This window comes from Amia ocellicauda, chromosome 23, assembly GCF_036373705.1.
Source record: "Amia ocellicauda isolate fAmiCal2 chromosome 23, fAmiCal2.hap1, whole genome shotgun sequence".
Lineage (NCBI taxonomy): Eukaryota > Metazoa > Chordata > Actinopteri > Amiiformes > Amiidae > Amia > Amia ocellicauda.
In genome coordinates this window covers 16346437-16632142 of record NC_089872.1, presented here as the reverse complement: position 1 = coordinate 16632142, position 285706 = coordinate 16346437, and the positions used below count along the sequence as shown (strand labels likewise).

Sequence of the window (285706 nt, the reverse complement as noted above, 5' to 3'; positions counted from 1 at the left end):
TGGGGGGGATCTCTCGGTTGTCACTCACTCTATTCAAACTTTTACAGCTGAATTCATCTGGAGCATTAGCTCCTATTTCCTGCTTTTGCAACTCCGGTCTGTGGCGGCTGTTTCTGGAATTTGTTACAGAAAATAGCCTGTTTATGGGGAGAGAGAGAGAGAGTGAGTGAGTGGCTGACCAAGGAATAAAGAGACAATGCTAAAGTCAATTTAAAAGATGCCAAGTCTCTAATATCCCAAAGTTACCAATTAAAATCTGTTCACATGGACCTCTGTAGTCATTTGCCCTTCTCCTGTGGGATAACTTTAAAATGCACATTTATTTACCTTGAGGGATTTGTATATTCTTCCTGTTGAATTTAAATCAATCTCCAAGGGTAACACAGTGATTCTTTTTACATTGTCTTAGAATATAAACCGCTTATTTCATCTTTATAACTCTATAGTTCTTCTTCAGAAAATAGTTGCAATGATCTCATCTCTAGTAGTAAATTTCTGGGCAACTTGTTGGCAGCACATGTTATTTTCTCTGCTTTCCACCTTTTATTTTGGAGGATGTGCCCCAGTTCAGGGCTGTGGACTCTACATCCTGTCGGGTGTGTTGCCAAGAAAGGTTTACATGACTGAAAGCATATCAATATGTAACCGCAAGATTTAAACTTATCAAATGTAACTTTTTTGTAATTAAACATGTAGGTAGATAATCAAGTAATGCTCATGCCAACATTGATTATAACGGTCAGTTTCTGTGAGTTTCTGTGCCTCGTACGTTTTCGACTGACGTCGAACTTGCTGACAAAGATCTGAAGCATGCATTTCCTTCAGGAAAGCATACTTCCTCTTCACCTGATAATACTCACGTTTACTTTAATAGCCGGCTTCTGAACGTCTTTAACCTGATATACACTCTAAAGCAAATACACATTTATTACAGTGCAGCTGCTTTCTATTATCACTGATAGATTAAGAGCTTCCTCTTCAGTCACTTGTTCTGATTGTTGTGATTCATGATAACGGCCTGAAGCACGTCAAGCATATTTCACGGTGGAATGCGGGTAAACATAGAAGGGAGCGTTTAGAATATCTGTGTTCTGGAGCGATTTGTGCCAGGTTCTTTTATGTAGTATTTGTTAGTAGTAGTTCATATTTTTTATAGTTGATCGTAAAGAATTACAGCCACTGTGCATTTGCGCTATTTTAATTGGCAGTAAAGATGTATTATCATCGGAGCCCACCCAGCCCCCCATATATCATTATTCTATCATCAATCAACCATGTCGCCTTACTTCTCTCTACTTGTTGTTACTGGGCTACTGCAGTGTAGTAAAATGTAACCATCATTGTATTATTGGAGACAAGTCAGTTTAATTTGCATAAGAAGGGGTAATAAGTCACGTGAAGGTCATGCGACCTTCACAAAGGAATAAATGTACTGTAAATATGCCTCCCCTCGACTGCTGTCAAGTAAAGGAATATAGTTGTCTTTGAAAGGAAAATATGTTACTCATTTCTGTGCCACACTAGAAAGCTGTACGGTGGTTGATGACTTAATAACACACTTTTGTTTTTGTTGTGTCAATAACTGAATACATTTTGAGTATCCAAATACATGCTGATATTTGAGTGAAACTCTTAATAGACCTAAGAGAGAGATCAGAGTGAGACCTGTCTGCTGATGAACAATATAATCGCAAAGGTTTTCTGCATAATCATCTGTTTTAGGTGCTTGGAGGGGTTTATTTAAAAAAAAAAAAAAAAATCTGCCAGGAAAGGATATGGCCCCCACTAAAGAAATACATTAATAAAAACGTACTGATTCAATTTTTTAAATAGATATCAGACTTGAATATTAATTGTTGAATGTGAAGTTACAAAAATAGTCACAGATGTCATAGGGAAATTCCCATCCAGAAATGTATATAGTGGTAAATGTAGCAAAGTTTCCACTTGGCTTCTATACAAGAGCACTGTTTTGTTTTTTTACCCAGCTTCTAGACTATGCTTGACCTGTATGATACTGGTTGCCAACTCAAATCACTTATAGTCCATTTAGCAACCAGTTACTTTTTACTCCCGCATGGAGGAAAGCCCTTTCGCATGTTACTCTTAGACTCTTAAATTGCAAGATCTGTGCCAAGCTATGTTTAGAAGGAAATGGAAAGCTTTGGGAAGAAAAGAAAGCAGGCCCTAAAAAGCACTAAATCAAAGTTTCAGAAATATGAAGCCCTGCGATGGTAGTTTGCGAGAAAAAGGTGCATTTAGACAGTTCTTAATGCATCGTGAAAAGTTGCGAAATGTCTATGTCTATGTCCTGTAGACTTAAAACAGTTTGTAACTTGTGCAAGAGTTCAAGGTTGACTTCCTTTTTCCTAACCACATTAGCAATGTGTAAAAAATTTACGATGTAAACTAATCTAATGCTATTCTTCTGAATATATTCGGGTAGCTTCCATTTCCGAAGCATCTAAATTGTGCATGTGGTGCTACATGGTATGGGGTCTGCATATCAGTTAAAGGTTGAGTACAGCAGGATTACTAATGTAATACGGCTGGTTTATCTTTAATTTTAATGACAGGCTTATAATGGTAAGTAATTTTTCATTCCAGCTGTGAATACCTCAGAACTAGATGAAATCCTGAAAAGTTAATGTAGATGGCTGGTATATATTAACCTTTTGAGCAAACGTATGAAAGCCTATGTCTGGCTTACAATGCGGTGGCAAAGGTCATACATTATCCAGTCTGACAAGAGACCTCAGTCCCACTTGTATAAGTTTCATTTATTTTTTTTAATCCCTGGCGAAGGAACTGCGGTAATTGAAACTGATAAGGTAGAAAAAGACTCATGACATATTTGTGCTCTGAATTTGCAATAAGGAATACACCCAGTATCGTGGAAATACATTTGTCATATTTATAAGTACATTATTTGAATGTAGCATTATGAATGGTGTTACGGGATTGCATTTAATATATTGTGAAGCTAACGTTTGTTTTTCTTAATTTCACTTTCCATAACCTTTTGCAATTTAAATACAGTAGCGTGATGCTTGGTAGCAGCACAAAGGTGACCCAGCATTTTGTTACATCAAGCACACACTGACAAATCTGCAAATCTTTGAGAGTATTGTATCAAAGCGTAGACATCGGAATAAACAGGTGTTTTCAGAGGATATAAATCTGCCAACAGGATGTTATGCAACAAACCCCAGGGATTTTTCACGTTTTCAGATCTGTGAGGATCTTCCTATATTTTCTGCCTCTGATTTGTAACTTCCCCGAGCATACACCTTTCATGTTTTTCCTTCTGGTGGTAGTTTTATTTATATATTCAGACTTGTATTTATTTTTTTTGTCTTTTGTTTGTAGACTGAATATGTGTCAGACTTGTAGCATTGTTATTCTGTCTGCTTTGGAAGGGAAATTAGGTAAATGTGTATTTTTTTCTTCTTCTTAGTAGTCTAAATATAATAAATTGTATAGGAATAAATTGTAGTTTTATGTTGTATCTTTGTAAACCTGTTCAAAGCAGAAGGCATAATTATATATAAAATTACAATGCATTGAATTTGGTAATATGCCTCAAAGAATATTCAACTTGTAACCCATATTGTTAGACATCCTCAGTGCCATACAAAATTAGTCATTTTAGAGATTTTTGTATCAATTGTCTTGGACGTATACATTTCGCTAGCTAAAGTTACATTTCAAAATAAATCAAATCTATATTACATTGCCTCGTCCTTGCACACATTCAATCTGGAATCTGGACAAGAATTACAACTGAAGGAAGTGCGGTGATGTAATACCTTATTTGTAACGGAACCTGGTTTGTTTGGTGTTGATGACCAAAGAGGAAAACCATGTAATCGCAAAGCAAGATGCACAGCATTCAGGTGCCGGCTGAATCAACCCGTGTCGCACGAGCTGCCATAGTTGTTTGTATGAGAGTCTTTTCAAGTTTAATGGGGAACTGGGATGAGGAAGGAAATGACATGATGATGTATTTTTGATGGAATGAACAACATCCAAAGCTACTTTTTAATGTCCCATCGTGGTTAATTATTAAACTGTTTATCAGAGCAGGTGTTCCAAGAGATGTGTCATCCTGTTTGACATTTTCTGAACCTTGCCATCAACCTCTGGTGTAAATCCTGGTGTCTGTGATAGATGCTGGCCCCAGGCAGACACATGCCCTTTCTCTGTATGATCTAGTCCCTGATAGCACGGTGCTGTTACACACTCGCTCACGTGCCGATGTTTTCATCACTTCTGTCGACACAAGGTTCGGGATGAATCATCTTAAGGAAAGAGAGCACAGACGCAACTTTCTGTCCATTGTTTCTGGCATGTTTAAAAACTTCAAACTTGGATGTAAACAAAGTATAGGCTGTCTCTCTCCCAGAGCTTTAAACTTAAATGGTACTATCCTTTGAAAAATGTATACTTTTGGAACATGTTTCAATAGCAACAATACAAAAAACTGTTTTTTTTCCAGGGCAAATCATGTTCTACTGTTGGTGTTTAAATGCACGGAACTACGTTCAGAGATTACATTCATAAGTTGCTTTGAATTCTGGGGCTCTATAAAATGTGTGTGCTTGCTGCTTCCTAACGATACCCAAAGACAATGTGCTTCTCATAGAACACTTCCAGATAACATGTTCTGGTTTGCTGATGTCATGACCTCACACTGCTGCCACAGTAACATGTGCGTTGATTTCTCAGTACAGCTGTTTTAAATTGAGCTCCCAACATGAGGAATGGTGCTCACTGTGCGTTATATTTTCCTTACTGGTTAAATGTTATGATGCACTTTCAGTATTCTTGGTTACAATTATTACTCATATCAGCAGAATACTTGGGAGAAAGACAGACACTATACAGTTCCACAGATTGATTGCGAGCAATGTACAGTGTAATTTTATATGAAAATTTATAGTTTTGTTGCAGGATGTAAAATGTGTATTTTCTGCTTGAAATAATACAGGCACCAGAAAATTAAATGAGACAACTCGCATTTTTTTTTGGCCAAATTTAAGAAAAATTTTGTTTTTAAAGAATGTGATGCCAAATACATGAGAAGACAGTCTTAACTTCAGTACAGTGTGTGTGCATGGCCTAATCATTGCATATCCCTGCCATACACTGGCATTTGGAAATGTTAGCATGGAATTGCTTTTGATGCTTAAAATTGCAATACTTTATAATGCACAAGGACCAAAATCCATTACCGTTACTTACACCAGACACTAGCATCACTAGCAAATACCAGTGCAGCGATATGAATTAACTGAAAAAAAAACACTGCAATGCGTGCCCTTTGAAAAGTAATTCATGTAGAGTCAGACCTATGATATTATCAATAATGTTAAATAAGTTAAATCAATACATGTTTATTTGCTTCCTTAAAGATTATATCCCAGAAATACAATGGTTTATTAGTAAACATTATTGCAGTAGTTTGTTCTTTTTTTGGCAGTATTTTCACTGGCAGGGTTTTCTAGGTCTATTTTTAACATTAGATTGTTCACTCTTTTGTTCTGTGCTTTTAAGCCTTTTATAATTATTCTTTAATTAGTGCTTTGCCAGCAGAGAAAGACATAGATTTTTAAAGCAGGTTCGCTGGCACTCGTTCAAAACGCAGTGGATTGTCCCTTTCAGCCGTGCTGCTGACCCACAATGGACACGGATTTGTTTTCCAAGATTTTATGGAGACTCGCACTAAACACAGCGGTCTAACATGGAGCACAATGCCAGAACGAAGAGCCAGCTGAAACCCAGCGAACGTTCAAAGCATTCATGCAGAGCGAGAAACTCAGGGAACTACAGTCTTAGGCACTTTAACAAGGAGAAGAAGTTATTGTTCTTAATCTTTGATGTATTACTAAGAGCAACTGCAACCCATGAGCCGTGTCGGCCCGTGTCATAGGACTTCTGTCATTTTCAAATTCCCAGGATAATTACGTTCCCATCACTCACTCTGCCTTGAAGGCCCAGAGAGGTCTTCTATAAATGGGAAACTGGCACAGTGACGCTGTTGGGCTTCTTGGCGTGATTAAACTGGGACAACAAATATGTTCTTTCACATGAATCAGATTCTTAGGATGATGTTGAAAATAAGACCATCTTTGTTATAAAAATGACATTTTTCATAATACATCCCTCCTTTAGAATATTTAAGATTGTGTCCAGGCATCTTGGTATTTCTTTTATTCTGATATTCAGACACACTTATGGAAGATGTGTATCATGATCAGGAGAAGGTTAGTAATGCAGCTGTGTATTTGTGTATATATGCATTTATTTTTCTTGCAAGGATCTGCTATTAAAAAAATGAGTTGTCAGGAACAAGACCGCATAGGGGAAGAGCATTTGATTTCTAGTTTACTTAAACTCTAACTGTTAAACTTTGTCTTGCCTTTCATATTGAGATGGGTCTGCCTGGTTTTATATAGCTATATATTGTGACTTTGAGAGATTCTTGTTTGTGGAAAGAGAAAATGTGACACAAATGTATTTCATGTTTTTAATTAAAACCATTTTAATATTCTCTAATTGAACATGTTAGTTTTTGTTAAGCGTTCTTATAACCCACATATTTCAGTATCAATCTGAACTGTTGCCATTTTTTTTTTCTTCATTAATTCCTAGAGGAATATCTGAAGATATGTAATGTGTATATATATATATATTTTTTTTTTTCCTTTTATATTGATCCGAATAACTCGAGGGGGGGGGGAAATATCTTTGCCACAAAACATAAAATCAGGAATCCCAATGCTTCTCTTGTGTGTGGCTTCCTTTATGCTCTTTGTTCAGCTGTGTAAATTAGAACAAAGAAATAAGAGTTTAGAACCTCTTATGTAAGGCGCAGTGGCTGTTGTAGGGTTTATTATTCTACATAGTCTGAGCAATTGTGTAGAATATAACCAGACGGCAACACTGAGGTGTGTTTTATTTGCTTGCTCGTGTGCTCCACAGATCTGCAGACTGCAACAACACCTGTCAGCAGGAGAGCATCAGCAAGACCTGTTTGCAAGTCAGCCAGCGATGTTCGTCTCCCCGCTGAGTCAGCCTCCGTGCCACAGTTTGGCCGAACTGATCCTGCTGTGCGGAGGGAAGGTGTGCAAGACGGTCCGACAGGCGGGGATCTGCATCGGCCACTATCGGGCAAAGAAAGCCCCTGGAACTCAGAGTCTATCGGAGCAGTGGATTCTGGGTATGATGCTCCCTGGTGTACTGTAGCTCTGTAGCTAGACGCTGCACAGCAGGCCAGAAACATGTCCAATAGGGGCGCTGTTGAAACAGATATCTTAAGTTATAACTTGGTTCATGTGGTTTGAAGTTTAGTGATTGCTTTTGTGGAAGAGATGGACTAGTCTGAGTCCTGGCACTATGGTAATTATTTCCATTACCTTGGTGTACATTGCTTCTTCTGTGCCAGAACAGAAACATTAGGTTTTTGTTTAAGCTGTCACTTCAGTAATTTTGTGTATGCGGCCCTAACCGAATAAATACCGAATCCATAACCAAATAACTGTGTTATTCCTGTTTTGCCAGATATTTTTTAGAAAACATCAGTTGCAATTATTGCAGATTACCAACTAACAGGATTCCAGTATTTCTTTAATCTAGCTATTTAGAACATCTTGTATAAAGTGTTTTCTCATAAAGTTTCTTTCCCCGCTTCTAGATTGCATAACACATCTTAAACAACTGCCGTATGAGAGCTACCTCCTACAGTAGAAGACCAGGCGCAATGTAAAGTATGTAAATATAGCTTTATTGTGTGGAAAAAGAAATTCACATTTTATATGGATTCTGTACAGTGTGGTGTTTTAATTTGATTTTAAGTCGTTATTTAAAATGTCATACATTTTATTTTTCTTGTCATTATAGAATGTAAATGTTTTAGTTTTAATAAAGACTTTAACAAAAAAAGTTTCCTGTATTTATTGCAAAACAGATGTTTTATCCGAGATACAATTGTACATTTCTGTAAACCTTACCCATAGTTCATTAAGTTTTGTTATTATAGTATTTATTACCTGCTAGTTGCTGGATTTTGCATCCTGTATATAAGCTCTGTATTACTGACGGGGTACTATGGCAACGTATAAATAGTGCATGCACGCTATCATTGTTACTCTTTCATTGTGAAAATCCTTAATAATCAGACGTCAAAGCATATTTTTGTTTTTGTAATTTAATTTCCTTCAATTGCCTTGTGGTATGTTCGAATTTAGCACAAATGCTAATGAGGAAAGGTTTTTGTTTTTTGTTTTTGTTTTTCCTTTTGTTTGACATTCCCCAGGAACTGTATTGAGCATTCACAGTCCCAGAAGAATCCGCGATTAAGTTATGGCCCATCACCAATAAGGATAAATGTGTTGCGAAGAAGTCTTGTTCCAAATCCTGAGCTGTAAAGCCACACATTTAGACAGACCTGGCAAAGAAATACAACCCCTTCGTCCACATAAATGGATAAAAAGGAGACAGTTGCTTAGCCACTACGTAATCCATAAAAGCTCCTGTGCTGTTTTCAAATTCACTTCATAAAGTATATTGCATTATTTAAACATTATGAACTAGGTGTATTCATTTTAAGTAAAACAAATATTTAGATGATAACTGCTGAAACCTCCAGAAATAAATTAAAATGTTGCTGACACTGCATTTTAAATGTTTAACAACACTTAACTAATCTGGATTTTAAAACATCATCATATCGTGTGTTTAGACTCCTAATAAGCCAATTGTGAGAGTTCCAAAGCAGATATGTAAACTTGATGTAAAGAAAGTCACCAGGGAATATGAGAATGTTTAAAAAACATGTGAATTTATTTAAAAGTCATAATCTGATTTCATTTTGTTTTAAATTAAGTCAGTTTATTGACTTATTACATGGCAGGTCCCAGTTTAAGTGTTTTGTAATTCATCTTGAAATGATTTGTTTGAAACTGAATACCGAAGACTGAATTACATAAATGAGCTTTGACAGATTTTTTTTTTTTTTTTATGAGGTGATGTACATCAGGAATGATTAAGAAACAAACTTGAAGATTATGATATCCAAAAACAAACAAATGGATGTCAAAACAGAGAATTGTTATTATTCATGAGAAACCACATGTTCATTATGTCGACTTGGTTTCAGTGACGATTGGTGACAAAAGTGTTTAACGTGCCGACAAAATGATTCTGACCCAAGAAAACTTAAGAAATGAGAAACTATTGCAAACGAACTATACAGTTACAGAACCTAGATGTTTAGTGAGCAAAGATCCTTCCAAACTAACTTTTCTTTGACTAAATAATAAATTAAACATGTTTAAAGTCACTTCATAGATATAGAAGGAAAGTCAGTTAATACAGTATACGCATATATATATATATATATATATATATATATATATATATATATATATATATCATAATCATAATGTGTCATTCAAATTCACAATCACTCAATCAAGAAATACAAACCCAAAACGCAAAGGATACTCTTAAGTTGAAATTGGAATATTATGGGAAAAGTCATATTGTAAGGAATAAAGGCTGAAACGTTACCTATGAGAGAATTGGCATTGACAACTTACATTTTGAATGCAATTGGCATTAGAGTAAGTTGCATTAATCTTTGTTCAGCTGTGAAAACAAACTACAATCATATTCAACATCATACATCATAACGTCATTTTCAATACATTACATTCTGTGTTCCTGCTTTGCTTCAGGAGAATTTTGACCACTGTCAAAAACATTATGCTTCGGCTAATCCTCCTTGGTTTTGTTCTGTTCAAACTAATTATAATGATGGCAAAATAAGTGGTTAAATGGTTCCAGTTTGATGAGGCAGGCCATTTAACCAGAACAGTGTTTTTTGTTGATGTTGTTTTTAATTTCCCATTGTTGTGGCTTTTGACATCTGTAAGAGTTCACTATGTTAATTACTTCACAACAACCGGAATACAGCCCAACACAGTGTCTTGCTGAAAGTGTATTTTTATGCAGCAATCTCAAACTAGGAAAAAAATATTTTGTACTACAAGTATTTTACTCAAAACAATCAATTATATTTCAGGCTTTCAATTAGAGTGAGGGCTAAATCCTGGAATAATGGCATTCTGTTTCAAATGGATTCTTTTCACTAAGTCTCAGGTTGGATTATATGTTACATAAGGTACTTAATGGTAGACAGGGTACTGTGATTTTAAGAGATTATTTTCTTATAAATGCAATTAATTAATGTAGAAATAAATTAATACATGGGGGGAATTCATTGATTTCCTGATTGATAATTCTGAAATAAAAAAGTATGGTGAAATGAATACATTTCCTGAGATATATTTATTCATTTATTTAAACATTTATTTTGGCATGGAATATCCTTCATACTAGTTAGTTTAACATATATATACATACATGACATATATAGACATGCATTTATGGATATTTGTATTTTAACTAATTTAATTTCATGTTTTATTTCTTAAACTGTTCACTGGCCAGGGTTGGTTGTACCAAGCTAGTCAATATATTACAATTTATCTGAATAGTACAATACTTATTGCAGCACAAAAGCAACGTTACAATAGGGGGCTAAAGTAGGGAACAGACAAAACATATCCTAGAGTTCAAGGCGTGCCGTATTAGGAGACGGCCAAAGTGTGATTCGTCTGAGCAGCTTTTTCATTTCTACTTCCTAAGAGGTACATTACAGTGGCCACACTGTAGCACCGTGTCTGTATAGTACAGCAGGCGGTACATCACTGACCGCAGCAGTGATGATGAACTGCACTGTAATGTAGAAAGGTCACGTATTCAAGTAAAAATAAAATAAAATAAATCAGATTACATATTGGCATCACCTTTAATTTATATTGTGCCAGTAGGCTGCTTTAGTTTTGCAATACTGTGGATGTTTTGCCAAGAACAAGATTACAAACTGAGGCAATATGGACCTTTGGAGTTACATGTGGATGTTTTGTGAAATGTTTATTTTATTTTATTGTATTGGCTTCAATTTTATTGTTCTTTTGATCTGTCTGTTGGCGTTTGACAATTACATCACATCTTTCGACCATATGCATGATGGAGAGGGACCCGGGTCTGAAGTTTCATACACAGCTTTCAAAAGAATTCTGTAATACATCCAACATATCAGATCAGTAAACAAAGTATATATTAAGCACACCTTCATATACAATCTTGTAAACCTTTTAGATATTGCTGCTGCAGGAACAGAAAAGCATTTTCTGTAGTTTCGTTGCTTGTATTTTCATATGGATTCTGCAGCTGTGGTTTTAATATACCTGCACATGTTTCCTGTATTAATAATAATTATCCCTACACTGTACATTTATTGAAGGGCAGGCGGATTGAATTTGAGGCTCGACATGTGAAAATGCTGTTATTGAAGAGCTATCTCTTGTAAATTTGCATACCGTCACACTATGTTTGCCGCAGACACCATGACAGTGCCTGCACCTGTACGACCCACTGATCAGAGGCAACGGAAATGGCTGGGCCTGTTGGACATGCGGCCGACGGCAAACTGTACAAGGGCTATACCTATATAGTTACCTTGTCGTCTTGTTAAGCTGGATACTTATTACTTATTCATACTTTGAAAGGTAAAAAAGCTGGTTTGATCGATTGTTGTACTGATTGCCTCTAAGATGTCCAAATAACCTTGAAGCTGACATTCAGTGGCTGTAGTGTGGGGCATAAGCAGCTTATCCTTGTCCTGCTCACCACTTTGCATTGCATTGCTTAAATATATATGACTTCACCTGAAAACAGAGGTCACATATTAGGAAGCTAAACTGCATCTGAAGGTGCATTTTTATATATTGTTTTAATGTTTTATGCAGGAAAAACCCCAGATTATGATGTATGATTATAACGCTTTTACAACCAGACGCACCATGACCCCGCTCGGGACTGTCACCCTCCCTTAGCAACCGGCACCTTATAAAGTCCCGATTCGGCCAATCAGCGCCCTCGATATTAGGACGTGCCTGTACGTAGATCTTCCAACATGGCGTCCATGAGGAGGCGTGTGTGACTTTGTAGCAGGGAGTTCACAGGGGGGTACAAAAATAAAGCAATAGTCAAATCTATATCATTAGATGTTATTTGATTTGTTGTTAGGCATTCGTAGGCAAATGGTGGTTTTGTTTAGGTAAAACAGACGGTTGATAATGCACCATTATTCAGCGAGAGCGAGCGAGACAGTGTTAAAGTAATGTGGTTTTCCTGTTCTAACTTACCGACTTTCGCTGTTATTATTTCAACCCGAGATTTATATTGTCTGTGTTTCAGAAACGCCGTGTTATTTTGTAGGGAAACCGTAGTGCAATCTGGGCATGCATTTGTGGGAATAGCAGCCTGGTAGGCATTGCACTGACCCGGTGTCTAGCTAAGTAATATGCTTACCTCGGTTTAAATCGACTGTCAACTTTTCCCAGTTGTTTAGATAGGCTTACACTAGGGCTAGGAGAGGAGAGGAGGACACTTGCGTAGGTGCAGCAGAGTCGGGTCTTTTCCCATTTCCCTCGGAGCAGACACCCCGGTGTTTCTTGTGAAAATGCTGCTGTCCTTGGTTGTCCACACGTACTCTCTGCGGTACTGGTTCCCCGCCACCGTGATGCTGGGCACCGCTCCGGCGTACCTCCTCACCTGGAGCTTCTGGCGGCTCCTGTCCGCGGTGCTGCCCACCCGGCTCTACCACGGCATCGACGACCGCATCTACTCCATCTACCAGAGCATGGTCCTGTTCTTCTTCGAGAACTACACTGGGGTCGAGGTGAGCTGAATTTGCGAGAAAGTTGATGCATATCCTGATAAACCTGATAACTTACTGGTGCATTAAGTTTGTGCAGTATATAAAAAGGGTATGGTTTCAATGTTTCCTTGTCTTACACTCAGCACATTCTGCTTTAAGGCCTGACAGTGATGGTCATGTGAATACAAATGTCATTTTATCTGTAATGTTTTGAAGCTTGCTTTGTTTAAGGAATAACCTATAAAACACATAGATAAGTATCTGTGCTCTTTAAATCAGTTATTGTGATTGTTAAAATCTATAATATAATACCTATTGCATTTTTAAATTAATGAAAGTGTATTGCTCTGATAATTATAATAATAAACACTTTGGGACTTTGGCACCCTATAATAGTTGCCTATCCTTTGCTCTGTTCTTGGACAGTGGCTCTACATTTAGTGGCATGCTGTGGCCTGAGAAGGGTTTGATCTGCATTAATACCAAACTTGAACAAAACTTTCTAACCCTTGTATTGTGCTTTCCACCATGACAAGTAAATCAACCAGTATGATCACTTTAAACAAAAATCTGCTTAATGATACTTGTCCAAGTAGTGTAAGGAGTGGCCTAGGTGTGTCTGTTTTCTTAGCTGTTGTACAACATGTTCTGCATTCCCAACTGCCTTTAAGAATTCAATCTGTTTCAGAGTATGGACACTGTGCAGTATGATTTAATGTGGATTGTGTGGTTCAATTTTGAATGCGTAAATAACAGCAAACTGAAACTAAAGAAAAAGCGAAACTTCTGAACTGGCTTCCTTTTTGTGTGGTTTCCTGTAGACTGCAATCTTTACTTTTGCAAAGGCTTCAAATGAGGAACGCAGTGGCACAGAGTCGTATCATTCCTACTTTGATCAAAATGCATTTCAGTGTACTGTTTGTTTTGGAGACCTGCCCCTCTCCGATATCAGTTGCAACATTATTCACAGTAACTGCCATTTGCAAACATGTCATTTCTAAAGGAGTCTTCTGTTTACAAACTGGTGGCAGCTAAGCTACAGTATCTAATTTAGCATAGTGCTGTGGTGATGCATCAGAGACTGTGGATAAAGCCGTTTAGCCGTTTCATTAATGGGTTTCATGTACGTTTTTTTCAAGGGCTTAAACTCTTGGTTGTTCAGACGTTGTATTTTCAAAGTGAGTTTTGTTTGTTTTGGAAACCCCTGCCATCCACCAGAATATGAATAGAGTGGTTAGAAAATGGGATGTGGGGGGAGCTGCTACAAAACCGACTGCTACAGACTGTGTGTAGAGCTTAACGTTGGCACTCTAGGATGCTGATTCAAAAAAGGTATTGGTGGGGACAGGAGGATAGTCCTTGCCATTTAGTGCAACATCAATCTCTGTCCCATTTCCACATTGGTGAGACTGGATGTAGTCAGCATGAGATGTCAGCTTCAGGGGAGGAATGTTCAGGTTTACACTTTAGAACAAAAGTGCTTATAACTGCGATCGGCTTGACGTGCTGTGTTGTCATGAAATGATGACTCGGGTGGTATCCTCTTTGTGGGGGGGTTTGAATGACACTGAGGAGATTAACAGCAAGAATGTGTCAATTCCTCTGCACTCTGGGAAGAAATGATAGAAATTCACCCCGTGAGAGAGCAAAGGGATTGTACTCCATGTTTTCAGGTTTCATTTACTGATTCACATCATAAGCAATTCCTTGAAATGGAATATTATTTTTCACTGGACTGCATCATTATAACTGCCTAAGAACTAATAAACAAACTATAAAATCAGCCTTTACATTCTCCCCCAATTAATCGTTTTTTCACTCATCCTTGTGACCTGAACCTGGATAACCAGATCAAGGTGATGCAAGATGTACAGTGAGGGGAAAAAAGTATTTGATCCCCTGCTGATTTTGTACGTTTGCCCACTGACAAAGAAATGATCAGTCTATAATTTTAATGGTAGGTGTATTTTAACAGTGAGAGACAGAATAACAACAAAAAAATCCAGAAAAAACGCATTTCAAAAAAGTTATACATTGATTTGCATGTTAATGAGGGAAATAAGTATTTGATCCCCTATCAATCAGCAAGATTTCTGGCTCCCAGGTGTCTTTTATACAGGTAACGAGCTGAGATTAGGAGCACTCTCTTAAAGGGACTCTCCTAATCTCAGCTCGTTACCTGTATAAAAGACACCTGTCCACAGAAGCAATCAATCAATCAGATTCCAAACTCTCCACCATGGCCAAGACCAAAGAGCTGTCCAAGGCTGTCAGGGACAAGATTGTAGACCTACACAAGGCTGGAATGGGCTACAAGACCATCGCCAAGCAGCTTGGTGAGAAGGTGACAACAGTTGGTGCGATTATTCGCAAATGGAAGAAACACAAAATCACTGTCAGTCTCCCTCGGTCTGGGGCTCCATGGAAGATCTCACCTCGTGGAGTTTCAATGATCATGAGAACGGTGAGGAATCAGCACAGAACTACACGGGAGGATCTTGTTAATGATCTCAAGGCAGCTGGGACCATAGTCACCAAGAAAACAATTGGTAACACACTACGCCGTGAAGGACTGAAATCCTGCAGCGCCCGCAAGGTCCCCCTGCTCAAGAAAGCACATGTACAGGCCCGTCTGAAGTTTGCCAATGAACATCTGAATGATTCAGAGGAGAACTGGGTGAAAGTGTTGTGGTCAGATGAGACCAAAATCGAGCTCTTTGGCATCAACTCAACTCGCCGTGTTTGGAGGCGGAGGAATGACCCCAAGAACACCATCCCCACCGTCAAACATGGAGGTGGAAACATTATGCTTTGGGGGTGTTTTTCTGCTAAGGGGACAGGACAACTGCACCGCATCAAAGGGACGATGGACGGGGCCATGTACCATCAAATCTTGGGTGAGAACCTCCTTCTCTCAGCCAGGGCATTGAAAATGGGTCGTGGATGGGTATTCCAGCATGATAATGACCCAAAACACACAGCCAAGGCAACAAAGGAGTGGCTCAAGAAGAAGCACATTAAGGTCCTGGAGTGGCCTAGCCAGTCTCCAGACCTTAATCCCATAGAAAATCTGTGGAGGGAGCTGAAGGCTCGAGTTGCCAAACGTCAGCCTCGTAAACCTTAATGACTTGGAGAGGATCTGCAAAGAGGAGTGGGACAAAATCCCTCCTGAGATGTGTGCAAACCTGGTGGCCAACTACAAGAAACGTCTGACCTCTGTGATTGCCAACAAGGGTTTTGCCACCAAGTACTAAGTCGAAGGGGTCAAATACTTATTTCCCTCATTAACATGCAAATCAATTTATAACTTTTTTGAAATGCGTTTTTCTGGATTTTGTTGTTGTTATTCTGTCTCTCACTGTTAAAATACACCTACCATTAAAATTATAGACTGATCATTTCTTTGTCAGTGGGCAAACGTACAAAATCAGCAGGGGATCAAATACTTTTTTCCCTCACTGTAAATGTCTGTTTTTCTTGGAAAAGATGAGGTGCACTGATGCATCAAGTTGAATACATTACTTATTACTGTTTTTTGATTGGTTTTTAAATTTTGTTCATAAATGGACTTGACATGGTTTCATTAAGTACATGGTTGACTTAAGTGTTAACTTCAACTTCAAATTAATGAGAGAGTAATAAAGGTCTAAGTAAAGGTAGAGAAGATTCAGTAAAAACAATGGCAACAGCTGGTTTGGAATAAAGTACCCCAAATTTTTTTAAACAAGATTACATATTTAATGATAATGATAGTTCCCAAACTACAGTATTTCAGAATACATTTGGAGAAGAAAGTATGCACACTGGGTATGTTTTTAAATGAAACAGAATACAGATCTAGGTGTTCAGGATTCTGAATTTCAAAGGGTGGGCGAGTCCAGGGTCAGATGAGCATGATCTAACACTGTAAGACTTGATCTATGATTTTTGTCTTTTAGCCACCCTATTCAGTCTTTGAATACAAAACCTATGTTGAGTGATTTTCGGCAGATTGCTGCAGCTGTCGGTACACTTTCCCCAGTTGGTATCTGTTAAATGTTCGATTTTTCTATAAAGAAACAGTGAAACATTTGTTTAAATTCTATGCAAACAAGGTACATTTTAATTTATATTCCTGATAAAATGAAGTCATCCAAGTGTGGAAACTTTTATTGGTTTGTTTTAATAGCCTAAACGTTGAAATGGTAGTATAGAAAGATATTTCACCAATAATCAGGAACACTTATTCAGTATTGTTAGCCTGGATGAAACCTCTCCAATGCTTGGAGTAATGAGCGTGAAAGTCTTCAGGTAGAAAAAGCCTATTGTCCTCTAAATAATAGGAATGGATCTTTTCTTTCACCATCCACAGGTCACGAGCACAGCTCTAGGTAGGGGCTGGGAGATTTCCATTGGTCTTCAGTTAAACAAATCAATTGCTTCAAAACATTTTTATGTGAAGCAGACTTCCCCCTGCACCCCCCCCCCCCCCCCCGGATATTTCCAAGACACTGATCAATCAGGATTATTTTGACAGTTTCATACTTTCATTATGTTGAACATGTGTTCAGCTGCATGCTTTGTGGAGTACGTTTTTCAACACCGTTTGAACTTGGAGTGTGAGATGTGGCCGACCTCTTCTCCTGGGTGTCCAAATTGAACCTTTCACCAGTAAAATAACAGAAACTTGATATCGCTACTTTCCTAGGGCTGTACTGATTAATATTTTAAGCATATGTACCTATGTGATAAGAAATAAAAAATAAAAAGCCATCTCAACTGAGATCAAACTAACTTAAGTGCAACTTAACTTAAGTTCAATGTACTTTAAAAAATACAAAATTGCAAGTGGACCATCTTGTGATAGTTTGTCGATTTGACTTTAAGCTTTTTACACTGTGCATGGGTTTATTTATTTTTTCTTCTCTGTGAAAACCAATAACCAATAAACCAATAAAAGTTGTAGAGCACTGGATAATTTACAACTGTTAGAGAGCGGAGGCAAATCCCAAAGCAGAATCTTCTCTAATTCTCTGTATAAATTCAACATAATGGACTGTTTTGGTAGGCTATAATTTCTAACTGACCATCATATATGTTTTGGAGACAAAAAAAATATTTTGACAAAGCAAACATTGTTATGTGTATGCTTTGTGATCACTGTAAGTTGCCCTTGGTTAAGGGAGTTTTAAGAAAATAACTTACTATGTGTGGAATGGTAAAAATGAGCCTGTGACTTACATTCAGATGTGTCACAGGATTTCTAGTATTTCATAAAATGATGATTCTTCCATCACCCTATCAAATAGTATTGCATGTATTAAAGATGTATTTAATTTAAATTGTAAAATGTATAATATACATGCATATTTAATTAATTCTGTATTTGTTGCAGGTAGTTATTTATGGCAATATACCAAAGAGTAAAGAGAATGTGGTCTACCTTTCCAACCATCAATGTACAGGTGGGCATTTTACACTCTTCTGCTTAATTAATTGTTCATATTTGTTTTTCAGGCTGATAGAAGTGTATTTTTTAATAGTGCTTTTTTACCATCCTATCTGTTACACTTGTTGTGTTGTCATGAGTTAATTATTTTTTTCTGGGGGCAGTGTATGTTTTTATTTTTGTGTTTTGTGTATGTATGTATGTGTGTGTATGTATGTATATGTGTGTGTGTGTGTGTGTATATATATATATATATATATATATATATATATATGGTTTTGATTCCATGTTTTCAAATTCTCATAATTTATTTGGCAAATGTAAAGCTGTTTAGAAGTAGTGTTGCAGTTTAAACACTTGACCACACCTGGTCGTATAAGGTTCTGACATGCCTGGTTTATTGTTTTGTCTTTACTACAGTTGACTGGATCATCGCTGATATGCTTGCAATCAGGCAGAGTGCCCTGGGCCACGTTCGATATGTCTTAAAAGATGGACTGAAGTGGCTTCCTTTGTATGGATGGTATTTTTCTCAGGTATGTCACACTACAGGCCTGGGAGTGCTGCAAGTCCTTTTCACTGGCTGTAAAACTGTTGAAAGTGGATCAATGTAACAGTTAATTACATTAATTTGTAAAATGTGGCACTTCATAAGGGAAGTGCCCTTTCCTGTTGTAGAATATATGTATAGGATGTGTTTATTGAATAATCTGTCTCTAAGGTGAATAGCTAATTTACTTTTACTTCCTAAAAGTAACCACATATATTTACTGAGTGTGGCTGGTTAAATTCAACCCCATTTTAATATTTGCACACCTGTGGAAATCCATGTTAATAACAACTCTTAGTTACACTAGAAAGGTACATAGCAGTGTTTGTACATGTAAATCAACAACAAAGTGTTGGTTTGATTAGTTAAGTTACACAAATCTGAGCTTTATGAAAAGTTTATTCAGCCCATGTTCCCCAAGGATATTCTGAGCTTTAGTTGATGATGGTCAGGTTCAAACAGCAGTTATGGAGGATATGCTTGGGGCACACAATCTGTATAACCTCATATTTGTTCTGCAGCATGGAGGTGTATATGTCAAGCGAAGTGCCAAGTTTGATGAGAGAGCAATGAGAAATAAGCTCCTATCTCAAACTAAAATAGGAACCCCTGTAAGTATTCATATTTTTCTTTAAAGTTTATAATAGCCATTCCTTAACAGAAGGTTAGTTTTGACTTGGGAATATTAAGTATGGAGTCTTGTTTCCTCAGCAATGCATAATGTAGACAAAAGGGACATCTTTATATATATACAGGTACACTCGTTTATCTGCCAAATTCGCGATTCTGCCATAAATCGCCAAGAACGAATTCATTCTCATTATAAAACAATCGTTAAATCCACCAATTCACAAACTGCCATCCACCATAGAGGTTCGAACAATAGTGGACCTGTAATATTTATATCTATATGTCCCTTCCCAGCACATACCAGTGACATAACTCTATGTTTGCATGTTAGCTTTTTGTACTAGGATGTAGGCTTTGTTTAATGTATTTTGTACTGATTGTATTTACTGCACGTTATTATGTTTTGAAAGTGTTCCTTGTTAAACCTGGGTTAACAAGAACTGCTAGGAGATATTGAGCCGATTTAGTATGGAATACTTTGACTAGTTTGGATTGAATCAAACTCTTAATATAAATTCATTGATCATTTGTCTTGGGCCACGCTGCTGGGCTTGTAATTAAGGGGGTCTTAGGGAAGGAAATATGGTGTAAACGGTGGTGTTTTTATTATATACAGTGCTGGAGTGTGAAAACAAACCACCAAAACAAAAGCTGAGCTCCAGGTTGAGCCAGAATAAACTCCTTCCCAGTCCCGCTCTACAGTAGCTGGGCAGCTAGGCTACTGCCAATACAAAACACACAACAAATGGGCAAACCAAGCCAACACATAGTTCCCAAATTACGAATCCATGATCACAGTCCAAGTCCATAAGCAAAACCATCAATTATCCATAATCCCCCAGGGCTTCTGGGAGATGCAGTGTTTTTCATGGTGGCCATTTTATGCCCCACCAAGTACTGCACCACACTGATGTATCCCAGTTTCATTTTTAAGTAACTTTAATAGCTTTAAAGCAATTAAATAGTTATTTTTTTAATATATATATTTGGCGCATAAATGGCATTTGTTTAAATCCCTGAAAGCATTTTGTAGATAAATAACATTCTTTAAGTTGGCATTGTGAAAGCCAAAACTGGCATTGTAAAACTGCATTTAACATTATTTTAATGTGTATGTGATTTGTATTATTTTTTTGCAGATGTACCTTGTAATTTTCCCTGAAGGAACACGATACAACCCTGAGCTAAAAAAAGTGATAAGTGATAGCCAAGCTTTTGCACATAAAGAAGGTATGATCTTAAAATATTGTAATTGAATGGCACTAGGTTTGAGCCCCAGTTGCCAAAATCAGATTTTTTTCTTTTAACTCCTATTTTCCAAGGAACTTTTAAGCACTACAGAGGAACACAGCCGAAGTCATTACAACATAGCAAAGTAGTTTAGGCTGCTTTGAACTTAATTTAATATTTTTTAATATCAAGTATCATATCTCGTTGACTGATTTTGCAATATGTGTGAAGGAAAATCAAGATTATAACTATTTGGAAACTTAGTTTAAGTCCTAGAGAATAGGATAATTTAAGATGTTGCCTTTTTTATTAAAAAATCTTGGTTACAAATCCATTGTATAGAGAATACGTTTAATTATCCTTGTTTTGAATATGTAGGTATACAACAAGTAGTTTTTACTTGTAAATTTGAAATAATTATATATTGTATAGGCCTACAGCATGTAATTGTATACAAGCTGTTGGATCCTTATCTAATTACAAAACAAATATAAAAATGAAATACAGTTTTCACAGACCTTGGTACTGCTAAAGGTAACATTTTTTAAGTAATAGTTTGCTTTGCTTGGCAGTCACAGCAAAATCTCATGACCCTAATGTTTGTTGATAGTGTTAGAATTAAACCTCTGACAAAATTAAAAGCAGTTTAAGCATTTTATTTTTCAGTGTCGTCAATGGTCTACCGGCAGTTTGCCAGGTCTCTAAGAGCTATGAAAGAGCTTTAACCAGTGAATAGGCTTAATAAAATATGTAGGAAGCATTGGCTTAAAAAAAAAGTACTGACTATTTATAAAAATAAGATTGATAAAGTATTATTAAGAAAAACAGACGATGCATTAAACACCATATAAACTTTTTCACTGGAATGTATTCTTAACAGACCTCCTTGCGAGTACTGAAGACATAAATTGAATTACAAGCTAATAAAGATGTTAACGGAGATGTTTATCCCCCTAAATTATTTGTCATGAGCATTGAAAACTACACTGCATACCTGAGTGTTTAGCTTATATACTAGCAGTATATAATTTCACTCTGATATGTGACATATTAAACATTATCACTATTCACACTTGCACATATCTCATTTTGACAGTGGTGCTCATATGATGTTGATGAATATACCCTGCACCTCCAGTGAAACAGTTTTATAAATCCATGTTAACTGCTTTCAAGATATTTTCTGTGGGTCAAATTTCGTTGTGTAAAAATAGGCAAAGTAAGCAAACGGTGCAACGTCAGTTACATGAAGTACGGGATACCGCTGCCAGTTAGTTGTCCCTGAATTTACTTGGCCCCAAAAATTTGTGTGTTTTGGCCTGAATTCAGACCGATAGTTTTAAACTGAAAATTGCTGCTGTATTAAAAAATGACCTATCAATTTTAAAGTGTTTTTAACTAATTATGTCTATAGTGTACGTGGTCTCTGATTACTTAAGAAGGCTACCAAGCAGAGGAAATATTTGGATGAAATGTAGAAGTCATTATTCATTTGCAACAGGTTGATGAAATGTTTGTTGTTCGTAGACGATAAGAAAATTGAATTGCAGCACTCAACACAACACACCAAAATAGAAAGCAATCCAGATTATAGGGTGGAGAAAGAAATCCTGAAGTAAATGGGCAATCAATGATGTATAATGTCAAGTTAAGGGCAGGATTGCTATTTATAACGCTATTGACAAATCTAATTTTATTTGATGTGTTTAAATGTATTTGTTGCAATATCTCACAGGTTCTTTCTACATCTTTTTAATTCCAGAATGGCTTTCTAAGCAAGTTTATGAGATGTATGACTGTAAAACCTGATAATGAGATTGTTTTTCTTGTTGCTTCTGTTTAAGGGCTTGCGGTTCTGAACCATATTCTGACCCCAAGGATGAAAGCAGCCCATGTAGCTGTAGACACAATGAAGGGCCACTTGGATGCGGTGTATGATGTCACTGTGGCTTATGAAGGAACTGTGGACGTCAAAGGACAAAGAAGAGCCGCACCCTCAATGCCAGGTATGTTTCACGTGCAAAAGCTTGCCTCCCCAGGAAATAGATGTGGATGGCTGCACATATATTTTTAAATCTAAAAAGTGATGGTTTTAGTTATTCTTCGGCTTTATAAAACGAAATATGAATATTTGAGTAATGTCACAAACTATTACTGTAAATAGATGTATGTTTAGCCTAAATGTTAAATAAAATCTAATTTATTCAGTTAATTTCAGTTAATGTGGAACTGCATCAGTGTCATTATCAAGATGTTTTATTTTCTCGTAGACTTGGAGGAAACCAGAGATTTAATATTTTTTTCTTATAATTGCTGTGCCTGAGATCTCCAAATCATTCTATATATACTGAACATTGTTAGATTACCAATAAACGTATTACACACAATCCAGGGATTTTGTAATGTAGTAATTGAGAAGTTTTCATGCAAAATGAACTAGGAATCATATACCAGTTGTATTTTAACTGGAGTACAAAACACTATTTTTTAGCACAATCTTTTTTTTGTTCTTTCTTAATTTTTATTAATTAAACGCATCAACTTGAGAATGGAAATTCTCAAATCTGGCTTCTTCCTGTAAACAGGATTTTGACGTGGTTTATAATCAATTCTCACACCGTCATACCAACAATATTCAAGCTACAATTACCGTAAAAACATCCTGTTAATGACAGGAATAAGCCATGGCATGCAAAGGAGCAAACCAACAGTATGAAACTCTTTTCATCTGGGTTTTCCACTCACAATGATCTTGTTTTATATTTACACTTTGAATACATTCACTTTTCTATTTCATTAAACTGACAGGTTATTTTATAATTTAATTGATTATGGTTATGGGTATAAATAACAGAAGCGCACTTATTGGGTTTTACATCTTAATCTCTCACACACAATTGTCTGGGCATAAATACACAACTATGTGGATAGTGTTTTTCTGTTCGGATTCTTTTAGGTTAACAAATATGGTGAAATGTAGATCTCGGGAATGGTTTCATTGTAATTTACAGAAGTGGCTAACCAGTAAAAGTACAAGATCATCTTTTTTGGTAGATTAAAGCGCTGAAATACAAAAAACATACCTTTCTAGCCTTAAGTGGTTTTATATATTTTCCTTCCCCAAAACCCTGCAGTCCCTTCTGTCTTTTGCAACTCTCTAATGATAACCAAGTCTAGACGTGCTAAGCCACACCTTTCTCTGCCCCCCCCTTATGTATGACATGAAGGAGTATACACAAGAAAATGCAGAAATCCTATTTTTGTTTGTTAGCAGCAGTAGTTTTGGTACATTTAATGTGCATTTGTAACCAATTCAGATTTTTATTTACGTGCCTCACAATCTTTAATAGGTTGTTCCCGATTAGAGATGCTATAACAGCAAGAGAACAGACTTTGTACCGAGTCATTTAAGTCATTACGACCTACTTTTTCACTCTGCTGACACCGGTCTGGAAGCAGTGGTTTTCATAAGAATGTGTTGCACATTAGGCAAGACTTCAAAGTAAACTGGATTTTCCAGTCTGGGCTATGTCTTTTTCTAAACTGTACAGTGACATTTTAGTTATTCTACAGTGTCTACCTAATTAACAATAATTCAATCAATCAATACATAAATAACTCACATTAATGATCATATCCCTTGATTTATGAAAAGTAATTTTCTTAATGTTGATGCAGCCGTTTAAGTTTGTACACCTGTAGTGTGTTCCATATTAATCACCCTTTTTTGTGGAGTTTAACTGTAGGCTAAAATCCCTTTCTCCCTGTAAAGGTGTCTTTTATGCCCTTTTTGATTTTGGTATGAAGGGTGGCTGCTGTGGCTTGCCTTTTCAGAGGGAAAAGGAAATAAAATAAATTGAGGTTCTGGTTTATTTTTAATCCCACCTTTCTTAACCAAAAAAAATACAATAAAGATCAGACAAAAACATCATTCAAACTGTATGACAGACATGATTGAGCGAAAAGTGAACCTCAGTATTTGTACTATATAATTAGAAATAAGCTAATAAAATAAACTACAGCAACACCCTTTTCGTCTCGTTTCTGCTTACATGCATAATTTGCTTTTCCTCTTGAAATTGTGTTTTGGTCCGTACAATACAGCAGTCTGGCTAGAAGCTCTGTATGGTTAGACTGGCCCATTTCCAAAGGTTTGGTGGCAAATGAATTCTGCTTAATGTCAACCACAGAATGTAATGTCCTGGGAAAAATGACAAAAGGTTGTGGGGCTTGTTTCATGTAATTTCTTTAAAAGGTTCTGTCAACCATGGGAATATGTTGCAATAATACGCCAGATCGTTTTAGCAGCTTGAGTTTTTTGGGCTAATTGCGACCCAGGTTTGAATTTGTTTTTCTTGCCTTTGTTTGTTTTGTTAAAAGCTGTTGTAACAATCTAATGTAGCAGTTGAATAGTGTACGATAATTGTGTTCAATGATTCAAATGATTTGGAGGAAAGAATCTGCCGTCATTTAGAATCAGTGTTCTTGCAAAGCTTTATGCCATTTGAAAATAAAGATTATGAATTTGGGTGATATGTTTTCTAAAACCTACTTACACTTGTTTTTATTGTACTTTTTTTTTCCACCTGGTTTAAAATGGGAGATCTTTCGTGATGGATATGAAATCTTTTTTTAACTGTTTGGCTTTAACCCTAAATGGCAAGTTCACTTCTGTTTCCTCAGGTTTGAAGAAACTGAATTCTCAAATTCTCAGTTTGTTTCAATGGAATCTTATTTGCCTTGTAGATGAATGCTATATACCTATAATTTATGGTTACCAAATGGACATAGTAAGGTTTTTTTAGGCTTTTCTCAGCCTAATTGCTTAACCTCTTAGGGAGGTTCAAGTGACGTGATAGTTAAAGTTTGTGACTGCCTTATTTCTCATGAGGACTTTGTGATAAAATCCAGCTGTTTCTGCTAGATAACATGTAACAGAACAAATTGCCCTTATCCACTAGTATGCATTAATGATTGTACTAACGTCGTGTATCTGAGAGATTGGATTAGTCATATTAAACGGCTAAATGAACTGGATAATTAAAAACATTTCCTAAGGGGACTTGCAAGAATAACATAAATCGAAGAGAAACCTGCCGTTGACAGGAGTGAATCAGAAATGACTGAAGTTGCAAATGCAGGGTCACCTTAATTATTTTAGGTGGCTTCTCACCTTTCTCCTTAATTTAAAAAATATATAAGCTAGAGTAGATTAATAAAATATTCGCTTTAAGGCATTGCCAATGTGGTGAGCCAAAAAGCACATTCAAATTACATTGTTTGTTTATTTATTTTTATATTCATGTCCTTGATCTTTTTAAGGTCATTTTAATTTTTTATTTCTGACGTGTGATTTGTTTTTCAAAAATATATATTTTTTTTATGAGAAACTGCACAAACATGTTCTAATTTCGTCACTGTGTCGAATTTGTATCCAGTCTAATTTTTTTTTGTTTAATTTTTCCCCGTCAACAGAATTTCTGTGTAAGGAATGTCCCAGAGTTCATGTTTATTTTGAACGCTTGGATGTGAAAGAAATCCCTCAAGAGACGGCGTTCTTCCGAAGGTGGTTGCATGAGCGATTTGAGATTAAGGACAAGTAAGTTTTCCTGCAGGATTGTACTTGATTCATGGAATAAACTGTTTAACATTTTAAATTGTATCTATTAACATTTACTTACAATCTTTATTCAAAGTTCAAAATAGTTTTTCATGTCCAATATAAATGTGCTAAATAAGAAACTTCCTTAGGTATTTAGAGCATTTCCTTCACCCGTCATATGGGTCTTATGATGTCATCTGTTTGACCGCAATTTAAAATTCAAATCATAAATTCACAATAGTACAAGAGAAAACAGTCTGTTATGTCAGACTTCTGCTCTGGCTGAGACTGTGACACCTTGGAAGTCAACTTGTCAGGTTTTGTTGAATCAGTCATTACTTTTGTTATGTTTTGTCACGTTTCTTTTTGTTTTTGTTATATTTTGTAATTTTTGCAACAATCATAACAGCCATAAATGATAGATGTTTATATAAACATTCTCTCTGTCAAAAGTGTTTTGACACAAACTAAGTAATGCAGATCTATTTCTAGCGATGGTCACCTCGACTTTATTTTCTTAGTTCAATGCGTTTCTTTGTTTTCGGGTAATAACTCCTAATACATTCATTTAGTGACAAGATTGTGCTGTAATCACAGTGTTACAATTACCCTGTTGAAATGATTCCTTCAGTTACTGATCTTTGTCTTATCTATCGCCTCAAGTTTAATAACCAGAACTGCATAAATACCATCTGGAAAAGGATCAGTAAGATCCAGTTTCTTGGAGTCACTCATCAGATTCTGTACATTTTAATGAGGTCATATCTGAGATCAACCACATCTTTGTAGAGGAGAAATTGGTGCTTATTTGTATACTGTGCATATATGCAGTTATGGACTAGAGTATAAAAATCAGTACAAAATGTGTGGTCATTTCTTACTCTGTCTGTTGTGAACGTTATCCGTATGAATATTGTTGGAATTTAGGCAGTTGTGTATAAACATGTCTTTCTATTGCCCGTGATTGGAGTGTAAGCATGGGATGTCATTTATTTTAATCAAAGAAGTGTATGCAACGTAATTGATATACTGACAGTGCACTGTGTGTTTTCTCTTTTTGGCAGATTGTTGGCCAATTTCTATGATTCGGATGACCCTGAAAAAAGGCACAAGTTTCCCGGAGAAGGTCAAAGATCGCCTCTGAGTATTAAGAAGACTTTGCCGTCTTTGCTTTTTTTGGGTGGCCTTACATTGCCAATGTTGTTGACAGAGTCTGGAAGAAAACTGTACATCAACACCTGGGTTTATGGGACTTTGGCGGGATGGCTGTGGGTTAATATTAGGCCATAATGAAAACCAGTCTGTATGCCATTTATAATAGGTTTTGAAATACCCAGCCCCTTTTCACTGTTCTGAAAAAGTGATTTTGCAAACTATATGGAAACTATGGTCTATCCCTTTTATAAATGCGGGGCTTTAAAGACCTTTTACAAATTGGTGGCTTATGTACCATTAACCTTAATAGATGTAGGGGAATTGCTTATTAGCTTCTTTCTTTCAGTTGCTACTTTCTTGATCTTTGATTGTGTAAGTCATATAAAATCCCAGCCAGTTCACAGTTACGTATGGTGTCCGATTACTACAGCAGAGCCAAATCTTCAGTTCGTATTATGAGTTCAAGAGAAACTGCTGTTCACAAAAATGGAAATTGCAATTAAAAAAGATGCAGAAGCAGTATTTGAAATCTTCAGTGTTTTGAACGATTTAAGATTTCAATTTTAACTTTGTTTTAACTTTGATATCCCTTTACTCATGAATACGATTCAACTGGCCTGCACTGATGATTACTTACACTCTCTTTAAAATAAATTAGATCGGTGTCATATTTTAAATAGGTAAGCAGTTTAGGCAAGTTAAAAATAAACAAATTTGTTATACTTGCATGTGAAATCAATTATCAAAGAAAAGCTTTAAATGCTTCCAGGCAAAGCTGATTGCAGACACATTTGTCATCATTGGGTTTCATTTATTATCCAAATCCAATCAATTAGTGTTGATCTCATTCATTTGATTTTGGTGTGTGAGGGTAATGACCTATGGCTTTAGTTTAAACGCAGTTGGTGGCAGGTCTGTCTAGTTCTTGAAATTTCAACTTTCTTTATTTTAATATACAAAAAAATATATAAATGTATGTGTATGCTTTACAAGCGGTATATTTTTACCAGAAAGTCATGTGTGTTGCCATACCTGATATTGAAAATAATCCATGGAATTTATTTAATATACATCAGTACCTTTTTTTTTTTTTTTTTTTGCTAAAAAATAATCTTGCAAATGCTAGAGATCAGTCCCAGTTATCTTATATTCATTTTAATTCAAAAACAATTAAGAAACTCTACAAAATGTTTCCTTTGTGTGTAGAGTTTCACAGATTCCTACATTATTGATTTTGCTTTTCCTCAACATTCAGTCGTTTAAGGCGCCTGTAGCACCTTTTCACGAGTTGAATTAAAAATGAGAAATGGGGTATATAGATGTAATTATAATGCCAAGTTAAGTATACGGATGAATCTGTGCAATTGTTCCTGTGTGAGAATGCATCAATATGCCATTTCCAGAGTTATGTTTCATGGGGTTTTTCATAGTCATAACATGAAAAGAAAAATGCTTTTTCACTAATGTCACTTTATTACTTTTTTTGTAATGTGCATGAATCAAGGATTTAAAGGGTTTTGTTTTTAACTCTCTTAACTAGCGCTCATTCATGTAAGTTACGACTTATACTGCTGATAGTTCAAGAGGTTCATTTGCATATCCTTTTATAAGGTTAAAACAAACAAATGTTCAATGTAGAGCAGTACCACAAGAGTTGTGTATGGAGATCTTCAGCAAAATCAATTTTAAATCCAGTGTTAAGTCATGGTCACAATGCAAACGTAAAGATATGATGAAAAAGAAAGATTGTACATTATCAGGAGATCTGATAGAAGCTATCTTCAAGTGCCATTTGTTCCAGGAAGTATGTGCCTTCTGCCTGAATGGGGTTTATCCTCATCAACATACCGAGGACAATCATAGTAGATCCTACTTTATACTAACCGCCAGAACTCTTAGACTTACTATGACGAATGTGCTGAACTCTAGTGGACTACAGTTTAATTGTTTATCACCGCACAATACATAATTAAGGTATACAGTGTTTTAAAAATGTTTACAGTACATGTTATGAGTAGATTTGATTTACTGCTACAGATCACCCTTGTGAGACTCGGGAGCCAAGTATGTTTTCAGTGTAATGTAGGCTACAGGCCAAGAGCTTGGGAGAGACATTCTATACTAAGGGACTGGGGGTGAAATCAATGGGGTTTTATTTCTATTTTGTAATGCACAAACTACTTATTTATATGAAGACCTGAAATAATGTTCTCATCTTTAAACATAACACACTGATAAAGATATTCTTCTAAGGCAGCCCAGTGTGACACAATTTGTAAGGGTCATATTTGAGCTGCTGCTTATTTTGGAGGAAATATTAAATTGTAAGAATAATTCAGATAGATTGAAAGAAAAAATAAACAAATCCTATACATAAGGATGTATCTCTTCTTCCCTAGTCCCTCTGCAGGTGTTTTTGTACTCCCAAACCTTTTGACTTGTAGTGTACCTCAAAGCCATGGGACCGCAGTCTTTAATCCACAGTGATATTATAAAGGGGTTAAACAGGGGTAGATTGTAAATTAAATTAGCTTTTTTTTTTGCTTTTGCTTTTGATTTAAGCCCTCTGTTATATACCTCAGCCAGCAGTTATATGCAGACTAAAATAATGCACATACCACCAGTAGAGACTTCAAATTCCATAGTGTTTTTGCTAATTTGTCTTTTTTTATGTTTTTTTGGGGGTGGTTGGTTGTTTTTTGTCAGGTAGAGGGGATTGCATTTGAATGCTTTTTTTTTTTTGCCACTTTTTTTATTTTTATTATTATTATTATTATTTTTCTCCTTGGAAATCACAATTTATGAAGCCACATTAGCGTGCATGAATTTTGCTTTTCAGTAAAGTGTTTGTGAAATAAATGATGAATACTGAAATGCATTAACTTTATTGAATGCCACATTAACAGCAAATGCCAACACTTAACGGTTTTCGCTTCTTTGAAAACTTTTGATGTCTAATATCTTGTCTTTTCATAACCTTCAACTAATATGAAAGTTTTATACATTAAACAAAACAAATATTAAAGCATTTGCCTAGTTGCATGCATCTCCCTTTCAAAATGTAACATTTGCAAGACCCTGAATTCTACCTCTGCATATGTTTTCGTTCAGGCTTCGTTCCAAAACGTTTACAAACAGTGGAATGGAAATTAAAAACTTCTGTTATACTTCAATATTTGTGTGCAATATTTTTCTCTACTATAGAGATACTTTTGCTGTTATACGTGTTAAATGAAACCAGTATAGTTTTTTGCAATTTCATTTGAACAAAGTATGCCTTCTTACATATGCGTATGTACACAGAACAACGCTTAACTTACAAAATATTTGTATTCCCGTCTCATTCTGAAGAATCCTTAATTGAACTTTGTGCTAATGGCCATTGCATCAGTAATTTGCTTTATTCAACAGGAGACTGATTTTAATTCTACTTTGTCTACTAGTCTTTTGGTGTTTATCATTTATTCGTGTAGTCTGTTGCCTCCTCTCATTCTGAAAGTGTCAGTTTCCTCTTTACATTTTCAGGTGTCTGTTAAACATTTTATTAAAAAAAATATATATATGAAGCCGTAATATATTTCATGCAGTTCTTTGGCCATTGTTGATTTATTAGCTGGACGTTCAGTGAGAGAGATTCATTTATCAGTGTTCCTTTGGTAATCAATATAAACTCCCTTTTGTTTTCTCTGAGTAAAATCAGACTTTAGTGTTGGTTTTTTTTGTAGTACCAGAAATACATACAGCTGTGTTCACATTTATTTTTGAATTATTCTCAAAATTGACATTGCATACGAGAAAATTCTAAAGTAAATTTAACATGTAGAAAATCTGACTGTGTTTTAGCCTATTATGTTTGTCGTCAAGCAATATTCCAACAAGATAATCCTCCAGTTGGTTATGTGTAAGAGGATTATTTCAGTAGTGTTAACACTACTGTGTAAAGCTCTCCAATGCTCAGTTTTAGTCACTGGATTTATTTTAGAATTATACTTCATTTACATCAACATTTTGTGGTATTACAATATTTGTGATACTTCGTTGCCTGTTTAAAATTCTGATCTTTTTAACTTTGTAATGTACAGGTTCCAATTATGTGCAAATAAGCCCATAGCTTTAGTGAAGCCAAAGTTCATACTTTATTTATTGTTGCCTTTAGGTCCAGCTGTAATTGTTTTGGAAATGCTAATGTAACATGTTGAGACTTGCATGATTGAATTTTAATATCCAAAATTAAACTTAATAAGTGTAACCCGATAGTGCAAAGTAACACTGAAGTCCTCAAGATAGTGATTCCACTGTCTGTAAACGGTTTTGGAACCACTGTTGTGTAGATGTTGTCCTACTTAGAATATTATAATGTAGAAGTTTTTTGCAGTCATCCCAAACATTTTGGTATTGTTTTCTAAAATGTTTGATTGTTTGGTTAATTTAATTTATAGGTTCCTGGTATGCCTAGTCAGTTATTATTTTGATGTTTATTTTTTATTTTTTAATGAAATGGTGCTATTAACATTTTGGATCAAAAGGCTTTCAGAAAACCCCATATCCTCCTGTAGTAATCTGTGTTGTGTGCTTACAATTTATCCTCCACCAGAAAGCCCGGCTAGAAGAGAGAGCCTTGACATTATGGACTCTTAAGGAGACAACTGGATGAAAATCATTTATATTTATAGAAATGAGTATTCGTATTCATTTATATTCGACCTTGTGCAACACACTGAAAGACATTACTATCGACTACATTTAGACTTATTACACAAAACTAGATAGAGCAGTTGTAAACAAAGCTGCACAGTATCATTTTACTTATGTTTTACTTATTTTACTTAAGAGTTTGTGTGGCAATTGGAGATTTGACTTGTCCAATCAGTGCTACCCTACCAGGCCATGCTTATCAAACACAACCACTGATTTTCACCACCCCTTCTACCTCTTGAAATACCTTGGCTCTAATGCTCTAGAACCGATCTGCAAGATACCAAATTAATGATTTCTCAAAACTTTACATTAACATTCCAAGCATTGTTTAACATTTAGAAAAGTAATGTGCAGTCAAGGAATATGTAACAGATTTGTAAATCTATTAGTATCTGACCATGTATGTATCAACAGCAATCTACATATATCACTCAAAGTGAAAATGATAATGGGCCAGACAGATTGTAAAAAGAGCAGCTCGAAGATGGACAAAGGAAGCTAATGGTCCCTAGAGATTAAAAAAGCCCACGTAAAAGATGGGAAGGTGAAATAAACTTTGCAGGTGTGATGTAGAAGTGGGAACATCTTGGGGAGGCCTTCATCTCCATATAGGCTGATTATAAATGCATTTCGTTTGATTTTCTTTACCTTCTTTTAATTTTATTCTTAAAGTTTGTTTCCCTTCGTTCCAATGAAGATGTGTGCTGCAGTAACTCAAATTAATTTCCTTAAAATCCAATGCAAGGATGAATACGAACAGAACTCCATCATCACGAAAATAGATTAGAGTCACAAATCGCTACAATGAACTTGAGAGGCAGCCGAAGAGGCCTTTCCGAACATCTCGCGAACCTTTCCAGCTCATTTCACCTGGTTTCTACGCTGGTCAGTTGGCTACTCTTGGACACTGAGAGCTGTGTGCTTTGAAAAGGTCTGCATCTTTCTGACCAGCTCCCAGGCATGTGTTCATTGCAGACGATTGTTGTCTGCATGAGGTAAAGTCTCCATATAATCCCTTCTTCCATTCAGAGAGTTGCTTCTTTCTTCAGTATCTTGTCAACGTTGTATCATCATATCAGGAAATATAAAATCAAGTAGCTAGTTGTGTTGTGAATCCTGGTTGAAGAACGTGTGTGCTCTGATCTTTGGGGAAATGGTGCTGCTTTCCATGCCTATCCTTGCAATACTTGTTCATGGAGTGATGGTGTAAATTAAAGTCATCCTAATGCTACCTGTGCACTGATCTTTTTATTTCTATTGCTCCATTCTTTCCTGCATGTTGTAGTTCTGTAAAGCTATGCAATGTTTATCAGTGATGACTGGGATTGATTGGACCCATCCAACTGTTTTTGAAACTTAAATAAAATCATTTTAACTGGACAGAAGTCCATCACAGATTTTTTTATTTCTTTATAAAGTATTAATAGTGTGGCTGTTGTGGACAGTTACACTATACTGCGTGTGCCCTCTTAGTCTCATATTGATAACGCAAGAATAAGAAGGTCGCAGGAAGGGACACTTTTGCCACACTCAAGATGGCGCTCATGTCGCGATATCCCTGACTGTTTTAACCAGTTTAATCAGAAATACGGTATTGATTAAACTTGCGGTCGTTTTTAGTTGCTTTCGTTTCCTTCTAACCTTGGAAACCATATATATATATATTGTGTGGGAAGAATGCGATACGGGCTACTTTCATTACATCACAAAGGTCAGAGGGCAAAGGTCAGAAGGCGGTGACATACACTCAGGTACTGTGCGCATTTCAATGGCTCTGAAGTTTTTTTTTATGTTGTTTAATAGATCCCTAAAAGTCGCATTGCATTTGTTATTATGAGAAATTATCATATTTAAAGACCTGTATCTCAAACTAGAGCTCGGCAAGTTTACCGTGCATGAAGATCATAATGTAATTCTGCGTTATTTAAAAGCTGTATTATCAGATTACACGCTGGGAACTGTGATTGAAAAGATGTGTTTATATCTGTCCTTTGCATCAGTACGACTTGCCAGTAATATGCATATATAAATATACATATTGTTGTAATGTTCATTGAACCTTTATTTCTGCGTGACCCGTGACTAGACATGCATGACTTACGAGGAAATACAAACCATAATAGACGATCATCTCAGCTATGAAAAGGGGGTAGTGTATTAGGCCGGCAAGAAGGGCTTAATTATACTTAGATAATGAACTACTTTTGTTTAAGAAAGAAGGAAAGGTGATAGATTCAGCATAATCTATGATATGTTCATATTGAATTAATTTCAGAATTGCAATGTCACAACGTACCACTGGGTGTCACTCTCCCCCCAAAAAGCAACTTTGAGTTCAAGTTTCAGATGATGACTGCATTTGAAGAGTTCAGTTTGCACACATGACTTCACTTGTAAAATGTGCATTTGCATTGTTAGAAAATTCCTCATGGAGGTTATAATTGCACCATTAGAGAATCAAGGCCAAGCACTGATGCAGATGTTTTTCCACCCTTTCTCCAGTACGGCAATGGCAGTGGACTGGATTGGGTTTGGCTATGCTGCGGCTATCGCTTTGGGAGGCTTCATGGGATACAAACGGAAAGGTAGGAATATACCTTTACTCCGATGACCTGGTCTCCACAACAGTGCCCATTATAGATTTGCATTTTAAACCTCGAGTGTGTCTTCTATCCATCTAGAGAACGGTTTACTTGTGTGATGTCTCCTTCTCTAGGCAGTGTGATGTCTTTGATTGCTGGTCTTCTCTTCGGCTCCCTGTCGGCCTATGGCGCCTATCGGATATCAAATGACACAAGAGACGTGAAGATGACGTTGAGTGAGTACTGAGACAGGTAGAACAAATTGTGTAGCTGAAGCTTGAATTTTAAAAATAACACTTTTTTTTTGCTATTGCTTGCAGTTGCGTCTTTCTCTCTGTTTATTGTGATGGGAATGCGATACAGGAAATCTGGAAAGTTAATGCCTGCTGGAATTATGACCGGCTTAAGGTAATGCCAAGTGTAAAATGCTTTCTTTTCATCTGTATCATAACAATAGACTACCTCTCACCATTGTCCTATACATCATACGTACTTTGAAAACAAGTCTGTTTATACAAAACTACCCAGTGTTCATTACACCTGCTACTGCTACATCCTTTTTTGTTTGGAAAACCTTACGTTTTCACTTTTATAATTCCTCAAAGCAGGGGTTTTCAAACCGGTCCTGGAGTACCCCCTGCCCTGCTGTTTTTTTGTCCCAACTGAGGTCTTAATTGCTTAATTGAATCCTTAATTGACCTAACAAAGCAATATACCATTCAATTAAGTGATTAAGACCTAGGCTGGAACAAAAACCAAGCAGGGCAGGGGGTACTCCAGGACCGGTTTGAAAACCCCTACCTCAAAGTAACATGCCTTATTAACCATTATTAATTAGGATATCATGTCACACTTTGGGGAGTAATGCTGTGTTTTAATTGCAGCCTGCTGATGTTGGTGCGAGTCCTGTTCTTGGCGCTGCTGTAGATCGGCAACACTGAGTCTGCGCACACTGAGCACAGCGGATTCATTATGAGGCTATCGGAGCCCAAGATCAAACTTGTTTACATCGACATACAAGCATTCAAATGAGATTATGTTTAATATGGATTGGTTTTGGGGGGGGGGGGGGGGGTGTCAGCTTACGTTGATATCTTGCGTGCAGTAACACAATACGGTAAGATGTATTACTGCACCCATGATATATCAAATTAAGTATGTAAAAAGAACAGGTGTTATCTGCAGTCATTTCATTGTGAATCAAATACTGATAACTACCTAAATGTATCCTACTGACGAATTACATTCCAAATCAAGTAAAAAAAAATTCTGGTGACTGTGAATTATTCAGAGAAAATCCACGTATTCAAAGCAAGGAGCAGAGATAACCCAGACTTCCAGTTTTTACCTCAGATTGCTGCGGTGTAGTAATAAAATACTGCAGACGAGTAGCGAACTGGCTGGCCGGCTGACAAAAACATGAATAAGTCAACTACCTGTATATTATCTCCCACTCAATTTAGATTATGATGAGACCGTTACCGGGCTGGAATATTACATTTCATATCTCGGATCATCCGGGTCTTTCCAGTGACGTACAGCACGAATAGAGCAGTCATTTCCAGCCCCATTCCTACAGCATATATATTTCATATTGTCATCATATTTTTCTATGTACACCTCAGCAATTAATAACTATTTTCTAACAGAATGGTGAGATTTTAATATTTCTTGTAGTATGCAGCATTATAGTTATTGTGTATTGCCATCTCATAATACTTTTGGATATGTCTATTTAGGTAGAAATCTGCATTTTAAAATTACATTCAACAGGTTAATCTTGGGCAGTTGAGTATCTGGGAGCCGGGTTTAGTGCCAGTCCCTCCCTGCTGCGCAGTACAGAAAGATACTAATCTGGCACTCAATATGACTGAGCCACAGTGATGTCAAGACCTCAAGACCAGTGGTTTCATTCAATAAACATATTGTTCAGTGGTTTTCACGGTTCCTGTGAGCCTTTGCAAGCTTGTGGGTTATCTAGGCAGACAACTACAATAACACACATCGTGTGAGCAAGCTAACACAAGAACGTCAGCATGGCACTAATTAACTCCCTTGGCAATCCACAGTGGCTGTGTACTAATAATGTGATGAAAAATGTTTTGAGCCAACTAAAAACATCCACAGGGGTCAAATGTGATTCAGTTCACTTCGCTTCATACCTGTAGCATAGTCTGTCAGTGCTGAAATGAGTTATATTAAGTAGATATTCAAATTCTAATAATCTCCAATAAAAAACATTTCAATGACAACTGTAGTTGTGCGCTAATACCAGTTGTGAGCGGTTAGCAGTGCCAGACTTCATCATCATTGTGTTCCAGCCACACTTCACATCACCTTTTAAATGAAATGGGTTACTAAAACAAAAAGCAAACTCCAATACATGTGGAAAGATTCCTGCAGTTATTCTTATATTTAATGCTTCATTACTTTGTCAATACAGAGCTGAAAGCCTCGTTAAGACTTATTTAAATGTATCTTCTATAAAAACAACATGGTTTGCCGCAGTAGGACAGTGCCTTCAGAACCTCAGGACTTCTTTCACGTTTTTTACGTATGCTTCATCTGGCGGTGACTTTCTCTGACTGCCAGGCTGCAGAAACTTGTGTATGGCTGGCACAGCTCTCATTCTTTTCTGAAAAGCCTGAAAGAGAAATAACACAGACTAGATGTTATTTTTACTTTAGAAAAGCTCCAGAAAAGCACTAAGAAATTAAAATTTCGTTATCAACAAATGCCCATGCTTTGAAAGAGGGCTTTACTGTATTCCCAAACCCATTACACATTTATACTTATAACAAATATCCTCATGCATAATGCACTCTGCAGTTTGGAAATAACTACAATTACCACAGCAGAATCATCTTATAAAATACATTCAGAAACATGAAACTGTGTTTGAACCAGAAGACATTACCTGCAGACGAGGGAAGTTGGACAGCACTGAAGGGAATTTCTCCTCCAACATCAAAATACATTCAAACAAGTGAACATCAGCACAGCTTAGCTGATTTCCAACCAGATAGTCAGAGGAAGCCAATGCCTGCAAGACAGCATGTGCAATAATATAAGCATTGTCAGTATGGACAGCAGCAAAGTTACACTATTGTGAATTTGACAAAAAAATATTCAGGTATGTTAATCATAAAAAATAAATAAAACACCTTTTCATAGACCGGAAGATAGCGATCTGTAGCCTTGCTCTCGATGGTCTTAAGAGTACTCTGTTGTTCTTCTGGGGATTGGAAAGGGGCCCTCATAAACATTTCCATCAGGTCTCTGAGTCCTTCAGCATACATATCAATCCTGCAATGAGGACAGAGGAAGTATTGTGCTTAAAATAAGATGGTGAACTCATGAAGGGTATTTCATGGACGAAGGAGAAAGTAATGTGTGAAGAAATAACCCTAAGATTAAAAGCTGAACATCGTACATGACTCTCTCTTTCAGATCCTTCCCATACAGGTTGTACTTTGCAGAGATGTAGTTCATGATGGCTTTGCTCTGCACAAGCTTCATCCCATCCATTTCCACCATCGGCACCTGCTGAAACATCAGAGCCCCATCTGGCAAAGGGAAAAGAAGAGCACCTGATAAACCACTCATCACTCCAAATCAGTTTAAAGTTACGTGGGTTTTTATATTATTTATTTTTTCTGCAATAAGTCAAATTAGATCACAGACTTCAGCTGTTTAAATCTGACTCTACCACTGTGATCTGCTCTCCTTTGTGAGCTGATCATTTTCACCTCTCCTTGATGTGCTTTATTGGGTCAATTTCTCTCCCACACAACACAACTCAAATCATCTCCGGTGTCGAAAATACAGTCAGTTAGACTGAAGATGCAGGAAACAACAACCATCCGATGACACAAACTACCGCAGCAGGCAACTATACTGTCTAACAGCCAGGGGACTGTGGCAGGATGGTCTGCTCAACTCAGTGGGGACCAGCAGTGTCCTTCAGTCATTGACAGCTCAAGGGAATGAGGAGAAATAATGAGCTGCAGCAGAGCAACCAAACCTCTTTGCCGTACCATGTAGCATCTTTTCATATTGCTCCCTGCTCTTGAAATGCACTTCCTGAAACTGTGGAAAGAGAACACGGTTATAAGAACAGAACGGTTATATATTGGGAAATATATACTCGGCAAAAAAAGAAACATCCTCTCACTTTCAACTGCTTTTATTTTCAGCAAACTTAACGTGTAAATATTTGTATGAACTTAAAAAGATTCAACAACTAAGACATAAACTGAACAAGTTTCACAGACACGTGACTACCAGAAATGAAATAATGTGTCCCTGAACAAAGGGGGGTCAAAATCAAAAGTAACAGTCAGTATCTGTGTGGCCACCAGTGCATTATGGACTGCGTCAGATTTGCCAGTTCTTGATGTGAGATATTACCCCACTCTTCCACCAAGGCAGTTGCAAGTTCCCGGACATTTCTGGGGGGAATGACCCTAGCCTCACCCCCCGATCCAACAGGTCCCAGACGTGCTCAGTGGGATTGAGATCCGGGCTCTTCGCTGGCCATGGCACAACACTGTCCTGCAGGAAATCACGTCCAGCGAAGGTGGGTTTGTGCTCATAGGTGACGCTGTTGCCGGTGATGTCTGGTGAGGACCTGCCTTACAAGAGGCCTACAAGCCCTCAGTCCAGCCTCTCTCAGCCTATTGCGGACAATCTGAGCGCTGATGGAGGGATTGTGCGTTCCTGGTGTAACTCGGGCAGTTGTTGTTGCCATCCTCTACCTGTCCGCAGGTGTGATATTCAGATGAACCGATCCTGGGCAGGTGTTGTTACACGTGGTCTGCCACTCCGAGGGCGATCAGCTGTCCTTCCTGTCTCTCTGTAGCGCTGTCTAAGGTGTCTCACAGGACGGACATTGCAATGTATTGCCCTGGCCAAATCTGCAGTCCTCATGCCTCCCTGCAGCATGCCTAAGGCATGTTCACGCAGATGAGCAGGGAAACTGGGCATCTTTCTTCTGGTGTTTTTCAGAGTCAGTAGAAAGGTCTCTTTAGTGTCCTAAGCTTTTATAACTGTGACCTTAATTGCCTACCGTCTGTAAGCTGTTAGTGTCTTAACAACCGTTCCACAGGTGCATGTTCATTCATTGAACAAGCATAGAAAACATTGTTTAAACCCTTTACAATAAAGGTCTGTAACGTTATTTGGATTTTCACAACATTATCTTTAAAATACAGTGTCCTGAAAAAGGGACGTTTCTTTTTTGCTGAGTGCATATATATATATATATATATATATATATATATATATATATATATATACACTCACCTAAAGGATTATTAGGAACACCATACTAATACTGTGTTTGACCCCCTTTCGCCTTCAGAACTGCCTTAATTCTACGTGGCATTGATTCAACAAGGTGCTGAAAGCATTCTTTAGAAATGTTGGCCCATATTGATAGGATAGCATCTTGCAGTTGATGGAGATTTGTGGGATGCACATCCAGGGCACGAAGCTCCCGTTCCACCACATCCCAAAGATGCTCTATTGGGTTGAGATCTGGTGGGGGCCAGTTTAGTACAGTGAACTCATTGTCATGTTCAAGAAACCAATTTGAAATGATTCGACCTTTGTGACATGGTGCATTATCCTGCTGGAAGTAGCCATCAGAGGATGGGTACATGGTGGTCATAAAGGGATGGACATGGTCAGAAACAATGCTCAGGTAGGCCGTGGCATTTAAACGATGCCCAATTGGCACTAAGGGGCCTAAAGTGTGCCAAGAAAACATCCCCCACACCATTACACCACCACCACCAGCCTGCACAGTGGTAACAAGGCATGATGGATCCATGTTCTCATTCCGTTTACGCCAAATTCTGACTCTACCATCTGAATGTCTCAACAGAAATCGAGACTCATCAGACCAGGCAACATTTTTCCAGTCTTCAACTGTCCAATTTTAGTGAGCTTGTGCAAATTGTAGCCTCTTTTTCCTATTTGTAGTGGAGATGAGTGGTACCCGGTGGGGTCTTCTGCTGTTGTAGCCCATCCGCCTCAAGGTTGTACGTGTTGTGGCTTCACAAATGCTTTGCTGCATACCTCGGATGTAACGAGTGGTTATTTCAGTCAAAGTTGCTCTTCTATCAGCTTGAATCAGTCAGCCCATTCTCCTCTGACCTCTAGCATCAACAAGGCATTTTCGCCCACAGGACTGCCGCATACTGGATGTTTTTCCCTTTTCACACCATTCTTTGTAAACCCTAGAAATGGTTGTGCGTGAAAATCCCAGTAACTGAGCAGATTGTGAAATACTCAGACCGGCCCGTCTGGCACCAACAACCATGCCACGCTCAAAATTGCTTAAATCGCCTTTCTTTCCCATTCAGACATTCAGTTTGGAGTTCAGGAGATTGTCTTGACCAGGACCACACCCCTAAATGCATTGAAGCAACTGCCATGTGATTGGTTGGTTAGATAATTGCATTAATGAGAAATTGAACAGGTGTTCCTAATAATCCTTTAGGTGAGTGTATATATATATATATACCAGAGCACAGCAGCGTTGTGGGGTCACAGTGCCAAAAAAAAAAGGCATCTTGGACTTTTTAAGTGCTGTATAAAAGCATAAAATGTTGCATTCACATGCAGGCATATACACTCACCTAAAGGATTATTAGGAACACCATACTAATACTGTGTTTGACCCCCTTTCGCCTTCAGAACTGCCTTAATTCTACGTGGCATTGATTCAACAAGGTGCTGAAAGCATTCTTTAGAAATGTTGGCCCATATTGATAGGATAGCATCTTGCAGTTGATGGAGATTTGTGGGATGCACATCCAGGGCACGAAGCTCCCGTTCCACCACATCCCAAAGATGCTCTATTGGGTTGAGATCTGGTGACTGTGGGGGCCAGTTTAGTACAGTGAACTCATTGTCATGTTCAAGAAACCAATTTGAAATGATTCGACCTTTGTGACATGGTGCATTATCCTGCTGGAAGTAGCCATCAGAGGATGGGTACATGGTGGTCATAAAGGGATGGACATGGTCAGAAACAATGCTCAGGTAGGCCGTGGCATTTAAACGATGCCCAATTGGCACTAAGGGGCCTAAAGTGTGCCAAGAAAACATCCCCCACACCATTACACCACCACCACCAGCCTGCACAGTGGTAACAAGGCATGATGGATCCATGTTCTCATTCTGTTTACGCCAAATTCTGACTCTACCGTCTGAATGTCTCAACAGAAATCGAGACTCATCAGACCAGGAAACATTTTTCCAGTCTTCAACTGTCCAATTTTGGTGAGCTTGTGCAAATTGTAGCCTCTTTTTCCTATTTGTAGTGGAGATGAGTGGTACCCGGTGGGGTCTTCTGCCGTTGTAGCCCATCCGCCTCAAGGTTGTACGTGTTGTGGCTTCACAAATGCTTTGCTGCATACCTCGGTTGTAACGAGTGGTTATTTCAGTCAAAGTTGCTCTTCTATCAGCTTGAATCAGTCGGCCCATTCTCCTCTGACCTCTAGCATCAACAAGGCATTTTCGCCCACAGGACTGCCGCTTACTGGATGTTTTTCCCTTTTCACACCATTCTTTGTAAACCCTAGAAATGGTTGTGCGTGAAAATCCCAGTAACTGAGCAGATTGTGAAATACTCAGACCGGCCCGTCTGGCACCAACAACCATGCCACGCTCAAAATTGCTTAAATCACCTTTCTTTCCCATTCAGACATTCAGTTTGGAGTTCAGGAGATTGTCTTGACCAGGACCACACCCCTAAATGCATTGAAGCAACTGCCATGTGATTGGTTGGTTAGATAATTGCATTAATGAGAAATTGAACAGGTGTTCCTAATAATCCTTTAGGTGAGTGTATGTATATGTAGGGTTTTCTTTGCACACAGTCATTTCAAATAACACACCCGTACTGGAAAAGCAAGATGCATTTATAATTGCACAAAAGCACAAAGCAGGTAATTGGTGTTATTGTGCAAGCACTGTAAATAAGCCTTAACATGAGATTGTGTTAGTGATGTATCAGTTTCTATCTCCCACCTCGACTCCAGCCACTGCTAACAGCCATCTGATCGATTCCATCTTGCCTCTCCCGTCGAAATAATACAAAGTGGGTTTTCCTGCCATGCTGGAGGATTCAGTCGTTTCTGTCAAGAGTTACAAAGTCACACAAACCAGTGACACCCCATTAGAAATACTGACAGTATGGCACTTAGTGACTATATTAAATAGATCGCACTGTTACTGTACATAGCACTGTGTTTCAATAATACAAAATACCGAGCATGCAAATGAATACAACCGTATCAAGATGAAGAAATAAGATAACTTACCACCAAGCTTCAGATCTGTATTCAGGCAGGAATGACTGCACCGTTTTTCTGGGTAAAAGGCAACACAGTTCACAGTGTAAATCAAACTTGATAGCTGTGTCTCTTCCCAGTGAAGGGCTGCCGAGGGCGGCTTGTTAGCAGGGTAAATCGCTACTGCGCAGCCGCGACAGGGAGTTACGCAATTACGCGTGTGTGAATGGGCGTCGTGTCAAAGCATTATGGACGGTATTTGTTTAAAGTGCTTGTAGATCTCCAAAACGCAAGAACCCAGACGGGTTGCATCTGTTTTTTATGTTTAAACATCTATTGCATTTAACATCCCTACCAGCTCACTGACTGTCCCAGTAAGACGATGCCAGACAGATGAGATAATTTATTGATTAATGTACATGCCAGCCAGAGCAGTCATTTCAAGCCCTATTCCTCAACATGTATTTAGCATAAAGCAAAGTTTCGTTTTTTTGTTTGTTTGGGTCAAAGTCCAGGGGCGGATTTTAGTCCCAGTCCGTGCCTGGGAAATTGTATATAAAGGTATTTGATATGTGAAGAAACATGTGTGAGTTAAGCAGCATTGATTAGCCCGAGAAACATGTTTCTATGCATGTCTTGATATTGTAAATGCAGTGTGGTAAAAGAGAATATTCATTATTTTTGTTATTTTGTATCCTTGTTTATTAGTCCACCCATTTCATTATGGCAGTTATTTAAAGCAGTTATTCAACTTCTACTTGCCCAAATATCTTGATAAGATTATTTAGTGTAAAGCAAAGTTTAGTTTGTTTGTTTGTTTGTTTGCTTGCTTATACTATTCTCATGAAATAAAATCTTTTTTTTTTGTTGCTTTTGCCAACGCAATCTACTTGTTGGAGTGTTTCTTCTACGCTGACCGTCCGTAAATCCTTACAATGATATATCAAATTAAGTATTTAAAAAGATGCACACAATATGTGCTATCTGCTGTCATTTTATTGTGGATCAGATACCAATAACTACCTAAATGTATTCTGCCCTGATTAATAATTTTCCAAATCAAGTAAAAAAAAAAACACTTATTTGATGACTGTGTGTGCATTATTATTAAGAAAACTAATTTCTCAAAAGTAAGGAGCAGGGAGTTCCCAATGAGAGAATCCTTAGAGGACACACTTCCCATTTCTATTCCCAGATTGCTGCAAGGTAGGAATGCTCTATACGTCTGAGCCACAGTGATGTCAAGACCTCAAGACCAGTGGTTTCATTCAATAAACACATTGTTCAGTGGTTTTCACGGTTCCTGTGAGCCTTTGCAAGCTTGTGGGTTATCTAGGCAGACAACTACAATAACACACATCGTGTGAGCAAGCTAACACAAGAACGTCAGCATGGCACTAATTAACTCCCTTGGCAATCCACTGTGGCTGTGTACTAATAATGTGATGAAAAATGTTTTGAGCCAACTAAAAACATCCACAGGGGTCAAATGTGATTCAGTTCACTTTGCTGCATACCTGTAGCATAGTCTGTCAGTGCTAAAATTAGCTATATGAAGTAAATATTTAGGCACATCTTAGGTTGTAGATTAATACTGGTTGTTTTGTGTAGTTATTAGTGCCAAATTTGATCTTATTTGTATTCCAGCCACACTTCACATCACCTTTAACTGAAATTACTCCCACCAAGAGTGACTAAACAAAAAGCAATCTCCAATACACGTGGAAAGATTCCAGCTGTTGTTCTCATATTTAATGCTTAGTCACTTTGTCAATACAGAGTTGAAAGCCTTGTTACACATCTTTAAACGTATCTTCAATAAAAACAACATGGTTTGCCACAGTAGCACTGTTCTCTCACATCCTCAGGATTTCTTTCACGTTTTTTACGTATGCTTCATCGGGCGGCGGCTTTCTCTGACTGCCAGGCTGCAGAAACTTGTGTATGGCTGGCACAGCTCTCATTCTTTTCTGAAAAGCCTGAAAGAGAAATATCACAGACTAGATGTTATTTTGAATTGATCCAGGAAGCACTAAGAAATGGAAAAGGATCCAGGAACACTGATCTGAAACTCCATTCACAGAATACTGGGGGAAAGTTCCAGCACTAGGTTTGCCATCCAGTTCTTTCTGCATTTGAAATCAATCTGTGGTGACAATTAATTAATCATCTTAAAACATTCAAAATACATTCAAAAACATGAAACTGTGTTTGAACCAGAAGACATTACCTGCAGACGAGGGAAGTTGGACAGCACTGAAGGGAATTTCTCCTCCAACATCAAAATACATTCAAACAAGTGAACATCAGCACAGCTTAGCTGATTTCCAACCAGATAGTCAGAGGAAGCCAATGCCTGCAAGACAGCATGAGCAAAAATATAAGCATTGTTGGTATGAACAGCAGCAAAATTACACTATTGTGAATTTGACAAAAAAAATATTCAGGTATGTTCAGCGTTAAACAAAAAGCACCTTTTCATAGACTGGAAGATAGCGATCTGTAGCCTTGCTCTCAATGATCTTAAGAGCACGCGGCTGTTCTGCTGGGGTTAGGAAAAGCAGGTTTATTATCATTTCCATCAGGTCTCGGAGTCCTTCAGCATACATATCAATCCTGCAATTAGGACAGAGGAAGTATTGTGCTTAAAATGAGACACATAAGACACAGTGAACTCATTAAGGGTATTTCATGAATGAAGGATAAAGTAATGTGTGAAGACATAATCCTGAGGAAGACATCGCTAACACGTATGTCACAGTGGTGCACACTGAAGGTGCTTCAAGTTCCTGGATTAAAAGCTAAACATCGTACCTGACTCTCTCTTTCAGGTCCTTCCCATACAGGTTGTACTTTGCAGAGATGTAGTTCATGATGGCTTTGCTCTGCACAAGCTTCATCCCATCCATTTCCAGCATTGGCATCTGCTGAAACATCAGAGCCCCATCTGGCAAAGGGAAAAGAAGAGCACCTGATAAACCACTCATCACTCCAAATCAGTTTAAAGTTACATGGATTTTAAAAAAAAAATTTTTTACAATATGTCAAATTATATTTCAGACTTCAGTTGTTTAAATCTGGATCTAACATTGTGATCTGCTCTCCTTTGTGAGCTGATCATGTTTATTTATTTACAGCTGAACACCTCTCCTTGATGTGTTTTAATGGGTCAACACAACTCATATCATCTCCGGTGTTGAAACTTCAGCCAGTTACAAACTGAAGACGCAGGAAACTGTAACCATCCGATTACACAAACTACCCTGGCAGGCAACTATACTGTCTAACAGCCAGGGGAGTGTGGCAGGATGGTCAGCTCAACTCAATGGGGACCAGCAGTGTCCTTCAGTCATTGACAGCTCAAGGGAATGAGGAGAAGATCCAGCAGCTCTCAAATAATGGACCTGCAGCAGAGCAACCAAACCTCTTTGACGTACCATGTAGCAACTTTTCATATTGCTCCCTGGTCGTGAAAATAACTTCCTGAAACTGTGGAAACAGAACACAGTTATGATAATGTTATGTATATAGGATCAGCAACGGTTTGGGGTCACAGTGTCAAGAAAAGGCATCCTCCACTTTTTAATGCTGGTGTGTCAAGCATGTAATGTTACGTTTTCATACAAGCATACTTGTATGATAGTACTGTAGGGGTTTTCTTTGCACACTGTCACAGTAATTTACAATAACACACAAGTACTGGAAAAACAGATGCCAATTATACTTCCACAATAGCCGAAAACATGCACTTCATCTTGTTATGTATGAACTGTAATGCCATGCAGTGATTGTTAGTGATGTATCAGTTTCTATCTCCCACCTCGACTCCAGCCACTGCTAACAGCCATCTGATCGATTCCATCTTGCCTCTCCCATTGAAATAATACAAAGTGGATTTTGCTGCCATGCTGGAGGATTCAGTCGTTTCTGTCAAGAGTTACAAAGTCACACAAAACAGTGAATAGATAACAAACACACTGTGGTACAATGATGCACCATTTAGAAATACTGACATTATGGTACTTTATTACTATATTAAACTAGATCGTACTTTTACTCTAAATAGAAGCACTATATTTTATTATAATACAAAACATATCCAGTTTGCAAATGAATACAAATGTATCTCAGAATAATAAATAAGATATCTTACCACCAAGCTTCAGATCTAAATTCAGGCAAGTGTGGAAAGGGTGGCCTGACTGCACAGCTTTTCTACAGTTTAGAATTTAAACCTTACTTGATAACAATAGCTTTTCCCAGGGAAAAACAAACTGGGGTGGGTTGTTATCAGAAATGTACACACCACAGTGGACTGGCTATTGTGTGTCCTTACTGCACAGTCATGACAGTGAGTAATACAATAGTCGCCGATTAAATTGGCGTAATCTCAAAGCATCATGGGAAATTGTTTTAAAGATTTCCAAAAAGAAGGTAACAAAGCATATGACAGAATCCTAAAATAAGTATGTCATTATTAATCTTAATCAATAGTAAAATTACACAAAACAGAGCAAACATTTTATTTATATTAACAATCCCTATATTGGCTGGTATGACGTTAACTGACATAATACTGTAACATTTTTTTTATAATTAATTCATTTAATATAAATAATAACCAGGTATTTACCTAATTTCTGGGTTATAAATCTGATAAGAACAAGAGTAGTTACCTTACTTTGTGTTTAATATGAGCGCCTTGATGCAAAGTCAATCGGTTAGTGCAGCTGTTCTAAGCAGTCAGTGTTTTAAAGAGCCCGGGTGGGAGCATGCACGAGTACTTGGACAGTGGGGTAATTGTATATAAAGGTATTTGATATGGGAATATACATTTGTGAATTCAGCAGCATTGATTAGCCCCAGAAAAAAAAAAATGTATTTCTTGATATTTGTAAATGCAGTGTGGTAAAACAGAATATTCATTATTTTTTTTATTTTGTATCCTTATTTATTAGTCCACCCATTTCATTATGGCAATGGTATAGCTGAATGGGAGGAGCTACAGACACACAATGTATAAAAGCTCAGAGCTCATTCTGAGCGAGAGTGGGGGATAGATACAGATCTGCAAGTGTACTTAGTAGTTATTCAAATTCTACTTGTACAAAGATCTTCACAATAGGATTATTTTGTGTAAAGTGTTTTGTTTGCATATATTGTTCTAGTGAAATTTTAAAATAACTAAATTTTGCCAACACAATCTACTTGTAGAAGTGTTACTTCTACACCGACCAGTGGTTTTCACGGTTCCTGTGAGCCTTTGCAAGCTTGTGGGTTATCTAGGCAGACAACTACAATAACACACATCTGTGTGAGCAAGCTAACACAAGAACGTCAGCATGGCACTAATGAACCCCCATGGCAATCCACAGTGGCTGTGTACTAATAATGTGATGAAAAATGTGTTTTGGCCCAACTAAAAACATTCATGTGATTCAATTCACTTCGCTGCGTACCTGTAGCGTAGTATATCAGTGCTTAAACAAGCTATATGAAGTAGATATTTATCTCAAATTCTAGTCACCTCCAATGCAATACAAACACTTGTTCAATGACAACTGTAGTTGTGCGCTAATACCAGTTGTGAGCAGTTAGCAGTGCCAGACTTCATCATCATTGTGTTCCAGCCACACTTCACATCACCTTTAAAATGAAATGGGTTACTAAAACAAAAAGCAAACTCCAATACATGTGGAAAGATTCTAGCAGTTGTTCATTTAATGCTTAGTCACTTTGTCAATACGGCACTGAAAGCCGTGTTAGACTTCTTTACATCCATCTTCTACAAAATCAACATGGTTTGCCACAGTAGCGCAGTCCTTTCAGAACCTCAGGATTTCTTTCACGTTTTGTAGATACACTTCATCTGGCGGTGACTTTCTCTGACTGCCAGGCTGCAGAAACTTGTGTATGGCTGGCACAGCTCTCATTCTTTTCTGAAAAGCCTGAAAGAGAAATATCACAGACTAGATGTTATTTTGAATTGATCCAGGAAGCACTAAGAAATGGAAAAGGATCCAGGAACACTGATCTGAAACTCCATTCACAGAATACTGGGGGAAAGTTCCAGCACTAGGTTTGCCATCCAGTTCTTTCTGCATTTGAAATCAATCTGTGGTGACAATCAGTGAGATTACATTATCAACAAATGCCCATGCTTTGAAAGAGGGCTTTACTGTATTCCCAAACCCATTACACATTTATACCTATAACAAATATCTTCATGCATAATGTACTCTGCAGTTTGGAAATAACTACAATTACCACAGCAGAATCATCTTATAAAATACAATTAAAAAACATGAAACTGTGTTTGAACCAGAAGACATTACCTGTAGACGAGGGAAGTTGGACAGCACTGAAGGGAATTTCTCCTCCAACATCAAAATACATTCAAACAAGTGAACATCAGCACAGCTTAGCTGATTTCCAACAAGATAGTCAGAGGAAGCCAATGCCTGCAAGACAGCATGAGCAATAATATAAGCATTGTCAGTATGGACAGCAGCAGTTACACTATTGTGAATTTGACAAAAAAATATTCAGGTATGTTAATCATTAAAAAAATAAATAAAGCACCTTTTCATAGACTGGAAGATAGCGATCTGTAGCCTTGCTCTCGATGGTCTTAAGAGTACTCTGCTTCTCTTCTGGGGTTAGGATAATGAGCCTCATTATCATTTCCATCAGGTCCCTGAGTCCTTCAGCATACATATCAATCCTGCAATTAGGACATAGAAAGTATTGTGCTTAAAATAAGACAAATAAGACACAATGAACTCATGCTGAACTCATGAAGGGTATTATGAACAAAAGTAACGTGTGAAGAAATAACCCTGAGGAAGACATCACTAACACATATGGCACAGTGGTGCACAAGGCAGCGTTTATTCCCTGATGAAAAGCTGAACATCGTACATGACTCTCTCTTTCAGGTCCTTCCCATACAGGTTGTACTTTGCAGAGATGTAGTTCATGATGGCTTTGCTCTGCACAAGCTTCATCCCATCCATTTCCACCATCGGCACCTGCTGAAACATCAGAGCCCCATCTGGCAAAGGGAAAAGAAGAGCACCTGATAAACCACTCATCACTCCAAATCAGTTTAAAGATATTCAGTCACTGAGAGATCAAGAGAATGAATAGAAGATCCAGCAGCTCTCAAATAATGGACCTGCAGCAGAGCAACCAAACCTCTTTGCCGTACCATGTAGCATCTTTTCATATTGCTCCCTGGTCTTGAAATGAACTTCTTCAAACTGTGGAAAGAGAACACAGTTATGATATTGGTTAAGTATATACTTCAGGGTCAGCAACATTTTGGGGGCAGAGGCTGTATTCGAACCTACATACTACCCATACCACACGTACTACCTTCCAACATTTCAGTAGTATGCAGTATGCATACTGAATGTAGTATATGATTTTGTAGTAATGTAAACGTGCCTGGATGGCTTGCTACATTCATCAAAATATGCAGTATACAACCAGAGCTCACTACAAGGAATACTGCATCCCATCATGCTTCACGTTTGGCCGATGTTCCATTCACTTTAGTCACATGACATATACACTGAATCATTCATCTTCATACTGCGTACTGTACTACTTACTAGTCAGTATGCAATTTCAAATACAGACAGTGTCAAAAACAGGCATCCTCCACTTCTTAAATGCAGGCGTGCAAAGCATAAAATGTTTCCTTTTTCATGCAGGAATTCTTGTCTGATAGTACTGTACGTGTTTTTTTCAAACACACTGTCACAATAATAAAACACACAAGTACTAGAAACAAACAAACACACAAGATGACATCATAATTGCACAAAAGCACAAAGCAGGTAATTGGTGTTATTGTGCAAGCACTGTAAATAAGCCTTAACATGAGATTGTGTTAGTGATGTATCAGTTTCTATCTCCCACCTCGACTCCAGCCACTGCTAACAGCCATCTGATCGATTCCATCTTGCCTCTCCCGTCGAAATAATACAAAGTGGGTTTTCCTGCCATGCTGGAGGATTCAGTCGTTTCTGTCAAGAGTTACAAAGTCACACAAAACAGTGACACCCCATTAGAAATACTGACAGTATGGCACTTAGTGACTATATTAAATAGATCGCACTGTTACTGTACATAGCACTGTGTTTCAATAATACAAAATACCGAGCATGCAAATGAATATAAACATATCTAAGATGAAGAAATAAGATAACTTACCACCAAGCTTCAGATCTAAATTCAAGCAAGTGGAGAAAAGGGAGGAATGACTGCTCAGTTTTTCTGGGTAAAAGGCAACATAGTTAAACTTTAAACTTGATAACAGTGGCTCTTCCCAATGAAAGCCTCACCGTGGGCGTGCTGTTATCAGAGATGTACACACCAGAGTGGACTGGCTCTCATGAATCCTTACTGCGCAGCCGAGGGAATGAGTTATTCAATAGCCAATGTTAATATTGGCTTAATGACAAAGCATCATCGGATCTTTTAAAATTATTGTAGATTTCCAAAAAGAAGACAATATCAAAGAAATGGCAGAACCACGATATAAGTGTGTTGGTATTAATTCTAATCATTAGTCAAATTAGACAAAACAGAGCGGACAAATCATTTATATTAACATCCAATTTTGCCGGTATGACCGTGACTAATTGTTTGTTTGTTTTTTTAATCATAAGATTTAATTACTACCCATGTTTAGAAATCAGAGCCCAAGGGCAAGCTTTGTAACAACTAGTTTTACATCTCCATATAAACATTCAAATGAGCTTATGAAGTGGTTTTGGAGGGGTAGCCTACCTACTGACACTGATATATTGAGTGCAGTAACGCAATATGGGAAGATATATTATTGCATCCATGATTGTGAAGCAGGAATTTGGAGTGAATTCACGGTCACATCTTTATTTTACGCTCACAATTCTATTCTGCGCGTTCGAGAACCCTTTCACATCCGCAGAACTCGTACTTAAAGAACAAGAGTAATTACTGTGTGTTTGAGTCTGGATGCACAGTCAAACGGTTAGTGTAACAGTTTGCGTGATATTTTAGCCCAGACAAAAGAATTGTATGTACTTCTTGCTATTAGTAAAAACATGTATATTGTATAAGAAATTTTAATTGTTCTTTTTATCCTTATTTATTAGTTCACCCATTTCATTATGGCAATGGTATAGCTGAATGGGAGGAGCGACAGACACAAAATGTATAAAAGCTCAGCAGAGTTAATTGTGAGCGAGAGCTGGGGACAGATACAGATCTGCTAGTGTGCTTAAAAGTGGTAATTGTAATTTTACTTGTACAAAGATCTTGATAATAGGATTATTTAGTGGAAAGTGATTTTTGTTTTGTTTATTTCATTATATTGATCTAATGAAATAATATAATATATATTTGCCAACGCGATCTATTTGTTGGAGTGTTACTTCTACACCAACCACCTGGAAATCCTTACAATGACATATCAAATTCAGTATATAAAAAGATGCACAAAACATGTGCTATCTGCTGTCATTGTATTGTGAATAACTTTCCAAATCAAGTAAAAAACACTTATTTGATGACTGTGTGAGAATTATTCAAAAGAAAACTAATTTCTTCAAAGTAAGGAGCAGGAAGTTCCCAATGAGAGAATCCTTAGAGGACACACTTCCCATTTCTATTCCCAGATTGCTGCAGGGTAGGAATGCTCTATACGACTGAGCCACAGTGATGTCAAGAACTCAAGACCAGTGGTTTTATTCAGTAAACACATTGTTCAGTGGTTTTCACGGTTGCTACAAGTCAATCAAAAGTCAAGACAGACAGTGGGAAGATAAGACAGGCAGTACAACAGCAGCAACTCAAACATGTAGACTAAGAAAGAAAATTCAGCAAGCAGCAAATGTTTATTGTGCAAGTTAAAAACACGGGATTAAAATGTGATTAAAGTCACCTGTAGCATAGTTGGTCAGTGCTGAAGATTCCAGCTGTTGTTCATTTAATGCTTAGTCACTTTGTCAATACAGAGCTGAAAGTCTTGTTAGACTTCTGGAAATTGATCTTCTATAAAAACAACATGGTTTGCCACAGTAGCGCAGTGCTTTCAGAACCTCAGGACTTCTTTCGCAGTTTTTAGCAACGCTTCATTGGGCGGCGGCTTTCTCTGACTGCCAGGCTGCAGAAACTTGTGTATGGCTGGCACAGCTCTCATTCTTTTCTGAAAAGCCTGAAAGAGAAATATCACAGACTAGATGTTATTTTCACTTCATCCAGAAAGTACTAAGAAATGGATAAGGATCCAGGAACACTGATCTGAAACTCCATTCACAGAATACTGGGGAAAAGTTCCAGCAGAAGGTGTGCTGTGGTATCTGGCACCAAGACGTTAGCAGCAGATCCTTTAAGTCCTGTAAGTCGTGAGGTGGGACCTCCATGGATCGGACTTGTTTGTCCAGCACATCCCACAGATGCTCAATTGGATTGAGATCTGGGGAATTTGGAGGCCAAGTCAACACCTTGAACTCGTGATTCATCAGATTAGAGATGCTCTGACCCAGTCGTCTAGCCATCACAATTTGGCCCTTGTCAAAGTCGCTCAGATCCTTACGCTTGCCCATTTTTCCTGCTTCTAACACATCAACTTTGAGGACAAAATGTTCACTTGCTGCCTAATATATCCCACCCACTGACAGGTGCCATGATAATGAGATTATCAGTGTTATTCACATCACCTGTCAGTGGTCATAATGTTATGGCTGATCGGTGTATACCTATAACAAATATCCTCATGCATAATGTACTCTGAAATTTGTAAATAACTACAATTACCACAGCAGAATCATCTTATAAAATACAATTAAAAAACATGAAACTGTGTATGGAACCAGAAGACATTACCTGCAGACGAGGGAAGTTGGACAGCACTGAAGGGAATTTCTCCTCCAACATCAAAATACATTCAAACAAGTGAACATCAGCACAGCTTAGCTGATTTCCAACCAGATAGTCAGAGGAAGCCAATGCCTGCAAGACAGCATAACAAATGGAAATTGGGCTTAAAAGCATTCAAGACAGAAAATAGGAGATGCTTCTTCACACAAAGAGGTGTCACAATCTGAACAAACTCCCCAGTGATATGGCTGAAGAGACAATTTGGGAACATTCAAAAACAGACTGGATAGGATCCTTGGATCAGTTAGTTATTAATGGACACCAAATGAGCACGATGGGGCGAATGGTCTCCTCTAGTTTGGGCACTTTCTTATTGTTCTTATAAACAAGACATAGGAATTGTGTCGGTATGAACAGCAGCAAAGTTACACTTTTGTGACTGACAAAAAAATATTCAGGTATGTTCATTATTAAAATAAAATAAAGCACCTTTTCATAGACTGGAAGATAGCGATCTGTAGCCTTGCTCTCGATGGTCTTAAGAGTACTCTGTTGTTCTTCTGGGGTTAGCATAATGATCCTTGCTATCATTTCCATCAGGTCCCTGAGTCCTTCAGCATACATATCAATCCTGCAATTAGGACATAGAAAGTATTGTGCTTAAAATAAGACAAATAAGACACAATGAACTCATGCTGAACTCATGAAGGGTATTATGAACAAAAGTAACGTGTGAAGAAATAACCCTGAGGAAGACATCACTAACACATATGGCACAGTGGTGCACAAGGCAGCGTTTATTCCCTGATGAAAAGCTGAACATCGTACATGACTCTCTCTTTCAGGTCCTTCCCATACAGGTTGTACTTTGCAGAGATGTAGTTCATGATGGCTTTGCTCTGCACAAGCTTCATCCCATCCATTTCCACCATCGGCACCTGCTGAAACATCAGAGCCCCATCTGGCAAAGGGAAAAGAAGAGCACCTGATAAACCACTCATCACTCCAAATCAGTTTAAAGATATTCAGTCACTGAGAGATCAAGAGAATGAATAGAAGATCCAGCAGCTCTCAAATAATGGACCTGCAGCAGAGCAACCAAACCTCTTTGCCGTACCATGTAGCATCTTTTCATATTGCTCCCTGGTCTTGAAATGCACTTCCTGAAACTGTGGAAAGAGAACACGGTTATGATATTGGTTAAGTATATACTTCAGGGTCAGCAACATTTTGGGGGCACAGAGGCTGTATTCGAACCTACATACTACCCATACCACACGTACTACCTTCCAACATTTCAGTAGTATGCAGTATGCATACTGAATGTAGTATATGATTTTGTAGTAATGTAAACGTGCCTGGATGGCTTGCTACATTCATCAAAATATGCAGTATACAACCAGAGCTCACTACAAGGAATACTGCATCCCATCATGCTTCACGTTTGGCCGATGTTCCATTCACTTTAGTCACATGACATATACACTGAATCATTCATCTTCATACTGCGTACTGTACTACTTACTAGTCAGTATGCAATTTCAAATACAGACAGTGTCAAAAACAGGCATCCTCCACTTCTTAAATGCAGGCGTGCAAAGCATAAAATGTTTCCTTTTTCATGCAGGCATTCTTGTCTGATAGTACTGTACGTGTTTTTTTCAAACACACTGTCACAATAATACAACACACAAGTACTAGAAACAAAAAAACACACAAGATGACATCATAATTGCACAAAAGCACAAAACAGGTAATTGGTGTTATTGTGCAAGCACTGTAAATAAGCCTTAACATGAGATTGTGTTAGTGATGTATCAGTTTCTATCTCCCACCTCGACTCCAGCCACTGCTAACAGCCATCTGATCGATTCCATCTTGCCTCTCCCGTCGAAATAATACAAAGTGGGTTTTCCTGCCATGCTGGAGGATTCAGTCGTTTCTGTCAAGAGTTACAAAGTCACACAAAACAGTGACACCCCATTAGAAATACTGACAGTATGGCACTTAGTGACTATATTAAATAGATCGCACTGTTACTGTACATAGCACTGTGTTTCAATAATACAAAATACCGAGCATGCAAATTAATACAAACGTATCAAGATGAATTAATAAGATAACTTACCACCAAGCTTCAGATCTGTATTCAGGCAAGGGGACAAAAGGCAGGAATGATTGCACAGTTTTTCTGGGTTAAAGGCAACACAGCCTGGAGTTTAAACTTGAAACTTAATTCCCAGTGCGGCGCCGTGCGTGGCGGCCTGCCTCTTTTCACGACTGTTGTCATATGAATTGGTTTTCCATTGTTTAAACGTGAACTACATAATATGTATCTTCTGCATATAAACAATATTACATAGAGTTTGATTGGTTTTTATATTAGCCTAGACCAGGGATGGCAAACCTTTTTTTGCTGCAGTGCCCAGTCTGGTTTGTGCCAAAGTGCCAATGATAAATGAGGCATATAAAATTATATACAGGGGCGAAACAGCATTTTTTAAACAATACATATATTGGTTTTAAGTAAGTTATTAAGCAAGCAACGACTTAAGGGACTTCTGCTGCAGAGTGTGAAGCTGAATGAAGGGAGGCACATATTCTTCCCCAAAAAAGATTATAAATATGCTTTCTTTTTTCAACTTTATGAAGTTTTTAAATTGTCGCAGTGTTAAATATGAATGTGTGCCCATGTGATACAGGAGATAACGGTTAACAAGCCCGTCCATTGCTGACGCACTGAATCACAACAGCAGACTCAGTTTGACCTCTTGCTCCGGCTCCACAGCGCCGCCCCGCGGCATCAACACTCATCACACTGACACCTCGTCCGTGAAATGCAGATTTCCGCAGCTCTGCTCAGATCTGCGCAGATCCACCAATGGGAGCAGAGGATTCTGCAGTTCTGCGCATAACTGCGAAAATCTGCGCACAAGAACCGGACCTAAAACATGAAAGTTCAGAAAATAACGTGAGCGCTACTCAATGACTTGGGGGCTGTGCCGTCACTGCCAAATATACAGACTAAAGTTTTCTAAAGTGCCAACTAAAATACAGATAGTGGCTCACTTGGCGTGCCAATCTGTACGGCCCTGCGTGCCTCAGGTTCGCCATCCCTGGCCTATACAACTGTGTAAAGTGAATAAAAAAAGAAACCCACAAGAATAAAACATTTGGAAAAGTTTGAATTTTATTGCTTATAAATGTTATTTACATTCCTGTAAAAATGATGAGAACCTTTCGAATGAAAATGAAAGTGCCTTGATTTGACTACCTGTTTACACAACTGGTGGGATATTATTTTTCATTCTTCTTCACCCGTTAACCCTTATTGAAACTACATCAGAAATTAAGTTCCTATAAGGGACGTGCACAAGTCTGTACATATTTTGGCAAGGTACCTTCAATGAGCATATGAAAACGAACGGAGACTTCGATGAGAACACAATTCATCTCGACATTTAAAGGAATTCAATGAGTCGAACACTGTTAATGTTTTGTTTTTCAGGTTATTTGGGAAGGGCAAGGGATAGGCCTAACATTTTCAAAACATTTTAATTGAATCAATTGTTTTCAGTACTAAGATAATTACTTTACATTTGTTAAAACCATTTAAAAAAAATAAACACAAAAAATATATGCAGAAGCTGCCAGTAACAAACGCATTTAAATAATTGCAACTGATTACCAGCTTTGTTTAACTTAAATTACAATTCATTCAAATGTGTAACAGTAACTCGTGAATCAGTTCAGTTACTGGTCAACAAAATGCAACACAGAATAACTTAAATTAAAATAAACAAATACCTGGAATAATATGTAGTGTACAGTACAAGGTGGAAATAACATGAATGAGAAAGGCAAAGATAAAATGAACAATAAATTAAGATTCATTTCAATGACATACTAGTTAGATTTTGGCATTTTTGTGTTAGTTAGCATGTACTGCCAACCTAGGATCAAATCAGCCCTGCATATTACAACCACTCGACCCCAAATGAATGGCACAACCTTATAACATGAGGAGAACACTTTACACAAGACATTCAATTAAATATGGAAGATGAACACACATCTTGTTTGTAGTGTAAACCAATACAGACAGACCAAAACAATAGTTCCTAATAAACAGAGATTTCATAGTTTCGCACCTTTTCTCTGTGATTATCCTCAGTATTGTTTTAGTTTTGAGTTTCCTAATATACATCTCTATCTGTCACCCTTGGGTTTAAATACCTCACTGGAACAGCAACGTACCAGAGGGTTAAGTGTACAATTATCAGTTTTTTTGTTTAATAGAAAATAAGAAAATGATATGAATTGGTAATTACTGGTTCAGATTGAATTATTTATTTATTAAAATCAAGACTGAGTAAGATATCTAAAAAACAGAAACATCCGTGACCCCAACACATACTTCGTCTAGATAAACAAGTAAAAAAAAAAAAAGACGGAGAACTATGTGAGGAAGGTAGGACAGACATCTACCTTCTATCAAACTGCGCTTCCATTCTCCCACCAAGAACATCTCTGAAAAACAACCACGGTACAGTGCAGCACTCTCTGTAGTGCCTTGTTATTCTTTTCTGCAACAAAACCTGTATAAAACTGTTATTCCAATTTGTGAAAAAAAAAAAAAAAAAAAAAAAATGGACGAGTAAATTACATATTTAGCCATATATAAAAACTGGGTATACATATAATACAATATATACAAACACAAATAAAAAAACACAACATTATTGCTATATATTATGCATTACATAACAAAATCAAAAAGATAAAAGTTATCAAAAACCCTCCCTGTATATATAAAAAAAGCAGCTCCCAGTGCTTCTGTATCCGGTTGCCGCAGCCTCTCTTATCGGTGCCCGTATTTGGCGGTCCAGTCTGTCCGTCCGTGGACGGGCTGCACGGGGGGCCGGGGCATCATCCCAGGAGTGGTCTTGGCAGGGGAGGCGTACGCTGAGGGGCTGAGTTGGCTGCGGCCGGACCTCCACGTTGCATAGTCTGGAATGAAACACACCACAGATTATATTAAAACAGCCCGATTAAATGGACCCATTTTAATTAGTTTGAATGAATGGGATGTAAATGTGAAAACAGTTAATATCTGGCCTATACTGTACAGGCAACCCCTGCACTGGTTCCCAGAGAGCCCTGCAACTTACTAGAGGACGGTGGGTCCACTAACGGGGCCAGCTGCACCCTCTGGCCGGCAGATCCCACTTCTTTCTTATAAAAGGAAGGGACATAGTCTCGTGGTAGTGTACTGGCCCCTGTAGGGAGGGACAAACAAACTGAAAATACAGAAGAGAGCAACGACATCCTAAAGATATGTTAACACTTTGGGCTCTCAGATGATTAACCACTGTCTACCTTGTGCACTTGCTGTACAAACAGAGTGAAGCTCAGCCACCTTCCTTTATCTGCACTGCATTGTGACCCTTGCACGTTGCCATGGATAACGGCTTCAGCCAAATCAATAATTTAAAAAAATTATAATAATAACCTTCCACTTCTGTAAACTATTAGCTACACTTACAGAGAGCAGCTACAACCCTTCCCTGACCCAATTACTTCCAGCCTTCTGCTTACTTGCACGCAGATTCAAATTGCAAAACATCAGCTAATAAATACGTAATCCACGAAAGAAACAGAACCGTGAATGTAGCTGGGAAAATGTGCACTAGATTATGTTTGAAATGTGCAGTTATTTGAAATGGCTTTAGTTTAGGCAGTCACATAAAAAAGTACTTTAATAAATACGTTAATGGATTTAAAAAAGGTAGTTTCTCTCACCCTGGGTTGTTCTGCTCCCTGGCACTGTTCCTCCAATAACCCCCGGGGGCATACTGGTACTGCCCCAGTGGTTGTTTGCAGTGTAGTCTTTATTTGAGCTTATTGCCACGTTATTTTTTGCACTTACCCCTACATAATATAATAAAGAATATGAATTAATGAAAGTTACACAAATAAAATCAAATTCAAGTTTGTTCTCGATAATAAGAAAAAAACTACAACATTTACAACCACAAATGATACAAATCAATAAATAAACTAAATACAAACCTGGTAAATACCTGGATTGTTTCAAGTAATGCTGCTTGGCTGATGAAGTTCTGCAGGGCACTGGTTCTTGGTGCGAGAGAGAGTTATTTACAGTGGGAAGGTCACCGATTCCTCTGCAGTTGGAGGGATTTAAATCCAAGATACTTCCAAATCTGAAAGACAACACAGGTTTTTATTTAACTGCTGCCAAAAAACAAAAACAGGAAAATCACAGAAGAGGGCTTTTACCTTCCCAAGGCATTGTCTCCTGCTCTCCTTTTGTCACTGGTGACCTTCATTTTGCTCAAAGAGGACGTTTCCAACTGCTCAAAGTCATCCCAGTCGTCCAAGGTCTTTGGCACACCTGCCACGTGCCCCCAGCGCCGTCTACCAACCTTGGGTTTGGCCGGGAAACTGGAAAAGTCAGTGTTCTCAGATCCTTCTGTTGGTCTCTGGAAAAAATTAAAAAGTAAAAACGCTGTAAATAAGCGGTAATACTCTAAAGGCCCTGCCAACAACTCTCACACCTTCCAGTAAAACGGAAGAGACTCACTTCACATGAATCGCACAGAATCATAAGTTAGCAGAACCACTGGAAAAACTAATTTGTATTTCTGACCAGACGAGAACTTTCTCCATGATCGAAGGGCTTCAGATACCTCAGTCCTCACTGGTTGCTGAGGCACCTTGTCACGGATGTCTGGGAAGAGGGACTGTTGTGCTCGGTAATGTTCCTCCAGCTTGGCTGTCCTGTCGAGTGGCTCCCGTTCGGGTTCCGTCCTGCGCTGGTAAACCGTCGGGTGCGCCGGCTGAATCTGCTGCAAGGGCCTGGAGGGAGAGCGGTGCTGGTGCTGGTGCTGAGGGGGAGGGTGGGGTGGCGGTGCGGGTTTCATTTGCTGGGGTGGCAGTGGGGGCTGGGGCTGGTGCTGGGGCTGGGGCTGTGGCTGCGGTAGCTGGGGCGGCGCTGGTGGCTTGGGCTGCGGCTTTCCAAGCTCTTGGATCTGCTGAGGAGTCCCCAAGGCCTGACCCACGTAGAAGTACGAGTAGCGGAGAGCCTGCAGGACAGAAAAAAACAAAAACAAAGCACACTTCAGTTGTGCATCGGGCGCGTTTTCAAAAGGCTGACGTTTGAGATGGAGCATGGATGCACGCACAGCAAAGGCGTTCAGCAGGGTGTTGCGATACCTGACTGGCTGGCGGGCGCTTCTTAGGGTCCCACTGCAACAGGTCTCTCATGAGGTGGATGGCTTCACTGCTGGCGTTGGGAATCAGGGTCTTCAGGTTGCTAGGGACGCACTGAGGCCAGCGGAAGTTCATGGCTGCTGCCAGCTGGTAGCCTTCGTTCCAGTCAATCTTAAAGATGAAGGACAGTTATTAAACAACGTAACCACCTTCTACCACCACAAAGGATAGTCTGGGGGGGGGGGGATAGAATTTATCTAAGGATTTAAAAAGAATGTATGTAGGTAGGATATATACACGACTTGTTGTCTAGACTCAATGCAACAGAGCAGCGAAATACCTTTTTTGGCGTTCCCAACACTTGGCAGATTTTGAATATGGTGTCGACTTCACTTGAACCAGGAAACAGCGGCCTCAGGGTGTACAGTTCGGCCATGATGCAGCCCACAGCCCATTGGTCAATAGGGGAGTTGTAGTTGGTGGACCTTAGGAGAACCTCAGGGGCCCGATACCTGAGGAGCAACATGCCAAGAACATAAAAACACAGATCTCACTCAATACATCCATTCCCCGTCCCATTTTAATACCATTGTTTAACTGGAGTATTGCTTACACTGCAATGTTCATAAAATCAATCAATATGGATGAATTGAAACATACTGTAATGTACCAATTGGAAGGTTTTGTTAACCAATGAGGAAGTAACTCACCATCTCGTGGAGACATAGTCCGTGTATGGGGGCCTTGACCGGATCTCGCGAGCAAGGCCAAAGTCGGCTATTTTCACAAGTTCTGGTCCCATGCACAGAAGGTTTTCGGGTTTCATGTCCCTGTGGAAAAATCCTGGGATGCAAACAACAAGAGAAATTTAGGAAATCAGGAAAGAGGACATATCAGTGGCAAAACCTTTTATAGTAGTCTTGTGTTACTGGTGATTCCTGGTGTAAACACATTCAGCCTCTGGTTTCTACATACATCAAATACTATTTTATTAAGTTTATTAAGTGGGTCACTTCTCAGGTATTTTTGTAGCTTCCTCATTTTAGTGTGTCATGCTGAGTCTTACTTGATTACAGGTGTACAGTGAACCATACCATGTTTATGAATGAAGGCCAGTCCTTGTAATATCTGGAACATAATATTTCTCACAGCGGATTCGGGAAACAATCTACTCCTACAAATAAAATTAAAAAAATAATTTATTAGGGTTATATATGCATTATTAAACGGAGTTTGGGATATGTATAGAGAGGTTTAGACCATTACAATTATTAGTTTAGTTTATTTAAGGCACTAATTGCACCAATAAATGCAAGAATACTTTGGTAAGAAACATTTCCTATATTTTGACTCAAACTAGATAATGTTATAGACTAGTAGTTTTTTTATAATGTGCATTTTTAAATAAAGTAAAAACTGTCAGTCAAACTATATTTCTTAAACCTAAAAATTAGGGCACCTAATGAAGCCAGTTCAAAAGTGATGGAAGATTGCTCTTCATTCATATAAAATAGCATACAGTAGTACAGGAAATCTAATATACATTTACCTGTCTTTCATTAGCTGGTAAAGATTTTCCTTCATATATTCAAACACAAAATATAGCTGATGATCATTTTCTCTAATGACTTCCTTCAATTTGACTACATTGGCATGCTTAAGTTTCTGCAGGGACTGGAAAAAAGGGATAAACAATAAAAACAGTTTTAAAAACATAAATATTGGTTTGATTTCAAAACCTTTAACAAAGCAGTCTCAATAAAAAAAATAAGTATTATAATCACTAGAAAAAACTATTCAATTAACATGATATACTCATTATGTATTGGTGTTGTGGAACAGAATTAATCAATATTGTCTATACTCAATTGTTTGAAAATTATAAGAGTATTAAATAGATTTTTTACAGTATATTGTCTACAAATATATATTGCACTGAACAATTACTATATTTCCAAGGAAACAAAGTCCAAGTGTGCCAGGCTAACTTTCAAAATACTTTTTTTTTTTTATTTAAAAAGAAAACAAGGCTTTATTGCAAACATTCCCATAAACTTTAAACCTCTCTTTTATCCGTGGGAAACCCAACTCATAGGGAACGGGAAAGAAGTGGAGCTGCACAATTTACAAGCAGGGAAAATTAAAAAGGAGAAAAGCAAAAATGTCTAGGTGGGACAGTATACAGTGAAGGAAAAAAGTATTTGATCCCCTGCTGATTTTGTACGTTTGCCCACTGACAAAGAAATGATCAGTCTATAATTTTAATGGTAGGTGTATTTTAACAGTGAGAGACAGAATAACAACAACAAAATCCAGAAAAACGCATTTCAAAAAAGTTATAAATTGATTTGCATGTTAATGAGGGAAATAAGTATTTGACCCCTTCGACTTAGTACTTGGTGGCAAAACCCTTGTTGGCAATCACAGAGGTCAGACGTTTCTTGTAGTTGGCCACCAGGTTTGCACGCATCTCAGGAGGGATTTTGTCCCACTCCTCTTTGCAGATCCTCTCCAAGTCATTAAGGTTTACGAGGCTGACGTTTGGCAACTCGAGCCTTCAGCTCCCTCCACAGATTTTCTATGGGATTAAGGTCTGGAGACTGGCTAGGCCACTCCAGGACCTTAATGTGCTTCTTCTTGAGCCACTCCTTTGTTGCCTTGGCCGTGTGTTTTGGGTCATTGTCATGCTGGAATACCCATCCACGACCCATTTTCAATGCCCTGGCTGAGGGAAAGAGGTTCTCACCCAAGATTTGATGGTACATGGCCCCGTCCATCGTCCCTTTGATGCGGTGCAGTTGTCCTGTCCCCTTAGCAGAAAAACACCCCCAAAGCATAATGTTTCCACCTCCATGTTTGACGATGGGGATGGTGTTCTTGGGGTCCTTCCTCCTCCTCCAAACACGGCGAGTTGAGTTGATGCCAAAGAGCTCGATTTTGGTCTCATCTGACCACAACACTTTCACCCAGTTCTCCTCTGAATCATTCAGATGTTCATTGGCAAACTTCAGACGGGCCTGTACATGTGCTTTCTTGAGCAGGGGGACCTTGCGGGCGCTGCAGGATTTCAGTCCTTCACGGCGTAGTGTGTTACCAATTGTTTTCTTGGTGACTATGGTCCCAGCTGCCTTGAGATCATTAACAAGATCCTCCCGTGTAGTTCTGTGCTGATTCCTCACCGTTCTCATGATCATTGAAACTCCACGAGGTGAGATCTTGCATGGAGCCCCAGACCGAGGGAGACTGACAGTGATTTTGTGTTTCTTCCATTTGCGAATAATCGCACCAGCTGTTGTCACCTTCTCACCAAGCTGCTTGGCGATGGTCTTGTAGCCCATTCCAGCCTTGTGTAGGTCTACGATCTTGTCCCTGACATGCTTGGACAGCTCTTTGGTCTTGGCCATGGTGGAGAGTTTGGAATCTGATTGATTGATTGCTTCTGTGGACAGGTGTCTTTTATACAGGTAACGAGCTGAGATTAGGAGCACTCCCTTTAAGAGAGTGCTCCTAATCTCAGCTCGTTACCTGTATAAAAGACACCTGGGAGCCAGAAATGTTGCTGATTGATAGGGGATCAAATACTTATTTCCCTCATTAACATGCAAATCAATTTATAACTTTTTTGAAATGCGTTTCTCTGGATTTTTTTGTTGTTATTCTGTCTCTCACCATTAAAATGATAGACTGATCATTTTTTTGTCAGTGGGCAAACAAACAAAATCAGCAGGGGATCAAATACTTTTTTCCCTCACTGTATAAGAAAAATGTGCTCGGAAAGAACACGACTGTCCCTTGAACCCCTGTCGGTACACACACACGCGGATTGATTGTTATAATTATACCACAGTGCAAGTCAGGATGCTGGGTATGTATGGGGGAGGGCGAGCGATCCGGGATCACATGTCGATGAATACGGCTCTTTGTCACATTCAGAATGCTTCATCAGATTTGCAATCTTTTGGGAGAGGAGTTATTTGAGAGGAATGTCAATAACCCCCAAAAATATATTAAAAATTCTGCAAGCAGGAGAAACAAATACATCTGGGAAATAATGGGCAAAACTGTGCCCGACACTTTATCTTGCAGCATTTACACAATATTCGCCATGCATCTGCAAAGTTGCTTTGGGTTGCTGCCACTCACGAACGGAAGATAACACAGGTGGCCTGCAAAAGTTACGGGGGAGAGGGGGAGGAACACAAAACATGCTGGGTGCGATACGCCCCACGAATCTAGAGCAGCCCCCCCGAGCAGGCACCCTGGAGTAAGACCTCTCCTCGTGGACGCAAGGGCTCGGCCAAATCCGCTGATTAGGTGCACCGGGAGGAAAAGTGTCCCGCGAGACTAACAGATGGGAGGGCACACATCATTATCTACCGTGGCCCCATGGCGGTTTCTGTGCTCTGGGGAAATTTAAACGGGGCTTTCAGAATTGAGGACAACACACACAAAAACAATACATGAATTACAGATGCTGAACTTTTTTAATTTTGTTCTTTTCAATGAACACTTTGAAAGCTGGTCTATTCTTTAACTCCAATATCTGAAATCCAAGGAAAAACACAATATTCCCATCACCGCAAACCAAAGTTTTGTTTTCCTGAATACCTATGTAGTATCCTTCTCCAGGCAGATTAAAATGCTGTTTTATCACTTAAAAATCTTTAACACACATGAAATAAGTGATTTTGCATATCGACTTTCTTTTCCAGTCATATTGGAGTGATACTGAATGTTATTTTTTACTAGCATACATTTCAAAAGAACCTTTGTATCGAGACAATAGGAAAGTAGGAAGTTAAAAAAAATAAAAAAAAAAATACCTTAAACTCTCGGAGGTTCTTGCATTCATCCCAGGAATAAAACTTCCTTTTCATTCTAGCAGACAGATTAAAGCTGGTTACTGCACAACACCTTCACACAATCACATACTGTAGTGGAAGAACATTAAAGCACCAAGATTGCCAGTAGTAGTACAATAAGAACATATCCATATTCATATACTCTGAAAGAAAAAAGGGTCTATTCCCTGCATACAGTAATCAGCAGAACTAAAAACAAGACAATAACTCCTTGCAAGGCTGTAAATGTGAAATGTGCTCAAAGAAGGACCAAAGCAGTTATATTTAGAAACATACTAATGGGAAAGACAGTGTACAAATTAAAACTTGCTTCACTACTGAATCTATTGTTTCCATGCTATTTATTATTCTTCGGTGTCTTAAATGTTTCTTTGCAAAGGCCTTAAAACACCAGCATCATGCGGTATGAGCACTGAAGAAGAAAATAAAAGGACTTTCTACAAAGACAGAGTCTTTTGATGTAGAAATTATTGCACAACAGGAGTCTTGTAATTTATTGCTAAAATGTGCATGAATTTCAGACTTTTCAGTCCTATTATACAAGATTTACAACAGGCAATGTTCATTTTGTTTTAGGAACCTAAACCGTATTGGTCTTACACAACTTTTTCCCCCCTTCTCTTTTCATAGAACCCATTATTTGTGTAATTTATGATGATGTATTTGTCAACAGAGCAGATGTCGCTTTCTAATCAGTCCGAGGGGTTGGCTTCATACCCTGCCTGCTGGAAAACCCATTTGCCCACATCTGTATGGTCAGCTGTCAGCTCTACACGCATGTGGCCTTTAAATGTAAGCCATGTACGCTTATCTTATACAGTTGCAATTAACCGTGTACTGATGCGAAATTCAATGTCAGCTGATTTTTATTTTTATTATAGAACTGAATGTGGTGGAACTACCTTAACGTATTAACGTAAAATTAAGGGAAACATATTGAAATAAATGATTTGGTCATCTAAAGTAATGTTTCCTTATTTTTCCATAGATGGAAAAAACACGTACTTTTTAATAGCAACCAGTTCTCCCGATTCCAGACTCCTTCCAAGGAGAACAGACCCATAGGTCCCGTCTCCGAGCTGCTTGAGGGTTGTGTATCTATTCATGGCACTCAGTCAGCAACGCCCAGCAGAAGAGGACAGACTGCTTCATGGAGGGTGATGTGGTTTCTTCTGTTGAGTGCAACCAGATTTTTCTGTGACAGCAGCAATGTACAACAGGCAAGGCTGCACACAGGACTGCAGAATTCATATTTTCACAGGCTTTCTTCAACCTGCAGGGTGATTAAAGAAATTGTGCATAAACAAGGATATTAAAAACTACATAAATCTGTAATAATTGGTTTTATTTTATACCAATACATAAGAGGGTACTGAAGTCTAATTTCTACTTACATTTTTCAACTTCTGTTGTTAATTTACTTGAACAGAATAACAAGCACTAATAATCCAGCAATTAATTGCAAATCTAGTACACCTTCATAAAGAAACAAGGTCAAGTACAAGCAATGCAGTGGAATATCATTGTTAATTCGGATTATATCCACAACCAATCCCTAGAAATATACTGTTATATCTCAGTTGTGTTATCTAAGATGAGTCAAACAGATGGCTTAGGAGCCTGCTTGAAGAGATGCCAAAATGTTCTCCAGCTCTGTTCTAGGCTACATTAGGGTCTTTATTTTTACTTTTAGTCAAAAACTGTACACATGCATATTACTAACCTCCAATGTTTTTTAATTCCAGACTCAAATTATGGTTCTTTGCTGCATTTTACCATTTCATACAAAACCACAGAGGTTTTTGGTTAAGGGTATATTTAGCCTACAAGTAGCAATCCTCTATGAAATACTGGTAACAATTTTCAGCTTTACGAATCAGTGATGATTTTACCCCCAACATAGGGATTAATGAGTCAGCATCAGATCAGCAGCAGTTATCTGGGACCCTAAAAACAGGAACTAATCCTTTCTTCTAAAACTGGGAACTGGTCTTGTAAATAGAGCAATTGACTATGGAGCTGAAGATGTTAACAATGCTGCTGAAGGCTACTGTATTAGATAATGAACAATACAGCCTTCTCAGCATCAAGCTAGGGTCAGAAATGAGTTTTTTACATTGAAATTAGAGAAAGGCTGCCTTATAGGCGACATTCCAGGACCGCGAGGCACAAGGGCTCTGAGGACATGAAGCAGAAAGCTTGTGTTTGCAAAGGCGGAAATTAATATTCATTTCAGGCCCTTCTGTGCTGTTGACCATGAAGTGTTTATTAGAAAGACTCAGGGAAAACCAGTAATTAAAAGAAAAACGACTACAAAGCCAATATGGTGAGAGCAAATCCGCAACATTCATCCAGCACAATATTGTGTAAGGCTGGGAAAGCATATAGGGCTAAGACTACACACTTTACCTTCAAACCTTTACAGTAAAAGCCCATTTAATACCTTGAAATTCACAATGTTCTAGATTTCTATTTCTCTTTGAACCCTCAATGCATAAAACACCTGTGACATGTATTTGGACCAAGGAACCTGTACACCTGTTCCTCAATGTATTATGTTATTCTGTGACTACTGAAGATCATCTGTCTGTATAAATCAGTTCAGAATTCACAATAAAAAGCATTTCTTGAACATTTGTTGATGACCATAAACCTGCCCCTTGGGGCCACGTTTGAACACAGAACTACTATGAAAACATCTATAGTGCTTTTTCTAAATCTTGAGTGAAAAGGATAGGGCTATAGTATTTATATACCTGCAAATGTACCATGCATATAGTTAATCGCCTCTTCCATCAAGCATCTAGTATAATCACAAGCAATCCGCCAGTGTAGTGTTACTGTTTGATCTGCCCATTTCGATCTGGGAATATACTGGAAATATCATAAAAACAATGCATTTCCTTATTGATTTTTTTTTTGCACCACTATTTCGTTAATCCCAAACTACACAATATTAATGATAAAACATTTGAAAATGTGATTAAATAGCCTACATGTAAATATAATGATCAAACCGCAGATAATACCTTCTTCTGCTATATGGTTTACATCATACACATTAATAATGATTCATTACTATACAGACTGCTGATATGCTGTTTTTCCTTTCACTAGAAACACCCATGCATTTTAATTTGAGCAGATTTCTCAGCCCGATGTGGTGTTGGTTTTTTTTTTACCCCCAAAGTGTATCTTGCAAATGCTCCCCAAAGTTTGCATACTTATCCAACGCTGTTGTCAGCATGTGAACGCAGAAGAGTGGTGTACAATATTGCACCAAGCCCATTCACATGCGCCTATCTAGGGCACAGAACTGCCCAGTTTACATGACTGTGTAGCAGCACATACCTGCAGGGCTCCAAACCAGTGCACTGACATCTGATTGCATACCGGCGACTACAACACACCCAGACGATCGTTTTTATTCCCAATCCATATAAACATGGCGTCTCCGGCCAGATTCAGCAGGGAGGGCTTTCCCTAGAGGGCGGAGTAACATCGGAATAGGCGTTGCGCGTCTGCCTCTTCGGTGTTGCGCAGACGTCCGCAGCTCTGCGCGGCTCCACCAATGGGAGAGGCGGGATTCTGCAGCTCTGCGCAGACCTGCGGAAATCTTGGCGACAACAACGTGATTTATGCGGGTTTTTTTTTTTTTCCTGTTTCTATTTGTCAGAGTCTCTCGGCCACACCCAGGACAGAAATACTATTAATATTGACTACTGCTGGTCCTGGAGGGCTGCAGGGTCTTCTGGTTTTGATTCCTTCTGCTTTAGTATGACTTTATTGCATTTATCACTTGTGCAGAAGTACAGGTCGTAAACTCTGAGGATTTGAATTTACATAGAAAACAAGGAGTAGTGTGCAAATCTCAATTGCTGTACCTTAGTAGAATTATCACATTATTGTACCCCTCCCTCAACAGAAAGTTGCACATATGTCCTGCTTGCTAAAACACACAAAAGGAGAAGGTTAATTGTTAAACGTCATGTATCATACCATCACTGTTTGTCCACTCCAGCTTGCCGTATTGTTATGTAGCAGTCCGCCCAGCCTGCCGTATTATTAGTATTATTATTATGCAGCAGATTGTCCGCGCTGGCTTGCCGTAGTATTATTGTGCAGCAGCTTGCCCTTCCGCGCTGCAGTACAGTCGCAGCTGCTGATCGAAATGGCTGCTGTTTGGAGAGCTCGCAATTTCTCCCGTTGTGTCGTCCGCTTTTCTGACCGAGAACTGAACTAAACCAACCTTGTGCACAGACGGATCACGGGAGACAACTCCCACGTAGCTCGCAATGGTAATTTAAAACGGGTGCTGTCGAGTCTGTGTGTTGCATTCTTGTCTAGTCACAAGCAAGCTGGTTGCTTTCCGTGACGTGTGTTTGGCGTGTCACCTACTCGGCTATTTATTATGCATTGTGAAAAACAAATAAAAAGTAACTCAATATTCGTAAAGAATTAAGTTGCAGTAGATGCACACCGTTTGCAAAGCTACTTATGCGTTTACACACGTTGTTCTTACAGGTCATAAGAAATGGTGCCGTTTCTGTGTTAACTTGTGTGACAAAGTTGCTTGTCTAAGGTGCCTTGTTTTGCAATGATCTACACGTGTTACCAAATAGGTTCTGCTCGACGTTGCATTGGTCCACTGAGTCTGTAAAGAAGTAAAGCAGTAGAGTAAATCTAACCGTAGGGAAAGTGTCGTAAATTGTGTTGTGGTCCGTTTAATTACTGACGACGTTAGCTGTAGACGCATCTTATTTTTGAACGGTTAAAATGGCTGACTTAAAAAAACAACAACAGCACCTTACTTTAACACCAGTTTTGCTGCGCAGTTCATTCAGTGATCATAAATTGGTGACAACTGAGTGTCCAAATGCCTGCTTTATAAACCATTGTAGCGATTGAGCAAGAAGTGGGATGTTTTTAATTCAGTGTACATGTGGAGTAAAAGTATCCGCAAGTACTGCTACAACTTTGTAGGTTACCTGTCTGCTTTGGTATTTAATTCCTTCACGTTTGGACAGTTATTTCGGTGAACTCCAAATTTAGTCCGCTCGGCTTGTCACCCGGCCCAGCTACCAGAAACTGCATTCTCCGGTTCTTGTCTTGATCGTGCTGCGCAGATGTCCGCAGTTCTGCGCGTCTCCACCAATGGGATCGGTGGGATTCTGCAGAGCTGCGCACATCTACACGAACGCAGCCGCTTGTTGGCTTTTCTGCCGCAGCTGCGAGTGACGTCAAGCAGACCAGCCCCAGCCCCGCCCCACGGACCGTGACGCGACATCTTGAAAAATCGGTTGATGGCGATTCAAATATAAAGCATCTGTTAATTTTTATTTGTCAACAGGCAGAGGGGGAAATTAACTCTGCTGATGTTTTAGAAGAGGAAGAAACTGAAGACTCAGGTGATTCTGACCTTCAAGTGAGCATCATTATTTCATTTTGGGTACTTGAAATGTTCAGATACACTTAAAAAACGTTGTGTTGTAGCATTTTTGCAAGATATGGCTGGACAACAGTTGAGAGTCATTCCTGCCATTTTGACCGACTGGTGCTCTTTCAGACAATCACAAAAAAGGTTCTGCCAGTCACACACATCTTAAGATCTTTTTGATGAAATCTGAATGCCTGCTATCAAAGGGTCTAGTTGTACAGTAGTATTAAGTTGGTCTTTAATGATTTTCATGCTAACAGGTGGAGCTCAGTGTCTTTCGGGCTCAATGGATGTCTGAGCTGAAGCCTGTCTCGGGCTCCGGCGGTACTAATAGAGGGCTGTCACGAGCTGCTGATTTGAAAAGGAAACAAGAAATAGTACGCGAGGAAAAAGTAAGGAAATATCAAACTCGCATTGCAAGACGATTGTTTCACTGTGATACCTTAGCTGCAGAAATGCCAGGCCCTGATTTGACTAATTGTGGCTCGTTTGGTGGGTATTGTACTTGGGGGGGGAGACAGTCTGCATTTCAAAGGGGAAATGTTTGGAAGCACAGGGACTATAGATGATACTGCTCTTACTACCATGTGCATTATATTGAGATGCATGTGAAAACACGATTACTAATGCTGGTGCTTATGAATTATGTTTTAGGCCAGAGAACTGTTCCTGAAAGCGGTGGAGGAAGAACAGAATGGAGCTGTTTATGAAGGTGAATCACGGCCTCTGGTTTCCACACGCATGCTGGATGTCTGACCCCCGTCAGAAAGAGTCCTGTCTTTGCCCGAGTCGTTTCTCAGTCTTCTGCTGTATTTATTGCTTGCATGTTTTGTGAAAAGTGTTAAACCCCTAAACATAGTTTGAATAAGGAGAATTCCCAGTCTTCTTTGCATTATTGTATTATTATAATAGATCATAGTAGGTAAAGTTGACATTAAGTGAAAGGAAAAGTATATTACTGAAATATATCTTAAATGTTTTCATTTCAGCTATCAAGTACTATCGCAGAGCAATGCAGCTTGTGCCTGATATTGAATTTAAAATCAACTATACGCGCTCTCCAGATCCTGATGGTGTGGATGTAAACTAGTATGTACCCTCATTATTTGATGGTTGCCAGAGGCATTTTTAAAAGCTGTTTTGAGGATTGATATTGGATTAATATAAAAAAAATGAAAATACTTCACTTTACTACTGTTACATGCAATATACAGGTTTAACAAGCATTTAGTCTTTTACAGACTTTAAAGTTAGTCCTGTTTTTTTTCTAGCATGGAGGAAAGTGAGAGAGATAGTGAGATAGCCGATCTGCTCACCTATTTCCAGCAGCAGCTCAGTTTGCAGGATTCATCTCTGAAAATCTGTCAGCCAGAAGCTGAAACGACTCAGATGCACATTTCAGGTGAATGAAAGCTCTTTATCGCACATCTGAGCAAATGTATATTAATAGAACAGTGAGGATTCAGTCACTGGTATAAAAATGGTATTAAAGAAATGCTTTGAAAGAAGAAACTTTTCAGGTATTTCTTAACTACAGCTTTACTGTACTCCCTAGCAGTTGTAATGGCATTTCTAGCAGTTATAATGAGTATATGAGAAATAGACCTGTTTGTATTGTGAAAGGTTGCTGGAAAACCTTCTCTATTTTACACAATTTGTGATCTTTTCCTCGCTCTGTTTCTGTCCACAGCTCTGCCTCTGGAGGTGCTGATGTACATTTTCCACTGGGTCGTATCCAGTGACCTGGACCTGAGGGCCCTGGAACAGCTTTCTCTGGTCTGTCGTGGGTTTTATATTTGTGCCAGGTATTTGTTTGTCTTCTTCAAACTATCCATGATGCACAGAATGATCTTTTTGAGTTCAAAGCTTTTATTTTCATTTTACTGCAAAACAATGAAATGGTTATTCAAGCAATATACCTGTCATTTAAATTACTGAAGCTTCATGTACTGGATAGTTAAATTCTCTTTTTTTCCTCTCTCTCTCTATATTTCAGTTGTTTTCACTCAAAGACCTTTTTTGTTTACTGTCTTTGCTTTTCAGGGATCCCGAAATCTGGCGCTCAGCCTGTTTGAGGGTTTGGGGTCGGAGTTGCACCAAACTGGTTCCTTTTAACTCCTGGAGAGAGATGTTTTTGGAGAGGCCCCGTGTTCGTTTTGATGGTACATTTTTTATTTTATTTTTATTTACGCCGTGACAAAATAAGTTCATTAGATGTGACAATCCTGTTTTCTAAATGAATCCCTATCCAAATTCAGAACAATATCCAAGCAAAAAAACACTTAACAGTTCCAAACGCACAACACAGCAGTGGTTCTCTGTTTCTGTCAGAAGTAGTGCTGTAAAACAAAATACTTTTTTATATGCAATACCCTGTACTTTGTCCATCCTTTCAGGTGTGTACATCAGCAAGACGACCTACATCCGCCAAGGAGAGGAATCCCTGGATGGATTCTACAGGGCCTGGCACCAAGTTGAGTACTACAGGTAGGCTGCAGCATGACCTTGCCTCCTTTATCTTAATATTGCACCCTTCTTCATACACAGTGAATGCAATGGCTGTCTTGTCAGGTACCTGCGCTTCTTCCCGGATGGTCAAATGATGATGCTCACCACCCCGGAGGACCCTCTCATCACCGTTCCTCGTTTACGTAGCAGGAACGTCAGGTAATTCGTGCTCTTGTTACTGTGCACCACGTTCAAAGTCCCGGGTGTCTTCCTGGCACTTAGCGTCCCCTGTCTGTCGTTTGCAGAATGGAATCTGTCCTCTTTGGTCATTACCGTCTGTCCCAGGACACAGACAATCAAACCAAAGTTTTTGCTGTTGTTTCCAAGAGAAAAGAAGAGGTAGGTGTTTTTTATTTCTTCTATACAGAAAGACAGATTGTACTTCTCCTGTGCATGTACTATGGAGAAAAATCACCTCTATGAATATTTACAAAACAGGCATTTTATAGGAGTTCTGAAATTATATTTGCTTTCCCTTGAGTGAAAGGTTTGATCATTAGAAAGAGATTTATTTTCTCAGGGGAAGTATTGGATTTTACTGATGATGAACCTTATAGCTTCAAAAGGAAATGATGGTACAATAGACCTGCTGTTTTCAAGCAGCCAGTCGAACCTTTTCATGAGCAAAATGTTGGAAGTCTTTCTATTCTTGTACCCATAATTGATATCAGAATTGAGTTCAGTTCAAATACTTTGGCTCCAGTACTGTTGACCAGAATACTTAAAGTGATACACATAACAACAAGGTCTTGTTTAAACAAATATAATTAGGTGAACTTATCAGAGCTGCTGCTGGTCAAAGTGAGAGCTCTTCGGTGTGTCTTTCAGAAGGTTCCTGAGTATCAGAAGAACAGGTACTATCGCCGCAGTCCCGTCCAGGACTCGGACCACAGCTTCCACGTGGGGCTGCAGCTGTCTTCTGGAGGCCGACAGCAGTTCAATAAGCTCATGTGGATCCATCACTCGTGCCACATCACATACAGGTGACCTGCGAAACTGCCGACACGAAACCCAGAGAGCTCCGAATCTGCTCAGAGTTGACTAGTGAAGAGTTTATCTCTTTAATAGGCATTGTTAGTGTCCTATTTACATTGGTCGCTCATAGGATGAACAGACTGAGTATTTAAAGCTGTGGTGTGCAAGGAATAAGCAAATGACGTGTATGTTTTTAACTTTAATTTCAGATCAACTGGAGAAACCGTAGTCACTGCATTCGATATTGACAAGACTTACACACCTCTCTTCTTCGCACGAGTCAAGAGCTACACGGCCTTCTCAGAGAAGCCTCTTTAAATCCCTTGAGATGCAGAGCAGCTTCACAGTGCATGAAATCACTGAAAGTTTACACAGAAAAAAAAGAAGTAGAAACTTCACTATTTGTTCAGTTCACTGTCCATTGTTTGATGCTGGATCGTTATTTTAAAGAATGTAATTGTGAATTGTTCAGCTCCCTGCTCGATATGAATCTTTCTGAAGTTTAAAAACTAGTTTTAAACTCCATCAGTTGCACGACTAAGGTGTTTTGGGATGCTTTAAAATAGGGGAAACTGTTTAACCATGCTTAATCTGATTAGCCTGTTTCTGCAAATATTCTGAATTCTTAATGAATCTGTTGACGAATTAAGGGATTTATCGTAAATGAGAGTCTGCAAATAAATACATCTTTGAATTTTGAAATAAATCCTGATGTACAGGATGAAGTAATAGCCCTTCATTTCTGTATTGAATAAACACATTTGGATTTTGTTTTTAGGGTAGTTCTGAATTTAAGTTGAAATATGTATCAGCTGATAGCAGTTAATCTAAATAGCCTTTAATAAAGTTCATGAAGACTAAAATAAATCCTTAGTATTTTACTGTTCTTGTTACTGTCTTCATAGAACTACTGAAGCTACAAATCTTATATATTATTAGTCTTCTGTGATTGCCAGACTTGGAAGATTCAATTAGAGACATTAATATAAAACTAGTTAGAGCTTCCATCTCATTTTGCATTGATCTTTTGAAATATTTGCATATCACCCCACCCTGGTTTCCAACACCTGAAATATTAAATGTGAATATTCCACATACTAGCATATGTTTTAATTTGTTTTTCTGCTGTTTGGACACCTACCTGTAAAGGAAATGTGTGGTTATTTAGTGTTTACTGTAATACAGAGCAATATTGTCACGTAGTATCCATTCAGTTTGTCTTGCCTGTCTGAGGTGGCACAGCTGTATAATCTCCTCTTTGCATTCTGCTCGCAGCGATAGTTAACTGCTCTATTTTGACAGGAAGGGGGCAACATTTTACACACAAAGCAGATGGCAAGCATACAAAAGAAAGCGTCGCTAGAGTTTAGTTCTCATACAGAAATAAAATAACTGTCAGGATGGATTCAGAGGTCAATATTCGGAATCTTGTGGTTTGAACATGTCGGCTTGTTTATGAATGTTTATTCGATTGAGAAACTGGTGACAAAGTTTAAACAAACGCAGACATTAAAGGCACCTTTTTTCTGCACTGCATTTTTCCATTTATATTTTTTTAAATCCAAGTGGATTGTGTGTCAAGATGTATTTTGTTTATTATGGTTTTTATTTTTATTTTATTCCACAACCACCTGTCTCCGAGTCCAGAGTCCTTTTCAGAATTGTTTCCCTGAAGGACCTCCAAAGCAAACTTGATGTTCTATAATCCAATTGTAAAAGCACTACTATGCTTTCTGGAGAAGAGATGCTCAATAAATTAGTAAAGACACTTTGATAGAAAATCTGGTCATTGAGAGTTGATTGCTCACACTACATTATTTATGTCTGGCTTTTCTGTGGACAACCTGGATGATGACCCCAGATTGTGAACCACTGACCTACAAAACTCCCTGCTTTTGAGGATGTATTTCAATGTGTTGTAAAGCATGATAGCCTGAACACAAGATGTCTTAGGAATTAACAGTAATGTGACTATCATTATTTTACAGTCTGAACAAATAACTTGGGGGTGAGAAGTTCACATCCTGTTGCCTCCTCATTGAACTTTCCTTTCTTCAAGTATGAGGTATTTCAAGACTCGTCAAGAGTGGTAAACCGAAAGAATTCAATTTAATTGCGTAAACTGGCTGCAGATCGAAAAGGGAGATTAAGCGGCAGAGCCATTCAAGCATGTAATGTTACCAGTTATCACAGAAACCTCTGGAGCCGTATCTGGTTGTTATGACTAGATCTCCACAGACAAAGAAACAAAGAAAGATGAGCAGGCAATCGCTAGGAGTAACAAATTGATCCTTGCTTATGATAAGGAAGAGCTGTAAGGTAAACATATTTCATCTTTCACTGCATTGATTTTGATAAGGGTTATGATTAATGCTCCAGCACAGAAAGCTGTTCAGTTCTGTTCCTGCCATGTAGCAAAAACGTATTGTCTACACAGATAACCTAAAAAGGTAAAGAGACAATCATGGTTTTTGGATGTTTCGGATCTTATTTTGCCAAAGTGCAGTACATTTCAGTTTACATGATATGGCCAAGTGCAAATCAAGTTGTGTCTAGTCCTTTTACCTGTCTATTGATCTCTCTATATACATACATAAAATCATCATTATCAGCCTTCATTTTCCCTTTTCCATGTGTTATTTTTTTATTTCTGGATCAATTCCAAAGCTGCTTTAGTCCATCTCTGTTCTGTTGTGTGTGCATGGATATATATATATATATATATATACACACTCACCTAAAGGATTATTAGGAACACCATACTAATACTGTGTTTGACCTCCTTTCGCCTTCAGAACTGCCTTAATTCTACGTGGCATTGATTCAACAAGGTGCTGAAAGCATTCTTTAGAAATGTTGGCCCATATTGATAGGATAGCATCTTGCAGTTGATGGAGATTTGTGGGATGCACATCCAGGGCACGAAGCTCCCGTTCCACCACATCCCAAAGATGCTCTATTGGGTTGAGATCTGGTGACTGTGGGGGCCAGTTTAGTACAGTGAACTCATTGTCATGTTCAAGAAACCAATTTGAAATGATTCGACCTTTGTGACATGGTGCATTATCCTGCTGGAAGTAGCCATCAGAGGATGGGTACATGGTGGTCATAAAGGGATGGACATGGTCAGAAACAATGCTCAGGTAGGCCGTGGCACTAAGGGGCCTAAAGTGTGCCAAGAAAACATCCCCCACACCATTACACCACCACCACCAGCCTGCACAGTGGTAACAAGGCATGATGGATCCATGTTCTCATTCTGTTTACGCCAAATTCTGACTCTACCATCTGAATGTCTCAACAGAAATCGAGACTCATCAGACCAGGCAACATTTTTCCAGTCTTCAACTGTCCAATTTTGGTGAGCTTGTGCAAATTGTAGCCTCTTTTTCCTATTTGTAGTGGAGATGAGTGGTACCCGGTGGGGTCTTCTGCCGTTGTAGCCCATCCACCTCAAGGTTGTACGTGTTGTGGCTTCACAAATGCTTTGCTGCATACCTCGGTTGTAACGAGTGGTTATTTCAGTCAAAGTTGCTCTTCTATCAGCTTGAATCAGTCGGCCCATTCTCCTCTGACCTCTAGCATCAACAAGGCATTTTGGCCCACAGGACTGCCGCATACTGGATGTTTTTCCCTTTTCACACCATTCTTTGTAAACCCTAGAAATGGTTGTGCGTGAAAATCCCAGTAACTGAGCAGATTGTGAAATACTCAGACCGGCCCGTCTGGCACCAACAACCATGCCACGCTCAAAATTGCTTAAATCACCTTTCTTTCCCATTCAGACATTCAGTTTGGAGTTCAGGAGATTGTCTTGACCAGGACCACACCCCTAAATGCATTGAAGCAACTGCCATGTGATTGGTTGGTTAGATAATTGCATTAATGAGAAATTGAACAGGTGTTCCTAATAATCCTTTAGGTGAGTGTGTATATATATATATATATATATATATATATATATATATATATATATATATATATATATATATATATACATATAAACACACACACACACACACACACACGGTATATAAATTATTGCCTGCCCTGATGTTCCTGGATGAATACAAGTTTCTTATATTCATGAAACAGTTGTTCACATCATATTTACCAGTGTGTGTACAAAGTTAACAGTGAATTGTCTGCCCCGAAACCAGTTATACTCGCTTAATGTAAAATGTACATTTTCCTAGAGATAGCCTGTGTTGATAAGCAGTGGTGCGATTCAGTCGTGTTTCTTTTTGTCTGCCTTCCTGTCGTGTTGATATGTTTCTTCCTGTAAATCTGACACAATTCTGTTGAGGAAGATTGAAAAATGCAATTACACATGAACAATTTTACCACTTTTTAACACGTAATACATGTGTCAGTTTGGTTTCAGATCTCTATTCAGAGCATGTCATTCAAAAACCAAGCAATCATAGTAAAATGCAATTATTCTATCTTTATTATGATCATTATTTATATACTAGGAAGGTTAAGAGGGAATATTGATTATGAGCAAGAACAATCAATGCCCATCTTACTTGTTACTTACACACACACTTAGTTTTTATATATTTTTTATTTCACCCTTGCTCTTATGGATTTTCCTTGTACTGTAATTTCAGTGTAGTTAACTGTTATAAAAAGCAGTGCAGAGAAGTTAAGTTAGAAAGCAGTGCATGTTTTAATGTAAAAGGTTCCCTAAAAAAATTGTAAAAACCTACTGCACATTTCACTCGTGTTTCCTGTTGGCTTAACTCACACAGTACGCTCTTTCATCCGGGCCATAACTAGGATTGGCATATCTTCCTTCAGAGAAAATCTGATCATTAGACTTCAGATGAGCAGCTGGCAGGGGATGGCTAAGATGATGCCTCTCGTAGCACGAATCTTCTTCGAGATATCTGGCAGTATTGAGTAAAGTACTCTCAGGCATCCAGGGCTGTTTCTTTTCATAGTCATCTTCAAAATACTGCTGATCAAATCCTGCTGTCAGCCCATAAAAGGATGTTCTGTTTTTTGGTACCATGGGTTGGAAATTCTGTAGAGAGGCGTCTAAGAAATGTAATGATCCGGCGGCTTCATAGGAACTATTTCCACAGTCCTGGGTGTACCCAAGGCAGGGTTTACCTGATACATTAAATGTGTGGATCATCTTATTCCAGCTGTCCTCGTATTCTTGTCTGGGTTTATACTGGAGACAGTGACCGTAGTACCGGCTGATGTCCATGTCTGGGGTTTTTCCACTAGGGAAACTACTTGGGCAAGAGACTCGAAGGCCCTCTGCTCCCTCGTTGTGGTAGCGCTCTCCCGAAAGGGCTGAGATGAAGGGCGTGGCCACATCCTGGTTCGGCAGCACAACTGGAAAAGGCTAAACGGCACAGAGACAATTGCAGGTTCATTTTTAGTATTTGTATATGTAATATAACTTCTGTTGTCATTCAAGTATTTATTATGTGCATTTTCATAATGCTTTACTATAGACATGAAGGGAAAAACATGCTTTTTCATTATGTATTTGATTACCCATCTATTGTCAAAAAACAACAGGAATAGATGGAAGTTAAAACAAAAATGAAAACTGAAAGGTCAGTACGGAAACTGATCAGTAAGATTTGAAAATCACTGCTTCATTGTAATTGTGAGGAAAATGGAAATGTAAATCCTACCTCTAAATTGTGTGTTTTAGTGGACTTCAAAGGGATACTTTTTCTCCGCCCTGCTTTTCGAGCCTCTGCTTCCAGTTTAGATTCTGGTTTTGGATGATCATGCTGTCCTTTGGACTATACCCAAGAGAAAGGGAATCATAAGAACTAATAGTAATAATGCAAAAAGAAAGGAATCACAGCTTTACAACATAGCAGACTGTGTAGTTAACAGTGTCATAATTGTGGGTTATAGTCATTTCATTTTAGTAGGCTACTGCTTTTTGTGACAGAATTATGTTATGAAAATACATTTTTAAGCCCTACAAAGCACTCTGAGTTGCCTGATGTTTCCAAGCTGAGAACACAAAATATGAATTATGTATAAAGTTGCCTTTTATTTAAATTAAAAGCATTCACAGAGGGTTGAATGCATGCAGTTGCATCAGTATCCAAAATGCAACGTTTTCCAAAGAACCACAAATAGCCCACAACGCTGTGTGTATTATGCAGTAAAAGCTTTTCTTTAAAACAAGTTTTCCTTTACTTAGCTGCATTTCATAAAAGCATTTTTCTACCATGTTATGAACTGAGCATGAATAAAGTCGCCTGCATGTTCTTGAGTTTCACTGCCCACCTGGAAAAATATATAAGGTCCTTCTTGCCTCCAGAAATTGGTGACGGGATATCCACTGTTGCCTTTACAACACAATAGGCTCAGTGGAGCATTGCAATTCGGGCATTCCTTCTCTGAAACACATTAATCATTTAAAATATGTTATCGTTATAAAACAGGGTCAGGGGTCTATTCAGAGAGTGGAATCAATCAGCAATGTCATTTGAAGGGGAATACTGAAAAGTTTAAGATACCCCACTCAAAATCCTGAAGCAGGTGCAGGGGTTTGAACTATGTGGTCTGTTGAAGGAATTATTTGTTTAAAAACACTTTACTGTGTACTGCTTTATACTCTGATGGGGGTGCCAACACAGTGTTACCCAAACAGCAACCAGTATTTAATTACACCTGCTGGCGTTAAACATCAGGGACCTCCACTCACTCTGTTGTTTCTGCCGGGCCTTGTCACAGATGGCCGGTCTCAGGTGCATCTTCCTGCCCCCTGCGGCTGTGCAGTCGTTGCTGCAGACCACCACTCCCAGGCAGGACTTCTTGAGTATGCGGGAGTTGTGGTTGTTGGTGTTCTTCATGGCCCATCCGCTCAAATGCCTCTGTGCGTTCTTATCGTTACAGCTGTAGATGAGTTTGATGTAGGAGTCCGTCCATTCCCGGAATACATCGGTCTGTTTTATATCCTTGAAGGAAGGAGGACGGTGTTTTTATTTTTACAATGTTGTGGTATCACTTTGGTAGAATCAGTTTTACTTTACTTGACTTTATTTCACTTTCCTTATTCTTATTTGTTTTTATATTTTGTCGGACAATCAATAAGCCACATGACTGCGCTTGATTTTTTCATTGTATGTTTTACACCAACTCAGTTTTCACCATTTCACCTTCAGCTAACCTCAATTTGTATAAAATGTACTTTTTGTAGATCCCAGGCACCACACGTTAAATAACAGTTCAGAAAATGTTTTCATTATATTACCATGCAAATTAGAAATCCCAGCTTTCAAAACAAATATAAGAATGAATCATAGGTTTAATATAGTCTAATGCATGAAAGGCTGGTGGGAATTATATATTCGCTAGCGGTATTTATATAAAAATGATTCAGGGTCACTTTTTTGATGTACAAGCAGTTTTTTATTTTAGTTTTAGTTTAACATTGTCATTGCCAGTCCTTCCATTGTGAGAGCAAAACCACGCTATCCAATATTATGTTTGAATAAAATAATGCACTTCACAAAGAAAATTAAAAAGCCATTAATGAAGATAAAGTGTGAAGAGCTCACCTGAGGAAGGTTTATGTCATTAATGTCCCAGGGTCTCCCAATGAGAAAGGAGTTGTCTTCGGTCATGGCTAACTCTGACATTTTCACACACAGGGCTACAGAATAACAATAAAGCAACGTTTCATAAAATAAATTAATTGCTTCAAGATTCCATCTACCGATACTGAAAATTGTACACAGTACTCTTCCAGCATAACCTGTTATAGTCCTTTGATAACAAACTTATGTGTCATTTTCAGAAAACTGTGGACAAATATCAGTACATTTACATGAGAAGGGCAACTAAAATTGATTTCTAGAAGAAGCGTACAGTATTTTATTAGATTTAACGTAGGCCTACATATATGTCAAGCCTTTATATATATATATATATATGTATATTCCCCAATGTGACAACTAATTTCCCCTACCAACCACATTTATTATTTAACTGATCTTGTTAACTGCAATAAACCATTCAACCAGCATGACTGGGGACAGGACAACAACCTCAAAATATACATTTATCAGCATAATCCAGCTAATTACTGTTGTTCATTGTTCCATGACTTAATGGACACTCCACAGTTTCTTTCCAATTAAGACCCAGGAAGGTCAGTCCTGGAAATAAAACTGTTCACAGACAACTCCTTTATATCTGTAAATAATTGAAATAGCACACATCTGGTGATTAACACCTGCCAAACACTTATATTTGTACAGATATCCATGTTGTAGTTGGCAATGTATGTCAAGTTAATGAATTCACTAGAACAACATAGTGAATATCACTGACAAATATAGTTGAGCAAACTTTAACCAGCAGTTTTTTACACTCCATACAGTAGAGAAACCTTATTCCACATAAAGGGTGCCAATATATAGTGTAACTATATTTGTGTACTGTACATATAGTTTAAAAAGGTTGTAATACAGAATTTAATACTTTTAGATGTGCTCTTAATATTAAAATGTGATGTTCAGTTGAGTACTAAAGTTATTCAACAGAAATTATATAGATTGTATAAATAATGTCAGTACATACCTCATTTATGTCCCTGTCTCTCTGATTAAAGTGTCTCCTTAATACTCGAGAGGAGGATGTCTGTCTAAATAAATGCTCACCTGGAGAGTTTTATTATCCTGTTCCAGTCAAAGTAGCTCTTCACCCTGCCCAATCAGAAAGCAGACAGATAACATTAGGTAACTTTGTCACTGCAGCAGAGTGATAGACCAGTTCTACAACTGTTTTACATTTTATTTAAGAAGCAATGTAAAATATGTTTTAAAAAAGAATGAACGGGCTTTCCGTTACTATACATTGGTGCATTGATAGAGAAGAATGACTTTTATTTTCAAATGAGCAACAACATTAACCATAAAGGCATAAAAGATTAAGCGAATCATAATTTAAAGGAGATAACAAGTGTTTTTTAAATGGTAATCTTTTATTTTTAAATGCAGAATATTCCACTGCAGAAGCAATTGTGTAACAGGATTTATTTGAAAATACTTGCTACGTGTTATTTCTATAACAGTGATTATTAAAACTAATTAACAGAACATGACACAAAATCAAATTGGGTGTTCAAAGCATTTAGATTGAAGCCTCCAGGAATTTAATGTGTTATTTACTTGTAATATAGCCTGGGGGATTTCTACAAGGAAATCAGCAAATGGGGGAAATTAATAATCTCTTAGTACAAGAAATGAGATCAATGTTTCTTGTTCAGACTTGAAGGACTGACTTGGCCTCAGTGGTAATGTATTTTGTCAGGGTGGAGTGGGAGGCAATAAACAGCAGTGATAGAAGTCATCAAGCCTATGATTTTCTGAGGTAAATGTTTCTTTGTAAAGTTTACTGCTCTATTAGGCTCAATTTGTATGTAAATTATGTATTTATTAGATATTGGATATCCTATTTCCTTGTGGTTCAGGACTGTAGGGAAATCTGGTCACACCCAAATGTTTAAGTGGTCCACTCTGCCAACATCATTTGCTTTATTTGAACAAATGCCCCCAAATAATTTGCAAAACTTGAAAAATGTGTATAATTTGGTTTGGCGGTGCTATTGTTTAACAAGACACCAGGATGGCTTCATGTATTCATTCTGTAAAAAATGTTCCCCCATTGTTAATTGAAAAATGGCACAGATTATGGGCATTGTACCATTTGAAGAAAGCACATACAAAAAAAATTAAGCTCTGAATTTGTATTTTTGAAAGTGGATACATGATATACATTTCATATAAACTATTTGAAAACAAATATGACCTAAATATATTTTGAAAAACAAAAATGCTAGTAATATTCACATATTGCATTTCACAGGTGTTGATGTATTCATTTCATTTCTGAACTCAGCAGGTTTATTTATGATTTCATAGTAAAAACAAAACACACTTAATGATCAAGTACACAGTAATTAAGCAGGAAGTTCAGGAGTTCAGTTATACCTTTGTTTCTTTTTATACTTTCAATGAAAACAAAGTGGTCAAAACTGTCAATCGTGCAAAATAAACAGTAAAGAACAATCTCTGTTTTCTTAGTTGGAGTTCAATGTATATGTTATCTTGACCGTGAGATTAAAACAAAAATTGCATTACATACATTTCCTGTTCATTTTGAGCTGTACTCTCTGGAATTTAGTAATGAGTCTTTCAATAAAAGGTACCAAGTGTAATAACCAAAGATATTGTGTTTGGGCAAAAGCAAATCCAAACACAGGCTTCGCCGATTGACAATGTAAAGAGTTTTTATGAGTAACGCAAACCATTAATCTCCAAGTCCGGAGACACACTGACATGTTTATCTGTTCAACAGTGTTAGTCATCATTCTAGAGGCAGTGCACTCTCCTCTCTTGTATGAATCAAAATTGTGTAATTCCTTAGCGTGGCATCTAGTAAAAATTGAGTGTGAAACACATTTTGACGTGTTTTTGCTTATATTTCAGTTGCAGCTTCTTAGAAATGAGCTGTAAGATACATTTTTTTATTATAACTATCTTTTATTTGCTTACATGTGAATACTTGTCTTTTTTGTGTGTATTTGAAATGATAACAGTTCACACTGCTCCGCTGACTCTCCATGTGGTGTGCAGGAAAGTTCGACATCCCCATCTACTGGTCAAACTCCTAATTTAAAAATACTTTACAGACTGACAGCTTTTTACCTGCTTTGAGGAGCGTCGGGCCTTATTTGTGTCAGTTTGATTTGAAATAGTTTATTTTAGTTGTTGCATAATGTGTCTCATGTACACTTCATCTGTCTTTGGAGGCCATGCCCAATTTGTATAGATATATAGAGCAAAGAAGTATGATGATAAGTCTAGATTGTGCCCAGAGCCTGGAGGGAGGGAGCTCTGAGACTGTGCTATGAATACGAGCTGTTCCCGGGAGGCTGGTGAGTAGGATGGTTACTGGTAACCAAGTACAGCAGAAGTGCAGTTTCTGGAGCTGTGTGTGATTGTGGCCGAGAGGCAGAGGAAACTGTGGTTCGTGTTTTAATGGCACAAAGTTCACATCTTCATTACAGTTTGTCAAACCATTGGCCAAAAGAACCTGAACAACATTGTGCAGGAGCATCTTAAAGGCTATCCCTGTTGTTGTTTAAAATGTATGACTGAGATGTACAAAATGATGACACCTGGCAATCCCAAATGTTCGCACAAGCCCCGGATCCACGCTTTCTGTGAAAACTGCAGCGGACTGAATATTTCAGTTCAGCCCTGAGTGATAATTGCTAAGTGTCCCATTAGAGGGGAGATCAATTAACATCTTTGGGTCCAGGAGACTGTATCTGCTGTGCCCTTCCTCTGGATTCCCTTCTAACCTTGTAAAATCCAGAACAGGAGTGTTTAGTGTGACATTAACGCCTTTTATTTATTCAAATACAATGACATTACAGTTATATAACAGCAGTATTTCCTTCTGTCACAGTACTGTTAGGGTGTTATAAAATCGTGATCGAGCTATGTCATGGGTTTTGTCTTCCTTGGAGAAGAACAATAATTTGTCCACAATTTACTATTCATTATTTGGATACATTGTTTTTAAGACTATGATAATATGTTGATCCACCACAAAAAAATAAAAATTACATTTATATATATATATATCTAACAGTGCTTGTCAAGATTTCAAATCCAGTGCTATGCTGCAAGGGCTGATATGTTACAGTTTGATGCATATGAACATTTTAACGATCTATCAGATATTTGTTGACACTAATCTGTTAATATAATGGCTTTCAAATCTCTACACAGGTTTACAACGTTTCTACTTCGTGTAATGTTGCTCTGGCCTCTGCAGTTCTGTATTAAGGCAAATGTGTACCACAAGCAAACAACATTGTTAAAATGAAGTGTTACAATAGCATGCAGTTTTTGACAACAAATTATTTTACCACAAAAAAACAACAAAAAAACATTTGGGACAGAAAGAATGAGCACCTACAGTTAATCAGCTATTAAGGCAAGAATCCTTATATAGTCACATAATAAAGGTAAGTGATCAGGTGTTTATATTTCCTTTCTTGGATTTCTTTACTGCAGTGATTCACACCTGTAGATGTCAGCCGTTCTTCTTCCCGTGCAGTGATGTAAATGGGCTAATGAACAGAGTGTGGAAATGGAAGAGGTCCAAATGTTTTAGCTTAGAAAAAAGTCCCCACTCAATTGGATACATCTTCAGAAATCATAAATAACAGGGTTTACCTCAAAGAGTTTAGAAACTCTTGAAACACTCTTTAGGGTATTTTTATTGATCCCCCTTGACTGTACCCCAAAATAATAATAATAATAATAATAATAATAATAATAATAATAATATAAAACAAACATTTTAAAATATTTTGAAAATAAATCCACAGCTGTTAAAATCAAGATTCAAAGCAAAATAAAACAATTTATATAATCCTACGCATTGACCATTACTTTAAATTATACACTAGAGACTTGCAATGGATCTGGGAGATGTTAAAGAACACAGAGAAACTTAATTTTACAAAAGCAGAGAAGAAAACTGGTTTATGAATTAAACCAGATTTTTTGTTCTTGGGTGCTACTTCTTGACTGATTGGGAATATATGGCTTATGCAGTATTGCTGTCCTTTAATGCTAGACAGGAACATCTTTTCTTTCAAGTGAGCAGTTTCGACCATGTCACTGTACATTCAATAGTACCAGCAGTATTTCATATTGCAATAAAGGGCAGGGCAAACATCCAGCTTCACACAGGAGGACACTTTGCAGTAACTAGTGATTTTGACAGCATCAACAGACTTATATATATAAACATGTTGCTTGCTTTACTTTAAAATATAAACTGTCATCTCATCTTACCTCATTCGTTCCAAGTTGTACTCAAATCTCTAAATGTACATTAAAGCATTTCTAGAGCCAAACAAAGTGCCTACAATTCTATTCACTAACCACTCTTCTATTGTAAGGCTAATGATTTCCACTAAATGCATTAGTAAGGACACTGTACAGCTATTACAGTAATGAGTCTAGGACCACTGATCTCCTGAGTGAAACAATGTAATGAGTAATACATAGCACTAATATTAGATTACATTTGTGTTTTTAACTATAGTTATTCTGAGCTAACTATTTTGAACCTTCGTTCGAGACGTGTAAACTGTCTTTCGTGTGCTTTGTGGCAAAACTGGATCCTAAGCCACTAAAGGTATCGCTTGAGGCTAGCTTCATTATTTCAGTTCCTATAAAAAAATATACTACCCTATTCATTTGCACATTATTTAAACATTGTGTAGTACAGGAAGTAAAACTCTTTAAGCTGCTTTCTGGTGGCTTAGCAATATTGATTTCCACAGCATGTTGGGGGGAAAATAAGGATTGATAAATTCAATTTTCCCATTAACACCTTACCAAACGTAGAACAGACCCGAACAAATTAGGATGTCTTACGTCGAGTTTCGATTGGACAGACCTGCTGAAATGTGAAGTCAATACTGGAAGTAACTACAACATGAATACACACAGCTATGAATGAGAGCATTGGTCTTAATAAGTAAGTGTTAAGGGTCCCAAAATATTTGTATCAATTAGCGGCCTTTGAGCTAAATGTATTTTAGGCAAGGGGCATATTTATGAATTACTTCTGTATAAAAGTATATAACGTTGATTCAATTTAAGTGGAAACCTTAGGCGAATTGTACGGTATGTGGGATATGTTTTTAATTAAAATTAGACTATTGACACACCGATATCTTGCATTTGACAGGTCAATTATATTTTAGAATGTGTCTGGCTCTTCTTGGTTAATTTGTATGTGAAATCAGGCAGGCAAAATGGAAAAATACACCGGTCTATTTGTTTTTATATATATATATATAAATAAAAAGGGAAATGTACATTAAGATATTGTTCCCCCTAACCATTATGGGCCTTGATTCAATATGAATAATAAACAGGTTTGATGTACAAACTGTCTATAGGCAATTCCTTAGGATTAAAATGGCTTTGGCTTTATGTCTAAATGGGTATATATTAGGATAAACTAGAATTTGAATTAAGATCATTTTAAAATTATTTTCCTAGCATGAGTTTTCTTCATGTGCTAGTTTTCAGATTGTGAGACTGGTAGGACATCAGTCTGCTCGCTGTTTCCTGTGCTTTAGGTTTTCCATCGCAGACACTCCGTTCGAATGGCCGTTCATCGACAGAGCAGAGCCGTTCTGATGGTCCTTCCTTCGGGAAACGCCTTTCTTTTTGTAGGTCTTCACAATAAGGGAAAAGAAACATTAATCAAACCACACACACAGACACACACATTATACATAATGGCACAGTTTAAATTAAAACAGCCCACCCACTAAACTAAATTCCAAACATGCTGGACCCATATTATGTATTGCAGATTGAATTTTCACCTTATTTATATCCAAAGCATGTTTATGTTTCCCTTTCCTTCAGTATATAGTTTTTTCCTAATGCAAAAGCAATGAATGTTATCCTCCGTATGAATCATGTATGTTTATCAATTGGTATAGTATGTTTTCTGCTACACAACAATGCCTTTACAGTTCAGCATGATTTCTTTTACCTGAATGTAGAAATTTGAGAAGAGAGCGATCAGAGTTATCATGTAACATATCTGGAAATATAGCCACCCCATTGGGAATTTACAGGGCCATATGACAGCACAGGTAGTCTGGAACATTGTTAATACAAACTGGACCTGAAAGAAAGAAACAAAAGAAGACGTGTTATAATTCCTAATTTTCTGACATGCAAACATTGTCTGCTACAGAAACAGATACGTTTCACTCAGCCGTTCTGACTTAACATTTTAAATAGGCGTGGGAGATGTTACAGAAACTTTGCAGCAACCACTAGTTCTTACCAACAGTTCACTTTTATAGTCTGCCTTTGAAATTCAATTTTAGTGAAATCGAGACTTCCTTTTTTCCCCACTAACGGCTGATTATTTGGAAAGAAAACAAAAAGTCTAACGGTTGAGCTTGCAGAAGAGAAATGCTATTGACGTGCTATCACCATACGTTTTCACAAAATGTGCTCAAGGAAAATTGTGCTTCTGCCACCTGTCCCAAACCACAGATCTTAGCATGCAAACATCTGCATTTCTTTTTATTATTATTCAGCTTTAATTGGGAATCATTTTCAATTAACTCGGCAGATCGATGCGTGTTTTAATTGCTGAGGAGGGCGAATCTGCATGCCGGTGTTTTGCTGCACAAGATGTGGACCGTCTTTCTGGTTGATTTACAATTTTAATTATGCATGCCATGTGGCTCTGGGACACCATCCATCCACAGTGCATCTGAGTGACCCACAATACAAGATGCAGAAACTCACCAGCTGTCCTTGAGTTATGTACTTTTTCCACCACAAATAAGGCCGCATTGCAGGAACGGCTGAGAGTCCGTAGTAGGAGTACATCAACACATGAATGAAGCTGTTGAAGGTGGCCCCAAAATACGCTGTGAAAGCACATGGGGAGCAAGAAAATCATGATCAAATTACATTTACTTTCTTGAATTAACAAACAAATCTGTTTTCTTTTACAGGAAGCAGCATCTACACTAACTTATAATCGTTTTAAAAAGTTGTAAGTTGTTATAGCATTGCTATAGCAGTGTGATTGTGTGTGTATGTGTGTGTGCATTTTGCATCACTATATCCTAAGTAGATAATTCATAAGATCAAATGTGTAAACAGTAAAGAAAGGAGACTTCACATTGAAAGGCACTTACAGTGTCCACAGGGCACCCAGTTCATGACAAACCACCAGATGTTCAGCATGCTGGCATGGTGGTAGACATGCAGGAATGTGATTTGGTGGTTATTCTTCCGTAAAATGAAGAAAAATGTGTCCATAAACTCAATAAGCTTGGAGAAGTAGTACCACCAAAGCACGTTCACAATCTGAAACGAAGAACAACAAAAAACAACACATGAAGACAAAACTTCAACAGATGTACTGGAATATTGCAGCTTGCTATTTCGGGTGCTTTTACACAATTAAACATGCTTAGATTAGTCAGAAGAAGTCTGAAATATACAGGCACCATGTCGTTATACGCTTCTACATTTCTTGTGCTGAAATGTACCAGGCCACGGCGTTGACATGTACTGTCTCATCTGCTTTACTAGCGGTGACTCATAAATTGTTGAGGTACATTTTGGAATGTAAGCGAATCCAATAACCTTGACAATACATCCCATTTAAAAACACCTGGAGAACAATTGTGTCTAGTAACTGTATCTACAAATCTAAAATATTCTGCTTAGGCAAGCTGTTAATACAATCATTATATAACAGCAGGTGCAAGTGTGTGTGCTCAGCAAGGGGAGCAGTCTTGTGACCTTTCCCGAGTATTACACACAAATCTACAGAAAGGAAAACAGTTTGCTCAAGGACCCCAAAGGACAAAAAAATTATATAATATGGTTTTGAACACTGCAATTATGATTATATAAAATCACAATGGTAACCCACTGCAAAATATAATTCTGGGTATTACACCTGTGTGATATATACTACATAATTGCTTTGCTAATGATATTCTGATAGAATTTTAAAGATTTGTGAATAGAAGAAACTATCTCATAATATAAGAGCATCCAATTTCTCAGGCTCTTACTTTCTATGACAGTGATCTAACTGTTCATACCCAGGAGAGTGTCTCCTAGGAAACTGTTTTTCTTTCTTTTTTAAGCGAGGGAGGGGCGGGGGGGATCAGGTCATGCGACCTACTTCTACAGATTCGGTAGGCAACTAAAACCCACGGCTATAATGAGCACATTTTTAAGAGAAACCTGGGTATTAAAAGCAGCTTTTGGCACTGAATGTCAGTGGATGCAATTGCTGACATTAATAAACATCTCAGTCATCACTTCAGTCTGTCGATAACAGTTCACAAAAATGGTAAGTGTTCGAGCTACACTCGAATCTGACCGAGGTTTATTTTCAGTTAATTTCTTCCTTACCCTGGTGTCGGCTTCCCCTGCGCTGTGCGTATCCTGGCAGAAGAAATTATAGCGTCCTTGCCATACTCCTGCAACAAGCTGCAGTGAAAAAAGGTCACCGCATTTTAGAGCTACTGCCACCAAAAATAGATCGTGCCAATATTTAACATTTACATTCACAGGAGACATTATCTCTTTTTATCACTGTACATGTATGTGCACTTGTAAAACATACATGTGTGCATAGAAACCTGATTGATTTTCAGATACACATTCCAAACAACAGAACAAGGAAAAAACAAAGACAAAACAAAAATGAATTTTCATGCAAAATATGCTCATGATTAGCCTTTTCCTGATTTCTGAACAGGCAGCTGATTAGCCAGCCTAATCTTTTTTATTCAAGTGCTGTGTTACTCTTATTGTTACTGTGTCAGGGTCAGGGTCAGTGAACACTCAATTATACGAAAATGATCAGGCCATTTCCACTGGAACTTGACCCAAGTTTGGCACAGGCCTGGGTCAGGCTGTCATCAGAGGGGAGGAAGTTATGTCACTATGGGGTGAGGCAATGCTCACTCTACAGTGGTTACATTCAGTCACAGCACCTTTGAATTGTTCTCATAAGAGGCCGCACCTACCCCTAAATAAAGAATATAGCCAACATCTAAGCTATGCCCAATCCACAAATCAGTCTGTATTAATCAATCTAATAGAAACACAACCCTAATTTACGGAAAACTCTAGCCCTATTCAGTCCCAACATGACACCTAAATCACACCTGTAAGAGATGTATAAAACTAGTGAGAAGTTAATTCTGTACATCTGAATTACTATTGAATAGGCATTTATATTATCAGTGTCCTTCAGATTATTCTCCAGTCCCTGGAGAGTCTTGCACAGGCCTGCAGGTTTGGCAACTCTAGGTGTTTTTGACATTTGTCCCCTTTCATAAATTATTAAACTTCTGAAATGTCAATTTAAAAGGAATTAACAAAACAACAGCAGAGAACACTTTGGACATTGTGATGCTGTCACAGGTTTCACATAAAATGGCCGCCAGAAAGGCCCTTGCATCTCCACGGCATTCTGGGGGACGTTTCATTGCTGGGGACCACCTGCCCACGACTGGCCAGTGGGCTGTATCAAGAAGGAAGTGGAATAATTCTTGGTTGATGGGGGAGGTCGTGTAGAAGAGTTACAACGCTGTCTGTTTTGTGTTTAATTCAAATCGTTAACTGCTTATTTAAGTCAGCTGTTGGACTTAATTAGTCACGATTTCCATGTGTTCAAGGTATCCGGTGATTTAATTTATAGAGGCTTGTAAAAAAGAGAAGGAGAGAAGGGGAGAAGGAAACAAAGCAATATTTGCTACTTGGGAAAGGGGAGCAGACCTCAAGGAGTTTGCTGCAACTGGGAATAGAAGAAACCTGGTAATCAACCTTTTGCTTATTGACTTGACTTGCGAATTTGGGACTGATACTATGTCTTGGCTTTGTTTGTCTGTTTGTTGTGCGTTTTGTGTTAGCAGCAGCTTAGCGTTTAGTCAGGCTCAACTGGGAGCTAGACTTTTGTTTTGGTGGTGTTTGTTTTCACACCCCAGCACTGTATATAGTAAAAACACTATAGTTTACACCACATTGCCATGCCTTCTGCGTCTGCTTCCTTAAGACCCTGCATAATTATAAGCCCAGCACCGTGTTCAACCCCCCATGGTGCCACAACATGTATAACATAATCAATAACAAATTAAATCCCATGAAATTGCAGTAAAACAATGCATAAGTATAAAGAGAACCTGCATACTGGTTACTAAATGTTTTGACATTATAACAAATGCATAATTGTCTGTTCACTATTCATGTTTTTCTTACTACTCCAATTTGAATTTCCTCTATTTTGAAGAGGGCCGTCTTCCCTTGTGTCTATTCCCAGTTGTGGGCAGATGTGTTTCTAAATACCACAGCGTTGGTGACTCATTTCTTCCTTTCCTTTAACACAGCCCTAGTGGATATGCAATGAGTCTGAGGTTGCAAATGACAGTAAAGCAACTAAACCACCACTTCTGGTTACAATTAGGCCACACTGCTGGTTCACTTGGGTAGAAATAGCTTAGCTACTTAATGTCAAAATGTGTATTGTAAATGTATGTACTGAAGCCTCGGTTCAAACCCTATCCAGTAAATATAACTTTCTCCACATGATGATTCAAAAAGCTTTTTGCAAGTGCATTATTGAGATATTACAATTTGAAATTTAAGCTTAAATTTCACTGGACAATTAATAATAATTACTGAGCATCCATACCATTGTTTAATGATGAATACCAGTTAATTCATACCCGTTAATTATCAAGCACTACAAATAACTGCAGGATCAGTTTTCTTTTTTTCCAGGAAATAAATTGTTTGTACGCTACTTGTATTATATTCAGTTTTCTATTTGACATAACTGTAAAGTTTAGTAATGTATGCAGTATCTCTTATTTAAATCTGTAAATCAATTTCTTATTTAATGGGAAGTGGGAAACTGGGAAACGAAATATCCCAAAACAGTGTTCAACTAATCATTATAAAACAGTCTTTGACGAGCCTCAAGTTAGGGCCAGTGTAAACCCAACTGAGAAATGAATGGCACATTCGCACTGGATCGTTTTCTGAAAGATGACCGTCAGCTTATTTTCTTTTCTCAAGCGTCTCCTTCTCTCGCTTGTATACCGAGTGCTATTTCCATAGCAACTTTTATCTTGTGGCTGCTCTTTGTTTATTGTTGTACAGCTGTGTCTTTTTCTGCACCCAACTGGTGTTGCTCAAAGGAGCCCTTGTTGAAATGTGGCTTTAAGATTAAGTTGTGAGTGGTTCCTTTTTATAACCGCATCTATGTGATTGATAAATCAACCACATTTTACTGCAGAAGAAATGTATTGACACGTCCAGCAGCTTAGTTTTTGCTTTGAAACTTGTATTAGCAAATCCTAATAAATGATACCCTTTGTAATTCATTTATTTAAGTGTCTTCAAATGTTACAAATGTTATTGGTTTAGCAATAACGGCATTACAAATTAATTCATATATAACTCCATTACATCATAGTGTGCTATGTTCCAACACCTACCTTGATAGAATTTGCAGGGCCTGTTTGTTGAATATTTTTAGTTACCAGCTAATAGATTTTCTGTATACTTTTTCTTTTTCTACTTGACTAATCCTTTTATTTTCTGATCTTGTTTACCTCCCCAATTCAAATAATATAATCACTATACTAGAAACTATTACAAAAAATACGAAGTATAATTTTTTTAAATAACCGAACTGAAAAGAGCTTTGCTACAAGTACTTTATTAAAGAACAGTGGAAAGAAAATGGAAGTGGTTCTCATTATATTAGTTGGAATATAACTGGCCGGAAAAGGAAGAAACAAAGCCAAACTTGAGCCTGCAGGTGGCATATTTTGCCGATTTCACGGCCTACAGGGATTTGTCTTCCGTTTCTTACTTCAGACTACGCCCCTTCTCTAACAATACACAAAGCACAAACTGACAAAGGGCCTCTGCATTGTAGATCGAGAAATGACAGGTTTTATACTACATACACACAGCAAAAGAACTTTAGTGAGTGTATAATGGGCTGAATCTGTCCGACAGTTTCAGCAGCTTTTCTAACAATAAAACCTACATGACCTTCAAAGCTTATGTAGGTTTTCCGTGAGAGACCTGCTCAACTGACGCATCACTGACTCCCAGTGAAAGGGCCGACTTCCCTTTGTAGTCGACATGAAATCCTACTGTGCTTGTGTTAGTATCAAAGGGAAATGTATTGTCACAAATTCTTAATATTTTCTCTGAACTAAAATTCTATTATAGTTCAGGGAAAATATACTAATATATAAAACTGTATTTAACTAAACGATAACTGTTGAGTTATAGTTTGTTTCCTGCTATTTTAACAAACAAACTCACGTTAAATATATTTATGAGCTTCCAAATAAATTAATGCAATAAATGTCACCCAACTTTGCCTATTCACAAACTTAATGGTGAACTGAGTCTGAAGGATTTAGCAATAACTTCATAAACTGCATATTCATATTTTTGGGTTGAAATCGTTGCAGCCTTTGCCAGCTCTTGAACACGGTACTATGATTATTGCAGGAATAAATATATTGTTTTAGTAAAGCTATCATAAACTGATTGGATAGAATAGCACTGAATTAATTATAAGGAATGGAGATTGAATGTGAAACCCCTGATCTTTCTGTGTCTAAGAATAACTGCAGTGCCAATTAAGTAAAAAGCTATCTCGATGACAGTGATTAAAAAATAAACTGTCTTCTGCTGATGTCAGTATTAACTGGGAATCCATCACGGGTTCAGGCTATAATTTTAACATTCATCTGCTGTATAAGAAGCCATTGCAATCTATTATCAGATCACTCAGCGCTTGATTTGTTACAACACCCATTGTGATCAATATTAGCATTTATATCTAGATAGGGAGGAAAATCACTGGACTTGTCTTTGTTGCCAAAATCAGGTAAGAAAATCTGAAATGGGGCAATGCTGCCCATGTCAGCTCTTCTCGTTGGCTTTTAATGTTTCTTCTCGTTAGTTTTAATGTTAGTCATTTCTGTCAGGACTCAAGACAGAAGACAAATGCATCTTTCATTACTTTAAAACCCCTTAGCTTTTTCATTTACTCAAAAATTGACTTTTTATGTAATTGTGACACAAACACTAAAAACCTTCCTCTCCTCAGCACTTTGATTGCACAACATCAGCAGCTACTCTGTACTTTAATTGAAAACGGCTTGACGCAACGAGGGCCAGCCAAGTGCTCAGTCTCAGGCAATTAAGAAGTCCAAGATTCTGTTTAATGAAACACAAAGGTTCACGGCTACTATATGGCTATGGCTATGATAAGTATATTCTAGAATTAACATTAGCATATGAAAGTTGTGAAACTCAAACTGCAATAAAACATTGAAGTAACATGATATAGTCTGTAAGAATTTCTAGTATGGATCAGTAACTAGCCTATATCGAACTATTACATCATTTTGGCTCATATTGGGCCTGTGTGTATCTGTCTGTGTCTTTAAGTCTGCAGCAGACAGAGATACTCAGTTCTCAAAACATCTGATTTCCCTGCCGCGACACTTTCAGAGATTGAGGTGTAAACATGGCTATATTAATAACATACTTTCCTGTTGTCTCTGAGAGTTATCCACAAGGTTATAGAAGTGGTGCAGTGGAATGGCACCAAAGGGTTGGACAGATCTACTCATTCGCTATATTGTTGATTATTCAGTAGACAATTTAATCTGTTAGCCTTAGGTATTAATCAGTATTTAATGCATATTCATTGATTCTTCCTAATTAGTCCCATATATAGACTTCTCTTTGTTCACTTTCGAGGTCTCAACCTATAAATAACCGCACCTATTTTTGCTCAGGGCTCAGAACCTCTGTATCCCCGTCACATGTTTCTCTATATTATTTGATTACCATAATACAATAAAAATCGTATTGATTCAACATGATCTTGTGCATTCCTTACACATCAGATTTCTTACAAGTCTACGACATGATCTCAATAAGGCTGTGTTTCTTATGACAAAAAAATGACAATGCAGGAATAGTCAAACTGCTGGCTTACAGAACAGAACAATGCCTTTTCATGTCTTTTTTTCAGCTCCAGGTAGAGCATAAACTGAAGTGTCTGGTTTTCCATGACAACCACTCCAGTGATTCCCACAAACACAGCCAGTATGAAAGGCGAGGCAAGATACACTGCTGTATTGCAGCTTACTGAATAAGCATCAACTACTAGGAAGGAAAAAAATAAAAAAATAAAATCTCCTCGGGATTCAAAGACAATGACCTTCAAGTGACAAAAAGGGCAGCAGCAGCAGCAGCAGCACATTTCCCTAGGAAGATAAATCCCCAATTCATCTTAAGGTGACTTTGCTTTCAGGTTTACTAGTTTCCTTGCTTGAAAAGAGGGGAAGAACATTGTTTGGTGTAGGCTATAGAGAGCTAGCCTGGTTAATCCCTACAGATTGCATGATGTTTACAAGTACAGCATGATGAAATTCAGTGGGAAAATAACAGCAGGTCTACACATTATTAGATACATAGTCAATGTCTTTTATATGGTAAATGATAATGATATTCAATTTCCATGTGTTAGAGGAAGGATTTCCCTATGCATGTGTGAAGAAGAAACTGAATCTTACGCAGTATCCGGTACACCACAATGCTTGCAGCCAATCTTTGAGGGCTGAAGCCTGCCTTCTTATTGTGCTTGTCACTACAATGACAAGGCATTTAATCCTGGCACTCTGCTTCCTCCATTGTGTGCTTTGGAAGTGTCATTAACTCTTTGTCGTATTTAGTTTCACAAAGTCCAGCAAGCAGGAGATTAAATACAGCGACAACCAAACATCAGTTTCTGTTAATGAGCTGAGAAACTCTCTAAACATTTGTGTACATGAGCCTTTATAACCATTCTCCTAACCCTGAACCTAAAAATCAGTTGGCCTGTATAGTCAGACCTATAGTAACCAGAGCTTTATATTTTCATACTGCTGGAGAGTTTTAAGTTTGTGGATTAGCCACTTGCACAAGACAGTGCAACCCTGTATTAATGCAACTCTTTCAACAGCACGACTGCAACCTTCAGCGCCAAACTAATGTTCTTCCCTTTCATGATCTCTTGCTGTTCTTTCGATGGTTTAAAAGAACAGTGTGGGCTGTTTACGGGATTTTATCCAATGTCAAAGTGTGAAAACACACACACACACACACACACACTTAATAGTCAGGGTTTCTGTCTTACCTCGTAGAACATGTAAAAAGACAGTAGCGTTAGCCCAAGATTATAGACCACAAGAACCCCCCTGCAAGAAAAGGGCTGCTTATTTTGCATGTATTTAGGTCCTATCCAGACAATGGTGAGGTACATCAATGTAAGCAGAACGGTAGGGATATAGTTATCAAGTAGTAACCACCCTCTAACCCTGGGATCTGAAAGACAGAAAAAGAAACACCATCAACGTTTGTGCAGCAGTAGGTGACATGTCAGAATACTGGCAGTTTTTTGGAAATGACATACAGCTCCAGGCCCATCAGACTGCTTATATACAGACTGGTTATCAAGATATCAAGCAAGGAAATAAGGGCTTGCACTTTGCGTAACTCCAAGAGGTGGGAAATGAAACCGAAACATGGAAGTTCTAAGGAACCTTGTGAACTCCAGGGCCAAAATACAAATGATGTGTGTTCAATAGTCTGCTCATGTGTGACAAGGTCCTTCTGGCACCATAAAGGGCAGCTCTGATGAATATGGTCTATGCAAAAATATTCTACTGAGTTTGGAAACGCGTTTTGTAATATTTCAGGCCATTCCAGAAAGTGTTTGTGATATTATTAGTGAATGGCTGTGCTCCTGCAACAGTGTAGCTAAGCAACAAATCAATCCGGAGCGCAACATGAGCTGATGGCACTAATAAACATATTCATGGAAATAAATCACAACACTGTTCAACATTTGCATAGGAAATGTTTTAAGCAAACCAAACAATATTTAACACTGTACATGGGCTTGCATATTTCAGCGCAGAGTAGAACAGTATTGTATTTATATGTACTGCATTGAGCATTTTCATTTCACTGCCTCATTGTTTTGTTCCATTATATACTGATTGCTATGAGGTAATATTTAAGAACAGGAGTATACCTTTTTATCTGTAAAATAGTTACATTTCTTTAAATATTGCACCTTTGTGTATGTCAGGACGTGGGTATGTATTGCAAAATCGACTGAGACGTGTGGAAACATTTCTAGGAATTTGATTTTGGCAATAATTATCATGATAAACTAACATGATAAAACAGCTATAACTTATTTGTCTTGGACACAATCAATTAGGTCAACAGCCCATATAAATAGAAATTATTAAGTCACCGTAAAGCGTATAAAAGCACTGCGACAGCTACAATTACATTTTCTAGCTCTTTCAGATTAACAGGTAAAGCTCTTTGGATTGGATACAATACAATAAAACCAACAAATAGATATTATTTGTGTACCTTATGCCTTCCTCCTTCTTTTTCAGTATTAACTCTTTTGCAATCATTCATTTAATGTTTTAAACAATATATCTGGCTTGTAAACATGGGTGTGGTATAGCTTATTGCTCCATAAGGCATACATAATTACAGCTTGCATGCATAATAAGACTTAAATTGTTGTCTGGTCTTTTTTGTGCAATTGCAGCATTTGTGGGAACAGAATATAAGTCCGTTAAACAACCACTCACAAATTAAATGCACTATTATCCTACTGACCCATGTGAAAATGTCTACGTCATGGTAGCTCAAACAGTTTTAACAATGGAGTCGACGCAGAAAACCACAAGAATTCTAAAATCCATAATCTCAGCTATTTGTAATATTCAGTCTCCATGTATACTTAAACACGGCAAAGTGACCTGTAAGCCAAATATGATGCCATTTCAATGATACACAATATGCATCTTCATAAATGGTTCAATTAATCAATATAGCTAGTACCTAGTACATTGTACTATAATATGAACAGATACAAGACCATATTGTGGAGAAAATATGTTTCGTTTAACCTTCACAATGAGAAGGAGAATATGTCTTTATTTACTAATAATACAAATACTCATTTGTGAAGGGTAGCACAATCTGCTCAGTAGGCATGTGGCAACAAATGTATGGAGTGCTAGTTCCTTCCAGATTCAGAACTCACCTCTTGGACCCATCCAGGAATCGATATACACATTTGTCACTTGGTTGATGGCCTCCATTTTAACCCTACAAAAATGTTCAGCAAAAAACATTTGTTAGAGAACTTGTTCATACACATTCGGTCACATTTTTGTCATTTATAACAGGTGACAAATTATGGTCTTATCACATTTAATTCCATTGGTATTTTCCTGAACAATTTACTATCAATGATCTAAGTTAATAATACAAGTTTCTTCATATTTCTTGAAGGCATATGTAATGCTGCATATTGTATGCAAACAAATTATGTAATGAAGAATGTGGTTCATGCCACACCTTAAGGTTAAGTTTAATTGCCAGCATAAAAACATACATAATATATCAGTGACTGCATTTCAGCAATGCATGAAAGACATCTTCAGTTTTTCATTCCATCAATAAGGCTTGGCCAATATGTTATGTGACGCACGTTCTGACCGGCTGCTATAGACAGGGGAGCTTTGCCAAGAGCATCATTTTGTGCCCAGCTGGTGTCTGATTCTTTGGTATCTGTGTGACCATGCACAATTGAAGAACACTTCAATATCACTCCTGGACTTTGTGAGACTGATGTACTATTTATGTAACTCATGTTTAAATAATGGGCAGCATTTGGTCTTGTTCAATGCATGGTCTTTAGCAGTGCCATGCTCACCATACGTTTCAGATACTGTTAGGATTCAAGAAACTTGCCAGCAGGATTGTCTGCTCTAGTAAGCCCAGAAAAGATAGCCTTTGTCTGCTAGGTTCGCGATGTTAGAGGGAAATGCTTTAAACAGCCTGTCAACTCTGACTCGTTTTCAGCTGAAGCTGTTGAACAAGTTTTATGTGTTTAAATTGCCTTTTCTTTGCATGTTTGCAAAGCCTATTTGTTTAAAATTAAAATGTAAATCCTGTCTTTTCTGTTTATTTTATAATGAAGAAAGTTTACATTTAAAATTTGCGTGTTTAATCTTAGGATTCTTTAAACGATTGGGGTTAAATAAGACTGCTGACCAACACGCCAAATGCAAATTCCAATCATGACACTTAGTGTAGGCCTTGTGCTTGCCAGAGGCCTCTTGTGTCTCCCCAATGTAATCCTCCCTCAGATATTCATTTGGGATTAGAAATGCTAACACTTTGTCCATGCTTTTAAGTTGGAGTACTGCACAGTAGCGTTTAGGGCTCTGGAGTCTGGAGCACAGGGTTGTGTGTTCAGTCCCAGGTGGGAGACACTGCCGTTGTACCCTTGAGCAAGGTATTGTACCTAGATTGCTCCAGTACAAAATAAAATGTAAAAATGGGTAATTATAATGTGACATGTTATTAAGTTGCCCTGGTTAAGAGTGTCTGCTAAGAAATAATCATGAAAAGAAAATGATAATAAACAATAAAATGAAACCACACCGATTTTCTCTCCTTTAGCACTTTGAACACTGAACCCATTTAAATCAACATTTAAATTCCAACTTTTACACGGAAACTTGTTTTAGTTAAGCCTTCATTTGGGTATAACCTTGGGGACATCCTTAACAACGTATTTACAGCAAACTAGGTGGATTGACAGTATTATCGGGTTTTCACCGCATACCCCTATTGTTGCTACTGTGAGCTACGTACCAAAAATGATATGATGGTTCGAGATGGTAAACTTTGGGTAAAGTTCATACCACAAAGAATTGAATTACAGGAATCATTGCTGACTGCAGTTTCAGTAAATCAACAGCATTTTCAGTACAATTGTCAATGATAATTTTATGTGAATTTTGACAAAACTGCATACTTTTTTTGGTAGTTGTGGACTCAAAGCATGTCACTGTGCTGTCAGACCAAATCAATGAAGGGAGAGCTGTTTCCTTTGGCAGATGGTCCCCCCTCTCTCTCTCGCTCTCTCTCTCTCGCTCCTTCACAACAGGCTCTGTCTAGCAGGATGCTGTGACATTTCTATTATTGGCACTAAATATATATTTTTAGCTGTTTTCTTTGAACTCTTAATTGCGTCTGGTAACTCGCTTGTGCAGTAGAAAAGCAGAGGAATGTACAGAGTCGATGTATATGTATTACCCATATCAAAAAAATCAAATATTTGCATCTGGATTTCATCTTTGACATGAACCCAATCACTTTCACACCATCTTGCTAGCTACACAATGTAATAGCAGTTACGTAAACATAGCCAAACAAACTATGATCTACTGTCTTATTTCTTATCTTTAAGTTTGGCAAAACTCAAGAACTAGCTGTCTGTGTCTTACACGAAACAAAACACAAATGCATCCCAGCGGCCTAACTCTTAGCAATAAGAAATGTAAGAACACTGCTCAGATACTGTACTGTGAAGTGACGCTGATAGTGTACAAACACACTGCTGTTATTGTACCTTGAATTTTGTAGGCAGAGGGATTTTTTTTAACAATAGAAATAATGGGCTATTATACTCCAGCTATTCCTCCCTTATCTTCTGGATAAAGTCAAGTTCTTTCATAGGCGTAGAAACAAAGGCCTGTTTCTTTAATGAACAAATGTAACCTGATAGTATCCCACTGCACTGGCTGTGTTTTTTTTGCGAATTACAGAAACACTGTTGCAGGGAGCGAATGTGGTTCAGTGTGACTAGATCAGCCTACTGCATTTTCTGGTTCTTTTGATACTTGGCCTTCACCTATAAATTCAAATAAGACTAAAATCCAAGTTGATATACTGGAGGGAGCAATAATATTGTCCAAATGCATCAGAGGAAAATACACTCTAATAATAATACATACAATAATACTTTAATAAATAATAATGTAACTGTAATTGAAGCTAATTTGTTGCTAAGGAATGTATATTGTTAGTGTTCAAATCTGTGACTACAGTAGATAAACTAGCTACTGCACAGCTATTAAACTAAACCCCTTGCTTGTACCATTGCAATTTGCAAGCTTCCCACACCACCAATAGTACCTTAAGCCTTTTTTTGCCGCAAAATAATATATATATATTATAATATATATTAGTTAATTTTAGTTTGAACTGAGTTTGACTGTGCACACACTTGCAGGCTATGAGTGTTGCAGTCTACTCCACACAGACAGGCTCTCTCCGGGTGGGTCCGGCCTCTCCCAGTCTTTTTCCTATTTAGGAAGATGCCAGGCATTCGTGTAAACATCTGAAACACAGGCTACATTAGCTGCATTTCAGCTTCATGGCTTCTGTGGATCCCTGCCAGCTGCTTTTAAATGGATTCCACGGGCTTCATTCAATCCCGCTGATAAGATAAACTGATCCAGCATTTTGCACTTTATGTTTTCATGAGTGATCCAAAGTGTTTATTGGACAATGTTAATGTTGTGTAAAACGACGGTATTAATATTAATCACGCAGGTTGAAAAGTAGTCCAAAAAAGCCTGGCTAGACACCGATACACAGTCCTGCACATTACACGACTTTCTCAATTAGGAGATCCACTATTATGATTTAATTGAGGGTGTCGGTTCAATTGGAACTGATCCAATAGACTTTCACCGCGCTGTATATTAACGGCTTGGATTATAATATTGCAGAAATATGAATATACATACAATGTTATCTGGAAACAACAAAATAAGTGGAAATTTACTGGCCCAAACAGACGCATGTAACAAGTAGCAACTGGAAAGCAGAAATGCTTGGAAGTAAAACGTTACATCTAGGCAGACAATATAATAATCTATACCAAAGTTTATTTCTTTATTGACAAATCACAACGAGTTTGTCAGACTTGCTTTGGTTTAATCCCTGCTAACACACGACGTTGTAGCAAGGTAATATATGTGAGTGGTTGTTAGTTTGACTTTGGACTTTATCACACTTCTGCTGCATTTCCTCATGAGTGTAGAGCAATGCCATTAAAGCCTAGCAGGCGTGTGCAAAGATGCCTACTGTTAAAGGGCAGCCGACATACACTGAATATTAGTAGCCTATTATTGAATTCATATCAACAATAAATAAATCAATGCAAATAACCTCCCAGTCCCACCTAAAAAGGCCACCTATGCAATAAACCCATAGAATCTGGTTCCTGTTGTTTTCCAACACTACACATGTCTTCCTTCCTCCCCCTCAGAAGTAAGAGTTATAATTGTCACCTGGAGGGCAGGGCGGGCACAGATGGCGCAACTCAATCTTCTGCTTTTTCATTTACAAACAAGACATTTGGAAATCCCCTCTCCATGAGCTGCCACTATTGCAGTACAGTTTCTTTATGGCGTCCCCACACACTTGCTAGTTTAACCAGGCTAGTGTTCATTATTAATAATGATAACAGTGCTCATCATCAGGACACACAGACTCAGTTTGGATTAGTGGCATGTTTCCAGTATCTGTTCAATATTAACACACAGATGCACACTGTTTAATACAGTTTCGTGTTCCTGTTCTGCATTAGTACCAGCACATATGTGTCCGTCCCTTCACCTTAGTGTGTCCAGATCGGCACTGTAATGTCTGTCCTATAAATACACTGAAAAACGGAACCGAAACCCTGGAGCGACCGCACGCATTTCGCCAAGGTGCACTTGCGCCCAAATGCGTTCACTTTTGCACGAACAAAAATACGAAGTTATGTCATATTCAGTCTCGATTATTATAATGATATGCCGAACAGACGGCGTCACAGTAATAACTTAATACACTATTAAAAGGCACAAAGACGGGATGCAGCGCAATGAAGCCGTCCTCCGACCGTTTGCAGCGGCTGACAGCTCCGGCCCTGCCCAGGTCCTTTTCACAGACATCAACTTTAAAACAAGTCGGAAAAACAGCAACCCGAGCACACCATGCACACAAAGTGCTCCCCCCCCTCAATAAAAAAAGTGGAAAAGCCGAATAAGTCATGCAAGCGCTCTCGAAAGATGTCCTCTGAGCAAGACGGAAAAAACCAATCATGCAACTCCGATGCACAGAAGAAAAGCACATCTAGTCTCCGCAAACGAGCATACGAGGAGATCTAAAAGTGTTCAAGTACAAAAGATAAAACAATTACCTGTTTTTGTCTGCCTGGGAGGATGCGTGCCCTTGGATGCCCAGCCCCTGAAGAGAAGAAATGAGCCGCTAGACCTCTTGCCTGTGGAAACAGTGCCAGGAACACATGAGCGCCCTGGCCCGGAGCCCTGAGCGTCACTGGGGCTAGTGACGGCACCTCAACCCACTAGACATGTGCCATGTGACCCGTCTCTCTCATGGGCTCCTGGCATCTTTAACAAAACTGCCCAGCGCAGTGGGACATGTGCCACCACAATTTGCACCCAGAGGATGGTGAACTTTATTTGCCTTTTCGTGGTCATCCTATCATTATGCCAAAGTGCCAAAGCCAAAAAGTGTGCCGGGTGATGGGCAGCTGCTGTATGGAGAGGATGGCCGCCGTGTGTGTGCTTGGTGTGGCCGGGCGCATGTGTGGAGCATGTCTGGTAGCATGTGCGGGCGCATCACACGCAGAAAGCGGAGGAAACGCCTGTTGCAACATTTGTAGCGGAAAACATGACCAGAGAATAGAAACCGTAGCAAAAAGTGCTCATGAAATATCCTACTCATAGAAACAACAACAGCCAGCTAGATAGTGGTCACGAATAAGCCTGCAATTACAGTGAATGCTCGGTGCATTAGTTGTAATGTAAGGAATTGGGTGTTTTTGTAGTTTCTGCCCTTTTCTCAATGAAACTTGACCTTTTTCTTTGGATTGTATGTGGAGTGCTGTCCTGAAAAGCCCCACTGCAGCTTCGTCTCTTACCTCTATTGCACTTTAGTGACGGGAAAGTGAACTTTAGCTCATGTCACAGCGGCTGAGCCCGGTGCCGACCCCAGCAGCAGCGGCGGCGGCAGATGCAGGAGGAGAGGCTGGCGCGGCTGGCGCTCCGGGCTGAGCGGCTCTCTGTATCACCCCATTCATCGGGCGTCAGAGGCGGCCAATCACAGGCTGGCTTTGGGCTGAGGGAAGAGACCAATCACAGGCTGGCTTGAGCAGACGGGCACCAATCACAGGCTGGCTTGAGCAGACGGGCACCAATCACAGGCTGGCTTGAGCAGACGGGCACCAATCACAGGCTGGCTTGAGCAGACGGGCACCAATCACAGGCTGGCTTGAGCAGACGGGCACCAATCACAGGCTGGCTTTGAGCAGTGCGAGAGACGGGCAGTCTAATCCCCCAGACAGCGCATGCGCACGTGGACAATCAGCGTTAGAGTTAATAATAATAATGATGATGATGATGATGATTATTCGTCTGCATGTGCACATAGGCAGAGTACTGTTATTATATATGTACCGACGATTGCAGGTTGATTGTTCTTTAAAGTTGATTTAATCCATACTTTTTGATTTATAACCCATTCACATAATGCTAAAATCACAGTGTAATATGGTATTCCCAGCTGTTGTGCTACATTGTCAGTACAGTGCAATAAAGCATATTACAGTACAGTGCCTCACACTGTATCACAGAACAATATATTAGGGCAAATATACAAAAATGTACTTGTATATGCAAATAATTATGTATAACAACCTGAACTTCCACAAATAACTAAGCAATAATATGGATGCATTGTGTCTGTACCTTACAACACTTTTTGTGTTGTCCTCTATGACACTTATCCCCTATGACACCTTTGTGTCCCCTGCCACGTTTTTAATCCCATTTGACATTTTGTTTCTGTGTGAGTCTTCTATGATATTTCATGCTCACGTGCAACACTTTTTAGTCCCATATGGCATTTTGTGCAGATGTATGCCATTGCTTGGTCATGTATGATGCTTTTTGATCCCATTTGTATTTTTTTCTGTCACTAGTGCGCACTTCTGCAAAGGGAAACTATAAATTTGCTATTTTCATTGACAGATCGATGGTGTGGTACATCTTATCATGAGCAGGCAGGGTCTTAATATAACATCCAACAATAGACAGTGTTACCAAAACGCATTTAATAACCCAGATTAGAGAATTAGTGTTCCAGGAATTGTATGTGAGTTCGGAGGTTTGATAGACCAGCAAAAGGGGAGGCAGTTCAACATATACCAGTTGGTTTGATAGATAGTGAAAGCTGGTGTTAAGGTCTGCTAGACTATATTTGGTGAAAAGTGAATCGTTCACAAGCCTAAGACACTGGTAGGAAGGTCAATAACTGACTTTGGAGGACTTTGTATCTTATTTTTTTCACTTGCTTCATGAAGCCACTCAGTGTTACTGTTTTACTTGTCACTACAGTATAACTTCAGGTTTAATATTAAGGGCAAGGTCTGCCTACTAGAATTTATTTTTTTGTTTCTGTACTTGCATTGCACTGAAGACAAATCAAGGAATTTACATAGAGGTTTCCTGGCATATCACTGGATTAATGGCATTGGCAACAGTGAAGTTTGTTCCAGGATGTTGTGGCCACTTCTGAAATTTGATCTTCTTCTTAGGCAGACGCATTTGATTAATGTTACATCATCCTATGCAAAATTATCTGGTATATGTATTGATGCCCTATCGACATAGAACTAGAGTAAAAAGGAAAGTCAGATGCAGAAATTGTTTTTCTGTCAGCCTATATCTTTGATAGTAGTGCAGACCCTCATCCTGGGAGTTCAGAGATACTTGTCAGTAAAAGGAGAAATCTCACAGAAATGTAGTAGCGAAGTATAGAACTGGATCCATTGGATGGGCTTTGGAAACCTTAAAATACATTTTGTACAATCCCTGATATTAAATGTCATGGAAAATGTTGCTTTGTGGAGATTAGAACTAATGCAATTTAATGGAAATATTTTAATCAAAATATCGGAAGATAGCAAGATCACTTCCACCACCTAGTGGATAATAAAGCATCACATTCACCAGATATGCATTTAACCAACTGAGATTTAAGTTTGTATGATCCAATGTTAAAAATAAAAAAATGATTTTCAATCATTAGCATTTTTAACTAACTTTTTTTGTTTTTAAGCTAGTCCACATAATATATGCCAATCAATAACAGAATGTACACTAATGACTAAAAACTGTTAAATGGACTGAAGAAAAAAAATCAACCGATTTAAACCATGTATGTTTAGGCTCTGTTAAATTCGTTTTTTGTTTAAAATCATCAGACTTGTAGTAGTTACTTTTTCTTTATCAACAGAGTTCAAACATTTCCCTAAATATAGTAATGAAAATCAAACCTTATAAGTATGGATATTAATGGTATAATAATTCATATTAAAAAGGTGTCTCGCGAACATCAGAAATAATTACTTTATTTTACAGTCCTGTGGAATGGTATTTTAATATAGTAGTTTCATTAACGGAGAATAAAATTCCAACAACAACAAATCAATAAAATCAAACTTGCATAACATTGAGGACCTCAAGTTTATTTCAAGAACTACTTCATATCCCTTACTAAAATGCCAAAATAAAATTATTCACCTTTACCTGTTTTTCACTTGCAATGTTATTCACATTTTATTTATACAAGACAACATCAGTATAATGGACAATCTGTGAAGGATCTAATTTTCCACAGACACTGGATTACAGTTCAGTCAATCCAAAACACGAATCCTGAAAGGTTCTTACAGCAGCAATGTAAAAAGGATTTTGAAGAAATGCAAATATAACCCAACATAGCATTGTTAAAGTTAGTAAAGCATGAGTACAATATTTACAGTACAGATGAGAATGTTTCTAATTTACAGATAGTGTTTTGTTACATTTACATTACCAGCCACAGACAAATCACTTTCCAAGGCCGTAAGAAAAAATATATACATACAGACATTCATTTATGCTATTAAAATATTTTGTTAATCATAAAAATCTGATATTATATACAAGTTCGATACAAAAGGTTATTTTTTAAAAGAAACGGTCAATCTGGTTGGGCCATTATGTCAAATCACACATTTGGTCTTCATATCATGCAAAATGGGTTTAAATCATAATTAAGGACAACAACATTCATTCTCTGATTAAAGCTGTAACGTCTGCAGTGCTTAACAATGCATGTTGATTTATTTTGCCCTGTTAATGGGATCTCCAAGGAGTTCTGGGCTCCGCGCTGTTCCCTTTGCAATCTTGTCACATCTCACCAAGAGGTCGTAGTTGATTTTATCGGTTATCACACTGTCCTTCTTGTACTCGGGGTGCTTTGCAACAAACTCCCTCATCCATCTTGCCATGGTCATTAGTTCCCCTAAGGTATAATGGGAAAAAAAATGCATTTAAGTATCTCTGTAGAAAGTAGAGGTGAAATTTATAAATATATCAATGTACAGCACTCAATCTTTAAAATGAAAGTGAGTTCATGTACCTGAAGCTCTTTTCTTGATCAGTTTAAGATAATTTAATATGGTGCAACGCGTTTCCACGTCCACTTCCATGTTTTCCAGATAACAGTTCAGGATTGGTATTAGTCCTTGAAACACACCTTCCTAAAAACACAAAACATGCACTTGTAATGAATCAATATTCTTTCCCCATCATGAAAATGAAACGAGATGGAAAGTGATTGGATGAACAAGTGAAGTAAACCTACCTTCCCATTTATAATCGTGTCAATGCTCATTAACACATATTCCTCTGTGTCGTTTTCCATGCCATTCTGGGTTGCAGCAGATCCATCCGCTACAGGATTACAGCCTAATTTACAGGCACAAGAATAAAATAAATACATTAAATGGTTCAACTTCAAAAAGTGGTAATCATTTTTGCCAGACATTTCTGTCGTGATTTTACTATTACAAACACTCAATTTTGCCAGCTGAGGGCAGAATTGAGTTTTTTTTTTTTTGTATTTTTTTAAAGGAACCAGACATTTATTTGCCTCATACAATTATTCTTTAAATGCCAATTTTAAGACTCCTTTGCACTGAAATGGTTACCTTTAAAAATGTCCTTCCGGAAATAAAACATGCCCTCATGCACCGCATTTCGTTTCTGAGCAACTTTCATGTTTTCATCCACCTAATGGAATAAAACAATATAATATTGAGATTCGACATTTCTAGTTAATCCTTGCAAATTGTAAAGAGGACATACCTTTTACCTCATATCACAGAACTCTTAAAAACTATCAAATCAAAATCATCAAGTCTCATCATCAGTTGTGAAGAATTCCCTAATGACAGTAATTGGTCAGAATGAACAATAATGTGCTTCTAATCAAGCCACATTACTCCACATGGTGCATAAATCAATACACTAACATTTCATAGAAGTCACACCACATATCTGCATGTCTCCCTCACACACAAACGACCCACATCTCGACTATTCATGGCTCAACTGCACTAATGAATTATTGACATTTCTCCTACCTTCGACAATGGGATGAGAAAGTCTAACTTGTACGAAAGAATCACTCTAGTGAGCAAAACGACAAACACAACGTATGCAGAGTTTTCAAAGTCCGTCAGCTGTACCTGGATGGGAGAAGCAAACGCAAAAGAAAAATAGAGCAGAATATTACAAATAAATAGTTTTACAAATTGCTTAGACAAATTAATCCTCAAAAAAGACAATGTATGCAGTTTAAGATGCTTTTATTCACAAATATCCCTAAGAAGCTATTGTTGAACATATACAAGACAATTTCCTCCTTAGCAAATTCCTCTTTATTGCTCCTGCTGCATTATATACCATTGTGCTTACCTCCATTGGACGAAATTCTACTCTCCAGCCAATATCTGAGTTGGGCGGAGGTGGTTTGAACCTCATAGTCTGCCAGTTGGTTGACTGAATGTTCTAGAAAAGTTTGAGAGAAGTGTAAACGAAAAAAACGCACACAAACAACGATGTCACGTGAAAACACATGCAGATTTATATTACCTTCCTTATCCACCTGTCAACAGAAACCGTGTCCATTTACAGGTATGAAAACATGCTTTCAAAGAGTTTCAAAGAGAACGAGAGATGATAAAGACATGCAGCCTAGATCTGCGGAACAGTCATACCTCAAAGTGATCAGATTCATTCTCGTCATCCATGTGGATCTTCTCTTCAAAAAGAGTCAAAGGGTCGCGGATAAAGAGATGGGCTATGTGCTGTGCCAGGAGTTTGTCAATCCCTGGAACATTATACAATTAAATAAACAAACCCATTATATTAAATACTTTAGACTTCGTAACTTTCTTGAGTAGCAAAAGAGTCAACACATTGGAATAAAGAAGCTTATGTGCCGTTACCTGCATCTAAAAGCTGTTTGTAGATGTCCTCGTCTTTTGTTAAGTCAATGTCATTGTATTTTTCACCACAGCACGAGAGGTAGCTGTCAATGGAATCGTATCTTGATTTATGGATCCGGTATTTACTATTTTTTAGGGGCTACAAAAAAAAAAACAAAGTTAGATGTGTTGCCTAATCCTGCAAAACCTTTATTTTTTGTGCACCATCTTAAACAAACTGTTTATAATTTCAAAAAACTATAACAAACAGATTTATAGTAAAACAGAGAAGAAACTGATGGTATTCAAATTGTACTTTCAGGTGGTAGATGTAAATCCTGGTTTAAGTGACAAGTTCAATCATTCCACAGTATGTAAAATGTTGTCCCGTACCACTAGTCCCCTTTCCTCGCGCGTTCGGTCATCTACTGAAGCCGAGATCACTCCCCAGCGGCAGTCAATATCCGACACGTACCCTCTGTAAAACGGAGATGCAGCACTCAGCGCCATCTGCGAAGAGGATTCAGGAACAATACGGTTACCTCAGTGTACAAAACGATGCAGCCACATAGTTGCCTTACTTCAATTTCCAATTGTGTTGACCATTTGCACAGTCTATGCATTGATTGTCTATAGAATGATTACAATGGCCATTACATTTCTGAAAATAATACAGTTGCTAGATGAAAATGGTAAGTTACACACACTGTTTCTGTATACATCAGGGACACTTTTAATCACGTTTTGTATAGTAAACATTACACACTTTACACTTCTGAAGAGGACTTAATATTTAATTTATATCGGTTGATTGGAAATCTATATGCAGAACAATTAGCCTAACAAGACTAATACACAAACCAATTTGTAGTGTAACCTGTTTTAAATCATCTAACTATAATTTTGCCCTTCATGGGATTGAACTGAAATGCACAAGAGCAGTTACATTAGTGAGACAATTCGTTTTTTCTTTTAATGCTATATATTTCCATGCAGCATCATCAAAACCGCTTTAGACTCTGGAAATTCACAGAAAGACACTTACCACAATAGGGCAAATTGTGGCCAGTTGGTCATATAAATATCTTGCTTCGCTTATGCTACAAGCTTGGAATGTCACCTGCCAGGACATTACAAAAATATTTCAGTCACTGAAATAGAACATCTTTTATAGAAAAGAACAGTTTCAGGGCAAAAGGGTTACAAATGCTAGTTTAAATAATTACAAAATAAACATGCAGTCCGGAGTTAGTTTTAGAAAGGCTTTTAAAATGATCACTACGTCACTTGAAATCTGTATGGGCTATTATTAATACTCCCTTTCCTGCCCATACATTAAAATCTGTGAATAGATTAAAAAGCCAATGCAGGACTCTTCAAAACATTTAGGATAAATAAACCCTGATCTTAGGTAAACCGGTTTAGAGATTAAAGATCTTCTCTTGGGTTTGTTGGCAACTATAAACATATCCTACAAATGAATTAATTTGATTCAGAGGTTAGTCGTTGGCGGAGCAATTTCATGATGTTCATTAAGAGAATCCGTCACCGATTCTGACGTCAGCAGTACCTGGAGACAGCAGTTGCCCATTCCGAAGCCCATGGCGTCCATGTATATGTGGTCAGGTATGGCCGCCCTCGCTGCCTCCCCATCGTCATTGGGAAATGTTTCGATGAAAGGAGATGGGGTGTGCGTGTCTTTGAAAACTGAGGGGGGGGGGAATCGTCACATTTTACAATTGGATCTTAAAAAGCACAGGGTAAAGGACTTGTAATTCCTGTATTACCCATTTAGTTATGCAACGTCTCACATTTATATTCCTTATAGACCATTTTCTACTCCCAATGCAATGGGACCAGAGGAGAAAAGGATAATCTGGATAACTGCCATTTAGATCTGATATTTGCTTCAATTTTCTTTATCTTTTGTAAACAGAAAATGACATGTAAAATAACAGTCCTGTTTAATCTATACAGGTCCTGCTTCTGTGCTCCCACAACATCATCTTGAGATCAACTAAATAATTTTGGTAAATAAACTGTATTTGGTAAACGATGGCAAATAGGCAACAGGTTTCCTCATGATAATACAATGCATCTGCTATATCAACATGTTTTACCAATGGTTTCCTCAGTGTCATATACTCACTGGGTACATTGATCACAACCTTCTCTCCTCTTCTGTGACGGATGTTTCGGGTCAAAGTGCTACAATGTAAATAAAAGCACAATTGAGTTTTCATATTATAGGCAAACATTCACTTTTCTGGGAAGTATCAAGGTCTGATGGATACAGAACAATACATCATATTACATTGTGTGTGTGTGAAGAATGTATTTGTAAATGCCCATGACATCATAATAACTGACAAACTAGTATTGATATTTACTTATATTTATTGATATGCAGGAAAATGTTCCCAGGTAAATTCGGCTTGTTTTATGGTTTGTTCCATCCCTAGTAGAACAGGGAGACCAAAATATGTACACCTTTGTTCACATATAAGATACTGACAGGGTATTACATATATATATACTTTTTCTACTTGCCTAAACCTTGGGTGTCCGTTAATAGCCTCATCAGGGAAAAACAGGGATTTGGATGCGCCTTTCTCAATGGGCATGGGTGCGTACTCTGGCAGGGTAAAACCTGGGCAACCCAACCTGCAGGAAAAGAAACCCAAAGGAAAACATAAGCAAACATTGAGCCTTTTGCCGATAAGGGAATTAAGCGACAGAAAGGACAGCTTCCTGACACGGTAACACCTCGGACAATCTGGCTCCACCTCCGCTTGTGGTTGCTCAAGGTATGTCAAATAAATAATTTATGGCAACGTATTGTTCTCGTCTGCAAAGTAATGAAAGACAACCTTGGCCCTGGAACTGCGGTTGCATAATTATAGTCATCCTTTTTTTTTTTTTTTTAAATGTACATTGTACTATGTGCATGTTTCAAAAAGCTGTAAGTATAGGTCCTTATATTAAATGTAGATATATACAGAGATTGTATGCAAGAAGTCTGGAAAACTCAATGTTTACAGTCTTGGTTACAATTTGTTTTGAGAATGAGACTGCCACCTAATTTTACTACCAAATCTAAACAAAGTATTGTTGTGTGGACATAACAGTGCTTCCATGCCGTAATGGTGTCTGGCCCTTTGTTCTGCATTGAAATTTTCAATAGTTAATCATCTGCAGCGGTCCATTGGATCTTATGAATGACACTGCGCCTCGCTGGGTTTTAGCTGAAAGGCACTTGCAGAATAAGGAGTCATGCTGAGAACATATGTACAGTAAGTGGTTCAGAGCACTGCAGCAATCCTCGTCCTCCGAGTCTACTGATCGCGAATCTGTGCCAAGATTACAGTAGACGTGCTTTCCCTCTGATGACTGCACAGTGAAAATCGAAAAGGAGCCATCGGAATCGCCGAGAGAATTAAACTGTGACGCAGGCATACGCGTCCGCGGGTTATTACCTCGGGAATGCTGTAATGGTGCAAAGGGTCTCGTGTTCCTTCAGGAACGACGAGGCCTCCTTCCTTCGCTTTCCCATGTTGTCCTCCACGGTGTTAAACTCAGACATCGTCCCTCCATAGGGTTGCCCAGGCGTGCCTTCAATCATGTAACTTCCGTACTCGGGCCTCCAAAGGGTTGGGTGGCTGTAGGGGAAAAGCTCATTCAAATGCCTGTGCATCAACACTATGAAGAAATACCCCTAATCGGCCGTGTGCTGTGCTGTAAGGTGGAGATGTACTGTGTAAATACAATGGGAGTTTTATCATCCCAACCTGTACTTTCTCCTGAGGTGATGCTGATTATCTGATATCTAAATAAATACTATAATTTGGATAATTGCACAGCCAGTTGGCAAATCTTGTGGCTGAAGGAGGAGAAAAGATGGGCTTCTCCCAACACTCCCCAAACTCCATCTAAAATGTCATTCGCATGGATGTTGTTCAGGTAAAAAACGATCTTTGAAGGTTAGAGATTTGAACTTTTTAAAATCCTAGTGATGTTATCAAAAGGATGATGTAGGGAATACACTGTGGCTTCTATATCATTTGGAATTGATTGGTTACTATAAAATCATTACAGTGAGTCTTTTATTTTTTGAATCCAGGGAATGCTATTTTTAATTTACAAAAATATGATTATTAGTTTATTGTGCCCTCAGGAATCCATTATAGGCACTATGAGATTTGGCTTTACATATTTAGCAGAATATTTAAAATCTATGTGGTCTAAAGTTATGCAAATCCAAATGTTATTCATCACTAGTGATCTCAGTGCCTGGCTCTTTGCTCAGGCACAACATAAGGTATTTGCATTTGCTTTCCATAAAAAGAAAAGACACACAAGACATTCAATCCATTTGGTTTCTGTACTCTCAAACATTACATTACAAACGGAGGGAAATGCAATTATTTTATACGACAGTCTGAAGACTTGTCGAGTGCTGCTTCACACACCTGTTATGAATGGTGTATAAGCCACGACTTACTTGGGGTTGGTCTTCTCACCCTTATCCTGCAACGTCTGCAGAACATCTGCTCCGGTCAGTACCAGCCGAACCTTCTCATTTTTCTCATCCATGGCGACCAACATGTATTCCACCTGAACAACAAGCAAGGGCAAAGAGGATGAGGCCTTGGAGAGTTCAAGAATGGACGAACAGAAGTAGTCATGTACAACTTGACAGCATTTGAACATTTGTCCAAGAAGAATGGGCAAATATTGCGCAATCCAGATACCAGACATACCAGAGATTTACCCCAAAAGACTCATAGCAAAAATTCCCGCTGAAGGTGGGGTGAATACTTATGTAACCAAAAACGTCTAGTTTTTTTGTTTTTTTTGTTTAGTAACTGTTGTTTCACAATAATAGCCCTTTTGCCTCTTCAAATGCGGAACAATCCCATTTAAATGCACACAAATTTCAGGTTGTGAAAGTTCAAAGGGGTGACTAGTTTCTATTGCCACTGTGTGTGTGAGATTATATACATGTGTGTGTATATATATGTGGATATATTTCAGGTGTTTGTCTGTCATGTATAAAGTTTTTGTGTACGTTATTTTTACAGGATACTGCCATAAATTACAATTATAACCAGATTTCTTCTCAACATGGTGTATGTTACACAGATCTAGTAATACAGTGTGAAAGCCCTATATCAAAGTCCTCTTGTACAGAAGATAATGCATCTGATATGTATTCTTGTAGTGATGATGACTTGGATTGGGGACATGATAGACCCAACAATGTCCTTATTTTACAAAGTCCTGAAACAGGAGGGACTGATGGTTATTTTCAGTCGGCACATCCCCCTCACTGCCGTTTTAACAGACAGACATCAGCAAATTGAATCAATTATATGGCATTATTTCAATGTTTGGCACACAGTAAAGGGTAGCATGTTTAATGATTCATCAGCTGTTTTAAATCTTTAACTTGGAATATGTTACTTCCATATGATCTGGACCTCCTATTTGCAGTGTGTCAGCAAATAAGACCATGGAAAAAAAACAAGCATTATTATTATTATTATTTATTGCTTAGCAGACACTCTTGTCCAGAACAACTTACAAAATATAAGAGTGATACAAAGTGCAATAATACAGTGCAGTTCAAAGCATAACACATCACAGATTCTGGCAGCTTGTACCTCTATACGCCAAGGAGAAGAGAGAGAAGGGAAAGAAAAGAAAAAAAAATTGCTGTTGCCTGTAGACGTGTTCATTCCATGAATCTAAGTATCTTTCAATTAAAAATCAGAGGTTTTGTACATGTATGTGTTTTTCTCTAGGTCAGGAAGCTACAAGTTTACTTAAGAGAATTTTCCGCCCGTAACCGTTGAAAGACATACAGCAGCACTCCCCTTCTGGCTGAAGGTCATGTGTGAAACATGATGGATTCATTCATTGGCTCCCAAATTATATAATTTCTCCTTTCATGGACTGCAGACATGATAAATAAATAAATAAATTATAGTTGCGTGTAATTCACACAAATAGTTTTTTATTCCTATTGGCATTTATTTTCACAAAGCTACATTTTTTCCTGGAAACTGGGATTTATTTTAATTTTTTTGAAAGAATCCACGAATGCACGTCAGTATTATCGTTTATATTCTTGGTATAAGACTGGCAGACATGCACTACAATTAAAATAGTGCCTGACTTATATACACAAACAGCCATTGGAGAGCTGAATTACGGTTTTCTTTCCGAAATAAAGAAAAGCTGGCTATACTGCACTGCGATTCTCCGAGAAACAATCTATTGGCAAGTTGTTGCTGTAGTTGTTTTTACTTGAGTCATTTGAAAACTTCTTGATTTATTATCCAGGGCTAGATGTGTTAGATATAGAGTTACCAGAATGTATTTAATAATCCTGCAAGATTACATAGTCTCAGTGTTCCAGGAACTGTGAGTGACTTTGAAGGACGGGAACCCAGATCTTTCGCCCACGCCAACACCTTTCCTCCACTTTTGACCGACGAAAGAGGAGGCAGTATGGCATATGGTCAGACAAGTCAATGACGAGTTTGATTCATATGACATCTGGGGGAAATGGTATGAATAATAAGAAAACTCTGAGCCATGACAATCATGCCAGTAATGGATTATGCCAAACTATTCCTATACAATAAATAACTTTAAAAGCTAGATTGATCTGTTTTTGTGACCTTATTAGGTTCTATTATTGTCATGCCCATTTTATTTTTACACAGTGCTGAGTTTGAAAGTGCCAAATTAAAAAATTATAATCATGCATTATTTTAAACTGTTACATGTCTATGCATTGCATTTAACTTAATTTGAATGTCTCAAAGCCAAATTATTTTAAACACAACCTCCCTTAATGTTAGCAAAATTCTTTGTCACATCCCAAACTAAAACGCTGTGCCCCTCTTTCCAAACTAAACGAAAACGGCAACATCACATCCTTTCCAATTCATCAAACTCTTTTTCTTGACTTTGATTCTGCTACCATCTAATCCACTGTCGGAATGTGGGATTAATCTAAAACAACAAAATGCCGGGTTGTTCGAAATCCAAGCGATGCGACAAAGTTAAGTCTTCCAGATAGGAGAGAGTTGCAAATAAAATAATAACAGCCATAACATTCAAAACAACAACAACAAACATGTACTTTCTTTTTGGAGAAATTATAATCGTCTCCAAGGCCCATGAATGCAGTACATGCTGTGGAAAACTGTATACTGGCCGGTATTGGAGCATTTTCTTTCAGAGATTATGTGGTAGCCTTCTATTGTTTTATTAGACCTTACATTTCTTTGCTGCTCATATTTAAACTGAGGATTAGTGGCTACCAAGTCACATTTGTTTTGAGCTATTTGTGAATATTTAAGATTATGAAGATTTAAGTTCTTCTACAGTCCAGACTTTATTCATTACTTCCAGCAAATGTTTTACAGGTATTGGCCCCTAGAGAAAATGTGGGAATATGCTCAGGGTGGTGAAAACATTTTGTGCATTAATGCTGAGAAAGAGCAACTGATATCCGCTTCATCAATAGTGTTCTGCCCCCTTAAAAGTTTGACCTTGGATTTTCTCTCATTTACTAAAAGGATGCAAGGGATGATACATTGCACACACACACCATCCACACAAGAGTACATTTACATTTGCAGTCAGCAGTAATGTGCTGCTGGGCCTCCAGGAAACTGCCTCCTCCTCCTGAACAGCAAGTCTTGACTGAGACAGATGCCAGCTCTAGCAATGTGAATCGTCACTTGGCTACATTGTACTTCCCCTCCTGCTTAGCATTAGGTATTGCCACACAAAGCGGTAAAAGATTGAACACGGTGCGATGGATCAGATCAAATACGTGAAAACACACTCACTGTGAAATACCCTTCAAACGATCAAATGGCATTATAACTGGCCACAGTATAACAGCGATGATGCAAGACAGGGGGTATTTACACCAGTTATGTTGCTCACTGGCCTGAGCCAAAGTGAAACTACGCAGCCCGGCTCCAGACAGTGCATTTGTATGTTACACGCATGGGAAGCCATTGCATGTCCCCCGGCTGGAGGCTGCGGTGACTGACAGACAGACAGACAGACAGACAGACAGACAGCACGCAAATGCAGCTCAACGTGGAGAGGATGCGTCCCGCACCTGCCCGGCATCGCAGCGGCAGCAGGGAAGCGGACCGAGGGGCTGTGCACGACCAGCACCACTTACTGCACTGTGACACCCCGGAAACCATCCTCACCCCCGTGTTTCGAGTCGCGCTCCGAGATCCATCTGTAGCCCAAATTGCAATTAAAATAAAGCCCGCAACACGTGTCGAGCGGCCGAGGACGCGGCGCGGCGGCTCTTACCTCGTCGCCCCATTTCAGCACGTCCCTCTGCCGGTCCTTGACCTTGTTGTAGATGTTCAGGAACTGGATGATGCCGTGTTGGCGGACATGATCGGCGTACTTTTTGGTCTCTTCCCAGTTCAATGGCGACCCTTGTGACAGCAAGCCCATAGCCCCCCAAGATGCGGCGTTAACAACACGACTGCCCGGTGCTGCTTCCAATCACTTCACGGCGCCCTACGTATGCAACGGTATAGCCCCGTCTCGGTGTCTCGCTTCTCTGCAGTCACTTAAAGCCAGATCACACACCTGATCGGTTCATGAATCACATATAACCTTATCGATAAGACCAAGACCGAGGCCTCCTACAGCACCAATGCTTCCAGATCTGCTCCCGACGAGGAGGCGCATACAATGACAAGGCTCTTTCTCCCGACGCCGAGGAAGAAGTAGACAGTGTGGCGGCTGTGCACTTTTATTGGATCACCAGTGATGGCTCTTTCCCAGCCGGCTCCTGCTCTGCAACCCCCAGGCTGTGCTGGTCCCCGGTGCCGCACTGCCGGACCGTTTTCTTTCAGGCACTTTGCGAGGGCTGGACACGCGTCACCGGGTCAGGCGGAGCTACGTCACGTCGTGACTCAGCACTTTTCGCCGCCGAGGCGGCAATGGAGGCGCGTCGCCCCCGGGGGTCGTACAGTAACGGTGACATCGCAGAATGAGAAGAGTTAGAAAAGCTCAGCACTTCAGTTTAATTCTATTGTTCTGGGATATGGATATAGTCTCTGCGATGCTTCAAAATGTGTTTGGAAAATAACTTGAGCAGCAGTGTGCAATAATAAAATACTGGATTACAGTTTCCCCTATAGCAAAGCAAAATCAGGGCACCTAGCTGGATCATGGAAATATGCCTACAACTAATAAAGCTTAAGTGAAATAGTAAATTCACCATTGTTATTGGACAGGAGTATAGTTTTTAAAAAGTTTGAAAATAGCAAAAGCAGCAGCATGTACATAGGGTTATATGTTTCACCTGAAATTAGCTCAGGTTATTCTATAATAGAAGCATATTCTGTGGTGTGAGTTGTTCATGTCCAGCTCGGGTCTATGCACCATGGGAAGTCAATGGAGGAAATCAGAAAAGTCACGAAAATCATGAAAACATTACATTTTATGCACATCACAAACAAATACAAAGAAATAACATGTGAATAAAGATTGAGATCACGCATAGCTAACCAAATCCAACATGGCCACAAATAAGCTTTATGATCAGCTGCTTTTCTTCTTTCAACAAGACGGGAGTTTCGGAGCTTAGTAGAATGGCTCCAACATGTTGACGGTTTCACTTCCAGTGGGAGGAAATGACTGTATACATTGTGCTTGACAATGCTTAAATAAGCAATCAAAGTCAAGGTGGCCTGGACAAGTGCTTACCAGCATTCCTTTAAAAACCCAGCAAACAAGTATGCACATAAATGAGCAGACTGTAGAAAAATGGCTAAAAGGCAGATGTAAAGAAGATGTTTCTCTGAAAAAGACACAATGTCAATGGGCAACCAGATTGTTTAATTCCTAAATCCAAAAGAACTTTAATGACCTATTCAGATAGCAGTGGTTACATTGTTAACATACTATAATGCACTAATTTTGTAACAGTGTTTCTTTAGTTGTAACTTTGACATCCTGGTTAGGATGAACAAAGTGAACACCATTTTAGTCTCAAGAAATTTCTGCTGCATTTCACTGTTTTTCTAGCTTATCATTATTAATCAAACATACTTACCTAAACAAACATGGATGTAAACCAGTTCATGCATTATGTAGTGTTTGCAATACTATATAGAGTAAAGGTCACTGCAACACACACAGAGTCAGAGTCATTCATTTGTTGTATGCTTAAACATGAGTGCAACATAGGGTGTATTATTTTGTATTGTTAATTATTGTTATTGATTTAATTTAGATATGTCAATTTTTCTTTCTACGAAAATATATATACAGTGCCTGTGAACCATTGAAGTTGCGGTCACGTTTTCTTGTCCCCAGCACAAGGTGTACCTGTGTAAGTATCATGCTGTTTCTTCATCAGCTTATTGATATGCCACACCTGGCAGGTGGGTGGATTATCTTGGCAAAGGAGAAATGTTCATCTAATAGGTATGTAAAAAGATCATGCACAAAATTTGAGAGAGATTTTTGTGCGTATGGGACATGAAGTTCCGCATTTCTCTCCCTGTGTGTCTATACACAAGGTCATTCTCTCGTGGTCCTACTGTGCTATGTTACTGTGCTAGATCAACCCTGATACCCAGAGGAACAATGTCTGATAAGAACCAGTTTCCTCCAGCAATTTGGGCTTGATACACCGTACAAACCCCCCTCATGTTAAACATTACATATGCCTTAATTTCCCCTGGTTTAGCCATATATGGGGTCTCCTAACGAGTTGTCGGGCAGAAACCGAATTCCCACTCATCACAGGACAGACATGTGGGCCCTGTGATCTGTCTCTCCTCTCTGGTCTGCAGAAAAGCGCCTTTACTTTGTAACGTTTCTAAGACTGTTCTTGAGCTTGCCTCTTGAACCTCTTCCATGCAGCTGCTTGTAATAAAAACCTTTTGATTGGAGGTGCATCTCTCTCTGGATTTCTGTGACTCTTCAGAACATTTCTGGGATCTTTCATTTCAGCTCATGAAACTTGGGACCGACACTTTACATGTTGGATTCATAGTTGTATTCAGTATTAATATAGAGTCAACTGGCAATATATTATAATTACTCTATTGTATATGTATGTCTGATACATTTACCTATAAAAAGTAACCCAAAGAAGATGCATACTGCTATTGAGAGAACCACACAGACTGACGGAGTTGTGAAAGATGGGTGAGTTGTGCATTTCTGTTGGTTGCTACTCTTTCTCTCCAGACATAATTGGTCTCATGGCCTTTATCATGCGCCATGCTGTCATTTGTCCTCATTATAGTAGTATTTGAGTATCTGTTTTGTGAAATGTTAAGTGCATACCTTGTTCGTACGATTTGTGCTCTGCTGTACTGATGGGTTGATTACGGGTTTGCCTCCTGTCCCACACATTTCAGTTGGCAATCTCCCATCTCCAAAGACATGTCCAGACAAGGTTTATTATTTTCACTATCATTTTTAATGAAGATTCAAAGCTCTGAACAGAACTAAATGGGATGAGATCAATTAGTTCAGTCAATTACACACACAATGCAGGAACCAACCACCGACACACGCCGTCTCAAAACCAGATGCCTCGGTTCTCAATCACCAGCCACACACCAATAGTATCTGCATCCGTGTCACTTCATTAATCTTCAATATAATAATGTTAAATAACATGAGCTGCCAGATGAAGTGTGAAGCGTCAGGGCAAGGCGTGGCTCATCCCAGCTGCAGCCCAGGCAGAATACATGTGTTTCCAGTGTTTTTAAAAAATATATTCAAACCACTCTCAGTTCTTTGCCAGTCCCCATTCAACCTTCACTACTTCAATACGTCTCTTTCTCATACTCGGTCAATAAGTCACGGTGTACTGTATAAGACTTGCAGCAATTTCTTCTGCAACTCTGAGCAGCTAGAACTGAATACCTGTACTTGATTTTATTTTAAATTAACGTACTTATTATTATTATTTTTTGTATATAATCTAACTGCATATTTGACAGTAAACCTACTCCTGGTAGGCTGTGTCCAGTGAACTCCCTTCATTTTTCTAATGCCTTAATACTTTCAGAAACAGTTTCCTTTCTTTGCGTTGTTATAACGGTTGGCATGCTATTAGGATACACATTTGTGTTTTAATTTATGTATTCTTACCGCAATTACCTACTTAAGCTTGTATTTTTTTAAAGGTGTTTATGTATTTGTTTTTAATTTTCATAAACTTAAATTAAACAAAAATATTTGAAGAGCTTTGAATCTGGCCACATAACTTTACTGCAATCTGATCCATTTCATGCATTTTGCAACTTCATTAACAGTTCCTGGTCTGATTCTGGAAATGTATGTGGATCCATTTGCTTCTTTCTATCACCAGCAAAAGATCGTAGTGGCTGTGGCCTTGTGAGGTCATGGGTAGTTTACATACAACAGTGTGATCTTTTTAAAAATTATGACCTTATTGGAATTGGCAGAGCCCATTTTATACCCTTTCTATTTGAAACTCTGTCATGACAAGTGAAAGTAATCGTACCCATGCAGCTGGTAAGAGTTAAACTAGGACTTGAAGCAAAGAGCAGATTAAAATCATGTTATTGGCCCCAAAGGGAAAAAAAAAATACCTTGCTTCATACATAATTGCATTTTGATGCCGATTCTTAGTAAAAATTGCTTTTTTTGATCAAGTATTTTTTTATCACACACATATTTTAATCACTACATTAGTTTACAATTACAAAGACTAGGACATACTGTACAAACCTTTCCAGGTGTTTAAATGTTCCCTTTTTAATCTGTTTTCTAATATTTTTGTTTTTGTTAAATTTTTGTTTAACATTTTTTCACAGCTTTACAAACACTAAATTTATGTATTTATTTTAAAAATATATTTTTTTGTAGCTTTCACATCTTAAGATAAGAAACTGACTTGATTGATAAGACATGTTTTAAAAAAAAAGAAATTAACAAACACAAGGGGCCATAATCTTTCCTCTAAATACTAAATTTTAAGGCACTTTTGTTGTGACAGGAAAAACAGACTGCATGTTTCAAAATCATAGAGAAGTATTTAAAGTGGCTAATTAATCAATCAATTAATTAATTAATACATTGGCATTCTGACATTTTTTTGTGATGCCGTTAAACTTTAATGATTGTGTCTTTTATTAGGTAAAAAACGGTAAATGAGATGCAGTGGTAAATGGTTTATGAACAAAGGGCTTATGACCTATGTGTTAAACACATTTTAAATGATTTTATTTAATGGTATTTCTCAAGTAAAATGGCATCTGAAATACATGTTTTTATATAGGAACAGGAATATAGGAAATGTGATGACAAGTTAATGTAATATTTTGAAATGATTAATAAATAAATTTTGTTATACATACAAATGTAATCGTTTTATCTTAAGTCCTATTCCTCTATAGCAGTGGTATCAAACTCAATTCCTGGAGGGCCCCGTGTATGCTGGTTTTCGTTCCAACCGAGTACTCAATTACTTAATTGGTCTAATTGTTTAGATACATTTAAACACCTGTCCAGGCCCCGGGATATTTAATAAGCAACTGTACCTTGAATCAAATGTGCTTTTAGACCATCAACCGTAAAATACCTCGCAATATATTTTTAAAATGTCAAATTGAAAAATTAATTGGACAAATTAAGTAACTGAGGACTCGGTTGGAATGAAAACCAGCATACACATGGCCCTTCAGGAATTGAGTTTGAGACCACTGCTCTATAGCTAGGGGATGTTCTTATCTTGCTCTCAGTTGGCTAATTGTAAACTCCTATACATTGCTACATATATGGCCGTTTATATACTGACTGGAGCTGACGATACCGAGCTTGCCCTGGACTCTCGAGTCTTGCGACTAGGTACAGTAACAACACAGCATGAGATGCCTACTGTGGCTTCAGGAAGCTCATCCTCCTCAGTCCATTCATTGAGATCAGGGTTATAAAGCTGGATGCACTTTTTATACTTCTTTTCAATCTCATTCCAGCCCCCAAGCAGGTAGATCTTATTATTCAGAGTGGCAGCTCCGGCCGTGCTGACCCCGATGTGCAATGGCGCTGAATAGCTCCACTGCCCGGTGTGTGGGTTGTAACATTCGACTGGCATCACGTCGACTCTCTCCCCACGACCTCCAAGCTGGCTGCCACCGAGGACATATGCCCGGTCGCCCAGGGTGACAGAGCAGTGCCAGCCCCTCGGGGTGCTCAGGCTGGTCTTATCCTGCCAACTATCACTCGAGGGGTCGTAGGCACACACAGAGCGGGAGTAGGCATTATTGATGTAGCCTCCAGTGATGAGAATCTTGCCATCGATAACAGTGCCGGCGTGGCAGCACCTTGGCACTTCCATTGAGGCCTTCATCTGCCACTGGTTGGATGAAGGCACGTAACACTCAACCGAAGACTGGCACCCATCCGAGTTGCGTCCTCCCACTGCGAAGAGGAGCCCATTGAAGGCACTGAGGCTGAAGTGGGTGCGCTTTTGGATCATGTTGGCCAAATGGATCCAAGTATTGAAACGAGGATCATACCTAAACATTAAAAACAAACATTAAATGAAAGAATTATTATTGTTGTACGCATGTGTGTTACAAGTATCACCTTTGATTTAATAGCAGGAGGCACCTCTAAGATGAGCACATAGCAATAAATCAGATCCTGCACAATTTAAAGAGTCTTTCAAGGGAAAAGTTGAACCTCACCTGCAGAAGTTGCTGACAGCATGCTTGGCCTGGTTTCTGGCATCGTTCTGATCTTCACCACCAGCCACATAAAGGAATCCATCCATGACAGCCACGCACTGATTGAAGCTCTTGGCAGGCATTTCTGTTAGCCTACTCCAGATATTCTCAGGATCCCTGTAGAGAACCTCTTTGCTGAGGGACTTTTCTGTCAGGGCTGGACGTCCCCCCACAGTGACTAAGACTCGGAGGCCACCTCGCACCTTTGTTCTTCTTGACTGCAGCATATTTTGTTGGTACGGTAGCAAGTGGTAATTCATGGCATCAACAAGAAGCCTATGGCACTCCGCATCCTGCATCATCCTCGGCACCGTCTGAATGTAGCTCACCAGGTCTTGGGCGGAGATTGTGCCGAAACGGATGTTATTCAGCAGATCGGCAGCGTACTTCACCCTCTTTTGGTCGAAATCCAGCCATTTCATTGCAATCTGGAATGCTGTGATTTCAGAAGGCAGCTGCAGAGCGTCGTCCATGAGGAAGTCATTCATTTGCTCATAGGTGAGTTTCAGGAACTGCTCTGTTTCGGCAAACTCAATGAAATTGTCCCTTATAAACTTCTGTGCGGCCTCCTTGGTACTTTTGAGTCCATATGTGTCTGCAATGTTGGCCACATACATGCAATTCTCCACGCTGACCTCCTGCATTAGGAAATCACAGCACATCTTTACAAGACTATCGATCTGAAGAAAGATGGCAGTGGAAATGGTGCTGCCAATAGTGTACAATGACAAGGTCAGCTTCCCTGAGTAGGCATATGTGATGGCTGTGGCCAGGCCAACAGGAGACATATCATTGAGATCCAGTCTCTGGATGGATGAATCCTTCTTCAGCGCATTATGGATATATTTGCTGCAGGAAGCCATCACCACTTTGTGAACGCTGAACGATTTTGTCTTGGTGGCCACAGTCAAGTCGCACAAAAAGCTTTCTTGCCTCATCTGGCTCAAGCCTTCCATCAGGTTTTGCCCATAAAAGGCGTCAGTGACTTCAGTAGAGATGCAGCTGAAGCCATTTCCGCCCTCTAGAAGAGTGTTTAGCCCGTTTATTTTGTTCAAGGGACCATCTTCTACAATAATGGTCATCTCGTTTATATCCCCTTTGTTCTTCTTGGCGCTCTTCTTCTTAGGTGCCATGACTGCAATGGTGGGTTACAGCCAAGACCTAGAAAAAAGAGAAATCTGTTACATCCTGGTTTGCATTTGCAAAATATGCTGAAATGAAAGGAATGGAGGTTGACAACTAAAAGTTTGTATAACATTCACCATTTTTGCAAACTGATAAGAATAAACTCACCTGGCTGTGAAAAAAAAAAAAACTGCACATGCTTTTCTGACACTATTTAGGTTTTCATGGAGAATTTCCTTTTTCTGGAGGGGGGTGGTTTAAAAAGGGTCAATCGACAAAGAACACAAAGCAAGAAGGACAGCAGGTGGTGCCGAAGTTGTCTGCAATGTATCTAACACCTGACAGCCCTGATACAAGATACATGCAGCTGTTCAGAAACTACTGAAGAAAACTGTGTACTGTTAATTAGATATATTGTTTTAAGGGTCTTGTTATTGCTATAGAATTGGTACAGTTTAGGTCAGTGTTTTCCCTGGAAGATCTTTGTGCCTTGGGGTTGTAACAATTGAAGAGGCAGTGTCACTCACAACCAGAACTAAGAGTTAGTATCTGTTATATCTACAGTATCATGTCAGAGCTATTTCAAATGAAGTAATATAAATGTATGGGGAAAAAAGAAAAAGATAAACATTATAATGAAATACTCATAGGGTATCATCACCAAGCTTGATATGGAGTTTTATCAGAGGTTTCCTGATTACAGAAAAAAGTTGTTGAGAGGAAGAGCTATGACTAGGAAAAGGAATAGAGCAGGCACTGAATGTGGTTTTTGTGTGTTTGTAATGAAAAGTAGATTTTATCTTTTATATGGAGGGATATTACGTTTCAAATAAATATGAGTCTGAAATTATGCAGTAAATCATATGGCAGCATATCTACAGTTCAGTGTTATTCTGAGGTGGGACACCCCTCCCCCAGATCCCTGTTGAGCAATACCATTGGTTGCTGCCACTCACAAGTCATGGGCCTCCAGGATTTTGAGGATTGTGGGTAGGCAGCCAAAGCCCTACTACGTTCTTTCCAGACTGGGACTGCTCAGTTTACTGTGCATATGTCCCTTTACTCTCAGTATTACGATCAACCACAAGACATTTAGTAGTGAGGTAGGTTTTAATACTCCGAGGACTGCTTTCAAACCCATTTTTCAAGAACATGAACAGATTTGCCTGAACTTTGTGAATGAAGAATTCAACTTTAGAGGTCAACTAATTTTAAACCAGTATAGGTCATCATTGTTTCCCATTGTCTGGCCACCATGGAAGCAAACAAATACATTGTGACAGCTAGGCCCTGTCTCCTATCGCAGTGTGAAACATAATTTTGTAGCAGCAAGTCATTTGGCTTTTTCCTTCGTCATTCATCCTTCACCTCGACTTAAACCTAACATTACAGGATATCTAGCTCAATGTTTGCAAATATGTAACATCATAAGCACACTTAAGAAACAAACAACCATCACATCAATACAGATTTAAGAAATATGATTACAATTAGGTTAAACTCTCTAGCTAATCCATGCAGACAGCAAAGCAGTTTGTGTGTTTTAAGTGTCACTGAGCTGTTACTGAACTGCATTCCTGGAACTGCATCTGTTACAATTTATCAGTAGCAACTCCAGGAATAGCAACACTGTAAGGACCTCGCTCAGCATGCCTTTTTAAGATGGGGTAACATAACAGCACTTGAAGCCCTAACGTGTCAATAAATGTGACACCATTTTCTTTGAACACATTCATCCACCACACAGTTATGAGCTAGCAGTACACCACATGATCAAGATGATGTGTTATTTTATTCCACAATCCATAAAGAATGAATTTGTGTTTTATGTGAGGAATCTGAATGTACCAAAAATGTAATGTTTCATGTCGTTGATATGTTTGATAAGTTTAAAGTAAAAATTCAAATAAGTTGCATGCTCTTTACCACACTATATGCATGTATACAATGTAAGAGAGATAAAGATAATTAATATTAATATGGCTACTTATGATATCAAGGAAATCATGACTTGTCTTACCTTATAGTCTGAGGAAAGATCTTGAAAAGCAGGCAAAGCTGGTGGTAAATGGCGGATACCTCCAAGTCGTAGTACTGGTGGGGTATGAGTGAGAGAGCCTCAATACCCAGCGGTACCAAACTAGACAGGCAATTAACTCCTCCTCTGTCAGTGTGCAGCCGGGGGAGGAGGCTGCGCAGTACAGGGCTGAAGAAGACACTCACAAACTGGGGGTGGGGGGTGGAACTTCTTAATATAATCCATTGACCTAACAATAGCCAGAGGTGACAAGATTGAGCACATTAAATCATATGCAATGTAACCCATGAATCAAAGCACTAATGTACTAATGTGTTAAATTGTGTGTGTACATTGGAAGCAACAGCTCCACTTTAATTGTGAGCACCACAGCCCAAAGCTAATTTAATGATCACTCAACTAATGCACCATAAACGTGTTGCATTGTGCAGATACTCTTACAATGGGACCTCACACTCTAGCATAGCAACCCAATTACTGTATAATTTTAAAAATATCAATAATGTTCTTTATAATTGATATGCACCCTGTGATAACATAGGTCAACTTTAACATACAATAAGCTATATTATTATTATTATTATTATTATTATTATTATTATTATTATTATTATTATTTAAATAGCTCAATTAATATTTGTCCCGGATGTGTACCTGACACCGCCCCTTATAAAAGGCGACGCGGGAGGGATTTTGGCCTTCGGGTCAGCAGGAACCGGAATGACGTCAACGACTGACAATAAAGCCAAAGTGACTCTAATGGCTTCGACATCTGTTTTGGACGACGTTTTGCAACTGAAACGTCAACTAAACAAAACGACCGAGTCCAAGAAGGTAACCCGTATTGTTTTATACAACCCATAGAAGCTAATGCTGAAGAAACATTAGTTTAAGTTTTGATTTGTAGCCGATTTCAGATCCACGCAGGCCCAGTACATGGAGGAGTACGTCATCATGCGTTGCAGCCCGGTCGCTATTTAATACTCACAAGACGCAAGAATACCCTCTTCACAAGCGCTTTCTTCTCAGATGTACACTTCTATAGCAGTATGCCAAGACGCAAACTCAAAATCAGGTCATCTACATGTTATTAGGAAGAGCATTATTTTGGCTTCGTTGATGTTTCCTCCTGGCCTCTTTCTTGGCCTGCTCTGCTGGTCTTCTCCGTGCAAACAGAGGCCTGGTGGTGCTGCTCCATTGGGAAGTGTTTGCTTAGTTTCAATCGACTTCCACACAGTGGGACCGTGTGCAGATCAAAGTTTAAAGCCTTTAATTCATTATTATGGTGGTAAGGTGTGGCTAAAGGTCCCTTGAACAAGTCTAGTGTTCATAGTTTTGTCTGCAATATGCAAGAGATTAGCCATGTTGGGGAATTGATTCTTTTGACATGTTTCACAGGGGTAATGAATATATTTAACTTAATGAAAAAGAACAAGACTTGCGTTATTGGGTTGTTTTAGGCAGGTTCTCTTTTCTCCAGGGGAACTAAAGCTATGTAGAAATGGTCATTTATGTGAACTGCTTTCACTTGGATCAGTCCATGCCTTGTTTTGCTACTCTTATTCATTACACAACATCCCCATTGCTCAATCTCTGACCATGTCCCTGTGCGGAACCACATTTTAACTTCAGATGGATAGAAGTCTATGCCCTATTGCCTCCTCCCAAGAAAACTGGGGGGGGGGGGGGGGAAAGATGTACAATCACAATGTACAAGAGCTCTCTCTGTTCCTGAAATCTGAAATAAATGTCCGTCTTTTAGGACGGACTACTCTGTAACTTGAGTCCCCCCGAGCCTGTGACATCTGTTGCAAATCTGCTCTGCTGGTGGTGGTCTAGTTTGACGCTGTACTGCAGTGCTTGCTTGCTTGTGAGGTCAGCTAATTCTTTTTAAAGCCAAGGTAGCTGCTGGCATTTACATTGCCCATTTATAGTACGTGGTAAATGGAGTAGCTCAGTCAATGGTATTCCCATACATAGCTTCTGAGCTCACTGCAGACTCAGCCATTCCAGCTTTCTAAAGAACCAAGAGGTGCTAGCCATATTTGGTATTTTTGGCAGTGCCTTTTTCCCCCAGTATAATTTTTAGTTTTTGGCTTTACTCTATCCTTTGGGGTTTTTAAAAGAATGGTTAGGCCTACATGTCAAAAGTGAATTAATATTAAATCATGTAGAGCCTACAGCTCTTCACTGTATTGCATAGTCGTAAGAGATTTTTAATGGCAATTGGTGATTAATGAAGACTTTAAGAGGTTCAGGTTTTGAAACTGTTGGAAACCATGTATTTATTGTCAAGACAAAATGGTGTGCAAGTAATTGAACTGAGGTTATTCTAAGTATGAATCCTGTTATGCATGCTATTTAGGTATAGGCTACATTTACCATTACACATTAGCCTTTGTGGTGTCTTATCGCAGCTACTGGTTAAAGCCACTCTTAATTGAAGTTGACAAAAGTGGTGTGAGCCAGGCCTATTCTTAGTCAGGCAGATGAACAGCCTGTAACTTTTTTTTGCCAGAATGGTTATTTGAAAAGCACCTGTCTTTTCAAACAGAAGTATTTACAAGTCAAAACAGAAGTGTTTATATACAGAAGTTGCCACAGACAAAGACAGGAGAGTACAGGTGAGAGGCAGCCTTCTTGTTGTTTGACTAGTTTCAGACCAGTCTTCGCATTAGCTCATTTTGTTTTAAGTTTGCCTTAATTGAAGTCAATTCAGTTCAGCTGCTGAGTTGGTGAAAGTAAACCGGTTGTAGAAAAGAGATTTAGTCTAGGACTAGCAGGATTTCTGTTGCAGGAGGAGCCAGGTGGGGCCAGTTAGGTGTGAATTGGGGGCAGGTAGACAAAAGCTACTTAAAGCAGCTGTTGAGAGAGAGCTGCGCTGTTTCTCGGTCACAAAGTTAAGCAGTTGACTAGGGATTTGGAACCAAGAGACGTACAAATAAATAAACAAAAAAACCTAACATTTAGAAGCATGTGGCCTCTACAGTGTTAGGTTTGCAGAATGATTGCCTTCCTGGATGAACTCGTGCAAAGGCATAGAATTTAGAAGGGCAGTGATGTTCAGACTGTACAATGCACTAGTTAGAGCTCATCTGGATACTGTGGACAGTTCTGGGCTCCACACTTCAAGAAAGATATCGCTGCTCTAGAGGCAGTTCAGAGGAGAGCAACCAGACTTATTCCAGGTCTGAAGGGAAAGTCCTACTGAGAGACTGAGGAACTGAACCTTTTCACCCTGGAACAGAGGAGACTACGTGGGGACTTGATCCAAGTCTTCAAGATCATGAAGGGCATCGACCACATCAAACCAGAGGAGCTTTTTCAAATCAGCAGGGACACTTAAAATGTAAACATTTAAAAAACATTCAAAAACAGACTGGATAGGATCCTTGGATCACTCGGTTATTAATGGACACCAAACGAGCACGATGGGGCAAATGGCCTCCTCTCGATTGTAAACTTTGTTCTTATGTTTTTTTTCGTTTAGATTATGAAAACACTGAAGAGACTTCAAGACTTGGAAATAACGCTTGAAATTCTTGCGGTGAGGGCCAATTCTCTATGCCATGCTTGACTATGATCCAGATATTGCTGTAAATAGCCTACTTCACAAATGCTGACCACTTCTGTGCAGAATTCCCTTTTTCTGACCTTTTAAACTTTTTTCTGGTCTAGTTTTACTATAACAGATTTTAAGGTACAGTAAATATTTCAGATTTGATTCTCTACAGGAAACTGGAATAGGAAAAACAGTCAATGGTTTCAGAAAACATGATGTTGCAGGTGAAGCAGCAAAAGCCTTAGTTAATCAATGGAAGAAGCTGGTGCCCAAAGACACTAACAGGTAGTCTTTCTACATTTATTTGTCGTGTATATACTTTTCACAATCCTCTGCAATATAGGGCAGAAGCAATGCAAACTAATCTTGTTTTTGTGATTCACGTACACATTCTTGCTTTCTTCTTTTTGTTCTAGTCTTGCCCAGAATGGTGATTTTTCAGAAAGCCAGAGCTGTAACATGAAAGCAAAGGAAGAATTTCAAGCAGAAAATGGAAAAAGCTCTCGGATGTCCGGGGGTAAACATTCTGCCGGGGATGTTGCAAGATCTGAAAAATCTGATTCTGAAAAGAAAAAGCACGGCCGTGGTGTGAAGTCTCCCAAGACCAGAGAGCTGAAATCTTGTGACTCTCAAGACTACATTCCTTCTAAGAAACATTACCCTGACAATGATAAAGTGGAAGATCCCAAAATGTTCCCAGAGAGCTTTAAAAATGAAAGGTGCTTAGGGTCTACTAAATTATCTCAACAGTCATCGCGAATGTCAGAGAGTGAACAGCCCAGCAATGGAGACAAATCAAAATCCAAGCATGAGTGTAAAAGGTCAACTACTGTTCTGGTCTCTGAGGAGGAGTCTTCTCCTACCAAGAGCTTTTTGAAGGATAAAAAGTCTGCAAAAATTAGCAAGGAGGACCATGCTGAAGTTAAAAAATTGTCAAAGGAAAAAGTGAAGTCCTCTGGTAATGCAGTTAAACAAAAGGGAGCTAATGGAAAGAAGGACACTTTAAATCGTATGAAGAGAGTTTCTGAAAAGGATCAGAGTGGTGAGGACTCCGAGACACCTGCCATGTCCTTCGAGTCTTACCTGAGCTATGACCTGAAGTCCCCCAAACGAAAAAGGAGGTCTACTAGTGATACAAAATCGGCAAAGAAACCTAAAAGCGATCGCCATCAATGCGAGAACTCGGTAAAAAAGACACCCGCGACAAAGCCTGTTAAAAAAAATTCTGCGTTCGAGGAGCCCATTAAAACGGTAAAGTGTTCTCAAGCGTGTCTTGGGTAAACTTCAGTAGATCTTGATTGTTGTGGGTGACGTTATAATTCTTGGCAATGTGCTGTTCACAGGTTAAAACCGGCTCTGTAATGGACTTGTTAAATGTTCCCTTGCCAGCCTTTCTACCTGACTGTTCAGATTTTTCTATGTTTCCTTCCACTGAGAATAAAGGTATGTACAATTCAAATTAATGTTGAAATTGGGGCTAGGTAGCCAAGATGGTCGGACCATGATCTTAAGTAAAATAATTTGGGGTTTATATGTAAAATAGTCCCGTGTGCTTCCTACATCCATTGTGTCCAAACTTTAAAGCATTATTGTACTAAAAACTGAAGATGGATACAGATAAAAATTAAAAATTTGCAATCTGCAGCCAAGGAAGTGGTCTCCAACCTTGGTGAAGAGCCTCCAGTGTTTACTGGGCAGAGGCTGAACACCAAGATGCAAGTATATTCTGGCACCAAGACCGCTTTCCTCCCAACCATGATGACCCTGTACCAACAGTGCATCCGTACCCTTCAGAACAATATTGATCGTAAGTTCTGGTTCCGTTGGTTTCTTCGAGGTCTCGTATTTGTGTCGGGATTGTAAGGCAGAGCTCTCTTTCAGTACTCTACGACATTGGAGGAGTGCCATTTGAAATCCTGGAGCCCGTGCTGGAGCGCTGTACACCCGAGCAGCTGCTGCGGATCGAAGAATGCAACCCGGTAAGATTGATGCTGGGAGATGAGCAGAGGGGCATGTTTAAAATTCACACCATCTCTAGGAAATCAAGTCTTTCCTATGATGCCAAATTAGATCAATTCAATTAGTTGAGATTTTCAATTTGTTTTTTCTGAATAACAGTTCTTCAATAAAGAATATTGGTTTGGGCATGTGGGATGTAGGCAGTGGATAAACTTTTTTGGCTACTAGCCACAGTGTCTGGTAGAAGGGAAAACTTACCAGCCACTTGGTATTATTACCAGCCAAAGGCAAACATCACCAGAAATACATGAGGGTGTATAAATGTGTGGTGAACATGTCATATTTTAACATTTATTAAGGTTATGAATCAATCACAAAAACAAAAGCTAATCGCACACCTGTATAGACTAGACAGGTGTGTATGAGGGAAAAGGATCTGGATAGAAAAACATGTTCCCACACAGTTTGTACTTTCAAGTGTTAGAAGGTGTTTGATCAGAACATTGCATTCTATTGAATTGTAACACTTGCTAGTAGAGACAGTGTACAGGAGCATTGTTTTCAAATTAATGATCTGTATCAATACATAAGCTAACGCATGAGAAGGGGTGTTAAATGGTGACTCATTGTCACTCTTCATACTCCTCTTCCTCTTCAGTGCTACTCCCTTCTCTGGTTTCCGCATGTCATTAAAAGTCATTAGTCCAAAGTCCAAAGGTCCTTTGGATTGGGTAAAAAATATAGTGTCTAGGGATGATGACGGACAGTAACGTCCTTTCCATTGGTCAATATCATGCATATCTTCTGCAGTTGTGCAAACGCCAGCAAAGACGCGATGTAAACAAACTGCATGTTTCTCTTCCGCAAGATCTCAGCTATGCAGCAACAAATGCATGTCTCTATCATAAATTGTTTCCCCATAAATTAATACGTTGTAATTGATGAATAGTTATCCGATACAACAACTTTGTTAATGCATTTTTACATAGATATTTATTTATTAGACCACGTATGGAAATGGCATAATAACAGCAGACCTGTCAACTCTCGTATTATTGTTGCCTGACATTTTAACTTTTTATTGTCACAATTTCAAATTAACAATAAAGGTTGTGACTATTTGTTGATAAAGGAATATTTTGCAATTACATTTGTAACCGACTTCTTTTTCAATTTTTATACATTTTGATTCAATTGCCAGTTTTGCAATGTGAGCTGCAACGAAAATGCCTTAAATTAGTGTCCTTGTGGCAATGTTATTCAGTCACAACAGCGAAATACAAAATGCATCGGACCTATCTAGCTATCTAATTTATACAGTACTTGACTAAACAATTAAATTTTCTTAGTTTCCAAACCACACTCAGCACTCAGACTGCCGTCTATGTTCGGAAACACACCTGTGCGTTTGAGTTCCAGCAAATAAAAAAGAATAGCAACAGCTGCTGTGTGTGTAATATCAATGCGTTTGTTGCTCCTCTATCTTTTCCTGTCAATGCTAGTTTCGCAGAAGGGTGTTTGGCTTTAAGTGGGTTAATATACCAGCTGTAGATTTGTGGTAGTTTAATTGCACTGCACATTATACACTCGTGTGCTTCTCTGTAAGGAAGCCATGGGACGCGTTGTAGCGTAGATTTCCGCAATCATGCGCAGATCTGCAGAATTCCACCGATTGTGCATATATGGACTTTGTCAATGCAACTATTATAATTCGAAAACTTTGATCCAGGTCATTAAAAAGTCGGTAACCAACACTACAGTGTCAATAAATTAATTTGTATTTTGAAACCTATCGATCAATACGGTAGGAGAAATTAAAAACTCGTTGAGTCCCATACACTTGTTGGCTACCTAATTTTATTCCCTGGATGTAGGAGATTTTAAAATATGCCAAATTGCATGAATTGTCTAGTGAAAGATTTGTTACTGTACTATTCGGCATCTGAAATTGTTTTTGGTGGATCTGAATTATGTTGCTTGAAAGTGGTCCATCAAAGTGTTCAGATTTGTATCCATTTTAAATTGACACCCTCTACTTCCTTGCTTTGTTCCAACTCTGATTTTCAGCAGTTTTATCATAATGTGAAATGGGATTCAGGGGGTGAATGAGTTACTAGAGATTGATTGCATGCTTGTGGGGATTTGGATGTACCCACCTGAACTTGATCAGTTGACTGAGAAAGCTTATTGGCACACTTGAACCGAATTTAACGTTTTTCTTCAGTCTGCCTTTCCTCCTTGTGATCACCCTCATTGTATTAATGGAGAGCATGCGTATTTCTTGTGCATTTTAGATCTACGTGCTTTTGTCCCTCCAGGTGTACATCGGAGAGACGGACCACTTGTGGGTGATTCATTGTAAAAAGGATTTCCGTAATGAAGAACTCGAAGAGTATGAATCCTGGAGGGAAATGTATATAAGGCTTTTTGAAGAAAGGGAGAAGAAGTTGAAACTGCTAACAAAAAGTATTGTGTCTGCACATTCTGGAAAACCTAAAGGTTTGGGTTCAGATTTCAACCAGTTTAAACTTTTTTACAATTTATACTGCTATTGCATTTTTTTCCCCCATGTTTTCATCAAAGTCAGTAGCTGAATTAAAGATCAGTGTTGTATATATTTTTGCCAAGTTGGAAGATGTTTATCTTAATGTGAAAGAAATATTGGTCAATCCTATTTCCATTATTATTTGGAATACACCACCAGTTTATAGAATATTGGTCTGCTGCGAACATGTTCCACATCAAGCCTGCCAGCTGCCGGCAGCACCTATAAATAGATTTTGAAGCGGAGCTAACTGAGGTTAAATGGTCAACCCTTGCACTTCACAAGTGCTTCGATAGGACTGGGGGACTATAACAAAATATCTCTGCTCAACATTAGTTTAGTGGTAGTTCTGTTCCAGATTTGTTTGTAATGTTCATACAATGCAGATTACTTTTAGATTAGAAGTTTTAAACTACTAGTATAAAAGCTAAATTCAGACATGGAAATCTATCTTCTCCTTGACCACACTGTCCCCCCCAGGGCGGCAGGTGAAGCTAGCGTTCATTAACTCAGTTGCCAAGCCACCCAGAGATGTACGTCGACAGCAGGAAATCCATGGCACTGCACGCTCTTTGGGCCAGCATCCTACCCTTGACAAATCCAGGTTAGTCCGGCAGCTTGCGTGTTTTTTATTTTTAAACCATGGACGATGCAAGCAGCGCCTTTGATCTGGCCTGGTCGTACATTTGCTCCCTCTTATAGTGCATCTCCCAAAACAAAAAGTAGGCTTCAGGATTCCTGGAATTTAACAGTCCATAAATATCATCCTATAATGTGTGTGACCAGGTGAATGTGATGGCTTTTTAAAATGTCGCTTCTTTTATACTGAACTAAAAACAAAGCGAGACTACAAGCCTCTACGTACTGAAGCAGACTGCCCTCCCCAACTGAAAATATAGATCAACCATGGCAAAGCAGGCCATAAAGTGAATGAGACGGGGATACAAGAGGAAGAACATGCCTTTTGTGTGCGGTTAGAGGAGCATGGAACAAAGTGCCAGATTAGGTCGTTTAAATCTGGTTTGAAGTGGAGAGGGAGTTTTGAGTCAGACTGCAGTAAAAGCTGAGGCTCGTTGTGTACACAGTTCATATGGTGATGCTGTTCATTTTACCATCTGCCACTTCATAAATGTAATATACCACTTACCTACATATAAACTGCTTTACACTTTACTGTAAGTGACTTTTCTCTGTTCTAGTATGCTCTACCATCAAGTTGTCTTTTCTTGACTTGCTGCCACTTTCAATGCTTGACCTGGTAGTATAATGACGGACTACAACTGTACAGGAAGTTTTAATGCCTTTTTATATTTTCTTTTAAGTATCAAATCTTCAGACAAACCAAGATCCAGCTTACAGGACAGCTTGAAACTGAACAGCGATTACAGCACCCCCTCCAATGCCAGCACAAGCCAAGACCCCAAGAAATTCATCAAAAGTAAGTATCCTGGAGTCTCCTTTGATCTCTTTACTCTATTTCACTTGGTTTAAATGGTTTGGTGAACAGTCTCTTAAATACTGTCACCCAGTGGCTTAATTTTCAAAGGACTAACTGCATCTTTTGTGTGCGTTTGTGTTCTGATCGCTTTAAGATGGACACTTGCTTTATAGAATGATTTGTGAATGGAAAAGCAGTAGTCTGGTACTCACTTAATAGTTTTACTGTACTATAACCTTTTATTTCTTTCCCAGACTAAATTGTAGAATTTGTTCAAACAGATTTAAATATTTACCATCGCAAAGTAGCCATTGAACTGCATTGCATTCCAATCACATTTCCTTTCCTTCCATTTTGAGGAGTTGCTCCAATGATGGCGAAGTCCCTGAAGGCCTTCAAAAGCAGACTGGGACGCAGATAAAAACTGGATTACATTGGCTAATAGAGGTGTCCTTAAGATCCTTTGTTTCACTTGAGAACCCTCCCCCGTGTATAATTCAAAATTAATGTAAATGCTCTTTATATTTGTGTGTATATAGATACTGATTGTGTAAAGCACTGTACAAATGCATTGTCATTAAAATGTGCTGGAAACCGGATTAGTTTGATCTTGTTTTTCCACTTTTCTTCCTAATGAGTGCTTGGATTTTATTGATTAACACTTATGGTTTGTTTGTCCAAGGCTTTTCTGAAGCGATTATCTGCTTAGGTTGTAGGGTTTTATTGAGTTACATCAACCTAGTTTGACCTTTCTCACTTGCCTTTCTTTACAACAAGATGTATTATGTTGCCACCTAGTGGTGTGTAAGATAAGGTGGCCTAGAGGCTTAACATTAAAAATGATTAGGAAATTGATATTGAAACGCAGTGGATGAGGGATGAGTGCTATTTAAAAGACTTATGAAAGCTTTAGTCCTTGAGTAATGTCTGTTGAGTGAAATCTCAGATGTGGTTGATGTAGAACCTACTTAATATAGTTTTTCATCATGTTTGATTTTCTATTATCAATCAATCTATCAATTAGAGTTTTCAATTTTACAGAAGGGCTTTAAGCATATTATACCTGGACTTTTATTAATCGGTTGGTCGCTGTTTTCATTATGTAATGGTTTCTAGATTATGATCTTATAGTCATGAAAAAAGCCTTCTGTAATCTTAATACAGATGAATACATCCATTAATACACTGCTTGAAGGGAAGATGTGCTAGTTTTATTTTTGTATAAACTATACATTTTATGGATAATCTTTTGAGGTAGAATGGCAAACCTGTCTCATTGTAAAAATGCCCCTCTTCAATCCAATGCAACGTAATGCATAGAAATGTAATTCCTATTGCACTGTGAATCGGTTTAGGCTGATTACAATGAGGGGGCAGAGAAATGTGAGGTTTTGGGGTAATATTGGAGATTCAAGCCTGAAGATTGACCCGGGGTTGTGGGCTGGCAGTGATGGGTGGGAGAGAGTGGTGAGGGTGATGGATTGTGGATCGTGAAATAAGCCCAATGATGCCTCTGCAAATGGATCAGTGGTTTGCAAAACTAGTAAAAGCTACAGTTCTGTTTATTTTCCAAGACTTGCCACCATATCCCTTTGTGCAATATGAACACTTTGAGACCGATATTGTAAGATATCACTGTTAATTATCTCTGTGTAATTCCATAGCTAAGTTACAGTTTTAGAGAATTAAGTAGCAGAGACCAAATCTAATTATATTTAAGCCTCTAATGTTGTCCATCATAATGTGCTTGCATTATGTATGAAGGTTGTGGGTATGTGCACTATCATTAAATCGTGGTGGTGGTGGTGGTGGAGCATTTTTAGAATGAGATTTGTTTTAATTTGTTCTACTTCCAAGTATTTGCAGTGAACTACTTACCTTTTCAAGCATCCCCATGGCTTTATACACATAAATGCAGATGTCCCCATGCATTTAATATAGTTTTCAAATTTCCCATAGACTGACTAAGCCGCTAATAAACTGGAATTTAAAATCCCATAACGTGTTCAGAGATGGTAGCCCAGGGGTGTTCGTATAACACCGCCTGATCCCACAGTGGAAGACCGTTCGAGATGGCATTCCTTACAGTAACTGATCCATAAGAACAAGAGGGGGCAAAGAATTTAAGTACTAAATCTATACAACTCAAATTTTAACTTTATTAGAAGACAAGTGGAAACTACATTTGATTTCAGTAAGTCAAGGAAAAACATGTTCTGGTGGAGTCATTCAAACAGCTGTTGGGTTGCCATGCCCAGTTTTGACTACACAAGATCACCGTTGTGATTCTGCTGGGTTGAGGGCAAAAGTCAGAGACGGAGAAAGAACATAAGAACATAAAGTTTACAATCGAGAGGAGGCCATTCGCCCCATCGTGCTCGTTTGGTGTCCATTAATAACGGAGTGATCCAAGGATCCTATCCAGTCTGTTTTTGAATGTTTTTTAAATGTTTACATTTTACATCTGAAAAAGCTCCTCTGGTTTGATGTGGTTGATGCCCTTCATGATTTTGAAGACTTGGATCAAGTCCCCATGTAGTTCAGGTCCCTCAGTCTCTCAGTAGGACATTCCCTTCAGACCTGGAATAAGTCTGGTTGCTCTCCTCTGAACTGCCTCTAGAGCAGCGATATCTTTCTTGAAGTGTGGAGCCCAGAACTGCACACAGTATCCAGATGAGCTCTAACTAGTGCATTGTACAGTCTGAACATCACTGCCCTTGTTCTCAATTCTACACTTTTGACAATATACCCTAACATTGCGTTTGCCTTTTTTATTGCTTCCCCACATTGCTGGGATGGGGAGAGTGAGGAGTCCACGTAGACTCCTAGGTCTTTCTCAAGCATCTACATGCCAATTTTGATATATTTTATAATTTGGCAATACTAGCGTACAATATGACTATCTACACATAAGCAAACTTACATTTTTTGTATTTGCATAAAAGTTTGCATGTATGTAAGTGCACTCCAAAGCTGTGTTTACAGTCCACTAGAGATGCACCAAATGTTTTGGAGCGCATAGGACAGATTGCTTGGTGTTGCACAATGGCCTACACACACAACCTGCTGGCCCTAAATATCTGGAGGGGGTGCAAAGTTATCAAAAGCTTCCATTAATCAAATTCAACAGACGTCCCAAGGCAGGCACACCACAACGAAGTGATGGCCACTGCATGGGCCGGTGCAACTGCTGCTATCCCTCCTCTTCCCACGACGGGGAGAGAGAGAGAGAGAAAGAGGGAGGGAGGGAGAGGAAGAGTGCAACAAAGGGAGGAGCAGCAGCCAGGAATCGTGTGACGTCGGGACGGGCTGGGAAGAAGGGAGTGAGGGTTCCGGGTCAGACACGGGAGTGAGAGGAGATCAGCCCGGGAAGCCGCTGACACACGCAGAGCCGGAGCGGGACCCGCAAGAGAGCGATCACCGCACGACCCCCCGCGGCGTCGGTGCGGGGCAGGAGAGGAGAGAGGGGCCGCTGGGCTTCACTGCAGGCTGCCCTGTCGGTGTGCACTTTATTCAGCCCGCAGGAGCAGGGCTCGCCGTGTGCTGCTGAAACTCAGCCGAACTGGAAACTAAACCGTGAGATCGGACTCAAACCGGTGGCTGGATTGCGGACATCTTTTCTTTTTGTGTGCGGTAACCGGAGTGGGGATCATCCCGTGATGTTTCACTGCATCCCCCTGTGGCGGTGCAGCCGTCACGTCGAGGCGGTCGATAAGAGGCACTGCTCGCTGCTGCACGTCCCGGACGAGATCTACCGCTACAGCCGCAGCCTGGAGGAGCTGCTGCTGGACGCCAACCAGCTGCGGGACCTGCCCAAGGTAAGGCTTTGAGGGTCGCGGTTTTGGGGGGGGGTCGCCGGTGGCCGCAGGTCTGCGCGGCTCCACCAATGGGAGGGCTGGGATTGGGCACATCTGCGCAGAGCTGCGGGGCGTCTGCGCGGCCAGAACGGGACTTGAGTTACTGAAACGCATCAACAAGGAAACGGGTTGCTTTATTGTGATTCATCGCTCGGGTGGACGGGTTATCGGCTTGTTTTTAAACTTTCAACCCCCCCAACTCGACTTTTGAATTCATGCGTTTATCAGTGGTTGAAATGCCCTTTATTTGCCCCTGCACTCCTTAGTGCTGTGTCCTGGCACTACACCTCTGCCATTCCCAACTCAGGTTACAGTCAACTGCATTACTCAGGGGAAGGGGGACTGTATATGTTATTATGCAATGCTAGAAGATAAGCAAATCATTTCTGTAACTTTGTGAAGGGTAATCCCACATTTGAATGCGATATTGATGAAGTTTTTCTCAACCACTCGGCGGTGTAGTAAGTGTTGTGCATATGCAAAGTCATCCGCAAACTAATTTGACTGCACAGCACAGTTACTGTATCCGGCTGTAAAGAAGTGAGTCCTGCACTGAGACTCAGTTTATGAATTAAGTTGTTCTGTTTGTCCATGTCACTAAGAGCTCCTCCCATAATACTTGGCTTTATTTATGTCTTTATGGATGTTTGTTTGCCTTTGTTGATGTTAAACTGTACTATTACAAAGGTGGCACACTCAGCAAATAAGTGTGTCAAAATGTCACATTGGGAACTAATTGAATACATCTCTCTCTGCATATAGATGGTTGGGGTCTCTTAGTGGAATATTTAATTGGATTGCCTTTTTCTTTTCTCAAATAGTTTTAATAAAAAAACATGTCATATACTTCAAAAGCATGTTAAAGCTGGCCCTCTGACAGGCTGATGTTGTTTGAACCTGTTTACCCTGGAAGTGTGCATGAAGACTTTTATCAGTCCTGACGTAAACTTGAGATAACTTCAACAATCGAGGGCAAATCTGTATTTTCCAGGTAGTGAATTTGATCCTCTCCCATATTCGATGTGCACTTTCCATAGCTTGCATGCATTATACTTTATAAAGGTCTCTTACAAGATGGTTCCATGCATAACTGGTCTGAGCTGAAGTGTATTTAGCCCCCTAACCTGCTTTCCCACTTTTCCCCATTTGATTTCTCCTGTACTTGCTTTTCGGGAGACAAGTCCACTATGCACACCCACTCCTCTTCAATTCATTTTCTGCTTCGATCATTGAAAGCAAGTGGCCTTTGGTGTAGGCTGTGCTGATTTAATTAACGCTGGGTGCTTGAACAATTATAAAAAAGTTCTATTGTGAGTGCAGTTGTAAATACAGGTAAAGGATTAGTCATTGCTGCAGATGTCTCTTGAATGTCATCGGTAGCTGGATAAGCAACAGGTTACTTACAAATACTATTTTTATGTCTGCTGTAGCTGGAGACAATCCTGGTTGAGCTGAAATGACACCTACAAAATATTCTATGGTTGTTTTAGTTTAAATTTTGGGATTTTTTTTCTTTTAAGTGATTCTGTTTGTAGTTTGTTGAAATTGGGCAGATTCAATACTTTATATATTATTTTCCCATCTGCTGTCTCAGACACTCCAGTTACTTCTCTTCTCAGGGCTTTGAGAACATGATACATACATCCCCCCCAGATGAGAAGTTCAAAGGTTTTGGACAGAAACATAATGTAACACTATCAGTTTTGTCAATGTACATCAGCTTTTGAAAAAGAATAAATAGAGTATATATATTTTTTCATTTATTATTTCTCAGGCAGAGTTATAAGAAAAAAAGATGCACGTAGACCCAAGGATTTATTCTTCAGCAGTGGAGAACCAGCTGATTCAGGCTTCGATCGGCCTATTGCATTTCATATCCAGAGGGGTAACTGGCAAAAGAGCATGGCTGACCTGGCAAATATTTTAATGTTAGACTGACCTTAATAAAACCGTGTATAAACCGGACACATGCCAAAAACAAGTTCAAAGAGTTTCCATAACTCCTGTTCGTGCCCAGGTGAAAACAATTGGGAGTTGACCACATTAATGTTTTTAGCAGATGTGTTCCAGCTCATTTTTTGTGTGTGCATAATAGCCCTTTTCCCAAACAGCAATGTATTTTTAAAAGCTGTTTACGTCTGCTAAGGCTACATACGGATTGCTAACCGTGTGGCACATTGAGAAACTATAATGGTGTAACTGAAGGATAATTGGGTCAAACCAAGCCAATTTTAAGCGGAAGCAGACCCTGTTAAGTGATTATGAATTTCAGCCTGAATGTGTGAAATAAATGCTTTTAGTAAGGCAGTCAAACAAGTATAGAAGGAGAAGAAAAGGGGTGAGAATGAAAGACAAGGTCAACAACAAAAGAAAGCAAAGGGAGAGCTGTACTTTTCAATGGGTTTTAGAAATCTACTTGTGCTTTTAATGATGGCAGGGATGTTGAAGGGTAAAGCAGACTAAACTTATTGGAAGGTTAAAGATGTGAATACACTGTAACTGACACTGTGGCCGGAGGTTTGCAAGTCATTGTTTGCTGTAATTGCACACAAATGTATGTGAGAACTAGCCTACTGTGCAGACTAGGAGCACATAAATTGGCATTTTCGTTAATGTGGTTTAAAATGGACGGCCCTATAATGTGACTTTGGTCGTGCTCTGAGCTGACCTTTCCTTTGAAGTTAAATGTTTTTATGGAGTTGAGTTGCCAGGCTCACCGGGAAAAAGCAAATGATAACCTAACACCCCTGACTGATGTATAAAGTGTGTGAGGTCCTGTACTAGTTTCCACTGCTTTTGTGAACAAGTTGTGCCTCAGATCTAGTACTCCTTTTGACTGTCAAATGTCTAGTAGGTTTGTTGGCTCGGGTTAATGAAAATAGCAGCTGTTACTAACGGAGGAATGTGCATTTCAGAAAATATCAGGGGAGAAACAAAACAATCATCCTGGTTTTCTTAACCGTATTGAAAAGCTGACTGCTGCAAATTCAATATTATCTTTTTACTACTAAATATCTAGAATGAGCTTGTATATCGAAATCAAGTGAATATGTCCTTAATGAAATATTCATAAGAAAACAGTGCTCAGAGGCCTCTCGCAGATCTACGTTCACCTCGGGTTGTAACGTCAACACTTCATCACCGCACTTATGCTGCAGAATCATCCTCAATTGTTCAGAGGTACAAATTAGGAAATGCACTCTTTTAGTTGTGTAAAAGTCGGTGACAGTAATAACGAGTGCTTATTTTTTTACTCAAAATAATGTCACATTCAGCAAAATGTAGTTAAATCTTGAGGTGCAAAATGGAAGATCTAATTACAACAAGAAGAACCTTTTGAGGTCTTCACAGCAGGACAGAGGACATCCTTCATAAGTATATACATCATCAGCAGTGGTGCACTGGACTTACAAGTTTAATTAACGTAAAAAATAATAATTACTGACATGTTATCGAAAAAGTTATGGCAACATTTGGCAGTGTGCTATGTAATATTCTTTGGAACCCACTAATTTCTCTTTTAGAAAGCATTATGGGAAACCTTCCTTAGACAAGCCTGACTGATGAGGTAGCCACTCGAACCTAAACTGCAATCTGTTCCCTTTTTGTCTGCTGAAGAGTAAAGTGCTGTTTGTGCTGATTACTCAAACAGCAGCCTCTATCTTCTTGTCAGAGAAGGACAGACTGGGGTGTGAAATCTGTTGATGTCCTGAACCTTATCTGAACTTTCAAATATTGACACAAGGCTCGAGAAAGGCATTCAGAGATATTCAATAATTGATCAAAGATCAAGTTTGTGCCATATGATGTATAGATTGTATTTATGGTTTCTTATGTCTTGTTTTTGTATTACATTTTTTATGAACCTTACTGTAGGTACAATTTACTTTTTAAATGCAAACTGCAAAATGCTTAATATCAGAATTACTGTTTTGTAAGAAGATCATCAAGTGTAGTTTATCTGAAAGTTAGTCTACATGTAGACACAAAAGCATTGCTTCAAAAAGACCCAGCTGTGACAGGGATGTTTTAGGATGTTGGCATTTATACTAATTATTTTTTAAACTCTCTTGGCCTTTCACATTTCATATATAAGAGTACTGCTGTGAGCTTATACTTGGAAACCAAAAAAGTCATTATTTTTTTTACAGGGTTTCAACATTGTATTTAATTTTTACATAGATTTTTTAATGTATTTATTTAAATCAATCGTCCACTGTGTGTTAGTTGAAGAGTTAACACCAGTGGGAAATGTATCCCTGGAAACCAGCCATATGGAGACTTTGGCATTGTGTTGTGCAGACTGTCCTTGTTTGATGTTTCCAATGTTTGTGGGAATGAAATAAAGTATCCTTGAAAGAACATTTGTTGGGGGGGGGGGGGGCAGGGATGATAATTGATGAACAATTGAAATGCTGCTGTTGGCAAAATGCAAAGGAACTGTAGTACAGAACATCCTCATAATATTTATATACCTGCTGTAGAAGACCTATGTATGGAAACTATTTCAGTATTCATATAAATTCCTTTTCTAGATTAAAAAACATGACATTTCTTGTTAGTGGTAGAATGGTATCAAAGCTATAGACCAGGACTAGCTGAATTATAAATAAAAGTAATAATTGGACTGTACACTGCAAACACCTGGTGCCAGAAATGGTGTTGAAGTGACTTGAATCAATCCAGAGGTGACCCTGGCTGTGTTAATAGGTTAGTTTAACTTTCTGTATGCAATGAACTGAAAACCGTGATTTTAAAAAATGTGCTTAAGACCATATAGGCGCCTGGCGACAAGTTTTAAAAGCAGTTAAACTTTATATGTTTTCCATGGAAAAATGTTAGAGCACCACTGTTCAAATGTATTTAACCCCTTAGAGCTTAGATTTTGTGAATGAAAAGACTGACTTTTCACTTTAATTTACAGCATTACAATATCCTCATGAGGGTTTTCCACAAGTTCTACACCGTTAAGTCTGAATTTTGTTAGATGTGTCTGTGGGGAAAAATAATTCACGAAGAGGAAGTCCGTTTAAAGTGTTTATTTCTCCATAAATGGGGCCTTTGGCACAACCTTCTGCTGATACTGCTCATTTTGAGGTCCAAGAAAAGAATGTGTTCTCTTCCATTACAGTTACTGTTGTTCTGTGCAGGTGAGCTTATACATGTGTAGAGGTCTCGTCTTGCAGGTATCCGATCAGGCCGTCTGCCATGCCGTACTGCCATAGATGAGCTCCTCCAGTACAGCTTCAGTTTTTTCACCCTACTGTGCCTCAGTACACAACAGTGATTTACAGTACTCTGAAGCTACATCAAGTCTCTGCATGTGGTTTCAAGACTCTGCACCTGGAGTTTTTCATTTGAGAAATGTTAATAAGGTGATTCAAATGCTTCAGTGTGCATCACCCTTATTTCTACAGGCAGGTTTTACTTTATGAATGATTTGCACTTTTGTTTACACTATCTTACACTTATCAATCTTATGTTTTTCTTTGCATTATCTGATGGGAATGTGTAACTGAATTAAGAATACCTCAATTTGAACACAGGCCTGACTTCGATCAAGTATGTGCTATAAAACTAATGAGCAATGAAAGTGAAGACCTCGCAGATCATGGAAGAAATTGTGGGGCAGGTTATGATGCTGAGATGAAGAAGAAATTTAAACCTCATACATGAGCTGAACCTTTTGGGACACTACCATCTTATCTAGCTCCACCGTGACAAATCGTGGGTGGGGTTGCAGTAACTGTGCAGTTTATCACCTTCCTAACTGTGACATCTTGAGAAGGCAGGGGGGAATGCACCTTACCTAACATGTTCTTTGGTATTTGTCATAACTGCCAAGAAAACCAGTAGACAAGTAGGTCATCCAGACAGACATGAAAAGACGATTATATCAGTGGGTGTGCAAAATGGAAGAATTTTTAACGGGCCAGTGGACATTATTAATTGCCTAACTTTTTGGCAGTCAGGAGCTCAGCACAGTGCTGATTACAGCAAAAGACAGTCGGTCGCTGCTCTTATTTCCCACCAGGCCACTGATATAAATGGCATTATAAGCCGAATCGTAAAACTTAATATTACAGGTTGTTGAACACTGACTTTAATCGGCTTCAGCTTTTCCATAATGGACTTAACACTGACATTCTGTATTTTTTAACTTCTTAAAGTTCATAATACAGATTTTGGTTCCTGTTGAATTGGATTGAATTGGAACAACTGGGAATAGTTTCACGGAAGGGGATTAATCTAGTTCTTTGAAAGTGTAAACAATGCAGGAGCTTCCTTCTCTAGTTACAGAACTAAAGTTATAGCTGTGCGTTCGAAATTTAATACAGAATGATTTACTTGAAAAAGCCATTACTTGCCCATTATATGCAGGTTTAGTCGCAGTTGGTTCATATTTAATTAGCACCTGCAGCAAATAGTTGTTGGGCAACTAGCAAACATGTTTTGCTATTTTGACAACATTCAAGAGGTTTTATTACCCTGCATGCTTCACCATATTGTGTTCGGTTATTGTCAAATTCAAGAGTGAAATTTAGTGTCCTAGGAGTCTGTCTACTCGATCTTATAGAGACATTTGAGATAATGTCATGTTAATTATATAATGTTTTGCTGGAATTAGTGTGTTCTTCCCAGCTTTCCAGTTGTTTTGCCTATCCTTCTGAATTTGTACTGTATTTTTGTTATGTTTTTGACTCCAGATTTTGTTGTAGAAAATTGTAGACCATTATGTTGTTCTCATCGAACTCCAGGAGCCACCTGGTTAGTCTGAATTTACCTATTTTTGTTTTGTTTACTGGGACTTGAAAGGGCTTTGGATGTTCACGTTTTAAATTTCAGCCCATCAAAGCAAATGGCATTCTTGAGTTGGCATTCCTTCAGCCTTCTAAAGATATACATAGGAAACAAATGCTTATATTAAAAAAGGCAATTTACGTGTATAAAAAGTATCTTTAACCTCAACTTTTACCCTTTTGTGTAATTAATGTGTTTTCTCGAATGAATCGGAGTTCATTATACATTTACAGCAATTGTTTTGATGTGCAACAGCATTTGTATCGTATCCAAGAACTGCAGGTGAACTGTGCATGAACTTAGAGGATAGACTCTTTTCAAGTGCATGTGTGTGCAAATCATTTCCTTGTGTGTAAAGCAAGGCAGATGAAAAGATAATTGTTCCTAAACAGATTCAACCCTTGCTTTTCAGCCATTTTTTCAGCTTATAAAGTTAAGGAAACTTGGACTCAGTGACAATGAAATCCAGAGACTCCCTCCAGAAATTGCCAACTTCATGCAACTGGTAGACCTTGACGTGTCCAGAAACGGTAAGCGAAATCCAAATGTCAGGTAAATGTCACATCTGTAGGGATGCATACACCTAATAGTCCATGCAGGTATTTGAACAACATCACTTCAAACCCTGAATAGAGCACTCGATTATTAAGGGACAAGAAGACAACAATACAGTGTGTGTATTTAAATATCAATGGCTGTTCTTAAAACTTCAAAGCCTAATTTGCAGTAGATCACATAGCACGAGGTCATCCGATGTTAAATATAGTAGAAAACGTTCTGAGCAGAGAAGAGAGTGGAACAAAAGTGGAAGTATTCGCTTCCGTTTTAGATCAGATGCATTTTTGAGGCTTTCAGTAAATGCATACACGTTTGAGGAAAAGGATGTTCTGAATTAAACCTTTTTTTAAGACATTTTAAACTTCAGCATTTACCCTGCTTCTCTTCTATCAAGCTAAACTTAAAATAAACATAATAAAATAAACATGAGTTGACCATTCAAGTTAAACATGATTGCTTTTGCCTAAGAAGGGGTTAAAGTCCTGCAATGTGGGGATTACAGAGCACTTCTGTAGAACAAATCTGGAATGATAATTATGTAGATTATATCAGCCAATTATAGTAGTTTAAATGGCTTAGTTTTGACCAATTGTGAATGCTTTCTGACTGTCATTATAATTTGTGGTATCTCAAATGGTCTTAAATACAAGCTGTGCTCCTATGTAAACAGCAAGTGTATGTGTGTACAGTGCCTATAGAAAGTCTCCACCCCTTTGAACTTTTTGGCTTCTGACTGGGTCACTCAAGGATATTTTTATTTTTGTTCCTTAGACACTCCTGTGTACATTAAACAGGATTCAAGGTGTACCATACAGGGCAAAATTGTGGAGTGCTTGGGATATTGTCGTCACATGCACATTTTGACCAGTCTTTGACCAAGCCTGTTGCTCTTGCGAAGTTGCCACTGGGCTCTTGGTTGCTTCTCTGATCAGTCTCTTTCTTACTCGGTCATCCAGTTTTGGAGGGACGGCCTGATCTAGGCAGGGTTTTAGTGGTGCTAAACATCTTCCACTTCGTAATAATCATCTTAACCGTGCTCCAAGGGATATTCAGTGCCTTTGACCTGTGCCTTTCAACAACTTTGTCCCAGAGTTGTTTTGAAAGCTCCTTGGTGCTCATGGTTGAGTGATATACACTTTCCAGCAGAGCAAACCTACAGAAAATGCTGAATTTATCCTGGAATCATGTAAATCACTTAAATGTGATGCAGGTGGAGGCTGCTTTACTGGGTGTGTGAGTTTGAAGGCGAATGAGCTAATTTAGGATTGCTATGACAAAAGGTAAAAAAAAAAATTCTGCTAATTGAAAATGTGGGATGTGTAGAAAATGCTGACAACTTTGAAAGGACATAAATAATGCTTGTGTGTTTCATTTTTATAACAATTAAAAGCAATACAAAATAAAGAACTGCAAAACAATGTGATATTTCACTGCAATTTATGGTGGGTACATCTTCCAAAATAAACGAAAGTGATGTAAATGATCAAACAAAACATTATTTTTGTCAAATGTATTTATATTTACAATATTTTAAATGCTGCTATTCTATTTAATATCATCTAAACATTACATTTTCTGTTCCCTTTGCAGATATTATGGAAATTCCTGAAAGCATTTCGTATTGTAAAGCTCTTCAAGTAGCAGATTTTAGTGGTAATCCCTTAACAAGGTAATTAATTGTTTGTTTATGTTGAGGAAACTAAAGTATTTTGGTAAAGTAGTCCACTTAAACCATGAGTAGTAAAATAAATTATATGGTAAAATTCTCGGTTGTTAATGAAAGCAAATTTCAAGGCTGTTTAGATTGGACTAAAAATGTAATTTAGTGTAGGTCTGACATTTAATGTGATGCAGTTTTAAGACCAAATCTCAAACTCACAGGAACACTGTAACTTATATAGTGTCTATTTTAGTGCTTTGTGGTTTCAAAGTCAAATACAAACACACATTTGTACTAGAGGGATTGTAAATTAGAAAATGCAAGCATATTTTTAGGGTAATTAAAAAAAATCAAATGCAATAAATGCATACAAAATCACAACACACCAGGAAAAATGTCTGATGGCCATATATCTAATGTATTGCTTCAGAATAAAATGTATGGACATATTTTCAATGATTCTATCGAAAATGTGATTATTGAATAACTTTGTGGGCCATGGGATTCTCAAAACACTTTTGTTTGAAGGAAATGCGTACCATCCTATACGTGAATTAGATTTTTGTGCCAACCATTGAGGTTTTTGCGTTTGTATCCGACCGCTAGCCTCCAAGCTGTCGATTGTGCTGTAGTCTGTCATGACATAATGTGACAGGCCTGTACTGTACACTGTACTGTAAGTAAGACACTTAGGTACACCATATGCTTTGGCACCAGATTTACCCTGTACTGCGAGAAATGTGATTACAGATGGCTTTTCCTTTAAGTACCTGCCTGTATCACGCCTGTCGCTTTGCAACTCGCTGCTCCCAGCAAGCATCAGACACCGCAGTGTTGCCAGACTGCTGTAGTACGGCCTCGACAGATTTGCTCGCAGCAGCAGTCAGTCGTACGGAAGGCCTTCTTCCACCTCACGAGAGATGATTTTGAAAGCCATTTTGATAACTCGAGGCGTGTTTATGTGGCTACCTCCACAGGCTGAGGGAAGAATGCACTCCATGTTTTTTTTTTTAGCGCTGTGCTGTGGTTTTTCTGGCACACTGCAATTACTGCTTGAGAAAACTGCAGAAATCCTCTGATCTGAAGAGGCCTCCTCTCCCATGGCTGACCGTTGCTAATGACTGAGTGTCAATCGGCAGAATGAAACGGCAGCTATAGTCTGTGGTGCTTCTGAGGCTGAAAGAAAAGCAACAGGCCGAGTAGGCTTGGTTAGGTTTAAAAATTTTGTTGACTCATTTGTGTTTTTGTCTAACCGGTTTGAGTTAAATGTTTCCCTGTGTTATTTCTTCCCCTCTTTCTTTTTGTCTGTTTATTTTTTAGGCTGCCCGAAAGTTTCCCAGAATTGCGAAATTTGACTTGTCTTTCCATCAATGACATTTCATTGCAAGCCCTTCCTGATAACATTGGAAAGTAAGTTATCGTTTTATAAAGCATTGGATTTGTTAATCACCCTAAACTGTCTTCACCACTTTTTGACTGTATCAAGTTACATTTTAATAACTTATTTGCACCATTTTCAAAATACTTTTCTGTAAAAAATAAATGAATCCCAAATTGGTCTTTTTAATCCTTTTCCCCAAATTATTCATCACGGTACACTTGCACCAGATTTATAGTTTATATAGTTATGGAAATAAAACTATTTTGTATTTTTTCTTTATCCTTAGTTTGACAGAACTAGTGGTATTCAGTTAAATTAAGCCTAATTGGTGCTAATGAGTGGTATCCAGGATGTGATTTTTACAATACTCAATAAGAAATCATTAGTCCCTGTTACTGTTTTGGAAGCGTGTTGACATGATTTCTCTGAAGAGGCGGTGGTAGATAACATTTTAGTGTGCTTTGGTCAAGATGGGAATTCAGTACTTAGATAGCATGTGAAATCTCAACAACACGGGTAAATAATTGACTTTTGGAAGTGGAGGAATGTGACGGTATGGTCATTCCAGTCCAGCTGAGCGGGACTGCTTTTAAAACACTATCACATTGTTGTGATGGCAGTTCAGCCGTACTGCTTTTTAAGTTATGTTTTCGTATTTGTTCGTTCTGTTAAGATATAGAAGACAGGGACTGCTTTGTTCCAAAGTTGTAAAATATAGATAGATACATTTTTAAATCTTACACCAGAGTTTGTGACGAGATTTTGGCATCCTGTGGAAGTGGATAATATTTTGCTTTGACCTTGCTCGGCACATTTGGAGACGCTGTAGATAATTCATTCCTGGTATGTGCCTTTTGATACAAGTAACATTGAGTTTATAAGAGCCTGGCTGGTCCTGGTATTCAAGCCATAGTAAGCGTACACTGAAGGGAAACTAGACTTTGAGATTACACATACAGTCGGAGCACAGATGGGCCTATTAGGAAACTGATTTTTTTTTCTTTGTAAGCAGATTATAGATTTGGAGTAATGTTACACTCATTGTGCTCTATTTAGTCATATTTAAAGCTGGGTAAATCTGTTGGTTACCATGGGGATGTAGTAAAGGCCTTAAAAAATAAAAAAATGTAATGGCCCAGCTAAGAGGCACACGTTCATTTATGACAAAGAGGGAATTTCAGTCGGACTGCGGAGGGTTCTGTGAGGATGCCTGACCCACAATTCACCACAACATCCTCCGCGGTTAGGACAGGGAATCAGTTTACTGCTCTGGACAACCACATGAACTTCACATCAACCTGTGCTATTAAAGAAACGTCCAAGGGATAATGATAGCTTATATGTTTTAAAACCATAATTAAAATGTTATTATTAACAAAGGTTTAGTGCTGCTCACTCCGAAATCGCTTGCAGACATATTCCTGTTTTGAAAACTATAGTATAGCTCTTTTGAAAGGGAATTAGAATAGCCTATAATTGAATTAACTTATGAGTCGCTTGATGGCATGTTGTTTGGCATGTTAACATGTCTTCTGTTGGGTTATGTCTTGTCAACTGTCATTGTGCTCCATGCATTAGATCAGAGAGAGAGCTTTTAGATTGTGAAGTGATTTATAAGTGTGAACAAAAGCAGACCGTCTTGGTAAATAGTCCAAGGTATAATTATTCAGCAGCTCTGAGTGATGAGCCTCAATCGAATGTCTTCATAAGGAGTGGGCTAAAGGTTAGATTAGCTAGCTAGCCGTGAAGCCACCGATAACTCTGTCATGCAATGGGACATGCTGTTATATCCATTATTGTGACCTTAAGTTAAAAAAAACAAAAAAACAGTTGGGACAACAATGACAGTGGCAGTTCGGTGGCTGGTGTTAAGCGGTACTGTAATCCTTTTCTGACAGTTGCACAGGGGCGTTTAGGGAGAGAAAATAAGCTGTCTGAAATGCCGCTTTGAGTTTTGAAAGCACAGAAGAGCATGGTACGTGCTTGGGGGAATCCTCCCAGCCCACTGCAACAGGCCAAGTGCATTTGCTGACGTTGCTGGAGTGGGGGACTCTGTCATCCTAGAGAAAGGGCTGTTATTTATAGCCTTAAACCTCATTACTCTGAGTTTTATCACACCACTTCAATTAATCCTTTGAAATGCTTCTTTGTAGCTTGATGTGAAATCTCCATTTTAATGCTTTTGTCGGAAAGAGGAAAGGGTATAGGCTGGGGGGGATGAATAAGGCCCAGGTTTTTGGAGGCTGTCCTAGTTTCCTGTCATCCGACCCAACCAAGACCCCACCCACATTTAATCTTTAATAGTTATCATTAAAGCACAGGAATTGGTCTTGGGAATTTGAAATGTTCCTCCGTTTACAGCAGTAAAACCAAAAGCACCACTTACGAAAAATACGACTGATTTATATGACTTTATTAATGAAATTAGATCTGAATTATGCTATAAAGCCAGTAGGTATGATGAGTGTTTGCAATAAATAAGCAAATGTTAGTTCCTACAGAGAGCTGTAGTTATCTCTGGTCATATTGTAAACTCGTTTTTCTTGTTTCAACTGACGGGAGACCTTTCAGTATAACTGATATTTATGTTCATTATATAATAGGTGTTATGTGTTTGGCAGTGGTACAGCTTTCCCCTGGAATGAGTCCAAATAGGATACTCAACCGTTTCTGCGAGATTTGCGTTTCCTTTCCGACAGTTTCTCATGGAATATCTTAAGAAGTCGTTTAAATCAGGGTCAAAGGTGTGGAAGTCTTCCAAAAATGGAGTATTGTGTAAGATGGTTGTGAATGTGGTGCACCATTATTATTATTATTATTATTATTATTATTATTATTATTTTGATTTCTTGGCAGATGCCCTTATCCAGGCCGACTTACAAAATAAGCGCAATACAAAGTGCAATAATACAGTTCAGTACAAAGTAAACATTACAAATTCAAATTTACGTAATACAAAGTAATTCACCATGTACCATGTTAGAACTGCTCTGATACATAGGTTCGCCCCCCAGATTTTATTGTATTGTTTTGTTCGATGTAACAGAAAACAACAACATTATTTTCTTGCAAATATGTTTCCTTTTCAGCCTTTCTAATCTGATGTCGCTGGAGCTAAGAGAAAATCTCCTGACATATTTACCAGAGTGAGTATGTTATAAGCTTGATGTTGTGTGAGACCTCATTAGAGATGTAGGTCTTTATTTTTTACATCCTAGAGAAAATGCCTTTTTAATTCCATTCCACAAATACTCCTGTTCTCCCAATTTTATTTGTTGAGTCTTTGTTTGCTCTGGCATCCTACCACCCATCTGTGTGAAACGGATAATCTTTTATTTTTTGATGTTGTTTTTTATAGATACCCTTTTATATATTTCAGGGTGTGTGTATGTTTGTGTGGGCGTGCATATAAATATCTATCCTCTCTATTTATTCATAGATCATTGTGTCAACTAAGCAGACTGGAAGAACTTGACCTAGGAAATAATGAATTGTATAGTTTGGTAAGTGTCTTAAATGTACTGCCATTCAAATTGAAGGTACAAATAAAATGTTTTTAAAGATAGTGTATAGGGATTTGGGCAGTTAAGTATGATATTATCCTGACAGTTTTAGAGTATACCTGCATTCTGTTGATATTTGTTAGAAGAGGGAAAAGCGGTTTATACAGGTCTTTGTGATGGTGTTACTTTTCCTTTTGCCAGTGACCCAGTTTTTGCTCCTGGTAATTTGAGTCTGAAACGTGGGGAATGACTGTACATGGTTAGAGTTTAGTTTTAAAAATACATTCCAAACGTACTTGAAAGGAAACCTATTTTGGACGACTTAAGTGTAGCAAATTACAGGCGTAGTCAATCATTACCTGGATTCATAAGGGTTCCTCCAGACTAAAGAAACATTCAACAGGTGTTTCCAAACCGCTACTTTAAAAATCGGAACGGATGATGTCACGGTTTAATACTCCTGTGGGATTTGTAACCCTTATTCATAAGTGGGGGGGTGGGGAATTTGGCAAGAGGCGGCCTTCAAGGTTGCCTCAGAGGTTTCCCATCAGAGTAGTGAAGCTCTTTCTTTGTTTCTTTATACAAAAAAAATATTTTCTTTTCTTCCTCTCTTTAGCCAGAAACAATTGGCTGCCTTCTCAGCTTGAAGGACCTCTGGCTAGATGGAAACCAGTTATCAGAATTGCCTGCAGTAAGCGTTGTGATGTTGTACATCTTTGTGTTTTAAATGCAATGCCCCTGAGCACAGAAAGATAATTTTAATTTAGAAATCAAATGTTCAGAGCTGGTGTCCTAATCGAAAGTCAAGTATAATTTTATGTGGATACATTATTATTAATATGCTAATATGAAAATCTGTTTAATTTGTTGTAGATAACTTTTCTTTTTAGCATTGAATGCAGACAAATGCTTTAAAAAGGTTGAAAAAGATAGAAATTTCAGAAGGTCTCTGTTTGTTCCACTCTCCTTGGTGCCTAAAGCAACACAATTATTCTTCTGAAAGTGTTCTGTTACCCATGGCCCCTCTATACGTCAAAATCCATGAAATATAACGGCCATAAAACTTGTACATCACATTTAAATGTTTTTAGTGATGCATAGAGATTTTTTTTTGTTTAGGATATGACATTGTCACCCTGTAATATTCCCAGCTGTCACTTATCTACTAATGGGTAGTATTCATTGTCTATGAAAGCTGTCAGCTTTAAATAAACCTGCAATTTGATTTAGTCATGCCCACACACTGCCTTAATAGGTGGCCTGATTCAGAGAGATTCTTTAGAGACAGGTTTATATATTCATGCTGAATTTTATGCCATGAACACCCGGTGGAATAACACTGCTATCTTGATTCAAAGCACCCTTTTTCATTTCTCTCCAGAAAGATAGTCATAATACAAATGCAAAGTAACCAATACCAAGATTAGCAAATGGCACAGACAGTCTGTAGGCCAAGGAGACATCTTAATGTGTGAGCAGTTCATTAACTCACCATTTAATGGCTAAAATGTATCAACTATAGAAAACGGTCCACTCCCAATGTATTCCAAGTTCTGCACCTCTAACGTCCGGGCACTGAGCTGATTCCCCTCTTTAACCAGTCGTTCTAGTTGAGTGCGGATCCCACAGTCCTAAGCAGGAAATGTCTCCATTACAAGTCTGAACACGAGCCTCCTGTTTTATTAATCAAACCAGGAGATTGGGAGCATGAAGAACCTGCTCTGTCTCGATGTGTCGGAGAACAAACTGGAGAGACTGCCCGAGGAGATAGGGGGGCTCTTCTCACTGACGGACCTCCTCGCGTCCCAGAATCTCATCGATGTCTTGCCCGATGGGATAGGTATGTGTGCTGTTTATACCTCCATGACTGAAGTGGAGGGAAGGTAGCGTTTTTGTTGATACTTTTAGTATTTAGTATGCTATTTTGTTTAGAAAATCAGTTATTAATATCTGTTTTATTAATACTTTTTTTTTTTTTTTACCCAACCTACAGGGAAACTAAAGCATCTCTCAATCCTGAAGGTGGATCAGAACCGCCTGACACAGTTGCCCGAAAGTATTGGCAACTGTGAAAAACTCACCGAACTTGTTCTCACAGAAAATCAGCTACTTGTAAGTAAATCTTTTGGGCAGAAAATACTTCACAGTAGATGAGTGGTCATCTTTACAATCACTGAACTCTGTAAGAACTGTAGTTTAGAAGATGAATAGATATCTACTCACGACTGCACTGAGACTTACTGCAGCTCCCTGTCTGAAGGCTGCTTTCATGCCCTCGGCACGGTCTGGTGGGGAATTTCCAAGAATGAGGTTAAATTCACTGCTGTTTGTCTTCCATTATCTAAAGCTTTGTTCTAGAAAAGGTTAGCTAACAGCTCTAGGTAATTCAGGCCCCAAACATGTTCTAATTGAATTGTTTGTCCTTTAAGAAGATTGTGAGCTTGAAATAGTCAAAATATTTAAAGTTGAACCTCATGTTTTTTTGTTTTGTTTCTGCCCCCCGCAGAATTTGCCCAGAAGCATTGGAAAACTTAAGAAACTCTCAAATTTCAATTGTGACCGAAACCGACTAATATCTTTACCAAAAGAGGTATGCGTTTGATGTTTTTTTTGTACTATTTATCAGAGTTTTGCACTGTATAGTTATGCTTAATTTTCCATATCTTATAAGCATATATCTTATGAATTGTCCCTGAGTGCATAGAAAACCTTTGACACTTTGAAATACTTCTACACAATGTAGCATTTATCTGTTTTTGTAAGCCTCCAAATGTATGTGATTGAATAACCTTTAAATCTCCGCTGGAAAAATAATGTGAAAGCAGTGGTGAAGCTTCACTTGGCTCTATGAGTTGGTATGAGCGTGTTTGCCACGGATTTTAATGATACTCGAATAAGATAATTACGTGGAACAGAGTGGGTTGATGTATTCAGTCAGAGGTACAATGAGAACTAATGATGAAGGTACAGTTTTAATTCCAGCGAGCATGTACTAAACGTGACGAATTTGTATTTGCTGCAGTCATGGCGTCGCAGATATTGTGACACTCGTACACTCATTGTATGTTTGTTTGTTTAGAAAAATCAAGATTTTTTGAGAAGGTACAGTACATTGATTTTGTTTTGAAAATAATGTAAACACTCACACGAAGTGCATCTTCCTAATTCAGCTTTGTGGTGAAATTGTGAATGGTATTTATTGATCTTCTGTTTGGAGGCCTGAATGAAGGAAAGCCTCAAACAAGTGATTTGAAGTTGACTTTTTCCGAATAAACTCAGCATTTGGCATGGTGTGGCACTGATATTTTTGCTACAAGGAGCAGGACATTACTGGATTGATGTGAGCAAAATCTTCCCATAGCCTTCCATCAACTGCTCAGCAAGCAATCGTTTTGTGCCTGCTTGTGTGTTTCTCTGTGAAAGGCTTTGAAGTATTCAAATGGTTTGTTTGGTTTTTAAGAGAGATGAGTAACTATTTATGAGATCATATATAAAAGGCTTGAGGCTCTGAAAAAAGAACTGAAGCATTTTGTGCCTCTGTTAATCAAAACTGAACTAATCTTTATTCTCATGCACATAAACAACTTCAAATCTTGCTTGATATGGTGAGAGAGAGAGAGAGAGAGAGAGAGAGAGAGAGAGAGAGAGAGAGAGAGAGAGAGAGAGAGAGAGAGAGAGAGAGAGAGAGAGAGAGAGAGAGAGAGAGAGAGAGAGAGAGAGAGAGAGAGAGAGAGTCCGAACACATATCAAGGTCTGCAGTCTAGTATGTTTAATAATTATGTTTAAATAATCAACGGTGACAGATGGGGGTGGCAAACAAAAGAGCCTTGATATGGCACAATTAAGGAAACCCATTTGCGTGAGTATGGAGCCATAGGCCTGAGGTTGTGATCCTATGATTCATCTGCACAATTAACAATTCATGCACAATGAGGTATAATTGAATAACACAATTCACCCACTAGAGCACAAAACCGCTGTATTCTTGGTAGTGGCTGTTTTTTTAACTATGCATCTTTCCAAGTGGGTTTCAGCTGAGCTTCAAGCCTAGTTTATAATGAAAACGTAGTGCAGGCAGAAACGTGAATGCAGGTTTGATTGTAACAATGGCAGGGTTCAGCATTAACACAGCAACATCTGATTTTGGGCAATAGTGACCAGCCATTCTCCTAACCTCACCGTGTCCCAACCGATTTTGCAAACCCAGCCGAGGCTTCCTTGCTCTTTATTAACCACCTCATTGTTTTACCTATTTTAATTCAAACTTCTCGCCATTCCAAATACTGGCTAACTGGTCAGTTTCAGACTTTTACATCACTTCCCTGTGCTAACAACAGTTATAGTCTGTGTTTACTATTGTGTATGACCTATTGTCCTGGAATCTAGCATTTTATGAATGTAAGAAGACTTGATGATGCTTGTGCATAAGAGTAAGGTGTGTGTGTGTGTGTGTGTGTGTGTGTGTGTGTGTGTGTCTGTCTTGTCAGCGCACAGGACAATGGTCTCCCCAGGCTTTTGGTAGCATAGAGTAAATGTATATGTCAATATTTTTAAAGTCGACGAGAAACCATGATTACTTCTTCTTTTGCTTTTGACTATTTGCTGCTTGGAACATATTGACACTTGTAGCCTTGTGAGTAAGTTGAAATGTTTTGTTTGCTTTCACGTGTACCATTATGTGCATGCAGATGTGTTTACTGGGTCTGTTATCCTTCTGGTTTTAATGGGACTTGTGAGCTAATCTGCTTGGCTGCTAACGGACAAATCTGGTTTCTGTGTGCCGAGAGAAGCTATTCAGTGCAATCATGCGCTGCTGTCATTCCAGATAACCATAGTCCATAAGCACATTGATTATAAATGCCTTCCTGCCATCTTTTACGTTGCTGCACTTTTAAATCGGTGTTACACTTCATTTTGTGTGTTTGCTTCTGTCTATGCCTGTAGCATGATTTAAAATTGGGGAAGGGGTCTCATTAATGGCATGGTATGTTGTTTGGATTTATGGGAAGCAAGCCCAGTGAGGGCACAGTGCTTTTAAAAAAAAAATATTTCAAGAACCAGAAATTTCAGTTCAGGACTGTACACACTCAAAGCCAAGCTGTCAGAGCTTGAGAGCAGGAAAACTATAGTAAAAACCCAAAGTGAATGTCCCATTTGCCATGGGTACACAATGCTGCAGTATGTCAAATGAAAGGGGATAGTTTCACCTGCAATAACAAAGACAACCTTCATTTCTGAAATTGAATTCAAAATGTTACACAATTTAAAGATTTTTTTATAGCTAGTGCTTCTTTTAATTGAAATGTACAAACATTTCCTGGCACTATTGTTTAGCATGTCCCTTGTCTTAATCTCTCGACTGCTTTTTTGTTTCTGTAGCATTGCTAATACATACAGATATTTATTTTTGCCTGTTTCTCTGGCTTTGGGGTGGCATATGTCCTTTGACAAGGTATTGACACTTTGAGGAATTAATAGAATTTTATTAAGTAATTGAGACTTTAATTTATTAGTGTAGCCTTTCTATTATTTGGCCCAGTACTTAGTGAAAAATAAAATATTTAGTTTGATTCTGGGGATTAAAGCTTTTTCTCGTTTTTGGTTACATGTTCCAAAAATTCTTTGTTTTTAAAAATGCAGTTTAATATTCTAAAATTATTTATAAATCTTTGATGCAATGATGACAAAAGCAATGTAGGTCAATTCAATACATGTAACTGGATGCATCTGTAATGCACTCAGTGAAGGAACTCGGATTGTGGTCCAAACCTTAATTTTCCAAGCTTGATTTTTTTCTGGTTTGGTTACCATCATGTGTAACATACCATTACTTCAAATGAGAAATAATTAAACGCAAACAAAATGCAGTTTAACATAAAACGTGCTCACATTTATATATATTTTTTTCATTTGAATCTTAATGCAGTACATACCTAGTACCGTCCAATATTTGTGTACTGTTTTGTAACCCCAGGGTTCGCATTGTACCAACAGATCGGGCTGGACTAGTTTTGTCAGATGACATTAGGGGCAACATTGTTTAAACCAGATCCTCAGGAGTCAGAGGGGTTTTCTGGTTGTTCACCTAAGCTCTTAATTGGTTAATTGATTTAATGATTAATTTAACTACAACATTTTAACACTTTTCCCAGGTTAAAAGTGTGTGTAGTTGGAGATGGCCCCACAGTGTTGTGGTCCTTTGATTGGGTTTGAAAAACACTTATTTGGAGATCCACTCCATAAAGCAACGTCTGTTTCGTCTCTTTCCTAAAGACACCCCTTCACAAGCTTATGTGTATCTTTTTAATTTGAGACTTCACTACTGATACTTCCCTTTGCAAATCTTGACGCAGCTTACTGCAGCTTACAATGTGCATATTAGGCACACCAACAGGTTGCCAGTTTAACGGGCTTAATTGGTTCTAATTTTAGATGCGCATTTGTTTTCAATCTGATGCTCAGATGGAGATGTTATTGATCTGATCTAAAGTGAGGGGAAACAGTCCTCAACGACAGTTGGACTAAATCTGTTTTGCTTTGCCAATCCCCCCCCCCCCCCCTTCGTCAATATGAAGATATATTTTTTTTATTAGTATCTTTTATGATTTTATATTCGAATATATATGATTTTTATTTAATTGTGTTCTTTATAAAATTGCCTTTTTTTATTTTTCTTTCTTTATTTTTTTTTAACTTTTCTGAGCTGAAATAGTGTGCATTTTGGTAAATAGATTTTGTGTAATGTTTATTCCCCCTAGTGTGTTTACTAATTTTTGTATTTTTTTCTTGCTATCTGTATTCAGATTGGAGGCTGTCATAGCCTTAATGTCTTCTGTGTAAGAGAAAACCGATTATCACGGATTCCTGCAGAGATTTCCCAGGCCAAAGAGTTGCACGTCTTTGATGTGTCTGGCAACAGGTAAGCTTTATCAAGTACATTTACTCCCCTGTGTGAAAATAGGTGTCCTGTTGCTGTAGGCTGCAAAAAAACCCAAAATGGCATGCACATCCTAAAAATACATTCTAATAAAACCTGACTGGTTTCTGTGACTTGGACAGAAAGATGTATTGTCTTGTATTTTTCTTACTAACAGGTAGACCGTGTATATCAATACTTGGCAACAATGCATCTGAAAAATCCAGGGGCAGAATTATCAAAGTCCATTTTGCAATGATTGTAATTAAATGCACACAGATACTGGCATTGTTCAACTTTTGCATGTTTCCTAACATCTTAAGATTCTATCCTATAATATATTTAAAAAAAAATAAAAAATAAAAAAAAATATATATATATTATATTATATTATATTATTAAATGTCCGTTTAAAATGGGCTCCGATTCTCCCTCCCACCCTGACTTCTCACCTGTAAATCTAACGAAGTTGAGCGTTTTAGCTGGACCTGCTTTGCATTTCCAAAGCTCTTGGCAGGGAAGTAAATTCAAGATCACGTTGTTAAAGCAGTCTGGCTAAACTGGTATACTGTATGTTGTATCTTTGATTAGTGAGGAGGAACCCAGTTCCTGGTCCATATAAGTCCATCATTCATATTTTATTGATGTAACTTCTGTTTCGATGACAGATTGATGTATCTACCGATGTCATTGACGGCTCTGAAGCTGAAGGCGCTCTGGCTGTCGGAGAACCAGTCGCAGCCCCTGCTCACCTTCCAGACCGATGTAGACCCGGAGAGCGGGGAGAAAGTGCTGACCTGCGTGCTTCTTCCTCAACAGCCTTTAGAACCGGAAACCCAAGGTACGAGACCCAGTTCATCTTCTGAGCTGTGGGTTTACCTTTGCATGTAGGTGTTGTGTGATGTATATTAATCACACTTTGTTTCAGGTTTCTGTTTTAAATTCTGTAGTCCTATATTGAAATTTAAAAGTTACAAAAAGCTGTTCAGATATCTGCTGAGGAAGGAGAATAAACCCACCTGTTTGACAATTTCATGCCAGCAAAATAAACCTCTTCACAAACCTTCTTTACATTGATAAATAAAATTGTAATTGCATGCTTGTCCTTGATCAATGAATCTGTAAGATGTAATGGATCTAACCGCACAAGTACTTAAGAGAGAGCTGTGAGTATTGTGTTTTAAAAGGACCATCCATGATTAGTAACCCGTCATAGTTGGGCGTAATAAATCTCTGGCCTTCAAAGAAGGAAAACAAATGTGCAACAGTTTCCAGACAGAGTGAATTAAATTCCCATGGTTTGCAATATCGTGTGTTATTAATAGCCTTTTAAGGTCTCTTTTATTTGTTAGCGGACTGATTTATTGATTGCTAGCTCTGTATGTCCTTGCACAGCTTGTGGTTTATTTCTGAAGTCATCTACACTGACTAGATTGTGATTACACTGCTGCACAGGGCAGTTGTGAGCGTCGATACAACTGTTGATGTTACAACCGTGAAGCAGATTGAAGAGCTAAAGAGGCTTAGCATTATCTGGCTGCCGGCCATTAATAGCCTGCTGTGAAGGAGAGGTGATCGGCATCATTGTGGCAAAATGTTCTTCAATCCATACCTGATCAAATGTGGTTTCCCATTTATTTTGTAATTATTTGTAGTGTGTGTCTATACATTTTATTTATATTTTATTTATTTATTTATTTATTTATTTATTTTCACTCAATATGTTGTCGGTTTGTAAGGATTTTCCTTTAATAAAATATCCCACCACTTTATACAGCATATCATTTTCCTTTTTCTGCATGTACATTATTATTAGTGGTCAGGTCGAAGATGTACAAACTAAGGAGGTCAAGTGACTGGGCAGGGGAGGAGAAGGGGGCGGGTTGTCTTGTAGTAAGGCTAAGCTGGGATTTGAAACTATGATCTGCTAGCACCCAGCCTGTATTCCTTACCACCAGACCTCATTTCAGGGGAAAGAAATGCACGTGCTACGATTTTATTTAAATTTTTTCCCTGTGAGCTGCAGCTCTGAAATGAAAAGGAATAAAGCAATATTATTTAGTGAATTGCCTCTTCATTTGTTAAAACTGTTCTAGACATCCACAGAGGAATTCTGTTTTGTTCTCACTTGTTACGAGAGTACTGATGTATATTCCCAGTATGGTGTTCAAATCCTGATACTGAGAGGTTCTGTTTTTCTTTTCTCTATTAAACACACAGATAACCTTGCCCGCTGCGGTGCGGTGGAGAGCCTGGTCACTGAGGTGTCGGACGAAGCGTGGAACGACCGTGCGATGAACCGAATCAGTGCCATCCGCTTCCTGGAGGAGGAGAAGGATGATGAAGATGATGAACAGGTACGCCCACGAGAGAGGGAGAGGGAGAGGGAGAGGGAGGGAGAGGGGGAGAGGCCAGGACAGCAAGCTGACCTGGATGAGGAAGGGGGGAATAAGAAAATCCTGCTGATAATTACTGTGACATTCACTGTGACTTATCCAAGACACTCCCATGGGATTTGTAGTTCAATATAGCGTTCTTCATCAGTAAAATTGTCCACAGACATTTGTGTAACCCACACATCTATCATCCCTTCACTTCATGCTATTATCTAGCAAAGCTGCCGTAGAAACTAGGCCAGAAGTCACAGAAAAGGTTTATTTGAAGGTAAACCGTTTTGTATTGGTGTCCGATAAACTTTTTTTTACGTGATTTTGCTCACACGCCATTTTAGAATTCGGGTGTGTTGTACGGAACAGAAATTGCATGAAATGTAGACGTCGAACGTGAGACTCAGCATTGCCGTCGTGTTTCCCCAGGGAACGTTACTGCGGCGAGCCACCCCCCACCCCGGGGAGCTGAAGACCATGAAGAAAGCGGCGGAGAATTTACGGAACGACATGAATGCCGCTAAAGGACTGGATTCCAACAAAAACGAGGTCAATAAAGCTATTGACAGAGTGACCACTTCCGTGTAAAACTTTACCTCAGAAACATTTACCTCCTGTGTCTCCCCTGACTGTTGTCTCCTTCTCCTCGGATCCTGCCCAGCCCTTTTTATCCAGTACCTAACTTCATCTCCTAATCTACAATGGTATCTGGCGCTGCTAGCTGGGGCAACGTGCCTTGTTTTCCAACCAGTTTTTGCAGCAATAATCTGCACAGTTTTTCTAATTTTAACTAGTGCTTTTCAGAAATATCGGTAGGTGCACTACTGTACGTTTAGAGTATCATAGTTGTAAAAAATATATATAAATATTTTTTTTTTATTATTTTTAAAACATGGTGAATATATCTTCTTACATATTTGGGATAAATTATGCCCAGGTATTTTTGGACCTACTGATGAGGAATAATTGTATAGTTTTATGTGGAAAATGATAATTTTATATTTTTTTGGCAGCTCAGATGGTGTACATTTTTAAAATTTTGTATAGCAGGTTTCTTAATAGATGCCGGATTTTTTAAACTTTATCTTGGTACTTGTTTTATTTCGTTTTTATTTGGTTATAAGTTTCCTTTTGTCTTCATATGGAACTGCATCGTGCTCTACAGCGTATCATTGCTTGGCTTTGTACTGCCTGAAATTAGACATCTGCATTTTTAAATACACATTTACACTTTTTAAAACACGCTAGATGTGGGAAAGATTCACATGGATCTGTTCAGGTTGCACAAAAATGAGCCACGCTTTTTAACACATTGAAATATTTTTTTATTAGCCAGTTTGTGATTAAAAATGCAGTTGTCTGAAGCATAGGTGCACTTCTGCAATGTCAACGAAAATCAGAGAATATTGTTTATATGGTACAGTACTTCTTAAATAAAATGTTAACTTTGTTTTTAATTGTATTCTAAGGCAAAATTGGTTTCTAATGTTGATTTATTTTGTAAAATTATTTTACTGCACAAAAAAAAATCTACAATCTCAAATAGGCAAGACTTGGAGCCTACAGATTTTTATGACCTTTAACCACTGATACAATAAAATCAATTGAAAACCAAAACGCTCTTCATTTTTGCAGTAAATCTACCAGTTGCCTTTCATGTTTTTTCCAGACTTGTATGAGGTAACTACATCTGATATTTAAATCTACTTAAATTTCGTAGCAAGATTGAGTAATACATGGCACTGACAGATATGTTGTACATACTCCAATTCATTTTTACTAACCATCATGGTGTGAAGGTTGTGTGGCACTCTTCTATACTTTACAAACTGTCTGAAAATGAACATTTTTGTATTCTCACTGTAAGTACATAATCATCTCCCTAGGATTACAGAGGTTAAATTTATCCATTGGCATTTCAGTTGGTTCAAGAGAGATTCTGGCCTGTCTGCACTTTGTCCCTGAATGTGTTCTGTCTACTCATTTGATTAAATTGAGTAATACTTTTTCTCTCTGTATTTGGTCATCTGTTGAATTGAATTTCATATCCTATTTTTAATCCGTCAGAGACGTACGTTATTCCACCTTTTAAAACTACTAATTTAGAGTGGTTTCTGTTCCACAATAGTAGGCAACATAAATCATTCATACTGGAGAAAAAAAAAAGAAATACAATTATATAAAAAGAAAATGTAAATGAAATTCATATGAGAAAGGGAACAAAGGGAACAGATTGACAAAACAGTGTACTTTATAACTGTTTCTATCTTCCAAAAATGCCTGTTTATGTACAGTTGTAGCTTGAAGTTTAGTCTGTGCTCAGCCCATGCCACCTCACCACATTTATCCATTTCCCAGCATGCACTGTGTCCGTTCTTGTCCTCATTTCTGTCTTTGCAAGGCTCAACTGTTGTTCACAGATGTCTCTCTATACATGTATATATTTATGTTGAATGATGAATTTTCAGTTCAAATTAGAAATGTTTTGATGGTTCTGGTCTTTGACATGCATCATTAATGAATCCATAAAAGCACGACTCCGTAAAAGGGAAGCTGAGTATTAATGGTATTGAAGTTGTATTAGGATTGTTTGTCAATCATCTGTTGATTAATAGAAGACTGATTATTAAACATTATATCATGTTTTGCCATTGTTACTAGATTACAAATTTAAGGAATAATTTAATTGCAAGCCCAGGTAAGTGTTGAATCTATTATTGTTATGCATGTATAGACTTTAAGATGAACTGTCAGATTACTGAAAGTGATTCAAATTAAACCCTTTCTTACAAGTTTATAATTAATACAAAAGGTTTGGTCAGAATATAAACACACACACACACACACACACATACAACACCACAGTTCTATAACATTCCTCTTACCTGGATCCTAAGTTAAAAGATGTGGACGGGTGTTGGTATTTATGTCATATATGCTTATTATATTTATATTGAGCGATGTGTGGGAAGAAGGATGACCACAGAGTACACTGCGTTGACCATGAAATCCTCTTCTGACAGGTTATTTTCAACCCGTTGCTGAAACTGTACTATCTCTGGCATCTGTTAAGCAATGCTCCTTCATTGTGCAGTTGTTCAGAAGTGGATTTGTGGGGAAAAGTGATCATAATGAAGCCAATATTACAGTATTAACTACTGTATGCTCCTATACTGTATCATGAGATCCATATTATGGATGATTTTCCTGCACTTTTAAGTCTCTACATTTCAATATATATTTGATTGTGTTCATATGTTGTTATTGCACTAAAGAGGGTTTTAATTTATACCCTCTGCAAAGGGAGACTCCAGCTCTAATAATACAGTTTTCTAACCAGCGAGTAAGGACTGAATTTCTCTGTGCTGCCAAACCATGACCTTGGATTTCACACAATACTGGATTTTCATGGACTCTCACTTCTTGACTCCTATTACTGGTAGTTACTGCTATAAGCACTACAAATACAGATCAGCCATAACATTATGACCACCTGCCTAATGTTGTGTAGGTCCCCCTTTTGCCGCCAAAACAGTCCTGACCCGTCGAGCCATGGACTCCACTAGACCTCTGAAGGTGTGCTGTGGTATCTGGCACCAAGACGTTAGCAGCAGATCCTTTAAGTCCTGTAAGTTGCAAGGTGGGGCCTCCATGGATCGGACTTGTTTGTCCAGCACATCCCACAGATGCTCGATTGGATTGAGTTCTGGGGAATTTGGAGGCCAAGTCAACACCTTGAACTCGTGATTCATCAGACCAGGCCACCTTCTTCCATTGCTCCGTGGTCCAGTTCTGATGCTCACGTGCCCATTGTAGGCTCTTTCGGCAGTGGACAGGGGTCAGCATGGGCACCCTCACTGGTCTACGGCTACGCAGCCCCATACACAACAAACTGCGTTGCACTGTGTGTTCTGGCACCTTTCTATCAGAACCAGCATTCACTTTTTCTGCAATTTGAGCTCCAGTAGCTCGTCTGTTGGATCAGACCACACGGGCCAGCCTTCGCTCCCCACGTGCATCAATGAGCCTTGGCCGCCCATGACCCCGTCACCGGTTCACCACTTTTCCTTCCTTGGACACTTTTGATAGGTACTGACCACTGCAGACCGGGAACACCCCACAAGAGCTGCAGTTTTGGAGATGCTCTGACCCAGTCGTCTAGCCATCACAATTTGGCCCTTGTCAAAGTCGCTCAGATCCTTACGCTGCCCATTTTTCCTGCTTCTAATGCATCAACTTTGAGGACAAAATGTTCACTTGCTGCCTAATATATCCCACCCACTGACAGGTGCCATGATAACGAGATTATCAGTGTTATTCACTTCACCTGTCAGTGGTCATAATGTTATGGCTGATCAGTGTAAGCTGCAAATGTTATACAGAAAAGAGAAATATTCTGCAAATGAAAAAATATTGAAAAAGGGTATTCCACTTCAGTGTCCTTCATATTTAAGCACACACAAAGCTTAGAGTCTTAAGTTTTACACTGAGCACATAGTTAAAGACAAATTGTACATTACCACAAAAATACCCCTAAAGTGCCTCAAATGGACCAATATAAATCACTGACAAAATCAATATGCTGATGACCGAAGATAAGAGAGAACGCTTGCTTTCCCTGAAATTGTAACACTTCAATATTCATGAAATTAACCGAAACGTAGCACAACCTTTTCTGAAAGGTCGCATTGCAAGCTGCGGTCGTTTTAAATCTGGACACATTGTTCGGAGAGGGACAATGTACTTTATTTAGCTTGTCTATGGTTTCCATGGTGCTCTTTTCGAAGCGACATGAGTCACTGAAATGAAAGGTTATCACATGAGTACTGCAAACCTGTGTGAATATGAATGCAGCATTGCACTAAATGATGCTGATACCATAATCAGAAACTCAGAATTGGAAGGCTGTACAGTGTGGGGGATGAGAACTGTACTCTAACACTATTTTTACAGTGTACCTGGAAAGTGAACGTTATTGTTTGAAACCAAATGGCAACAAGATATATTTTAACCTAATTATATAATCTATTATATAATATATATATTCTGCAGATTTTTGGTGAATTAAAGTGAACTCTGAATGAATCTAAGAAGTACAATCACTGCTACTACTACACTTACTAACAATACAAAAATAGGGCTATGACATCACAAGAAATAATGCCAGAACAGACACAGGGTGTTTTTATTGTCACACACAAAATACATCTCTTCAACTTTTGATTCATACCGTGATGTGTGATGAACTAACACAGAAAATTACTTTTCCTGTGTTGCAACAAAAATACATCAACCATAGCAACACTTTGTATTTTCTTACCTACAGGGCTGTAAAAAAGCGCTTTCTAAGCTCCCTCCAAGCTACAGCAGTCACAGCTGGAACATGTCAGACGTCCGCGGGGCGTCCCTCTCTGGAAAAGAGCGTTTGTACAGAGGCCATGCTCTCAGACTCTTCCCGGTAATTGACAGGGTCAGAGGGCATTGCTCTAGCCCCGAGCAAGAGGCAGAAGAGATCGAGGATCAGATTGAAGAAGTAAGCGGGCCCTTGGTAATATTGAATTGTAACATATTTTGTGCAACAGGGTATTTACGGTTAAAGGCTGGATAAAATCAAGGCATTGGCCCACTTCCTAGCCCAATACTCAATGGCTGGTGTCCATTGGGTAGACACAGGACGCCACTGAGGAAAAAAGTGATTTGCAATTCACTGCACCCAAATTAGGAATGGGCAGGTCTATATGAACCATTCAGACCCTCTTAATGGACTGAAAGAGATCAATGTTTTTAACACATCACTTAGTAAACCTACCCCACCTCACTGTTTAGCTCGAGATCAATGCGAAGGAAAAATGAACTTGCAACAAAAGTTGATATTTTGATATCGGCAGCCCAGGGAAAGCAGGGAAGAGTATGAAATGAATAACACATACAAATGGTCAACTTTTATGTAAAGATAAAAGCAATTATTTGCCATGGATAATATTCTGTCCAAACACGGAACACTCTACCTAGTTTTGTTTCAAGATTATGTTTAATTCCCTAGAGACATCCCGGCATATCTTCCCTACTGTGAACATGCCTTGACCAATGGGAAAGAGAATCTTTAGATTTTAAATGAAAAAAGAAAAGAAAAAGAAAGCCCTAGAGGAAATCGTAAAGCCTTAAACATAGAGAAAGTATTCATAAACAAAATAATAATAATAATGAAAGACTTACAAATATAAATCCTCTTTCCAAACATCTCTTGACAATTTATTTTTGAGGATTTGCAAGGATTAGTGTAGAATGTAAATGGGTGTTGTTACTTTATTTATTTATATATCATTTGTTTTACCATCAACCCTGCTTTAACCTCCACCACCTTCACTCTTTAGGAGCCAGTCAGGAATGCATCCTTGGCTATTCTGGATCCACATGCTGGGCACAAGAAACATAAACACCACAGAGGAGATTACAAGGAAAACCGGAGACTGTCAAGGCCCAGACCATCCTCTGGAGGCCAGAGCACTCACAGACAGCCCTTTCTTGTCCCAGCATGCTCTGCAGCTACAGAAAGCCGGGATCAAGGTGGGGTGACAGGGAAAGAGAAGGGCCCAGCCAACAAACCACTCACTTCTAAAGTGCCATTAAAGGTGAGGAAGGGGTGTTTCAAAAGTCGTCAGCAATTGATAACAATGAGCATTTGCTTTGTTCTTACTTATTTTATGAAAGGCCTATAAGATCTGGCACATAAAAGATCTAGGGGAGCTTAGGATCCCTTGATGGGACCCACCTCCGGGGACGACCATCTCCCCCTGCTGGAGCCCGAGCCAAGATCTTTTAATTCTTTTATGAAAGATTATATTTTAAAATGAATTTTAAAAATGATTTTTAATTGTTTTTAAAGATTTAGTTGTTTTTAAAAACACTAGTTTGATTGGTTTTTTGGGTTGTTTTTGTTATATTTCTTTGTCAAATGCATTGGCCGTTTGGTTTTAATTTTAAATGAATTGGACTGTTTTGGTTTGTTTTTTATTTTTCTTGTTTTATTTTTTTATTTTTATTTGTCCGATTCATTTTCAGTTATTTTCAATGTATCTGACATTTTTTGTTGGTTAGCAGGTTTGCTTTTAGCACATTTGTTTTTCTTTTTATGCACATGTTCAGTTATTTTGAATTTAATCACTTTGAGATTTTAAAAATTTTAAGTGATTCTAGTAATTGATTTTAATTTTTTTTTAATCACAAGTATTACAATTTTGAATGTTTTTATCTGTAAAATGTAAAATACTTTCACCTAATAAACAGTATTTTATTTTATGAAAGGACCTTAGTAAATGTAAAGTTTGTGTTAGCAGTTGTGTTGCAAACAATTGTTATTCGGATGGGGTTTTGTGGGAGGGGTGTAGAACAAGTGATTGGCACTTTTAATTGAGGAACAGCTGCAAGACTTCATGCTGCCTAATCACCAAAGTGAAGACAAGGAGGAAAGCAATTCACTTGGTGAGAGACTGTTGCAAACATGGTGAAGCAATGAATGCCTCCTCTCTCTTGCCAGGTGAACAATCAATACAATCTCCGTTCTTCCATTTTAAGTGTCAGTCACCTCATCTGATGAACAAACTAGAGATAAAACACCTCACGGAATATATAATCCAAACTCCAGATGCAGATTTAAGTTAATAGACTGGCATTTTGGAAAGCTAATTGTTTTGCCCTTGCTGTGTAATTAAGATTCAGAAGCACTTCTCTGAAAGTGGTCTCTGCTCTGATTCAGCTGCAGATTAAAGTGTGCAGTCAGAGGGGAAGTCTTGGGATCAGTATTGCGGGAGGAAAAGGATCATCGCCTTACAAAGAAAATGATGAGGTATGGCTCGCACTGTGAACATGGGCCATGAATGACTCGGTAATGACTGAGTTTTACAGACAATCAGTTGTTAATGAGCAGACATTCATTTTGTGGTATTTGCTTACTGTATTATATGTATGGTAATAAGTAATATGTTATAATAAAATAGTTACTGGATATGCTGCTGCAACCAAGTAAATGGATAGTTTCTGATACTTACAAGACACCATTTATTGTATTATTTGGTATGCTTTTCTTTTCTTAAACGTATCATTATTGGTAAAAAGAGTAAGCTAGGCTTCATTTACAGTAACAACTAATATATAACTTGGCACTATATATGACTTATACTGTACTGGAGAATATTCTACTGCTTTAGACTCTTTCCAATAATTATTGTTTGCATTTAAAAGTCTGCACATTTTTGGTGAATTACATTTTGTGCAGAATTCCTCCAGGTTTCATTTGCAAGGAAAATGGGACTCGGCATGCGTTTCCAGATTATACCTGCTACATTCCTAAATCCATGTAGATAAGTGTCATTAGTGGTAATTAAATAAGATACCATTTGATCCTGACAACAGAAAGGTCTTTATACTGGTATATGACCTTTAAATGGGGCCAAATATCAAGAATGTAGGTGTATCTGTCCTTTCTCCATTTCACTAGGGTATCTTCATTTCACGAGTGTCTAAGGGGGGACCGGCAGAGAAGGCTGGGGTTCACAAAGGAGACCGTGTATTGGAGGTACAGTGATTAAAGTTCACAAGCCATTCTTCCCCACTTCCATAAGCTTTGGTCGAATTCCCCTGATTTCCCTACGCACACTAAGCATTTCGTTTAGAATTTGTTTGCTTTATATAATTGTGCAACATAAATTCAAAGTTGAAGATAAATATTTCAGCGCTACATTTAGTTTAAGCCTTGTTGTTTTATTGTAAATGCTGAGGTTTTAGTAGTAAGTATGAGAAAAAACATAAAGACTGATTTCACTAAACTAATCTAGAGCTCACAGCATCGGCCTATGCACCTACATTTGTTTCAGGAAAACTTCATAAGCGTTCTGCAAATTAGCATTTTAATTAAAAAACAATGCAGACCATCTCTGTCTCCTGAGCTGTACTAAAGTATTTGTGACGCAACCACAACCCTGGTGCAATCACACTCAAAACCACCATGGGGCGTAATTTGTCAAAAGAACATTATGCAGTCTTTGTGTTAACCCTCATTATAGTTCAATTGAATGAGACCATAAACATTTGTGAATAGATTTCAATTGTGACAGGAATGCGCTGTGGGCAGTGAAAGTGTCTGAATGCAATATGCAATTATATTTTAAAGTTTAGTTGGCCGGTCAGACTGACCCATTATTACTTCTCTAAAGTGTGTGTGTGTGTGTGTTTTTCCTTAGTAACATCCTGAGAATGAGAGAAGACCCAGATTCTTCCCCGGGCTATCTGTTAAAATGTATCATCGCACAGAACGAAAGGGAATCATTCATCTTACATCTTTGTGAAGAATTTTAGCCCATTACGTTCACAATGTTGTAGTGTCAGTCTGAACTCAAACTCGAAATGCATCATGACTTGAATCATCCTCAAAACTAATAATGGGATTCGTTTAAATTGGGATTTCTCTGAATGCTTTTCCTGGTTGGTTCCCAGCAGTGTCCTGGATTTTAATTTGTTATCCGGCAAGCTCCAGCACAATGACTGTGGAGAAATGAAACCTAATTAAAGTGTGTGCTTATAAAGTCTATTCACCCTTGATAAGGTTTTCAGGGTAGTTTTAAACAAACAAAAAATGGATGTTGTCTCTATTAAGATGGGTTTTCTGTTTTCCATCCTACTCAGGTGAATGGTTTGAATATGCAACATGTCACCCATCATGAAGCTGTGAGTGCCCTGAGGCATGCTGGGAGTTGCATTAAGATGATGCTGCTGAGGGAGAGGACGCAGGGCTCCGAGAGTCCAGACCATGACGACTCCAGTGTGTCGGACACCGAGAGCATTAAAAACGGACAGCACGACAGCCAAGAGGTCTACGGGCACAACCACAGTGCGCAGGGTGTGGAGTCGGGGTCACAGTGCAGCCCGGCGGCGAGGAGAGGGACCATCGTCTGCAATGGGAACGGAGCGGTCAGTGCTGTTGCAGAAGCCAGGGAACTGTAGTGCCGAATGAAATGGAAAAGGCTCTTCCTGTATTTGAAGATGGTTAGAATAAGTGTCACATAAACATTTAGTATGCAGGCTGGTTAACTTAAAGGCTGTTGTTGAATCTGAGGGGTAGTTTTATTACCTCTTTTTACCATTTGACTGTTCTGTGACAAAAAGTACTAACAGTCTCACTTTAAAGAGGAAAGGCAACTATATTGCAGTGCTGATCATAATATATAGAGATTACTTCACTCTAATTGAACCCTTTAAAAACTACTCATAGTTTCCACTAGATGGGGCAGCACGTTTAATTCTGTGACAGTATCATCTATTTACTGAGCGACTTGCTGTTAAACTGATGATGATAAAGGGGAATTGCACATTTCAGGGTCTTTCGGGGTCTGAGGATGACCTTAGAAGATCCACAAGTGATACAGAGGCTTCAATCACAAACCACACCCTTCCCACTGTGAAAAATACCATGACCGTAAGTATACATGGTATCTAAATCATGCACACACTATCCCTCACAACGAGACGCTTTTAATCTCCTATTTCTCTTTCCCCTATTCCCATCCGTTTCTTCCTCACTCTCAAGATACCCCGCATTATCCTCACACATCCTTCTACCTCAGATGAAGATGTCGAACAGTTAATGCAAGACCCTGAGGACGAGGAACTTGATGAGCTAGGCTCCCCGGACAGTCCTAACTCTTCAGAGTGCTTAAACAGTGCTTTCTATCCCCCATAGCGGTACCCCCACACACACCCTACAGAAAGCATACATGCAGTGTTCATGATAAAAGTGCAGCATTATTTCCTTTGAGTCTTTTTTTTTGGATTTGAATGTAGGTCAGCATAAGGAACTTATTCTTATTTAATGTATATTCAAGAAAAGGGTTAAAAAGGGAACACAGTGTTTAGACCCATTTTCTGTGGTATTCTCCGAAGCAAAACATTGATACTAGACATCCTGACAGAATTCACAAAGCAGAGGAGGAGATGGGTTGAAAGGCTTTGCTGAAAATCAAGAGCTGTGAGAGGCTTGTTTTTTTCCACCTTAAATCCTTTTAGCAGCGGAGTGTTATACTGACACTGTGAGCTTTTTAGAAAAATATAAAACAATTCAGCCTGTGATGTTTTGGACTTGAATATATATTAAATATGAATAAAGCGCTTCGGTCACAGCAGTCACTTTCAATACAAAACATTACAAGATGATAAATGTAATAGTCTGAATAATAGCTGTAGCCACTTTCTTGAACAATCTTGCTGTATTATATGAAATGCAATGAAACGGGCCTTACTGAGCTTTGTATAATCTTCTATTCGGAAAATACAACAACTATCGTTGTTATATTGCCAAATATTTTGTTCCAATAAATGACTATATTGTTAAAAGCATGGGTATTTATTGAGTCTTCCCCTAAATGCTAAAAAATATTTATTTTCAGGTTCTTTGAATTGATATGATATGTTTTAAAGGCCAGCCTTGTAGTTTTTAGACTATCCTGTCATTTCTATTTCTGTTGAAAAATTTCTGTTGAGAGAACTCTAAATATAAATGTCCTGTTACGTTCTTTTAACATAATCTGACTGAATAAATCAGGAAATACGACTATCAGGAAAGGTCAAAACTGAAAACCTACACCTACTGCTAATCTTATTGACCTGGGCAAAGTGGATCTATTGTGCCACCACAAACTGGCTTGAAGGGTAAAGCACCTCTTGATGTATTGGTCTTTTATTCTATGTCTATGTTTTGTACGTATTTTAGAAGGTTGTATGTATGTACAAAAATCAACTAGATTGCATTATTTAGTTTGCTTGCTGTGTCTCATGGAGCAGCTCTAAATAAATAACAGACTATCCCAGAATGCAACTCTCCCATGATGCATTCGAGATTAATTTGGTTGCGTCTGCAGAAATGCAGCTCCAGAAATAAAGTACTGTAACATTACTGAAAAGGAAATATACGCGTGGAGCTCCGACATGCCCAATCGGTGTCACTATCATGTTTTAATCTAGTAGTTTGTATTTTCATAACCAGCAGTTAGCTGTAGGACAACATGAATTTGGCCTATTTTTATCAGGCTTCTTAAAGGAGATAGGTGCTCTAATAAATTTAAAAAATTGCAAATTTGACTTGCCATTATAAGAGTTTTGCTTGTCCTTCTCTGTACACACAACAAGCAACCAGATTCCTGTGTTTGTGAGTACTGGTGATTATATTGTTCTAGTTTTCTGCTTTTTGCCCTACTTTTGACTGCTAAGTGTTTTTTTAATGAATTAGCTTCTTACAGATTCACCCTTTTGTATAATATAAGAATTAATTAAATTAAAAATCAAAACAAAGGCCATACAATCACTTGTGTATTGATTTTGTTTATTTTGTTTAAAATGCATCTTATTCTCAGCTTTGTTAATTGGAAAGCAGTGAATTAGTTGGGTATTGGATGCAGCAGTACAAAGATGTTGAGTGCTAATAATCAGTTTTCTTGGCATTTTTTAATGGGATTTAATTGGGCAGAGGAATAACCTATCTTTTTATAATTTACATTTAACCATCATGCATCAGTAGCTCTGTATTCCACCTTTAAATAACCAAATGTGTAATTAAACAACCATCCTAACTTTAACTAAAATGAAAAGTAAATCTAATTGCAAAAGGGTGTTGGCCTGCCAAAGCACCCAGAAACAACATCAAGGACAAATTCCAAGTGTTGGCATCTATTGTCTGAGCTCTGAGATTGGCTAGATTTATTCCCCCCACTTAGGTATCAGTAGCAGAAAAATTTAATTAGGTTTCACAACATAGCTTTAACTGCAGGTTTATACCTTCGAAACGTCATACTGCATGCAGCTTGTTATCTGCATGAAACCTCTGTAACTTTCTCTCTGCTGCTCCCAATTAGCGATTCGATTTGTAAGCATGTCAGTGAAAATGAAGTTAATATGCTGGAGTAGTGTATATGTATATCGGTGGCTTTTCCCCATTGTTTAATTTCTGCTTTGCTTCTGCCCTCCTTGTTGTATTGATTCATTTAAAGTTTAATGAAGCATGTAATATATATTATATTCACAGGTATGATTCCCAGGGAAGCGTGGCAATGTATTCTCACATCTTCCTATGATAAGGGTGGCTTCTTTTGGTCATATTCTCTCGTTTATGTGAGTAGTGAGGGGACTCTCGGCTCAAACTGAGATTTCCAACGAATATCTAATGTGCTCAGCATGGAATAGCAGTGTCCACATAGGAAATCACTGTCTCTGAGAAGAGAGATGGATTCAGAATAAAAGAAAACAGTGTGCTTCACAAGGAGTTACATAAATATAGAACGGCACAGAAAACGAGTACAACAACAACAATCAAAGACTAGGCTGGTGAGGATTGAAGAAAACTGTGCTCAAAACATGTATGTAAAGGGAAGATAAAGTGCTCAACAGCCTTTGATACAGCCCTTGCCTTTGAAGCCACACATTTATTTGTTGTTGACTATGAAGTTCCGCTGCTTTAATCTGATCTAGCCTTCTCTCCAGGGGCTGTCCCCCAGATCTATAACCACCGCGATTATCGCCCAACGTATAAGCAGGTGTGATGTAATTTGGCACATGATTCGAAGCGATTTTGCCCGTTGCGACTGAATTTACTGCCTGGATCCCATTCCTGTGCCAATCCCTTGTCCCTGCCTGGCCGAGGTGGCGGGTCTGAGACGGACAGCAGCAGCTGTGCGGAGGAGCTGGTATGCAACTCCTCCAGGGATTAGCATCCGCTCCCCAGATCTGCTTTCAGCCTGTAGGTATGTGTTCCAGAAAGTAAATAGATTTTATGATTCATAATTATGAATTTCAGTAGAATAAAAACAACCCTGAGGTTCATAATCTAAATTTATTGATGGCGATGGCACTTGCACTATGAAGTCAATGTTTTTCTCCAACTGGACACATCCCAAACTCACTGACAGGACCCCCATGGCCAGAATCGTTGTTGCTAGTTTGGCGTATGTTTTATGAAACTGCAGACGATGCCAAATTATTATTATTTATGCTAGTTTGTATTAATTAAGATTGTGATTCTAGAAAAATTGGGTTCTCACAGTAATAACAGTAAGGGGAAGAGAATTAGTATCCCTTGGTTAGAAGAGTTTGATCAGATTGAATAAGATGAATCCAGGTTAGTCAGGTGTATTGTGCTGTGATTGTTGATGTAAAGTATTTTGCAGAGCGGGGCGCAGCGAAGGTGGATGGTTCTTCTAGAATCGCTAATCTGTGTTACAACCACCAAGGAGCCTCGGACACACCTAACAGACAGGTAGGTTTCAGGCACCATTGCCTTGTACATATGCAGGACACTGGACTCAATCAACACCTAACCCCGTGTGTAGAACCTGCATTCTGACACCAGTCACTTGTTCGCAAAGCTGTTTGCAGTTACAACTTAACACCTTTAACCTCAATTTTGCCGAGTGCAGTGTTGAGAACGTGGCTTCAAACACCCTATCAATCCAGTCTTAATTATTCTATTTTTGTTAAAGTATGTTGCTGCCAAAAATGCATAACTTATTGTTGCTGCTCCTTGCATAATTCCAGTCATGTTAATTGCATTTTGTAGTCGGGTAAGACCCTGTTGTGCTTCATTAACAGACTACCAGCAGGAAGACTCATTTGCGTTTTCCTGAACATTTACCAGATTGAGCTGAAGATAACATTATCCACACCTAATTTCTATTATTAAATCATGCCTTTGATGCTACGATCATTTTCTTTTGTAGAGCAAAAAAGTTTTGGCTGCAGATGAGAACTTAACGAAAAACCATGACATTAATCTGTAGTGATGATCTCATGGTAGGCCTTTAAGTAAATTAAGAATTCCCATTACCAGGAAAGCATCCATATGGTATTCATAGCAGGTGTAAGCAAGTTTAATGGCTCCAGAAATAAAATTTAAAAACGAAGGGACATCCCATTTTCTACTAGGACGAAGATACAATCTGACCAATTTGTGGACTTCATAGTGCTAGGATCTTATGAATGAAGCCACTTTCTTGGAGAAAGACTTTGCATACCTTCAGTGCTTTCAATGCTGACTGAATCTCTGAAGGACTTCAGCGTTTGAATAGGTAGAAAACCTGACCTCTTAGTGAGTGCTGAAAAGCAGTCGTCAGAGTTATCCGGGTCTGATGATACTGCAATTATTATTGTTATCAGTGCATTGCAGGCTGGCTGCAGTCTGAGAGCTATTTGTGGCTTTTGTGTATCTATAAATGGAAACCTCCACTACGCTGGTGTTATCACTGGGGCTGCATGATAGACTTCAGTCTAAGAAGTTGAAAAGTGCTATGAATTCCAGCATGTAGATGGAAACTCAATTTCACTGGAGTACCACTGTTGCTTCAGGGACATGGAGATGGAAAAGCAAGAGAGTTTCATGCATGTTACGGAGGAGGACCGCCAGACGGTGAGAGCACATTGAACAGAATTAAATTGTTTGTAATGTTGTGAGGGGACAACAGAACAGCTGCTACAACACAGGAGCTGGGGCCTCGATTGATGTATCCCTGTAAGCGGGTGACCTTGAGGCTTTAAAGGGGCTCTTGGTGCTATGATTTAACATGCTTTTTGCACTCGTAACTTTTTGTTTGTTAAATCTTTTTGATAAATCTGGCTGCTTAATATGAGACCTTGTGAGGAGACAGCTTTGACGGGATTGCTTCTCAATCTTGTTTATGGTTTACACTACTGTGCATTTACTTTTTTGTCTTTGTATTTCAAAGAGGCAAGGATAGAACAGAAATCTTTAAATAATAATAATAATAATAATTCCTTTAAATAATTTGTGAATTGTGATGCCACTATTTGTGAATACCAAGTATTACTACAGTTTCCTATTATACAGTATTGTACACGCATGCATCTGGGATTTGGCCATTATGAAAAAATCTACTACATTATATATATCGGGTGGACTCTGCATCCGAGTCAAATGCAGAGGAAAACATTGTGTATTAGAAATCAGCCTAAGAACAATACCACTTCTGTTTTGCTGGTCATTTAGTTATTTTGCATGAAGCTTTATAATGATGTGGTTTAGCAATTGTCATACACCATTTCAGCTAGATGGTATATTTATGGCTGTGAACCTATTGTTTATTATTGTTGAACATGGAGACTTTTACTTTGTTGCGAACATTGAGCACATTTATATGTTCCTATATTTTAATTATCTTTGTGCACCCATAATTCCTCCTCTGCTCCCAACTGTGAGGATTGTGCGTCATTATTAATTCAGATAATTTTGTGGAGCTCTTTGGATTAATCAAGCTTTGATAAAGGAGGTAATTGAAATTACCTGCTACAAGGTTTGATATGAATTAAAGATTTTGAAACCTATCCAAGCTTGCTTCACTGTTCCTATTTATCTGGTATAATTGGGAACAAAAGTATGTCGAAACAATGGTTTAGTTGCTGTATTTATTGCTGAATTTAAAAGGCATTTTAGAGTGTGTTGACACTGTTTATCACCTGTCAAAACGCTTGTTGTGTGAAATAAAGTTAAGTAAGGTGATTCTGGTGTCAAGCTCAAATGGCATTGGGTACTAGGATATTTTTTTCTCTTCTAACCTTTGGTCAGTTAATGGCGTCCCACTGGAAATAGCCCTAGGACATGACACCGGACATGTAGTGCCTGGGAACTATTGAAATGTACAATGTTAAATAATGTTTTTTTGTTTTTAAATGGATTTTTAATACAATTTAAACCAGCAATAATATTTATTGACATCAAAGAAAATCCAGAGGAAAGGGGTTTTTCTAGAATGTGACACAAAATGATTGAAAACTCAGCTACCTATGAGGATATAATATGTCACACTTTAGAGCATGAATAGTTACGGAGGAGCAGATCATTTTATATGGTGGGTATCATCTGAAACTAATCTGCAAAATGGAACTCAGCATTTATGAAATCCAGCAAATGCGACACATTTACATATTTGCTAATGTTGGATGAAATTTGTTATTCACTTTTTTTTCTGATTTAGCGCAGTAACAAATTCATTGCCGTCATACATGCCCAACAAATTGCCTCTTATTGCTGTGCCAGCTGAGTGCGATTACAAACAGAGCGCAAAATTAGGCTACGCAAGCAAAGGGCCCTGTCACAATATACACTGGACGAAAAACAAAACAAAAAGGGGAACAGAAACTGAAATCTAAGGTAGACAGTCTTGTGCTGCTGCTTTGGGCGATGTAGAGGGTGGGTTATATATCGGAATCGTAAATGTCAAGGCAGTTGTCTTTTTTTTATATTCCATTGAGGATAACAACTAGAGTTTGTGAGTACTTAGCTGTTAGGTATAAAATAGTGATGGTAGATCACTGTGCAGAGGCTGAAAACACGATGGTCAGATCAGCGGTCTGGTGGGAGGATAGGATATACTCCCCTGTTGGAAATTTGATCTGCAGAGAAGGCCTGACCCCAATGCGATTCACAGCAATTAAACATCCAAGTGGGCCGTACTTACTGGTAGTTGGGAAATGCCTGCTGTAACCTTCAGCTTCATCCAACAGTTTGTTTATCTGCTGCTTTGCATGTTACTGTAGCTACAGAGACAGACCCAGATGGGTGTGGATGAACATATGGGGAACTGACGGTAAACGCATGGTTCAAAGGACATCCCTGCTCAATACTGATGGTCTTTAGAGGGTTATGTATTTCAATTCATGCACTTCCAAGTGAAAAGACTGTTTGGAGGAGCCACTGGGATGCATTAGAAACTGTGGATTCATCTCGTAAAGTTAATATTAAACTGTGTAACCTTTCAAATTGGATTCTAAATTGAAAGGTGATATGTGTGTGTATTTTATACGGCAACCAATTTGTTGCTGAAAGTAAATATATCCTGTCCTACACAGTGCTTTTTTATTCTGCTGAATGTATGCATCATTAATGTCTCAAAAAACGACATGGACGGCCTTGTTCTTTATTGAACAAAATGATACACATAGTGTTCATGCCTTCAGCTAAAAGAGCAAACTGTTCTTTGTAATCAAAATAACTAACGGCCCTTTGTAGGCCCGTCTGTCTCGACTTCTCAGTGTTCACTTTCCCTCAGCGGAATAAGGCTGGCGTTGTCCCAGAACAGACACTTAATTGCTAATTGGTACAAAGTTAGGAAAAACCTATCCCTCCTTCATAATTTAATCATTTCAATTTTAATATGTTCAACATGTAGACCATTGTTAAACGATTTCCATGCATTATACAAAGACAAATGTGAAGCTAGTGCTATACCAGGAGAGTTCAAGAAAAGAACTGCCAAACCAACATCTGAAATTGAAAGATTTTGAGCAATGATATAACTTATGATGCTTCTGAACTGCCATTGCTGAAGTGAGGTTTGGTGTATTGTATTCTGTTATACATTTTGTAACTCGTTATGAAGGCATTTTCTTTGTCATCTGCTGTTATGCACAATGCTGTCTCACTATGGCACCATATACCTAAAAGACTGAGTGACAATATAATTGATCTCCATGACTGATTTTATGTTTGCACTGAACTGCACACCATTCTAGTTCTTATCAATTAATTTTCTCAAAACCTTCTCTTCCAAATGCATTTTATTTTACATATTTCCTGGACTGACAGGTATTATAAATCTCCTTAATATATGTAGTGGCCCTCCCTAAAATGTTTTTTTTTGGGACGAGTTGACGTGCTCCCTGAATAGACAGCTTAATTGTCTAATTAGACCAAATGCAAATGAACTGAAATTTATGTTTGCCTTTTTGCAATTTTCTGCAGGCAGACTAATTTCTTAACACAGATTCAAGTAAGATATTTTGTATGTAAATTAATTTTGGGAAATGTTTCAAGGCCTTTCTCATAGATTATCATGTTTTGGAACTGGTATAATGCATGCACATATAGAAGCTATTTTGAAAATTCTATACGTATGTTACTTTTTAACTACGCAATGTTATTTTGATGATGAGATTCTTCTTTATTTAATTACTTAAACTTTAATTTACTTTAATTCTTAAAACAATGAAAGCTTCATAAATATTTTAAAGTCTTAACATTTTCCTGGAAGATGTTTTCTATTAGTTGCATCTAGCAACGGTCATTTTTTGTCCATTTAAACATGAAATTTAAACATGAATAGGATGTTTCTGTACTCCTACTCCTAGACCTTGAATCAAGCGTCTGTTCTGACACATTCCTCTCGTGCTCAGTCCCTTGAAGCAATTTGGAATAGCACAACGCCGGATTCCTCTTTTGTGCCTATTTTCGGTACTTTAAAGCTGAATTCCTATAGCACGTTTAAGGTAAAACTCATTTCAGATTGTTTGGCATTAGAAGTAGCATATTTGTTCACATTTATAATCTATCTAGTCTGTCTGCCGGTCTGTCTATTCATCTGTTGTCTGTTTGCCTCTCCATCTCTCCACTCATGACAATAAAGGATAATACCTCTAATTCAACTGCAGAGAAAGAGAGAAAGTGTGCGATAAGCTTGAGTTTTACATTGCCTGCTTGACAGCTAATACAAATTGAATGGTATTTTGTACCACATAGGGTAACTTCTCGATAGCTTTCGTCGTGGTAAGCATTCCCCAAGTTGCAGATAATGTGTCTGTTGTTGTCTCAATATATATTGTCAACACATTTCTCTCGTGTTTAAATTGGCCCCTATCTGAGCTTGAATGACTGTAATTAACTGAGAGACCATATTAAAATGGAACAGTGAAGAATCTGTCTATAGAAAGGTTAATGTAACTCTTTCCAATGTATAATGTCAACCTGAACTTTGTTTAATGCGACTTAGGGCAGTAACTTCTACTTGCAGAGAAGTCTGCTTTTGTAGCAACTTACTTTCTTCCCTGGATTTTCAGCAGTCACTTCATTATATTTAAATACTTTCACTTTTTAAGTTTTTTTATTTATTTTTTGGAAAATGTAAAGGTTATTTCTTTTTTGTATGATTGCTTTTTTGCCTACACAAAATGTATTAGCAGCAGGAAACTAATTATCCGAGAGTTGTGCATTACTCATGTCACTATCCATAGAAAATACTTTTTCCTCTTATACACAAAGTTTGAGAGGCTGTTGGCGTGCAAATGTTTAATATACTTGTAAGTCCAGTTTATTTTTAAATAATACAAGCAATGAGTAGCATGATAGAATGGCTAACGAGGGTGTGGTTTAACTATCTGTTACAGCAGTTCTGAATTTAGCCTTGGCTCAGCCCCTGTGGATACAGGATGTTTTTCTTGGAGTCAGTTGGTACTTGGGAAGCACTAGGGATGATTCTCTTCTCTTGCTGTACCCTTGCTGTAAACTAATTAGAAACCCTCAAGTGATACCATTATATAATATCATCAGGAATACTGTCAGTTTCCCATTTTAAAATGTTACCTGTTAGAACTGGATCATGATAGCCCTATATTTGAAAGTGAAAATACTGTGCTTAGCAACTGCAATTAGGATAATCTTGTATATGAATTATATATCATAATGATGTGTAGGTAGGTTCCTTTTGTTAGGACTTCAGCTGACTACCAGTATGACATTGCTAATGATAGTTTCTTCATCAGTATTTTCGTTTTGCCAAGTTTGTTTTGTAAAACTCTGTACGTTTATAAAAGTGTTTTTCCATTAAATCAAATACAGGTTCGATCAAAAACACCCACGACCAAGCTTCTGTCATTCACATTCATACCTGCAGTCAGGAGACTACCGATTAAAGCTCAGGTAATCCCGAGAGGAGATAACGGACAACCTTCGGGCAGGTCACATGAGGTAGGATACATTTAATCTTTAATGTGACTACATTTTATTTTTCCCACATACATACAAGATATCGTAAAATACCATAAGAGTTAAGTAAAACTGTAAAATACAGTGAGCATTTTGCAAATAATATTGAAATACATCTAAAAGTGAACAAACAAAATAAGTATTAGTATATCAGAATATAGTTTATATAACTGCTTTATATAACTTTAGGAAAACAGGTTTCATCAGTTAATTTAGATTTTAAATCGAATGTTCTGATGCTATGTAGTTTTCAATTATCAGCACATCAAAATTCAAAAGATGTTTTATAAATGGAAATTTCCATAATTCATTTTTTATTTGATCAGCAAGATGATACAGTGAACTTATTCACTTAAGGGAGGAATCTAGTGAAATATTAATTCCTTTCCAATAACATTAAATGATTCATATATTTAGAATTAATAAGAGACTATGCATAAGTTAGTAAAAGATGTTGCATCACATCTATTGCCTTACTTGGATGAAAAAATGACCACGTATTTTAGAAATGCTTCACAATGTATGTACATACAGACTGGTGCCAAATTAAAGGAAAAACCTGAATAAATGAGTGGAGGAACATAACGAATGCAGATGCCTCCAAACAGGTGTACTGCATGATACAATTAAGCAATTAACATCCTATCATGCTCTGTGGCATGTATGAAAATACTGAGCAGGCATTGCAATGGCAGGAGCTTCAGTCACAAAGACGCTCAACTGGCTAGTGTTCTTGACAAGTGGGCGACGCCAAGAGAACCATACAGGCCTGACTGCCTACAGTGAGGGGGTCCGGAAGCTCTGTTATGTTGGGGGGGGCATTTTCCTGGCATGGTTTGGGTCCACTTGTCCCTTAGAGCAGAGGTTCCCAAAGTGTGGCTTGGGGAGCAAACGCAGCCCTCAAGGATGTTTGGTGCGGCCCCTCAAAGCCAACCCCTCCTTTTCTGAACCTTTACTACATTTTTACACTTTCTGAAAATGTTCTATTACAAATTGCACATGTCATTTGGGGGGAAATAATAAAGCAACAATTAAATGCCATAAATGTTCCCTAACAGAAATGTATAGGAAATAAAAAGGTATGATTTGGGACATATTTAGTTTTCATCAGTGGTTCATTTTCTACTGTGGCCCCCCATCGCATGCAACCTCCGGAAATTATACCCCAATCACCAGACATTGGGAACCCCTGGCTTGGTCACTGCAAATCATTACAAAGTCATTCTGAGTGATCACCTTTATCCTATGGTGACACGTTTCTATCCTGATGGGAGTGGTCTCTTCCAGGATGACAATGCCCCATCCACAGGGCACGAGGGCTCACTGAATGGTGTGATGAGTATGAAAATAATGTGAATCATATGCTATGGCCTTTGCAGTCACCAGATCTCAACCCAATTGAACACCTATGGGAGATTTTGGACCGATGTTTTAGACAGCTCTCTCCACCACCATCATCAAAACCCCAAATGAGGGAATATCTTTTGGAAGAATGGTGTCCATCCCTCCAGTAGAGTCCAGAGACTTGTAGAACCGGGGCCAAGAACATTGAAGCTGTTCTGGTGGCTCATGGTGCCCAACACCTTACTGACACACTTTTTTTTTTTTTTTTTCCTTTAATTTGTCACCCGTCTGTATGTAATATAATAATATATACAATCCTACAGTATGTCAGCAAATTATGTACTGGAGCAAATTATATCTATATGTGTATGGAATTAGAAAATATAACCATTCTGCTTATATCAGTATTTAGGCTTATCCAGAGGAAAGGCAACTGAAGAGACGATGGTGGAAGATGGTGTTTTCAAGGCAGAGATTGTGTATGTGGGCGACTCTGATGAAGGGGAAGGAGATCATCGTGAAAAACATCACACTGCAGGGACTCAAGGCGATGACTCTAAGAAACAGGGGGCTCAAGTTCAGGTGAGAAAAGTATTGATTTTTGTTCCCGAGGGCGCATCACAGAAGCACACAGACACAGCCGAAGACAGACAATAATAAAATGTGGCCAAGGTAAACCTGGAGCTGAGATATTACCACCTGCAGGTGTTCAATGTTATTGGCTAGGTTGACTTGGATGAGCTTGCTAACAAGTAATTAGGATTCATATTTTTTGTAAATAAAAGTTACTTTTCAAGGTTTCATGTCCACAGTGATGGTAAAGGAGCTTTCTTCACCATTAACTGACCATTTAATAAGCCCCTAGATTATCCTGTGAAACTCAAATTATTACCTTTAGAGCAGTTTCCGGATAAAATGTTTGAACCAAAGTGGGTTTTATCAGGTCTGAAGTGACAGTTAAGTGAATTTCAGTGGTTTGCGTTGAGTTCAGTAAATGGATTGCTTGTGCATTGATCTCATGACCTTCACTTCCAGATGGTGCTTTATTGAATCACCAGTAACCATGACAACAAAATCATCTTTCTTGCCCATTACATAACTATGACTATGATTCACCCTTCTTGCAATTTATTATATAAATAAGAAAACTATGGTAACAATCTGATTTAAAACAGAAAACATGCTGAACTTTTTCCCATCTTTCTTTTCTTCTCAGTTCAATTCTCCTGCTGCTCACATGACCCCAGCCCAACTTACCGCTCCTCCAATTACAGTCTGTAAAGAGAATGCAGGACTCGACTCAAATCATTTGAATACAAAACATGAATCCACTGCGTCGGACACACTTGCTAACGAACAGAAATCCATACTTCAGCCGTGTCTTCACACGTCTCTCACTGCTAAAATACACTCCAGTCTCTTTTCTGGCCAGCGTTTTGGCAAATGTGAGATAAGGCCTCAGATTTCAGATCGCTTCCCTAGTCACCTGGTCATGGAAAGATTTTTTTCTCCAATGTCCTCGAAAGAATCGATTCTATCCACGGACTCGGACAGAGCGAAAAGCTGGTCTGCTTTACATTTATTGTCCTCCGAAGGATCCCAAGCCTCTCTCTCCCGTACGGTTTCTCCTTGCTCTTCGGTCAGATCGGGTGCATTTACGCCAACGATAGTCAAAGTCAAGCGCCAATCTTTAGCGTCTGGCTCAAGTCTGCTACAAACCCCACCTCACTGTTTGTCTCCTGCTCCCCACAGACTCACACCCGGCTACATGTCACCAAGCGCTACGTTAGGACGTTCATGGCACAGGCCTCCACCATCGCAGCTTTCACTCCTCACTGCCATACTAAGGAAGGGTTATCTCCCACACATATCAGAGCAAAGGCCATTCTCCCCTTCCTGGCCTCATAGTCCGGCAAGTCTGTCATCTTTGAATGTCTGCTCTGTTACCTCAAGCTTGACGTCCGTCTCTCTTGAGGTATCCCGATCACAGTCCCCAACAGAAATGCCGTCTGGCAGTTCACCCCCTCTAGTGCGTACGCCCACATCACCATCCTTGAATTGTCTCACACCTCCTCCATCCCCTACCTCTACAGAGTCAATACCGTTGTGTGTGCTGGAGCATCCACTGAGTCAATCCCCTGAACCTGCCAAAAATCTCGTTCCCCCACTTCAGAACTGCCCCTCTTTCTCATCCTACCCCAGTCCTACAGCTAGTCCAGCACCCCCTCTCTCACCAGCTCCTAATCCCATCACTCTGTGCTCCCCCTATTCTACACTTAACACCATATCTCCTATATTCAGTTCCTTCTCCAGCTGTCCCTCAGAAACGCACCCTGTGCCCTCACCCACACCAAGAGTTACTATTTCTCGGGCGCCAAGCTACAGTGAACCTTGCCCAGCGTATCCTTTGCAAAGCGCAAATGGAATTCATTTATCTGTAGACAGACATAGTCCCAGCTGCTTGGTTCACACACTCTCTCCATCCCCACCACCATTTTCTACTTCCCTTTCTCCCTGCTCTCCTCGGTCTCTCTCGCCCAGGTCAATCTCGCTCTCTCCCATCCCCACCCCCAACCGCTTAATGCTCTCACCCTCCCCGACACGTGACTTTGCTGAGTCTACCCCATCACCTTCTCTCTCCTCTTCCTCAATACCCTCTCCGACCCCGAGGTGTGGGACTTCAGAGCTCTCATCCTCTCCCATTGAAAGTGAGACTAGAATGAGAAAGGTACTGTGCACGTTGGCCCGCAGCGTGATTGCATGACCCGTGCATGATTCTTGTCAAGTGGAAACTGCCCACTCCATGGCCACTCCTGCAGCAAATACACATTGTTATACATCTTTCAATTATGACAAATTCTGTCTCTATTTTTAGTAGAACACCAGTGATTGCAGTTGCCAGGGTACCATTATCTATGTGCTTTCTATTCTGACTCGTATTTGTTTAATCATATTTATTTGTCAGAATAAAATGCAATCTGGCACATTATTTAAATCATGATCAGGAAAATTGCATTTAATTGCAATAAAATTGTATTTACATGATTACTTGGGGAAAATTAAATATTATCACTCATTGTGTTTCCCTCTTTCATTTTTTTTCTTTCTCCTATCTTACAATTCTAGCAATACAAAATCAAATCAAGCTACAAGGCCTTTGCAGCTATTCCTACAAATACACTTCTCCTGGAGCAACAGGTCAGTGCTTTACTGGCAGGACAAAACCAATGAGCGAGGTCTGCTTTTATGCAGTCTGTTGCTAAGGAAAGCTCTTGATCCTTCAAAAATAATAATATATATATTCTGTGTACATATACATATTCTGAGAAGCATTTTTTTGACAGAAAATGTTCATGATCCCAAGGAGACTGTTTCCTGTTCTGAGGAAAAGGTGCTTCTCATAAAGAAAAATTACTTGATGTGTATTAATGGCAGTGTTGGGTCATTTGTCAAACAAGGCCACATCATTTTGTGTTTCTAATGTGCTGCACTCTGCTTTGGTAGTATGAACAGTTTACCAGATGCCAGATACTGCAGCTGTACTTTTCATTTGATCTGCAGTTTGTGCTGCAATCACTGTCAAAGTGTCAAAAAAGGCAAGGCATGGATTTGAAACCTAAAAATGAAGGCATGTAATAATCTGTTCAGTTGTCCAAGTCTGTACCTCATCATTGGAAAACTATATCCCTAAACGTACACAAATGTTTCCCAGATGAATGGATATGTCAAGAAAGGGGAAAACAAATTAAATCTCAAATGAGCAACAACCCTTTGAAGTTTATTTTGTATGAAAAACTCATTCTCCTCCCAATGCAAACATACCACCATAACATTTATTAAATTATTACTTATTATAAACTACACAGAAATCAGGAGTCCATGTATTCTGCAAAACTGAATTTTGACAGCTATTACAGGCTGTCAATCAAACCACTCATTTTTTTAATTTATTTATTATAGGCTATAGATGAAGAGGTAGAAAGACAGATCTTGCCAGAAGCAACAGGAGACGGCAGTGTGACCGAGACCCATGCAGAGGTACAGTGCAAATCTTTCAGTGCGTTTCATTTATTCTGGGGGGTTTCATTTAATTTAATTTAGCAGCAATTCCAGCTACTGTCTCTTACTACAGATGTGTTCGCCGGCAGAACTCAGGCAACAATCTGCTGAACTGTACGCTGCCATCGATCAGGTTTTAGACGAGCCCCTGCCAATGGTAACGAGAACTTCACGTGTGTGTGTGCCTTGCATTTTTCTTCACAACTTTATTTCTCAATACTTCACTTGTCATTTTTCAGCGTCGGTCACAATCCGCTCCCATGTCCTTGCAGAAATTAGTGGACACCGATGCACCAAAAGTATGTAAAGCATGGTGTTTCATCTTTCAAATGCATGTCTGTGCCTTGTCTCAGCTTGCTGTGTATTTACTCTGTGTAGGAGACCACTTTCAGATAAATACAAATACTCCAATCAATATACTTTATATATACACTACCGGTCAAAAGTTTTAGAACACCCCCATTTTTTCAGTTTGTATGAAGCAGTTCAAGTCCAGTACAAAGGTAAGCGGTTAACTGCCAGAGGTTAAAAAAAAAAAGTTTAGGTTACTAAAAACTGAACAATAATGTACATTTCAGAGTTATATACTGTTACTACACCCTCTTAAGCATTATTTGTCAGTGTTACACGCAGATCCTGTGCATAGAAGTTACACTATATTCCTACAATGTGCACATGGTTTGAAAGCTTATTCTCTGGGCTACCAGTGCGTTTCATTCTCAAACACATCCGATTTACAGTTTCCGTGTCCTTGCCATCATTCAGAGCCCGGGGGGATACGCACAGTCTGCTCCTGGGGGCGGGGGGGGTCTCATTCAGATGGTCACAGATCACTCAGTTTCGATCGCATCTCTTTGCAAATAGGCTTGTTTTGTTCAGAACAACCTAACGATTAATCCAGTATATATTATTTGATGTTCTATCAAACACAGAGAAGTTCAGATCCAATTATGTAAAATCGTTGTGTATTAGTACACTAAACAGTTTTGACATTTTGATCTCTTTACGTGTGTTGCTTCTACCAAAACATGGATGGTCTTGTTTTGATGAGTAGACTTTTTTATTCCCAATTTGTTTATTTGTTCTGTGCTTTAATTTCAGAGTACACTGAGACATTAAACTGCTAAAACTTTTGACCGGTAGTGTATATAGTCAGTGTAACAGCTGTGAACAATAAGAACTACCAAAAAGCTGCCAATTTAATGATTCATCAGAGTGGTATATCTTGGGTTTCACTTAGCTTTCAACCTATAAACACAATGTTTTTATTTTATTCACAATAAGTCCATTTAATTAGCCACTCTCTTGGGAAATAAGAGTGCATTAGCCTGGATTATGACCTTGCAAAACTAAAAAGCAAATTTAATACTGAAAAATCCCACATGCTGAAACTTCCAGCTGTGCGGGAAAATACTTCGAAACCGATGTCTGAATGTCTTTCTCTAAAGAGATAACTGAGAACCTTCTCGCTCAACGTGAAGATTACACTTGATGTGGCAGGTCTTGGCTGCTGCAATTGTGCGTATAAGTCATATCACTTGTGACACAGATAGAGCCAGTAGAGAGAGCACGTACTTTGAAAAGGATACTTGTAACATATTAATGAGCCATATTGTTACAAGTGCATCTCCAAAGCAGCTAACCCTTGGTGGCTACGGCTGTTGTGTTTAGGGATTGGGACTGCAAATTATTTTAATACATTATCATTTTGAAGAGTCTTCATAGTGTAAATAAGAATATTTTACTCAGTATTTCGTTTTTCTCTGTTATGATAGGCCCCCAGAGGAGATTAAATCATTGATTACCCAAAGTTATCTAAGCCTGTGATACAGGGACTTTAATATCTTCTTTAAAATAAATACATAAATAAATAAAATTGACAAGATGTGATCCCCACCATTGTGTATGTACTTTTGAGTATTTTGCTCAGGAAGCAGTTTATATTAGTTGAACAATATACTTAAATATTTGTGTTCCCTATATACGTATGAACTGTGAAGATGGCAATACGTTTCACATACGTTTGATGTGGCTTCTATACAATGCAGTTTGATATACCTGTTTACCCTGATATTATTTACCCCCTCTTCCACTAATACAAACTTTCACATTTTAACTCCACTATAATCTCTCCCTAGCGTGTCACAACCCTGCCCAGGTCTGCAGGACGAGAGACTAAATATGTGAGTCTGTCTTCATTCATTTTAACTGTCATGGAATTCTGAATTGGTGATTTTGGATTTATTAGCTATTTTCACAATTGGAGGATTTTGTAATACAGAAGTTGTAGAGAAAACGTCTGTGCTCTTGATGATAAGAAACGGAATTCAATCTAATTCTCATCCAGACAGATTTCATGGTTTATAAATAAAGCGGAAAACCTCCCACAAAACACTGTCACAATCCATTATGTGTCTTGAACTGAAATGCATTTGTATTACAAAAACATTTGGAGGAAAAATTCTGGTGGTGTGCTAGAAGCGATTTTCTGAATTCTAAACCTAGTGCTCTATGAATGGGATAGGAGTAATAATGTGACAATGCACATGTTGTTTAGTGTGAATATATATATTCAAAGTACAAATTAGGCGACAAGATTAACTTTTTCTACTTTTGTTATTCTCATAGGCTACTTTCCATCTGTTACCACCTGGGCCTACTGAGAGACAATTGGTGAGTAGCTTCATTTCTTTCTTTTACAAATGAATTTGACAGGAAGACTGACAGTTTTTTTTTTACATTAAATACTTTTACACTTAAGATCTGCTTTTGTCCAGTAAAAGCTAAACACCTGAGAATGGTTTGGGTATATTACGGAATTAAATTGTGTTTGTTTTCTGGTGTGCCAGAGTATTTCCATTTATTTATTTTCAAATGATGTAGACCAAACCTGGAGTTATACGGCCTGTGTCCGTTACTCCAAGATTACCAGAAGAAGAAGAAGAAGAAGAAGAGTACCGTGCCAACCCCTTCAGGCAATATCTCGAGGAGCTGTCAGATGGTGAACTTCAAAAGGTACGCATACAGACACTTCAAAACAAGGTAGTGTATTAGCAGTAGTGTGGTCCCTTTTAATATTTGCTTTTAATGTGACTAGGATGGCTGCCCTTTATTGTAGATAGTATCAAGCCTTTATTAATATTCCCTGTTGTGCTTGGGGGTTACTATGTGGCTAAGTCTGATGTTTTCCTCATTGGATCCTATTTCCACCGGAGGGATTTTATTTTCCTTCAATCTTTTTATAATTTTCATTTAAAAGAACACATTTTAAAATAGGAATCCATACATGACTTCATGTTTCTGTAGCTTTTGACTCTGAAATGTAACATCCACGCGCGATAGTGGACTGACGGGCAGGCTTACAGATTGTGCCACTGGGGGGCACTGCTAAGGCTGTGTGATATCTTCTCTCCGTTTTCATTCCCTCTTCATTCAAATCTACAGCTGACATTTGTCCTGAAGAGACCCATCAGGGTGCTGGAGAGCAAGCAGTAAATGGATTAGCGCCCCCTTTTGACCAAATGAGTTTAATATGTCCCCATACATATGCACCCTTAATTGTGTTATCACGATTTGTATTGGCATTTAAATCGTTTTTTAAACCCCTTAATTTCTGATAACCAGCAGATACTGTGAAAATTACATTTCTGTATAGCAAAACAAAAAAACAAACATAGATAAGTACTTGCAGGCTGAGAAAGTAAAATATCACTTGTAAGACATGGCCTAATTAGACCAAAATACAAAAAACAAACCTGTAAATATGAATTCAAATTTGAATAAAAAAATTAACATTTGGGAACATTACATTAGGTTTGATGTTCAGTATTTGGTTTCCAACTGAGCGTTTTGCTGCTAATTAAATCCAAGACATTAATTCACAGACTTGATTTACTTGTACAGTTTCAGCCGTCAGAAATACGGACACGTATGTCATGTGGACGCATTTTAGTGTCTGAGCAACAACGATTGGCAGCAATGGAGGTCTAAGTTTTCTGTAGCAGAGTCACAGCTCTTTTCGTTTAGGTAATTTCCTTCAGCATCTGGAATTTAATCAGCTGGATCTCTGTAAAACCAAGACGGCTTATTATAAGCATATCTGATGCACTGTAGCTCCCACCCGAGTCTGCTCATCATTCATTTGTAACCTGTTAGGGGCTCTTGTTTAGCTTTAGTAGAGCGAATATATATGAGAGTCGAGGAAATACAGAAAAGAGTTTTGCTGGCTAAATTCCCTGTTAGAATTTGGGAGCAGAGTATTTTAGAAACTGATCGCAGCAATGGATTAAATTCAAACCTCCTCAGAAAATTCCAAGAGCACCTTTTCCGAATAGCTTAGGCCCTAAAGAGGGGGAACCTGTAGAAATCTGGAGGTAAGTTTGTTGTAGTCCATTATAGAAAAAAGCCTGATTTACAGGCGGCAACTCACCAGGGAATCAATTTATTCACAACGGAGGAAATTATTAAAAGGATACCACTTCAAATACTAGTGCTATCAACTGGAAACACTAACACACCAAAGTAATGAACCCAGCAGATGCTACACCAGCTTTTGGAGCACTGCCATGAGTCCATCATCTGTCACTCTTCTGTCAGTGCGAGTCCTGCTGCTCAATATACCTTTAAAGCTGGGAAATCCATGGCTGAGATTCCCCTTCCCAATTCTCATCAAATGTATCTATTTTTGAAGGCTGTTGCACCGCAGATAATTCAGAAGGCAGGTCTGCAATCATCTAGCCTTTCATCTATAAAATAAACCAGTTGCAGATATTCACATTGGGGTTGGAGGGGAATTAAAATATGAGGCTAAAGGAAGTTCAGGGACCTCCAGGGAAATTCTGTTTGTTTCAGACAGGATGAACAATAACAGTTTGAATCATTGCTCTTCATTTACACGTGACATGGCTGGCATGCATAATATACATATATAATTACAATAAATGAATAGGTTAAAACGGAGATTCAAACTCAGTCTATTAAATCAGCACTTCTGTATTGTGTGTATGTGAATGTGTTTGTGGGTGTTCTGTTTCTTGTCGGTATACATACAAGTTTGTATTTAGATTTACTCCCCATTGTGTGAAGTAACTTTAACCCTGCCATTATCTGCCTGGATAATCCTGCTTTTCTTATTTCCCTACTAACAGCGGCTGTCTCTGCCGTCCTCATTCCTGACTTCCATTGTCTCTCATCCGTCCTTCCAACATCACCTGTACCAGAACGTCTTGTTCCCAGGGAGAATCTCCCTGTTAAACCCGTTGTCTTTTCCTCATGAACAATATATTGGACCATATATTCACTTGCCTTCGTTTATTCCACCTAACCACCACACTAATCTCCCTCTGTGTCTGGGAACATTGTACAACAAGGTAAGCAGATGACTGTGTGTGAAGATCCGCATTCTCCCACTTTGAACTTTTTATTTCTGTAGTTTTTCTGCAGAAGTGCTGATGTAATATATATGAACAAGACATCACTAACAATTGATTGTTGGCGAGATGTAGTTTGTAATTGCAGCAGTAGCATGAAAGTGTTTTAATTGTATCTGATGACTCAAGAAAGATTGTTTAAACAAATGACTCACACTTAAATGATGATGTGGGGTTTAGATTCAGGTTCAAACTGAGACATGATTATATATGATTGTGGTGAAAGCTTCACCCTTAAAAGTTTGACACAACAGGTGGGCTTGTGGAACATGTTCAAAATGAAGGATTTTAAAAAATAATGTTATGATATCTTATTACAGATCTTTAAGTATCCAAGACACAAGAAAAGAAAAATGTTCTTATAAAATTAGCTTTCTTTCCCCAGCTATAGCTAGTTTTTCCAGGACTTTTTTGCATTACTATCAACGCTGACAGCACACAGATAACAAGAAAGCAATTGTAGAGAAACTGGAATAATTATAATAATGCATCATCTCTTTCACAGCCAAGAGGCGTTTATTCAGTGTCTTTAAAATATATGGCTTTCATAGTCCATCATTGTGGAACTGATTAAACGATGAACTTGCCCCTGGAATGACTGCATTTTTTTTTTTTAAAGGAAAAATTGAAATTGTACCCACTTGAATAATTTTTTTTTTTTCCTATCTTAATGATTATGCCATATTTATCTGAATGGTAACCTACTATTACTAGTTGTATCTTTAGGGGAAAACAGTGCTTCAGTGCTCTTGAAATAGTTGTGTTTTAATATATGCAGGTTTTTAAGTTTAAGCTGCTGTTCCGGAAAAATAAAACAAAAAAAGTTTTAAATATATTCTGTTGTATACCACTGGGAGTTACCATTTTATTTGAGCGTTACAGAGGATTGTGTTTGATTTAGATAAGTGCGATAAGTTTCTGCTGCTTAAAATAAAATAAGAAGTCCTTGACCCAACTTTACTGCATTATATATTCTATATTCTATATTCTGAGTTAACCAATTCTCGGACTAAAGGTGAAGGTGTACACTAGTAAACCGAGGCCTTCCCTGTTGCGGGGTCATGCTTGGAGAAATGAAGACCCTGCGCTCATGTCTTTGTTGTTATTTGAAGCTCCGGGTTCCTATTTAGTGTTTGTGCTTCCCGCTGGCAGGCAGACTGGTGTTTTGGTTGAGATCTGAACCTGCAGTCTCTGGAGGCCGAGGGGCAGATGGATTTCCAACGCGGGCACCGAGCTGGCCGTGTGTGTCTGAGCAGATCTGACAGGCACGGGGCTGAGGCATGACGGGCAGCTGTTTGCGATGTAAAGAAGCAACTCCTCAGGGGCGAGGTGTGGGTTTCTGAGGAGGGAGTGTTGGTAGTCAACAGCCCTCCACCTCAGCGATTTGTATTATCAGGTTTACATGCGTTTTGGAGAATGTCAAAAAAGACCCTGTGGCTCACAGAAGTCAATCTGGAATCAGAGGCATATTTTCAGCGCATCACAGGGAGTGAGCTCCTTTAATGTTCATGTCAGTGAGTACAGGCAGCATTTATATTATCAATTTATTCTATGCGGCGGATCTGTGAAGTAGGCTGCAAAACATGTGACCTCCCCCTTTGTTAATTATTCTTTGATAGTTAATGGACCTTCAATGAATTGACTATGCTACAGAATGGGGCTGCCATGCATGACTCAGATTTCATAGCGGCTAACTGTCATACTGTGATCTTTTGAATGCTAGTGACTCATTTTTATATACTGTCTTGCTCAACAACACAGTTTTGAGTTTCCAGCTTTACCCTGATTCAATGATATTATATTTCCACATAGAGATTCGGGGGTATTGAAAAATGCTTAAAGCCCAAAAATCACCTGGATTTAATGGCTTAAAAATTACTGAAGAGCATGAATACGCAACACACACACAATGGCCCAGCAGGGGGCACAACCAACCAATTATCATCCCAGTTCCACGATCAACAATTGAATTGGTTTTGCATCCCCATGTATAAGTGTAAACAACTTAATTATGACAACACCCTCATTTTCAGAGCCATCACAAAACAATACAATAACTAACTCAGAATATAGTGGCAGGTTTTTATAATGCAGTCTCTTGTCAGGTCCCTGTTGTGTTTTCATATTGCTCTAATTACCACCAACTCAACATTTTCCAGAAGCGAATTGAGATGTGAGAATTAGATTGCAATGTGGACTGCAGGGTGAAGTGAGAAATGTAATCAAGGCCTTAATCTCTAATCTCGGTCATTCAAATTATGAACTCAAAAAAGGGAGACTGGAACTGGTAATTGCATATCCGTTACAAGGTGACCCTTTTATCTCTGAATGGGTTTGATTTATTTATTTTCCTGGTCAAGTGACAGCTTAGTGATAGAAGATAGTATTGCCTCCATTGTTGCTAAACTGACTTCTCTCTTGATGCTTCCTTGTGTTGTAAAAGCACTGGGGCGGTTGTCCGTGAATAAAGCAGCGATGTCTATCTTTGAGCAATGAACACAACCTGTTCTCAAGGTTTATTTCCTGGGGTCTCCTCAGCAGTGACATGTAATTACCTTAGATAACCCTTTGTCTTCAGCAGAGAGGCCTCTGGGGGTGTCTCGCCTATGAACACAACTCCTCCATGCTGCATCATCTCTCTCTTTTGAATCAGCAGAGCTTTTCCTATTACGCCTGCTGTTTTAACTTTCCAGTCTGTTGCAGCTGGGAAAAACTCATTGAAGTTAGTTGTTGTTGTTGTTGTTTTAACTGTGGTTTAGTTCTTGATTGATTAAACATAATGCCACACATAGGACACAAATGAGGAAGCATCAATGACACAATGATTTATGACACTGTCACAGTAATTTCAATGCAAATTAATATACCCAAAGCCAAAAAAGAAATGAGTCAGAAACATTATCATATTTTTCAGTCAGGGAAATATTAAACTCAGAAGTAAGGGTCTATCATTCTGGGTCTCGCATTGATGGGTAGGTTCTTGAAACACTGCATTTTAGTATTTAACCAGTTCTTTGAAGGGAATGATTGAAATCCGTGGATTTGTGAGTTGTCAGAGGGAGTGCTTTAAAAGTCATGCTCAATTTTATCCAGTAACGATCCCAATGTAAATGTATTACACTCTAATAGCAATAGTTAGCCCTGACAATGGAAGATTAGTGTGATATTGGCTTGAAAGGTGTACTTTAATGTAGTTTAAAATCATGAGAGGTGGAACAGAGTATGTTGTTCTTCGAAATTGTGATTTTGCAGTCTCTCATGCACGAAGCATTACTTAAGAATGACACGGGACGTCACACTGCAAAAATGAATCAAATTCATTTCACCTTCTTGGCCTCCATTCTATTGTAGATCCTCCCCATTGAAAGTTTGAAAAGTAATCTTATCTTCCTGGGTCTACATGTATTTCAGATTATTTTCTTTTGTAGTGAATTGGCAAAAGTAATAAAATTGTTATGTCAGATGGAGATGTGACACAAGAAGCTAGTAAATCATCAAATGTTTGTCCTCCTATTGTCACTGAGATTAATCATAGGGCTGAAAAACTCTTATGGTCTGTGATATGTAATATATTTAAGACAATGAGGTGTAAGTTTTCACATTATGAAGCTCAGTTTTGGATGATCTATTTTGATTGCAAATGCACGCTTTTGTTTGTTTTTATCCGCAGTGCCTTCAAAGTTGCCATACTACTTTTAATGACCTCTGCTCAGACAAGCCAATGAAAAGTTTGTGTTTTGTTTTGCTTCAGTTCACATATATTCACCAACTTTAGACATGCTCAGAATGTGAACTGATCTGTTGTCAAAAGGAGGTGAAACTATTATGCAAATTTGACTTCAATGTCAAAGAGAGCACAATTAAACCTTTTTCCTTTTTTTATTTTAAAAAGATGGATTATGCAAAACAAGTTGAAGGTTTAAGCCATTAGATGTTTAGTCTGGGTCACAGAAAAGCCACATGAGGTTAATGGCATTTACATTTTTATTTATTTATACATTTTAATGTAAGAATATAGGAAAATATGCTGTTGATGATACAAAATTCATCTTCTGGGGGAAAAATATTTAATCAGGAAAAAGTTCCAAAGCTTAATTTGTAATTGTAATGGAATTTTAAATGATTTATTCTCATCATTCTTTGTATGGAACACCTACCTTCCTTTAATTTCACTTAAAAGCTGAAATTATAATTAATACTCATTTCTGACTCATTAATTTATTAATTCCTTGACCTTGATTTACAGCAATTTCCCTGAACAGATTTTTTGATACTTTGATGCTGGTCTGTGGTTTTAATTTTGATTAATTTAAGGAGATCATTTGAAAGGTCACTACATTAGTTAAATTTTTGTTATCTTTTTTGCCCCCCATCCCATAAAGCCTCCGCACCCTATAGTGACGATCCATGAAAATGAAGCTCTCAGCTCCAAAGAGGTAAAGCAAATATGATTTTATAATTGATATCGCAAGGATTTTGAGCTTTGAAATTCAATTGAAAATCTCCCTTTTGTCCCCAAGCAAGATGTAATATTTAATTTAATTTAATTTAAATGAAAGCTGTATTATTTTTTGGTTGTCAATATTTTGCATTTAAATTTCCATTTTCTTGATTGCTTCTTATCTTTATCTGTTATCAAGGCAGTCATTTGTTTACATATTGTGGGCCTAACAAATATATTCATATGTTAAAATTGAGGCATAATAAACAAAGGGAAGCACAGCTGTCTTGGGTTTTAATCATTTTTTTAACTGGAATTCTTACTGCTTTGTTTTATGTTGTACCCTTCAGTTCTTCCTGAAATGGGTTCATTGTTTATTTGATCGTATATTGTATATCTGAGCAAATATTCAAGAATGTGATCGTCATTTGCATCTGTGCCATCTGTGCCCAGACGTATACAGTGCATTGGTAATGCGTTCCAGGAAATTTTAGCTGCTCTACAATTATCAGCTATGAACCTTGATTGGCGTGCAGTCCTGCGCCACAAATTGAATTTCCATCATTCTGTGATTAATTCTTTTCCAAGGGATATCTTGAAATATATCCCTCTAATGGAAAAAGTATGAACCTAATTACCCTTAGGTCAATTTTCCCCAAATGAAAACTGAAAATGTATTTTTATCGGTCTGTTTATCCAGTTGTCCGTTGTACATTGGTTGTGTATATGGTTATAACTACTCCCTTCAACAGTATTGCCTCAAGGAAAAGCCCTTTACTTTCTTTTGTACCTTCCTAGCTTACCAATACAGGTTCGGGATTCAGAAGGACAGACGGCAGCAAAAGCCTCGCGAACCAAAAGCTCGGCAAGGAAACGATCCCGGAAAAGGACAGCCCTACCAATGAACTCCTTCAAATTATAGAAAGGGAAGACGGAGACCAAGACCAGAAGTCCACTCTAGGTACAGAAGGATCGACTGTGTCCACATTTAACTCATCTCAAATTAAAATGGAACTTAGGGAGACCCACATCTGAGTATTGCACGGGGACAGACAGTGGTAAGACCAGTTATTGGACCCCCGTGCTGGTGCTGAAACAGGACAATCTGACGCATGTAGAGATGAGCAACACGGAGGGAAATGATGCTAATGCAAGCCACAGTAAAGGTCTATTCAATTTTCCTTGACAAAGTAATGAGATCCCTTTTCTTTCTGAATTAAGCTTTTCTCTCATCAGTTAGAAGATTGTGGGAATGATGGAAATGCTAATTTAAATGGCAGATATATGAAGAACTGTAAAGCCCCTACTTATCACATGACTTGCTTAATATATTATAAATGATGCAAACATCTCAGTAAAACTTAATGGACTGATATAAATATGAAACAATACTAACAACAGTATCCATTTAGGATACTTCACAATAATACTGAATTCAGTGTGTCACAATGTTCTGCACTGTCATGTTTTGCACTGTAGTTTTAAAAAAAAATATTTGTCAGACTAACAGTTTTAATCCCTCATGATATACTGTAATTTTATTCATCTCAAATTTTGCAGTTTTAAAGCAATATCTAGTTCTCCTTTATCTGTAGAAGTGGGTTATAGATGTGTAGTGATATACTAAATATTCCGCCTATATCTAATGACAGTCCTTTCATACCAGATCGTTCTTTACTCATTTTTGTGCAATTTCGTAATATAGTCCATCACACTGGCTTCAACGCTAATGACCTGAGAATTCATACTATTTGTGTGATGTGTTTTTTTATTATTATTATAATTCTATAAAATAGATGTGAGCTTAACCACATTACAGGAAAATCCGAATGTATAGACTGAGATTGTAGACAGGTTTTGGTTTGCAAAGCTTATGGAGTTTATAGTTTTAGATCAACAGTATTACGAAATCATTGTAATAACTATTTTGTAATTTTCATTAATACAATGCAAAGAAAACTTGTTATAATAAAGACTAGCTTTGATAATTTGCATATTGCTCACCCATTGTATATGATACAGAAAAATGTGTGTGTTGTGTATGTGTATACTGTATGTGTGTACGTGTATGTGTATGTGAATTGTGATGCGGGATGAGGTGTAGGGAACAGCCACCAGAAATGCCAAATTAGTGGGGTGCACCTTACGAACTGCGCCCCACATGAGGGGATCCCTGCCTTGATAAAGCAGGAAGGCAGGCTGCTTCCTGTTGTGAAGAGGTAGGGAGGAGATCTGAATAGCAATGTGTGTGTATGCATTTATATATGTCTATGAAAGAAAATGCATGAAAAGCAGTCACCTTTGGCTTTCTGGTTATTCTTGTTTAGCTGACGTTTTGATCGATGTCTATTCACCATGAATTAAACCGAGGGGTGTGAGACGTATTTCAGTGCTCAATGGAAACCACTTGCTACCTGTAACAATCATTTTCCAGAGAATTTGGAGGTTTTAACAAACATAGCCTGACACTGTGTTTTCCTCGAGCATGAAGGCACAATATTAAACCGGTAAATTGTAGATACATATTTTCAATACACCGATGGACAGAAATGTATTTTGCATCTGATAAGAGTGCTCATCTAATATATACCACTGCAGATACTTTTGCATAGAGTTCAAAAAGGGACCAAACAATAAACAAACTGAGAATGGAAGAGCATGGTGCTATTAATGGTTTCAATATAAAATAAAATCAAGTACAGCATGTATTATAAGGCGGGGGCAATTGTTACTGACAACAAACTATTTCCTCCTAGCCTCATGCCAAAGCTTTATACAGAATGTTGTTTTAGAAGAATACACAAACACAACATGAAAAGGATTCATATTCAAAGCATTTTTGTTCTTTAATGTCTATAACAATTGTAGTTTCAATTTTGCTGTGCTTGATGGCGTTTGGAGATTGAAAGAAGCAGAACAAATGCTACACAGGAGCAAAAATCTTTGAAACTGTCCATTTATTTGTATGCTAAAAAATGGTTGCTTGTTTCAGATGTGTATCAAATCCAGCTTTGGACAGATAAAACCAATTTGAATAATTTCACAGTGAGTCAACTACAACGTGTGATACCTCTCTGAAACAAAATTACACCTCTTTCTGGTGGCTATAAATTAGATTTAAAATGGATGGTTTCTTCTCATGAAATTGTTAAAATGTAAAGTCCTTGCTATGGATTGCTTTAGCTGTCATTTTGTACATTTTCATCTTAAAGAGAAGCAGCAGTGAAGATATTTGGCACAGATGCAATAGTGTGTGCTCACTGCTATCACCAACTAATTTTAAAGGAAGGAAATTGCTTTAAACTCATTTTTATTGCATTAGAAAGAAAACAGTTGATTGTGGAAGATGTGTGTCTTTATCTTGTGACAGACAGGCATGTTGCATGTGTAAGAAGAATGCTCTATATTCTGCACATGCAAATCGGTAAGACAGTGGGTGGGGGGTCTTATTCTAGCATCATCAAACGCCAATTAATTTCTCCAGAGCAGTGTTTCCCAACTGTTATTACATCAATAAGCTAACTACATACTTTAAACATCAATAGCTTTGCTTTATACTAGAATACAAATTAACCTTAACAGCAAACTTATAATCATTATACATTTGTATTGGGTAGTTTTATTATTATACTCTATAATAAATGTAACTGGAAGACCATTCCTAACTTCATGTGTGTCACTAATTTAAGCTTAACTTGATCAACATTTTCCAATTTCAGATATTTCTATTTGAGGGACAGATAGATATAGATTTCAATTAAAAGAATAATGTATAGGGAACATGTAGCATACAAACCTACAGTTGACACACTCCAGACACCACCAAGAAGGAACTCAAACTCAGTCACCAGCATGAAGGTAAGTGGCCATAGATTTCTGAAACTCAAGTTTTTCATTTGAATTTGTCCCTTGAGGTGTTTTTCATTCTCAATTAGACAACATTTATTTTAGAATTGATTATACTAGAATACAATACTTTGTCATTGTTTAATACAAGTAAAGTTGTTAGTTGTATTTTTAAGATTTATGTAAGACTGCCCTTTTTGAAAAGGAATCTGTCTAGTTTTGTTTTTAGAAAAAAAATACCGCTCTCACTGGCAGGTCTTGACAGGAGTGTGCCGCCTTTGCCTAGAGGATGCTATTGTGCATACTAAATGCTTGTGTCTCAATGTGAAGTTTCCTTACTTGAAATAAATGCCATCTGTTTGTGATTTGCTTTGTGTGAGAGAACATGAGAGAGATCCAAACTGCTGTCCAGACTTCTCAACTTTCTGTCTCTTTGAAACCCATCCAGAGCAAGCAAGAGCTACAAATCGAACACAACTCGTGCCAGGTAAGCTGTAAACGTCCTGATTTATACGCTCCCTTAGCAGCAAACGCGTTGGATGTTTCTTTTTTTTAAAACTTCCACTGCAGTTAAAATAAATTGAATTTAAGCTGGGTAGTGAAGGAAATCCAGTTCCCTCAGTCTCTTCAGAAACTGCTGAAATTAAAATGACATGTTGTGTTTGTTGGCAACATTCAAGAAATTTCTAAAATAGTTTACAAATGAGAGAAGGTCATTTGGCCCAACATAAGAGCATAGGAAAGTTTACAAAGGAGAGGGGGCCATTCACCCCATTGTGCTCGTTTGGTGTCCATTAATAACTCAGTGATCCAAGAATCCTATCCTGTGTATTTTTAGATGCTCCCAAACTTTCAGCTTCAGCCACATCGCTGGGGAGTTTGTTCAGATTGTGACGCCTCTCTGTGTGAAGAAGTGTCTCCTGTTTTCTGTCTTGAATGCCTTAAAGCCCACAGTCCCCGGGTGCGTGTGTCCCTGCTGATCTGGAAAAGCTCCTCTGGTTTGATGTGGTCGATGCCCTTCATGATTTTGAAGACTTGGATCAAGTCCCCATGTAGTCTCCTCTGTTCCAGGGTGAAAAGGTTCAGGTCCTCAGTCTCTCAGTAGGACATTCCCTTCAGACCTGGAATAAGTCTGGTTGCTCTCCTCTGAACTGCCTCTAGAGCAGCGATATCTTTCTTGAAGTGTGGAGCCCAGAACTGTCCACAGTATCCAGATGAGCTCTAACTAGTGCATTGTACAGTCTGAACATTACTTTCACATGATTCAGAATGTGATGGTTACATTCTGGGTTGTTCTGCTTCCATCCTTTGTTGTTTTTGACACATTGTCCATCTATTGTGTCCTATGCTGTTTACTCACAGTAAAAATAAGCATTACTGTTTTTTAATGAGGCTACATGTTTTCTTTCTATTATTTAATGAAATATAATTAAGTTATCAAAAAACAACATTGCATTCCCCAAAAATGCATAGTGATATTCCCTGTGGACAGGAGAGTGACATATTACAATGGCTGCCTTTAAACGTGTTAGTCTGATTTGTTATGCTCTTTATTTAATAAGATTAATTAATTAATTACTCTTATGAGTGTTTTAATCTATGCACATTTGCATTAAGAGTGCTCTTATGCATATATATGGATTAAATATTAAGGATACCTCCAATCACTGGTAGCAATCACAGGGTATATTTTATACATGTAATACTGAAAGCCCCCAGGGAGCAGAGAGATATGGCAGATCACAAGCAGTAGACAATACAAGACTACCAAATTTGTGATATCTGTGTTTACCCTACTATTAAATCTAGCTGAGTTACTACATCTAGATGAGTCGAACACAAAACTCCCCAAGAGTTTGCCAAGGAGGACTGAGGCAATGTCCAGCCCTGCGTAGGCATAGAAGTTAACCTCTAGATACAAATGACTGAGGGGGAGAGGACAGCATAGGAGTAATTAGGATGAGTGTGTGGAAGCCTGTTTGCTGAGGAAAGTAGCGGGTATAGGTGAGGCAGAATACTGCTTGAATGCTATTTTTCTTTTGGAGGATATCTGGCAGCAGCTTGTTGTGTCCGGTATTGTGGGGGCCTTGACAAGGCGCTGCGTATTATGTTGTTTTCAAAGCACTGGGGATCGCATGTTTCTTTGCTTATTAGGTTGAGTTTATTTTTAACATAAAAGCACTCCTTCTGGTATTGTATAAATGATTTATTTAAATTGAATTCTAATAGAATGAAGTTGAAAGTACGAAACTTTGTTTCAGCATATTTCCCAAGCACTACAGTAGTCATGAATATATTTCAACTTTACAGCAATTCAATTCCATTTGAAAAACTTTTATCAGAGTACTGTAATCAGAGCAAACACTTTCCATATAGAGATGTTTGAATCGTCCTGGGTTAAGTGTCGGTTACAATGCGGCTGTTCCAAACTCATGAATGCATTTTGTGTCAGAATAACAGACAGAATACAAATTAAGAAATACATAAATCAATAAAAAGAGTTAGTGATAGCAGCCTCTACTCTTTGAATGGAAGAAAAAGTGTCCTATTATTTTTTCCATTACAAAAAACCAAGATACCCTCTAACCTCTCGTGTGTAGGAGCTCTGGGATCTGTTTTCAGCCTGACAAGTTCAAGAACTGTTTTTTCAATTTGCTGCTATATCAAATGGATAAATGTAACTTGCCATATATTAAAATAACTATATATCAGAAAAAACAGCACAACAACAAAATTAAGTTAAGGAATGCTTTTGATGAAAATGTGAGGTTACTGATTACATGGTAGCATAGCTGGCATCCTAGAGACTCATTTGTACAAGCAGCCTGCGATTACTCCACTTCCATCTCTGAAGTGAAGGGCAAACAATGCCATCATGAAGGAAGAGTGGTTGATATATTTTCATCTGTGTTGATGCCAAAGAAAAACAAACACACTAAACGCAGCCAATTGGCTCCATTAAGTGCAATATGTGATTGAGGGTTTGCTTCAGTGGGATTTGTGTGTTTGTGTAGCACTTTTGCTTGATTTGAGAGATGATCCAACAATTATTCCCTGTCAGTATCATGAATATATATTGTGCTCATTATTTCAAAGTCAAATAGTTTCTCTTTTCTTGGTTTCATTACCAAGACAGCACATCCTTGGAGATAATAGCTAATAGGTATAGGAGGAATGAGAGCCAACTACAAGGGCCAATGCCAACATACTTGAATGAATCGTGCACTATTTAGATATGTATTAATGGTCAAGATCTGTGTTTTTTGTGCGATTGTGTGTGTGTGTGTGAAAACACGAGAGAGAATGCCTGGCAGTAGGGAATTATCCTTTTGCAATATAGTTTTATGTGCTCTCACACAGTACCAAACTGTTCTCTCACTCACAAATCATACCAGGTAGGCTATTGTGTAGTTTTATTTGCTAAAATAACAATAGGCCTCTATCAAACATGTTGAATTATCGTCTCTGTGTGGATTTTAAGGATTAGATTAGTCTGCGCTCCTATTTTGCACTTGAAAGTGCTCTTGCCTACTAGAAACCCCTTCATGAATACTTCTGTATTAATATCGGCTGGCCTATGAACAGGACTGTAGATGGATCCAACAGCAGGATGTCTGATCTTGTGGGTGGGGACTTCATAATGCTGTGTTGTTAAACTGAAATAATAGATGGAGCTCACATTAGGTGAAATATGATCCCTGTGAATGAGAAACCTTAGTTTGGAAAGAATTCTCTTTACCCCAGGTCTTAAAGAAAATGTTTTTGATTGTAATGCAGCTGGGAAAATTATTGTACAGATGGAAAAGATATGCCATCTGTTGCAATATATGCAACTTTTTCTTTATAACATATTTTCAGAGATCCATAGGGACAACTTACATATGAATGTGTACATGCCTGCTTTGCTGCAGCTCTCTTGCATGTTTGTCTCTGAACCTTTAAATCCGTTGCATGTTTTATACAACGATAGCGCTGCCACTCTTTCCAAGCTGGTTAGCTTATTGGGGAGATCTACCAGTAAATACAAATTTCCTCCTGAGGAATTGGGCTGAAGATATTACAGTGTGTACTGGCCAGCATATAACACATCCTCACAATAACCCACAAACGCATCCAAGCTCGGCTTTCATGTGGCTCAGATAAATCCATTATTCAAGACAGATAATCCCGATCTCGCCCTTGTGCAATTCGGTTTATACATTTCACGTGAAGTGGGTTTAATAGTTCATTTGTTTTCAATTGTCGGAGGTTAACAGAGTACATTTAATCATCTCTGATAAGTTTTGAGCTAAGCCGAGATCGAAAGATTGAATTGTTATTACAGTTATAAATTGTTAATTTACATTTCATTTTCTTTTAATTGCCTGCATATTCAATGACCAGAACCCTGTTTCTGTGGCCTTCTCTATCAGCTGGAGTGAACCACATTGTAAGTCCCTTCCTTAGGGCAGAAGACTTCCAGCGTTTCACCTCCCAGTCTTATTTGGTGCAAATCTAAAAAGCCCTGTTCGAATTCAAACCACTGTTTTGTTTTTCCTTCTGCTACATACCAACAAAACGATCAATATATAAAACTTGCCATGGCAAATATTACTTCAGTTCTTTCACAGCATTTTGAAGGCTTGGCAGTCCAATGCAAATGACTGGGTTCTCTCTATTTAGGGAAATGAATGCTGCTGTTCTTGTCAGCCTTTTTTACTTTGGTTCTTTGTCTTTGTCTATGGCTATTACCCTGATAAGAGCCGGGAAGCAAAAAAAAAATGCAAAAGCCTCTACAAAAAGAAAGATTGGGGTGGCCATAAAATTTTCTGAGTGTCCTGACAGACTTCATTATTTCCCAGTGAACATCCACTCTAACTGGAAATCGATGTAACGTCCAGCTGCACAAAAGCCCCAGTGTGCACCTCCTGACACACAATCCTCGAATTAATGACGAGTTCGAGCGGGATCAAGTTTCTCAATTGATTTTCCATTGACTGTTAGGAAATAATAATAGAAAATGAGCCAATCCGTTCAAGGTAAGATATTTTTCTCTTTGAGGAAATAGCAATGCTGATGCTGTTGTAACAATATCGATAACACCTGGATCATGCTAAACTTCATATACCAATCAACACCTAAAATCAGACACATTAGCTGTAAATATGTTGCATTTTGTCTGTATATTTTTAAGTTCAATTTACAACATTTATGTGAAATATAGTTTCTATACATAGCATATCATTTTCTTATATGATTGTTTTAATAGATTTCTTTCTCCATCTGGGATGTTCAAGGTATTTTTCAACTAATTAAAAGTATTCCATAGACTGTAATTCATTGTCTGATTTTAATAAGACACACTTGTTAGTTTTCATTATACATCTTCTAATTGGAAATCCTGGATGCCAGTCTCAGTAATTGGAGAAATGTTAATGTTTTTTTCAGGTTTTAACATCATTAGGTATAATAAAAAAGTAAATATGCTGCCTGTTGTTAAGAGAGAAACTGGGATTATTTACAGTAGGGACAATATGTTTTTATAGCTTTGAGCAAATCTGAATCTCCATAAATAATATAGCAAGCAAAATAATGTCAAGGTAAGTATTGTTTGTTATGCTTTGCATGTATTTTCAAAAGTTTTAGGGATATTGAAGAAGCCCCAGATGTGTGTTGGTTGGTGGGCATTTTCAGGTCTGTGGCTGATTCATTTAACAAGAGATTTAACAAAATTGCTGGCACTCACAAACAAGTGTCATTAAGCTCTTAGAGCCCTCAGGTCTCATAAAACCCGGCATAATCATTCAACAAATATTGTAAATTGGCACTTAACTATTAGTATTTATCTCTCATTATCTCAGCATGCATTGGGTGTCTTGAGTCTTTATACATTTTTCAAGGGCAATGAAAAGATAATGTTATGAAAGGAGAACACATACATACACACGTTTTTTCAGTTGAATCAGTTCTTTTCGAAACCAGAATGCTTACATGTAATTTCCGTACTTACATACTTACCTGCAATTTAAAACAATTTTCTTAAATGTAACACTTCTGTAAAGCATTACAAAAATTTGAATGTTTCTGAAGCAATCTACATCGCTATCAATGCCCTATATTTAAAAATATTATTTTCCTCGTTAGTTAACGATTATGAAACCTAAAATCTCAAATGAACTTCAAATGTCATGTTAAAAAAATGTCAAGCTTACGCATTTCTAGCTTAATTTTTATATCTTGAGAATTAAGTTAATAAAAACGTTCTACATTTTCTAAATGTGTAGTTCAGGTTAACGTTATCGACTATAAGAATCCCTTCAGAAGACAGTCAGGTTTATGAAGGCTTCAGCTGCAAGCTTAAGAAATCCTGTGATACTAACGTGGGAGCAATGGACTTGGCAGCAGGAGGAGAAATATAAGAATATTGTCCTTTTCAGTGTACTGTAATTTACTTATTTTGTTTGGGTGAATGAACACCAAATGAACAGCACATATATTTCTTTGAAGAACAAAAGTCAGAGTAATGATATACGTGTATGGAATCAACTGACAGAAATGCAAAGCAATGTTCTCACTAGTTTAAAAACCACAGGCAACTTGTGAACTTTCTTGTGATATTGCAATATGCAGTGTTTCAATTTAAACAAACAAAACAACTATACAAACTATCAGGAAGAGTCATTCATAGTAATTGAGCATATTCTGTCTGCCAGAAAGGTTAACCCTTCCTCATCCTCCAAAATATCAATCACATATAGAATTAATAATATATCTTCATCTGACTTTAAGCTATGATATGTTTTTGTACGTGATGGGCCTGATTTGCATCCACAAACAATCAGAGAAAGCATCAAATCTATCCATTAATACTTGCCACAATGAAACATTATGCATCTCTCATAAACACCCATCAGGGATGTTCTAAAATAAATGGGCCATGTTTACATATTCTAACAACCTCAGGTTTGAGGTAATTACTGAAATAAATGCAAAAGAAACGAGGAGTTTCCAAAACAAAACCCAGACTTTATTAACTGGTTTGCGAGGTACCTCAATTTTCCATCCAACTCTCTCATTCATAAAGACACTCAGATGTTTTCTTGATAACTCTCCCGCTCCAACTCCCCAAGTGGCGCACCACCCCTTAATATACCCCCAAGGTCACGTGACTCCCACCCCCCAATCACCGCTCTCCGGCTGTACCAACCCGCAGACGGGAAGCCACATAACCCCTATAACAACAAACATCCCTCCCTAACCCAACACAACAACACCCCACATATATATACATGTATATACAGACAGACAGACACCCTGAACTGACCCGCCCACCCACCACATACACCATATACACCATATACACACCCCCACCATGCCTTAGGCTGCCCTAATGGCGTGAACATGCTGTCTGTGACAAACACCCGCCAGGATCACTACAATATTTTCATGAATCTCATTTTTCTACATGCTGGTTTGCTGATTTGGATTTTGCATGACCTTGACTCTGGGCTCCATTGCGTGGGTGACTGATGTTCGCTCCCAAAATGTGTATATAATTTTTTTTTTTTTGCAAAGCTACACTCAATCAACATTATGATGAGTGAAATGGTTTTCAAAACCTGTCAGCCTGAGCAACACGCTTTTAAATTAAAAAGTCCATCCAGAATCTGGTATCAGTTGAATAGGTGCATGTTTTTTTAATTTTTAATTGAAATAGGATATTTGATAGAAAATTGATGCTAACGTTAAAAATTTATTTGATTTCTGTCTCTACAAATTGGTAGACATTTCAACTATGCTGGTGTTAAATCAATTTGCAAGCGTTCCTCATTCCTCGTTGACTCTCCTTGTGTTTAATTTGTTAGCGGATAAGTGTAATGCAGCTTTTAAATCAATACAGACTTTTATACTTTTATATCAATATGGACTAATCAACCTTTCTTAAATTAGACTTGTCTGTATAGTCCAAAGTGTGGTTAAGCCTATGTACATTCTTAGTCATCTGTCATATAATTTATGAATTTGAAATTTGCTCGTATATAGTTTAGGAGGACAGACATGCACACACAGTACTGGTAAATATAATTAGTGAAGTCAGTTATGCATAGTTTGTACTGGATCCATTCACCCAGAGTTCATTTGCTTGATGGCATCTGTTGATTAGGTTTATCAGGTAAAAAATAAATTGCCTAGGTGAAGATATTCAGGCAGTTGCTGTATTGAACAAAGCCAGATTGCAATCTCATTCAATCATCAGTGTATCGTCTCTTACCCTGAATTGTCTCTGTCAGAGTACATTTGGATGAATCAGTGCTGGCTTTGTTGAGCCTGCGTGTGTCAGGTGCTTAACTAATAATGTGAAGCCTCATGTTTATTCTTCTCCTACTAGCAAAGCTAATCTTTCTTTTAAAATGCCAGGGTTGTGAGGTCCTGGTTAATTTCGAAAAAAGCTCAGTAGTTTCTGCTGTGTGTATGCCTTTTATTTACACAGCAATAATGTGCTGAAATGCGCTGAATACCAATACCTGGATTTTATTACATTGGAAGTCAATTAATCACACTGGATTTGGGCACAGACAGGGTATGACTGAGTCACACAAACAATATATATATATATATATATATATATATATATATATATATATCATGGTAATACATGCCAGGCAATTGTACAATGGTGGTTTGTAGTTTTTGGTGATCTCATGTCAAATTGATATATTGCTTCTATATTTGCAGTACAGTGAACAATTATGGCATACAGGCTTTCCTACATTTAATATGAATTTAGGAATGCAGAAAGAACCTGTTGAGGAAACTGACCCTTATCAGCCACCATTGTATTTTTCTCAATCCAATTTAATTTAACAACAACAAAAATACATCGGATTTTCTAATTGAGTATTTGTTATTCAATTTGGTCTTGGCCCTTCATAAGAAAATGTTCCAGTAATCTCATTTGATCCGTCCTCCTCTTGGTTGATGTTGGCAGCTTTGATATGAACAAAACGGAGCTGTCAATTAATCATTTTGTGGCTGTTGAAGAGGCGCTAGCATGCTTTCTGCTGCAAGTTTGAAAAGTTCCAATATAAGACTGATGCTCCAATGATGCCTGACACAGTCACACATTATTATGCACATTTCTGCTTTTTTTAAAGTAGGAATAGCGTACTAGAGAACAATCCCTTCATTTAAGATGATATTCACTAGGTTAAACAGCCTAAAGTAAAATACACCTACATGAACTATAAGTACCAATGTGCTAATGGACAGGACTTTGCTCTATAATACTAATATCTTATCTTGGAGATACAGAGGGACAACTTTGTTTCTATGTTTTGAAGGAGCATTGATGTAAGAAATTTGATTGAATCATAGCTATACATAATAAAGTCCAAAATATGTGCCATTCAATGTTCCTTTGTTAAGAGAAGGAACAAGTGCTTTACATATGCATGTCTTCCACACCTTTCTTGGGGCGAGGATGCAGACAAGTAAAGCTTTTGTATGTTTCCTCACAAGACAACATATAATATGGTTCATTTCCATTGTTCAGCTGCACCTTTTCTATCTTTTTTTCGCTTACTCCTGTGCATATAAGATGTAACCCTCAAATTCAATTGTCTTGTTAGTCGTAAAGTTATAGAACCACGGTTTGTGTTTTTATATATTTTCCAAATTGGAAGAGTTAAATGTCTATACCATTTTTGATAATTCTTTCGATCAAAGTATCATTAATAAATTATTGGTAAATCGTTTATAAAACAGGAACCATTAGTAATTCCATTTATACATTATCAATAACCCTTTATAAGATATGATTAATGATTTATTTAAACAACAAATAAGTGTTTTGGGAGCTTAATTATAAATGATAAATCGTATCTTATAAACCCTATTTTTAATATATGTCTCTTTAGAATATTTTTTGACGCATTGGTATAGTTTCTTAAAGGCATTATTTAGTCATTATAAGTTTGACATATTCATATTTCTTTTGTATCAGGAGAAATGTAGTTGACCTGAAGTGTCAACTGATAATGTGTTATGCAGATCTTGTCAGGAGGATTTGTGTGTGTGTGAATAAGAAAAATGCACAAAGCTGTGTTAAAAAATATTAATATATACAAATCTTTTTTACCATCCAAGGTCATGTCATCCATTTAGAATTGTGTTAAATGCTCATGTCTGTCACTGAAAATAGTTTGAATAGTGGTCTTTTCTATAGCATGGAAATCTGAAGATTTAAGAAATGAAAAGTTTAATACAGGAAGGTGAGCAGCAATAAGAATAGTAATTTCTTAAGGGATAAACTATACATGGACACATACGAATTACTCTTACATTGGGAAAAGTTTTCTCATATTAACTTAATTTAAAAATGAAATGTATTTATATTTAAATAAGTATGAGTAATATAACGTTGAGTAAGAGTAATGTTTACTTTAAAGAATAGAATTCACATATGAATATTTAAAATCTGACTACAGCGCTGACTGTTGCCTGAGGTAAAGCACAAATGTTAGTTCAATTGAAGAGAAAAAGTCAAATTATTCAAACACTTATGGAATATTAAAAAAAAATCTAAATCCAGGCTTCCCTGTGCATTTGTAAGGTATGTATTACTGTGTGCGTGTATCACATTTGCTTTGATAAAGCTTTCTTTCAAGGGAACCTTAAAAGTGTATTTGATTACCTTTGAAATAAATATCACATTAAAAATCTCCCTTTTCATAACTGTATTTAGACTAAAATTAAATACTGGTATGTACTAGTTAACTTTGTGAATGTTTATGTTCATTTACACTTCAACAGCAGAATTATACTTAACCAACTAAAGTGTTCAAAAAAGTACTTTATGGAAAAAAAAGTGTAACTGTGTTGGTTTCCAACTCAGTTTTTATGTCCTGTGTCACTTTCACTGTTGGGTTTCCTTTTTCAATTATAAATGTGCAAATGCATCTGTACAGTGGACAGCAATGTGCGTCACTACTGAGAGATATCAGTTGACTTCAAATTTGTTGCACTCACTAACTCTGACAATGCAGGACGTGGGTAAAAAACCAACACTGCCTGAGTTTTGTGGTTGACCAGCTCTCTGCACATTTACAGATGATTCATAGTTGCTCTCCTGAACACTATGCAATGTAACCCCCACAGCCCAAAACAAAATGCAGAAATGAACATGCATCAATATTTGAGTAGCCCTTACTGGTCTTTTTTCCAAGGTCTAGTTTTGCAGATTGCAAACATCTTGCCTGAAAAATAGATGCAAGGCAATTTCAAACCCCAACAAATGTGGGTATCTTGTCAAATATACAGTAAAAGGTGCATTGTGTAACTGAAGCGCAAATACACTTAACTGCAAAATAATGAAAATAATCAGTTTGGATATTCTTCATTGCAGTGCTTACTAATTTTCTTCAAATATTATAGAAATATCTGATCAAAGTATTCTGAGAGAGAAAAACATTCTCTAAAGGTCATAAAAGTATTTCCATTGCATAATGTAGATATTCCATTTATAAAACACCTCGTTAGCCATCCTAATTTTCATTAGTATTGGAAATTAAATTCCTTAAAATGAAAAGGGCTCCGTCCTACAGTACAGCTGGGCTTAGCTAACTGGAAATAGCATGGATTTTCTACATTCATCAGCAAAAGAGTTTTTGTAACATGCTGACGTTTTTCTGAACTGAGGCAGTTTGGATTGAAAAGGTTTTGGATTTCAACTGATTTGGCTTTACAGTACATTTTTACAAGTTTATGATCTAATAATCTTCATAAAGTCCATCACATTATGCCGAATAGCGGAAATTATACCCCAGACATTGTTGAGAATGGTTGAACTAATATTTCACTGTGTACAGCTGTGATTGTTTATAATGAATCATAAAGTTACTTAGTGCTTCATCTATCAATTATACCCTATCCAAGACTGTCAATGTACACTGATCAGTCATAACATTATGACCACCTGCCTAATATTGTGTAGGTCCCCATTTGGTGCCAAAACAGCCCTGACCCGTCGAGGCATGGACTCCACTAGACCTCTGAAGGTGTGCTGTGGTATCTGCAGACCGGGAACACCCCACAAGAGCTGCAGTTTTGGAGATGCTCTGACCCAGTCGTCTAGCCATCACAATGTGGCCCTTGTCAAAGTCGCTCAGATTCTTACGCTTGCCCATTTTTCCTGCTTCTAACACATCAACTTTGAGGACAAAATGTTCAGTTGCTGCCTAATATATCCCACCCACTGACAGGTGCCATGATAACGAGATTATCAGTGTCATTCACTTCACCTGTCAGTGGTCATAATGTTATGGCTGAGCGGTGTATATATACAGACAGACACACACACACACACACACACACACACACCCTGAACTGACCCACCCACCCACCATACACACTTTTAAACCCCCCCCCATGCCTTGGGCTGCCCTACAAATCGGTGTATATACAGTATACTGTATAATACTTGGTTAATCTAATAAACACGCATATTCCAAGTTTCTTTTGAAGATGCCTACATTGCAACTGAAAATTTTAAGTGGAAAACAAAAAGTTACAAACTTTTAGCATTATACTTCACCATATGTTGCTTCAACAGATTACATTCTATGCCTGAGAGCTTTCTTTGATTACTATTCGGCAGCTGTTCAATACTTTACACAAACATCATCCCAAAGGTTACTGTACTGGAAATCTGACAGGAAGTTAATAGGGCCTGTGGACCTAATTTCCTTTTCAGGTTTTCTTTGTTTCCCTTCAGTTCTAAAAGGGCTTTCGAATTTAAACGGAAACAAAGAAAAAAGGATGTCTGTATATTTCACTGGCTGAGATCATTAAATTGAACTCTGCAGTTTTATATAGAATTTAACAATTTGGAGTCAGTTATGATTCTTACTTTATATGCTTTGCTTCAAGGGATAACACATAAAATTAAGTTACACTTCATAGTTTTACTCCAGGTCTGTTATGAAGAAGTTCAGCTCAGCTTCATCTGTAAGCAATTGGCAAAAATGCAAAAAAGTAAAGGTAGTGACTCAGGCTGGGATTAAATCAAAGTTTGACCCACCGGCTAATAGAAAACTAGATAACTGTACTCAGTTGCGTCTTCAGTTTTAGTAAGATGGCACTTTCTTCTAATCATAAATATAAGTGCTATAATGTACAGGTTTGTAGCTTGCTATTAGCGGTGGGTCAAAGTTTTGATTTAATCCAGCCCTCAGTCTATTTCCACACTTTTTTATTATATGTAAAACCTTGAGGGCCCAGGTCCTCTGAGTCAATCTCGGCATTAGATTATATGAAGTAAAAGCTTCTGCTTACTGTTGATTGAGGATGCGAAGCACATCAAGCAGCAAGCAAGGTTGCTATTAGCGATTCTAAACAAGTCTTTCTTCAGGTCATTAGGAAAGAGCACTTCTACTCAATTAATATAATACCCAAGCTAAAGTGTTTTCCAGTTACTGGAGATGTCTGAGATTACGTGCTGTTCCATTCCATCCATGTTAAAATCCTGATTCCATGTCTGAGAAATGTTTTTAGTTCACAGAGAACTGACCAGCTGTAAGCCATTAAACCACTTTCTTGTATTACAATAATTACTATTGTGTCTTAATTGGAAAACAGATATTACTGTTCATAACTTAACTATACACAAAGTATATGGACATTTTGAAATTAGAAAAAGAAGAATGACTGATTCCCTCCTGTAAATATGACACCTCTGATGTTTGTCTAAGGAAAGCTCATAAGTGTCCCATTCCATATGTATTACCAATAGGGTACTGCATTCTTTATATTGTTAAAGAGGGTCACACTGAGGCAATTGCTATTCCCACACAATGCAATATAAAGGATAGGATGATGATAAGTGCAGGTCTCATTGAAAACCATTCAGCTGAAGGAAATGTGGATGGAATGGTTGATTTCTGTCAGCAAAATAACACCAGGCAATCAGCAAAAACAATCCATTTTCTCTTTGGGTTTCTGAGCTGATTTGATGAATTGAGGAGTCTCTAAAGTGTGTTTAATGTGTGTTCATTGTGTACACAAGCCTGTTGTAGTGACGTCACTCCCTTAGGCCTGGGGGAGGCTTCTAAACCACCTTTGTCGGGGGGCAGGTGTTTTGTTGCAGTGGTCTTTGTCTGAGCAAAGTCTGAACACTCAAACTATGGATTGCAATCAGGATTACACCATGCCAAGCAAAAGACAGAAATGAACTGGAAAAACAACTACAATCCATGCACAGTTGCATTTTGTCCTTAAATGTTAACCGTGTTTAGTCTGACCCCGATGATTTTGATTCTGATTTTATTGAAGTAATGTCCCATGAGTCACAGGACAGGAATGGGGCAAATAGATTAGCCTGCAAGTAGGAACAACGCGAGGGCTTTGTACTGTACTGTATTTTTTTATGACATATTTAGTTAAGCAGGGTTTGTGGGTGTGTGTTTTATATCTCCTACACACAGTCACACCTGATTTTATCCATCATGGAGAAAATGTCTCATGTTTTTCTAAAAGGAGAGCAATAACCAGGTTTTGCCCATTTCTATCACGAATCAAGACAGGCTTGAATATGTGTCACTGGCGCTTTCTGTTGCAGCATATAGAGGTGAGGAATGAGCCATTTAGATGAAACATCAATGTTGAGGGAAACAATATTCAATTTTCAGTAAAACTGGTATGTTTACATGAAATAACTGCTAGAAAGGTTGAAGGATATATTTAATGACTCAGAAACTAGGTCATTTGATTCAGAGGATGTTATAACTTTAGATTGTTTATATGTAGGTCAGTTGCTACAACTTTGAAAAATTTACAAAATAAAACAAACTTGCTAAATAATAGTTTGTAAGTTCTCCCTGCTGTGTATTGTATGAAGCTACAATGAGCTTTGTCTCTTGTGCTTTCTGATTTGTGTCTGCTATTGTTAAATTTCAAGAGTAGCACGTGCTACTGAAATGTATTCCCAACCGTATTTGTGTATATGTTCTTTTCTATTTGTTCAAATGAGGGAGAAAATCCAACTTAAAATATAAGCGAGGTAGAAAGGCATTTTGATAAGAATACATCAAGAGTAAGAAAACTAATTGAAAGTAGGACCTTCAAAAGTTAATTGGCTTGGCTTTTGTTTTCATTAAATGTAGGCTACATAATTGCACATGAAAATAAAATTAAAATATTAATGTCTTTATATTCAGTTTTAAATAGTTCTCATTCTCCTTATGATTACTTATATAGCTATTGCCATCATTTTATGCTGGTGTTAATTTTTCTTCCCCTCCCTACATACCTATAAGAGCTTTATGACTTTCTGTTCTGTTGTTTTGACGACCGTAATGAATGGACTTGTAACAGAGACATATCTAATTACTTGACCGTTTTGAATGCAGCTTCGTGGGATCGCCACAGTGACCTTAGGGGAAAGCATGGGCAGTGATTCACAGGGAGTGGTCTGAATTCCTGGCTGAGCAGGTGATATAAAGAGATAGCACAAAACATAGGATTTGTGCTTGAGGCAGAAAGCAGAAAAAGGTTTTTAAAGGAAAATACAAGGTGGGAACCCAGTTTCAATGTATAGCTGTTTTTATAGCAGTTGCTTAAGAATTGACATTCATAAGACTGACATGAAAACCAATACAAATACAAAGTCTGACACTTGGTAGTCTGTGTACATAGATACTGTACATACACAGAGACACAATGTAATCATTTACCAGCTCTGGGATACGACACAAGTTGTTGAAAAAAATGAAATAACGATTCTGCCTGGCAGCCAAGCTCCATTTATTTATTTCCACTCCAGTGGGTCCCAACACAACAGCATTGTGAGATTTATTATTAGTGCCATTTGGGATAAATGTACAACCATATCTGAAATGGCCTTTTTTCAATGATAGTTTCCATTCCAAAACGCTGCTCGGAAAACTCATAAGCCTATAGATTTCAACCCTCTTCCTTTGATGTCTGCTCCCAGTGACACAGATCTGTTGTGAATTGTGAAGGACGTGTAGGTGGACTCTGAACTTTCCCTATGAAAAATGGGTGTGACTTATTTCAAAACAGGTTTGCTGCCGCTGCAGGCCTGCGAACAGGTTTCATATGGCGGTTATTTGCATGTGAAAACGAGTTTCCACACCCTCCCTCTACTGCTCAGTGCTTTACCACCTAGTTTAGTCTTTGTTCCTTTGTAGGTAGCAAAGTCCATAAGTATTCCTTTTTGTATTCCCAATTTGTATATATCTTATACGTTTGAATGTATCTGAAGACATGTAATGTCTAATGGGAATTTACAAGATTATGAAGACGATGTGCCTTTGACAATGAAGAAGTAAGTTTAGCCCATTTCAAGATATATGGCGATTACTCTGCTATCTTTACTATGTCTGTACTGGGCTATGTTTTCTTGAAAGGTTTATTTTATGCCAAGGAATGCATTATGACTATCTGTAAACATTGCCAAACAGAATGTGAACAGTGTAAGATATTCATGATAAGGGTAAAATCAAGGGTTTTTACAAGGACTGGTAGGTGATGTTTACTGTTGTAAAATGAATAAGGATGTATTATGATAATTAATATTCTATGAGAGGTGGTTAAATCATTAAAATAAAGTAAATGGCTGTTACCTGGGATTCATTATGTTACTTGAGGGAAATACAAGCCTTTTTATAAAAAGTAGCTAAACTAATCTAATCTAAACAATATATTAATGCTGCAATAGTTCAGGCAATTCAATAGACTGCAGTTTTCACAGCCTCATCTCTGACCTGTATCTGAAGTCACTTTGGGACCATTGCTTTGCTGGGCGCTAATGTATCTGCAAAATCCGCTTACATGGCTGTTTAATGACGCTGGCCTCTGCAGCGTGTTTTGATAACATGTGAAACATCAGGTTTCATTTCTGACATAAGCGTTTCAATAACTAGGAGTTAGTCAGGAAGGTAAGATGTTAATAAATGCATTGTATACAGTTTTACAGAACACAGAGACTGTTCTCATCAGGTGTAGAAATCTGTAATATTGGCACTATTTTTGTATTTTAGTTATGTAACCATTCAAGTTTAATGTGTGTCATTATGAAAACTATTTTTCTCACAATGCCCATGGTCTGTTTTGGTGGATAGGATTTGTCTGAGTTGTCTCTCTTAGATGTATTGAATTCTCTCTTTAAAGACTTGAGTGTCAACACAAGCTGCTTTCACAGGTGTTTGATGTACAGGAGTTAGAAAAGATTTAAATTAAAAATCGTGTGGCTTAAAAATGGAATGGGGAGAACGATTTTAGCTGAACATATCGACAAAACTTTTCTTGATCAAACATGGGCTGTGTGGCAGCTGGCGCACTATTTCTGTAGTTTCACAGACTGGATTTTCTATTAAGAGTCTCCTTAGGATTGTAACCCTGGTTAAATCAAGGGTCACGAGGGGAATAAAATATCATGAAATGCTGAAAACATAATTTTTCTGTGTTGAGAATAAACCCAGGAATCTATATTATATAAACCATTTCCCTTCACATGAAAGCCACCCGTCTTAATTGATGTGGGGGAGCAAGTAGACTAATTGATGATCGATCAGTCAATCCACAACTTCATCTCTTAAATTCTCAGGCCACTTAATTAATCAATTACTTTACTCTCAGTCTAACACCAATAAGGCCCTGGGCTTTCCCACTGTGATCAGACTGCTAGGAATACGTGCACGTTCATTGCATGGGAATTAATGCATGTAAAAAAAAAAAACTGCCTCAATCAACACAGAATTGGAGAAGTAAAACTAATTTTCACTTTAGGGCACAACTATAGCACAGAGTTGTTCAGCGTGGGAATGTGAGAATAAAACCATATCTATTTGGAATGAAGTGACCTTTAAAGCATTAGCTATATATTATTATTATTATTATTATTATTATTATTATTATATATTATATTATATTATATTATATTATATTATATAACACCAAGATAATATAAAGATATGTGCTTATTCAGGACTTTCATACATCAAGCCTATTCTGGTTGGAAAGTACTGCAATTTTGAAAGTGGAAGTTGAATATATGCTAAGTTAACAGAAAAACATAAATAGATTTGATCTGAGGATTACTTCATGAATACTAAATCCACTAAATGTTATTTAAACGGTAAACTAGTCAATCATACATTTGGCCCTGTACATGTTTGAATGTTGTTTCCTGTACTTTTTGTTAGGATCAAGCACTGATTCTTAAGAGAAAATCATTCTCTCCAGAACAGTAGCACTAAAATGCAGGGACAATGATTTATTTGATTCATCAAGTACGCTTCCTGTGAAATGACTTGGATTACCCTGAACTCCAGGTGGGTCTTGTATTTTCCCACAGTTTGCTTCTACAATGCAATAGACTGTACTGAAGATTCAAGACACTGTTGTACTAAAAAACACAAAATATATTGTTTAGATTGTTTTTAACTTTTTGCTGATCGTTTTTGAAATTTTGAGCCCACAGTTTTTTATGTTTTAACTAGTATCCAAACACATCTTGACTTTGGTAGTGATTTCTGCATTTTAAGTAAATATCCTTCATCGATCCTTTTGTCCATTCATTTCTGTGCTGTTAATTTTATCTATTTATCATCCCGGGCTACAGAGCAGGTATTTGTTTATCTGAAAAAAATCCACTATTGTCATGTTTGTTGGACACCAGTGAAAATATCAAAACTTGCATTCAGCTTTTTGTAGACATTTACACTGAAGTATATTCCTCTATAGTGCTGAGTCGTGTCAATCATTTTCCCTGATAATACATCTATTCTAAGGATTTTTACTGAGTATTGATCCATCTCTACTGTCAAGGACATCTTGTTAGTCAATGCACATTGAAACTTTAGTCAGCCTATTCACTAACGTTTTCCAAGGTTAATATCTGATGCCTGACCTTCTGAGTCAAAACTCCTTTACTTTTACATCAGCTGTGCCTCTAATTCAACAAAATGGTAGTAGAAAACCAATTCTCCAGGGGCTGACAACTGGGTTATTACTCACCAATCCTCGTTGCAACTGCACGCTTTTTATTTTGCTGTCTGATTACACTTGACTTTGTACACAAAAGAAAAATCTTCTTCATGGTGTCCACACACATTTTTTTTTTTTAAAGAAGGTGTTACAAAGAAAACAGTTTCACAAGGTTATCTTGGAAAAAAGGAGAACAATATCATAATGACCCTATAGCATTACATAATATATAGCTGTAATTATGTAGATAGGTACATGTAAGAATTACAATACAAGTTTGACAGCTTAGGCAGAATGTAAATGTAATTTCATTTATCTTTATTTGGAGACAGTGCTAATGTGTTTGCATTATGTTTTACAGGTGCCCCATATTAGCATCCTGATGTTCATTAAAGGAGTTGCTGCTTGATATTACAGTGATAATGGAAACACTATCACTGCTATCCTCTCTAAAAGGAGAGTTCAAGCCAGAGGATTACGTTCTACCACATTACAAGGAGTCCTATCGTCTGGCCATAGATGCTCTGGTGAAGGGAGGGAAAGAAAGTTATCAGGAATTCCTCTCGTCTGAAAACATCGGGGACTTTCTCTCTGAAGAGGAACTCGAGTTCATCCTAGATCATGCCGCCAGGGCCCTTGACGTCAATGCCTCTGAAGACAGTGAGCTCCTGCAAGACGACACATCCTCCACAGGGACATACTGGCCAGTGGAGTCTGACGTGGAAACACCAGACCTTGATCTGGGCTGGCCAGAGGTCCTACCTGACCAGCTGACCCGAACCCACATAGATCTGTTTTTCCACCCACCTCGACAAAACTGCCCAACCATAAAAGAAGTCGTAAGAAAACACATTCAAGATGCAAGGAAGGTAATATATAGATTCCTCATAAACTACTCAAACAGGACAATCTGTTGGAGATCAATGGCTAGTTGGGGCTTATCCAGGGATAGGTGTGTTTAGATACCTGATTAACAATTGACCACACTTATCTTCATTGATAAACTTGGAAATAGTTGTCTTAAAATATTTCCCTTCTAACCTATATCTTTGAGTTGTTGGTAGAAATACACACTTTAATTTGTAATTGTAAATTCATGGTCCAGGAACCAATCATTCCAGCAAATCTGAATCTGAGTTGCTTCACAAATATGCACGTATTGCTTACAAAGTGCCAAAACAAACATTCCTCAATGTTTCTTTCCTTTAAATAAACAATATAAGGTGTTACACATGTTCAAATTATTTATTATGTACTTACTTAAATACCTACATTGATAAGAATCTTTATTGACTTTATCTTTAAAAATAATGATTTACTAGTATGCAAATTCTTTAGGATTGTATATTGTTAAATATAATTAGGACCAAATACGGTTTCATCCTTGTAAAATGACAGAGTATCTGAATCCATAAACCGGTTTTGAATCATTGTTGATCTTCACATAACAGACTGACCTGCCCTTACTTTGCATAAGGTGAAAGACGTCACAAACTAAAGTTTTAATATTCTTTGACTAAATGGAAAGTTCAAGTCATACCGTTTAGAAGATTAAGATGTAGTTGGTAATTATAATGCATTCCCAGTAAAAGAGCTTTCAAATGTTATTAAATTAAAACTTAAAACACATATTATTAAAAAAATACCCAAATTAATGACCACCAGTTATTTAATATTATTATTATTATTATTATTATTATTTATTGTTATTACTTTAAGGAAATCACAGCCATCTTGAACGTCAAAAATGTGCCGTGCACTAAAATATGTCTAAATTCAATCTCTCCGGCTGTATTCAATTCTAAAATGCTTTAGCGTAAAATTCACAGAGAGCGACAGAAAATGTAAATGAGTTTTATTCTCTGAAACCCTTTCATTCTCCACGTAGAAGAAGCCTTAAACATGGTGTGCATTACTAAGAAGTTTAACTCATACTGAGAAGTGTTTCTATTTTCTTTTAAAATAATTGAATATATTGTTGAATGACTTCTGACTTAGTCTTCTGCAATTAACTACTGACAATGTAAGGGTTGAATTGAGTTGGTAAAAATAAGGATTGGGTTTGTTAGTGAAAGCTTTGCCAGCTCCGTCTTACATAATTGACACCTATGATCTCTTAATAACTTAGTCTTCATGTCTGGTTTCTTTCTTCTCAGGTCATTGCAATTGTCATGGATGTTTTTACTGATGTGGATATATTCAAGGAGATTGTAGATGCTTCAGTCCGGGGGGTTCCTGTGTACCTGTTACTTGATGACTATCAGTTGAAGAGCTTCCTAACTATGGCTGAAAAACAAGAAGTACAAGTCCAGAGACTAAGAGTAAGACAATACATATCTGTGTGCACTGTATACATGTATGTGTGTGGCCACACCTATACCTTTCATACAAAACCTGGCCCTAACTATGACATATTAGTAAATTAGATGTCATTGTTATTTTTTCGGCTCACATACATTTTTTTTTATAAGAATGCTTATGATGGATAAACCTTCTGTCAAGACAATGCATTCCCTTCGGATTTCCAGGGCTAATTTCAGACAACACATGGAGATATTGTTTCAAGCTACACTAATGTCCAAAGTATGTCCAGTCTTTGGTAGTAGTGAATTAGCACTGTTATGGATGAAAGATCCCCCTTAAATTAGTTAAAAATAAACTATCAAGATTCCATTGTAACCACGTTCAGACAAGAACCAGTTGCTAAAGAACACATTCATGATTTGGGGAATATTTAAAGGTGGCCATCCTTGCTTTCACAGTGGAACAGGGTGCATTATAGACATACATACAATTATTATAATTTAAAGAATATGACAGTTTTAGAGTTTGAAATGTGCTGCTGCATTTTTCTAAGAAAATGTATTTTATGCGCCTACTGCTCCATGATTATACTCTTTCTAAAGAGGCACAGAGATGTATGAATTGATAAATGTCATTGGTATTAAATATATACATTGTCAGATGGAATAGGTATGTGAAGCTGAGTAATGTTTAAAAGCATTCTCATGACAATAGATGTATATAGATCTGAAGAACTATAGACCCAGTAGTCTGCTTCCCAAATTATAAAGATACAAGCACTTTGCCTTCAGGACAGCCTGGACTTTGCCCAACCAAGAAAGCAAGCTGGATTCAGAAGTGGATATAGCATGATGGATCATATACAACACAAGTTGTACGAGCAGTATGAGAAAGATGCAGAGAAAATTAGCTTTCTCTGTGCCTGGGCTTTGCCAATTATGAGAGAGGATTTGATTCAAATTTATATAAACTCGGTAATCAGAGCTCTAAGAAATCAAGATCTTGATGAAACCTACATAAGTCTTGTTAAATCCAACTCCACCAAGATACTTAAAAGATTAAGATCTGTAAAGTAGTACATCAGTGTGACACAATCTCTCTAAAACTCTTCCCGGCAACTGTTGAAGAAATGTTCAAGACTTTGGAAGAAAGGGAAATCAAGTTAAATGGAGCTTTGGACAACTTATGATTTGCTGATGACATTCTCATGTTTATACGATTTCAAGTTACAAGCAGAAATACTGTACTTAAAAGGAACCTGAATTATACAAAAGTTATGTTTACATCTAGAAAAATTGAAATAGTTCAATAAATACTCAAATAAGTCTATCTTGGACAACTGATCAGCGCAGACAGAGATATTATGGAAGAATTCAAAAGAAGAGTGAAAATGGGATGGAGTGCGCTTGGAAGAAACAGGACGCTTTCAAAAGAAAATCTACCCACTGATCGATGCATACTACCAGTGCTCACTTTGTCACTTATGGCTGTGAAACCTGGTCACGCAATACAAAAATGTTGCAGACGACACAATGAAGCATGGAAAGATCTCTGCTTAGAATAACAAGAAGAGATAGAAAAATAAATGAATGGATCCCAGAACAAACCAAAATGTGACATCATTGAAAGAGAGAAAATGTTACAATTGTTAAAGAGGGATCGGTTATTTTAGGTAGACTCAATAAAGAGTTTGAGTTTTGTTTATATTTGTATTTGTCTTTTTGGTTTAGCACACAGAGCACTGTGAAATACAGATCACTGCTTGCATTATATATACAACATGGTAAACTAATTATTTTACTCTTATACTATATTACATGTCATTCAACAAACTATAAAGCAACCTCCTGGTACATTATGCAAGTTACTAATTAGTCACTCCTTTCTTGCTCAGTTTGTTTGTGATTTTGTTGTTAAGGCAGGCCATTCCTCCCAGTTACAGCCTCTGTAAAGTAGATTTTCAGAACAAAAAGACATCTCCCTTAAAGTGGTATGTGCTGATCATTGTCTATTAATTACACCAACACAGATCTTGCACCCTCCCTTTAGTTGCACAGACAGCTTCAGCGTTGATTGTTTCTAGTATTTACTAACGCAAAGGTACAAGTCAAAACTCGTCTGTCATATCTGGTTGGTTGAGTCTGATGTTTCATATATACTGACTAAATGTAACTTTGCTATTTGTTTATTTTGTTTTAGTTAATATACAGTATAGATGTTGTTTTTCTTTTGGACAAACACATGCACACATGTATATCAATACTAAATCCTCAATAGTAAAGACTGGGACTTATTTTCAGAAACAAATACTGCAGTTGTAAAATAATTTGAAATATTGTTCTCTTGCCTCAGCATTTCCCAGTCAATTTATTTTTGATGCCAGAGTGCTATTGTCACGATGGAGAAAATAGTTTTCTACTTTATTGAACGACAGAACAATTTTGCTTAAAACAACAACATTGCCTCACTATGCTGTTTATTTGATACCTGTTAAAAAAAATAATAATAATAATACCTGGTTTAAGTGCTTTTTGTGCTACTTAAGGAGAAATAGAAATGAGGACATTTATACAATTCTAAATATATATCTTTTCCTTGTAACTGATTTATTTAAAGGATTGGGATGAGTTTCATTTTCCGTTCTTTTTGAGGTACAAAGTATTATTATGTCAAAGTCTTATGGGCTTATTCATAATGCAGGTTTAATATTTTTTTCAGAAAATTCATAAAAGAAAGAGTAATTTATACATCTACTGACACACCTTATAAATGCCTTTGGCAAAGATCATGTACAAACATGCAAAGTTGTTCGCAAGACACACACACAAAATCTCATGAGGTGAACTGAGCCATGTTTTCTTTTGGACTATTCATCGTTTACATGAATTTGTTTAGACATGTTATGAAAACAGGATGTAGCCGAAAAACTGCACAAAGGTGCTGAGATTCAAAGCCCGAAAGAGGAGGACTGACTTTGCAGCATGTGGACTGCAGCCTTTCCAGAATGCCCTCAGAGAACTGCTGCACCCAAAGTTTTCCAAGATTTCAGCCTCGCCCAAGCAGTCTGAACAACTGTCTGCAACCCGATGCTTTTCAAACCCAATATATTCACAAAAAAGACATAATGTTAAATAATTGTAAATCACAACAACATCCACTCCACTTCAGATTGCTAATTAAATCTAAACACACCCAGCGATATTTGTATACATATGCAATTAGCGGATCGTATGTCATATAAGGAAAAGGATAGGATTATGTCTGAGCTGCAGGTTTTATTTCTCATGGTCCTTTGACAAACTCAAGGTTATGGGGATTAATAAGTCTTCTGCTGACCCCAATCAGTAAATGGAAATGACTTATCTTGTGATCCTATGAGGATGTGTATCCTTGGTGACAGGGATATAGTAGAGACGCAAGTTTGAAATGTAAAAATGCATTATTCATCAATATCCCCTGCTAAAAAGAATAATAAGGTGGGGTGGTTTAACAAAACATTACTTTAATTACCATGCCTATGATAAGAAGGAGTTACTTTTTCTACTTCAGTTTGCATTGTCGATCAGGCCAGTAAATATTTTTTTTGCGTAGAGGGAGTGTAGCACAAGTACTTTTGCTAATATATTTATAGTCAAACCCACACAGACAATACAGGCATATTCAGACAGACGATTGGTTGTTTGAATAAATATTATTTTTAACCTTCCTGTCCATTCAAACGCATACATTACCATATGTAGAACAGTGATGATGCTTGCTCAATGTGCTTTCCTGTGATGTCTTAATGTGTACAATTATAGTAAAGTGTTTATTAACTTTTAGATCAATGTTTGTGCATTTGAAATACTGATATGCAGTTTTGATTTTGCGGTTTCAGAACATGAGGGTACGCACAGTAAAGGGCCAGGAATACATGTGCAGATCAGGTGCCAAATTCTATGGAGCAATGGAGCAGAAGTTTATCTTGATTGACTGCCTCACGGTGATCTACGGTTCATACAGGTATTTATACCCACTACCTACACCTACAATACAAGCCTTGTAAAAGCCACTGGTGAAAGTCAATCTAAAGTGTTTTAAAATGGATTGAAAACTATATATTTTCCATGATTGATCTAATTGAAAAGCTTTAAAAAAATGCTTCCATAAACTCAGTTATGATCAGCTTAGCATTGTAGATGTTTCTAAAATAACACTTTAAAGCAAGCAATTATCATGGGACAAATACAAGTATACACTCACCTAAAGGATTATTAGGAACACCTGTTCAATTTCTCATTAATGCAATTATCTAACCAACCAATCACATGGCAGTTGCTTCAATGCATTTAGGGGTGTGGTCCTGGTCAAGACAATCTCCTGAACTCCAAACTGAATGTCTGAATGGGAAAGAAAGGTGATTTAAGCAATTTTGAGCGTGGCATGGTTGTTGGTGCCAGACGGGCCGGTCTGAGTATTTCACAATCTGCTCAGTTACTGGGATTTTCACGCACAACCATTTCTAGGGTTTACAAAGAATGGTGTGAAAAGGGAAAAACATCCAGTATGCGGCAGTCCTGTGGGCCAAAATGCCTTGTTGATGCTAGAGGTCAGAGGAGAATGGGCCGACTGATTCAAGCTGATAGAAGAGCAACTTTGACTGAAATAACAACTCGTTACAACCGAGGTATGCAGCAAAGCATTTGTGAAGCCACAACACGTACAACCTTGAGGCGGATGGGCTACAACAGCAGAAGACCCCACCGGGTACCACTCATCTCCACTACAAATAGGAAAAAGAGGCTACAATTTGCACAAGCTCACCAAAATTGGACAGTTGAAGACTGGAAAAATGTTGCCTGGTCTGATGAGTCTCGATTTCTGTTGAGACATTCAGATGGTAGAGTCAGAATTTGGCGTAAACAGAATGAGAACATGGATCCATCATGCCTTGTTACCACTGTGCAGGCTGGTGGTGGTGGTGTAATGGTGTGGGGGGTGTTTTCTTGGCACACTTTAGGCCCCTTAGTGCCAACTGGGCATCGTTTAAATGCCACGGCCTACCTGAGCATTGTTTCTGACCATGTCCATCCCTTTATGACCACCATGTACCCATCCTCTGATGGCTACTTCCAGCAGGATAATGCACCATGTCACAAAGGTCGAATCATTTCAAATTGGTTTCTTGAACATGACAATGAGTTCACTGTACTAAACTGGCCCCCACAGTCACCAGATCTCAACCCAATAGAGCATCTTTGGGATGTGGTGGAACGGGAGCTTCATGCCCTGGATGTGCATCCCACAAATCTCCATCAACTGCAAGATGCTATCCTATCAATATGGGCCAACATTTCTAAAGAATGCTTTCAGCACCTTGTTGAATCAATGCCACGTAGAATTAAGGCGAAAGGGGGTCAAACACAGTATTAGTATGGTGTTCCTAATACTCCTTTAGGTGAGTGTATATTTAAAATCTAGTTGCATCTTGTTATGGTGATACTCTGCATCTGTTAAAAGAAACACAAATTACATTTAAATTCATTTTCCATGTAATCAATGCATGTCTGTTGATGTTGTAAGCCTATATTATAAGTCTCTTCTTGTTTTCCTTTCAGTTTCATGTGGTCCTTTGAGAAGATCAATCTCAGCATGGTGCAAGTAATCACAGGCCAACTGGTCCATTCTTACGATGAAGAATACAGAATGCTGTTTGCACGTTCCACGGTCCCCGACGCTTTTGCTCCAGAGACTGTGCTGCTGGACAGAAAGCACGACAGATGGCAAAATGGAACCAACTCTGTGACCTCGTATGTTTCGCATTGTGGCCAACCGTTTGAGCGAAGAGACAAGTTGAGACATACCCTCGACACGGTTTACATGAAAGCCTGTGGAAGACAGCTCAATGTAAAGAACAACATGGAAGACTATGAAGAGGACCCATATCAAACGAGGACTTCTGGGTACAGACCAGCAATCAAAACAGGATATAACATACAGAGCCGTATCCAGCAACTTCAGTCTTCGGAGACTAATAACTTCCTGAAAAGACACAGTTATGCTGGAGAGAAACAGGAAATCTCCTACCTTCCACACCGGAAATATTTAGCAAGTAATTGGAATGTGGCAGCAGCAGTGGACAATCCCCCTGGGAGACACAATTACCTGTCTGGAGGTGCAGGGGATCAGTACCACCAAGGCAGACTAAACCAACCATACAACAGGAATACAAATTTCCGACAGTCATTTCACGGTACTGACAAGCAAGTTCTTTCTTTGCAGCAGAACATGCCAACCCTCGAGCGCACGGCGAAGTCCTTCTTACGAACCTGGCGGATCGAATCGTACCTCAACAACAGTGACTTTCCTGGTGGGGACTCTGGAGACTACTTAGACCATGCAGCCATGCAATATGAGGGTTTAGATTCCAAAGATGGCAAACAGAATCCTCTTTACATGCATTCCCGCCTACGGTCTTCCCTCGTTTTCAAGTCAACGATACCGGAGCAGCCAGAATCGAACAGTTTTACAGCCAACTCATCTTCCAGACCGAACAATGATCTAGCTGCCCCCTCCGGCAATAAGTTTTACTCCGCTGTGCAGAGGAACCCAGTAATACAAGTAGAAAACCGAATGAGGCAGGATGATAACTACATGCTAAAAAGGCGTAGTTTACAGATCTACGATGAGCCCAAAACAAATATGAACTATGGCACTGGTAAAGACCCCTATCACTCTGTTTACTCTTCCTATAATAGACCATCAGCCAATAAGCCCGATGTTTTACATCAGGAAAACACCTATGCTTATAACAGGCATAACGTGCATGATTCAAGGCCAAATGCGGACTATAGATCTGACAAACAATCATCAAGCTACATGTATGGAAGTTTAGGCCGAGGACAGACTGAAACTAATGCCAGGAATGAGAGTGAAAGGTATGGCCAATATACGGCTGTGCCTCACCTGGATGGACTCAGGTCTTCCTCACAGCATGATGTCAATAGCGATGACAATAAAAATCAGCTTTCAATTCCAAACTTGCAAAATCCGCCATCAAGAACTGTATCTGTTACTTCTATGGAAGAGAATAAACAGCCTTCCCTGAAGTCTAATAAAAGCGGGCAGAGTTCCCCACGCTTCTTTAAAAGGAGCACAAAGAAAATCAAATCCCTCCTTAGTTTAACGGGAAAAGATACAAAAAGCAAAAACGGCTCAACTAATATGATCTGTAGCAGCAGTACGGACACGTTGATATCGGATGACGATGAACAGAATCCCAAATCAGGCAAAGGGAAGAAAATGAACAGCACTGAGGCGAACTCCATCAAATCTCTTGGTCACAGCAGTCCCGTCAGGATAAATGCAAGACTTCGGGTGAAGGAGAACCATTTTTCAGATGATGGGGGCAATGCATCGGCACCACGGTTCAGCACCGAAGAGCTACACGATCAGACCGGCCAATCATCAAAGAACATCCCCAGCGTCCCTGCTGTCTCTTCCAGTACACTTGACAGACATCGGCCACAGACGACCGGCGGCTGTTATGAGAAACCAAGCCCGGTGACGGACTACACGAACAAGAACCGTCTGACTGAGAAAAGGGTGTACAGCCGCTTTGAGCCCTTTTGCACGTTTGAAAAGCAGCCGTCGGCTTCGGATCACACTGCAGCCACCACGACCATCCACGCACCCGAGAAAAACAAGACCATCTTCAACAGTCAGGGAAGAACTGGCTCTGCGTTCACACGTCATAACTCTACAGGGTATCAAAGCTACACTCACACTGAGAATAAATTTGGCAGATTCATGCAACGAGTAGGAAATCTTATTAAACACAAGTAGGGCATAGGGCGGGAAAACTGACAATGCTAATGGGAAAATCCAAAGCAGAAAAACATATTTTAAAGACATAAACTGATAAGAAACAGTAATGTTAATGGCCATACTGTTTGTTTGAGACTACAGTGCGTACACACATTCTTGTGCTACTATTCCTGGGTTAAATTATGTATTGGATTACATTTGTAATACCTCATTCTGTATTTCTGTTCTACACTGTTTCTACGCCATTTCTTGTACATATAGAACATGTTTTTGTTTAGTTGTTTTTTTTTACCTTAAATATTATCTTTAAATGTCATATCTGCATCTTGTGGTATTAAGGTGTTTATATTCAGGGTTTAGGTAAAAAATAAGAAGCCAAATTTATATATTTTGGTTGAATTTGAGGGCTGCTTTATGTAAGCATGGGGCGAGATACTACAGCTGACATGGAAGGCACTTTTTAATTAAATACTAAAACCATCACAGTACAGACTCATATTACTGCCAGGGAAAACCTATACCAGGTAGAATCTGTTGCACAGCATTTCTACACATGACTTTTTATTTAATATATAGGACTTCTGATTGTATATACCTAGAACACTTTTATATATAGTCACACCATAAAATATATGGAAAATAAATCTGGCAAAACATCAGGATTAACTGTAGGAATTATTACAATGGAATTAAAAAACAGTGGAAACATTACGACACAATTCAATAAATTAATATAGATTGTGACGTACATATGGTAATCAAATTTCACCACAATGACCCACAAAAAAATATGATAATTACATTTTAATTACTTTAATAATGTTTTAATAACTCTGATGTTGGCACTGTGCTCTGCTCTGAAAGTGTTCATATGAAAGCACTCAGGATATCGCAGAGGGTCCTGCATAGAACATAATAAAAAGTACTTTGTGGGAGATAGAAGTTCATACATTATTAAATTAAAAATACTTTTAAATAGAGACTTAGAATAAAACAGAATATAGAAAGTTCCACATAGGAGATAACTCATTGTTCTCTGGCACTAATATATTTTCAAATCACTGTGACTTTAGAGTCTTTTATAACTTTCTGTTTTTTAAAGCAATAAATCAGGCAAGACTGAAACTCAGATATTTCTCCTACTAGTGAGTTAGACTTTTTAATACTGATCATTTGTGATGGACTCACCATAACCAAAAAGTCTGTGTTCATTCTCTTGTATTTTTGCCTCTTTTGTGAATTAATTTCTGGAATGGCAAACGTTGATTATTCAATTGTCCAGATATAGCAATGCTTTGGCAAAGGCTTAAATGCAGTGATGTAAAAAGGCAGATTTCAAGCATGATTCTTGCCTCATGTTGGGACCTGCTTGACAGTACAACACACATACATAACTTCCATTAACTTCATCATAGCTCATTGGAAAAAATATCACACTTTATAGCACTTATCGAGGGGGAGCGTTTTATGCTGAGCACAGTTCTGATTAATATTAATGTAAGCCTTACATTTGAGACTAAAAGAAGCATTGATTCTGCATCATCTACATCAGTGTTTGCCAACCATTGTACCACGGCACACCGGTGTGTCTTCAGGCATAAACACGCGTGCCATGGGATTTCTGAAGAGCCACACACTAAATAATCATTTGAATTTAGGATTTCTTTATATACAGAGCCACATTTCATACAGATATGACCATTTAGACTTAGAATCTAGAACCTACGTGATATTCAGATCAACTATAATACTGCATTGCAGCACAGAAAGGAGAGATCTTACAAGCTTTGGAAGTTTATAAAGGAGTGGGCGGGTGGAGAAGGTTGCTGTGCTGTTCTGCAGGTGTGACTTAGGCATGAAAACGTGTGAGGAACCATTGATCTGCCTCATCCCATAGAACGCAAGGATTATAAATATGAATTGTATTACATAAATATTATTTTTAATTGGGAAAATCTCCAAGGGAAAAGCTGTAGTCAAATAAAAGAACCAAACGTGAACCCCCATTAAAAATAATGCAGTCAGACCAAAAATATAATAATATTCATTCCACTGCAGTGCTCAGCTCAGGACTGAAGCATGATGCCAGCATCTGTTATGATTCCGCTTTAAGCATCATGACAGCAATCAGAAAACAGTGTATTAGAAATTCAGAGGCGTTTGCTTAGAACTTTTTCTTTCTCTTTAAAATTAGGGGTTCAATAAATCACATATATTTTACTCTGCTGGCCAAAGAATGTGTATTTCTTGGGATCATTGCAGACCACTAAAATGCTGTTTGAATCTATTGCTTTCTGGACTGGAATCCTTTGCCACAACTCTGGAAAACATAAGAGTTAATAAATAAGCAATAAGTCAATTTGACCCTGTTATTAAAATTGGAATATATATATATATATATATATATATATATATATATATATATGTTATTGTAGTGCTTTGTAATGGTAATTTAAATACATTTTCCATATGCACACAACAGTACAGTATCACATAGTACAGAACCATCTGTGATCTAAGGTATTTAAAAACACCCTAGTCATTATGTTGCCATTGTTGAATAGATAATTATCAGGTGTGGTGCTTAAATTCGCCTTTCATACAGTAATGTTCAGACTAAGCCCTCTGATGCAATAGTTTTTTTATTTCTGTATATATTCTTCACTTTCTTCATTCATTTTTTCTAATCTAACCCTTTACCTATCTCTCCCTCCCTCTCTCTCTCTCTCTCTCTTTCTCTCTGTATGTGTATGTGTGTATATATATAGTGCCTTGCAAAAGTATTCACACCCTTCCTATTGTGGGTCCTAATGGTGTCCCATTTTGTGAAGTTATAAAATGATTCATACATATTTTATTCAAAACTTGAATGCTAAAGCTGATTACCTTTAACTGTAAGACAATTTATAGTAAATGTCAGCAATAACCAAAGAAGAATACAAAAGGCATGGAGTACATTTGGAAAGAGTGGTGTGATATTGAAAGGAAATCTCCCCATCTGCTTGACAAGAAAACTATGTGATCAATGCATACTACCATTACTCACCTGTGGCTATGAAATCTGATCATTAAATGCATCTAAGACTAACACAAGTATGACATCATTGATAGAGATATCATTGAAGGTCGTAGCAGTGCATTAGTGCAGTCTGATATGGTATGGACAACATCAATGCACGTACAGGTCAGAATGGTAATATGGCATTATAAAGATGGGTTGTGTCATACTGTTATTATATAATGATTAAAAACAATCAGAGCATGAAGATAAGGGGTGTTTTGTTTCATTTTTTACTCATTATCTCTTTAAATAGGCTGCAGAATTCAGGAGACTTGTTTACTCCATGACATGACAACAGGAGTACCAATTATTAGATGTACTGCTGTGATAGTTTGAAAATAAAATGTAGAAGTCATCAAGTAGTAGGTTAGACCCCCTTCAGATTAAGGCCTATGAATTACAAATTAAAAATGTGACCTAGCCCGAATCTGCAAACTAAAAACTTGAATCCAATCAGTCGGGAGCCACTTTCTACTACTTATAAATGAGAGCTCGATAGCGCACAATTTATGTCAAGGTTTTGATTTGTTCTATGCTAAAGTAATTTATCTCTGTAACGTTTTGCCTAGTAAATAACAGCAGTTTAATTTCATTTAACACATTGTCATGTGTGATAAGAGCCACCACCCGGATATGAACCATCACCTTGATTTGTTTTGTTGATGTGACTTTGCTTTATTAATGCTGCAGTTTATCATTGAATAAGAATTTAGTTTAGCAAATAGTAATAATTACCATTAACAGTTTGAAACGGTGGGGTTTTCAGACAAAATAATTCACCACACTCTGGTACGAATAAGGAACGTCCTTTAATTTAGATACTGAACTCATATGATCTTGAACTGGTTATTCTACCATGTACATTTATAAATACAATTATTCCAGATTTTTTAAAAAAATGGAAAAACACACAAATAGCCAAAGAAAAAGAGTACAAGAAAAGAACAACAAAAACAGTCAATTTGACTATATATTCAAGGGAACAGATATCTCAGTCCAACACAGTCCATTCAATATAGAATACGGAGCACAGCTGCCCACACACACTACAGCAGACCACAACTATTTACATGACTGACCACTTCCTTCCTCAGGTCCACAGCATCCACCAAAGTCCCTGCTAGGTCCCTCCCAGCAAGCTCGTTGCCCTATAATGCAAGTGCCAGCCTCCCTGAGCAGTGCCGACTCACCAGCACAAGAAGCTACAATATTTCAATCACTGATATTATTTCACAGAACATTATGGCCTTTAAACAGATATTTTAATTGTCTGCTCACATTCAAAATTTATTTTTTATAACACAAAAGTACTCATATCGCTTACTTGGAATACATTATATCCAGATATATATTTGTAAATATCTGATGCACCTGATATTTTATCTTGGTAAAAAAAAATGTAGAGAAAAGCTGTGTGCTTAATCATCTATGGGAAGCAAACGTAATGTCATCTGGCTGGCAAGGATCTGTGAAGCAAACTTTTTGTTACAAAACATTTTCACTGAGAATTAAGTTTTATACTGCACTGGATACACTTAAAAGACATTACAAACGCCATAATAACTGTGAAAAAGAGACATCCTTTCTTATATGATACTGAAGGCAAAAAATACTAAGTTGGAGAAGTTCTGAAACTCCAAGCTGAAGTAATAATTTGAGATACAGCCTTTGCTTCAGAATTGTGTCATTTACAGAAATTGAAAATAGCATCTCATAATGATTATTCTACAGAGCAAGTATGTTGTGTATTTATGGTTTGCCATGTATGGACCTTGTTTGACCTTTAAGGAAACATTGTCTTGCTTGTTCAGCTCATACTAGAGTGATTTGGGGCTGTGTAGGCCATTGAATCCCTCATTTTTGAGTCCCCCACTAGGTTTACTATTGCTGTCTGTAACTGTGCTGCAAAATTAAAACTCGAATGGGTAATAGATTAATTAATCAGGGATGTAAATGAAACTGAGGAAATATAATCTGTGAAGCTGTTGGCACTACATTAAGAGGTTTGATGCTTTACTTAATGCCTTGTGTGAATAGCCCTCCTGATTGAGAAAGACATAATTACTGTCCTCCGTCTTCATCAAATAACACACTGAGCTGAGACTCAATTCCAAGTCCTAGAATGTGGACCGTTATATAAATCATTTTGAAAGGTTAAGTCACATTTAACTGTGGCATTCAATCTAGCAACAACTTCACCAGGACAGAAAGGGGACACACCATTCTAAGCACTGGATGTGAACATCTTGAAAATGGGCTTGCAAGGTATTTCTGAAATCTTTGGCTGAGAAAGTCCTCTGGCGAAAAATATATTTTTAATATACTGCAGATCAATGGTGAACTGCCCTCAATGTTTAAAATCGTGTGGCCCAGTTTGCCCTGATTTTTCTGTTAACTACTCAGCATAAATCTCTATTAAAGATTTCATGCTTACATTAGAGAATAAAATGTCTCCATCCCCACTGGGTACACAATGTTATAATGACAGGTACAGTACAGGTAGCTCCACAGCCTCTACACGCAGGTCAACCCCAAACACAATTGACAGTCAGAAAAAGTCCCCCATATACCTTCTGAGCATTACTTTTATCCCATCTTTCCACAATGAAAAGCATTGGTCACAATGCTCAGGCCAAAGTTAAAGATAACAATAACAATACTTATGGCATGTATTATAGGTGTAATATTTGTAATCCTGGTTGAGATAAAATTGTAGCTTATTGTATTTGTTGTTGTGTTGAAAACCTTCAGTTTTAAATTGTCTGGTGGAATAATATAATAAAATTGTCCGTTTTAAATAAAAAATAACATAAAGGATTTGTTTTTTCTATGCATTTTTGTATCCCTTTTATAAATGGGATAACCAACTAGGAGCCGGTTGCATAAAACATTAAACCAGACTTAACTCCCAAGCAGGATTTAAAACTACTCTCAACTCAACTCTTCAAAACAAAATTTTAGGGTAAGCATGATGGGAAACGTCATTTTGAAGAGAGTGTATTTTAAACCCTGCTTGGGAGTTAAGTTTAGATTATGGCTTTAATGCACCTGGCTCCAGGTCTTGTTGTAAGTTGTGTTGTTCTATTATTTAATTGTGAAAAGAATATTGAAGCTTGAATAAGTCAACTGGTGTAGTTGTTTAAAATATGTTTATTTGGATTCAATCAAAATTTTGAATTACCAGATTTTCCAGTGAAAAAAACAACTTTATATTTGGAGTGTCCCCTATATGCAGTGTCCCCCCTCAGAAATGGCATATATGAAACAAGGAAGAAAATGCCATGCTGAAATCAGAGCGCTCGCTGAAGTCAATAGCAGCAATGAGAAACAAGAAGACACTACAGTTGTAGTCATCAGAAACAGAAGAGTGATGTGGAGAAAGTATCATGACAACATTGTTTCAATGTCTTTTTTCCACATTGAATTTACATTGAAAATTGATTGGATTTGCAAATGCAATCAACGTCTAATTCCCAACATTGATTCAATGTTGAATTCTAGACGTTGATTCAATGTTTAATAACCAATGTTGACATTTTGTTGAAAATGTGTTGGATTTGCAAATGGAATTGACATTGAATTGTCAATGTTGGTTCAACATAAATTTATTCAGCAAAATGCTACCAATGTTATACAATGCCGTGGCAACTTTGTGTGTTAGCTGGGTAGCAGTTAAACATTTAAGCAACAAATTCCAACATTTTCAACATTGTCAGATTGTCTCCAAGGTGAACAGGTCCTTTCTCACATCTGATTGGCTGTTTACCTGATGACGCTTCCTGATACACCTTTGATTCATCAGCTCAGCTGTGTTAAAAACCTGTTGTGCTAATAATGTCGTTGTTACAGCCTCAGAATTTGACGTCATTCCAACTTTCACACACAACCATTATATGACCAAATTCTGAAGTTGGATTCTGACATCTATACAACGTTATACAGAAGTCATCATGTGACATCAGATTTTGGTCATATAATGGTTGTATGTGAAAGTTGGAATGACGTCAGATTCTGATATCGTAACAACGACATTATTCTAACGTCAATCCAACTTTCACATACAACAATTATATGACCAAAATCTGACGTCAGATGCTGACTTCTGTATAACGTTGTATAGATGTGAGATAATATGTCCCACTGCATTTATAGTCTTAAGAATCACCAATGCATCATTGTGTTCATCTACCTTACTGGAATAACAGGTGAACATTACTTATGTTTTGAGTCGAGGATATGACCCACAGGGTGAGGGGCCTATGTAGTTATCATGGCACCCCGGTGAATGCATTTTGTTTAACAAAGCTGCCTATTGGCTACTGCAATTGGCTACATTTAATTAATCAGTGGGAGTAAAGTATAATTGAAAAAAACCCACACACAATCAGTTTATTTAATGGCAATGCATTTTTGAAGATTGAGCAGAAAGATGAAAGAACTGAAATACACTCTTTGTTCCACAGAAAGTTCAGCTGTAAAAAAACTGTCAAAAGCTGTTAGACATCATACAACCTTCTTGTGGATTAAATGCACATCTGATCGATAGTGAGATTCTCAGTCCAAACGATATCTTTTATTTGTCATTTCAGACTCTTTTAAGCTTAAACAACATTAATAGGAACTCAATCTCAAATAATACCTCGAGCTGTGTACTTCAGTTTTGGACATCTGGTGCCTGGGTTGTAATGTGCTGAGTTAAAATCAATCTTTCAATGATTTCATCTCCGAGAAAATTGCACTGTATTCTTTCCCTGCCATATCTTTTAATATAGGAATTGTGTGTGTTGGCAACCTCGAGAATATTCTATTGTCGATGAAGACCAAACATAATGTAATAGAAATCTAATATAGAGATATACTGCAGGCAACTTTTATCCACAGGGGCCAAAGTATAATTGTAAAGGTCGAAAAAACAAGAACCCTCTAACCCCGCACATACTTCACCTTGAAAACTAACAGCCTATTAGCTAGCGATGCTTTAAAACTGTTGCTTTGCTGTAATTGTATTCATTCATGTATTCATTTCTATGACACCTCTATCAGTGGGTTTAATAAGCCTCAGTCCAGAATGGCTCCTTGCATTAAACCCTCCGAGAACGTCATATACATCTTGCCGAGATGGGTAGACTTGAGGAGCTGTTGCACAGGCATGGCTTTGCCAGAGCGCATCTGCTGGACATGGGACACTGAATGAAGATCACAGAGCCTTCAACATCTGGAGTGATGTCTGCGATCACCTTGGACTCGGGCTGTGAGGATTGTTCACCTCTGCCACAGCAGCTGAACAGATCTGTTGAATCCCAGCCAGATCCGACCATTGATGGAGATGATGAATTGCTGAAGTACATCTGGAGGGAATATTTGCACCCGAAGCAGTACGAGTGGGTTCTTATTGCGGGCTACATTGTGGTGTTCTTCCTTTCTCTCATCGGAAACACGCTGGGTAAGTTCATAAAATGCCTACAGTTTATTTAAACCTTTACATTAAAGTAAGAAGTCTCCTGAAGATGGAAAAAACGGGTTTTCTTCTTTTCCCTTTTGCTTATGGGAGTACATTTGTCCCATGGTAATATATCAGACGGAGGATACTGCTGTCATTTTACTATCATTGTTTGAAATTCAAGTTTTAGTATTTTGTCCCTAGTCATGAGCTTTTCTTTATTTTTTAATACTGACGTTTTATTTATGATGTTGATTCAACTTACCAGTAAATCTAAATACATTTGTTTTATGTGTTTTTTTTTTTTTTGTTTACTAGGTGGCAGACAGATACAGACACTTGACATGTATCAATACATCTCCAAAAAATGTCAGGATTTCTGATGCATTTAGACATTTTAAAGAACTGTTTAAACGACAAGCTCAACCAATCTCCCATTGTATTTTATTTTTGCTTTAAGACGTGTGTTTTAAATGTCGAGAGGAAAAGTTACAAGCTAGCAGTTTCTATTTCAGGAAAAGGTGCTGATGTATTTGCTTGCAAACAGTGCTGTAGAAAATATAATGGGATTGGGAAGTGAATTTGAAAACAGACAATTTAAGACAAAACAATTAGGGTGATGACAAGAAAATGTGCATGAACAATTAATGAGCAGCAGAAGCAATCACAAGAAGTTATCTATGCAGATAATGTCTTAATTAGCTTCTGATATCACTTGGTAATACACATAATAATAATAATAATAATAATAATAATAATAATAATAATAATAATAATCACTATCAAAAAAGCTAATTTTACCAATTAAGATTCAAATCAAAATACTATCAGTCGTTTATTTGTATCTTTCTGTTTTATTTAGTTCCAGCTTGCAATATGGTCATTTCTCAGTGTTTCATGTCTGTGTGATTGGCTTTATATATATTATCCAGATGTAGAAAGTCTGAATCTGGGCTCTGTCCATACTGAACTGGGATTTCAAAATGGGCACTGAATCTCATTACTGGTTTGATGATTTTTATGATTGCCTGTTCTGCTGAAGGTTAATGAACACAGTGGGAAATGACGACCATAGTCCTCAGAATAGGGAAATATTTATTGTCCAGAATATGAAATTCTGCAGTGTATTTAGAGCTGTCCAAGTTTAAGGAGAACATTTAAAAAATATATATTATTGCAAATAGCAGTCTTGTAATGGAAGCTGCAGGGAGTCATTGTTGGCAAGGATGTGCTTTGAAATTTGACTGAAATGAAATTGGAAAAAATGACAAAACACATCATACAGGTACACTTTAATAAAAGCAGGGCAAGACTGTGGTAACTGCTTTTAAGTTATTACTTTTTCTGTAACATGCATTATGTAAGTTTGACATGCGAGGTTGGACATCAATTCCAACAGAGGACGGAAAGGTGGAAACTGTCATTCCCATGCACACATGCCATGATGTACTATATTGCTGTGTATAATTATTTTTGGCTAGGGTCTGGATTTTAAAGAAGTATATCATGACGAATAGATACATACATATCTCAGCTAAGACTCTCAATAAACAAATCATCCAACAGAAAACTGCAATGGTTATATTTGGATATATTTTATCAAATGGCATTTTAAAAGATCTCTATCTGATGATCATGGGCTCATGCATTAGTTGTTTTGTAACTAAAAATCCTAGTTGGAGTTAGAAGCCACACACAGTCTGCAAATCCCTAGTGAGTATTAATTTAAAAAGAAAGATGTAATTTAATTCAAGATGTTGACAAGGAGGATGCATTGAATATAACCTTCATTCTTAGTCTGTGTGTCGGGTTTTAGTCAACATGTCAACAGCCAAGGTCTGCCTGGGTGCTTACATGTAGAGTATATAGTCAATTTACATTCCATCACCTCATTATGTTGAGAAATGGATGACAATATGATTGCACATTTTTACCATTCTCACTGTACTTACTAGGCACATGGTTCAGATTACAAGGGCCCCTGGATGTTTCTTGTCTTGGTCTGTAAATTGCCAGTGTTCGATCTAGTAGGTACTGCTTTTAACCTTCATAATTAGGCCATTAATGTGAATCGCTGCAAGTTCGCAGACACAGCAGATTTTGTAAGTCACCATTTTTGTAGAGCTGGGACTGGAGTAGAATTGAATCATTGGTTCAATAAACCAACTACCAGCTCAAATGGAATTAAAACCAGAAGACACCCAAAAACACTGCTATAGACGTTATTCATTCACACCTTTCTTTTAATGGTCAGGAGAGACGCATAGCAAAGCAGTTTTATTGTTCCAAATTGATATCTAAAATGAGTAATTTATTGATTTGGTGAGTTCAATTTTGTTCTTGAGCTTTTCATCAAGCATGTTGACAATAGCAGTTAGGTCAATAATGGGCTGGATTAAATCTAAACTTTGACCCGCCTGCTAATAGCAAACTACAAAGCTGTACATCATAGCGCTTACATTTCTGATTAGAAGAAAGTGGCATCTATCTGAAAACTGAGTACAGTTCTGTAGTTTTCGATTAACGGATGGGTCAAAGTTTTGCTATGTAATGCTACAAGGGGTTTAAAGGGAATGAATCTGTTGCAAAGATGCTTGAACAAGGTTAAAATTGGATAGATGTGAGGAAAGCATACAAACCTTTAACTAAATTGAATTGCTCACTCAAGCATTTCACACTGACAGTTCATCTGAACCTATCCTGTACAGTATTGTTCTGTACTAAAAAGTTTCTTGTTTCTGGCCCCTCTACTAATCCTTAAATAATAATACTTTTCGGTCCGTTGATTAATAATATGACTGGGTCGCTGTTATCTCTATGCCTTAGACCTCCCACAGATTGTCTTTTATTTATTATTTATTGAATGACCTTAATATAAGATCTCTGCTTCATGTCTACTGTATCCCCTAAGGCTTCCCTTTGATGCCCATCTTAAAAAAAAAAAAACTCATTAAGTAAGTTACCTGTTCTATTTTTGCCTGGTGTTATTTCTACTAATTAAAGATAGGACCAATTTTCAGTGTGCACATTTCATGAATTGTATATTTTCTGTCAACAAGTCCCTTGGAACCTGATCTATGCAGAAATGCAGTTCATTATTTATAACAATCTGCTATGTAATGTTTCCACAGAAGTATTACTGTGGTTGCTTCATAGTTCTCCAACCATTTATTTTTGCATACACCGATCAGCCATAACATTATGACCACTGACAGGTGAAGTGAATGACACTGATAATCTCGTTATCATGGCACCTGTCAGTGGGTGGGATATATTAGGCAGCAAGTGAACATTTTGTCCTCAAAGTTGATGTGTTAGAAGCAGGAAAAATGGGCAAGCGTAAGGATCTGAGCGACTTTGACAAGGGCCACATTGTGATGGCTAGACGACTGGGTCAGAGCATCTCCAAAACTGCAGCTCTTGTGGGGTGTTCCCGGTCTGCAGTGGTCAGTACCTATCAAAAGTGCTCCAAGGAAGGAAAAGCGGTGAACCGGCGACAGGGTCATGGGCGGCCAAGGCTCACTGATGCACATGGGGAGCGAAGGTCCGATCCAACAGACGAGCTACTGTAGCTCAAATTGCTGAAAAAGTGAATGCTGGTTCTGATAGAAAGGTGTCAGAACACACAGTGCATCGCAGTTTGTTGCGTATGGGGCTGCGTAGCCGCAGACCAGTCAGGGTGCCCATGCTGACCCCTGTCCACTGCCGAAAGCACCTACAATGGGCACGTGAGCATCAGAACTGGACCACGGTGCAATGGAAGAAGGTGGCCTGGTCTGATGAATCACGAGTTCAAGGTGTTGACTTGGCCTCCAAATTCCCCAGATCTCAATCCAATTGAGCATCTGTGGGATGTGCTGGACAAACAAGTCCGATCCATGGAGGCCCCACCTCGCAACTTACAGGGCTTAAAGGATCTGCTGCTAACGTCTTGGTGCCAGATACCACAGCACACCTTCAGAGGTCTAGTGGAGTCCATGCCTCGACGGGTCAGGGCTGTTTTGGTGGCAAAAGGGGGACAATATTAGGCAGGTGGTCAAAATGTTATGGCTGATCGGTGTATATATATTTACATATTATATTATATTTACATATATTTTACATATATTACAAATATATTACTAATACTAAACATGAAATTCAAAGCAAGATACATGACACTGAAAAAGACTCACTGAGTTTAACTATCATGAAAGCACGACCTCCAAAACATGTCCAGTATTCACAAATACAAACCCACAACCATCAATCAGTTTTATATGCGTATATGTACTGTAGTAAACATTGTGTTAACTGACTGGCATCTCAAGGCATTTTTAGAACTAGTTTCTATTTTCAGAAGCAATCAAATACATTGAAATTGAATGTTGTTTAATTACAATACCCACCATGGAAACCAGATCTTTAGATGGTGGCAATACTCATGTATTGAATTGGATTACATAATGGCAGAGCCATTTATGAACGTGCGCGAAGTTTCTTTATTCATCACGTTTGGTTCAATCAACTAGACTTCTGTGAATGATGAACGATTGAATGCCTTGTATTGCTGAAAAAGACTTTAAAAAGTATTGTGCATGAATTGTTATCCCAGTCTTTGATCCTGGTGTTTCACATGTTTCATTGTGTAGCACTTATTATTGTGCTTTCCATATCTTACAGTTTAATATTGACAACTAGTATAGCACGGTATGTTCTTTACATCAGTGTAATGGAAAGGGAATTAATACATACAACATTGAAGAAAAACTATTGCAATTAGGTATGAATGCTTATTGTGGTATGGAAGTTCATTCTAAAGTTTGCATCACTGCACATTCGCCTTGAGCTAGAAACACCAAGAAGAGTTTATTGAAATACTGTATGAATAAAGCAAAATATTTACAGAAAAGGAGGTTTGTGAGTAAAACTACCCACATAAACCCTGAACAATGAGGAGTCTTTAATCATGTGTCTCTGCTGAAGGCAGAATGCTTAAGTAAAATAAAATATGTAAATCTTACCAACATTAAAAACCCTCCATACTGTAGCAGTGGTAAGACTGTATTCAAAGCTACTTTCTGAAGTATGTTTTTCTACATTATCCCATTTAACCATTTGCATTATACAATAGGCTAGTATTTCAGAATGGCTGATAAAACGGTTGACTTTGACTGTATTGCTGTATTATCTGCCTAACAAAACCACAATGTTTTCACCTAATATTGAAATGAGTAATTCCAAGTTGAACTGACTGGTGTGCACAAGGCTGTTACTAAAACTGGGTCAGCCAAGCACACCGACTAATGTATGAGTTGCATTGTGACAAAGCGGTTGATTAATGTCCTAATGTTTCCAATTTGTTTGCAGTTTGTTTTGCTGTGTGGAAGAACCACCACATGCGGACAGTAACAAACTATTTCATAGTGAACCTCTCGTTTGCCGATGTCCTGGTCACCATCACCTGTCTTCCTGCAAGTCTAGTGGTGGACATCACAGAAACGTGGTTCTTTGGTCAAACTCTTTGCAAAGTACTGCCTTACTTACAGGTGAGGATTCATGTTATTCAAAAGCAAACAGACAACTTTACTTACTTTTTCATCCACGTGAATATGTTCAGTTAAATACATATTGTTACTCATAAATGTCAGTCAAAACCTTGTAATATATGTGTTTGAAATGCCTGTATAGTTTTAGAAGAAGGGATGGCTTCACAGACTCAAACTACTCCATGTTATTTTGGGTAGAGTACTCCTAAACTTGTCCTACTCAAGTTCTGTGAAACCAGCCATCAATATTCTCTTTATGGTAATTTCATTCAGTCTGATATTTTCTTTATTTACTGTATAATTTGTGACATCCAATATGTGAGGTGCCAATAGGAATCAAGTAGTCAGGCCTTGAAGATGCTTCAGGAATCATTTATCCACGGTGCTGCCTGCCCCAGCGTGTGTGCTGATATACAATGCCCCAAGCCCCAATACCTGCTGTCCTGGCTCATATGAAGTTTTTCAAAATGTCACATTATATTTTAAGTAATGCCTTTAAGGAAATGTATAATTGAGTATCCCTGAATAACTATATATATATATATATATACAGACACACACACACACACACACACACACACACACACACACAAACACAATTGGGCTGTTAATTAAGAGTCCAGCTGTTTGACATATTTATTTTTTAGCTTCTGCTCTTGAATTACAGAATTAGATAGCTTACTTCCCTAAGATATAAAATAATGTTTATTTTGTGGATTTTGGTGACTTTCAGAACTAGTTGGCTTTTCCACATTGATTGGATACAGATAATGTGCTGTAGCTTATTTGTCTTATTTCTCCAGGAATGATGTTCAGAGGAACTTTATCTTAATATTATTAGTTGGGTTATGCTCACATTTTGAAAATGTATAATTATAGAGCATGCTTACAATCTTTTAATTATGATTACCTATCTCATCAGCATGGCTCACTATCTCATAATTACATCTCTATATACTGTGTATCATAATCTCTAAAGATTGGATAGCAACTCAAGAGACCTCAGAGCAATAGTTAGATTTTGTACTGAAAATAAGTTGAAGTATATTATTCCACATCTGGAATCTACCCTCTACATGGTTAATACTATTTTCCTAATGAATTAAGACAAATGCTTCCTGTTATGTGTTGCTGGTCTTTCAGTAAATAACCTGAACCTATTGCTCTTCCCCCCCTATTTGTTATGTCTCAGACAATATCAGTCTCTGTGTCTGTACTCACTTTGAGCTGCATTGCCCTGGACAGATGGTACGCCATTTGCCATCCTCTGATGTTCAAAAGCACTGCAAAACGGGCCAGGAAGAGCATTGTTATCATATGGATTGTCTCCTGTGTAATAATGATTCCTCAGGCCATTGTGATGGAGTGTAGCAGCATGGTCCCCGAACTGACAAACAAAACCAGTTTATTCACAGTCTGTGATGAGAACTGGGGAGGTACGTTTCTGTCTGCATACAATATTCATAGCCAGATAAAAGAGTGAGAACAATACCCACCATTGATCCACATCAATAATACAAGTTACTGGAACTGTGGCATCAAGTGAAGTGTTTTATGCTACTACTAGTGCTGTTGTATACATTTTTTTTAATGTTGTGTATATATGTACATTTATATACAGCCTTTGATAATTATTTGCAAAAGTAGCAGGGTGTAGTTTCCTATTGTGTGTCAGAATACAATGCACACATCTTAACTTTGGCCCAGTTATAGGTCTATTTGCACTCAGAGAGGTGTGTTGACACACAGAGTGGTCATCATTCTGGTTGTCCTCGGGGTCCTGGTGATCTTCAACATGAATTATACCATCCTGTTTTCATTTTAACTGCATGAGATTGTAGACTGAAGTGTTGACAAGCAACTCACTTTGATCAAATGGCCTTTCCCTTGTATGTGGATATAATTATTGTGGTTTGTCTTGAGAAAACAATTACTGACTTCTGGAGAACTGTATTCTTAGCCTTAGTTGTTTATCCTGTTGAGTAGATAGTGTTATTTGTTTCTTTTAAACAGGTTTTTCGAGATGTATGTATATGTGTGCCTGTGTAAGCATTCGTTACTGTTAAACATAGAATATGGACATTTGAGTAGTCCCAGAGTAGCAAGAGAAGATGGCATGTATGTAGATTGGAAAAAAATACATGTTCTGCATTATTTTGTTAATTTATGTTTATTTTTCCACACAGCGGAAATCTACCCCAAAGTGTACCACTTGTGTTTTTTCATTGTCACTTACTTGGCACCATTATGTCTCATGGTGCTGGCCTACATTCAGATATTTCACAAGCTATGGTGTCGGCAGGTAATTATCTTTCTCATAATAAAAATGATGAGGGAACTTGACAACTGAGATTAACTGCAAAACTCTATAAGGAATAGAGAAGGCCTTAAAGTGCCAAAATCGTGCTTTTTTAATTCTGTAGTGTGGTCACCAATAGACTTGAAATGAGAAAGCCTAGGAAGACCACAAAGCAAATGTGACGCATTTTTTTTATCTTTACCCGTCATTGATTGAAATGCATGCAGACCAGGCAAACCTGTTGCTTAGGCCCTTTAACTGAGATCATATGAATTATATTAATGTTTTCTAGTTTGCTTAACTGTACTGTATTTGCTAGATTCCTGGAACATCTTCGGTCGTTCAAAGGAAGTGGAGATCTTTGCAATGCTCGTCGCAACCTTCAGCGCCTGGGGCGTCTGTCAGAATTAAAACGAACGCAGTAGCAGCAGAGATCAAACAAATCCGAGCCAGGCGAAAAACTGCAAGAATGTTAATGGTGGTCCTGTTTGTGTTTGCTTTGTGCTATCTGCCGATCAGCATACTCAACATCCTCAAGAGGTAAAAATGATTACAATTAAACAGAACTGTTCCCAGAACAACAAAACAAGTTGAAATTGCTTAGATTACTTATAGTAGCAAAGCATAAAAATAGAGGGTCATACTTATTTCTTTTGTATGAAATACCACTATCATGATAGAGAACACTGCTGAACAACTTAATGATTAATTCCTTGACTATTTGTTCATGTACGTATATAAATCAGAATTAATGTTGTGTTTTTCTCTTTTCTATTTCAGAGTTATTGGAACATTTGACAATACAAATAACAGAGAGACTGTGTACGCCTGGTTTACATTCTCTCACTGGTTAATATACGCCAACAGTGCTGCAAATCCTATTATTTATAACTTCCTTAGTGGTAAGTTTATGTTAAGCATATTATACTTAAAAGAAAACGAGAAGTTATCTTTTAAGCAATATCCCCATCTTCTGGGGAGAGTGCAGCATTACCAATAAGCCATTCACATAAACTGCAGTGTTTCATTTCAGTCATTTGTGCAGTGGTTCTTTGATAAGGAGAACCATTCATGTAATTTTTTGAATATGTATTTACTTCCCATCTTACACAAAGTATTTACATATTAGCACTTTGCCCAACCAAGAGACTAAGCAGGATTCAGATATAACACGATGGATCATATACAAATTATCTGAGAAGTTTTGCATTAAATCAATGGATACAAAGAAAGCAAAAAAGTAAGGAAACCAAGATACTCTTATTCATTATATCTGCAACAATGCTACATCAACAATCCAACTCCACCTAGACACTGAGAAGATCAAGATTTGCAAAGGAGTACATCAAGAGACCAAAACTCTTCACAGCAACTCTTGAAGATGTGTTCAAGACTTTGGACTGGGAAGAAAAGGGAATCAAGTTAAACTGAGTTTATTTGAATAACTTACAATTTGCCGATGCCATCGTCATATTTGCAAAAACACCCAAAAACCCTCAAAAACTGCACTTAAAATAAACCTGCGCAAAAGCAAAGTCATATTCAGTAGCTTTGTTAAATCTAAGGAATTTAAAGTAGATCAACTGGCTGCCACTCGAAGAGTTCAAAAGTTACGTCTACATTGGAAAACTAATCTGCGTAGACTGACATATTATGGAAGAAATAAAAAAAAGGGTGAAAATGGGAGTGCAAAAAGAAACTGCGAATGACACAAAGACGCATGGAAAAATGTATGCTTGGAATAACAAGAAGAGATCCGAGAACAAACAAAAATATATGACATCACTGAAAGAGTGAAAATGTTCAAATGGAAATGGGCCGGAAACATTTCGAGAAGAAGAACAAGAAGAACAGGGCAAAGATGGACCAAGGAAGATATTGAATGGATCCCAGGAAATGAAGAAAGACCTATAAGATGACCACATAAAAGATAGGAAGATTAAATAAGAAATTTTGCAGGCGTGACATGGGAAAGGGAAAATGTATATTGATGCAGTGGAAACATCTTGGGGAGGCCTTCATGCAGCAGTGGATCAATATAGGCTGATGATGATATATTTATAAATATATATTTTTTGTCTTATATAGTCTTCTCTATATATTGTCTTATGCATACATGTGTCAAAATTGCCATTCGAGTTGGTGATGGGTTAAATTTTATTAAAGAGGAATATTTTATATTTAAAGTCAAGTTCCTCTCCAATAAAAAATCATTCCCATCTGATGTCTGCTTTTAGTTTTGAGTTTTGAATCGGTCTTAGATGCTGCAGTCTTTGGTGTTTATGTCAGCCAATAGTATAACTGTTTGGAGTGAAGTGCTTTCTTGGGTAATGATATACATCAGAGGGTGGATTACAGCAAGTTTTCTTTTCCCTTAGGAACTTGGAAGGTGTGATTCAGACTGGTATACAAAGAAGGGTTCTGTGTTTGAAGGCTTGCCAGTTTTAAAAGTGTTCATTGAAGTCGGCTATTTGTGCCCTCTTTTTCTTAAAATCAAAAATCAAGTAAAATCAATTTGATTAAATACCATGGATTCCAGATCAGTCTATTCAGTCTTGATCTCTTCGAATACTAATCACATTTTATACACATGAAAGCCAGTAAAACAGCAGCTAAACAAATGAGTTGCTGGATTAAATAATATAAAGTAAAAAATATATGGATCAAATTGTGGTGCTCTTACAGATCTTGTGCTGTTTTTGTCGCACTGACTACACTGATTGCACATAAAACTGTAATCAGTCATGGAGATTACTGTCATTTCATCTAACAATATGTTTATATTTTTTGGAAAATGGTGTGATTGTTGTCTGGTAGTGAAGAACAGTTCTGCACGGTGCTCTGATCTTGTGCCAAATTGAGTATAATTTCTGTATTGTTTGCTTGTTTGTTTGTTGTCTAATTTTTGCTTTTCCTCACTACTTTGATCTTTTATTTAGGCAAGTTCAGAGAGGAATTCAAAGCAGCATTTTCTTGCTGCTGTTGTGGAATGAGTCACCGCAAGGAGGAACATCAGATCAGAGGAAGAACGAGTACTGATAGTCGTAAATCCCTGACCACGCAGATGAGCCATTTTGATAACGTGTCCAGGATTTCAGACCACGTCGTCCTGTCCAGTATGGGAACGCTGAGGGACGCCGATGGAGAAAAAACTAAATGGTAGCAAAGAAATTTGTAGAATGTAAGAAATACACCTTTGCTGCTCTAAATGACGATGAATGTAGAAATATCAGTATGTCAGCCAAATATATACTAAGTATATGGCAAAAGGAAATATAACTATTCAACATGCAGTGTCAGAAGATGTTGTCCATGCCATTCTTATGATTTAACCTCCTATTTAATACACAGCTGATTGTAGGAGGGTGTTTAGGTCTATGAAGTTGCATTACTAGGGGGGACGGACGGCCACTCCCGATCAGAATTTTCTTTATCTTGGAAATATAGGTCTGGTTGTGGGGTTGCGGTTGGTGACAGTTCCCCCGCACACATTTTTGTGTGGCAGTGAAAAAACACATGGAGTTCTTTTTCGTGGATTAATGATTGAGTCTCATTTTCTGGATTAATGAAGTCTCGTCAGCATGATTCCTTCAGCTATGGGTTACAATTGTCATTCCTGTTTAATGGTAACACCCCTGACCAAGGAAAACTTTCAGCATGACCTCTCAACACACAGCATGCATGACCCCCTCACAGGAAAGAGAATGAAGAAATCAAGAACTGATGACAATTGCCAAATCAACATTTGATCATAAAATGCTTTTTTGATGGAGTTTACTAGTCACAAATGCTTACACAGGAGTTTTTGTTTTTACCTTGTTGGTTTCAGATCTTATCTGTACTTAATGACATGCAGAATGCTTTGATTTATTCAATGTAATATGTTTCACTAGACCAGTGGTTCTCAACCCTGGTCCTGGAGGAACACCTACCCTGCTGGTTTTTGTTCCAACTGCGCTCTCAATTACTTAATTGAACCCTTTATTGTAACCCTTTAAGTAATTTGATTACATTTGAATCTTTAAATTGTTTAACTGATAAAAAAGTTGGTTCCTTAATAATATAATTCTCTACTTAACTTAAAACCCCTACTGTTAAAAATAGTTAAAAGGCTCTGATTTAGGAAATTATTAGTTCAATTAAGGGTTCAATTAAGTAATTGAGAGTTCGGTTGGAACAAAAACCAGCAGGGTAGGTGTTCCTCCAGGACCAGGATTGAGAACCACTGCACTACTCCAAAAAACATTTATAATCTAAAATTAGATTATGAACCTTTCACAATCATTAATTTTCAATTATTTAATGTCTGCTCTTAATATTTAGTGTATTCTTGTGATTTAAATTCTTAAGAACTGTTGTTATTCTCTGTGTGTTTTGTTTAATATTTTTTCTTTACATATAATTTATACAATGCATGTTATGTGTATGCTGTTTACACATTGACTGTAATTGTTTAAAATTCTGTGCAATAAAGTACAATAAATCTGTTGGAAATGTTGTAGTAAAATATTTAGTAAGCCAGCAAAGTATTGATCCATTTGTATGTTATCTAAGTTATTTTGACTCTGTAAACTAATGTATTTCAAACAATCCATTATGCTACTAATGTTTCTATACTTTTTTAAAAATTGTAATAATAGGGTTTCTATTCAGGAAGGCTTTCCGCTTCATGATTACCAGAATGATATATGCCTACAGTACCATAAAGTAAAAACACTTTACCACCATAAAACAGTAATTAAGTAGATCCCCACCCTTTCTCTTTAATACATTTTATTTTATACTACATGTTTTCTCGTGCAGTAACTTTTCTATACAAACCAATAACCTTGTTATTTGATATATACTTAATTGATTGCATTATATATGAATTATCTTACCATATACAGTATGTTATCTGTGGTATCTACACCTTCGCTCATCCTCGAATAGTGCATAACGTGTCCTTTTAAACATGCATTTGTTTCTTGATGTATTTATGTTTTTGTCATTTTTGTAATAATGGCTGCCAATGTCAAAATATCAAATGAATGTGCAGGAAATAATATCTTACCTACGTGAATTGATACAAAAATATGTGTATTGACTTATTGAGAAGTAGTGCAATGCTGACCACACAGCCGCGTTGCGTTTCCCTGACGTCACTGCTGGCGGTGGGAGCTGTCCGCTGAGGGGTCCTGAAGTGAGGAGCTGCCAGAGGTGGGTCTGCGCAGCGCAACATGAGAGCCTTTCTGCTGCTGGGTGAGTGCATCCAATTTTCTTTCTTTCTTTCTTTCTTTCTTTCTCTCACTTAAATTCAGGGCAATTGTACATGAATCAGTTTGGCGTGACAAACTTGCATACGCTGTCAGAAAACTGCACATTTATTGAGGAATATAATTGTGTCTCCTCTTCCTCTTCCTCTTCTTCTCCAATTGTTTGTTGTTGTTGTATTTATTTGTAACTATATTATGTTGTTCTTTTAATGCTTATTCTTGTCAAGGTACAACCTGTGTCCTGTATTATTTATGTTACCTTTATTCATTTGCGCTAAATGCATTTGCCAATACTTGTCTAAATGTGTCGTGCCAATTAAGCTTTTGAACTGAATTGGACATCAAGTTATACATGTGATAATACACGCTTAGTGTATTGTGTACCGTATGTTGACAACTGCATTGACAACAACGAGCTTTTTATGTGTGGATGAAGACAATCAGAGTCTGTATGATATAATCTTTGGAAAAGTTTGAAATACGTGTCAGTAGTTCCGATATTGATTGAACTGGGCTATTTTAAGCAAGTTTCCATAAATAAATCTGAAGTGTAAGCCTAATCGTCTTTAAAAAAAAAAAAAAAAATACAAATACTGTCCATGGTATGACGTGACTAAGTGAGTTGTGTCTATGTGTTTGGTTAAAGTAATTGGGGAGAGAAAGCTGTCACAAACAGCTGCTTCACATCTCTTGCTCTGTTTATTTTGTTAAACCATATTTAGTGAGTGCTCTGTAAAACAATAAGCCACAATAAGATCAAAGGTAAGAGAGGGAAGTGTGTTTTTAACAGCACATGGTTAAGATAAGGCATTCGGCCTTTTAGTTGAATTCAGCCCATAGAAACAGCTTACTATCTCTAAACCAACAATAGTGTGTTTACTGACGGTAAGAGCACATAAAATGATTAAAGCAGCGAAGTAGACATGACACAGTTTCCCAGAAGAAGGAGTGCAAACAGAAACATCTAAACCCACACACCTTATTTTATTCTTCCAATGATACAAGTAATTTATTTTTCTCGTTACCATTCCATATCCATGACATTTTCAATTACAACTTTAACAAAATAAGCAGATATGCTGGATGAATACTGCTTCTGTTAGATTATTGCTCAAGAAGATTTGCTATTGACACAAATTACAGTTGCAGTAGCTCATACGCGTACTCATAACTTGTTGCAAAGTTTAAAGTGAACCCGAAACTGCAGCCAACTGTTGGACCATGCTGAGTGACCATGATCAAAATGAGATTGTGGCTTATAATATGTTGGCATGAAATGATGATGACTATTTATTAACGTATGTTATTCTATTTCTTAGTAGTGCTTTCTTACCAGATGATGAGCACAATTTCTGCCACTGACTGTACAACTGTGAAGGAAAAGTGTACTTCTGATTCGAGTATGTGCAGAAGTGCATGGAACTTACTTAAAAATGTCTGCAACGTGACAGGTAACTTTTTTCTTTTAAATGCAAATACACTCTATATATATCATCATCATCATAACCCTATATTGATCCACTGCTGGGTGAAGGCCTCCCCAAGATGTCTCCACTTATATATATTGCACACTTTAATATACCCTTGCCTTGGCTATGGTTTAATTCAATAACTTTAACTCTTCCATTAGATCAAAAAGCAATATGAGATGAAATGTATCGAATTATGATGTACCTCCATAAAATAAGGCAGAAAGCATAATAGGCGACCTGTTGCTACAACTCTGAATACCATTGACGTGGAGGAGGAAAATCAGTTTAGTTTCTCATGTTCTGTAACAAGGTGACATGATGATTGATTTACACTGTGGATAAATGACGCACTTTCCTTATAATAGGACTATAATGTCAGCAAGGAGGCTGAGGCTAATTCATGACATTTTCCTTTATTGAAGAAAATAAGACGTTCATTTTTTTTTCAGAAGAGTAAAATATTGGTGTCAGCTAAGGGTCTTTTAATGCTTTGTGAAATAAATGCAGTCTCTGGTACAGCTTTTTTAAACTATATGTATTTTGGAAACTTGCAAATATATATTTTGTGCCATGGAATACATTTTCTGTAAAATGTCTAGGATTGTTGATTGAATGCCCCTTTTGTGTCACAATCAAAATGGTAATTTGATATCTATTGTGTTTGTAAGTGATATATCCTGGCTTTGTGGCTTTGATGCTAACTAGGGGAGAGGAATTACCTTTAATTAAGTTTTATCAGTAGGTTCAAAGGCAAGTTCTACACTACACCGCACTTACCATAGATAATTGATGCTTTAGTCTCTTATTCTTTTTAAATTGAGACCTCATAATTATTTCTTATTGCGGCAACAGATAGAATATGAGTCTGTTTGAGTGACTTCATCTTCTGATTGAATTGCATCAAGGGATTTGAGATTGAAGTCTAGAAGCCAAAGGTCCTAGAAATATCTTGATGTTCTAAAAACAGACAAGTTTTAAGGACACTACTTGTATTGTAATTGTAGCCCTGTCCATAACCTTTACCCTTACTCTAAACGTTACACTTCTGTGTGCTTTTATCGCATTTGTAACACGTACCCCCTCCAATCTTCCCTTGGAGACTAGAATTGTGGTTGGGAATAGAACAATGTGATTGCGCATTAATTGGTAAGAAAATAAATCACAGACGTCCTTTGTTGTATGCTACATTTAATATTATTTTATTTTCTGATGTTTCTTCTAACAGAGAGTTCATGTTCCATTCAGAATTATGTATAATGTTATGGAATCGGTCACACATTTTTAAATTCTTAAAATATAAGCTTAACAAATAAAGGACTAACTAATACATTTTCTGTGTGTGTTGAACCAGGTGAAAGCTGCAAAGTAAATGAATCCCATGACTGTAATATGACCATTCAGTACATGATGGACAGTCACCAAGAACTTAAAGGTTGTTTGTGCACAAATGATGATTCCTGCAATATTCTGAAAATGATTGCACCACACTGTATTAAAAAAACAGGTAAACTAAATTAATCATTGTTAAGATTCCAACCAAAAGCCACTTTAATACAGAGGTATTTTAATCTGAACTGTTACAGATAAAATGTATTAAATGAAATCTAATCACCAGTTTAGACCCAATTGTGGGTTTTCAGTTCATGTTTTTCAGCAGAGTAGACACTTAGAGGAAACAAGCAACTGACGCATTTGACACATTGGCATCAAACTGTAAATCTATTCACATCTTGCACCTCTCATTAGAAAACGAATGTCAAGTAGTGAGTTTTGAATGTATGATTGGGGGATGGGTTCAAACTGGTTACAGGTTTTTAGGTGTTCACAGAATCATGTCCTGTTGGAGCTTCTTCAGTACACAAAACAGAACTGTAACTTTATCTCTATGTTTTAAGTCTTAAAAGTTATCTTATGTGTGCATGCATGTTTATATTTCTTGCAGATATCCAAGGAAGTGCTCCAACACCAAGCCGCCACACACAGCATGACTGGCCAGGAAAGCTGCATGCTGTTAAAGCCACCACGACCACCGCCAAAAGTTGCTTAGCTGCTCTACAGCACTGTCAGGAGTCACGGCACTGCTCCTCCCTCTACAATGGCCTGAAGGATGTGTGCAGCACAGACAATGGCCAGTGCGACACACCGGACATTCGCCACGCGTGTCTTTCAACATGGAGACAGCTACAGAGCACAGCGCTGGGGGACTGCAGCTGCGCAAAACGAGGAAGGAAAAAGTGCTTGAAAATATGGAGCACTCTCTACAATAACTCCTGCATACAAAATGCCCAGAGGTCTGTGGGATCATCAGACACAGAGAGTGACAATACATCTCAGGAACAACACAATTGTATGTGTAAGGTTCCAAATTAGTATATTTAACATTGAAATGAACTTAGAAGGAAACCTTAGTTTGACCTTAGAAGATTGATTCAAGCACATCATCAAGCCGTTTCTTGATCTTGTTGGATTGGCTTCCTCAGTATGTTTTTGTAGTCTGTTCCATAACCTCACAATCTTTTGTAAAGAAGCACCACTTGTTCTCAACCTAGATTTTACTTGCCTCCTCTGGGACAGATTTACAATAAATTGAATTTCAGACCACTAAGCATTTGGAAGAAAATATTCCTTTTTGGTTTTGTTTTCCTCTTATAGTTCAACCGGAAAAGGACCCCACAGGCTTATGGGAATTAAGTGCCCTTGCAAAATACGGTAATCTTGCAATACTCATCACTTTTTAAAACATGAATCTTAAAAACATGTGATAAGGTATCTGAGAATGTAAACTGTAACTGTCAATATTGAAAGACATGACAAAAATGTAGCACTCCCCGAAGTTAATATGGATTGAATAATCAAAATAAAAGAATCAAACTAAAGCAGATTATAAATATCGGAACAGTATAATTTCACTGAAGTTTTTTGCAAATCTGTGTTGTCCCTGAAAGCCACGTGAAAATATTCATTTCAATATTGATTTTAAAGTGATTTATGTCTCCTCTAGAGCACAGAAGCTCGAGATCCTGTTCGGACGTGGCAAAGCTCTGCCTAGAAGACGAAATATGCAACAGAGAGTTGGTGCCCCATGTAAAAGCATGCTCTGAGAGTCTGAATCAGTGTAATGTCTCTCAGTGCCAAAGAGCAGTACAGCTGTTCTACGACAGTTTACCGAGCAATGTCGCGGAGATCCTAGTTTTCTGTGACTGCAGCCCTTCAGATGACAAATGCTTACAAGTACAGGGTCTCCTTCACAGCCAATTCTGCTCTGGACAACTGAGTCACACTCCAACGTGCCTGGAAGTGTTTGACATATGCATAGAAGATATCTTTTGCAGGTTGGTTATAAAGCTTATTAGTTATATATACAGAATGTGAAGTGTATGATGGGGGGCTTTATATTCAGATTTGTCTTAAATATGTAAGATAATTAAGACTGATCTAAAATATTAAAGTTCTGTAATTAATTGTTGGTCATAAACATTGGCATTGACTGAGATTTGTGTTATAATTCCCAGGCACAGATACAAGACTTTCCAGGATAAATGTTGGGGAGCTGGCAAACTGATCTGTGACGGTCATATGGGCGATGACTGTTCCAGTTATCTTGACGAACACTTGATGTTCAGTGGAGAGGATGCGTGCAAAGCAGCCTTCACGGGCACAATGGGAACAATCCTTCAACACCCCTGTACTTGTTATGGATTAGAAAACGCAGAGGAATTAAAATGCAAACAGCTTCATAATGTGTTACACAACAGATCGCACTTTGGTAAGAATAAAATCAAACATCTTATCATATGCTGAGAGATCCTAGCTCTTTTCCCAACAAAAGCCAGGGTGAACCATACTGAGAAAAACAGTTACAGTTACATTTCCACAATAGTAGATGATTGAAGTATAACCATGCGTGTAATTATATGTCACAAAAACTCAATTTTTTGCTTCTTTACACAAGTTAATTTAAGCTTGTTATTTTAATTTAAAGTTTCTCATCTACGAAGAGAAAGTATTCCACTACACAGCGGTTCTCTGGAGAGGGAGTCTACCGAGATGAGTTTAAATTCTTTCTTTAATGGTAAGTGTGATTCTTATTTTTACTTCGTTGTGTGTCTTTCCCCTGTACAGTTGTTATATACTATTTGCTAATCTATTTTCAAAGGCCTGGATACATCTGGTTCCACTTAATGTTTTCTAAAGTATTTATCTTACTGTAAAAATATATATTTATATGTATGTGTGTGTATATTTACATAGGATTTGAATGTTTGTTTTTCAGGTCCAGTTGTCTTAATTTGTATATACATAATAGTGATTGTACTGATGACTGGAGTTACCCTGTTGATTTTGCACAAAACAAGGTATGTCTGGGGTATGTTTTCTGACAGCATATTGAGAGTATGCTTTTCAACACTGAGTAAATAGACTTCATCGATTGACAACCTTTTAGCTGAGATTATGACAAGCAGAATAAAATAGGGCACTTATGTTTCATAACTAACAGCAAGTCATGTTTCGCTTTCGATGACCTTTCTTTTAGAGTCTGACAGCTCCACAAATCTATCTGTGATGTGTTCGCAGTCTCCGTCATGTACAATTTGCTCTCCAGGTTGCAAAACATAGACAAACAATTTTACTGTGCAATGTCTTTGCATACGAGCTTATTTACACACACAGACTTAAATATATACATGTGTGTTTGCGTCTGTGTGTCGAAAATGAATATGAGATATAAGAAAGTGAAAATCTGAATATTGTTATTGTATACCTATGCAAATCTTGTAATTAAATCCACATTTATCACACACTGCATTTATTATTTTTGCTATTTATCAGATGTTTTTAGATGAGTAGGGATGTTCTATTTACTTACATATTATTTACTTACCTTTACTTGAATGTACTCCTCCTTATAGAATCTGCAGAACAGCCGAAAGACCCAGATACCTTCCATCTGCTGATACGGATTTTACCTATATATGAACACAGATACATGCATACAAGTGTATGCATGCTTGTTTGTTGTACAACTACCCCATGTATTACATTTTTGTTTGTTTTATTCTGTCATATCACATTCACTCATAGTACATACACACAAGTGTGAGTTTGTGTGGTGTACTTTTATTGTTAACTTTAAACAAAGTTTTAAGACTGATATTTGTTGTGGTTTACCCACGTGTAAACATTTAAAAATATCTTCAGACCCTTCATTTTTATATCTGTTTTCGTAAATGTTGCACAATGTGAGCCATTAATAATATATATTAATAATGATTGCTTCTTTCCAATTTAAGTAATTACATTTTCTTTTAGTATGGAGTATCTACACAAGAAACAAAACAATACGTAACAAAATAAAGCAAAGAAACAAGGAAACATGATGTGTACAGCTATATGCAATGATAATGCACTGTATTGATTTAATTATATAGCTATGTTATTAGAAACATAAATACTTCCATGCATATTTCTGTATTTCTAAAGAAAGGGTATATCTTACTTGTTTTGCCATTCATTCCACATTTGTAATACTTTAGTTACTTATTTAATTCTATGCTCATCTTAAATGCTCCAGATTTTGTTGCAATTATGTCTTACATTTAGGATAATAGAGACATATAGAGATGAGAGAAACATTACTTTTATGTTCCATTCAATTATTAAAACTACATTGTGATTTTATAATCTACTTCCTGTACTTTCATTTATTTTAAGCACGTACACATGCAATGAATGGCAGCTTACCAGGTAACAGGTAATAGTATTCTCATTAATGTGAAATAGTAATACAAAATGGCCTAAAATATTCCAGAAAATCCTTCTAAAAATATGATTTGTAGCATAATTATTATGTATTATTATTTATTTATTGGCAGACGCTCTTATCCAGGGCAACTTACAAAACATAAACAAAACATAATTCATAATAGTAGTGGTATTAACTGAATTATGTGGAAAGCCAAATGATCATTTAGAGAGATATTTAATTCATTTAAAGAGATCTTCAAATATTTTGAGATATCTCTAAATCATTTAGTGATAGAACATTTAAAAATATCTTGAAATGCATTTATGCTCTGTTTGATGTGATCTGACATTTATTTACTGCCCCCCAGGTTAATAAATCAGTAGTTTAATATAAAATTACAGTGAAAATATTATGGATGTTTCCCATTACACCTAGTGAAACTCTCACAAATCTAGTTGCTTTGATATTTGACAAGTTAAGAGTATTGTGTTTCTAAGGATTGTTCAAAAGAAGGAGGCTGGAATATACAAGGTTTATATAGAAAGCCTGATAAAAGCCCGATAAGTGCTCATAAATGCACTGACAGGGGTTATATGGCCCGTAAAGTCAACATAAACTGTGTGACAGTCTAATATTGATTCATCCACTCTATGTCCTATTCCCAAAAGGATGCTGTGTAAAAAAAACCTGTTTATGGTTTGAAATGCTAACATGATAGTATGAGTAATATAGCATGTGTCTGTATGTTTTCCAACTGAAAGATTAAGTAATTACTTTCTAAATCCAAACTACTGTGAGAAATACACTCGGGCAGTAAAGGGTATACTTCAAACGGATGAATAAAAACAGTTTATCAGACTATTTGGTTACTGTAGTGTTTTATTTGCAGGATTATGGCATTTGCACATTTGGTTCTTATTCACAATTGGTATTGACAAAATATTATTTTTAATGTTACAAATATGACAAAATAAATAGAATTGTATAGTCAAAATAAATCAAACATTTATATCACAATAATAATATAATACAGTATAATTTATAGGGGTTTACAATCTACAGACTTTGGCTCATACATTGCCTTTTTGTGTCACCTTTCATTAACTCTTTGCATACTTATCATTTTTTTGGGGGGAATATATATTTTTGACATTAAATGGGTTATTGTCATTGTAATAAAATAGTAGTAAGATTAAATGTTCTATATTGGGGCCATTCAATCAATTTTCACAAATGTATACTGAGGCCATCAAGTAGTATGATTTCTCAACTTAGTGTAGATGATGGATTGTGATAAAGAAATCAAATACTGATTAGTTTCAATACCACGATGGGCTTGTATGCAGTATTTATCTCAAATAATTTGAAATAGAACATTGTGGCTAACCTTCAATGTTTCTATACCTATAGTTCAAGGGAATTGTAAAATACCCAAGAACTCAGTTTATTTAGGAAAAAAGCTAAAACAAAATAAACTTTGAGAATGATTATTCCATAACAGGAAAAAAAAATGAAATTTTGAAAGGGGCTATCGGTTTGTAGTGTTTAACCTGCTGTACTGACTGACTAAAATATATATGAATGTACACCATGTGGGTACAGGACACCATCTGCTTTGAAAGAATCCCGGAAATGAAAGTATATTTTCATGAAGATAATGATCTGCCCTCCATGGTTTAAAAACTCAAGTGACCCCAGCGACCCGCTCGAACCCCCAGTTGCAACTTAATCACAACCACGTTTAGCAGGAAATGAATGACCAGCGAGTTTGCAAAATACCAAACTCAAGAAATTACTTTCACAAGTGTGGAATGATTTTCCTTCACATCTCATCACTGAAGTCTAATGCTTGACATGTAAAATACTCTGAGCGGCACGTGGCGTGGTGAACAATGAGAGATCTGAGCATAGGGATTAAAGGACTCTTTGGTAAAAAGAAAATGTAGATACACCTATGTTACTCATTACTTTGTAATATGACACGAAGGACCACTACCTCTTTTTTGCAGCATTCGTCAGCTACACTATGCACCTTTGCAGCGTAGCTGTACAGAGAGTGACGGGGAAAGCATTTTGCATATTTCAATATTAGAACATTTGAATTCCTAAGGCTTATAGCTGGCTTGGGCAACTTTGGAGTTTGTCTTCCTGTTTAAGGCGTTGCAGATAAAGTTCCCTGCGTCCATCACTTTGTGAAGATCCACTCCCTGCAGGGAGAAATGTGCACACAGGCCAAATAAACCTCACATCAGTCCAACAGGGGGAGCAATTGTAACAACAATTCAACACATAAGATATACAAAAAAGATATACTGTAAATGGTGATGAAGATGTCATGAATGTATGATTTTTTTTTCTTACACTTGGTTTTGTTTTAAATATTTATTCAGTTCTGGAATAAGATAATAATCGTCTGATAATACATTCATAGTTTATTGCAATGAAAGGATGAACAAGGAAGTTCTGATTTGCTGCTGGCATTCTTGTCACATGAAAAATACTTACTGTTTTAATACCTAACCCATTGAGCATGTAAACAACATCCTCAGTAGACACATTGCCAGAGGCCCCTACAGCATATGGGCAACCACCAAGACCAGCCACTGAGGAGTCCACCACAGAAATCCCCATCTAAATGAAAGAAACAGAAGAAATATTTAAACCAGTTTCTAGCACTTTACTGTCAAGTTTCAGTAAAGAATTATAAGCACAGAACATATACTTGTGCAGAAGCTTGTGCCAGTAAATGGATCCTAATGTGACTAAAACGCCGAAGGCAAATGAAAACATTGTATTTTAAACTGAGAATGGATATAAAATGATAATAAAATAAAAAATAATGAAACTGCACTGATGGTGACGGATGCTGAATTTAATATGCCGGTATTTTCCATGTATAAACATTTTCTCTATTTAAAATAATAATCATACATTAGCAGTCTTTTTGAGTCTTTACATGGAGTGGAGAAGCTTGCATTCGAAATCATCGCAGGATTTGTACTTTTAGTGGCGGAATACGTTTCATGGCCAACCACAAATGTCTGGCCTCCATATGAGAATTTATGGCCCATTATGAGCTGTTGCTCTGTACGTCTGAGCTAGTGCTTGTCCACTCACATGAACGGCACGAAGACTGTGGAAACTCCAGCAGTGCAACACTTTGTTTTTGCTCCATTTTAATATATTTGAAAAATAAACCTCTCTAAATTGCTCTCACTTATTCTGACAATGTCTTTTATTCCAAAGTCTTTTTCCCCCTCCATGCAGACATAGATCTTTACATAATCATATTACTTTGTTTTAAATCATACTCTTGATGTTTTGTTGGCATTCGAGTTGCGGTCTGGTCAGTTTAACTGTCCACGTCAGTATAACCACAAGGTGTCACTGCTGTATGATGTGAAATTGAAGCATTTGTTTGGAGAGACATTGGACACACTTACTAGAGAAATCCTGCTATCTGAGATATTAAATCAAACATACCCACTGAAAGACACATGTATATATAGTTTTCTATGATAAATATATGTATTTACCATTTGTTACAGGATGTTCCTGGTGAACGCCCTTATTCTATCTATATCTATCTATATCGGTCTAACTCTGTCTCTCTCTATCTCTCTCTAAATTAATTGGGGTATGACAGAAAAATAAAAAGTTCCCTGAAAATAATCTACAAATCTACTTCCTGGATCCAGAGAAATGACGGACATTGAACTTTAGGAATATTCATGCCTAATATTCTCATTATTACGATTGCTATTATTTTACGTATCTGTTTTTACAATAAAGAGGCACTTTTATACAACTCTGTGACTGCCACATGATAAACCTCTGTTATTTATAACATTTGCCGCACAGGTGCACAACTATTAACTTGTTACTTCCAGGTTGGGGGAAATGAGCATTTGATATGCCTTGGAGGCCCTTGCCTTCAAAGCCATTAAGTTATTTACAACAGGTTGTGGAATCTTTGTCTTCATCGTTACAAATTATGAAGCCAAATGTCTATTTTTCAGAAGCATTTCAGATTAAGAGATCCGAATGTTTTCCACATGTCCACTTTACTGTCAGGAGAATATTAAAAACGTTTTCCAGCTTCCGTTGCACAGCCAGATGTGGGGAGATCCCACAGTGAAGCGAAATTAACGCAGGATCCTTCTCATGACCCCGGTGTTGTTTTATCAACCATCAGTGTAAAGCTATATTAGAGGTTTTCATTGCTCATAAACCTGCCCCCCCCCCCCCCCCCCGAAAAGCACGAGTTCAGTTTTCAATAACAATCGCTATAATTGCTGACTTTTTAAATGGTCCGAACGTAGCACTATTTCATAAGATTTCTGTCATACTAAGCTTTAATTGCTGTTTGTGTTGGCACAGAGAAATTACCCGCTCTGGTTTGTACTGTAGATTTCCAGACCTCGGTTTCAGTAAGATCAGTGTAGGATATTGTACTGGGCAGACGTTTTGTTGTGTAAACATTAAGCAGTAATTTACCTTGTCAATCCACGCGGTTCAACCTCTAATTGCAGGAGGCCAGGGGTCTCAAGTGGACATTTTTTTTAGAAAACAGCGCTTTGAATGGTAACATTGACTTCTGTTTCTTTGCTGATACACTGCATATAGGAAATCTTGGTTAGAAACTCAAATTGGCAGTGTTCAATTAAGTTTACAATATCCAGAAATCATCTCTGGAACAGTTCATAGGGCCTGCCTCCAGCTAGAGAAACGTGGTTGGTTTTAGTTTTGAAAAAGGGACATGGTAATCAAACGTTAGATGTTACAAAATTCCATATCCTCTGTCCAAAAGGAAACAATGTCACAAAATGTTACTAATAAAACTTGAATAGACTGAAGACATTATTTCCTCCTGCATGTAGAGAAAAAACAGACCATCAATTAAAATATCTCAGGAATTACAATATGTTTGGCTTGTTTATTTGTGTTACTAAATTAATTGGGGCATGCATTTGTTTCCATGACAAACAAAGCAGAAAACAGCAACAGTAACTAGCATGCTTTTATTGGTAAATGTTGTTTGGATCATTTTACCCCCCAGTCGTTTAACACCTCTTGTGAAGTTCTATAATCATAATAACAATGAATGAATGACTTAATTAATTAATTGAATAATTACAATTCTTTGCTTTTTTCATTGATCTAACAGAGTGAAAATTAATTGTTTCAGGGTACACCATCAAATCCAAGTCTCTCCTTCAACACCCACCTTTCCAAAATACTAACATTTAGAGATGTTTAGGCCATCTTCTTCACTTCTGCAAATGAAGCACCCCTCACTTCTATGGGTTTTGAGCTCAGCGCCTGGAAGGAGGTCAGTTTCCCTCTGCAATGCTGGCTTTAATCATAACAGCAAACTGGCACTTATAGCAGGTACTGAGCCAAGCTCCAGGGCACTAGGCATGGCTAATGAGGCACTTAGCCCAACATACAATTAAACATGGAAGTTAATTGTCGTCTGCCCTATCATTAATGTGACCAGATTTAAAGGAGCCTTTTTAATAGAAGGTGCAGCTGCCTCTGTTGTCTAGGGAATCCTCCGTGGCTTTCCTTTGCTCTCGGTTTAATGAAAATATTCATCCAGAGATCAATGAACAAAGCACATTTGCCTCTGAGTTCTCAATTTCAACTCCTTCGCCTCGCTATAATGGGAAGCAGTACACTCACACTAATGTTTCCTCTTAGACTCGCTGAATTAAAAGAGCACGCATAATCTTTCTTGTGCAAAACAACAATACAAATATAATTAAAAGCATACACCCTGTAATCCCATTGAAGCCCTGTAAGACCGTATATCCTGCTCTGCTTATAATGGTTTAAGATACAGCGTAGAATTTCAAGTGCATTTCCATGAGGTTTGAAGACAAAATAAACAAACAAACAATAACAGACACAAAAGCTTTGAGGCCATTTGATGAGAAACCTACAAGACAACAGCTCCTTTTAGATATTTTCTACTCCTCCGGATGACACCAGTCAAAGCTTATTGGTGTGTTTCTTAAGCTAGGGTTTAGAAGGTTTACATCACACACGTTTTTACTCAGAAATGCCATGCACTAAGTATTAAGTCCATGCTATAAGAAATATGACTGTGATTAGAGCTAAGTTGTTCAAATCATACATTTAAATTAGTGTCAGATTCATATGTTTCGAATGGTCCATCAGTTGAGCTTATTATGTTATCAACAAGCTCCATACGCTTCGTGACAACGTAATTGGAGTTCACATTCAAACTGTGTTTCTTATTATTACAGATAACCCATCGGGAAAAATGTTGGTTTGTAAAACCCTTTAGAAATGATTAGTTTCATTATTTCCACTATATCTGTGTTTCCTTTCCTATCCAAAGCCTGCGCAACCTTCCCTAATTGATGTGGGGTCACCTAGTCTCTGCTTTACATCATTTAGACAGCCTCCTGCTGTTAACTCCACCCATGGATAAATGTAGGCCCGTAGGCAACCCCACTTCCTTCAGAAAGCCGAGCCCACAGTTTCCTGCATTTTCTTGGTGACAGACCCCACCCCAAACACAGGCCTAACTTTTTCATGACCTTCATCTTGGGAAAAAGGTAAACTTTACAAGTTATTAGTCTGAACACACTGAGTACCAGCAAGGCAGCGGGCAATACTACCTCAGCAGAAACCATTATGAACAAGATCGACGTCCTGGAACCAGGTTAGGAGGTTAAATCAAGCATCTCTCTTTCTTTTCCTTTATATGATCACTTAGTTATTAATGGACACCAAACGAGCACGATGGGTCGAATGGCCTCCTCTTGTTTGTAAACTTATGTTCTTTAAGCCTGTACATTTTTTTTACCTCCTGGGTTTAAATTGCTCAATGTTCTTTGCATGCAGAAGTAATTTTAAATAAAGTGAGCAAAAGCCTAGGCTCTGAGTTAGACAGCAAGTCTCTCTGCACTTCTGGATGGGAAAGCTGGGTCGTTTCAGAGCCAAATCTGTGAAATGGAAGAGTACACAGTAACAGTGTGTGGCCCGCAGAAGGTGAATTTGTAATAGGGTTTGAAAGGCACCAAAAAAAAAAGGAGTGCACAGAGCATGCAATGTATTTGTGGCAGACAAAAGCAGTGGTGACTGCGCACTGACAGGGTTAGAAGAATTCATTTCGGTCACAGCTGGTGGTGTGAACTACTGCCACCGCATAATGAAAAGCGACGATAAAATCTTTAATTTCCATCGGGTTACTGGAGCTGGGGAATTACAACTGGTTGGCTGAATTTTCCCCTGCTATTATTGTTATTTTTCTGTGGTCTTTCAGCTGCTGTAATGAATCAAGTTTTATGCTGATTCACACGAAGACGTGTAACGGCGTTTGAACAAGTACAATCCTGTTTCTCCTCAGTGCTACGAAATGAGTCAAAGTCATGGTCAGATGTTTAGATAAATGATTGCTGTAAAACGGAAAGCTGGACTTGTGGGACTGTAAATACTGGATTGTATGTGTGCAGGTCTTTTATTCTACCCTTTTATTAACCACATACATTTTCTTGTGATGAAAGCAATGGATGAGTTTTTGCTGTGATTAAGAAAAAGTGTATTTTTTAACAAGAAATGTTCATTCATCCATCATTTTATCAGTCCTATGATATTCTTAAAACAACTGCAAATGTGTTAACAGTGAAAAGTGGGGGGGAAAGCAACATTTGTGTTAGTTAAATGGCTGTGATTTGAGTGTGAGTGTTTAACCTTCTCACCATCAGTCAGACGTTTTGGTCTTGAAAGCCTTTGTAATTATTAAGATGCTTTTGAAATATGACACGCAACCGTCGTAGTACAGTACCCGGCAAAGGAAGGCCGCGTCCGAAACACCTCATTTGTGTCGTACCCTCCAGAGTCACGTCATTACACCGACCGTGAAGCGCTCGGCAAAGGCTATCAAACAGGGCAGCATCTGTGAAATACCTTGAGCTTTGTGTTACCATTCAGTTTAGAGAGAGAGAGAGAGAGGGCTTCAGTGCTCAGGTTTTTTTTTTTCTCTCCTCACTATCCCATTCGCCATGTGTTTCTGTGATGCAGAGGATCATTTTTCTGATCGTTTGGCACAACCTTGTCACAAAGTTCAACAGCTCTTAGACAGATGAAGCCGAAACCCTTCAGGCTATATTTCCCCCTGAACTTGAAGGCATTGTGAGAGACAGGGAGCTGTCGTGTGAACAGACACTGAATAGGTAGGCCTTTGTGCCGAACCCTTTACATCTGCGGAGCTGCTGAAGGCCTGGGAGAGCACTTCTGCACTCCTGGGGAAGACATTCTGTGAAAGACGCACAAAGGCCAGGCAAAAAACAACGATTGAAGTGGGGGAGCGCACAGTTTTATTATGCTTTAATTTATTTATTGATGTATATAGTGTCCTCACTAGTTTGCTTAGGCTGAAATGTTCTCTTGGGTGTTTATTTTCCTTCCATTGATGGGGGTGGGTGGTGGGGTTACATTCCCCACGTTTGAAAAGAATGATTTCAAGCTGCCAAAGCTGGGGCATTTCATACATTTTGATGTCTTTCAAATATGGCACAGATTCAGAGGTCAGGGTAACACACACGTGCAGAGGAAGAGAATGATTTCTACATTAGGAGGTCGTGTCTTTCTTTTTCTCTCGTCAGCTATTATTATTATTACTATAACTATTATAATATGAACTTTAACCAACAGAATGGATCGAGTAGAATGTAAAAAGCAACCAGCTGTTACCTGCAGAGCCGTCAGTATATTGGCGAGGGCCTGCCCGTATGTATCGTGGCAGTGAATGGCCAGGACCTCCCCAGGGATTTCTTTCAAAACACATTCCAGCATTTTTGCCATGGTGCCAGGAGTACCCACTCCGATCGTGTCTCCCAGGGAAATCTCATTGCATCCCAGACTGTATAACCTCTTGGCCACCTATAATTGAAACAGTCACACTTTAATAAAATTAATAATGGCTGTCTTAGAACAAACTTTTACTACATATATACTAGCGTTCTGTACATATAGATAGATAGATTAATATATTAATGGAATACATTTTGACATACAATACAGAAACCAAAGCAGTAAAATAGGTTACCTCTGTGGTTTTAGTTGGCTCTATATATCCTTCATATGGACATCCTATGGCACAGGAAACATATCTAAGACAGAATAATAATGTTTAAAAAGCAATTAAGAAATGTTCAATGCCTAGTTATAAATGAGAGAAAGTAACCAAAAAGAATAATCATTTAGATCAAATCAGCATAAAATAATAATGAAACAACACTGATAACAACAATGATTTGGGGACAGATACTATATTGCTGAAAGAAAAGATTGTGTTTCATGTTCAAATGTTAAAAGGGCAGGGGGGAAGATGAAAAGGCTAATTAAACTAATATTCAGGATGGACGAGACCTCAAGAATGTCCCCTTGGTGGTTTTGGTCATTTTGCGAACAAAGTCAGAACAAAGACTTTGCATTTTTTACATTTTTCTGACCGTTCTCATTATCTTAAACATGTACCCAGCAAGCCTTATACCATATTTTTGAAAGACGTTTGATTGAAATAATCATTTAAATTTGGCTTAACTGCAGCTTAATCAAATCAAATTTATTGGGATGGCATCCAGCGGATTGTAAAGCTGCCAGGAATCCATTTATTGTTATATTCATTCAGACAGGCAATAGTGAAAACACAACTTTCAAAAATGTAACGCTCTTTTTTTAGAACTAGTGTATATGGTAACATCCTTTTTGTCTTGTCTCTCTGTCATTCCTTATGTTTAGATCGTCGGCAACAACTGTCAGAACAATTTACAAGTGGTAGGCTAGTTAAAATTATTTGTGTACATTGTTACTCATGTATTATACACTTGCATGTTCCATTTATTTAACGTCAACCAAGGCACTGAAAATTAATGATTGAAATGGTCGCTACTAAAGGGTATTGTCTTTCCATATGTTTAGGAAACATTTACAGTTTGCCTTCAGTGAAAATGAAATGGCATAGTTAAGCTCTATTGGTGAAAAGTAGAAAAAAAAAGTATGAAATGTTTCTCTTGGGCTCAGGTTGTTCGACAGTCTCAGAATCTGCTACTGGAATTTCAATAGAGCTTCTTTCTTCTTCGGAGAAGAGAATGCACTTCAATCATTTCAGACACCATACACTTAGTCATTTTAACAAAAATAAGGATGTCAAACTGATGTGTGTCCATGGTAGTTCTGCTTTGTTTTCTTTGAGATTAAAGAGTGCTTCCACTATTTGAAACATTCTGTATTTGGTTAGCCACATCTGGAGTTGTAGTTGTAACTGATACAAAATACCAGGTTAAACGAACATCTGGAACTCTGCTTTCTTACCTATAATTTCTAGTATAATTTAAAGCTGTTTAAGTATTTTGTTACAAAATTCTGTTCAAATAAAATAAATACCGTGAAAATGCTATGCATCGATGCTGTTATAAAGGGAAAATGTAATATCCTTAAAAAATAAATGGTGAAAGACTGCTGTCAGACTGTTTATTTGTAAGTTTTATGGTTTGCGGTTCTCAAGTTCTTGTCATTGAGGAAAGAAAGAGGAAAAAGTACCCAGTGAACGTTTTTGAAAATAATGTATAGTGATTGTAAAAATGGTGTTGAATATTTTGACAATGGTATTATATGACAAATGCTTCCTTTTATTGCTGCTTTATTTCCCCTTTCTGTGTTTTTTCCTGTTAACACGCATGCTTGGAATAAAAAAGGAATTGGGAATTCAATCCAACAGTCACTCTCAATCTTGTAGAGAAATGCAACATGGGCCACATTTCAGCAGCCAGTTTCTTTGAATAATGATACTATTCTTATACAAATGTCTTGCTTTAAAATGGAAATTTTAAAAGCCATCATCTGCCTGTACGTGTGGAGGGGCTTTGCCAATCTGTGTATGTTCTGAACATGTTCCGTTTATGTTCCTTCTCTTTGGGCCATTGGTTATGCTGATGAGGGCAATGAAAGCAGTCCGTCTCTCTGAATGATTTTTCTGTAATTATTGTCAAATTTTGTGATGGCTCCAGCAATTTAGATTTAATCCAATACCTTTAAATTCTTGGTAAATGTAATAAGGGCCTTCAAAGTATTTCAATATATTCCAATAAAGCATTGATCTACATGTATGAAACATTGTCCAAAATTAAATATATTAAATGTAGAGCTGACACAGTCCATTCTCACAGACACGTTTATCTTCAGTTTAAGGACATCTGTATTTTGTCTTGTATGGCAAGCCAAATTATAATTTAGAGATATCTGCAAATCATTTAGAGATATCTTCAAATGACTTCCTGTATGTAGCCCAAGATTATCACTTCCTGTTAACTTGTTCATTAATTTCTATGTAACTGAATAAGGAAACAGGAAGTGATAATCTCAGCCAAAATACAGGAAGTCATTTGAAGATATCTCTAAATGATTTGCAGATATCTTTAAATGATTTAGAGATATCTTCAAATGATTTAGAGATATCTTTAAATATTTGAAGATATCTTTAAATGCATTTAGAGATATCTCTAAATGATAATTTGGCTTGCCATAGTCTTAAACGTGTCAGAAGATCCCATGTTGATCCCATGAAGTGCCCCCTCATTGCTTTCCATGGTTTCTCCTACCACTTCTACGCTGATGATGCCCAGATCTTCCCGTCTTTTTCCTCTTCTAACCCTCTCATCCCCTCTCGCATCTCTTTCTGCTTGTCTGCTATTTCCGCCTGGATGCACTCGCACCACCTCAAGCTCAACCTCTCCAAATCGGATCTCTTGTTTTTCCCCCACTCTTCCTCACCTTCTGCTAACCTCCCCATCTCGATCCCCTTGGAATCCACCTCACTCTCTCCTTCTTCTTCCGCTAAAAATCTAGGAGTCACCCTGGATCCTGCGCTCTCCTACACCCAGCACATCACCATGCTGACATGCACCTGTAGATTCTTCCTGAGCAACATACGCCGGATCCGTCCCTTCCTCACCAACTACTCGACTCAGCTGCTCGTCCAGTCACTGGTCCTCTCCCGTCTGGACTACTGCAACTCCCTCCTGGCCGGCCTGCCTGCATCTACTACCCGCCGCTCCAGCTCATCCAGAACTCTGCGGCTCGTCTGGTATTCTCTCTACCACAATTCGCACACGCTACTCCACTGCTCCGCTCCCTCCACTGGCTCCCGATACCGGCATGCATTCAGTTCAAGACTTTGACCCTCACCTACCGCTGTCTCAACCACACTGCACCAAGCTACCTTCAGTCACTCGTCTCTCCATACATCCCCTCCAGACCACTGCACTCCTCCAGTGCCAGAAGACTAACTCTACCTCCTCTCCACTCTCCTTCCTCCAGAGCCGCTCCTTCTCATCCCTGGCCCCTAAGTGGTGGAACAACCTGCCCACCGAAGTCAAAACAGCAGAGTCCTTGACCTCATTCCGGCGCTTACTCAAGACGCATCTTTTCCGACAGTACTTGTAATATTAGTCCTCTATCCCTGCTAGATCGCACTTCACAGTTCTTATTATGCTTCTCGCATCCTTGATTGTTTTCCTCCTTGCTCCCTTTCCCGTAGCCCTTGACTGTGACCCTACATCTTGACAGCACTTAGCTTTCACCGTCCAGGATGTAGGAAGTCACTTACTGTACTTTAAATTGGAATTTGTAAAATGTATTATTTTGAATTGCTATTTTAGCTAAATTGAATTTGTAATGATTGATGCCTTGTACTTCACTGTATTTTTGCACTTTGTTTGCACTTATGTTGTAAGTCGCCCTGGATAAGGGCGTCTGCCAAGAAATAAAAAAAATAAAATAAAAATAATAATGTTTCAATGCGCTAGGCCAAAGAATGGCTTTGGGAAGGGAAGCAGCCTTTCATTTTGTAAATGTTTTGCCCCCTAAATAGTGGGAAAACTTTGAAACAAGTCTGTAAAAGGGCAGCAACACAGAGAATATTAGCACAACAGCAAAGAAGGGTAGAAATATTTGAAATGATAGCATTTGCAGACATGGTATCTAACGTAGGCAGGCTAATATGGTTACGTTTAGTTCTCCCACTACAGTAAAGACATTGCATCAAAAAGGCAATGTGTTGACTATAGCCATTACTTAAATCATCGTCCAAAACACCTAAACGGATGTTGTTAATTACTATATCAATGAAGTGCTGTATTGTACCAAATCTATCCCTGATGTGAATTAGTGAACCTAGTGGCCAAGTCATCTCTGAAATTATATAATCATCTCCCATTCAAAGTAATTCATGAATTAGACATTGCTTCTGCTATAAACAATATCCATTCAAACGCAACACAAACAGTTAAGGTTCACCGCAGTCTGTGTGGTAGTAGTGCATCGGCCACACTGTTTACAATATGCTTCACATTTGTTTGGCTCTATGTCCCTCGACCACAGATGTTCTGCACAGTTGGCTTGAATAAAAAAAAAGACTTGCAGCATGAAAGTAAACATTTACAAAAAAGGGGGTCATGTGAATTGCTACTCTTTTTTTATAGGATGTGTAACATTTTGATGATAGCTTCGCATGTTGTCCTTTCTCCTGCAAGGTTTAAAATGGAATAGTACCAACCCACGGACTGGTATCTTTGCCTCGTCTGCTGCCTTCATGACTTCCTCGAATCTCTGCATGCTTTCCTCTATCGAGCAGTTGATGTTCTTCTTGCTGAAGGTCTCAGATGCCGACCCAAACACGGCCACCTCTGTAGCACCAGCTGCAACCTTGCGAAATGGGACCAGATTACAAACCCATATAGCAGCCCATTATCACTTCATTAAGAGTGGGGCAATGCGGTCAGAATGAATATGTGGAAGAAATTTATTAAACCATTTTCTTTGTGGGGACTGATTCCAAATTCAAAGTGCTTGGAATATATATGTGTGTGTGTAAAGATATTATATCAGCTAATTTGTTATAGTAATAGGTGGCTTGAACTATAATGTTTTGTACATTCTAGGTTTCATTTTACAGAATAAATAATATATTTTCATTTGCTTGTTTTAATGACCCGTTACTTACAGCAGCCTGAAAGCCTTGCATATTGGGTGTCAGAACTGGGTATTTAATGTCAGGTAACCTCTTTATTCCTTGCAACACCTCTGTGTGATCGGCCATCTTTAAAAAATATAAAGAAAAGCATTAGATAGTAAAAGCATCAAATTTCAGTGTTAAATGGTAAGCTTTTATAAATTATTATTATTTTTTTATCATTAGCACTTTGAATTTTTCAGAAGACAAGCTGCTCTTAGAAGAATATAACTAGTGCGGTGCATGAATTTCAATCGTATTTCTTTCTTTTCTGGTGTGTTCTTGGTGCTCCCTGGCATTTACAACACATATTCAGTAAGGACTATAAAGTGTTGGGTTGTGGAGCCGTTCCCCAGAGGGTGTTGGAAAATGACATTTCACCCTGGAAACACTTGAATTAGCATTATTTCAAAGTCACCAGTAGCTCCTTGTGTGCAGTCATTTGACTTGTCCCCTGCTTCAGCCCAAGTATTGGATAAATTCCCTCATTGCCTAGGTGTTTAGGCCAAAGGAGCAACCTGGAAAGTTGGGGAACTGTTTCTTCATTTCAGATAACCAAGGTTGCATCCTCAACACAACATTCTTTCAATTTCGAATCTGATCCCTTCGGCTGAAGCAGGGGGCAGGTCATGTGACTGACTGCCCACAGGGGTCTAACGACTTTGAAATAAGACTTATTCAACTGTTTTAAAATTGAAAGATAACCATATGTAAGCAGACACACTCACATTTTCATAAGTTAGAGTGTATCCTTTTAAATGTAGGGTTTCTGATTGAGGAAATTTGCTGGCTACATTGTAATATAGGGTTGTTTTTATGAAAATTACAGCTTATCAAGTTAATCTTTTGTCTTTTTCTATAGACCATGTGAATGTCTGAAGCTGTGACAAAGCCAGTAGAAGTCAAGCATGAATACATATGTAGAGGCTACCAAAGAGCAATCCCAAATTATTATTATTATTACATTTTAAAGGAAATTATGAATATTACCTGTGGGACCCACTTTGATGACACAAAGCTTGTAGCTTCAATAACTGGCAGTCCTGTTTCTGAGAGCATATCAATGAGCTGAATTTTGATTTTTGTTGGAACAATCTCCTGTAAAACAAAAGACATTTGAAATTAAGGTGTAGCCTGGTGTATATGCATTTTGTACTACTTTAATTTCCATCAGCAGGCTTCAGCTACTAGAAAAGCAATAGATATCTGTCATATTTATTATTACGTTTACTTCGCTCTACAGTGATTAATCTTAAAGTACTTTGAGGGGAAGTGGTTAATAGTACGGTCCTGTATAAGATACAGATGATGATGTACTCAAGCAACCAATAGATTGAGCACGTCAAACTTAAATAACATATAAATCGAATCAAAATGGGGATCTACAAGCGTGAGTATGGGACTGATAAAAATGTGAGCTACAGGTACCAAACATGTAACATATGAGCCATCTGGTAAAATCATGTTGTTTCCTACATTTTTCAAGGTCACTTTGTGTTCATTTCATCAATTCAGTGTTTGAAAAGAAAAATGTAAAACATATGTCTTCTAATGTAATTGTAAAAAAAAAACCTTGGCTGCTTTTTGATGAAGCCTTAAGGCTCTCCAGTATAATGTTTTTTATGTCAGCAAACATTTTAAAGCAAAGAGCAAACAATTGTATTTTTTTATAGATATATACAGTGTAAAACAATATCCATCTCAGCTGCTTATTTTACTAAACCTTTTCACTTATACATGCATAACTCCCTTTTCCTGGGAACTGTCACCTGCATCGTTCAAGTAAATATTTTATTTTGCAAATCGGAAGTATTTCCATGATCTTTTGTGCATTTGTCTGTCATGCAGGTAATCAGAAACTGGTATATCATGTGTTGTGGTCTCATTTTGCCATAGATATTGCTGCTTTTGAAGTCTGATATGTTGTAGATCAAGTACCTGGAGTTTAAAACTAAAGTTTGGGAGGAAGACAGCCCCCAATCACGCTGCACTCTGCCCCGAGCTCAGCCAATGAGATGCACCCCCACGTACACACTATCATAAAGACCACATGACAAGTTCCTTTCCCCTGGTCTTGTCTTCATTGCCAGGCTGTCGTTCCCTTAGCCAAGCGGGTTAAGGCCAAAGTAACTGCATTTCTTCAATCACTACTTCTTTCACCTACTTCTACAGGGGGTTTTCCGAATTACTGAATTGTCTTTATAATAAGGTGGTGTGCTTCCTCATGAAATTACAGGAGATCATGTATAATAATTTTGCTTACTGTATTCATTTCATTATGTTACAAAATATATGTATCATACTATATATATATAGTGTACCTAAGGACCAATTCCACTGCTGTTATAGTCAAGTTTCACTGTAGGTACACTGTGTCTGTATTGAATAAGACCGCAATTGCTCATAATTCCTTACAGAAGGTATTTACACTGTAATCATACCATGAAATAGTGCAATTATAGAAAGAATATATAATATTACCAATGCTTTTAATCAACTATGTTAACAGTGTGCCTCAAACTTCCTGCCATGGTTGAGAGGCCCTACTTTGTTGTGTCATTATGACTAAAAGGAACAGTCTAGTATTTGTTATATTGCCCTACTCTGTCATAAAAGGGTAGACATTGGGCATGGAGTGTTTAATCCTGATTATAAATACATATGTTATCCAAATGTTCAGATCAAAAGTGATATAAGTAAAGAAAAAATGGCAAAACCTCATGTTAAATAATGACAGAAATACCTTTTCATTCTGCAGGCCATCTCGTGGTCCAACCTCCACAATTTTCACATAGTCGGGGAGTCCATTTGTGACCGCACCCTAAAATATTTAGTACCGCAGAAATTAACATATTATCGATATAATGAACCTATCCATCTAAATAATTAAATCCTGAAATAATGTGTTATACTCCTAATGTCATTATTCATAATAAGGAATTATTCATTTTAAACCCACAGAAATACTTTGTGTGTATTTTACAAAGTATTAAGTGGAGTTTAACAAAGTTTAAGAAATCAATAACCTTTTAATATTTAATAATATAGTGAATTCATGGAATATCATTATTTTCTGTATAGAATATAAAATGTATACAAGATTAATGAATTTCATGTTCAAAGGTCACTGCCCACCATATATCTGAGAATATGTTATAAACCCTAATGGTTTCCAGAGATGATGATTAAGGTTCATATTTGATTTGTTGTAAGGCCACTAAATCCATAGAGAATGAACAGGTTTTGTAAAAATGACAATACCATGGGACTGAGACTTTTCATTTGACTCTCCCATGAGTGACACACAGGAGACGCCAGTTCACACAACTAACTAGGAGGATGTGCCGTGCTGGAGGCCCGCACCATCTGTCAGATTAATTTCAGGTCATGTTTCTAATGAACCATCAATAATTGACACTACTGATCGCACCCCACTCTTAAGAGCGTGACAAAAGCAAGACAATTACAAATCACCAGTAGATCCTCAAAATAATAGTAATCTCCTGACACTAGCAGTGATGTGTTGCTTATATGCTCCTCCAAGAAACAAGCAAATGTTTGTCCCTGTGTGTGCATTTGTATTTGCTCTATGTCTCTCTCTCATTTAAGCATCAGAGGCACTCACCTTCTCTTCCTGCAGGAATTGTGCGAGCCATGGATAATCCCTGATGACGTTCTGGTAGCTGAGGCAGTGCTTCACTGCAGTGGGGATGTTACCCATTCGTTTATCACTGCGTTTGCTTCCAGGACTCCCCAGACTCCAACACGTAACACTGGACTGCAGGTACCCGGCTGAATCTTTCAGGGACAGAGACACATTTCGTGAATGAGCGGCTTGTGACGTGCAGTGACCTGCTGTGGATCAGGCGGCGCATCGGAGGATCTGCTAAGAGGTCTGCAGCTAGCAGCTGAGACTGACTCAGCTGTTGCTATGGCAGCAACATTGGGGACCGGAAAGGGATGGAGAGAGAGAGAGAGAGAGAGAGAGAGACAGCAGTTCCTCTGAGATTAGAGCATGAACATGCATTTCTCTCTGAAGTGGATCATCCCACTTGCATATTAAGGTGGCACTGGGGCTTCTGTGAACACCCCGTTGAGATGTCTATCGGTAATGGGGCTGTTTATTAAGAGAAGTGCATTGTAGCCCTCTTGCCTCTCGCAGCGGAAATCCTAAGCTTCACGAAAACATGCTGCTCTGATTGATCTGCTGCAATTTAAACAGCTGAAGGTTTCCACCACGAGGCAGGCCAGTCTTGCCAATATCAACTGCACGCTGTAATAAAATCCCCCTGTAAAGTTTGACTGTAATTTCGTAGTGAAAGGCTTATTCTTCTTTGTGCAGCTGTTAACAATAGTCGGTTTAATGAAGTCCTAGTGCTGGACTTCTGAACAACAATAACCCAAAGCGTACTGATAAATCCTTCCCGTCACACATCCCATTTGAGCAAATGTGCTGAAACATATGGTCTTACTGCAAGTGAGGCCTGACTGCGCTTTTCTTTTTTTATTTCTTTCCACAGTGGAGTCACTGAATTCTGAAATGCCATATTTCTTAAGAACATGGACTGAGTTTTTCACAGGCCACCTACAGATAGAGTGAAAGCTTCAGTTGCCGCCTTTCCTTAATGGAAAAGGCTTTGAATGAACTCTTAGTTGCTCTAAGTCATTCATAAACTGCATGACAATCTTTAACTAACCAAGGACAACTGTTTTTGGGAGAGAAAAAAAGAAAGAAAAGAATCAGCGCTAGTACATGGATTCTATTAGTGATGTAGGGTTTTAAGAGAGGTGTCTGTTACTGAGAAATTTAAGGAAATAAGGAATTATATAAACCAGACTGGGGGTTCATTAACTGGATCTGTATGTGCAATGTGAGTAATGAAATAACAAATTGCAATATGCAACATTTTGCTATCCTTCAAAAGTTAAATTTATTAATACATCATGCCTATACCAGAGCTAAATAATCAAGTATTTCATATAACAGTTAGATATAAAATAATTAATACAGACATTGTTAATAGATCCCTGGCTGCTGGAACAAACTATCCACAGCTAGACAGCTAACAAGGCGTTGACAAATAACATCTGTTTTGGTTGTCTTTGAGGAAACCTGTAGACCCCTTTGAGGCCTATTTTGTTTATGCAATATAATTTCATGGTTGTGAGCCTGTAAGATTTCAAATCGTAATGTTTAAGATCTATACTAATCACATTAAACATGAAAAGGACATGTAAGATACGTATATATAAACCCCAATTATGTTTCTTTGAGTTATCCTCTTTCTGTGCAGGAGACGGGATGGTCTTTTTTCCCCTCAGAATAATGTTTGAATATAATTGATATCGTAATCTAATCTTTCCGCACGGGACAATATGAACTCCAAAGCAAACGCACAACAAAACAAGCACAAAAAAAGTAGTATCCAATCCCCTGGCAGCTTCTAGGACCTGGTATATATCTAACAGAACAGTTCGTTAGTGGGGACTGTTGACATGGAAGTTGCTACTGACAGGATTAAATTGTTTATGTTGCACAGTATAAGACAAATCTGGAATCTTTCCATTGTTTTTAAGTCCGGATTTTTCAACAATTAATCACCAAGCTATAAACAATATATCCTGTACAACTCTCACAATCAGTGGGAAGCCGGCCGGAGGTATTTGATAACAAATGTGCCATATTCTGCCCTCTGTTTGTGCAATATGGTATATACACTTACCATACAGGATTTTATATATACAAATGTGTTCTATTGTGCAAAAAAAAAAGAAAGAAAGAAAGAAAGGGAATAAAGGCCCTGCTTTGTAGAATTTGGATCTATCAGCATTTCTACCAGTCTTCCAAAGCACATCTGGTAAACCTAGATCTCATAAAACAGAAAAACACTTGTGTTTTCATTAAGTTGTCCTTAAGGTGTCACTTTAAATAATAACTTAACACTACACAAGCAAACACCAGTGACAGTTGTATTTACAGCTCCAGACTGTAAGCTAGGAGGGAGTGTAGCACATCTGTGTGATGCTGAGCAAAAGGGAGTACTGCTGTTTGTGTACTATTTGGCTTTGAGCCGTCTTTGCACATTCTGTGTTCAGCTGCCTGGGGAACCATATAATACTTGTGTTTTTGTAATAATAATTTTAATATGTCATTAAGAACATAAACTAAAACTTAATCTGTTGTACTTCACGGTAAGTCTGCCTTTTGCTAAAGACAAAATATATTGATAAAATAATAAATGTGTTTCTATGATTTATTTATTCTGATAAGTGTAGCAAGAAACAGATGGACAAAAGGATCCATTTAAGGTAGCTGAAGGCACAACTTGAAAGGGCCAGCGCACATCTGATAACACAACATTAACAAAAAAGATCTAGTTTGTGTTTCTGTGGTTTCATTGATGTCTGATATACCAAGAGCCCACCAAAGTCAAAAGTGGAAAGAGAACTGGTGTTGATTATCTTATCTGTGACTTTATCGTCAAATATCTGCAAAAGTAGAACCATATCCTGGTGACCATAGATGTTTCATGAAATGGATGCTGTGCTTTGGTGACTTATGCCTGGTTTAAACATCATCATTTTGGACTCAAATGAGGAGACCAGTGCTGTACTGAAACCTCTGCTAGTCACAAAGGCTCTTGTGCTGTACTGGTGTTTTTTGCATAGCAAAAGTCGTTTTTCATTAACAGTAAGTGTTAAATTAAAAGCTGCCATAGAGTAAGGGGTTTGTAATTTGAATTTGTATAGTAGACTGAAGCTTTGATTTAATCTGTGCCTAAATTAGGCTAACTACACTTAAAAAAATACACTTCTCTGAACTACCCTTTTCCATTCCTCTGGGCCAGTTACCTCAATTTAGGAAAAAGTAATTAAAACTCAAATATTAAAGTCAATCAAGGTTCAAGTCTACGAAAACATTCGTGAAGTTGGAATGGACCATCATGCTTTTTGTTTTCTATCCCCAAAAAATATATATCTTCTGACAAGTGAAGGGTAGCATTATCCTACTGCAGTACAATATATTTTAATACGCCAAAAAGGAAATGTTTCGCAGATTCAGTGAAAGGACATCTTAATGTAAACATTTTTTTCTCCCCATTATGCAGCAAAATGAAAAGATCAAATCATGATTGAACGACATCTACTTAAGATTAAAGTGTAAATTGAAAAGCGAACAAAAAAGATCCATTATTCTTTCATGGTTTCACATTTGTCCTTCAATTTATATATTTATTTTAACCTACCCAGAGGAAATATTATTTTTACAAATTTAAAAGCCTTATACAGCAGGTTACCTTATACAGTTCCTTCAGGAAGATAGCCAGCACTGAGCCAACTTTCCACAGCTCCTTCTCCTGAGAGGTACCATATGCATTTAAGATTATTTTGCAGTAGTTCCCTTTCTCAGTACCCATGGTTTCTGGTTACGAAATGCGTTGACCTGTTAAAAAGGGCCATCATCGCTCCACGATTGTCAAGTGCAGGCTAAGGGTCACTGGAGACACTGAACTTCTAAACACATTTCACTGTGGTTCCTCTCCAACACATGACACACATTG

General features: G+C 38.0%; 21 protein-coding genes across 40 annotated transcripts in view; 11 read left to right on the top strand and 10 right to left on the bottom strand.

The window, feature by feature from the left end:
- mcph1 (microcephalin 1) overlaps positions 1-7897 on the top strand; it is a 40493-nt gene extending 32596 nt beyond the window's left edge. The window contains exons 15-16 of the mRNA XM_066696655.1: positions 6985-7222; positions 7697-7897. Coding sequence (XP_066552752.1) covers positions 6985-7222; positions 7697-7749 — 291 coding nt within the window. The 3' untranslated portion in view covers positions 7750-7897. The remainder of the gene's footprint in view (positions 1-6984; positions 7223-7696) is intronic.
- A 4127-nt stretch (positions 7898-12024) lies between these two features.
- Positions 12025-33317, top strand: agpat5 (1-acylglycerol-3-phosphate O-acyltransferase 5 (lysophosphatidic acid acyltransferase, epsilon)). Its single transcript, XM_066696586.1, has 8 exons — positions 12025-12814; positions 18168-18237; positions 18642-18757; positions 19293-19382; positions 20541-20631; positions 22476-22637; positions 26107-26230; positions 27298-33317. Exons 1-8 carry the CDS (start codon positions 12596-12598, stop codon positions 27521-27523), a joined length of 1098 nt encoding a protein of 365 aa, XP_066552683.1. The 5' UTR covers positions 12025-12595; the 3' UTR covers positions 27524-33317.
- A 445-nt stretch (positions 33318-33762) lies between these two features.
- On the top strand, positions 33763-36606 carry tmem14a (transmembrane protein 14A). Its single transcript, XM_066696589.1, has 5 exons — positions 33763-33837; positions 34589-34671; positions 34803-34904; positions 34989-35076; positions 35553-36606. Exons 2-5 carry the CDS (start codon positions 34596-34598, stop codon positions 35593-35595), a joined length of 309 nt encoding a protein of 102 aa, XP_066552686.1. The 5' UTR covers positions 33763-33837; positions 34589-34595; the 3' UTR covers positions 35596-36606.
- A 452-nt stretch (positions 36607-37058) lies between these two features.
- On the bottom strand, positions 37059-43162 carry LOC136718830 (glutathione S-transferase 3). 2 transcript variants are annotated; one of them, XM_066696588.1, is made up of 7 exons: positions 43002-43154; positions 42709-42815; positions 38706-38757; positions 38102-38234; positions 37833-37974; positions 37586-37711; positions 37059-37312 (listed from the first exon to the last, which is right to left on the bottom strand). In XM_066696588.1, the coding sequence occupies exons 2-7, from the start codon at positions 42793-42795 to the stop codon at positions 37190-37192; spliced, it is 663 nt and encodes a 220-aa protein (XP_066552685.1). In that variant the 5' UTR covers positions 42796-42815; positions 43002-43154; the 3' UTR covers positions 37059-37189. The 2 variants fall into 2 exon arrangements, with proteins under 2 accessions (XP_066552685.1, XP_066552684.1); XM_066696587.1 differs by lacking the exon at positions 38706-38757 and having other exon boundaries at positions 43002-43162.
- Positions 43163-44697: 1535 nt separating this feature from the next.
- LOC136718827 (glutathione S-transferase 3-like) lies at positions 44698-47804 on the bottom strand. 6 transcript variants are annotated; one of them, XM_066696581.1, is made up of 7 exons: positions 47653-47804; positions 46792-46898; positions 46409-46460; positions 45786-45918; positions 45446-45587; positions 45202-45327; positions 44698-44950 (listed from the first exon to the last, which is right to left on the bottom strand). In XM_066696581.1, exons 2-7 carry the CDS (start codon positions 46876-46878, stop codon positions 44828-44830), a joined length of 663 nt encoding a protein of 220 aa, XP_066552678.1. In that variant the 5' UTR covers positions 46879-46898; positions 47653-47804; the 3' UTR covers positions 44698-44827. The 6 variants fall into 6 exon arrangements, with proteins under 6 accessions (XP_066552678.1, XP_066552677.1, XP_066552679.1 ...); XM_066696580.1 differs by having other exon boundaries at positions 47648-47734; XM_066696582.1 differs by lacking the exon at positions 47653-47804 and adding an exon at positions 47125-47211.
- Positions 47805-48669: 865 nt separating this feature from the next.
- On the bottom strand, positions 48670-51341 carry LOC136718826 (glutathione S-transferase 3). Of its 2 annotated transcripts, XM_066696578.1 has the most exons (7): positions 51192-51340; positions 50898-51004; positions 50182-50233; positions 49893-50025; positions 49554-49695; positions 49307-49432; positions 48670-48919 (listed from the first exon to the last, which is right to left on the bottom strand). In XM_066696578.1, exons 2-7 carry the CDS (start codon positions 50982-50984, stop codon positions 48797-48799), a joined length of 663 nt encoding a protein of 220 aa, XP_066552675.1. In that variant the 5' UTR covers positions 50985-51004; positions 51192-51340; the 3' UTR covers positions 48670-48796. The 2 variants fall into 2 exon arrangements, with proteins under 2 accessions (XP_066552675.1, XP_066552676.1); XM_066696579.1 differs by lacking the exon at positions 50182-50233 and having other exon boundaries at positions 51192-51341.
- Positions 51342-52693: 1352 nt separating this feature from the next.
- LOC136718825 (glutathione S-transferase 3-like) lies at positions 52694-56050 on the bottom strand. Of its 2 annotated transcripts, XM_066696576.1 has the most exons (7): positions 55972-56044; positions 55679-55785; positions 54961-55012; positions 54672-54804; positions 54333-54474; positions 53850-53975; positions 52694-53178 (listed from the first exon to the last, which is right to left on the bottom strand). In XM_066696576.1, exons 2-7 carry the CDS (start codon positions 55763-55765, stop codon positions 53056-53058), a joined length of 663 nt encoding a protein of 220 aa, XP_066552673.1. In that variant the 5' UTR covers positions 55766-55785; positions 55972-56044; the 3' UTR covers positions 52694-53055. The 2 variants fall into 2 exon arrangements, with proteins under 2 accessions (XP_066552673.1, XP_066552674.1); XM_066696577.1 differs by lacking the exon at positions 54961-55012 and having other exon boundaries at positions 55972-56050.
- A 961-nt stretch (positions 56051-57011) lies between these two features.
- LOC136719329 (serine/threonine-protein kinase ICK) lies at positions 57012-70054 on the bottom strand. 4 transcript variants are annotated; one of them, XM_066697232.1, is made up of 14 exons: positions 69938-70054; positions 66944-67211; positions 65900-65954; positions 62626-62750; positions 62171-62250; positions 61787-61919; positions 61417-61588; positions 61080-61247; positions 60554-60949; positions 60144-60346; positions 59916-60067; positions 59646-59774; positions 59015-59122; positions 57012-58853 (listed from the first exon to the last, which is right to left on the bottom strand). In XM_066697232.1, exons 2-14 carry the CDS (start codon positions 67042-67044, stop codon positions 58705-58707), a joined length of 1971 nt encoding a protein of 656 aa, XP_066553329.1. In that variant the 5' UTR covers positions 67045-67211; positions 69938-70054; the 3' UTR covers positions 57012-58704. The 4 variants fall into 4 exon arrangements, 3 of the variants coding, with proteins under 3 accessions (XP_066553329.1, XP_066553328.1, XP_066553330.1); XM_066697231.1 differs by lacking the exon at positions 69938-70054 and adding an exon at positions 69290-69436; XM_066697233.1 differs by lacking the exon at positions 69938-70054 and adding an exon at positions 69290-69436 and having other exon boundaries at positions 66944-67110.
- Positions 70055-70080: 26 nt separating this feature from the next.
- On the top strand, positions 70081-76389 carry fbxo9 (F-box protein 9). 2 transcript variants are annotated; one of them, XM_066697235.1, is made up of 13 exons: positions 70081-70236; positions 71289-71363; positions 71636-71767; positions 72030-72087; positions 72365-72464; positions 72647-72777; positions 73066-73180; positions 73419-73537; positions 73772-73862; positions 73947-74042; positions 74129-74222; positions 74715-74866; positions 75068-76389. In XM_066697235.1, exons 1-13 carry the CDS (start codon positions 70234-70236, stop codon positions 75174-75176), a joined length of 1275 nt encoding a protein of 424 aa, XP_066553332.1. In that variant the 5' UTR covers positions 70081-70233; the 3' UTR covers positions 75177-76389. The 2 variants fall into 2 exon arrangements, with proteins under 2 accessions (XP_066553332.1, XP_066553331.1); XM_066697234.1 differs by having other exon boundaries at positions 74712-74866.
- A 2896-nt stretch (positions 76390-79285) lies between these two features.
- Positions 79286-83547, bottom strand: LOC136719270 (uncharacterized). Its single transcript, XM_066697144.1, has 6 exons — positions 83430-83547; positions 82406-82500; positions 81550-81802; positions 81129-81241; positions 80516-80629; positions 79286-80217 (listed from the first exon to the last, which is right to left on the bottom strand). The coding sequence occupies exons 2-6, from the start codon at positions 82484-82486 to the stop codon at positions 79600-79602; spliced, it is 1179 nt and encodes a 392-aa protein (XP_066553241.1). The 5' UTR covers positions 82487-82500; positions 83430-83547; the 3' UTR covers positions 79286-79599.
- A 2694-nt stretch (positions 83548-86241) lies between these two features.
- elovl5 (ELOVL fatty acid elongase 5) lies at positions 86242-106524 on the bottom strand. 2 transcript variants are annotated; one of them, XM_066697145.1, is made up of 9 exons: positions 106371-106524; positions 105627-105707; positions 100620-100684; positions 98679-98866; positions 91862-91939; positions 90625-90796; positions 90227-90351; positions 89454-89588; positions 86242-89127 (listed from the first exon to the last, which is right to left on the bottom strand). In XM_066697145.1, exons 3-9 carry the CDS (start codon positions 100675-100677, stop codon positions 88999-89001), a joined length of 885 nt encoding a protein of 294 aa, XP_066553242.1. In that variant the 5' UTR covers positions 100678-100684; positions 105627-105707; positions 106371-106524; the 3' UTR covers positions 86242-88998. The 2 variants fall into 2 exon arrangements, with proteins under 2 accessions (XP_066553242.1, XP_066553243.1); XM_066697146.1 differs by lacking the exon at positions 105627-105707 and having other exon boundaries at positions 106371-106507.
- eloal (elongin A, like) lies at positions 93202-139813 on the top strand. Of its 2 annotated transcripts, none has more exons than XM_066697143.1 (11): positions 93202-93274; positions 133201-133257; positions 133445-133557; positions 133689-134523; positions 134616-134715; positions 134918-135079; positions 135154-135251; positions 137550-137730; positions 138257-138380; positions 139099-139214; positions 139574-139813. In XM_066697143.1, exons 2-11 carry the CDS (start codon positions 133204-133206, stop codon positions 139633-139635), a joined length of 1845 nt encoding a protein of 614 aa, XP_066553240.1. In that variant the 5' UTR covers positions 93202-93274; positions 133201-133203; the 3' UTR covers positions 139636-139813. The 2 variants fall into 2 exon arrangements, with proteins under 2 accessions (XP_066553240.1, XP_066553239.1); XM_066697142.1 differs by lacking the exon at positions 93202-93274 and adding an exon at positions 130415-130544.
- gclc (glutamate-cysteine ligase, catalytic subunit) lies at positions 108845-120698 on the bottom strand. Its single transcript, XM_066696800.1, has 16 exons — positions 120123-120698; positions 116269-116381; positions 115244-115426; positions 114318-114431; positions 113917-113975; positions 113338-113474; positions 112813-112887; positions 112161-112277; positions 111789-111927; positions 111558-111670; positions 111256-111348; positions 110922-111026; positions 110487-110568; positions 110141-110244; positions 109916-110036; positions 108845-109798 (listed from the first exon to the last, which is right to left on the bottom strand). The coding sequence occupies exons 1-16, from the start codon at positions 120270-120272 to the stop codon at positions 109617-109619; spliced, it is 1887 nt and encodes a 628-aa protein (XP_066552897.1). The 5' UTR covers positions 120273-120698; the 3' UTR covers positions 108845-109616.
- Positions 123242-129844, bottom strand: klhl31 (kelch-like family member 31). Its single transcript, XM_066696804.1, has 3 exons — positions 129693-129844; positions 126509-127708; positions 123242-126337 (listed from the first exon to the last, which is right to left on the bottom strand). The coding sequence occupies exons 2-3, from the start codon at positions 127678-127680 to the stop codon at positions 125605-125607; spliced, it is 1905 nt and encodes a 634-aa protein (XP_066552901.1). The 5' UTR covers positions 127681-127708; positions 129693-129844; the 3' UTR covers positions 123242-125604.
- A 2709-nt stretch (positions 139814-142522) lies between the features above and the next one.
- On the top strand, positions 142523-168285 carry lrrc1 (leucine rich repeat containing 1). The gene is made up of 14 exons (XM_066696646.1): positions 142523-143032; positions 150285-150402; positions 152021-152099; positions 153411-153500; positions 156561-156617; positions 156911-156974; positions 157591-157665; positions 158670-158814; positions 158968-159086; positions 159481-159564; positions 163778-163893; positions 164559-164731; positions 166111-166247; positions 166707-168285. The coding sequence occupies exons 1-14, from the start codon at positions 142874-142876 to the stop codon at positions 166863-166865; spliced, it is 1575 nt and encodes a 524-aa protein (XP_066552743.1). The 5' UTR covers positions 142523-142873; the 3' UTR covers positions 166866-168285.
- A 3375-nt stretch (positions 168286-171660) lies between these two features.
- Positions 171661-178081, top strand: LOC136718969 (uncharacterized). The gene is made up of 7 exons (XM_066696780.1): positions 171661-171810; positions 172652-172909; positions 174034-174123; positions 174775-174852; positions 175959-176243; positions 176650-176748; positions 176860-178081. Exons 1-7 carry the CDS (start codon positions 171661-171663, stop codon positions 177010-177012), a joined length of 1113 nt encoding a protein of 370 aa, XP_066552877.1. The 3' UTR covers positions 177013-178081.
- A 3473-nt stretch (positions 178082-181554) lies between these two features.
- Positions 181555-204348, top strand: mlip (muscular LMNA-interacting protein). Of its 5 annotated transcripts, none has more exons than XR_010805358.1 (13): positions 181555-181719; positions 186937-187065; positions 188833-189009; positions 189644-191155; positions 191554-191625; positions 192388-192465; positions 192560-192643; positions 192726-192785; positions 194625-194669; positions 195115-195159; positions 195411-195501; positions 202298-202351; positions 203155-203187. XR_010805358.1 is itself a non-coding variant. In XM_066696938.1 (13 exons), the coding sequence occupies exons 1-13, from the start codon at positions 181663-181665 to the stop codon at positions 203389-203391; spliced, it is 2682 nt and encodes an 893-aa protein (XP_066553035.1). In that variant the 5' UTR covers positions 181555-181662; the 3' UTR covers positions 203392-204348. The 5 variants fall into 5 exon arrangements, 4 of the variants coding, with proteins under 4 accessions (XP_066553035.1, XP_066553038.1, XP_066553036.1 ...); XM_066696938.1 differs by having other exon boundaries at positions 195370-195501; positions 203155-204348; XM_066696940.1 differs by lacking the exon at positions 181555-181719 and adding an exon at positions 185508-185591 and having other exon boundaries at positions 195370-195501; positions 203155-204348.
- A 17984-nt stretch (positions 204349-222332) lies between these two features.
- fam83b (family with sequence similarity 83 member B) lies at positions 222333-238567 on the top strand. Of its 2 annotated transcripts, none has more exons than XM_066696591.1 (5): positions 222333-222523; positions 225548-226055; positions 227343-227507; positions 231368-231492; positions 233088-238567. In XM_066696591.1, exons 2-5 carry the CDS (start codon positions 225609-225611, stop codon positions 235312-235314), a joined length of 2964 nt encoding a protein of 987 aa, XP_066552688.1. In that variant the 5' UTR covers positions 222333-222523; positions 225548-225608; the 3' UTR covers positions 235315-238567. The 2 variants fall into 2 exon arrangements, with proteins under 2 accessions (XP_066552688.1, XP_066552689.1); XM_066696592.1 differs by lacking the exon at positions 222333-222523 and adding an exon at positions 224397-224531.
- Positions 238568-243402: 4835 nt separating this feature from the next.
- Positions 243403-255784, top strand: hcrtr2 (hypocretin (orexin) receptor 2). Its single transcript, XM_066696668.1, has 7 exons — positions 243403-243800; positions 249147-249325; positions 250518-250761; positions 251512-251627; positions 251944-252164; positions 252405-252526; positions 254564-255784. Exons 1-7 carry the CDS (start codon positions 243548-243550, stop codon positions 254785-254787), a joined length of 1359 nt encoding a protein of 452 aa, XP_066552765.1. The 5' UTR covers positions 243403-243547; the 3' UTR covers positions 254788-255784.
- Positions 255785-256843: 1059 nt separating this feature from the next.
- gfral (GDNF family receptor alpha like) lies at positions 256844-262968 on the top strand. Its single transcript, XM_066696779.1, has 6 exons — positions 256844-256865; positions 260294-260698; positions 261004-261060; positions 261353-261683; positions 261864-262117; positions 262955-262968. The coding sequence occupies exons 1-6, from the start codon at positions 256844-256846 to the stop codon at positions 262966-262968; spliced, it is 1083 nt and encodes a 360-aa protein (XP_066552876.1).
- A 1990-nt stretch (positions 262969-264958) lies between these two features.
- hmgcll1 (3-hydroxymethyl-3-methylglutaryl-CoA lyase like 1) lies at positions 264959-285504 on the bottom strand. Its single transcript, XM_066696981.1, has 10 exons — positions 285443-285504; positions 281770-281942; positions 280888-280965; positions 279135-279242; positions 278136-278231; positions 277689-277837; positions 273180-273243; positions 272825-273013; positions 266603-266728; positions 264959-266304 (listed from the first exon to the last, which is right to left on the bottom strand). The coding sequence occupies exons 2-10, from the start codon at positions 281863-281865 to the stop codon at positions 266203-266205; spliced, it is 1008 nt and encodes a 335-aa protein (XP_066553078.1). The 5' UTR covers positions 281866-281942; positions 285443-285504; the 3' UTR covers positions 264959-266202.
- Between the last annotated feature and the right edge of the window lie 202 nt (positions 285505-285706).

What these genes read in the sequence shown, in the direction of transcription:
- klhl31 (XM_066696804.1), bottom strand. Translation starts at nt 127,680, where the DNA reads ATGGCACCTAAGAAGAAGAGCGCCAAGAAGAACAAAGGGGATATAAAC. An exon ending in GCTGTCAGCAACTTCTGCAG is followed by an intron (nt 126,338 to 126,508) that starts GTGAGGTTCAAC and finishes TTTAATGTTTAG; the next exon opens with GTATGATCCTCGTTTCAATA.
- LOC136718830 (XM_066696588.1), bottom strand. Translation starts at nt 42,795, where the DNA reads ATGGCAGGAAAACCCACTTTGTATTATTTCGACGGGAGAGGCAAGATG. An exon ending in ATATGAAAAGATGCTACATG is followed by an intron (nt 38,235 to 38,705) that starts GTACGGCAAAGA and finishes TCCCTTTGCCAG; the next exon opens with ATGGGGCTCTGATGTTTCAG. An exon ending in GATCTGAAAGAGAGAGTCAT is followed by an intron (nt 37,975 to 38,101) that starts GTACGATGTTCA and finishes TCCTCATTGCAG; the next exon opens with GATTGATATGTATGCTGAAG.
- LOC136719270 (XM_066697144.1), bottom strand. Translation starts at nt 82,486, where the DNA reads ATGTCAGAGTTAGCCATGACCGAAGACAACTCCTTTCTCATTGGGAGA. An exon ending in ATGACATAAACCTTCCTCAG is followed by an intron (nt 81,803 to 82,405) that starts GTGAGCTCTTCA and finishes CCTTCCTTCAAG; the next exon opens with GATATAAAACAGACCGATGT. An exon ending in GACCTTATATATTTTTCCAG is followed by an intron (nt 80,630 to 81,128) that starts GTGGGCAGTGAA and finishes TCTTGGGTATAG; the next exon opens with TCCAAAGGACAGCATGATCA.
- LOC136718969 (XM_066696780.1), top strand. Translation starts at nt 171,661, where the DNA reads ATGTCAGACGTCCGCGGGGCGTCCCTCTCTGGAAAAGAGCGTTTGTAC. An exon ending in CTTCTAAAGTGCCATTAAAG is followed by an intron (nt 172,910 to 174,033) that starts GTGAGGAAGGGG and finishes GCTCTGATTCAG; the next exon opens with CTGCAGATTAAAGTGTGCAG. An exon ending in TCTGCAATGGGAACGGAGCG is followed by an intron (nt 176,244 to 176,649) that starts GTCAGTGCTGTT and finishes TGCACATTTCAG; the next exon opens with GGTCTTTCGGGGTCTGAGGA.
- LOC136718825 (XM_066696576.1), bottom strand. Translation starts at nt 55,765, where the DNA reads ATGGCAGGAAAACCCACTTTGTATTATTTCGACGGGAGAGGCAAGATG. An exon ending in TAGCAGTGGCTGGAGTCGAG is followed by an intron (nt 55,013 to 55,678) that starts GTGGGAGATAGA and finishes CTCTTTCCACAG; the next exon opens with TTTCAGGAAGTGCATTTCAA. An exon ending in GACCTGAAAGAGAGAGTCAT is followed by an intron (nt 54,475 to 54,671) that starts GTACGATGTTCA and finishes TCCTAATTGCAG; the next exon opens with GATTGATATGTATGCTGAAG.
- LOC136719329 (XM_066697232.1), bottom strand. Translation starts at nt 67,044, where the DNA reads ATGAATAGATACACAACCCTCAAGCAGCTCGGAGACGGGACCTATGGG. An exon ending in GAACTGGTTGCTATTAAAAA is followed by an intron (nt 65,955 to 66,943) that starts GTACGTGTTTTT and finishes TCTGTCTGCTAG; the next exon opens with AATGAAAAGGAAGTTTTATT. An exon ending in ACAATCCAGGTATTTACCAG is followed by an intron (nt 59,775 to 59,915) that starts GTTTGTATTTAG and finishes TATATTATGTAG; the next exon opens with GGGTAAGTGCAAAAAATAAC.
- fam83b (XM_066696591.1), top strand. Translation starts at nt 225,609, where the DNA reads ATGGAAACACTATCACTGCTATCCTCTCTAAAAGGAGAGTTCAAGCCA. An exon ending in ACATTCAAGATGCAAGGAAG is followed by an intron (nt 226,056 to 227,342) that starts GTAATATATAGA and finishes CTTTCTTCTCAG; the next exon opens with GTCATTGCAATTGTCATGGA. An exon ending in TACAAGTCCAGAGACTAAGA is followed by an intron (nt 227,508 to 231,367) that starts GTAAGACAATAC and finishes TTGCGGTTTCAG; the next exon opens with AACATGAGGGTACGCACAGT.
- fbxo9 (XM_066697234.1), top strand. An exon ending in GAATGGAGCTGTTTATGAAG is followed by an intron (nt 72,088 to 72,364) that starts GTGAATCACGGC and finishes TTTTCATTTCAG; the next exon opens with CTATCAAGTACTATCGCAGA. An exon ending in GCCCCGTGTTCGTTTTGATG is followed by an intron (nt 73,538 to 73,771) that starts GTACATTTTTTA and finishes CCATCCTTTCAG; the next exon opens with GTGTGTACATCAGCAAGACG.
- LOC136718826 (XM_066696578.1), bottom strand. Translation starts at nt 50,984, where the DNA reads ATGGCAGGAAAACCCACTTTGTATTATTTCGACGGGAGAGGCAAGATG. An exon ending in TAGCAGTGGCTGGAGTCGAG is followed by an intron (nt 50,234 to 50,897) that starts GTGGGAGATAGA and finishes CTCTTTCCACAG; the next exon opens with TTTGAAGAAGTTCATTTCAA. An exon ending in ATCTTCCAGTCTATGAAAAG is followed by an intron (nt 49,433 to 49,553) that starts GTGCTTTATTTA and finishes GCTGTCTTGCAG; the next exon opens with GCATTGGCTTCCTCTGACTA.
- elovl5 (XM_066697145.1), bottom strand. Translation starts at nt 100,677, where the DNA reads ATGGAGGCCATCAACCAAGTGACAAATGTGTATATCGATTCCTGGATG. An exon ending in CTTTTTACATGTTCTACGAG is followed by an intron (nt 91,940 to 98,678) that starts GTAAGACAGAAA and finishes TTTTCACTGCAG; the next exon opens with CTTGTTGCAGGAGTATGGCA. An exon ending in CTGGGTGCCCTGTGGACACT is followed by an intron (nt 90,352 to 90,624) that starts GTAAGTGCCTTT and finishes GTGCTTTCACAG; the next exon opens with CGTATTTTGGGGCCACCTTC.
- eloal (XM_066697142.1), top strand. Translation starts at nt 130,431, where the DNA reads ATGACGTCAACGACTGACAATAAAGCCAAAGTGACTCTAATGGCTTCG. An exon ending in TCGAGGAGCCCATTAAAACG is followed by an intron (nt 134,524 to 134,615) that starts GTAAAGTGTTCT and finishes TGCTGTTCACAG; the next exon opens with GTTAAAACCGGCTCTGTAAT. An exon ending in GGATCGAAGAATGCAACCCG is followed by an intron (nt 135,252 to 137,549) that starts GTAAGATTGATG and finishes TTGTCCCTCCAG; the next exon opens with GTGTACATCGGAGAGACGGA.
- mlip (XM_066696938.1), top strand. Translation starts at nt 181,663, where the DNA reads ATGGAGATGGAAAAGCAAGAGAGTTTCATGCATGTTACGGAGGAGGAC. An exon ending in CTTCGGGCAGGTCACATGAG is followed by an intron (nt 187,066 to 188,832) that starts GTAGGATACATT and finishes TGCTTATATCAG; the next exon opens with TATTTAGGCTTATCCAGAGG. An exon ending in GTGAGACTAGAATGAGAAAG is followed by an intron (nt 191,156 to 191,553) that starts GTACTGTGCACG and finishes TTACAATTCTAG; the next exon opens with CAATACAAAATCAAATCAAG.
- hcrtr2 (XM_066696668.1), top strand. Translation starts at nt 243,548, where the DNA reads ATGAAGATCACAGAGCCTTCAACATCTGGAGTGATGTCTGCGATCACC. An exon ending in TCTCATCGGAAACACGCTGG is followed by an intron (nt 243,801 to 249,146) that starts GTAAGTTCATAA and finishes ATTTGTTTGCAG; the next exon opens with TTTGTTTTGCTGTGTGGAAG. An exon ending in ATACTCAACATCCTCAAGAG is followed by an intron (nt 252,165 to 252,404) that starts GTAAAAATGATT and finishes TTTCTATTTCAG; the next exon opens with AGTTATTGGAACATTTGACA.
- lrrc1 (XM_066696646.1), top strand. Translation starts at nt 142,874, where the DNA reads ATGTTTCACTGCATCCCCCTGTGGCGGTGCAGCCGTCACGTCGAGGCG. An exon ending in CTTCCTGATAACATTGGAAA is followed by an intron (nt 153,501 to 156,560) that starts GTAAGTTATCGT and finishes TTTCCTTTTCAG; the next exon opens with CCTTTCTAATCTGATGTCGC. An exon ending in CTCCTGACATATTTACCAGA is followed by an intron (nt 156,618 to 156,910) that starts GTGAGTATGTTA and finishes ATTTATTCATAG; the next exon opens with ATCATTGTGTCAACTAAGCA.
- tmem14a (XM_066696589.1), top strand. Translation starts at nt 34,596, where the DNA reads ATGGCAGTGGACTGGATTGGGTTTGGCTATGCTGCGGCTATCGCTTTG. An exon ending in CATGGGATACAAACGGAAAG is followed by an intron (nt 34,672 to 34,802) that starts GTAGGAATATAC and finishes CTCCTTCTCTAG; the next exon opens with GCAGTGTGATGTCTTTGATT. An exon ending in GGAATTATGACCGGCTTAAG is followed by an intron (nt 35,077 to 35,552) that starts GTAATGCCAAGT and finishes TTTTAATTGCAG; the next exon opens with CCTGCTGATGTTGGTGCGAG.
- gclc (XM_066696800.1), bottom strand. Translation starts at nt 120,272, where the DNA reads ATGGGCTTGCTGTCACAAGGGTCGCCATTGAACTGGGAAGAGACCAAA. An exon ending in GGTGAGAAGACCAACCCCAA is followed by an intron (nt 115,427 to 116,268) that starts GTAAGTCGTGGC and finishes TTTCCCCTACAG; the next exon opens with CCACCCAACCCTTTGGAGGC. An exon ending in CCGGAAGGACATTTTTAAAG is followed by an intron (nt 110,245 to 110,486) that starts GTAACCATTTCA and finishes CCTGTAAATTAG; the next exon opens with GCTGTAATCCTGTAGCGGAT.
- hmgcll1 (XM_066696981.1), bottom strand. Translation starts at nt 281,865, where the DNA reads ATGGGTAACATCCCCACTGCAGTGAAGCACTGCCTCAGCTACCAGAAC. An exon ending in CATCAAAGTGGGTCCCACAG is followed by an intron (nt 278,232 to 279,134) that starts GTAATATTCATA and finishes TATTTTTTAAAG; the next exon opens with ATGGCCGATCACACAGAGGT. An exon ending in AGCCAACTAAAACCACAGAG is followed by an intron (nt 273,014 to 273,179) that starts GTAACCTATTTT and finishes TTTCAATTATAG; the next exon opens with GTGGCCAAGAGGTTATACAG.
- agpat5 (XM_066696586.1), top strand. Translation starts at nt 12,596, where the DNA reads ATGCTGCTGTCCTTGGTTGTCCACACGTACTCTCTGCGGTACTGGTTC. An exon ending in TTCCAACCATCAATGTACAG is followed by an intron (nt 18,238 to 18,641) that starts GTGGGCATTTTA and finishes TCTTTACTACAG; the next exon opens with TTGACTGGATCATCGCTGAT. An exon ending in AAACTAAAATAGGAACCCCT is followed by an intron (nt 19,383 to 20,540) that starts GTAAGTATTCAT and finishes ATTTTTTTGCAG; the next exon opens with ATGTACCTTGTAATTTTCCC.
- LOC136718827 (XM_066696581.1), bottom strand. Translation starts at nt 46,878, where the DNA reads ATGGCAGCAAAATCCACTTTGTATTATTTCAATGGGAGAGGCAAGATG. An exon ending in TAGCAGTGGCTGGAGTCGAG is followed by an intron (nt 46,461 to 46,791) that starts GTGGGAGATAGA and finishes CTGTTTCCACAG; the next exon opens with TTTCAGGAAGTTATTTTCAC. An exon ending in ATCTTCCAGTCTATGAAAAG is followed by an intron (nt 45,328 to 45,445) that starts GTGCTTTTTGTT and finishes GCTGTCTTGCAG; the next exon opens with GCATTGGCTTCCTCTGACTA.
- gfral (XM_066696779.1), top strand. Translation starts at nt 256,844, where the DNA reads ATGAGAGCCTTTCTGCTGCTGG. An exon ending in AAGTGCCCTTGCAAAATACG is followed by an intron (nt 261,061 to 261,352) that starts GTAATCTTGCAA and finishes TGTCTCCTCTAG; the next exon opens with AGCACAGAAGCTCGAGATCC. An exon ending in ATAGAAGATATCTTTTGCAG is followed by an intron (nt 261,684 to 261,863) that starts GTTGGTTATAAA and finishes TATAATTCCCAG; the next exon opens with GCACAGATACAAGACTTTCC.